The 278,789-nt window shown below is 33.9% G+C and overlaps 34 protein-coding genes, 3 non-coding genes and 4 pseudogenes across 74 annotated transcripts in view; 21 read left to right on the top strand and 20 right to left on the bottom strand.

Moving 5' to 3' along the window:
• Window positions 1-1,200: 1,200 nt before the first annotated feature.
• On the top strand, window positions 1,201-8,007 carry LOC8284415 (protein LONGIFOLIA 1). Of its 5 annotated transcripts, none has more exons than XM_048372532.1 (7): window positions 1,201-1,458; window positions 1,545-1,995; window positions 2,553-2,993; window positions 3,621-3,691; window positions 4,037-6,130; window positions 6,213-6,363; window positions 6,947-8,007. In XM_048372532.1, exons 3-7 carry the CDS (start codon window positions 2,846-2,848, stop codon window positions 7,765-7,767), a joined length of 3,285 nt encoding a protein of 1,094 aa, XP_048228489.1. In that variant the 5' UTR covers window positions 1,201-1,458; window positions 1,545-1,995; window positions 2,553-2,845; the 3' UTR covers window positions 7,768-8,007. The 5 variants fall into 5 exon arrangements, with proteins under 5 accessions (XP_048228489.1, XP_002514640.2, XP_025012346.2 ...); XM_002514594.4 differs by having other exon boundaries at window positions 1,545-1,928; XM_025156578.2 differs by having other exon boundaries at window positions 1,545-2,993.
• Window positions 8,008-8,452: 445 nt separating this feature from the next.
• On the top strand, window positions 8,453-8,524 carry TRNAT-CGU. The gene has a single exon. It is a non-coding gene; the product is annotated as a tRNA-Thr (tRNA).
• Window positions 8,525-12,080: 3,556 nt separating this feature from the next.
• Window positions 12,081-14,954, bottom strand: LOC8263441 (transcription factor TCP5). Of its 2 annotated transcripts, none has more exons than XM_025156570.2 (2): window positions 14,527-14,954; window positions 12,081-13,708 (listed from the first exon to the last, which is right to left on the bottom strand). In XM_025156570.2, the coding sequence occupies exons 1-2, from the start codon at window positions 14,578-14,580 to the stop codon at window positions 12,563-12,565; spliced, it is 1,200 nt and encodes a 399-aa protein (XP_025012338.2). In that variant the 5' UTR covers window positions 14,581-14,954; the 3' UTR covers window positions 12,081-12,562. The 2 variants fall into 2 exon arrangements, with proteins under 2 accessions (XP_025012338.2, XP_002514641.2); XM_002514595.4 differs by having other exon boundaries at window positions 14,244-14,950.
• An 8,830-nt stretch (window positions 14,955-23,784) lies between these two features.
• LOC8284417 lies at window positions 23,785-27,342 on the bottom strand. The gene is made up of 2 exons (XM_002514596.4): window positions 26,847-27,342; window positions 23,785-24,031 (listed from the first exon to the last, which is right to left on the bottom strand). The coding sequence occupies exon 1, from the start codon at window positions 27,243-27,245 to the stop codon at window positions 26,856-26,858; it is 390 nt and encodes a 129-aa protein (XP_002514642.1). The 5' UTR covers window positions 27,246-27,342; the 3' UTR covers window positions 23,785-24,031; window positions 26,847-26,855.
• Window positions 27,343-28,465: 1,123 nt separating this feature from the next.
• LOC8284418 (nuclear transport factor 2) lies at window positions 28,466-34,486 on the top strand. 3 transcript variants are annotated; one of them, XM_015716542.3, is made up of 9 exons: window positions 28,466-28,696; window positions 29,171-29,356; window positions 29,810-30,137; window positions 30,220-30,446; window positions 30,541-30,718; window positions 31,110-31,231; window positions 31,316-31,378; window positions 33,719-33,782; window positions 33,925-34,486. In XM_015716542.3, exons 2-9 carry the CDS (start codon window positions 29,171-29,173, stop codon window positions 34,179-34,181), a joined length of 1,425 nt encoding a protein of 474 aa, XP_015572028.2. In that variant the 5' UTR covers window positions 28,466-28,696; the 3' UTR covers window positions 34,182-34,486. The 3 variants fall into 3 exon arrangements, with proteins under 3 accessions (XP_015572028.2, XP_015572029.2, XP_002514643.2); XM_015716543.3 differs by having other exon boundaries at window positions 31,113-31,231; XM_002514597.4 differs by having other exon boundaries at window positions 30,250-30,446.
• A 206-nt stretch (window positions 34,487-34,692) lies between these two features.
• Window positions 34,693-35,518, bottom strand: LOC8284419. The gene is made up of 2 exons (XM_002514598.4): window positions 35,262-35,518; window positions 34,693-35,140 (listed from the first exon to the last, which is right to left on the bottom strand). Exons 1-2 carry the CDS (start codon window positions 35,400-35,402, stop codon window positions 34,715-34,717), a joined length of 567 nt encoding a protein of 188 aa, XP_002514644.1. The 5' UTR covers window positions 35,403-35,518; the 3' UTR covers window positions 34,693-34,714.
• Window positions 35,519-36,743: 1,225 nt separating this feature from the next.
• Window positions 36,744-39,819, top strand: LOC8284420 (annotated as a pseudogene).
• A 7,273-nt stretch (window positions 39,820-47,092) lies between these two features.
• On the top strand, window positions 47,093-51,132 carry LOC8284421 (pyruvate decarboxylase 1). The gene is made up of 6 exons (XM_002514600.4): window positions 47,093-47,742; window positions 49,240-49,403; window positions 49,499-50,152; window positions 50,247-50,364; window positions 50,491-50,679; window positions 50,774-51,132. The coding sequence occupies exons 1-6, from the start codon at window positions 47,266-47,268 to the stop codon at window positions 50,957-50,959; spliced, it is 1,788 nt and encodes a 595-aa protein (XP_002514646.1). The 5' UTR covers window positions 47,093-47,265; the 3' UTR covers window positions 50,960-51,132.
• An 814-nt stretch (window positions 51,133-51,946) lies between these two features.
• LOC8284422 (mitochondrial import receptor subunit TOM5 homolog) lies at window positions 51,947-54,296 on the top strand. The gene is made up of 2 exons (XM_002514601.4): window positions 51,947-52,316; window positions 53,947-54,296. The coding sequence occupies exons 1-2, from the start codon at window positions 52,230-52,232 to the stop codon at window positions 54,022-54,024; spliced, it is 165 nt and encodes a 54-aa protein (XP_002514647.1). The 5' UTR covers window positions 51,947-52,229; the 3' UTR covers window positions 54,025-54,296.
• Window positions 54,297-54,584: 288 nt separating this feature from the next.
• On the top strand, window positions 54,585-54,656 carry TRNAD-GUC. The gene has a single exon. It is a non-coding gene; the product is annotated as a tRNA-Asp (tRNA).
• An 867-nt stretch (window positions 54,657-55,523) lies between these two features.
• On the top strand, window positions 55,524-59,314 carry LOC8263439 (ninja-family protein AFP3). Of its 3 annotated transcripts, none has more exons than XM_015716606.2 (3): window positions 55,524-55,929; window positions 56,177-56,749; window positions 58,679-59,314. In XM_015716606.2, coding segments are annotated over exons 1-3 (987 nt in total). In that variant the 5' UTR covers window positions 55,524-55,928; the 3' UTR covers window positions 59,092-59,314. The 3 variants fall into 3 exon arrangements, with proteins under 3 accessions (XP_015572092.1, XP_015572091.1, XP_015572090.1); XM_015716605.3 differs by having other exon boundaries at window positions 55,524-55,809; window positions 56,106-56,749; XM_015716604.3 differs by having other exon boundaries at window positions 55,525-55,929; window positions 56,106-56,749.
• Window positions 59,315-60,803: 1,489 nt separating this feature from the next.
• LOC8284425 (glycerophosphodiester phosphodiesterase GDPD6) lies at window positions 60,804-64,976 on the top strand. Its single transcript, XM_015716447.3, has 8 exons — window positions 60,804-61,143; window positions 61,611-61,789; window positions 62,200-62,383; window positions 62,554-62,628; window positions 63,082-63,191; window positions 63,507-63,725; window positions 64,210-64,365; window positions 64,559-64,976. The coding sequence occupies exons 1-8, from the start codon at window positions 61,131-61,133 to the stop codon at window positions 64,802-64,804; spliced, it is 1,182 nt and encodes a 393-aa protein (XP_015571933.1). The 5' UTR covers window positions 60,804-61,130; the 3' UTR covers window positions 64,805-64,976.
• A 669-nt stretch (window positions 64,977-65,645) lies between these two features.
• LOC8284426 (replication protein A 70 kDa DNA-binding subunit B) lies at window positions 65,646-69,357 on the bottom strand. Its single transcript, XM_002514605.4, has 12 exons — window positions 69,047-69,357; window positions 68,455-68,601; window positions 68,135-68,347; window positions 67,854-68,031; window positions 67,504-67,774; window positions 67,309-67,411; window positions 67,101-67,225; window positions 66,937-67,015; window positions 66,716-66,860; window positions 66,344-66,504; window positions 66,123-66,243; window positions 65,646-66,035 (listed from the first exon to the last, which is right to left on the bottom strand). The coding sequence occupies exons 1-12, from the start codon at window positions 69,172-69,174 to the stop codon at window positions 65,838-65,840; spliced, it is 1,869 nt and encodes a 622-aa protein (XP_002514651.1). The 5' UTR covers window positions 69,175-69,357; the 3' UTR covers window positions 65,646-65,837.
• A 760-nt stretch (window positions 69,358-70,117) lies between these two features.
• LOC8284427 lies at window positions 70,118-72,894 on the bottom strand. Its single transcript, XM_048373358.1, has 3 exons — window positions 72,445-72,894; window positions 70,712-71,605; window positions 70,118-70,551 (listed from the first exon to the last, which is right to left on the bottom strand). The coding sequence occupies exons 2-3, from the start codon at window positions 71,581-71,583 to the stop codon at window positions 70,359-70,361; spliced, it is 1,065 nt and encodes a 354-aa protein (XP_048229315.1). The 5' UTR covers window positions 71,584-71,605; window positions 72,445-72,894; the 3' UTR covers window positions 70,118-70,358.
• A 305-nt stretch (window positions 72,895-73,199) lies between these two features.
• Window positions 73,200-76,399, top strand: LOC8284428 (exocyst complex component EXO70E2). Its single transcript, XM_015716461.3, has one exon. The coding sequence runs from the start codon at window positions 74,328-74,330 to the stop codon at window positions 76,233-76,235; it is 1,908 nt and encodes a 635-aa protein (XP_015571947.2). The 5' UTR covers window positions 73,200-74,327; the 3' UTR covers window positions 76,236-76,399.
• Window positions 76,400-84,152: 7,753 nt separating this feature from the next.
• On the bottom strand, window positions 84,153-86,518 carry LOC8284429 (presenilin-like protein At2g29900). Of its 4 annotated transcripts, none has more exons than XR_007215662.1 (3): window positions 85,151-86,518; window positions 84,486-84,672; window positions 84,153-84,376 (listed from the first exon to the last, which is right to left on the bottom strand). XR_007215662.1 is itself a non-coding variant. In XM_015716463.3 (3 exons), the coding sequence occupies exons 1-3, from the start codon at window positions 86,343-86,345 to the stop codon at window positions 84,572-84,574; spliced, it is 936 nt and encodes a 311-aa protein (XP_015571949.2). In that variant the 5' UTR covers window positions 86,346-86,517; the 3' UTR covers window positions 84,153-84,571. The 4 variants fall into 4 exon arrangements, 3 of the variants coding, with proteins under 3 accessions (XP_015571949.2, XP_048229410.1, XP_048229411.1); XM_015716463.3 differs by having other exon boundaries at window positions 84,153-84,672; window positions 85,151-85,768; window positions 86,129-86,517; XM_048373453.1 differs by having other exon boundaries at window positions 84,153-84,672.
• A 1,357-nt stretch (window positions 86,519-87,875) lies between these two features.
• Window positions 87,876-91,155, top strand: LOC8284430 (glycine-rich RNA-binding protein 2, mitochondrial). The gene is made up of 5 exons (XM_015716560.3): window positions 87,876-88,031; window positions 88,642-88,786; window positions 88,895-88,963; window positions 89,156-89,262; window positions 90,453-91,155. Exons 2-5 carry the CDS (start codon window positions 88,651-88,653, stop codon window positions 90,984-90,986), a joined length of 846 nt encoding a protein of 281 aa, XP_015572046.1. The 5' UTR covers window positions 87,876-88,031; window positions 88,642-88,650; the 3' UTR covers window positions 90,987-91,155.
• A 547-nt stretch (window positions 91,156-91,702) lies between these two features.
• On the bottom strand, window positions 91,703-96,370 carry LOC8284431. Its single transcript, XM_015716586.3, has 3 exons — window positions 94,495-96,370; window positions 93,171-93,601; window positions 91,703-92,583 (listed from the first exon to the last, which is right to left on the bottom strand). Exons 1-3 carry the CDS (start codon window positions 95,342-95,344, stop codon window positions 91,789-91,791), a joined length of 2,076 nt encoding a protein of 691 aa, XP_015572072.1. The 5' UTR covers window positions 95,345-96,370; the 3' UTR covers window positions 91,703-91,788.
• Window positions 96,371-98,608: 2,238 nt separating this feature from the next.
• Window positions 98,609-103,546, bottom strand: LOC8284432 (phosphoserine phosphatase, chloroplastic). 3 transcript variants are annotated; one of them, XM_002514611.4, is made up of 8 exons: window positions 103,355-103,546; window positions 102,548-102,777; window positions 101,698-101,830; window positions 101,504-101,611; window positions 100,260-100,353; window positions 99,482-99,631; window positions 99,352-99,405; window positions 98,609-99,079 (listed from the first exon to the last, which is right to left on the bottom strand). In XM_002514611.4, exons 2-8 carry the CDS (start codon window positions 102,768-102,770, stop codon window positions 98,954-98,956), a joined length of 888 nt encoding a protein of 295 aa, XP_002514657.1. In that variant the 5' UTR covers window positions 102,771-102,777; window positions 103,355-103,546; the 3' UTR covers window positions 98,609-98,953. The 3 variants fall into 3 exon arrangements, with proteins under 3 accessions (XP_002514657.1, XP_048229365.1, XP_015571925.1); XM_048373408.1 differs by having other exon boundaries at window positions 102,548-102,887; window positions 103,355-103,537; XM_015716439.3 differs by having other exon boundaries at window positions 102,548-102,783; window positions 103,355-103,536.
• A 1,542-nt stretch (window positions 103,547-105,088) lies between these two features.
• On the top strand, window positions 105,089-110,090 carry LOC8284433 (mitochondrial substrate carrier family protein E). Of its 4 annotated transcripts, none has more exons than XM_048373392.1 (9): window positions 105,089-105,250; window positions 105,353-105,471; window positions 105,870-105,930; window positions 106,341-106,490; window positions 107,213-107,423; window positions 108,435-108,480; window positions 108,606-108,726; window positions 108,973-109,045; window positions 109,339-109,760. In XM_048373392.1, the coding sequence occupies exons 1-9, from the start codon at window positions 105,178-105,180 to the stop codon at window positions 109,361-109,363; spliced, it is 879 nt and encodes a 292-aa protein (XP_048229349.1). In that variant the 5' UTR covers window positions 105,089-105,177; the 3' UTR covers window positions 109,364-109,760. The 4 variants fall into 4 exon arrangements, with proteins under 4 accessions (XP_048229349.1, XP_015571953.1, XP_048229348.1 ...); XM_015716467.3 differs by having other exon boundaries at window positions 105,090-105,250; window positions 109,737-110,090; XM_048373391.1 differs by lacking the exon at window positions 108,435-108,480 and having other exon boundaries at window positions 105,090-105,250; window positions 107,213-107,271; window positions 107,352-107,423; window positions 109,737-110,090.
• An 849-nt stretch (window positions 110,091-110,939) lies between these two features.
• Window positions 110,940-113,876, top strand: LOC8284434 (DNAJ protein JJJ1 homolog). Its single transcript, XM_015716609.3, has 3 exons — window positions 110,940-112,772; window positions 113,363-113,421; window positions 113,541-113,876. Exons 1-3 carry the CDS (start codon window positions 111,084-111,086, stop codon window positions 113,596-113,598), a joined length of 1,806 nt encoding a protein of 601 aa, XP_015572095.1. The 5' UTR covers window positions 110,940-111,083; the 3' UTR covers window positions 113,599-113,876.
• A 236-nt stretch (window positions 113,877-114,112) lies between these two features.
• On the bottom strand, window positions 114,113-119,914 carry LOC8284435 (histone deacetylase 5). The gene is made up of 14 exons (XM_002514614.4): window positions 119,548-119,914; window positions 118,723-118,924; window positions 118,449-118,595; window positions 118,213-118,325; window positions 117,682-117,893; window positions 117,479-117,543; window positions 117,022-117,192; window positions 116,811-116,894; window positions 115,799-115,925; window positions 115,587-115,708; window positions 115,087-115,280; window positions 114,774-114,903; window positions 114,600-114,664; window positions 114,113-114,530 (listed from the first exon to the last, which is right to left on the bottom strand). The coding sequence occupies exons 1-14, from the start codon at window positions 119,712-119,714 to the stop codon at window positions 114,365-114,367; spliced, it is 1,965 nt and encodes a 654-aa protein (XP_002514660.1). The 5' UTR covers window positions 119,715-119,914; the 3' UTR covers window positions 114,113-114,364.
• Window positions 119,915-125,461: 5,547 nt separating this feature from the next.
• On the bottom strand, window positions 125,462-130,815 carry LOC8284436. Of its 4 annotated transcripts, none has more exons than XM_048372713.1 (9): window positions 130,602-130,814; window positions 129,878-129,963; window positions 128,984-129,444; window positions 128,530-128,595; window positions 128,077-128,367; window positions 126,972-127,080; window positions 126,322-126,552; window positions 126,124-126,248; window positions 125,462-125,992 (listed from the first exon to the last, which is right to left on the bottom strand). In XM_048372713.1, the coding sequence occupies exons 1-9, from the start codon at window positions 130,650-130,652 to the stop codon at window positions 125,757-125,759; spliced, it is 1,656 nt and encodes a 551-aa protein (XP_048228670.1). In that variant the 5' UTR covers window positions 130,653-130,814; the 3' UTR covers window positions 125,462-125,756. The 4 variants fall into 4 exon arrangements, with proteins under 4 accessions (XP_048228670.1, XP_048228671.1, XP_048228673.1 ...); XM_048372714.1 differs by having other exon boundaries at window positions 128,530-128,568; window positions 130,602-130,812; XM_048372716.1 differs by lacking the exon at window positions 129,878-129,963 and having other exon boundaries at window positions 130,602-130,815.
• A 1,449-nt stretch (window positions 130,816-132,264) lies between these two features.
• On the bottom strand, window positions 132,265-136,916 carry LOC8284437. Of its 6 annotated transcripts, none has more exons than XM_048372718.1 (8): window positions 136,360-136,916; window positions 135,678-135,763; window positions 134,501-135,021; window positions 134,002-134,166; window positions 133,772-133,895; window positions 133,380-133,604; window positions 133,166-133,290; window positions 132,265-132,944 (listed from the first exon to the last, which is right to left on the bottom strand). In XM_048372718.1, the coding sequence occupies exons 1-8, from the start codon at window positions 136,384-136,386 to the stop codon at window positions 132,727-132,729; spliced, it is 1,491 nt and encodes a 496-aa protein (XP_048228675.1). In that variant the 5' UTR covers window positions 136,387-136,916; the 3' UTR covers window positions 132,265-132,726. The 6 variants fall into 6 exon arrangements, 4 of the variants coding, with proteins under 4 accessions (XP_048228675.1, XP_048228674.1, XP_048228676.1 ...); XM_048372717.1 differs by having other exon boundaries at window positions 132,265-132,947; XR_007215452.1 differs by having other exon boundaries at window positions 132,803-132,944; window positions 133,985-134,166.
• A 134-nt stretch (window positions 136,917-137,050) lies between these two features.
• LOC8284438 (PLASMODESMATA CALLOSE-BINDING PROTEIN 3) lies at window positions 137,051-142,383 on the bottom strand. The gene is made up of 4 exons (XM_015716545.3): window positions 142,014-142,383; window positions 141,367-141,603; window positions 141,214-141,247; window positions 137,051-137,721 (listed from the first exon to the last, which is right to left on the bottom strand). The coding sequence occupies exons 1-4, from the start codon at window positions 142,063-142,065 to the stop codon at window positions 137,436-137,438; spliced, it is 609 nt and encodes a 202-aa protein (XP_015572031.1). The 5' UTR covers window positions 142,066-142,383; the 3' UTR covers window positions 137,051-137,435.
• Window positions 142,384-153,021: 10,638 nt separating this feature from the next.
• LOC8284439 (DExH-box ATP-dependent RNA helicase DExH14) lies at window positions 153,022-176,880 on the top strand. Of its 3 annotated transcripts, XR_001534925.3 has the most exons (50): window positions 153,022-153,279; window positions 153,478-153,539; window positions 153,625-153,799; window positions 154,094-154,544; window positions 154,645-154,710; window positions 155,184-155,288; window positions 155,386-155,688; window positions 156,803-156,919; window positions 157,493-157,552; window positions 158,349-158,420; window positions 158,548-158,664; window positions 158,781-158,942; window positions 159,255-159,320; window positions 159,407-159,559; window positions 159,695-159,778; window positions 159,875-159,949; window positions 160,062-160,193; window positions 160,267-160,332; window positions 160,850-160,915; window positions 161,009-161,131; window positions 161,632-161,781; window positions 162,684-162,896; window positions 163,213-163,368; window positions 163,459-163,683; window positions 163,766-163,867; window positions 163,970-164,050; window positions 164,161-164,241; window positions 164,566-164,769; window positions 164,919-165,035; window positions 165,137-165,259; window positions 165,399-165,488; window positions 165,628-165,753; window positions 165,861-165,923; window positions 166,565-166,653; window positions 167,852-167,942; window positions 168,900-169,049; window positions 169,133-169,324; window positions 169,407-169,472; window positions 170,012-170,167; window positions 170,266-170,409; window positions 171,250-171,317; window positions 171,672-171,837; window positions 171,923-171,985; window positions 172,983-173,078; window positions 173,196-173,363; window positions 173,992-174,162; window positions 175,353-175,502; window positions 175,566-175,697; window positions 176,194-176,462; window positions 176,587-176,880. XR_001534925.3 is itself a non-coding variant. In XM_002514618.4 (49 exons), exons 1-49 carry the CDS (start codon window positions 153,167-153,169, stop codon window positions 176,293-176,295), a joined length of 6,303 nt encoding a protein of 2,100 aa, XP_002514664.1. In that variant the 5' UTR covers window positions 153,022-153,166; the 3' UTR covers window positions 176,296-176,880. The 3 variants fall into 3 exon arrangements, 2 of the variants coding, with proteins under 2 accessions (XP_002514664.1, XP_048228570.1); XM_002514618.4 differs by having other exon boundaries at window positions 176,194-176,880; XM_048372613.1 differs by lacking the exons at window positions 153,022-153,279; window positions 153,478-153,539; window positions 153,625-153,799 and having other exon boundaries at window positions 154,470-154,536; window positions 176,194-176,880.
• Window positions 176,881-178,304: 1,424 nt separating this feature from the next.
• Window positions 178,305-181,726, bottom strand: LOC8284440 (flavonoid 3'-monooxygenase). The gene is made up of 3 exons (XM_002514619.3): window positions 181,232-181,726; window positions 179,889-180,341; window positions 178,305-179,034 (listed from the first exon to the last, which is right to left on the bottom strand). The coding sequence occupies exons 1-3, from the start codon at window positions 181,676-181,678 to the stop codon at window positions 178,384-178,386; spliced, it is 1,551 nt and encodes a 516-aa protein (XP_002514665.2). The 5' UTR covers window positions 181,679-181,726; the 3' UTR covers window positions 178,305-178,383.
• Window positions 181,727-184,303: 2,577 nt separating this feature from the next.
• On the bottom strand, window positions 184,304-188,484 carry LOC8284441 (chaperone protein ClpB1). Its single transcript, XM_002514620.4, has 6 exons — window positions 188,280-188,484; window positions 186,704-187,874; window positions 186,356-186,537; window positions 185,330-186,235; window positions 185,008-185,205; window positions 184,304-184,904 (listed from the first exon to the last, which is right to left on the bottom strand). Exons 2-6 carry the CDS (start codon window positions 187,851-187,853, stop codon window positions 184,602-184,604), a joined length of 2,739 nt encoding a protein of 912 aa, XP_002514666.1. The 5' UTR covers window positions 187,854-187,874; window positions 188,280-188,484; the 3' UTR covers window positions 184,304-184,601.
• A 3,445-nt stretch (window positions 188,485-191,929) lies between these two features.
• LOC8284442 (protein LEO1 homolog) lies at window positions 191,930-199,456 on the bottom strand. The gene is made up of 11 exons (XM_002514621.4): window positions 199,137-199,456; window positions 198,437-198,783; window positions 198,132-198,270; window positions 197,839-198,024; window positions 197,155-197,331; window positions 195,521-195,652; window positions 194,664-194,843; window positions 194,445-194,576; window positions 194,077-194,181; window positions 193,750-193,989; window positions 191,930-192,370 (listed from the first exon to the last, which is right to left on the bottom strand). The coding sequence occupies exons 1-11, from the start codon at window positions 199,251-199,253 to the stop codon at window positions 192,236-192,238; spliced, it is 1,890 nt and encodes a 629-aa protein (XP_002514667.1). The 5' UTR covers window positions 199,254-199,456; the 3' UTR covers window positions 191,930-192,235.
• Window positions 199,457-204,641: 5,185 nt separating this feature from the next.
• LOC8284443 lies at window positions 204,642-216,254 on the top strand. 5 transcript variants are annotated; one of them, XM_048372968.1, is made up of 11 exons: window positions 204,642-204,967; window positions 206,779-206,963; window positions 208,388-208,449; window positions 208,551-208,801; window positions 209,027-211,689; window positions 211,839-211,984; window positions 212,211-214,151; window positions 214,687-214,735; window positions 214,846-215,090; window positions 215,226-215,327; window positions 215,747-216,254. In XM_048372968.1, the coding sequence occupies exons 4-11, from the start codon at window positions 208,609-208,611 to the stop codon at window positions 215,970-215,972; spliced, it is 5,565 nt and encodes a 1,854-aa protein (XP_048228925.1). In that variant the 5' UTR covers window positions 204,642-204,967; window positions 206,779-206,963; window positions 208,388-208,449; window positions 208,551-208,608; the 3' UTR covers window positions 215,973-216,254. The 5 variants fall into 5 exon arrangements, with proteins under 5 accessions (XP_048228925.1, XP_048228926.1, XP_048228924.1 ...); XM_048372969.1 differs by having other exon boundaries at window positions 206,812-206,963; XM_048372967.1 differs by having other exon boundaries at window positions 206,851-206,963.
• A 2,693-nt stretch (window positions 216,255-218,947) lies between these two features.
• LOC8284444 lies at window positions 218,948-221,684 on the bottom strand. Of its 2 annotated transcripts, none has more exons than XM_048372971.1 (8): window positions 221,433-221,684; window positions 221,246-221,330; window positions 221,094-221,135; window positions 220,661-220,778; window positions 220,476-220,528; window positions 220,170-220,391; window positions 219,937-219,998; window positions 218,948-219,693 (listed from the first exon to the last, which is right to left on the bottom strand). In XM_048372971.1, the coding sequence occupies exons 1-8, from the start codon at window positions 221,615-221,617 to the stop codon at window positions 219,639-219,641; spliced, it is 822 nt and encodes a 273-aa protein (XP_048228928.1). In that variant the 5' UTR covers window positions 221,618-221,684; the 3' UTR covers window positions 218,948-219,638. The 2 variants fall into 2 exon arrangements, with proteins under 2 accessions (XP_048228928.1, XP_002514669.1); XM_002514623.4 differs by having other exon boundaries at window positions 219,937-219,983; window positions 220,610-220,778; window positions 221,433-221,680.
• A 1,645-nt stretch (window positions 221,685-223,329) lies between these two features.
• On the top strand, window positions 223,330-224,809 carry LOC8284445 (protein Asterix). The gene is made up of 3 exons (XM_048373481.1): window positions 223,330-223,621; window positions 223,834-223,934; window positions 224,568-224,809. Exons 1-3 carry the CDS (start codon window positions 223,466-223,468, stop codon window positions 224,635-224,637), a joined length of 327 nt encoding a protein of 108 aa, XP_048229438.1. The 5' UTR covers window positions 223,330-223,465; the 3' UTR covers window positions 224,638-224,809.
• A 1,344-nt stretch (window positions 224,810-226,153) lies between these two features.
• LOC112534046 lies at window positions 226,154-229,351 on the top strand (annotated as a pseudogene).
• Window positions 226,751-226,823, bottom strand: TRNAA-AGC. Its single transcript has one exon. It is a non-coding gene; the product is annotated as a tRNA-Ala (tRNA).
• A 5,366-nt stretch (window positions 229,352-234,717) lies between the features above and the next one.
• Window positions 234,718-235,537, bottom strand: LOC125369868 (annotated as a pseudogene).
• A 5,552-nt stretch (window positions 235,538-241,089) lies between these two features.
• LOC125369941 lies at window positions 241,090-241,968 on the bottom strand (annotated as a pseudogene).
• A 540-nt stretch (window positions 241,969-242,508) lies between these two features.
• Window positions 242,509-246,313, top strand: LOC8284451 (UDP-glycosyltransferase 83A1). Of its 2 annotated transcripts, XM_048373257.1 has the most exons (3): window positions 242,509-242,610; window positions 244,639-245,067; window positions 245,184-246,313. In XM_048373257.1, exons 2-3 carry the CDS (start codon window positions 244,656-244,658, stop codon window positions 246,068-246,070), a joined length of 1,299 nt encoding a protein of 432 aa, XP_048229214.1. In that variant the 5' UTR covers window positions 242,509-242,610; window positions 244,639-244,655; the 3' UTR covers window positions 246,071-246,313. The 2 variants fall into 2 exon arrangements, with proteins under 2 accessions (XP_048229214.1, XP_002514676.1); XM_002514630.3 differs by lacking the exon at window positions 242,509-242,610 and having other exon boundaries at window positions 244,511-245,067.
• A 9,999-nt stretch (window positions 246,314-256,312) lies between these two features.
• LOC8284454 (UDP-glycosyltransferase 83A1) lies at window positions 256,313-258,283 on the top strand. Its single transcript, XM_002514633.4, has 2 exons — window positions 256,313-256,987; window positions 257,113-258,283. The coding sequence occupies exons 1-2, from the start codon at window positions 256,498-256,500 to the stop codon at window positions 258,000-258,002; spliced, it is 1,380 nt and encodes a 459-aa protein (XP_002514679.1). The 5' UTR covers window positions 256,313-256,497; the 3' UTR covers window positions 258,003-258,283.
• A 2,089-nt stretch (window positions 258,284-260,372) lies between these two features.
• Window positions 260,373-270,665, top strand: LOC8284455 (UDP-glycosyltransferase 83A1). Of its 3 annotated transcripts, none has more exons than XM_048372509.1 (3): window positions 260,373-261,362; window positions 261,476-262,309; window positions 270,450-270,645. In XM_048372509.1, the coding sequence occupies exons 1-3, from the start codon at window positions 260,876-260,878 to the stop codon at window positions 270,500-270,502; spliced, it is 1,374 nt and encodes a 457-aa protein (XP_048228466.1). In that variant the 5' UTR covers window positions 260,373-260,875; the 3' UTR covers window positions 270,503-270,645. The 3 variants fall into 3 exon arrangements, with proteins under 3 accessions (XP_048228466.1, XP_048228467.1, XP_002514682.1); XM_048372510.1 differs by lacking the exon at window positions 270,450-270,645 and adding an exon at window positions 267,895-268,297 and having other exon boundaries at window positions 260,381-261,362; window positions 261,476-262,313; XM_002514636.3 differs by lacking the exons at window positions 260,373-261,362; window positions 261,476-262,309 and adding an exon at window positions 268,991-269,480 and having other exon boundaries at window positions 269,616-270,665.
• A 2,263-nt stretch (window positions 270,666-272,928) lies between these two features.
• Window positions 272,929-275,034, bottom strand: LOC8284458 (NAC transcription factor 32). 2 transcript variants are annotated; one of them, XM_002514637.4, is made up of 2 exons: window positions 274,629-275,034; window positions 272,929-274,071 (listed from the first exon to the last, which is right to left on the bottom strand). In XM_002514637.4, the coding sequence occupies exons 1-2, from the start codon at window positions 274,810-274,812 to the stop codon at window positions 273,680-273,682; spliced, it is 576 nt and encodes a 191-aa protein (XP_002514683.3). In that variant the 5' UTR covers window positions 274,813-275,034; the 3' UTR covers window positions 272,929-273,679. The 2 variants fall into 2 exon arrangements, 1 of the variants encoding a protein (XP_002514683.3); XR_007215590.1 differs by having other exon boundaries at window positions 273,945-274,380.
• Window positions 275,035-278,752: 3,718 nt separating this feature from the next.
• LOC8284459 (diacylglycerol kinase 1) overlaps window positions 278,753-278,789 on the top strand; it is an 8,701-nt gene continuing 8,664 nt past the window's right edge. For both annotated transcript variants that reach the window (XM_048372657.1, XM_002514638.4), the window contains exon 1: window positions 278,753-278,789. This exon is cut by the window's right edge. The gene's annotated coding sequence lies outside the window, so the exon portion shown is untranslated.

Genomic DNA, 278,789 nt, shown 5'->3' on the forward strand with positions numbered 1-278,789 from the left:
AATCACTCCAAGAAAGTTAAGAAGAAAAAATAATGTTTAGTGTTTAGTGTTAGATTTATAAATTTTTTCAAGAAATAAATATTGAGAATTCTTTTTCCTAATTCTTCACATTTTCACTACAAATGAAAATAGATCCTATTTTAATGGGATAAAGAAAATAGTAATTAATTCTAATATGCATGATTATGTTGATATAACATAAAAATTGGAAAAAGAATTTAGGAAAATGAATTATTGAATCAATAATTTGAATGACACATCAAAATGATTAGTTATTGGGCTTAAATCAATAGTTTTCTCTCTCTTTCTTCCAAATTATTTATAAAAAAAAAAGAGAAATTGAAAAGGAAATTCAACAAAGAAAGCTGACAGAGATTAGGTAAAATGGGAATTTTCCTTGTCACTAAGAAGCCTGACACTCTAATTTGAACCTTTCTTTTCTCTTCTCCAACAATATCTTTTTTTATATGTTCAACATTTGCAGAATATATATTATTTAATTTTTAAAACTTCATTTTATTAACTAAATTTTTAAAAATAAATCAAAATTATCCCCATAATGTTCCACTTGCACTTTGAAAGAATATACATAATGTATTTAAAGGGGCAGCTGTTGACCTTTTTATTGTAGTTTTCAATTTTAAAATGTTGGGTTATTGTCAACATTTTGTGATCTTGTTTGAGTATAAAATCAACTAAAAATAATTGCCAATAAACCACATTTGCCTGTATTTCATGTCTACCCCAAAAAGGTCATTGCATTTGTTTATTGTGCATTGTCTTTTCTAGTGACTTGGTTATAAAGTAATTAAAAATGAAAACAAATGGCAAATTCTATATACTAAATAATAAATTGACAAATAATCTTTCTAGATATGAACTTTTTAATAAATTTCAATTTCAATCGCCTGATGAGATGCTATAAAAGTATTGGTCTAATTGAGATGTCTTAATACAAATTTTGATTGCTGAAACATATTTTTTATAAAACAAAAAAGAAAACAATACTCAATAAATTAGGTCATATGTTTGCCAATTTTGTGCAACCTTTTAGTGGGTATGAATTTCTTAATCACCCCATTAGTGCAAATTGACAATTAATAAAGGGAAATCACAAGCAACTATTATTGATAAAGAAAACTCACTTTCCCTTTTTTACTTTCTTCATGTTGCCACTCGTTCATGCATTATTTTTATTAGTCAATCAAGAAGTTAACTTGGTTGCACATTGCAGTGCATACTGGTTTTGTAAGTATTTGATTAAAAAACTGGATATACAACAAGAAGTCTACAACTGAATTTGTTTTGTCATAGAATCTGAACGTGAGAAGAATGGTGAAGAAGAAGGCAGGCGGAGAAGACTGAAAAAGAAAGAGGGCAAAAGATGAGACTGTGATAATGCAGGTGACAAGAATTGGAATTTTGCAGGCAAGTATGAAGAAGGAGCAGCAGGCAAAGGTAAAAAGATTGCATCTTTTTCACTGTTTTTCATTTCATAAACTCACACACACACTCTCTCCTGACAAAACCACATGTGAATGCAGACAAATACAGACCCACCCACATACTCATCCCACATGGATTTGTGAGATAGAGCCTTGAGGACATCTGCCCCACCCTCTCTCTTTCTCTCTCTCTCTCTCTCTCTCTCTCTCTCTCTAAATATATATAGTTATGGTGTTGCCGTGTCTTAAAAAAATATGTAAATGCCAGCTCTATGTGCTTTGATCAGATTATTAGTTTAATATACATTTTGATCATATGACAAACCTTCCTATCACTTCCGGGCTGTCTTTCCATTTGTTATCTGAGGAAAAAGAAAAGAAACACACGACTTGAACATCTATTTTTCTTGGATCTTGGGACAGATTCTTTTTACAGTATTATTGTTATTGACTGATTTTCTTATAGGTAACTGGAGTCTGGAGGTAATGTTTGCTGATAACTGTGGGTACATTCTGTATATTCATTTTCTAATGAATAGCGTGTTGCTGGGTATTGGGTCCCTTCCTCAGTCTTTGCCTTTTCTTTTCTTTTTTCCTTCCATTACAAACCAAAATTTTGGCCTTTGAGAACCCAATAAGACATTTTTCAGTTTCATGCACTGATTGATCGCTGCAGATTTCAGTTTCAGTTTCAGTTTCCCTTTGTGTTCCTTTTCCTTTGTTGTTTTCCTTGATTGTTGCTAAAGTTTGAGTTTTGAGGAATTCTTGGAAGATCCTAAAATGGGCAGTTTTGTTTCTGGAGGAGAGCTTGTATGATTGGGATTCTGATAGCTAAAGGACAAATTTTTGATATTTTTGGGTACTGTATTGATGGATGCTAATTGCTAAAGGTTTTTGTTTTGTTTTATTTTTTTCAATTTTTGAGCTGGAAACTAGCTGGAAACCAGTGGGTCTTTCGGAGAGATCTTTTAAAGTGGCCATTTTGATTTATTGACAAAGTCCTGTTTTTGGAAATGCGGTATTTGGAGTTTCGTGTGTAAGGAAAGTGCTTTATTCTGTTTTTGTTCTTGGAGTTTGTCCTTTAATTTATTTTAACGGTTTTGACAGGAAGAGGAAAAGGAAAAGTAAAGAAATAAGGAGATGATAGAGTTCAATGTTAGCACTTGACTTGCAGTAAATTGAAGCAAGGACTGCGAAGTTGCCTGAAATCACTATTTCATAATTGGGTTGCAAAAGAATTGCTTAGACATCTTATAGATTGTGGTTTCAACAATTTGGATCTTAAAACTGGCTATGCCCTTAGTTTTAGCTTATGAAAGTAGAGCTTGAAAGGTTGTGATTCTCTGGTTTTGGATAAAGGGTTATGAAAGTGGACGTATTCAATTGAATTGGTTAAAGATATGGCAGCAAAACTCTTACATTCTTTAGCAGATGATAATTCAGATTTACAGAAGCAAATCGGATGCATGACAGGGATTTTTCAGCTTTTTGATCGCCACCATGCCCTCACTGGTAGGCGTCTCAGCCACAGGAGGCTTCCTCCTCCAGGTGATTTTTTTTTTTAAATTTTCTAACTGGGTATTGCTTAGCTTTGAACTCATTGCATCACTCCGTTAAGATCCATAGCTTGTCTTATTCCTGATGAATTGTATATGCCCAAAACTGATATATTTTCTTCTATTTATTCAGTTGTTAAAAAGTACTATCAATGGCTTTTTATGGCATCAGAAATATTAAGATGCAAGCATCAGAACGGGCTTTACTTCTGAAGAAAACTTTCTGCATTGTCAGTTTCTGTAATTTTTTTGATGCTGATGGGCAATGTCGCAGTAATGTACATTAGTTGTGAATCATGTGTTTATGGCGTGTATGTGATTTCATAAAGATGCATTTATAAGCATGTGCATGTAGATTCTTGAGGCATGGCTACTGCTCCAGTTTTAACTGTATTTTTTCATGCATTGATAATTTTAAGTACATTTATTGCAGTAATTCATTTTATTGTTGATGATTTTGTTGATTAATTAATTGAATTTCTTTATCTAGCTGGAGCTATCTATTTAATTGTTTAATTAAGTCAAATCATTTATCCTTCGGTTGTTTTTCTTCTTTTACTGATTTGTGAGCTCAAACTGTTTGTGGTTATTGGATTCTAATGCTTCTGTAATAGTGCAGGTGATCTCCACTTGAGCAATGGCAGCTCAGAAAGGGAATCTTTTAATGGCTACCATCGGCCTGCAGCAACTGTAAGCACATTTTATTCTGAGTTCCTTCACCTTCTTTCCTTACAAAGTTCTCGAATGTAATTTAATAGACATGCTCAATAGTTGAGACGGGACTTAGTTGTGTAGGCATTTTTCTTCCTCGAAACTACCTTACTATTAATTATTGACAATCTGATTGATTTTTTTGAGTATAATTATCATTCTGAAAATGCCTATATCTTTTTACCTAAAAAAGTCGTTCTCAGGTTAATTCCTCATATGTGCCGGCAGATTGTTGTATATGTATCTAGACTTATTTATATGCTATCTAGAGTTATTATGGATTTGTAATTGTTGTGTATATCTAAGTTAATTTAATCATCACAGGACATGAATTTAAGCAGGAACTTGAATGAGAGGCAGAGAAGTTCCACAGAATCAGCAAGACCATCTTTCTCATCCTCTTGTTCATCCATGTCGTCTCTAGATTATAACAAACCAGCTCAATCAGAAGCCTCTTCCTCTGACAGAATTATATTTCCTGAAACTCCATCAAGGGATGCTGTTCTAACTCAGCCAAGTACCTCTCCACATTTTGGACGACAATCCCTTGATCTCCGAGATGTTGTCAAGGGTTCCATGTATAGGGAAGCCACAGGACTATCTGTCAAAACTTCAAATAAAGAGGAAGCAATAGGCCATGGAATGAAGCATAAGGACTCTCCAAGGCCATTACAGCTCTCCAAATCTGTGGATGGATCTTATGGAAATGGGAAGAAGGGGAAACAAAATACTAATACTCCTGTTGATCTCAAGGAATCCCTTAAAGTTCTAGCTAAACTTCGAGAGGCGCCGTGGTATTACAATGAAAGTAGAGAAAGGCCACAATCATCATATGAATCAAAAGATGGATTTTCATATACATCTTGTAAAGATGTTCCTCGGTTTTCTTATGATGGGAGAGAGATGAATCGCTTGTCTTTTGAATCGCGAGATACCATCAAATCCACCCTAAAGCTAAAAGAGCTGCCTAGACTTTCACTAGACAGTAGAGTAGTTTCAATGCAGGGGTCTAACTCTGAACCAAAAGCAAGTAATAATTCTAAAGATTTAAGATATGGTGCAAACTCAAACGAAAAAGTCTGTGATCTACAGCAACCATTGGGAACCCAGAAGCGGCCTTCTAATGTAGTAGCCAAATTGATGGGTTTAGAAGCATTGCCGGATTCGGCATCAACTAGTTCTAGTCAGTCAGGTTTAACCAGGAGCTTCCCTGTTGAACATAGTGATTCCTTCTCAATACCATTGAAACCAAATGATCTAAACAGGCCAGTCCGGATTCCCAAGTCACCAAGAAGCTTATCGAAAGAGCCAATTTCACCAAGGTGGAAAAATCCTGATCTGATCATGAAACCCATATCAAGGTTGCCAATTGAACCAGCACCATGGAAGCAGCTAGAAGGAAGTCGAGCTTCTCAGAAACCTGCAAAACTTTCAGCAAAAACATCAAACCCCTTTCCTACAGTTTACAGTGAGATCGAGAAAAGATTGAAGGATCTTGAATTCAATCAATCTGGAAAGGATCTTAGAGCTCTCAAACAAATCCTCGAAGCAATGCAGGCCAAGGGGCTCTTGGAGACTAGAAAAGAAGAAGGGTCAAACTTCGGATCCCAAAGGGATTGTGAACCGAGCTGTACTACTAGTCCTGGTCAGAAGCCAAGGTTGTTAAGCCAACGCAACGAACAGACTAACTATGTTAGTGCTTCCTCTGCTAGGAGCTCTTCATTGAGGAGTTATGAATCCCCCATTGTGATCATGAAACCAGCCAAACTGGTTGAGAAATCTAGCATTCATGCTTCCTCAGTAATTCCAATAGATGGTTTCTCTGATCTTCAAAAAACTCCAAGCCGTGGACATGCAGATTATAAAAATAGATCAGCAAATAGTCGAACAGCCAAGGATCAATTTCCTAGACTCAGTCATCGGGATTCTATTAACTCCAATGATAAGAAAGGCAATGTAAGGAATAGATCAACTCAATCTTCTACAAGACCTCAGCAATTGCCAAAAGAAAGCACCACAAGCTCATTGAAAAGCTCAGGATCTGTGAGCCCAAGGCTGCAGCAGAAGAAGCTTGAGTTAGAGAAACGATCTCGTCCACCTACCCCTCCATCTGATTCAAACAAGCCTAGAAGGCAATCTAACAAGATGTTAAACGAATTAGGTTCTCCTGGTGGGAAGAATAGACCAAAATCTCACAAATTGCCAACAAGTGATGACCAACTAAGCCAGATAAGTAATGAATCAAGAACTTCAAGTCACCAAGGTGATGACATATCTCTTCAGTCAGACAACACTGTTGTCTTTGACTTAAAGACAGATATGGAAGTCACCAGTACTGAACAGCCTAATGAGCTCAATATTGACCACAGTCCATCCTCAAACGCTGTCAGTCATGTGGTTTCTGGCTCAGAGCAGAATGTAAGTGAATTTAACTTCTTTGGCGCCTCTGCTGCGCTGATCATATAGTAATAATGTCACTATTTTGGTTCTCTTATTTCAGAATCCAACTCCAAGATTGGAAGAAGATGGAACGTTGGCAGACTTTGCTGTTGATACCCCAGAGCATCCCAGTCCCATCTCTGTTCTTGATGCTTCAGTGTATAGAGATGATGCGCTGTCTCCAGTAAAGCAGATACCAAATCTGCCTAAAGGTAAAGGTCCTCTGTCTAGAAAACTTCCAATTAAATGTGGAAAGTTTGAGCTTTTGATGATTGAATATCAAATAAATGCAATTACAGCATTCTAAAAATGCTGAGATATGACAAGTTATGGATTATCCACAATCGCATGAGAACGGGCTTAGAATTCTTTGTTGTTGCAACCAAGAAATCCAGTTTAACTACATATTCAATTCAGCTGCTAGAATGAAAATACTTACTGGTGGGAATAGTACTTTTACGTTGAAGTCTAGAAGATATTATAAATTGTATTCTTGCTTACAATTGTGCATTTCCCTAGAAAGTTCGCGTTTGGCTTTTGTACTTTCCATTTGCAATTAGCTCCTGACTTCAATCCATGTTGCGTGTCACTCTGCAACAGGAATATCTCCCCATTATCTGGCCTGTGAATTAGTTGCAACTAGGAAGTTTTTTGTCAATCAAGATTCCTCATCATAGTTTAGTTGTATCCACATGTTTGGCCAAACCTTTTTTTTTATGGATAAACAGAAAAGTTCCACCTTCACTGTTTTTTGTATCATCTCCTAAATCTCATATGAATATTCTCATTTAACAGGTGATAGTGCTGAAGCTTCCAAGGACCAGTGGGACCCTGCAGATAACTTCTTATCTGACAGTGTGGGCTCTGTTCTTACCTCAGAGATCAGTCGTAAGAAATTACAGAACGTCGAGAATTTGGTAAAGAAACTTAGACGGCTAAACTCTACTCACGATGAAGCCAGCACAGATTACATTGCATCACTTTGTGAGAACACAAATCCAGACCACAGATACATTTCCGAGATCTTGTTAGCTTCAGGCCTTCTACTCCGAGACCTTGGCTCTGGCATGACAACATTTCAGCTCCACTCATCAGGTCACCCCATTAACCCTGAATTATTCTTTGTACTGGAGCAAACCAAGGCCAGCACTTTAGCTTCAAAAGAAGAGTGCAACCCTGGGAAGACGTATCATTCAAAGCCGAACCCAGAAAGGTTTCACCGGAAGCTCATATTTGATGCTGTTAACGAGATGATTGTTAAGAAGCTAGCATTAGAGGAGCAATCCCCTGAGCCATGGTTGAAATCTGATAACCTGGCAAAGAAGACTCTCAGTGCTCAAAAGCTTCTAAAAGAGTTATGCTCAGAGATTGAACAGCTTCAAGACAAGAAATCAGAATGCAGCCTAGAGGATGAGGAGGATGATCTAAAAGGAGTACTGTGGGATGATGTGATGCGTCGGTCGGAGAGTTGGACAGATTTTCACAGTGAACTCTCTGGCGTAGTATTAGATGTCGAGCGATCAATCTTTAAAGATTTAGTTGACGAAATTGTTATTGGTGAGGCAGCTGGTTCGCGCATCAAACCAGGTAGACGAAGGCAGCTGTTCGCAAAGTAGCTAGCTTAATCTGCAAAACACCATGTTCTAATTCTTGATTTTATATCTTTCTTTCGTATTCTGATATATAAATATATATATATATATATATATATTTTTTTTATATTAAAGAAAAATAAATCTGGAGTGTGTTGGATTGTAAAGAAATGAACTACTCAGATTTTTGACATTATACATTCATTTATAAGAATGATATATATATTCAAATCTTTCTTCTCAGGTTTGAGTTGAAATTTCTTTTATCGGTGGTATGTTGTGAAAAGACTTACAAATGTCCAAATCAGTGAAAGTTGAAAGACCATTTAGCACTCTCATTGCTAGAGATAGAGAGAGAAGAGTAAGCAATTATTGGGTCTTCAATGGAGCACCCAATAATATCTTGTACTTGTACTGACACTTAATCTTAATCAAGTTGCTAAACATAGAAAGAAGCCATCCCCATCTGAAGATTATTCACTAAAGAATGAGTTCTTTCTGCCTTGAAGCATTCCTTCCATATCCAAGGACATCGCAAGGCACCTATTGAAGAGAAAAAGGGTCAATGGCATAGCAACCAGAAGCAAATGAAATTACCCTTTTCCAGCTGAAATAATCCATAATTTCATGTTAACCAAAAAAGGAAAACAACTCTGAAGTATATTCTCCCAGATTATAGGTGAATCAAGCCATACCTAAACAACAAGTTGCCTCCGTAGCATAGTGGTAGTGCGTTCGCTTCGTAAGCGAAAGGTCGCGAGTTCGATCCTCGCCGGGGGCTTTTTTTCTTGATTTTTTTGCTCTGTAGTTTTTGTTGGGCCTAAAGCTGATGGCTTACTGGGCCTCCGCTCGGCAAGAGAACAGAAACACTGGCCTCTCAGAGTTCTGGAAAAGTCAGCTCACCGAGTCGATGCCTTTTTTTTTTCTTCCCTCTTTTTCCCCTTATTTTTCAGAGGCGAAACAGAAATAGAAATCTGAAATAAAAGATAAAGTATAAATTATTTGAAATTACGAACCTCAATCATATTATAAAATTTTATTTTGTTTTATAAAAAAAAAAAAAAAAAAAAAGAGTAGAAGAAAATATGTAAATGGCTTTGCGTTTACGAAATTATAATTTGCTGAATGAGAAATATAATTAGTTAAAGAGATTAATTGCTTCATTCAAGAGATCATGTACTTGCACACATGAAAAGATATAAGCCCAATTTCTTTCCTTTTTCTATTCAATCTTTTATTTTGGTAAAAAGGGGAATATCAATATATGCATGCTATGAAAAAGGAAAGAAAGATAATTAGATTGGACCAATAAAAAAAAAATTTGCATGGTCCCTCCAGGAAATTAATTTCCATCAATTTTAAACCTTTTTTCTTCTTCTTCTTTTTGTGAAATAACTTGGTGGTCGTCCTTACCAAGTAGCCTAATTATTCTGTATAGTTCCTCAAAACTTTTGAAATTTAACCCTAGCACATATATGTTTGATTTCTTCTACATATGCAGCCCCTTGTATGTGCCAATGAATAATCTACGTACCATTCTTGAGAGTTTGTATAATAATTTAAATAAATAATTCTTTTAAAATAATTTCGTCTAAATTTCTTTTAAGCTTGTTATAACAATTTGATATTAGATCACATTTGTTTTTATCGTGGATTCGAGAACTTATTAGAAGTTGCCCGTCTTGACATTTTTTTCTTTTGATTAGCACATTTAATTTTGAAGTTTTTATAATTTTATAACTAAACAATCAAAAAACACCTCATGTTATTAGTTCCAACTCTTTTTATGAATATAATTTGATTCATTCATATATTTTCGTATTTTAGAGTGTTGTTATTCTAAAACCCCGACAGACACTATTTTTTTATCCGAGCATACTATCTTAACTTTAATGTACAATTTTTACCCTTATTGGACTGCTTTTCTAAATCAGTTTATTATATTTATCATTTATTAGATGACTATTTAACCATTTTAAAAACTACGAAACAGTTTCTTTCCAAGTGATATATGTATATAATGTATAAATAAATATATAAAATACATATAGATGGTATCTTTTATAAACGAATGGAGAAGGGAGGACCACAAATTAATTCCATAAATCTTAAAGTGGCTATCTCCAAGCAGAAGCACGCCTAGACCATCCATGAAGACGACACCCACGCGCTCTCCAAATGCAAGGGAAGGGAGACTTAAGTAATGATTTCCTTTCCTTTCCTCCTTAACTTATGCAAAAGTCTTTTTATCCGTACAAATATCCTTAAATTTTTTTCCTTTTTTTCTCTTTCGTCACTTCAAAATAAAAGGACCACTGTATAATATGTATCAACCTTTTCTGCCTGATGCCACCTTTGAAATATATCCAACTTGCAACAAGTTCTTTAATGGGTGTTTTTTGTGCTTCTTCTTGGATCTAGTGAGACATGTTGATGGATGATGAAAGACGAGCAGGGTCTCTTTCTTTTTTTCTGTAACTTAATTAATTTTCCTTCCTTTTTCATATGCATATATTATAAGAAGATTCTTGCCTGCTCACTGATTTCCCTTATATTAATTATATCATAAAGAATTGCATATTCTTTCTATATCCATCTAAAATTCTATCTATCTTTCTTTCTTTCTTTCCCTTAGAGTATCGATTCTTCCATTCTCTTGTTCTGTTCAAATCTTGTATATTTGTTAGGTGAGTTCTTTTCCATATTTATTTCTAGCAAAATTAATAATTTAATTTCTTTTTGGAAAGCTAGAGCATTTACAGTCTCTTTTTGCTGAAAGATTCTACATTAGGGTTTGGAGGTAAAAAGAACATTTCTTCAACTTCTTTTTTTTTCTTTTTATAGGATTTAATTTTTTATTTATTAACGGGCTACGAACGAGCTCGAACTCGAAATTTCACATTTCTACGTTTGTTTTGCCTAAGATATTATCTATGGTATTTTTAACTGATAAAATCAAAATGCTCCGTATACTCATATTGACAATAAGATATCTCCTTAAAAATTGAACAAGAATTTTAAGTTTAAATCCCTCTCATCTGATGTGTATATCAAATTGTCCATTCATCCAAAAAAAAGAATTACTTACTACCCTCTGCTGGCATCTATTGTGTATTATTAATTGGGGCAGGGGATTGCATGTTGGAGCATCACAAACAAGGAATTGGAGACTTGTAAAAATCAAGAACAAACAAAGTAAGGCATCTAAAGTTTCACTAAATCTACAGTCTCATGCTGCCATGCACGCATATATATGTGTATGGACGATCTCTATAATCTTAAATTGGAGACCTCTCCATTTCTTTTGGACCAATATTACTATAACATTGACATGTTGTGATCATGGAGACGAAACGCCATAGTTTCACTTTCAAGCAATACTGAATAATTTCTACTTATATACATGTCTCTCTATATTTGCACCAACATATATGTCTTACTATAGGAATGCCCATTAAGATTATATATTATATATCAGTTAGTAATGGTACTGAAACACAAGAAGGTGAGAAGTAATAAGAATAACCCAGCAACAAGAATATAACAACTATGATATTTTTTTATTTGATAAAACAAAACAAAAAAAAAAAAGCTCAAGATTGACAGTTATAGATGGAATGATAATACAAATAATCATTTAAAGTTATATTTAGTTTATTTTAGTTAAATTTTTTTGATTTTATTTCATTTTAATAACATAATTTTAGTTTGGATATTGCTCCCTACTATTAGTATTTGAAAATGTCAAAATAATATAATATGGACAATTAAACCAATTGAAAAATAATATTCTAAATTACTTAATAATATAAATGATCACCTAAATCTTTCACTTATTTTCATTTTGATTATAAATATTTAGTTTATTTTATTGCAATAACACAATTTTAATTTGTGAAATATATTTTAACCATCTGTATTTAAATAAATTAAAAATTTATGATCAAAATAAAACTAAATAAGAAGTCGGAGGTAACCAATATATTACACAAATTAAAATTATATTATTGAAATAAGAATAAATGAAAAGTTATAAAAATAAGAACAAAATCAAGCTACCATTTGTTTTATTATCCTCCTTATTAACTAACAAGTATTTGAAATTTCTATCCTAAGTTATGTTGGTCTTAACTTCAATCACAAAATTATATCAGAAAACTTATTGCATTCATCAAAATCTTATATAATAGCATTTATATTGAAACAAAACCCCAACTGAGTGACCTTAACATAAATTAAAAGTTCAGTAACCATTTTAAAGTATATGATAGATTCACATCTGGTGTGACTAATGCCAGTTATAATTAAAGAGCATGCATATCAGCAAAGGAAACCGATTAATTAATGTGCATCAACATAGTATTCAGATTACGAATTGTTAGCAACAGAAACAAATTAATACCCAAATTGCAAATGTATATAAGATTGCCATATTACAAACTTTAACTCGTCCGAATCACTGTCTGCAGATAATTAATTTGTATACTTAAATGTAACTGACACATGAGAGAAGAAAGTATTTAGTTTCTTACTTGTATTATTTTGGAAAATTCCTTGCTCTCCAATGAGAAAGAAACAGATCCTGTCCCAGGTGATATATTTGCTTGTATATGACAAGGCCTTGAGTAAACTTGAGGCATGAAATGATCAGAGGTGCCATTTCAAGAATTGTCTTAATGTAGCAAATATAAAGAAAGAGAATTTCAGCACAGTAGGACACTGCACTTTCTCTATACCATGCTGAAGATCAGAGGTATGCAGTCAAGATGAACTAATTGAGCAATAGCAGGAGAAAAGTCATAGCTGGCCATGAATCGCATTAAGTATCGGCTGCATTATCTTTGTCAGGTTGGCTTGCACTACTCCTTTGAGAATGATGATGAACAAGCCCTGGATTTACACCCAACGAGAAATTCTTCATTGGATTATTAGCTGATGATGAAGTCAACCACTGAAAATGGTTTGTTTCCCTCGGCTCATTATTCTCCAACGGAGTGGCAACATAAGGAGGATATTGTGGAAACAAAGATGATACTGTTGCCGGAGGACATAAAAAGAACTGAGAACCCGAGGAGAAAGCTGGCAATGCAACAGTACTAGTGTTGCTGTCGAGTGCAGAATTTTCTGGTTGAGGAATGATCATTCCATGATTTGTTCCAAATTGAGATAAAGATAAATTTGAAGCATCCCAATGATAGTGTGAATTGAAAGGAATGGGGTTGTTTAGCAAGCCAGGAAAGGAAGAATGAGTAGAAGCAAGAGGGAACAATTTTTGAGCTGAAAGTACCCCATCTTGATTTTCTTCATGATCATTTGTTCTGACCCATTTTCCTTTCTCACTTGTACTACTACTTGTAGCTCTCATTGAAGTTTCTGCTTCTGCTTCCCAATACTTTGTTTTTCCCATTATTATACTGTTTTGGTGGTCACCATCAAGATTACTATTATTGACCTTTATCCCTAATGAATGAAACCCAATATCCTTGTTGAATGTTGAATTTACATCGAAGAAAGGAGCAAGAGAAGATTGAGATGAGTTTGATTCATGAGAAACTAGCATCTGTTGATGGAATTGACCAAATCCTTGAGGCAATTGGAGCGGTGGAAGCTTATCAATGTCATCTTTAGTTGCATCAAGCAACCAGTCTATTACCTTGCTAGGCTGACTTAAACCAAGCCTATCTTGAAGATCATATAACTGGATCGCTGTGGGAACAGAAAGCCTGATTCTCCTGTCTCTCAATCCTCTTATAGTGCAAACCTTGCTATGCCTATCTTTTCCTCCGAAAGAACGCGAAACGCGTACAATTCTTGGATTCCTAAATGCTGACCACTGTCTTGAAGTGGACGGTGCCTTGGAGAACTTCTTATTATTGTCATTAGCATCACCCTCTTGCTTTGCTTGAAAACCCTTTTCTCTTGAACTTGTAATCATCTTATCTTTCTCATTATTGAGTTGCAAAACCTGTAAAAGGATTTCATTAAATGTTCCTTCTCTAAAGATAGCCGCAAGTAATTGGGTTTTACAAACAAAACCACAACATTTCATGCAATTGCTTGTTGAATCCGTAAAGAAAATTTCAGAAGAAACATCCGAACTATGTACTAGAACATTAAAAAAAAAAAAGAAAAACAGAAACATATGCACCCTACAATACTATGTCAGAAATACACAAGGAATTAGTTGAAAGGAAGAAGGATAAAAAAACAAAAAAAACACCTAGAAGGATAAACATTTAGATTTTTATGAGGTACTCTTTTGTTTATTTGCTGCAGATACATGGGTTAAGAAAGAATTTTAAAGTATTTCTTAAGTTGGGTCTAGGGTTAAGCTGAATCTAGACTAATCAAAACCAATCTAATCCAAGAAGATGAAAATCAAGCAAATCAAGAAGAAAAAGAAGTGCAAATACATAGCATAATTTCTTGGAAGGTTAAGCAAGCATGCATATCTCAATTTCCTAGTTCAGGAACTGAGATGATACGCAAGTGTAACTTACATCAGGCAGATCAAAACCTCTAGTAGGCTTCTTCCAGACTAATCGATTTTGCTACTCGAATGTATAGCTTCACTAAGGAAGAGGAAACAGGAATAGTAGCCGGAAAGTAAAATAACATGCTGAAAGTTCTACTTATGTCTAATTCTTTAACTTAAGTTTCATCAAATTTATAATTAGACAAGAATAGCCCTTTTGAAAGAAGAACTCTCTTCATTTTAGAGACAAAAAGAGAAAAAAAAAAAAGAAAAAGAAAAAGAAGAAAATAAAGATGCCAGAATTTAACCGCATCATATTGTGAAGGATGAAAAGAATAAAGGTATGGCGCATCCGCTACCATGTGTTGCCAGACCCTGTTGACACGCCAACTAGACTAGTTAGTAGGGATTTTATCAAATTGTTCATACCACATACTGAACAATCACCTGCCTACTACTAAATACTAATGAAGCCTGGTGGTCTTTCTTGTAGTTTACATCTTAATTTCCCAATGGCACACACTAGGTGTGGAAGGTTAATATATTATTTTTTTTCCCAATTGGGGACCATCCAACACATATTAGAAAAAGAGGGTAGTGTTATATGCTTTATTGACATCTACAGCTACCTTTATAATGCATGCTTCGATGAATAAAAAGGTTAAAAAGAAAAGAAATTACAATTTTTTTTTTTTGAAACCCTTGTGTTGGACAATGTGTGCGTGTGATTCTTGGACTAAATATTGGTGTTTATATATAATAAGTTGATTTTCAGAACAACATGTGTTGCCATAGAAAACTAATTCAAAAGGAAGTGTAAGAACAAACTTAAGAATTAGGAAACTGAGAAATTAAATGGAATTAGATAAGTGTTAGAAAGTTGTGGTGTATACTACCGAAGTTTCACCAACTGTGTATTAGATGGATAGACGATAGGTAGCTATTTTTCTTGTAGATAAGGGACCAAAGTAGGTTCTTTAACGCATCTACAGACAGTAGAACCAAAGGACCACATGCACATACAGCAGTGAGATTTTGCTCAGCAGAAGTTGAAACTTAAGCTTGCCCACCAAGCAGATTCTTAATTAACTAATTAGTTCCATTCATTAACAAAGTGTATGGGGTTTCTTTATCATGATTGGCTGTTTTTTCATTTTTCTTTTGGGAATGGATTTCAGCTTTTCAGGATGCCTATCTATCAGTGATCTCCACAGTAGAGTTCTTTAACAGTCAATTTATAATAAGTTAATACTTTCTTTCATTATTAAGATCAATTTGGAACTCAAGATGCCACTATACTAAATTACTAATTTTGGAAGTTCTGAGAGTAGACATGTTCCATTCCTCGTCCTCCAACAGCTGAAACAAGTTGCCTTTGTGATGGCATATTGTCATGGACACTAAAAATTAAAGAGTTAGCCAGGCGAATTAATATGTGTTTCTTATCTTAACTTCAATAAAATTCCAGGTTTGAGTTTCTCTTCCTTTCGTAATATATTAGAGAAAGAGAGAGAACTCTAAAAGTTATACATACACACACACTTTAGGGCAGCTAAATTAATGTTTACTGATAATTTTTCACCAGCCAAGAAAGCTTTAAGCATAGTCTAGTCTAATCTGTTGCAACATCAAGAACTGAAGAAGATTACTCAACTGACAAGTCAAAGGTAATTAGGATGTCAAAATAACCTTAAAATTTTTTTTATCGTACATCATAAAATTTGCAGGAACAACATTCTTTTGCAACAAATTCCATCATCAACCTAGATAATCACTACAGTTAATAATATATATAAAAGAAACCCATATCAGCACTTGAACAATTAAAGCAAAGAACAGAAAGAGGGTACTATACTTTTTCAGCTAAGGTACGTAAACAGATATATAGTAACTGGAATTAATTAATTAACCTTTTCACCCAAATAATTGAGGCCTGATAGACTGTATAGTTGCAGTTACAGTTGCACCCAGTCAAAAGCTGAACTCTACTACTTATCTCATCGAACCAAGTTACAATAACAAACCCTTTTTAAGGTTTAACCCTCAGACTAATTAAACCTATTTTCATCAGCTTTTAAAGGACAACACAGTAGCCAGTTGTACGCCGAAAAGCGACATTAGTTTAACCCAATTGAGTCATTAAGGCAAAAGATATGAGCCCTAAGAACCTCATCACCTTAACTTAACTAATTTAGGATAGAGACAGTGCCATTTCTGTTTTAGGGTTTATGTCTTTAGAGTTTAAAAAGGAAAAATAAAGAGTTTATCTCTTACTATCTATGACCAAACAGAAATGGTGACCATCACGAGAATGGGTATAAGATTGTTCTGATACCCACTGTAAATAGTAAATGTTATATATATATATATATATATATATATATATTTAATATAAATGGTCCCTGGACCCAATACAAAAGCACTGTTCTTTCTACAGGCAGCGATTGAATCATTCTTTTTTCTTTCTTTTTCTTAAAAAGAAATTTTACTATGAGTTTTACTGTTTCTTCTTCCCATACAAGGGAAATATATCTGATTCAAAACCATATTTATATAACATTAATCTATCAATAACTAAATATTTAGGGTTCACGGTTATCTGATTGAATCTGGACCAGTAGTACAGTGAGAAACGAAAATCTTCTTTTCTTTTTATTTGTTTTCTTTTCTTTTGCAGGTTTTGCAGAACAAAAGGAAAAGCATCTGACTAAGAAGAAGAAGAAGAAGAAGAAACCTTCTAAAAGCTGTTCTGTGACCACAAGTACCAGAAAATAAAAAGTATTTCTGAAGTTTTAGCAGGATTGTAGGATTAAAAATATTAAAACAGTTGCCACAATAACAATTGGAGAAGAATTTTAGGATGTGATAGTTTATAATGATATAATAATTTTATTGAATAAACAATAAAAAAATTAAAAAAATTAAATTAATCTAAACTACGAAATCTAAAACTTTTCTTGTTAAACAAATTCATCCAATTACTAATTCAAAAGGAAAAGGGAAATTAAAATGAGCCACCCAAATGCATACATCCAGTTGCCAAACTGTTACTACTTAATTAGCATATTAAATGTAGAGAGTAGATTATAAAAGAGCATCTAACCCTACATGTTAGAGTTGGATTGGATCCATTTTTTATGTGTTAGTTCTTAATTATATAACCTATTTGATTAACTGCCTGTTGTCAGGCACTTGTCTCATTAAAACCAATTTCTGATTATGATTTGGGCTATACGACCCCTACAATAATAAGTACTTTCTGCCATTGAAATTTATGTATATTGAAGATAATCTCAGGTAGGCCGGGTATCCCAAAACCTCCTCTTTACATTGCCCTAGAGACCCATAAAAAAAAAAAAAAAAAAGATAAATTATATATAAATTGCTAATCGGAATTCTGCATTATATTATCTCTAATTATTACTAATTTTGTTCTTTCAGCACGTTCAGGTCTGTAATTCTTTTGCATAAATTAAAAGATTTAAATATGATATTTCTTGTAAAAGAAATTCCCATTACATTTACTGAAAATGGGTATCCTTCAAAATCCTCTAATAGCATATAAAAATAAATTAAATAAATAATATTACTGTATATGCCATTCAAATTCTCCTTTTCTTTTTCTTTTCAAAATAAAAATTGAAATTCCTCATTTAATTAGCAGCACATTAAGACCTTGATAGAAGGGAAAGAAGAAGGCATGTTGATCTGGCATTGAAAATTCCATTTTCTCTCCATTGTCATATTTACGAAGGAATTTGAACTGTGCATGTGCTCAAGGCAGAAGGGAGAGACTTTCAATTAAATAAATAAAAGAAAGAAAAATTAAAATCATTAATGCTAATAAAAAATAAAATATAAATATAAAGAGTATTTAATTTGAATAAAACATTTTACTGTTTATATCCAATATTAATTAAGATGTTTCTTATTATATAAAAAATATTTTTACAAAATAAAAAAGCACCCTGAAAGAGATGGCTTTACTAAGCAAGAAAATATTATATTTAATTATTCTTGATACTTTTGTATCACTTGCTCCTCACTATTTCTTTTCTCATCAATCCTTACTAACCAAATGAATTAAAATTCTGGCTTTCTATCCCTAGCTATCATGTGCATGACTCTTGCTTTACAGTTTACAGACACAACACTTCTCTATTCCATTTTCTTAAGAAAAAATCCAACCATTCATTCAAATTAACAAAACTCATTCAGTTGTTCTCATTCCATAACCCAAACCCAGTTGGCCTCTCTTCTGTTCAGAACCAAACCAGAAAAAAAAAAAAAAGCCAATAAAAATACAGCTTTAACACTATTGCAACAAAAAATTGCAGCTTTGAATTTCAATTTCCCCAAAAGTTACCTCAAACCTATCCAAATCTTTTTATTTAAGAAAAAAAAAAGAATCATGTTTGTGTAGAGACAAAAATCTAAACACTGACTTTGCAATGGGACTTACATATGATCCCCTTTTATCTTCAAGTCTGCAATAGTAACTGTGATCTTCATTAATTTTGGAAACAGCCAGTGTGCACCAGTCAAGAAAGTGACTTAACATAATTTTATAGATAATGCTGTCTAACTAAAAATTAAAACTCTTATAACACCTCTTTCAAGGCAAGCATTTGACACCTAGTTCTATAGTCTCAGTTTCAGCTGACTCTTTGTTATTTTCATGAAGCATCAAGTAAGACTGTATGGTTCCAGTGCATATAAATAAGGGTTTTTTTTTTTTTTTTTGTGAAATTTCAAGTACTGAAAAAGAAATCTTCTTTTCCATTTTGGATATTTGATTAAAAAGAATGAACCTTATCTTCTTGTTCTTTCTTTTCTTTTATTAAAAGAAAAGAACCTTCTTGTTTGATCTTTAATTATGTTGTATGTATTGATGAAATTGAACAATATCATTGACAGCTATGCAACAGCCATGTAAATTTACTATCACAATCACCTCTATCATCATCATGACCAATTTATTATATAGAGAGAGATTCACATTCTCATTGTCTGTTGAAATGGGAATATATGTTTTTACATGCTACCAATTACATGTAAGAAAATGATGAAAGAATCATATGGAACATACATACATACACACATATGTGTATATGTATACCCTATAGATTCGATAATTAATATTGTGGGTTTGAGTTTAACAAGTCTAAAGGGTTTGCAAAATCAAGAAACATCTGATCTAATAAACATATTATATACATATGTACGTATATATATCCTCCTCTATTTAAAGCAAGAAAGAAATTATTTCTGTATTATTATTATTATTATAGTAATAATTATTTCTTCTTTAGGTCACCACCTCTGAGGACGGAGTTATTACTCTATTATTGTATATGCCAATGACAATGACAGCGCCAAACCCTAGAAAATGTAGATGTGATCAAAGCGGAAGATAAATGCGTGCTGATGCCTGTGCCTGTGCCTGTGACTTTGCCTTTGCCTGTCAATAATACAAAAGGTACGCAGCAGACAAAAAGTTGAAGTTGAACCACTGCTGCTGCACCCCTCTTCTTGTGAGCTGTGATCCCAACCCAAGTTACAAGCCAATTGCCAAAGCCAAATGCTTCTTCCTCTCTCTGTTATCTTAGCTTAATCGCTTACTCACGCGCCAACCAAACCCAACGGGCATAGAGTTGCGTGCTCTTTCTGCCGACATTTTACTGTTCTTCCGCAGCTCCATTACTAAACATGTTTGCTAAATATAAGGAAAAAGGTTTGAGATTTTAACATCTAACACGTGAGAAATGCTATGTTTTATTTGAGATTTATATATATTATATAGGGGATTTTCTAAAACATATTACGTGAATATCTTGGAGTTACTAAGATCATAAACCCTATGTAATGAATGCTATATCGAGTGCGCAAAAGGCAGGATAAAAATAATAGGATATTTAGAATTATTAGAGTCATTCTAATATACTATACATGTATAATACCATGTAAATTTATTAATATTAATATTATTTTAAATTTAATAATTTATTAATATAATTAAATACTAGATTAGTTAATTATATAATATTTAATTATTGATTAATTAAATATATTATTTTTATTTATTAAATTTTTTAACTATTTTTAAAATTTAATTAATGGTACTTGACAATTATAAGATTTAATTATAAAATTTTGATTCGTATCAATAACTGAAAATTATATATGAATTCATTGACAATCTATATTAATAGAAAAATATATAAATTAAATAAATTATTTAAAATAATATATATTAATAGTCTATAATTAAAAGATAGACTTATAATAATAGAATGTCATAATGGTACTTCAGCAAAACCTGTATTACTTATATTATACATTAAGTTTTCTTATGAGATTATATTTGATAATATTAAGTGCTTATTTAAATAAAATGATGATCGTATAATATTACTAATTTATTATATATCTATTATGCTTTTTTTATTTCTTCTATTTCAAAATTAATAAAGTAAAATGATAAGACTAAATGCTTATAAAGTAAATAATAGTTAAATAAAATTATTTTATATTTATATTATTATTTATAAATTAAAATAAGATATTTTAAATTAAGAATTTAGATTATAAAATTGTCTTCGCATTAGGATAAATAAATTGCTAGTGTATCCATAAATACATAGATATATTGATTGTCATACTAATTATTAATTTGGTTCTATTATCTATTTTAATTACCTCATATTAATAGCTATATTTTTCTTACAAAATCAATATAACCTATTGTAACTTCCCCATAATATAAATTGGATATTTCATATTTTATATTTGATTCCCTGTGATGTTTGCTATTGTTGCTTTAAAAAATATTACTTCTTTTATATGGATTGCACATCTGACTTGTACCTTTATTTTATTTTTTAAAATTAATTTGACTACATTTGGGTCTTAGTTTTTTGAAATTTTAGGATTCAAAAGTATGTAAACTTTATATATATATATATATATATATATATATATATATATATATATATATATATATATATATATATATATATATATATATATATATATATAAAAGTACTGGTGAAAAGATATATAAATATGTGTTTGTTATTGCGGTGTGTCGACTTAAAATCACTTCTAAAATAGATCGAGTTTACTTAAACTTTTAAATTCATATTTGAGTAAAGTAAACTTTTTATAAAGTAGGGAAAATACAAATAAAGTGTCGTAATTTGTTAAGAATTTAAATATTTAAAATCTTTTAAACTAATTACAAAACTACCTCTAATAGAAATTGATATTAAAAAATCTATATCATTTTCTTTTAAACCTATCTCTATTCACAGTAACTTAAAACCTGAGCGCCACAGAGCTCCATCAATTAACTTTTTCATTTAAGTTTTATAATAAACTCCTAAACAAGGTTAATAAGGAAATAGCAATAGCTTCCAGGGGGCAGATGTACAATCACTGAAATCGGCGGGTTTAGAGGAGAGAGCCAAGTGAATAACTCTGGTTGCGGTGGTCCAATTATATTCTATTTCTTTTTATTATATGAATTTACACTCACTGCTTAGCCACTGACCAACTTCCTTCGTCTTCCCAAACACTGTCAAATTTCCCACTCAGCGATCACAAAATGGTTTACTTTTATAGTGTAGAATGTCGAAGATTAGATACCATATAAATAAGAAAGTTTTTATTTATTTATAAATGAGAAGAAGAAAGTCCAACTTAAAATCCAGATCACTAGAGTAGGTTTATAGGTATCAAATACAAAAATTTGGATTCTAGAAGGGTTTTTAATTTTTTTAAGATTATGGCATGCCTGACTGATGTACCATCCAATTTACCCTAAAAAGCAGGAAGTTTATTGATCTACCATTATTTCTGAGTAATATATATATAATGTTAAAAAGGATGGACCAACAAGTGAAACTGTAATTTAAAATCATACTCAGTAGTGGAGTAGGTGCAACAATAAAATGTGGTGAGAGCAGACGTTTAGGTTACACGATTACCTGCTGATCAAGAACCTCGAGAAGAAAACCCCAAAAAACAGGCCTCGTCATCTTTTCTTTTTTCTTTCTCAAGTATTTTAAGTCGATTCAGAACTGCTCATTCAAACCTAAAAAGAAAATTGTATTTGTGATGCTTAAAAACTTTATTTGGAAAAACAAAAAAAAAAAAAAAAAAGAAAGAAGAAGAAGAAGAAAAGGGTAGAATTATATGGTGTAAAGATATAGAAATTAATAAGAAGTGATGAACATAATAAGAACAATCAATTATCTTGGTTTTCACTGTCTGGCGAAAATTATATATAATTGTCTGCTTTGGAATGCAATAATTGCTGCTTTTTCCTTTGTATCCATCTCGAGGGTTCAGTTTAACTTCCTGCTGTTTGTTGTCTGTCGTTGAGAAGCTGAAACATAACTTCAGTCATAATTATTTCATCTCTGTCAGTAGCCGAATGAGATAAAAAGGTCCTAAAGGTGTTTCAAGTAAGTTTTCTTGATGCTGTGTGTAGAAATTCGATTAATGTAATCATTTTTTTTTTTTTTCCGGTTTGCTAATTAAACTTTGCTGTTAGGGCAATAACTCCATATTCCTGCATTGCCTAAAGCCTTAATTTGCTAACGAATTGAACTTAGAAAGACAGTCTAGCCGCCAGTGGATGAAGAATGGTGAGGTTGTTTGTTCACTTGTGGCAATTAGCCAAGATCCGGAAACTGAGTGCCTAGTTCATCGGTTTGGAATTCGGCCTCATTTTTTTGTGGGTTGGACGGGATCCAGAAAGTTAGGTCAAAAGTGCCTAGAAGCTCCATCTTTATTTGACAAATACCAGCCCAACTAAATAATAAATCGGCCTAAAATTTATGAGTTTAAGAATTAATATAATTTGAATATTTATAAATTTTAAAAACTTCAGCGTTTAGATTAAACACAAAAATAAAATAATAGATAGATGATATATTTTTTCGCTTTTTTGGTTTAGAGTTAGGGATAGTTTTAGAATATTATATATTCATTAAGAATAATATTATAATAAAAAGAATTATAACAAATCCATTATTTTCCCTAAAATAATGAATTTTGAAATTTCTAATTTTTTTATATACAAAATTAAAACTTCTATACATAAAAATATTAATTTCTTTTTAAAATCTATAAATCTTGACCAAGGATAAATTTTTCTTAGACGGATAAATTTCATAAAATTTCTTATTTGAACTTTCTTAGTCCAAACAAATCCGAATTGACATCTATTTTGGTAAAGCATTATGAAGTTTTACTTGCCAAAGAAATTTAACACAATATTTAATTGAAATTTATTTAAAAATTTAAAATTAATTTAAAATTTTACATAACTAAATTTATATAAAATTTATTATAGCTAAACTAAATTTTAAAAAATAAATAAATTTTTAAAATAAATTCTATATAAGTAAATCAATACATTTCATAATACCAAAATACTTCTTTCAATTTTATCATTTTATTTTATTTTCTCTTATGTCTTTTTCTAAAATAAAATAATTTTTTTTTATAGATTTTAACCAATTAATCAATCATAACATAAATAATAATTCAGACATCAATTAAAATCGTCAAACCCCAACTGCCGTTGCATTTGGATTTTATACACATACACATACACGAATATTCGAAACAAAATCAGATAAAATTAAATCTCAGACAACTATCCTTATTGATGTCAATTTCCAGTATCTGCAAAGTGCAGGAGAACCAAGATTAACATTACGCTGAAAAAACATCCGCACTTCTCCGGTGGAGACGGACTAACGAAAGAAAGGTGAAGCATGTAAGTTTCTCCAGCAACTCAACCTGGTAAGAGCCAAAAAGTATTTGGTTAGTAATAGTGTAGCTTGGACCCCAAAAATCTCATTATACTTGTGAGTAATTACTAGGTTTCTTGAGGCAATGTTATAAAGAAGTTTTGAGAACCAAAGACTAATCAGTATCCCAAATGGGATTGCCGCCAGTGCACAAAATAACATGATAGTCCATAGATCTTTGCATCATTTTAAAATGAATAATTGAGCAGCAAGGGAAAAATTGCACATGTAAAAATTCTCCGGTTTGCTTCAAATTGATTACAGATGACAGAAAAAACTCGTATGCCTAGACCGCAGTTGCAGTCCAAGACTTTATACGATAAGCCTCAGCAGATAAAAAGCAATAATGAAATCCAACACAAAACAAGAATTTTCAGCAGAATGTCCGAATATTATCTCTTCAAGCAAATAAAATCAAAAGAATGCTTGCAATCCAGCAAAAGGTCATCATACACAGGCATTTCCAACTTAATTTGCCGACATATTATGGGGCCACAAAAGCATACGGAGCAGCAGCGTGAGAAACTTTTATGTGCTACATGATTCTAAATTGGTATAGACAACTCTAAGTAACTATGCAACAACTTGAAATAGCCCCAGTTTGAACAAAAATGTCGAGCAAACAATAATTCTACCCCTAGTTATCCAGATCTCATTAAAACAAAGAGAAAATAATCACAGGCCAATTATGTAAACTATTCTGTAAAATATAGATAAAGTCATTTTGAATAAATGTCTCACACTTGTCTCTTACGGGCATATCCGTCAAATAAATCATTTAAATAATCTGTTCATTTCACTTCTAGGCTTGTTAATGCATTCGAATCAAAGTTTGGGGTGCAGTTGAGTATCATAATTAGTTTATGCCAAAAACACTAGAAATCTCTTCATGGTGGTAGAAAGAAGCAAGTTAATCCAATTCTGAATATTGTAATGACTTCAGTTTTAAAAATAGCAGTAGTTATGGTGAGAAGGAATCCTATAAATTCTTATTGCATGGAACATAAACTGTAAAAGGTAAGTTCAAATATCATTTCATGCAAAGATATAATTAATCCTGATAGAAGAAGATTGGGCGAGAGCTCAAGGACTTCAATTTTCTTGAATACCGCAATCATGGTCATTCATATCATCATCTTTACTATTATTAAGAAGGCTAAGACAATAAAAAATGCAAGTAGGATTCACAATAATCTCACTGAACTATCCCTATTCTACCAGATTCTTTAAGTCAACATAAGATGCTCATACAAGTAACCTAGAACTGAGCAAAAGCTGAGCTTAAATAGTACTTTTAAAATCAGAATAGTCCCAAATTCACATTTGCATGCCAAAAGTGAAAACAAGACATCATTAGCAAACGGGTGCAAAATAAATAACTACTTTCATAGCCAAGCACAATGCCTTTAAACCAGTACACATGCTAAACTGCTAGTAAAGATACTTCCTCATCTAACACTCATGTAAGCTAAGTAATAACAGGTGACCTCAAACAAGATCATAAAGCTGCAAAAGAAAGAATAAACTGAGCTGTGAAGCAAAAGATAATTTTATGAAACCAGATCAACTTTCTACAATCTTATTCAGAACCACAAGCCTTTCCTACAGAGTAAGATGATATTTTACAGCATCCAAACTTATATGATTGTGAATTCTGATCATTAAACTGATTCTCCAAAACTATGGAATCTTCATCAAAACTAAACAAGCCCTCTGATATTTTCTAATCAACATAACTAGCAGTTAAAGTATTGTCACATCTCCACAAAATCGCAAAAGCTGAGATGCTCACCTTGTATGTGAACTCCTGTTAACTTACAACAATGCCATGAGAACCTACCTAAATAGTTATTCACTCCCTTAACATTCACCAAACCAGCAAAACCACCAGCTAGTAAAAGAAATCTTGGACTACCAACTATACACAGAATAAACAGGTTACTGTAACTGTTACCCTAACAACGGATGCATGAACACCTAAATCTCAATAACACTGTTTTTTATCCAAAAAAGGGCTTCCTACAACTTTATAATACCAATGTTGGAAATTCTAATGCTGGGATTCGCGCCTTCAATCAACTAATCAAACAGAAAACAGCAATATACAAATCATAAGCAAAATTGCATACAATTTAATTCACATCTCATCATAAACAAAGGTACATATATCTTACCTGTCTCGTAAAACCTCAAAAGCTCATAATGCTCAAAACAGCAATTTTTACATCTTAAACCTAATAACTGAACTCAACAATCCCAAGACTAAAATTAAAAGAGAATTACAGATCCATTTCACTGACATGTACAAATCCATTACTTCCAAATAGCCAATCATAACCACAAAACTTCAAAGTTTATACACGAAACAAACCTATTGATAAATAAAGCTAATCCCATTATTCGAACCTCAACAAGCACCATTTTAAATTCCTAACATTTATCAAACGGTATCCCAACCCTCTCAGATAGCCAATAAACACCAGAAATCATCAAACTGTATACACAAAAAGAGCCCCATTTAACAAAATAGAACTCGTTCTTCAAAAGCTCAAAAAACACAAAAATCCAGTTATTTCCAGATCGCCAATTAACACCACAAAGCTTCAAACTTTATACGCAAAACAAACACCATTTATCAAACAAAGATAAATCCATTATTCAAAATCTCAAAAAACATAATTCTAAGTTCCTAAAGTTTACCAAAGCAAACAAAAAACCAACCCTCCCAAATCAACTTACAAAAAGAAAGGAATTATGAACATTCAAAATCTCAACAATAAAAAATTTTCCAAAACAATACTCACCAACAATTATTACTGGTAACCACCTCCCCTGGCATTATAATCCTCCTCAACAGCGGCAGTCAAATAAACAGGAGGAAAATCAGTGACATCAAAAGTCTTTTCCTTCATCAATTTCTCAACATCAGCTTTCTTCAAAATGGTGCGTATAATTGGAGGTCGATTGCGTCGCTGATCGCGAGTATAGTACTTGATATCGTACACGGTTTCAGGGTTTGATGTGGGCACGATTGCTTTGATTTTTGGAGTGGCTGGGCAATTGACGCGATACTCGAGAGGGCTTGGTATAGCGGATCGGTATTCCGGGTCGGCGCATGGCCCGGTTATTTCCCATGGTTTTTTAATGAATCTTTTTAGGGTTTGGAGAAGAGAGGAGGTTGCTGCTGTGGTGGGTTTTGCCATTTTCAGAGATTTGAGAAAGAGTGTTGAATTGGGGAGGTGAGTGAAATTAATGGAGTGGGGTTAATGTGGAAGTGAAAGTTGGGTTTGGGGTTTGATTTGGGAATTTGAGAGAAAGTCGGGAGAAATTTGAAAATTACAATTTTGTTTCCAAAAATAATTTTTTTTATCAAATTAAAAATAGAGGAAATGAATTCTGCCAAAAAGTAGAATTAGCACCAAAACGTACCGCTTTAGCCAAAGCATTAGCTATTTCCAAAAGGAAAAAAACATAGAGATGGGATTAGCATATTAATCCAACAAGCAAAAATCAATAATGGTTTTGTTTTAACAAAATTAATAATAATTTTAACTAAAATTTAAATTTCTATTTTCTAATAAATGAGTTAAAATTCTAACAACATTATATAATCAAACTCTTTTATAACTTAATAAATAAAAATATTATTCAAATAAAAAAATAATGGATGGCAAATAATAAGTAAGGTATTCTATACTTAGCTCATTAACAAAATAAGCTTCTTAACGTATTATTATGTATTTTCTATTTTATTTATAAAGTAATTAGATCATAGTGGTTTATTCTAATAATAATAAAAAGTATATTATATATATTTAATAAAGTATTAAAACTAAAATTAAATTTTAAATATTAAATAGAAAATATTTTATTTTATAATTGATTTTTATTAATTTCTAATATGAATTCGGAGGATAATCTAAGTTATGGTATTATTATAGTTAGTGGTTTTTAAATAATAAAATCTTTTTATGTTTTATTTTATTGAAATTTATTACAAAATTATTTTATTTATAAATAAATCTATAATATTAAGTAATATTTTAAAATTTTATCTTAAATGAATATTAAACATCTTTTGAAAAATTTTACAAACAAATTTAGATAACACAGTAAAACAGAATAAAAAAATTTAAAAAGTATTTTAATCTTATAAAATACATTAATTTATTACTATAAATTTATTTAGAAATTTTATTAAAATAAATTCATATTTAATTATAATTGATGTTATAATTTTAATAATAAAAAACTTAAAATCACCTATAATTGATAAAATTTGTAGATAAATTTTATAAAATTTATCATATTCAAATCTAATTGAAAGTTAGTGAATGCAAATAACCAACTTAAAAAAAGTTTTTTTTTAATTATGAAATAAAAGAATTAAAAAAATAAATAAAAGGGAAAAATAGGAAGCAAACAAAGTTGTGATCTCAACTAACATCAATTTTATGCCGCGTATGAGAAAAAGAGTGCCGAAGATTTCCAACATTACATAAACACACACACACACTCTGTTAATATCTTTGTTGTGTCATTTCCTTTCCCTTGATTCTTACGCTTACTCTCTCCACCTCTTCTTCTTCTTCCTATTAACAGATCTCTCTTTCTCTATCTTCAAAAACCCAAATCAAAAACACCAATAATTCAGGTACCTTTATTCTGTGTGTTTTTTTATTCTTCCCTGACTTTACTCTCTTTCCTTTTTGATGATCCGAATTGATTGATCCATGTAGTTTAGTCAATTGCTTTCTTTAATTTTTCATTTCAACTCTTTATTACCTGTTTTGGGTTTCTCTGGCTTCTTTTTCTTCGTTTGGATTTTGGGACTTTGTATTTGTTTCTCAATTTGTTCTAAATATTATGAAAGCTAGAATATTTACTTTTTTTTAATGCTGTTATTACTATTGATATTTGCTTTTGACCTGGCTACTGGTCTTTGTCATTAATGTTTTTCTGAAAGAGACTTCTTTATTAGCTATCTGTATGGTAATTACTATGAATATCTGTGATCTTTTAATCATTTACTTTAAAGTTCATTTTGTCATTGGTGGGCTATGTCCTCTTCATTTATCCGATTAAATCTTTCTTTTTTGTGAATATTTTCTTTGGATTTTATGTACAGATGGCAATGCAGGAAGCAGCTTCTGCCCCTGCTCCTAGTGCTAAAGATGTTGGCAATGCCTTCGTGGAGCAGTATTACCATATTTTACACCAATCCCCTGGATTGGTCCATAAATTTTATCAGGATTCGAGTTTGCTAAGTCGGCCTGATGCTGATGGCACCATGACAACTGTGACTACCATGCAAGTAAGTTGTTAGGAATTCTTGAATAGCTTAGCCACACATTTTTCATGAACAGAATTTCACTTTAAACTTTCTATTTAGTATAAAATCAGAAATTTAAATTTTATATGTGAACTCATTATTATTGATAGATTATCCCATCAATGATTAGTTTGTTCTTAGACATGTTTTAATAGTTTACAAAGAAATCTATGATCGTAGGAAAGCAAATATGTCGAGGATGCTGTTACTTGATGTGTGATAAGGCTCATACTCCTTTTGTGGGTATTTGTTGATAATAGGTTTCACTCACATGGGTAGCTAAATTTTATACTCAAAGCTCATAGGATATTTCTCTTTATTCTTTTAATAAACTTCGGTATTCTTTTTCTGGTAGCATGTTGAATTGAGAATGTTAGAGAATTGTATGGTTGTAGTTTAGCTGGTGGTATTTTCATACTGCTAATCTTGGAACAGGCAATCAATGACAAGATTCTTTCCTTGAATTATGAAGACTACACAGCTGAGGTGAAAAATGCAGACGCTCAGGAGTCTTATGAGAAAGGGGTAATTGTTCTCGTGACTGGTTGTTTAACTGGAAAGGACAACATAAAGAAGAAATTCTCTCAAACTTTTTTCCTCGCTCCACAAGACAAAGGCTACTTTGTTTTGAATGATTTATTTAGGTTTGTTGGGGAGAATGGATCATTGCCCAATAATACTGTCTTGGTTAATGGGGTCAGTGAAGATGCTACACCAATAACCCCTACAGTAGAACCAGGCTGGGGAGATATTTCAGTAGCAGGTTGAAATGATTTTCTTTACATTTTCCTCTTCGTTGAAATATAATTGATATATATAAATGCTGAATTTAATTTTTATTCCAGATACGACTCAGGCTTCTGGTAATCTTACAGTTGATCCTGCTACTTCCTTTGAGGATAAAGATCTTAATAATGGCGCTGAAGTTTGTGATCCTTCTGATAAGGAGGAAGGATCGGTGAATGAAGAAGAGGTTGTTGACCCCCAACCTGATTCAACTTGCAATATAACAAGTGTTGGTGCTTCTCCTGCAATCCTGGAGGATGCTCCAAAGAAATCTTATGCTTCAATTGTGAGAAAAAATGCTTATGGTTCTTTCTATTGCAAGTCTTAGTCCTCTCTCTCTATAACCTATATTTGACATCATTTTGCTTGGATTTATATAGCTGAAAGTAATGAAAGGTAATACAGTGCCTAGATCAGTCCATGCTGCTACCACTAATGTGAAGGTGGCACCTATAAACTCTGAAAAGCAATTGCCCAATTCCACAAAACCTGCTTATGCATCAGAGGCTATTGCTCCTACTAGTGGCAGTGCTCAAAGTAGTGATATTCATGAAGAAGGTATATCTATAACTCTGCTGTGACTTAATAGATTTCGAACTTGAGAACATTTGTGTTAAAACATATGCATGTTTTGAACTTGAGGTTGTCCATTTTATTTTTGATTGCAAGTATGCGGATTTTAATTTGTAGTGTGAGATCTGGGTATAGCACTTGGCAGTATCATCTCTAAGCAAATACTACTCATTTTATGAGGGAGAAGATCTATGTTGAACCTTATTGATGGCTGGGATAGGAGCCTACCTTTAGGCCAGGTTAAGGATAACAATCTCTTACATAGGCAAGAAACAAATAGATAACAATCTGGTCCAGTTGATATTTGGTCTTTGATTTATCTTTCGCCTTTTTAGTTTTACTTCAATAACTTGTATCTTGATTGTGCTTGTTACAGTAGAAGGCCACTCCATATATGTACGAAGTTTATCTTTTAATGCAACAGAGGCACAACTTGAAGAGGCTTTTAAGAAATTTGGGCCTATTAAATGCGGTGGCATCCAAGTTAGAAGCAATAAGGTCCATTTTGCATATTATTTTGTGCATTCTCCTCAAGTAAGCATCTTGTCATCATAATATTGTGGTTATTTTGATGGTATGCAGCAAGGGTTCTGCTTTGGCTTTGTTGAATTTGAAACATTGAGTTCCATGCAAAGTGCACTTGAGGTACTTTCTAATCCTTTCCTATTTCACTTGCTATGGATTTTCTTATATTCTCTTGTTCTACATTTATTTTTCTGAGCTGAATAGCATGCTTATTCCATGTTGTGATATTCTGGTTTATTTGGTGGCCTAGGCCTACCAAGGTGATCAAAATTGGGATCATGCCTAGGATTGATTTGGGTTCCTAGTATTGAATTGAGAATCATAAGATTTTACAAATGTTGAAAACCTCCAAGTCCTATTTAAAGGAATACAATCGTTATCCTTATTTTATTCCATAAGCCTAAATCCTAAATGGGTTTTAGGTCAAACTCTTGTTATTTATATTTTCTAGCTTTTCTTGCTCTCAAAAGGTTGATCTTAACATTCTATGAATCTTATAACATTGCTACTCAGTCCAGCAGATGTCCTATTCTTTAGTGATTTAGATTGGTTTTATGATTTTGGGACCAAATCCTACAATCTAGATCATGGTTCCAAGTTTCAACAATAAACAATTTTTATATTGCGTAAATGCAGTTTTATTTCACTGGTCTAATTCTTTATCTAAATCCCTGTTTGATTGAAGTACTGAACTATAACTCACGGAGGTCGATAGCATGAGACTTCATTGAAGAGGTTAATTTTAAGCTCAAAAAAATTGTTGTTCTAACACTAGGGCTAATGAGAATCCTCCTTCAGAATTGAGAATTCAAATAGATTTTTTAAATAGCTAGTTCTAGTTTTAGTAGAGAAGGTTTCATGATCTACTGAACTTTTGCATTTTAGGGAGCAGATCTGATGGTATTCTAGATAGTACATTTTAGTGATATCTCATTGTTTTAGGCCTTAAGAGTATTTTAGAGAATCAAATTTAGTTTTTGTTTGGACTATTAAATTATCCACCAGTACTCATTTAATTAAAGGAATCAAACGTCTAGACCTTGTATTTAATTTTAAAAAGTGGACTTTAGTAGACATGCTCCATTTTCTTGCCATCTCTTTCTTCATCTCTCCCTTTCTGTGTTTTAGACCAGGTCAACACACATTATTTTATTTTGTATTTACCCATTCGTTGTCAGACAACTCTTAAATAACCATGCTGTCTTTTCTTTCTATTTAACACCTGCATAAAGCAAAATTGTTATGACTTATCTCCCTTCTTCCCCAACTGGGCAACTTCCCAACTATCCAGCCTCAGTGGCAACTCTTAATCACTCGTTACCAAGTCGCACTACTAAAGTTTTATCTGACCACTTACTATCAAAGTGTTATAGAACACCTAACCTTGAAAGCTCAGATCCACTGTAATCAAGCACAATCAACTAATCATCCTCATTTTGACGATCCATTAAACTAATTACCTCTCTGTTTAGCTTCTTCTACTTCTTTCTCCGTTCTGTTTCACTCTCAATTCAATATGAAATACTTTTCTTACACTTCATGTTCTTTTCCCACTAACCTTGCTTCAAACCACTGCCTTTTCCATCACTGGCCATGATACAAAGGCATCTCTCCCACTGTCAATAATGGGACATTCCTTCACTCGACACTCCTGTCAAGTGGAGACTGCTACTTGTTATTTTGCATTTGCATTAAGTTGCCAATCTACAATTGTTTTGCTGATTGTTGCTACTTGTTGGTTCCTCATTAGAACTATATGCTAAATTGGGCAAGAATTGTTGGATCAAATGCTATTTTCTGACATACAATTATACATGCTTGCTAAATAAACTTCAACATTGACACACAATTGACTAGTTGGTCGTTTACAAGTGATTCATTAACCATGCTTGGAAAAAGCAGGAGAGAGTGGTACCTTTATGAACAGTGCGAAGGCATAGTTGCACATATTGTACTACTTTAAGTTGATAACTGTCCTGATATTTTAAGTGATAACTGATAACATAGAGATTAGGGTGGTCATTAGTTAGAAAGTTTTTAGGTCGGGTTGGTGGTCTAGACTCCCTTTTCCCATTTCTCTGATGTTCTTTTTTGTTCCGAGGATTGGGGTTCAGGGAAAACCAGTGGTTCCTGCTGTCAGAGACAATCACTAGGGAAGTAGATCCATAATTATTTTTTACAAGCCTCAGCTCCTTTTTTTTGGTAGTTTTCTGTTTTGTACATTTTTGAATTTCGATGTGCACTTGTTACTAGACTGTGTGTTCAGTTGGCAGACCTGCTTCTTGCCTAGCACATCGATTCTCTAATATTAGTTCTCTTTCTTATTCTTTCAAAGGGGATTATCAGTTTAAATTATGTGGAGGTGTGTGTTATTTGCACTTAGGTCGCAGTACACTTTTTGGGTGGACATATGGCTGTTACATCAGTTTGTTGTGAAATTAATTTCATTGCGAATTTCAGGCTTCGTCTATTACTGTTGGGGATCGTCAAGCTATTGTTGAAGAAAAGAAAACCAACAACCGAGGTAACTTAAATTTTTTTTTCTACTTGTTGAAGTAGTTGATCCTTTTCTGTTTGTGCACTTAAATTAAAATGGTGATATATTGACTCTTACTTTTTTACCCCTATCCACGTGATAACAAGTGAAATTCTACTGGCTTTTGCAGTTGGTAGCAGTGGAAGAGGAAGGTATTCCTCAGGAAGAGGTGGGTTTCGGAGTGACAGTTTCAAGAATCGGGGGAACTTTGGTGGTAGCCGAGGCTATGGTAGGAATGAATTCAGAAACCAGGGTGAATTCTTAGGGCGACCCAAGGGTTCAACTGGTAGCAATGGAGAGGACTTGCAGCGGACTAATCAGAATGGAAGCAGAAGGGGAGGGCGTCAAGGTGGGGTAAAAGGTAGTTCTGCTAGTACTGGAACATAGGCCAAAAGAAGTGAATAGATGAATTTTTGACTGTATGACAGTATAAATGAGGGGTATGAGGGCACTAGAAATTCAGAGATTTTTCACTTACAACATTGCACAAGAATATTGTTGTGAATCCTTTTCTTTTTCTTTTCTTTTAATCTTTTTTGTTTTTATTTTTATTTTTAAATTTAGTTCCCCACAGGGGGCTTTTCATAAAGGCTTCCATGACATGGAAATTGTGTTTTGGTGCGATCATGTAATTTTTCATGGAAGCTCATATAAATTTGTGAAGGTGCTCTCGCCTTCCTGTTCTCTCTTCATGACAGCCATCACCAATGGACAATTAATCTAAATATAATCCAATGGGCTGGAGGACAATTTTCTGTAAACTTATAGTTCAATGGAGATCTTCTTAGTACTTCGCATTGTGTTTACGTGCCCCCCAGAGTCCAAACTCACTGAATGTCCAAGGCATATTCAAAAGGGACAAGAAAAAGGCCTCCATACATGTCTCTACACAACAGCAAGAACTAAGAATTGTTTGGAGTTTATTTTGATTTCTGCAAGTTGGATACAAGATTTGAGGCAGCAAAAGCTGCAGATCCACCAACAACAGATACCAGAGCAACAGCAACCTGCAATACAATCTCCCAAGGGTAATCCTCAGGCACAAGATAAACACAAGAAGGACCCAAAAGCAACAATCCCAAGCTAAGGCTGAACAAGGCCCCTGGAGTCCCTGGGTCTGTTGCGGCTGAGAGAACTCCCAATTCCTCTGCCTTAGAGAGGAGACCCAGTTTCTCTATCGTTGACAAAGATAAACCAAACTTCTCCGCTGCAGATAGCAACCCTGCTTTCTCAGCTTTGCTCAGCAGCTTCAGTTCCTCTACCCTTGTTAGCAGCTTGATTGGAGGTGAGGTTACCAATGGGCTATTCCTGGGGCCTTTCTCACCAAGGGGAAACACTGTTGAGTTCTGCATTATCACCCATCATATTAAGCTATTATTTGAAAGTGGCACCACCATACCAGACAAGACTCTCTTAAAAACAGAAGATGTTGCAACTTTGCAGGTAATAAGAGTGAGATGAACTGACCTTTCTAGAGCTAACAGTTTTGGCAGCTGATGGCACTGGCTTCTGGGCAGCCATGGATCTATTAAGAAGAGTTCTCTTTCCATTAGGAGAAGAATATAGGAAGCAAATTCCTCTGCTGCCAGAAATTGCTGCCGCCTCCATCTTCTTTCTTGCACTTTTCACTCTTGATCTCTACCAGAGAATTATTATGAGACTATCAAACCAACCTTGCCTACCTAATCTATCATACATTTGATTGGTTCTTGTTGGGTTGGGTTGTCCATGTGGCACTATATCCTTGGCCTTTCTTCTTTTGCAATTATGGCTACTGATTGCCTCAATTTTCCTTTTCCTCTTCTTGTTTTTTCTCAAGGAAATAAAGTTTGCAAAATAAACATATTTCTATATTTAATTAAGCCAATATCTAGCGTATCTTTAGTATACATATGCATTTCATTGGAAATTCTTAAATATGTTATGTCACACCATCCGTAAATTAAATCAATTGTACGTTAATACGTGGTTTTATTTATTGATTCTAAAATTTTAATTGATTGCTATATTTATTATCAATAATAAATCGTGATTAAAATCCAACCGATAAAAATACTACCATTAATAAATGAACTTATATATCAACGGGCGATTGATTTAGTTTACAGATGATGTGTTAGATTGAATTTATCTAAAAATTTCTTGAATTTCACATATTTAAAAATAAAAACATATCTTAAATTTTCTTCTTTGAAATAAGTAAATAATTTTTTTACTAGAATTTGATTATTCAATTTTTAGAGCAAACTAGATAGTGAGTGAAAGATGATTTGAAATTCTTCTTTCATCTCCAAGTTTAAAAACCATACGTTGTTTCTATGTGATCACACATTGGTACTGCTAACCTTTTATGTGGGTTTTATTGGGTTATGTTCCTTTATGGTGGAGGAGAGTGAGTGAATATCTTAAACTCTTCTAAGAGTAATAAGGATCAATTAATTTATCAAAACACCCATCAGAAAAGGGTATAAAAGGAGATACACATTGAAAGGGCAGCAAAAGTTCTTTATCGGTTGCAAATGGGAGAAAATGACTGGCTAAGACCAGAGCTGGATATGGACAAAAGTGTACTAGAGAGGCTTGGCAATTTAGCATACACGTAATTCTTTTTTATTTGAATGAAAAATCAAGGTTCAATGTCTGGTTCAGAACAAATATGAACACAGAAGGGTTGAGGAGTTGGATCTTTTGATGTCTTCAGTTCCTGGTTCTAACAAGAATTATATTATTTGTACAAATTTGCCTTTAAGTGGCAGCCATACATAAGCATTTTCCTATATTTAATTCCTGTTCTGGTGGCATTTATGAGTTAATTCATAATTCTATTATCACTTTTTATTTACAATCAGTTTTATTAATTATATTAATACCATAAAAATATATTATAGAAAGTAATAATAATAATAATAATAATAATAATAATAATAATAATAACACTTCTACAATTTCCTTTTAATCTTTACATACCATTTTAAGCTCAATAAAAATAGAAATTAAATGATTGAAAAGTAAAAGAAAATGAAAAAAAAAAATCGGTACCAATTAGATATATATGATAAATTTTTGGTATCAAATAGAACTTTTCACCCTGTCATTGCCTGTAAATACAACTTTATGACAACTTTAAACCCGAATCAGCAAAAGCTAATGCCACCATAGATAGAGAATATTTCCAAAATATTCACTTCATTCACCTTAAAAGAAAACCATCAATTATCGGTCATTTTTTTGATTCTATAATGGAAAACAATGGCACAACCAAGCTAAACAGCAGCAGCAATGGCCACTACACCTCAGCATCAAAACCCATATCAGCACCAACACTAGGCTACCATCTAGCTCGCCGGCTAGTCGAAGTTGGTGTATCTGATATATTTTCAGTTCCAGGCGACACCACGCTTACCCTTTTTGATTACTTCATTGCTGAGCCAGGGCTTAACCTTGTCGGATGCTGTAATGAGCTAAATGCAGGGTATGCTGCAGATGGACATGCCAGGGCAAGAGGTGTGGGTGCATGTGCTGTTACCTTCACTGTTGGTGGCCTTAGCATTCTTAATGCTATCGCCGGTGCATATAGTGAAGATCTTCCTGTCATTTGTATCGTCGGCAGTCCAAATTCTAATGATTATTATGGTTCTAAAAGAATTCTTCATCACACCATTGGGTTGCCGGATTTTAGCCAAGAGCTTCGATGCTTCCAGGCTGTCACTTGCCATCAAGTAAAAGCTCCCTACTCTCTACTTTAAAACATTACCAGAATTACTGTCTTTAGATAAGCCAATAGAAAGCAAATTAAAGCATCATGCTGCATTAAATACTAAACCAATTGTTCAGGATTATTCAAATGTCGATTACTATGTGATTTAGGGTGATATGAAAAAACAATTAGTAATATCGAACCTTCACTAGCTATAGTTTTTCGCTTAATTGGGTTTTGACTGAATTCGAACTCATAAAGTCAAGTTAATTTTTAAAGGACGACTGCAATGCCAAGGAGCCAAACTAGCTAGCTAATAGTTTGGCTGTTCTCATGCATGCAAAAATTTCATTTAGAAATTAATCATATGCATTGTGCGACCTTCTGGGTAACCTTGTATGTCTGTAACTAAGCTGCACTATCTTCATTTGCAATCTGAATCATTCCTGATCGTCTTTCTCCATTTTGGGGTTTTCTAATTGTTCCACTTCTGCTTTTCTAACTTTTGACCATGTTTTGCTGTAATAATAGGCCATCATCAATGACCTGAACAATGCCCAAGAACAGATCGATAAAGCAATTACAACATGTTTACAAGAAAGCAAGCCTGTTTATATCAGCATCAGCTGTAACTTGGTGGCTATCCCTCATCCCAGCTTCATTAACAAGCCTATTCCACTCGTCTTCACTGCTAAGTAAGAAAATAGAACCAAAAGAAGTCAGACCTTTGTTTCTTTTTGGGATTTGGGGTGGTGTTTTCAGAATGAGTAACCAGATGGCCCTGGAAGTAGCAGTGGAAGCAGCGGCAGAAATCTTAAACAAGGCAGTTAAACCAGTTCTAGTGGCTGGACCAAAACTTCGAGCTGCTAAAGCCTGCAACGCCTTTGTTTAGTTAGCAGAATCTTGTGGTTATGCATTTGCAGTCATGCCAGCAGCAAAAGGCCTTGTGCCAGAGAATCGTCCTCATCATTTTATTGGGACATATTGGGGCGCAGCTAGCACTAACTTGTGTGCAGAAATAGTAGATACCTTTGATGCATCTCTACTTGGAGGACCAATCTTCGACGACCTGAGCTCTCTCGGTTACTCACTCCTCTTCAACAAGAAGAAGGCTATTATTGCGGAACCTGACCGCATAATTATTCCTGAAATGCCTGTATTAGGACCCATAATACTAAAGGACTTCCTAAAAAGACTGGCCAAAAGGCTTGATCATAACAAAACGTCGTATCAGAATTACAAGCGGATATATGTTGCTGAAGAAGTTCTTCCAAATTTGGACCCCGAAGAAGCCTTGAAGGTTAATGTTATGTTCAAACACATACAGAAGATGTTGTTAGGTGACATGGTTGTGGTTGCGGAGGTAGGCGACTCCTGGTTTCATTGCCAGAAACTGAAATTGCCACAGGGTTGTGGGTAAGCAGAATTACTTGTTGTCATTTGATCATGTTCGAGTATCAAGACTTAATAAGTCATATGTAGTGATGAATTTGGAATTCATATATGCAGGTATGAAAGTCAAATGCTATACGCATCAATTGGTTGGTCAGTTGGTGCAACTCTTGGGTACGCACAAGCTGAACCAGATAAGAGAGTCATTGCTTTTATTGGAGATGGAAGCTTCCAGGTATATATATATGGTTCTCTGTTTAGTAAACCCAGTACTGAGAGTAGCTACAGTGGAAAATTGAAACCCTCGCAGTGCTTTCTTCCTTTTAAAAACTTGTAAATTACTGATAGAGAAGAAATGCAGATGAGCCCTCAAGACGTGTCAACAATGCTACGGTGTGGACATAAAAGCATAATTTTCTTGATAAACAATGGCGGGTACACAATAGAAGCTGAGATCCATGACGGACCCTATAACATCATCAATAACTGGAACTATACTGAGTTGGTTAATGCCATGGATAACGCGGTTGGGAGGTGTTGGACTGTTTAAGGTACTTTTAAATCAAAAACACGAATGTACAAATAAACATCTCTGAGTAGATATATATGTATAGTAATTCTTATTTGTTGGTTTTCTTATAAGGTTGGATGCGGGGAGGAACTGATTAGAGCGATGGAGACAGCAATGGTGGATAAGAAGGAGTGCTTGTGTTTCATAGAAGTGATTGTTCATAGAGACGATACCAGCAAAGAGTTGCTTCAATTTGTGTGCAGGCTTGCTTCTGCTAATAGTCGCCCTCCCTACTTGCAAATGTCTTATGGCAATTAAGAATGGGATATTTGTACAAATAATTACTGAATTTTAGCTTCAGTTTTTAATCTAATCACTAAACTTTAATCATCTTTTTAATATTACAACTTAAATTTTTATTTCAATTTAGTCTCACTTTTATTAATTGATATCTATCGATTTAGTGTATAGACGGAGACATACACCAAATTTAGACAAAAAAATTTCAAATGGTATTACAATTTATTTTTTTTATTGTTTGTGCAGTTTTTTAATTTAGAAATTCTTGTTTAGGCTTTGTGTATGTACTTACCTGAATACTAGACCGATAGACGATTGATACATATTTATTAATATTAAATAATGAAGTATGTGTCAATCATCCAATATCAAAATGTAAATCTCTTATACATACATATTATTCTCCTATTAATTGTGGTGTATGCACCAAATTTAGGTAAGAATCACGTTTTTAATTTAATGGTCTTAGATTACAATTTAAAGATATATATAAATGAAAAGATTCAATTATCAATTATTGAATAGATAGCCTAATAATTAAGTGCCCTCTAAAACTTCAAGGACTAAAATTTTAAATTTTCAGAATTTATTCTCTAAAAATTTAGTGATATAGAAAAAGAAATAAATTTTTTATCTCCCTTATATCAAAATTATTTAATTTACAGCTAGTTTTATTTTATTTGAAATTCTCAGTGTTTCATTAGATAAACTTACTTTTTATTGTAACTTTTTCCTTAGGTTTAGGCATTGCGATTTGCGGCCACATGACTGGTGCGTCGTTGAAATTTTTCTTCAAATTTCACAAAAGCAACCAACTATAAAAGGCGAAAAGAGCAATTTGCTCTCTGGAATTGGATACCATAGACAATTTATTTATATTTTAATTTTTTAACTAAATTATTGCATATTAACAGTATTAAACAATTTATTTATCTTTTAATTTAAAATAAATGCGTGAAATTTCAGCACTTACAAAAGCGAGTGAGCGAATTGATTTTTACTAAAAAATTTTAATTAAGAAAATAAATTTTTAAAAAAAATGGTGTGACATGCCCTGTATCAGTGAGGGAGTTATAGTTCTATCACTTTGTTTCTCTAGTTAACGGAATCTCTAAAACATGACAACCTTGTTTTCTTCGCTGCAAAGAATTGAAGCAAAAGTGGATCAAAGTTAGATTAAAGTTCTTGAAGTTCACTAGAAAATTTGCAATTGTCTTTGTTTTTCTTTATTTTGCTATATTTGTTTTTTGTTGTGTAGAAAAAATAAAAGTTAGATTTGTTCTACAAATTTATAATTATCTGAAATAAAAGAAAACTCATTTCGTTATACGAGATTGTGATGCATAAGAAGATAAGGAGTTTGAAAAATAAATTTTGTTAACTTTTTTAATTTGGAGATTTTAGGTTTGTAGAATATGTAATTTGAAGATTGTTCAAATAAAATTAAAGAGAGTCATGAATAATTATTTTTTTATTTTTTATTTAGTTATATTTTTCTTTCAAATTTTTTATTATTAATAACGTGAATGTAATTCACATATTATAATCAGATAAAAAATAAATTAATTATCCAATTATACCACGTATAGGATAATTTAAATAAAAAATAAAATTCAAGTAAATATACAGTACTAAAATATCTTTTTAAATTTTATTATTTATATTTTTTTTATACAATAAAATAAATTTTTTTGTTAAATTTTAAATCTAAACTTCAAACATTAAATTGACTTTATATGTGTTTGTGTTTGTACTTAGTAGTCATATCATTGATTTTGCCCACCAAGTGTTTGATTTTGATGCGGTTGAAACTTGAAATCTTTGCTCAGTGCAGATTATTACTATTATTATTATTTGGACCTATCACTTCCAATTGATATATATGGTAATTTGACCGATTGCTGCAAGGCCCATCAAATCAAAGCCAATCCCCCAACTTCGTTAAATGCAACCAGCTACGGCCCAACCCCACCACTCCCTGCGCCCATTGCTCATTGAAGTGTCTGCCCATGTCCGCAGACTGCATGTGTTTGCTCAACAATAATTGTAATGTATTATTTCTATGGTTTGCCTTTTTCTTTTGTTTTGCTATTTCGCACTTGAATCTGTCTGCTTTTTATTTTTTTCTTTTGGAGTGTTGCATGTCTAATAGAATTAGAGGGCAATTATGTAAATCAAACCGAAAAGTTATTTGCTTTCTAGTTAGATTTTGCATTTTATATGCTAACTCGTTTGTCAGTGACATTCTAAGCACTTTTTTTTTTTTGTTAGTGAATCTTATTAATTATTTAATGTGTGATACATGAAAGAAAATGAGAATAATAGTTTTTAAGTTGAAAATAGATGGATAATTAATTAATTTTTAAAATTCAGTTAAGAGCAATTTAATTGATAAATATTTTTTTTTAAGATTATTATCTATACTTGGTGTATATACCATAACTAATAAGAGAGTGATATACATATATATGTGAATATTTTATACTTTGGAGGATGTATTTAATTAAGACCCTTAAAGACTTTAATGGAATTTAAAAATCATGATGTATTCAATAATAATTTTAAAAAAATTTGTATAAGTCATGAGCTATTTAATATGCACTTTTAAAAAAAGAAATTTAAAACATTAAGAGGTATTTGATTATAACTTTTATAAAGTTTTTAAAAGTAAGCTAGTATTTAAAATGTCCTTTAACTTTTATGGGCATGAACTTTCATATATTTTTAATAATTTTTTTATGCATTGTTATGAATAAAAATTCTCAAGATTTCTCTTTCATTTTTCATTAAGATTTTAATGGACTTTTTTTTCAAAAACTCATCTTTCTTCTTTTTAATTTTTTTTTTAGATTATCTTCTTCATTTCTCTTTACTATATTCTGCATCTTAAAATATATAAGAGATGATGAAATTTTAGAAGTTAAAAATTATTTATTAATAATATTTTCTTGTACTCGCACATGCAAAAGTTTAATTAGAAATTTTTAATTTATTTTTAAAAGGGCCTCATAGAAAATATGAATTTAAAATGAAACATTTAATGAATTGTTTTGATCAAACAACTCCATCATATATAGACTTCTAGATTTTATTAGAAAAATTATTTGAATATTTTTTTTTATGTTGGTAAGCATAATTGTAAGTTTAAGTATTTATCAAATAAGTAATAAACAAAATATAATGAATATGACATGAATTTGATGATTTAATTGGAGACAAATTGTAATATGATAATTTCATTTTAAAAAAATTATTCTCTTGATAGAAAAAAATTAATATTCATGTTGTGAGATAAAAAAATTTAAAACTGGTATGAATTTCATACAACAATGAAATGAAATATGTTATTTTGCATATAACATTATGTGGAATAATATTTAAAGCAACCAGAAAAGAATGAAAAAAATAATAAAAGTAAAATGATTAAATTTATTTTTAAATAATAAACTAATAGACAAATAATAAAAGTCTATCATATCAAGGCTTGCAATCTTTTAAATTTGACACCATTGTCATTTCACCTCTATTCTTCTATAAAAACCACTTGGCTTGTCTACATTATAATTTATAAACATACTTTTATTTTGTTGGATATATGACCCACTTATTATTGCTTATGTGTATAATTGATTCATTATCTTTCAAACATTTTTCTTTAATTTATATTCTTTTGGACTTAAAAATAATTAAATTAAATTAAATGTCCTATACTTAATATAAAGAAATTATATTTAGATCCTCTTTAAATTAATTAAATAAAATAGAATTTTAAAATATTTTTTCAGTATTAGAATATTTCAATTTTAATCTTAAGCTAGTTTTAAGTTTATTTATTTAAATTAAATGTAACAAAAATAAAATAAAGAGAATATTTTAAATTTTTTTCATGTAGATAAATGAAAAGATTTTTTTTTTCTTCCAGTCTTATGAATAAAATGAAAATGTATTTATAAGTTATAGTTTAGATAAATTAAAATAGTTTAAATAGTTTCTATGGACTAATCATACCAAATTCGGGAGCCACAAATGTACTAAGCCTAATTCTCAATTATCATTTGTGACATCATAATTCATGCATACATGGCAGCAAAACAATAAGTTCTTCGATAAAAGTAGGCTCTGCATATATGTATTTATTATTTTCAATTTGTATCCATCAGTCAGTTTAATAATTTAATTTTTAATATAATTTAATAATATTTAAATTTTATTTTTATTTTTTTTTAATATCTAAACACATGTAACTTTCAATTCAATTTAATATATACTACAATTTTAATTTTAGTAATATTTAAATATTTGTATACAATACATGTGATGGTCGTATTGAATGAAAATACATATAAAAAAAGTATTAAAATGTCACAAAAAATCAAGTTTAGATATCTGTTAAGTTAAATTGAAAGTTAAAAAATTAAACTAAATAAATGATCAAAACTCAGAAGCATAAATAGACATTTGACCATAAGAATATATGTAGACATTCTTATTTGAAAAATAAAAAAAGTTTGAAATTTGAATTTGTCTTGTCTACTTAAAAATTTATTAATTTTGTAAGTCAATATGCCATTACATTTCAGCCAATTATCAACATAATAATTATAAGAAAAAGATACATTGACTTGAAATAATTTTCTCATATTATTGTTATTATCATCATCACTTAAAGCATTTTCCTCATTAGCTTTTGCCATTTATGTGGAACGACGATGGATAGTGTTTTTCTTTTAACAAAATCATGAAAACCAGTACAGTCAAGATCTTTTGAGCTACGTAATAAAGGACATGTCTCCTTTTTTATATTTTAAAAAATATTATATATTTTTAAAACTCGCTTTAACATAATAATAACTCGATGAATGTCTAGATTAATTTGAATTTGAAATCTCTTCCCTCATTTTACAATATATGTACAGAAATATTAATTAAAAATCTAAAGTTTTGAATACACATAATTTTAATGCTGAAAATTCAAAAAATACAAAATATGAAATATTGTATACAAAATTAGGTATTTAGATCCAAGAAATCAGATATCTTTTAGGAAAAAAGGAGTACTAGTATTCTTATTACATTCAAAATAGAATGAGACTGTTTATAATAAAATGTATTAGTTTCACTATAATGCATTAAATAGAGAAAGGCGTGAGGAAGATAAAATGGTAAAAGAATAATTTACCTCCAATTTATCCACAAATTAAATTAAGAAATATATTTTTTTTTTGAATTTTTATATATAAACTTTTTATTATTTCTCTAGAATATTATAGTTATTGAACTGACATAATATAATCAGTTGAATCGAAAATCATCAAATCTTTTAAAAAACTTATATTGTATATAGTTACTAAACACTCGTCGATCTGGCTAGGTGGATTAGTGACCCAACCATCTAGTCACGGGTCACATGAGCTTGGCTCAGTCTATTTTTTCTAAAAAATATATTATTTAAAATGACATAGTCTTAATATAAAAGTCAAGATCCTTCTCCTATTCTTCCATTTGTAGTAAGAGATGAAGTTGATGATAGTGAAATTCAACCATAGAAGAGTTGTCTGTTATATTAAATTCTATATCTATTATTATTATTATTATTATTATTTGCCTCTGATATGTATTAATATTTTATTATTAAAACTTTTATTTTAAACACCATTAATGTTCGAAGAAACTATTTATTGACTTTTATATTTTTTGAATTTAATTGTTAAATAATGTTAAAAAATTTGTTGTTTAAAGTGTTTTTAAATTAGACATATTTTTTTATACTTCATCATATATAAATATTTATGTATATATTTCCGGTCACCAATTCAATTTTGATTGGACCTCTAACTCTTCATCCTTTACATTTTTCGAGTCAATAGTTAAATTATATTTGAAAACTATATAAAATATTCTTATTAAATTTTTCTATAAAAGATATATCTTTAAAGTACAAATTATAATGTAAAAATTAATTATTTGTGATAATATTTATATCAAATAATGAAGAATATTTATGAAATTACTTACTAAGAAGAACTATTGAAAAGGAAAATAAACTATAATTCGAGACAGACTAAAAAGAAAAGAAAGACTAATATTTTTTACATTTAAGTGATATAATATTTTGTACAATAATTTTATTCTCTTATACAGCTTTCATTTTTCCTTTTATAGAAATTACTGCTAAAAATGGCAATGCCACAGTCGTACTGCCAAATTCATTTAAAAATTTAATTTCACTATTTATAACGGTCCAAATTATAATAATTTAGATCCGTTTAAAATTCAAATATATTTTATAGAAATTAACCATGAAAGAATTACCTTTCTCATTAAAAATTCATTTATATATAGAAACTTAGGTAATAAAACGGACTACTGTTTAATATTCTCATCAAATGCATAAATATTAACAAAAAATAAGATTTAAGTTAATAAAACAAGTAATTATAGTGAAATCAAATACTAATTAAAAAATCATAAAATCTAAATGAATCAGATAATTTGTTATAGATAAAATAGTATAGAAGCTTGACCCAATTTCCCATGTGGAAATCAGACACCTCCATATGCATATACATTAATATTCTTTAATAAATAGAAGACCAAGAAAACTATTAACAAAACACAGCTGCTGCACAATTTTTAAGTGGGCTTTTCTTGCAGCTTCACCTAAAATTTAGCTGGAAAATCTTAAATATAAAACAGTTTTAAATACAGATTAGGCCTTCTTTTATTCGCATATGGCTAATTACATAGGTGTATGCTAATCTAAATCATATTAGTGGGTTATATTTATTTAAAACTGAACCTAATATTTAAAATTAATAAATTAATAAACTTAGATTTATCAGTTTTTAATTGAGTCTAATTTTAAATTTTAAATTAAAATTTGTATAAAAATAAAAAATCTTTAACGAAAAAAAGTAACAAAAAAATTAAATGGAAATATATAGTTAGATTAGATAAATATATAGAGTTAAATAAGTAAAATTTAAAATTTAATATTACTTTTTTATGAGAAAAATAGTAAAATAAAATTGAGAAATTATTGTAAAAGACTTTAAGATTATAATTGAAATTATTTATATAACATAAAAATGACGAATGTTGTATATGTATTTTAGCTTTATATTAAATTGGATCGGATTTTATTATAATCTTTAAGTTTAAAACCGAACACAATTTACTTGTATTTAGTTCTAGATATTTTTAAACCATTTTCAACTCAAGACAACTTAAATCTAATAAATTAATTTCGTTTTAAATTGCTCGGATTATTGGTTTGGTTGAACACCCCTACCTAGAAGCAACAAACATTTCGTGTCAAAGAAAATTGTCGGTGGGTTTGCTCCGATATAGTTCATTTTTGGGCAAGCATCCAAAACGTATTAATGGATTCACTTAAAAAGAATTTGTCATTCCCTATAAAAGCAACTTTTGGCATTTTAACTTTCATGCAATATTGAACCCAAAACAGCAAATGCCAACGCAATCATAGATAAAAGAAGTAATACCAAACTTCAGTATTCTTCTGATCTGCTTGGGAAAGAGAAGCAGCAATTATCAGTTAACATCTTGAAATGGAAAAAAATGGCACAGTTAAGCCAACCAGCTGCAACGATGGCCACTATACCTCACCACCAAAATTCATATCAGCACCAACACTAGGCTACCACCTAGCTCGCCGACTAGTCGAAGTTGGTGTATCTGATATATTTTCAGTTCCAGGCGACACCACTCTGACCCTTTTTGATTACTTCATTGCTGAGCCAGGGCTTAACCTGATCGGATGCTGTAATGAGCTAAATGCAGGGTATGCTGCTGATGGATATGCCAGGGCAAGAGGTGTGGGTGCATGTGCTGTTACCTTCACTGTTGGTGGCCTTAGCATTCTTAATGCTATTGCCGGTGCTTATAGCGAACATCTTCCCGTCATTTGTATCGTCGGTGGTCCAAATTCTAATGATTATGGTTCTAAAAGAATTCTTCATCACACCATTGGCTTGCCGGATTTTAGCCAAGAGCTTCAATGCTTCCAGGCTGTCACTTGCCATCAGGTAAAACCCTGCTCCCTTCTTTAAAACATTTCCAGAATTACTGAACCTTAGATAAGGCAATAGATAGCACATTCAAGAATGCGTGCTGCCTTAAAGAGATGGCAGTGGTTTCTGTTTGGTGGCTGGCAGAATCAGAATACAGCATGAATAACTATTTTTATGTTTAAAATATCAACCAATATCAATTGTTTTAGATACGAATCACCTCAATAATGCAGTGCCTTTTTATAATAATAATTTATCACTGACCAATTTCTTAAAATCATTCAAATGCTTATTATGCACTTTTAAGCTATGAAATTCATTGCCGCCATCATTCAGAATGTTTCGTTGGAACAAAATGTTTGAGCATCAGAGCATTTCAGTGTCCCATTTTGAATTGTTCCAAATTATATACATATTAATTTTAAACTATTAAAATATAACACTGCAAGACAAGCAACAAACAAATAGATATCCAGCTTTTTATTATTTTAAAATTATAATAATGAAATCTATTTCTCTAACACAACCGATTAAAGTACATAAATGGTATTTTGCAGCCGATAAAACTATGAAAAATAAATTAAATAACTTTTGAGTTGTTATTATTAAATAATATAAGACTAAATTATAAAAGTATCCTAATAAATTAGTAAAAAAAAATATATGGTTAAATGGTAGAGCATAAAAAGATGATAAAATAAAAATGAAGAGATAATTATGCGGGTTTAAATTCTTAATTTTAAAATTTTATATTTTAATTCATTTTTTTAATAGAAAGAAAAAAAAATTTATTGAGTTAGGAATAAATGTTACTAAACTACTTAATTCAATTTAATAGTATAATTTCTTTTTTTACGATGTTGTCTCATCTCGACCTATCTCGTTAATATTGACTAAAATTTCGATTGAATCTTGATCGTTTCAATCTCAGATGGCTGACACGGAATAAAAAGTATTTTATTCTATTTTTTCTTAATAAAATGAGAGATTCCGATTATTTCGGCTGGAACAAAATGAAATCAATAATATTAATACTATTACAATTAATTATAATGTGATTTAGAATGATATAAAAAAATAGTTATTAAACATTCACTAGCTAGCTTTGGCCAATCTAACTAATAAACTCAAGTCAAATTTTGGAGACAGCTACAATGGGAACGAGCCAAAGTTTTTTTGCTTCACCAATGTTCTCATGCATGCACATATGCAGCATTCGGATTTCATAGAAATTGATCATATTGCAATACACGGCCACCCACAGAAATTGATCATATTGCAGTACACGACCTTGTGGGTGACCTTGTATATCTGTAGCACAATCTGGACCATTTATACTAAAGTAACTATGATCCTACCACTGTTATTATTAGCTGCACTGTCTTATGTGCAATCTGAATCAATCCTAATTGTCTTATTCTAATGTTTTCTTTTTCCTGGGGGTCTCTAATTATCTCTATTTCTGGCTTCTATCTAATTTTAACTTTTGACCATGTTTCGCTGTAATCTTAGGCTATCATCAATGACTTGGACAATGCCCAAGAGCAGATTGATAAAGCAATTACAATATGTTTACAAGAAAGCAAGCCTGTTTATATTAGCATCAGCTGTAACTTGGTGGCTATCCCTCATCCCAGTTTCATTCACAAGCCTATTCCACTCGTCTTCACTACTAAGTAAGACAATGAAACCAACAGAATCAAACTTTAGTCTATAATAACATTATAAAATGACCCTTCGTTTCTTTTGGGATTTGGGGTGGTGTTTTCAGAATAAGTAATCAGATGGTCCTGGAAGTAGCAGTGGAAGCAGCGGCAGAAATCTTAAACAAGGCTGTTAAACCAGTTCTAGTGGCTGGACCAAAACTCCGAGCTGCTAAAGCTTGCAATGCCTTCGTTCAGTTGGCAAAATCTTGTGGTTATGCATTTGCAGTCATGCCAGCAGCAAAAGGCCTTGTGCCAGAGAATCATCCTCATCATTTTATTGGGACATATTGGGGCGCAGCAAGCACTGTCTTTTGTGCAGAAATAGTAGAAACTGCTGATGCATCTCTGCTTGCAGGACCAATTTTCGACGACTTGAGCTCTCTTGGTTACTCACTCCTCTTCAACAAGAAGAAGGCTATTATTGCAGAACCTGATCGCATAATAATTCCTGAAATGCCTGTATTAGGAACCATAGTACTAAAGGATTTCCTAAAAAGACTGGCCAAACGGCTTGATCATAACAAAACGTCGTATCAGAATTACAAGCGGATATATGTTGCTGAAGAAGTTCTTCCAAAATTGGACCCCAAAGAAGCCTTGAAGGTTAATGTTATGTTCAAACACATACAGAAGATGTTGATAGGTGACATGGTTGTGGTTGCCGAGGTAGGCGACTCCTGGTTTCATTGCCAGAAACTGAAATTGCCACAGGGCTGTGGGTAAGCAGAATTACTTGTTGTCATTTGATCATGTTCGAGTATCAAGACTTAATAAGTCATATGTAGTGATGAATTTGGGAATCCATATATGCAGGTATGAAAGTCAAATACTATATGCATCAATTGGTTGGTCAGTAGGGGCAACTCTTGGATATGCACAAGCTAAACCAGATAAGAGGGTGATTGCTTTTATTGGAGATGGAAGCTTCCAGGTATACATATATGGTTCTCTGTTTAGTAAACCCAGTACTGAGAGTAGCTACAGTGGAAAATTGAAACCCTCGCAGTGCTTTCTTCCTTTTAAAAACTTGTAAATTACTGATAGAGAAGAAATGCAGATGAGCCCTCAAGACGTGTCAACAATGCTACGGTGTGGACATAAAAGCATAATTTTCTTGATAAACAATGGCGGGTACACAATAGAAACTGAGATCCACGACGGACCCTATAACGTCATCAATAACTGGAACTATACTGAGTTGGTTAATGCCATGGATAACGGGTTTGGGAGGTGTTGGACTGCTAAGGTACTTTTAAATCAAAAACACGAATATACAAAGAAACATCTCTGAGTAGATATATATATGTATAGTAATTCTTATTTGTTGGTTTTCTTATAAGGTTGGATGCGAGGAGGAACTGATTGGAGCAATGGAGACAGCAATGGTGGATAAGAAGGAGTGCTTGTGTTTCATAGAAGTGATTGTTCATAGAGATGATACCAGCAAAGAGTTACTTCAACTTGTGTGCAGGCTTGCTTCTGCTAATAGTCGCCCTCCCTACTTGCAAATGTCTTATGGCAATTAAGAATGGGATACTTCATGCCGATATTAGAAGCATTTATACTTGACTACGCTCGTACACATCGCATCATTGGATTTTATATGCCAAAAGAGTTTCAGTGCTTTCGAGCCATAACTTGTCATCCAGTAGATTAATTTTCATTGCATTAAGAGTATGATATTAAATGTTTTAGAAAATTCTTTCATAATTAATAGGGTACTGATATATGCGAACGCTTTATACTTTGATATTAAATAATTGACACATAATTCATCATTTAAATTTTTTAGTATTATTTTACACTTAATTGAATAATTAATTTCTATTTTAAATTTTTTTACTAATTCTAATATATGTTCTCACTTATATACTAAATTAATAAATAATTGACATATATTTATTAGTTTTAAATAATATAATATATGACAATCATTCAATACTAAAGTATAAAATACTTATAGATATTAAAAAAAAGTAAATTCAGATATTTGTTAGATTAAATTAAAAGTTAAAATATTAAAATGAGGAATTGATAGAAGTTTAAGGGCATAAATATCTATTTAGCCTTAACAAATACATATCAAGGTATGCTAATTCCCTTTTCAGGACTTCATTTGTGTTGTTTAGAGGAATTGATGGTTGGTCCAATAGTGAGGTTGTGCTTTAATGTACTTATTAGTAGGCTTGGTTTGTTTCTTCCCGTCGCCCTAATTGGTGGATAAGCCGACGGTGGTGATAGAAGAATTTTTGGAAGGAGTAGAGATAACTTTATAATATGGTGATTTTAATAGGCTAATAAGCCGAATTTCTTTTAAGTATTTAGCATAATTCTTTAGATATCTTCGTTTATCTATCATTTATTTAAATTATTTTTACTTTATTGTTTATTCGAGCTTGGACTTTCTTTTTATTATGATGTAAAAATCTACTACATGTATCTTTAGTCATTTGGCTTTGTAATGCTACTAATTCCTTTTAATTGACCAAACAAAACTCTTTTTTTTTTTTTTTTGAACCATAAGAATAAGACCAAACAAGACTTAAAGGGAAAAAAATATAGTTGGGGTGTAGATATGCTTTTTGCCAAGGAAAATGGCAAGGTAAACAATCACCCATGTAAATACCTGTGCATTTTAATTTTGTGATTTACTATTTTAGTCATTTGAGGTCTATTTAGTAATTTCACATCCTCGCAATTTAAAGCCCTAAAACCCAAGAAATTAATACACGGCTCGCGAAGAAAGTCGTTCTTTCGTTTAAAACCCTAATTTCTCAAGTCCCTCTGCGTTAATCAATGGCTGATTCTATGATTTCCGTAGAAAAGCTCAAAGCCTTTTTGAACTCTCAAATTCACGACGAAGAGAAGTGGGCCCTCAACATGGTATTGTTCTCGCATTCTTGCCTTCTACAATTTTTATGAATCTCTTAAAATTCTTAATCTTTTCGATGATTTAGTATTTCTTTTCTGTTGTATGCATGCTTTTGTGATTAAGTTATTTGCTCAAATTTGATGTTTTGCTTATCGGGCTCCTTGTCACTGGCGGAGGGTAAGAGCTAAAATTGGCTGTATTATGCAGTGAGTCTTGATTCTAGTGGGTTGTGTTTGGATTTTGCAATTTTTCACTATTACATATTTCTTTTTAATTGAATCTAAAAAAGGATGGGTTTTAAACAGTTGGCTTTCAATATTGAAGTCAGTATAGAAAGTAGAAGTTATCTGAGGTATCTTATGGGTTCTTTATTTTCAAATTAGTGCTTTACTATTGTAGCGAGAACTATTTATTAGTTCTATTTGGTATTATAGCCGATTCTTAGTATATTATACTTTGGACAAAGCTAGTAGCTTCCATTTGTAGAGAAACAAATGTGCATCAGATGTGATGATGTATGTAGAGAAGGGAAGGTGTGATGTACATAGAGAGAGAGGGAAAGAATAGAGGCAATGGCAGAGCTAAGAGGGAGCCATAGGAAACTAGCCCCTTCGAAAAAAAAAAAAGGCATTCCTTTGTATTTCTTTCACATTCTTTAGAATCCTCAAGCAAATATCTGGATCCGCCACTGCTGGAGTTCCCATCTCAGTGCTCCATGATGAAGCCTTTTTATTCATTTTGGTTTTGCAATTCCCCTCTTCGTCTACTTTCTTTGAATTCTGACTTTAGATATTTGATAGAACTGATGTTTAAGCGTTTTCTTAAGCTTGGTTTGGAGCATCATACAAAATCTAAGAAGCATGTAAGAGAAGATTTTCATATATCCAGGAACTGTTCCTATCAGGCATCAAATGATATGTCATCTGGGAAGTCAGTCGCCTATATTATTTTTTCTGACTGAAGGTAGAAGAGTAGCATAAAAGTCTCGTGACAAACAAAGAGAGTCAGATGAATACCTAAATTTCCATTATTTATTGTCCAATAATCAGGGCATTTTTACCTTGGGTTTGTGAGATGTGCTTTATTATGTCCTTGGCTGCTTCTTTCACTCATGAACCCGCTCCAAATTTATCAGTTTATGTAGTCACATTAAACCAATAATCTTCCTGAATTTAGTTTCCAAGTAGTTGCCTCCTGCAGGCTCTGCTTTGTTGTATAATTTTAGATAGTTTTGTTTGCATCATGGAATTTCTGGTATTTTATTTTTCTAAGATAAGAACAAGCTTTTTGGTGTGCATGACAGGTTTATGAGAAATAACAGAAATAATTTGCCAACATAATGCTTTCCTGGAAGAAGTTCGGTGTTGATTTCCTATAATTGATTGATCTATTTGCTGACTGTAATTCATTAATCTACTTCGATACCATTTTTTGTGAGCATGCCCCTGTAGAATATAAAATTTCTTAGAATCGGTGGTCTTTTTTTTTTTTCTGAGGAAAGGTCAGGTAAATTGTTGCTAAACCATGAAGTTAGTTTCAGCATAATAGTAAATCATTGTATGCCGATTTTTTCCTACATAAATTTGCAAGTGGAGTTTTCTTATCTTCTATGTTAAAGGAATTTATTTTTTGCTTTTGCAGAAATTGCTTCGTGCTGCTGGACTCTTTGCAGGATCCATTTTCCTGATGCGGAATTATGGTGATCTCATGGCAGTATGAGGATGGATGAGCAATTGCTACGGGGATGAGCTTGTAATTCATTCAGTATTATTAGCATCGCTTGGGGTTTTTAGCTGTTGTTTTGGGAAGAGTTGATTTTTGTTCTCTCATAGGATTACACTAAATGACGAGTTTACTTGCAGCAGCTTCAGTATGATAAAAAAAAATTAATCAGTTTTAGCCGTATTACTTCTTAATATGGAAGTGTATCCGAACCCCTTTGGGATTGAATAAGACATATATATAAATTAAATGACATTGTGTTTGTTGTAGAATTGATTGCATACTATCTGCAAACAGATACCCGCAGTGTATGATTTCTTCTTCATGTTAATTCTTGCAGTTTAATCAACAAGAATTCATCAAGTTCCCAGTTCTGAAACCCTATTCAAGGAACTGTGTCCATCATTATATTAGCTTTTCACCAGGATGAGATTATTTCCAAGTATCTAGATATAGCCAACACAAGCAATAGCCTTACATGAACAGAGTTCAGGCCTTCTATTCAGTTTGTATGTCTGTCCGTCAAATAATATAAGAAGTTAATAAGATAATAAGAAGTCGTTGTAGTATAGTGGTGAGTATTCCCGCCTGTCACGCGGGTGACCCGGGTTCGATCCCCGGCAACGGCGAATTAAATTTCTTTTTACCTACAGAGAAGAAAAATGGATGAAATGCGGGTCCACATATGGAGGCAAAAGAGTCTTTTTCGTTTCTTAAAAAGACAAAGCTGAGCTAGTGAGCTGTATTTTAGGCACGTGGATGTCTCGGACAGGTTTTGGTTAGGTGGCACATCCCCGCTGGTCTGTTACTTGGAGAATCGAAATCAGGGACGGATGATAAGAGAGAGCCCGTGGTTCCACCTCCCTTCAAATTGGTTCTCTCTTTCTTTTCTATAACTAGTTCCATAGACTATTAAAAATATTTTATTATAAGAAATTTCTAAAATATTTAGTTTTTAGAAGGAATATATAAATATAAATAAATTGGTAAGAGGGCTGCTAATGGCTAATGACTGACTTGCTGTATGTGTGTGTTCATGTGATTGTAGCAAAGCAAACAAAAAACATGGGAAATTTCGCAATGCCAATACTCCAAATTCCATTTAACAGAAGAATCAGCGTTTTCAAAACTGTCTGCCAATGACACGTGTCAAATATAAACCCTACAACACCTGCCATTGCTCTCACTCACTCACACTTGTCTATACCATCACGAGTTTATGACCCATAATATAAACAGTAATATTACAATGAGATCCAAATTTATTTAATTGGGATTATGGGATTCCGAGATTTAATAAATTAATTCAAAATACTCCCACCGTTGTTGTCGGCTTGTGACAAAAACATTTGTGAAATAAAGAGATGAGTAATGCAAATTGAAGATCAAGGATTATTATGAAAAATATACTTTATGTCAGGGACTGGGCAAAAATTGACCCTAATAACAAGAGAAAGAAATAGAGAAGAGAAGGTACTTATGGCTATAACGGGTCAGCAGAGACAGCAACTAGCAGGAAACTCTCCAGTACAAGAGACAGACTGCACAAAGAGGAAGGAAGGGAAAAAAAAACCGTACATCTATTTCTCTCTCATTAGCCACTGCTTGCCACATGGCTATTTTCAAAGTGTGTTGTCAACAATAATCTTCACAAACTCCATTTTCTCCCATCACTTTAACCAAATTCTGATTTCTCTTTCTTTTCTTTTCTTTTTTCCCTTGCTTTTCGAATTTTCTTCATTTTTCAACTTCTTTTTCACTATAATTAACCCACAAAACCATGTACGTTCATCTTGGTTTCTCCTCTTTCTCTTTATGTTAATCACTCTCTTTACTTCAACACTTCTTTTTTTGGTCCATTTTGCTCTCTCATGCTTTCTAAAATTCGCAGGATCTTTTGAAGTGAGTTATACTGATTTTTGAGCTTGTTTATTTGATTTTGAAATTTTATCTGCGTGTTCTTGTAGATTCTCTAGTTGGTGGTAGTTGTTATTTTGAACTGATTTTAAGTTTAGAGCTTCAAGTTTAAATTTTTGTGTCTTGTTTATATGAATTTATCTGCTACTCTTTGATAACAGAATAAGCAATAACTAGAAGTGTTCAAGTTCAATCCTTTTTCACCTTTTAATGGCGGAACTTTCTACGGCAGTGAATGTTAGTGAGACAAAGCACTTGGCCATGCAGAAAAAAGAGCACCCTAAGGACCTTTTGCGGAAATTTGCACCAACCCAGTTGAGCATTAATCAGGAAAAGAAAAATGATAAACCAGACATCAATCTTGGACTCTCTTTGTCTTTAGGTGGAATTTACTGCGAAAACTCGAATGAAAAAACTTTATCGAGATCATCTTCCAGTATCGGAATGATGACACTGAAAAAAGATGGTGATGCTAAAGAGCGCGATTCCTTATTCCCCAGGTCGTTTCTTTCATTGTCAAGGTCTTATTCAGTGCCCACTGAGGCGGAACAAGAGCAGAGAAAGGCAACTTTAATGGCTTTGGCTAGGACGAGAATTGAGTCTACTGAGAATTTTATGTGGGACAGGGCTCAAAATGGCGGTACTTATGAGCAGGAGAAATCTCTAGCTAAAGAACCAAGGCCATCTTCACCATCTCAAGTGGCTGCTTGGGCTGCAGCTTCTGCTGCTAAGAGTCCTGCCTTGTGTCGTGCCCTTGTTCAGATCAAGAGACAGGCCTCTATGTATAGCAGCAGAAGACTTGAAGGTACGATCAATTCATATCTTATGCTAATTTTAAATTGAAAATTTGCAACTAATTTTGATTCATCCTTAACGCAATAGTAAATTAGGATTCTTGTGACTCGAATATGTCAAACAGCCAATGATAAAAAGTAATTTAAAAAAAGATTTGCTGTGATTTTTGTTTATGAAAACACAGGTGCACTAGAAACATCACGACAGAAATTTTATCAGCTTAGCTTCTTCTTTAGCTGGCATTAATCTAATTGCTTCAATAGTTTCGTATTTAAAAAATTTCTTTCTGTAGGTATAATTGTTTTAGGTTGTAAGATGGGCTTACTGGTGCTGTCAGTAAGCATCATTTGTGAACAAGAATTATAATTAACAATGACAAAGCAATCTAATTATAAGAAGATTGCTTTTGTAATTAGTGAAATGTTCAGAGTCAGTTTCCTTTGAATAGGAAAAGAAATGAATTGGAAAAAGAAAGAAGCTAGATTATGCAGTATGAATTCAGTGATATTGCTAGTTTATATGGATCTTGTTTATGGAACGAAGAAGTGGAAACATGTCAAAAGATAAGCCAATGATTTAGGGGAATTTGTGGAAATCCATATGCAAGAAAGTTTAAGATAATATTCGCTTTGACAGCAATGAATTTCATGAAATGATGGAATCAAATCTTGAATTCATTGGCGAGCCGCCAATATGAATCTATCCGAGTATCCACAAAAAATAAAAGATAAAGTTACTATTGATATATCTTCTATCCCAATACGTATCGAAAATAAGATACTTATGATCTGAAAAATCCACAATAGGAACTTTGGCCGACTGCTTGCACATTTAGCATATTTTTCGGCCAATTGTCGGTTTCGAGAATCTTTTGAATGAATGGTTCAGTGGAATAATATAGGATTTGAGTCATTAAAGTGAATTGAATTAACTACTTTTGTAAAAGTTTTGCCAAGTTGAAGTGGAAAGTGGAGGTTCATCCATGCTGCATATCCTAACACATGTACTACATAAGGTCTACCTCATATATAGTATTCAAAGCTTGAGAGTTCTTAGTGAGGCACATATATTATTACATGGCAAACATAAACTAAAAGTTAACCAAAATGTAATAAAATAAAGTTTCCGTTATAATAACATATTTATTGCTAGATAGCCTATATAAGCATATGACATCAAGTAAGCTTTATCCCATGAAAGATAAGTAAAATAAATGCGAAAAAACTCACAATCTTCTTAGATTGGCTTCCAGGACCTATTAGCTTATAGTTTGCGTACCTGTCCTTCAAATACTCACTTGTAATATGGTTGCAACATGACATAGCATAAGCATCTAAGCTCAACAGAGTTAACGAATATATATGATCTCAAGGTGCTAAGCTTCACGCTGTCCTTTTTCTAGTTTGGGTGCACTTGTCATTTTAGCTTTGTTTATTGAGCTCTTCTCAGAGTGATTCAGTCGATACAGAGGTGCGCTTGAAGTGGGGGTGTGCTGTCCCTATTGGGCTGGGCCCTTCCCCATAAGGCCCCACCGTCGGGGCATAAGCGCCCTCTTGCTACCCATTTGTGAGGCGCCGTCTTAGCTGCTAGTTTCTTGCACAAATAATTCTTTTCCCTTTTGTCCTGAGATTGACTAAGTTGACAATTCACAACTTTAACTATAGCAACTAAAATTTATTGGTGATACTCTTGATGACAATTTTTGTCACAAAACTAAAGATGCATTGGGAGAGTTTTGGAACACGATATGTTCCACAATGAAATGCATGTAGATTAATAATTGGTGGGAGTTTTTCCGAGGACGGACTTTCTCTGCTCTTGAAGCATTGAAGTTCTTAGTTTTTGTCTAACCATGATCTATATGTTCTATTTTTCTCTTCTTTTTTTAACTTTAGCATTGGGAGATGTTTTAAGCTAGATGGAATATACTTCCATACAGGACAAGAAGGATTGGCTGCAGGGAATGGTGCTAATCATTCACAATTGTTGCTAACTCAAAAAGACACTGAATCCAAGCTCATGGTAGGGGCAAATGCAAATGAAAGACTTGTCAAGGCTGCTGAAACAAAGATAAAAAATCCATCAAAAAGGGCAAAACTTCTGAAAAATGGCTTTCAAGATAGGGGGATGGATGTGATGAAACAGATGCCTAGTGTGACAACAACAGGCAATGGCCCTTATGGAAGGAAAATAGAGGGAATTTTGTACAAGTACAGCAAAAGTCAAGTGACCATTGTATGTGTTTGTCATGGCAGTTTTCTCTCCCCAGCAGAATTTGTAAGGCATGCCGGTGGGAACAATGTAGCGAACCCCATGAAGCACATCACTGTTTGCTCCTCCTTTTCCTTTTAGGAAATACTGGTGGTTCCGTCAGCCATTCTGAGAGGTTGATACAGGAAATTAGAGACCTGAAACTAGAGTAGATGTTTCTTTTCATCTCCCAACTCGAAATTATTATATTTCCAGTGTTGCTTAGAGTTGCTATTACTCCTCGTTGCTTCGGCAATAAAATTAAGCACCTAATGAAACATTTTCACCAAAATCGAAAGTTAGTGGTACTGATCAAATTAATCCATATACATGCACCATTATGGTTGTGAGTAGACTGCAGAATGTGGTGGCTCTATAATCTCACCTCTTCTGCTGTGTTCTTTTAGATTGGAGGTAAGAACCTGAACCTTGGAGGGTCCTAAATCTTACAAGTTTTGTACAACTTGTTATGTCAAATGTGTTGCATGGTTGCTGAAGCTATGCAAGTAAGTTGCTACTGTTGTTTACTTCAGAAATTCTTTTCAGAAGGAAATAAGCTTACAGAGTTGAATCTTTGATCTCCTGCCCTAGGCAAGCAGGCGGACTCAACAAAATATGTCTCTCCTGGAGAGAAGAAAGGATCCCAGAAAAAGGTCAACTTCAAAAATAACCTCTCTTTTTTCTGTCCTAAGAAAAGAAAATTTTAGAATTTGGCCATGTATGCAGTCGGAAATCCGAACTAGACGAGTTTTATTTTCTTGGTATCTCGGAAATCTGAGGAAAGGTTTTCTTCTTTAAATCTTCTTCAAAATCGCAAGATCAAACAAATTTTAACATGACATTGAACTTCAAAAATCTCTCAAGGAAAATGCTCATATGAATGAATTATCATCATCTTCTCCCTATCGCAAGCACAGTACAAATTCAATTTAAGCAATTTAATTCCCTGAAAACAATTTTATGAACTAATAATCATAGCTAAAACTATTCAGAATAATTATTTCATATAAAATCTCTTAAGTCTTGCTAGTTGGTAGTGTAATGTGAACAAGCCATTCATAAGGGCAATGGCCATTGTTGGTGGGGAAAGGATTTACAAGCAGCAGTTTGACTTTAGAAAGGGTGTTCCTTTTTCAAACTTTTATTTCCACTTTGGAAAGGTATCAAGTGTTTTTGTTTTCTCATTTCATATTTTTCGTTCTTCTTTTTTTTTTTTTTTCATTACATAGTACATTATAATGATTTTTTGGCTTAATTATTTATAAAAATCCTATATTTTAAGGGTTCTTTTTTTTAAAACAAAAAATTGACCAAAAATCTTCCAATTTTTTTAGTAAACAATAAATTAAAAAATATTAGATATTTAAGAAAATCCCTTAAACTCTGGATTTTTTTTTTAAATTAAGATAACGATTTTAGTAATTTATCAACAACAAATAAACTTATTAAAGGAAAAAAAAAACAAAAAAAAACAAAAGCAAATTAACAAATTCTGACTCTTTATGGGACTTTTTGGACTCTTTAACCAATAATTTTGACAAATAATCCAGCCCATATGAACTAGTCCCCACCTAAATTTGAAGTCAACCCTAAATTTTATTTATTTATTTTCTTTAACTGACCCTAAGAACTAAAGAAGGGTAAATTGGCATCTCTACTTTTATTCATAGAACAATTCAAGAGTTGCCCATAACAGTATTCAATCCAATCATAGCCACACACGTCACCACATTTATTTTTTATCAATGATCACTGTTAAACAAATTAAAGCAATCAAGAACTTAGTTAACCAATATTTTGATGATAGACTGATATTTATCAGTTTGAAGCTTTAAATACGCTAAACGAAAAAAAGCATTATCTAAAAGGAATATTCCTGATTACTAATAGATCCACGGCTAAGAATCCTCAAATCCCACCATAAATTGCATCATCGTTGTTAGCTACTACCATATAAAGCTGAAACCTTTTGATTTCTGATCAAAAGAAAACAAAAACTATAAGTGCATTTTGACTTGTAGAAACAGCTCATAACTAGGAAAGCCAGTTTAAAAGTAGTCAAGACCCAGAAAGGAAGAGGCATAGAAAGACAGAGAAAGAGTAAAGTAGAGGGGTTTTAGAGAGAAGCTGTGGGAAGAATCATGGCTTTAACATGTATATCTCCTGATTATAACACTAATGGTTTCTGGGTTTCCTTAGTTTTTGGAAAGTTTGATGTTTGATATGATCTTTGATATTGGTTTGTTTTTTATTCTTATTTCATTATGTGTGCATTTATGTTTGTAAATTGCATATATATCTATGCTGGTTTGTTGGAATGTTTGATAAAATTAAGCAATGATGATCTTGGAATAATGATTTTAGATTCTTGCATTAACTATAGCAGCTAAATGAGGCATTGAATTGTGATAGTTTATATATGGGAAGAACATAAATGGTAGTATTCACTTTGTGATAAAAATTATCTATGCTTTACACAAATTTGGTGTTTTAGTCTTGTTCAGTTTCTAGATTAATGTGAAATACAAAGCCTTTTCTTTTTTCAGTTTCTTGGATGTTATACGTTTTTTGGATTAATACGATTGATAATTGATCATTGTTTGGTGTGACAACAAATGTAGGTTTTATCACAATTATACTTCTATCTTTCATATTTGTGTGCTCTGGAAGGCCCATCTATCCTCTTCCTAGTAAAATAAGCCATGGTAATAGACAGCCTTTACAGACTTCTCGTCCATATAATATTGCACATCGAGGATCAAATGGAGAAATCCCTGAAGAAACTGCTGCTGCTTACATGGTATGTGTGCATATGCAAGTAAAAACCATTTGTGATTTTTGCCCTTTTTTTCATTTACTACAATTTTCAAGTCCCCTATGCACATACTAAGGGGGACAAAAAACAGTCAGCAAAATTATAGACTTTATGCTAGTACATTTTGCCGCCTTCTTTCAGATCACAGCTCAGTCAAGCTAGTTCTTTATTCAGTGTCAGAATCTGTGTTCATGCGCTGTCAATAATCATTTCCATTTCTAGTCAGTGCATCTTCGGCTGGATATGTCTTCTTTCTCCCTAATATCTCAGAAATGCTTTTCTCTCTTTTCCCTGAAACACATTGATTCAATTATTACATGTCATAAATAGCTTCTTTTTGTTTTCATTGTTATAAATATATGAACTTCCATATATGTTGCTGTAATTGCTTTCAGAGAGCCATTGAAGAAGGAGCAGATTTTATAGAAACAGATATCCTATCCTCCAAAGATGGTGTTCTGATATGCTTCCATGATGTTACCCTTGATGACACAACTGATATTGCACAGCATAAGGAGTTTGCAGATCGTAAAAGGACCTATGAGGTTCAAGGGGTCAATACCACTGGCTTTTTTACTGGTAACGCATCCTGGTTGATTTTTCATGTGGATGATTTTGTGGTGCTACTGGGCACTTTAATTATATTTTAGCATAGGACTTAAACTACACCTGCAGTTTTTGCATGCATCTCTACAACTATTTTCTTTTACCAGGGAAAGGTATCTGAAAGTTATTTCTATTACGTGTAGTGGATTTTACTTTCAAAGAGCTGAAGAAATTGCGAGTGAAGCAGAGATACTCATTCCGGGACCAACAATATAATGGTTAGTTTCTCTTCAATGTGTTCAAGTCTAATGTCCATTGGACCTAGTCGTGTTGTTGCCTTAGAAAAGAGCTGCAATATGTTGTCGCCATCAAAATGGTCCAAGTTTGTGCCAATACTTGGCTTTAGGGCAGGTATGGAATCGGGAGGTGGTTATGACAAAAGAATGATACTTGCAAAAGACATTTCAAATATATACCATGTAGCATTAGCAAGAAAATAATAGCATGTATTAAGATTTTCTTAACCAATTGAGTTGGTTCCATGCATAAAATGGCTTTTTAAAGAATTCTAGATATCCACCATCTGGGGAACTTTGCTTACATCACTCCTGCAAATTTTACAATATATCTTGTATGCTTTGTCTCTGATAACAACAGAAAGGTTTTTCATATCAGAGCAGGTGTGGTTATTAATAATAACTGATTACAATCTGTTGCTGTGCATTCCTCAGGAAAGTTTCCTATTATCACTTTTGAAGAGTTCATATCAATTGCACTGGATGCACAGAGGGTTATTGGGATTTACCCAGAGATCAAAAATCCTGTACTTATCAACCAGCACGTAAGGAGTTTCTTTCCACAAGGTCTCCTGAAGATTATTTGGAGGAAAATATTGCTTTAAGATTAATCACTGACCTAACTCTGATTTACATGAGACTGCCATTGGCATTTGAAAGGCATTACTTTCCTGGAACCTTAAAAGACATCAGTTAGTATACATACTGCCCCTTCCATTTTCATGGGAAATCCTTGTGACATTATGGGGCTTGTTTTGACTAGTGTGATTCTGCATTCCTGTTTGATAATTTATTATTCGCTGCAGATTCTCTATAAAATGTATATAATGATCTTTTTTCTCTTTACTTTCTAACAACAGGTGAAATGGCCTGGTGGTAAGCGATTTGAGGATGTGTTTGTTGAGACGCTCAGGAAGTATGGTTACAAAGGTTCTTACATGTCAAAGGATTGGCTGAAGCAACCTGTATTTATCCAATCCTTTGCTCCAACTTCCCTTGTGTATATATCGAATCTAACAGACTCGCCCAAAATATTCTTGATTGATGATGTTACCATTCCAACTCAAGACACTGATCAGGTTTGTGTTTTCATTGGTGCAACCTTCATATGAAAATATTCACTCAATTGGTTTTAGTGCTTTAATAGTTTTGCATTATTCAACTTGAGTCTATACTGACAGTTTTCTAGATTACTGAAATTTCAGGTTTTGGTTTCCATATTTTCTAGTTCATATTAGGATGAAATAATTAGATTAGCACAAGTGAATCGGGATAGGTAGATCATAAGAATGTCTGTGAACCAATTTTATGGTTATAGGAAATTGGCCCCCTCTTCACTGCTGGAATAGCCCTTTCTGTTTGCTTGATCTATTGAATTGCTGCAGCATAACAGCAGGGCTGAACAGACTGGACCAACTAAATTTCTGCTGTTTGTAGACACCTAAAATTTTGATTTTTAATTATCATCTCAAATGTCCAAATTTTGCAGAACTATTTGAGTTTTCATCCTAGCCCTTTTGAACATTAAAAGGTTATGATAATGATGCTATTGACAATTTGCAGTCATACTGGGAAATCACTTCTGATGCTTATCTAGACTACGTTAAGGAATATGTGGTCGGTATTGGACCGTGGAAGGATACAGTGGTTCCTGTAGTAAATAATTATTTGCAAGAACCTACAGATCTTGTTGCCAGAGCACATTCCCATGACCTACAGGTAATCTCATTTCTAGAGCTTTCATAATTTTTTTGGCAATAATATAGTTGCAGCAAAATATAGGCAGAGTGACACTTCAAGAACCATCTCTTCAGCAATGCATTGTATGACTGCCCTCTTTTGCGGGCCCTCGTATTGATGCACTGCTGCCATCACTTTCTAATTTCCCATTTGTAATTGTGATCCAAATCAGGTGCACCCCTACACTTACCGGAATGAGGATAAGTTCTTACACTACAACTTCCATCAAGACCCACATGAAGAATACGATTTTTGGCTTAACAAGATAGGAATTGATGGACTCTTTACAGACTTTACAGAGAGCCTCCATCATTTTCAGGAATTGACTTCGCCACTCTCTAAAGACGACAGAGACGATAAAAGTGCATCCAACTTGTTGCATGAAATAGCATTGTTGATATCTTCACATAAAAATTGATGAGAAAACTGGCTTTATTCGTTGTCATCTTTAGGCACAATTTCTTCAAGCAACAGTTGTTCATAAATAGTAGCTTCAGGCTTCTGCATATTGGTTTCCACGGTGAGAATAATTGATGTAGTTTGATGATGTTTTTCAATTAAATATTGCCCAAGTTCTCTGCTTTGATGTTTCTTGATTGTATAGCAAATTTTGATATTAATATGGAAGTCTTCTCCTTAAAACCATTCGTTCTTTGGAAGCAGCAACTTAAATGATTCTACTGACATGCGTAAAACTGAACACCCTAAGTTTGTGCTTTTGAGAAGGGCATATAGCTCTAGGAATCAAATAAAGAAGCACATGTCAAATCCTGATGAATTGTACTAAGCATTCTGTGGCAAAGTTTGCTTATTCAAAGTTGATATTATGTGTTCTTTTTCTTTTCTTATTCAGTGGTAATGCATTTACTGAGGTCTGACCAAGCAAAACCAAATTCTGATAGAATTTCCAATTTAAAATGCCCTTTCTATCTTACCAATGTGAATATATGACAAAATATATGGAAAGAGTTCATTCAATAAGTTATAAAATATAGAGAATAATTTAAGTGATATTCCTTAACCAAATAAAAAATTACTTTCACCTCCAATTATTCATGAATAATGAATTTCTTTCCAGTGGCCTTTTATGGAGTTCAAATAATGAGTGCGGAATTTGGGTTCAAGCGATCCAAAGCAATTCAGATTTAAATCAAAGCAATATATACCATCTGCATAACAGTCATCAATTAGCTTCCTACGATAATATAAATCGAAGACTGTTAGCATCCAACAGAGTGTAAGTAAATAGGGCACGAGCATTGAATTTGAAGCCAAAGAGGACATCAATTATATTTAGAAGGCCTAGATCATATATATTACAAGCAATTGTTTGGAGAACCAACAATCTGAGGTAAACCTACCCCCTCTTCTATAAATAAACTGGCATCTCTGGACACAGGATTGAGTATTTTGCCCAAAAACCTTTCGAAGAACAAATCAGAAAAGCTATCCTATTGAGAACCTTTTATCTTAGAGATTTCTTCTAGCAAAAATCTGGATTCAGCAGCAAAATCAAGTGGAGCAACAGCCCTGACTGTTATCCTTTGCCTCTTCTCATTATTATACTCATTCTGTGCTACACTGACCCTGAAAAGATGAGGACTCCAAGTGGCTTCTTTCAATTTCAGTTCGTATGAATTCCCATCTTCCTGAAAATACCCATGTGACAATATAGTGAGAAACAGATTTCTGTAAACTAATATATCCGACTTGCATTAATTCTTTTCATAGTATACCTGTGATTTCAGTTTATCAAGCTCATCAGCGGAGCAGCCAATGATCCTCTCTCCTTCATTATTGAATGCAGAAACCCAACCTTCACCACTTGCATCAGAGACTTTAACCACCATAATATACCTAGAAAATGAAACAGACATAAAAGATTAATCAGAATGCATGAAACATATCAAATTTCCATTGCAATTTGCCCATGTTTATTGTCCCTTTCGTCTCCCACCTTAAACTACACTCAGCATCATTTTTCTGGCATCCTTCGCACCAATATCCACCTCCAATAGCTTCAGTCACTTTCTTATTGCAAGTCTTGCATGCCCGGTACCACATACTCTGGTCAGGCTTGATGAAACTTATATATGCTCTAATGCTAAAGAATGCAGGCTGCACAAGACAAAATTTAATTAACTTTACGTTCAATAAAAAAGAAATAAATAGTGTGTTTTCCAAGCATCAAGTAGCCATTAGTATTTCCGAACCGAAAAACAACTTAAGCCAAGAAAATAACAAATGTCTCCTCCATCATAAGCGGTAAATAAAAATTTAGAATACAATACATATTCACCTTGCTTTGCAATATTAATTATGTCAATACCTTATCACTACCCAAGGATGGATTGCTTGTAATGTGAGAAATTGATACTCTGTCAGAGTACATAGACCCCCCTCCACTCTTGGTTGAAGGGCTTAAACCAGCACCGACGGAGGCCAAGGAAGTTTCTTTACCTTCAGAATCAAACCTGAAAAGAATAATCTTATTAAATTTTAATGACGGTGAGAGTATGAACAAACTTTGCTCGAGGACAAAAGTTTTACCAGCTTTTCAGCTTCTTTGATTCAGGAGTATCTGGATTAACTTGTATTATGCTTCTTCCCAATGTAGACAAGGATACACCTGAAAAATCATAAAAATAAACCATCACAAATTGATAAACAAGCCACAATTATCAAAACTGTAGGCATAATTAATAGTGGATTACCCTGAAAATCTCCAACTTTAAGAGCTTTGATTGCAACTACAGGGGACTTATCAGCCATATCAAGTAATTCTTGCCCCACATCAGTTGCAAGATCATTCCATAGCGAAACCACTACTGTCTTCTTTCTGTGTAATACATCAAAGGCTTCAATCTAACGCAAACAAGACCAACAAAATTTCATTGCAAGGAAAAAACAAAAAAAGCGTACGTCTCATCTGCAATAGTTATGTCGCGCTTGGGGACAATATCATTGTTGCTCTTTCTTCGGATGCTCATTGTAGGAGAAACGCTTTGAACGACTCCAATAACATCTATATGACAAAATTGGCAAAGCTCTTAGTATAAATTATAGGAAAGGAAAACAAAAGGATCGTTCTGATAGAAGAAGGTTCTTAGTCCTTACCAACAAGCTCGTTTGTACTAACATAAGGACCCAATTGATCAATTGGGACAAAATTGAATTTTGTTTCAGGGATAAAAGCAGCTTCATCACTGGCCTCTTCTACTTGAGAATTCTCATTTAAGTTCATTTCATAATCATTCTGGACAGTCCTGAATTGCTTGTTAGCAACTTTAAGGCTTCCTTTTGATATATAGTAAACCTTCCCTAACTGAAACTTGTCATAAAATTTCCTTGCGGCCTCATTGAACATTGTTGCTTGTATTTGTGTACCCTGCAATGAGCAATTAATATAAATTTCAGTTAAATAAATCAAATAAAGACATGCAGAGAGAAAAGCTTTAGAAACTTACATCTTCATCTGTTAACTCAACATTGAAAACACATCCTTCGCCTCTTGCGTTCTTGTAAGTGCGCATATTCCCTTTGCTTGTTACGCGGACCTTGATAGTCCAATTTCCTTGATAAGGATTTAGGGAAACAAGCGGGTGCACTCTTCTTGTCATTGCCATCCGTGCAGTAGGAGCCATACTGAAATTCAGAAATAGACCAAAAATTAAGCTCACATAACACGCAGGAGACATGAATCAGATTAAACAAAAAGGCTTAATTAAGTAAAAAGGTTTTTGTTTACTTTTTATGCTGTTCGTGTACTATCTGAGCAGCTGATTTTGCAACCATTTCTTGTTTTGGCTTTAAGAGAATGCCACCACTAACTTCTTGTTTAATAACTTGAGTTTCTTGCTTTGGCTTCAATGTTATGGCTGCTTCTTCGGTTTTAGCCTCATCTTTGATCTCCATTTCAAGTGCAGGAGACACCACCTCACATTTTGTTATGATCAGATAACTGCAATATAAATAACAAATAAATAAAAGAACCGACATCAATTAAATCCTAAAGTTAAACAAACAAAAAAACGTAGAAAATAAGAGTTGGGTCTTAAAGATCCATACTTTTCAGATTTGCTGGGAATTTCATTGACAGTATAGTCAAGAATGCGGATAAGACCCAGGTTTTGAATGTTCCCAGATATGATCTCAGTCGACAAACGTGAGTTGAATATTGCTTTTATTTTCCTTTTTCCATCATTGGCATCAAATCTGCAAAATAGAATTTACAAGAAACAAATGTCAGAGATGTTCTTATGGAATATAGTTACCGAGTGAACATTAACTAATTAATTTTTGGATAGCGAATAACAGTATCAAATAATCAATAACTAAGCATAGCAAGTTAGATCCAGAGCCTAAAATACTGAATCGTATTCAATTGAATACGAACCCAATTCAAAAGAGAAGTGAGAAAAAGAAAAAACACACTATAGGACACGCTCACACACCAGTAACAAAGTATTCCAAACAACACAACCCATTATCAAAAGATTATATACACTTGTAAATAAAACCAAAGACAAAAGATTCGATCTAATAGAAAACTGTAGATAACAAAACACTAATAGATACAAAACCCGCGATTTAAAAGTAATAAATTAAAAAAGAATCCCATAAACAAGAAAAATAAGGAGGGATAGGTAAGTTTAAGTACCCATAAGATTTGCCTTTAGGTTCAAGATTGGTAATCTGCACAATAATCTCAGGTATATCAGAGATTGAGTCTGGCTTGGGGTTCGAAAGCAAAGCTGCTATTGCATCTGGGCTCACTCTTTTTCCCATTCTCTCTCTCTCTCTCTTTCAAGGATTTTGGTGCTGTTTTGATTTTATTTTTTTTCCTCTGGAAAGATAGATAGAGATTAGAGAGAGAGCTCCAAGGGCTTTTAGTATTCAGTGATTTGGGCGGCAGATTAGATCTTGATTTTACGCTGGCATTTTGATTTTTGGGACATTTCGCGGTAAAAAATTGAATAAGGTTGGAGCCTTTTTGTTGGCGGGAACTTTGTTAGCTCCCTTAATTTTGCTGCCGCCAATTTTGTTCATTTACCTCCGAATTACTGTTCTACCCTCCTCTTCTAGTCAAACTAACAAACTCTAAAGTGCAAGACTCCAAGGTCCAGGCCCATTACTTTCATGGGTCGGGCTATGACCTCTCGCTCGATTTGTGCTTCAAAATGCAATTTTTCATAAGCAAAACGGCTGATTGATTTAATTTAGTGTAAGAGGCAAGAGATTAAAGGGAACTTTCCAAAAAAATACTCTAAAATTAATAAAAATATTATTTTTACTGTATATTTTTTTTCAAAAATATTATTTTTTTAATTTTAAATTTACAGTATTTCTAACTTTTTAAAATAATTTACCGAATAGTTATTTTTTATTTATTTTTAGTTATTTTTTGATTATTTAAAAGAAAAATTAGATCATAAACCTTGCAATTTACTTTGGAAGTAAAGAAGAAAAGATGCATAAAAAACGAGAAAGAACAGATGCAAATGGGCTTGGATTAGTACATATGTGATTAACTTTGACATGATTAATCATAAACCTTCAATTGTGTCTCCAGAAACAATGGAATGATTGAACAGTCTGCGGCTACCCTCCTTCTAAATGAACCTGCAATCATATTACTGCTGAATAATAAAGAATTAAGGGGAGAAATAATAGCAATACCTAACACCATAGAACAGACTGGCATAAAGATTTAGCACAAAGTGTGTAAATACTAAAAGGTTAGATCTGAAATCCCCAGAAAAAGTAACCAACTAAAACTCTATTTCTCTAATCATTTAATGAGATTGATGCTGAAAACTGACTGAAAATGAACACAAAGTAGCAGTTTTATCATATCTCTATATTCTGATGTTGCAACGGATACCTATTCTAGCATGTTGAGAGAGAACTGCCTTGCAAACAGCTTCTGTCAATAAGGCAACAGAGATTAGATCAAATTACAATGCTTCTGATCAAGAACAGGAAGGGCAACATGGAAAGCAAGAGAACCATTTGCTCTGATTATTAGCATTGGTTTCTGGCTTAGTGGTTTCTAGGTGTGATTTCTGTTGCAACTCTTGCTCCTGAGCTACTTTAGGAGTTTGCGGTTGTGGTGATCCGTGTTGCTTTTGAGATGATGGGTCGCCTTTATGATCACCTGTCAATCTTCATATAAACGAAACAATTCTCAGTCATTTCCTGTTTTGAATATAATTTGCTGAAGGAATGTAATTAGTTAAGAGGTTTTCTTCAAGACAAGCAAAACATTCATGGGATTTTAATTAGCAACATTTTAGGTTGAGAAGAATTATGAAGCATAGCTTACATTGGAAATGCAAATGATGTGACACTGGCTCCGCTCACGTCGGAACGACGAAAGCTAGCAGAAAGCTGCGATCTCTTGGCATGAGTGTTTTCTTTGTTAGCATGGTCAGCTTCGTTCTCTTTTATTACTTCCCTCATTGTTTCAGCAGCTTTTGACTCTGTTACACCAAAATGTGCATCAACTGGAACTCCAACATTTTGTTGTCCTGATTCGGGTGGGTTGTTGGTTGGTGGTTGATTACTCATGTATTGGCTGTTTGAAAAATCCACCATCGGGGACATGGGAGGATCACCTAACAAGCCTAGTTCTCCAGACTTACCGAACCAGTTCGCATGATCCCTCGGGAAACTCATATTCCCCATATGAATACTGAACAAAGACTCGTTAGAAGCAACACTCCACTCCGTTGGAGCTGAAGATTTTCTAGCAAATACAGAAGATGGAATCCTGTACCCGGAGGGAGTTGAGTCGGCTGGTGGCTCCATCATCATCTGTGTTGGAGGAGATTGTGTTGGGGACTCGCTGTTTGAGCTTAATATATAGCTAGGATGCGTTTCATGCCCTGTAACTGGATATCCATACTCCTCTGAAGCTAACCGAGTGTCGTTAGGAGAGGCAATCTCAATCGAGCAGAGTCTTCTGTTATTGGTAATATCCAATTCAAAAGGAGACCCTGATGAACTAGAAGATGCTGAGGATGAGGAGCTTAACGTTTTCCCATGTGCAGTATGATATTTTTCACCAGAATTCGTGGCGGTTTCTATTGTTAAACCTTCCCTAGTCCCACTCTGATGTCCAGATTCCATAGCAGAAAATGTTTGTTTTGCTTCTTCTAAAGATGTTGGTTTTACTTCAGCCTCTGGAGGTCCCATAACATCTCAAAAGGAGGTCATGCTGCAGCAATAAGGATATATAAGATATTTTCACTCCAATGTTAAGTCTGATAATGCATGATAACTCAAATCTTTAGTGTGTTTAAATGATGCAAAACAAGAATAGAACTTTTCAATTTTAGGAAATTGCATGCAGTTCCATATCATTTCTTTATTTGACACTTCTCTTACTCAGATAACAGAAACACCCAGTATGCATTCCTGCGCAATCAGATTCAGCATATAAAAAATGCAACAAGCAAGTCATAAAGTCCACTCTCTGCCCAAAAGATCAGAGTTCATGCAGGCATGACCAAATCATATGCCAAAGCTCTTCTTCCTCCTTATCTACTTCTCTCTCTATCTATACAGTATGAGATCTCTTTTTTCCTTTTTCTTTTCTTTTACGCCTTCAAAGGATTCTCAGGCATCTAAAAGAAATTTTTCTAGCAGATTGCAGAGTATTATGTGCATATATCTTGCATCATCTTTTCCACGACATGCAACAATTGCAGGAGCTTGAACTATATTTTGTGATTTCTGATGATAAAACAACCTAAAATTTTGATCATCCTCAAGAACTAGTAAAACTCATGAAAATTCCGTTCTGTCTTAAACTATTTATGTAAAATGAATCAATATTCTTCTCTGAGCCTACTATATTATAATTTATTTTATCCAAAGTATATAATCAAAATTCAAAAAAAAAAAAAAAAGAAATAAGCCGTCCCTCAAGGTTGATATAGGAGTAAAAGAGATAATCTATGCAACAAGACAACCATGAAAATGGAGATGAATGCAAGAGAAATTATGAAATCTACAGGCAATCAAAAATTGAAAAAGATTCAAAAGAATACTTACCAAGAAAAGCAAAAACAACCCAAAAAAAGTTGCCAATAAGGGTATCAAATCAGAAGGGAAAATATTTCTGCAGCCTCTTATTTTATCTATTTATTTGTATTGTTCTTGAGTTTTGATCAATGGGGAAAGATAACTGATAGCAGAAAAGCAAGAAAGTGAAAAGGGGCTCACAGAGAGATAGAAAGAAAGAGAAGGAGGAAGAGAAAGAGAGACAGAGAAGTGAGTTGGTTGGAGAGAGAGGGTGAGAGGAGTTTTTATGGTCTGGCATGGTTTCAGGCAATAGTTTCTCTTTCATTCTACAAATAACACAACTGCTTTGCGCGCCATAACATCCCTATACAAATCAACTAACTACTCTTGTTGTCTACCTTGCACATCCCAACACACACAAACAGAAATGTATATATAAATATATATACATATATATATATTGTGTGGCCACATAATGGAATTTCCTGGACATGCAGGCCACTTTCCCTCCTTATTAACTTTCAAATCCTGTAAAACAAATGCACCTTCAGAATTAAATAGCAGGGATTTTGGAGTTAATCTCAATTATTGGAATGATTTGAAGAAAAAATGTTCATTCAGTAGGCTCAGAGAGCTCATTAAATTGAAATTTCCCATTCTTTATTTCTCCAATCTCAGCTCTAGTTCCTGTTGATACATTGCTTATTTATAAAAACTCATCTTCAGATATTATCAAAGAAAAATAAAAACTATTCCAAAGGTGAAATTAAAATAATTCACCAGTCACCATATCTAAGTTCTTGGAAAGCAAAGAGTGCATATAGAGATGTACTTTCAATAGCAAAAGCATTCAATTCAATGTTTGTACTATTTGGCTAAAGGGAAATAACATTGTCGTTTGATGTCAAAAAGTCAAAGCCACGACCTTGACTTGTCTTCAACACTTTTAAAGAGCAAAAGGGCAGATTTCTTTAAAGAAAAAAAAAAAAAACCAATATTGTTTCAGCAGAGAGAGAACACCATTGGCAAAAACAAAAACAAAAGAAGCCTGGCTATATTTTCTTTTCTTTTCCAATCAGCCTGTCCAAAACTCCTAGCTTCATGGTTTTTTATTCCTATTGCCTAACTTGGATTTGATTTTATCACTTGCTGGGCTGTTTTCTATCAGGAACCATCAGCTGCTCTAGTAAATTTCGGTCCTTTCCTTCAAAATCTTTTAGTTATGGTTTCTAATTACTGTAACTAGATTTTGATTTTTTTCTTTTGTTGTTTTTGGTATAATCTTATCTGTGACTTGTTTCTGTCTTGTTAATTGCTTCGATTCTTGAAGATACTGTTTAAGAACTATAGTTTGTAGAAAGTTGATTATTTTTCTGTTCCTAGTTCATATTTGTACTTTTGAGTTTGTTCTTGAGTTTATCTCTGAACTTCTTTTCCAGTATATAATGAGATTCAGGAAGCAGAAAACTATGACGGTTTACAAAAGTTCTAAAAACCTTTGATAAATCGATTGTGATAATATTGTTCACTTGAAGGTTCTTGATTTCCATGGTTTTAACTGTTCCTCTCATCATTAAGAATTTTGCTTCTCCGTTTTGTGTCTCTGTCTCTTAGTAATGCTTAATCCTTACCTGCCATGTTAAATTGGCCAAATTGACCGTTGACTCTCCCTCAATCTTCCCCATATCATTGTGCCTAATTTGACGACACTTTTTGTTTATAATATTAGTCTATCCTTCTCCCTTTTGTAGCATTCCATTTCTCTTCTGGTTTTTCTTTTGTAGTTAGCCCAAAGATTCATTAGTTTTGGCAAGGACATAGTTCAGGTGCTTTTGCTGGATTCTGTTTAAGAGGTTCTTGAGATTTAATTGTGGGATATCAATTCATTTGTCCTGTCTTTTCCTTTGTTGGTGATGCACAACTGTCAATCTATCACGGCAACCTATGAAGCGGAACAACACATCATTGCTGCAACTCAGCATATTCTGGAGGCATTACGGTTAAGTAAGAACGTGAGTGATGATCTTAGAAGTGCACTCAAGGCGGTTGACTCCCATTTATCTTCAATGGCTGTTAAAAGTGAAAGCGAGGGAAGCGAGTTTACTGAGATTGAGGAACAGCTAAATTCTGCTGAGGTAAAGGTGATGCATTGGATGTCAAATCAATCTCACATGTGGGACGCTGGCCCCATGGAAGCAGCCAATTATTTGCAAGCTGTCAAGGAGATTCTAGCCGTGATTGAAACTGTGGGAGGTCTGTCTGTAAGTGAAAATAGGAAGGCAAAGGAGATTGTTTTCCGAGCTCAGCATGTGCTGCACATAGCAATGTCAAGGCTTGAAGAAGAGCTCTGCCACATTCTGATTCGACATAAGCAATACTTTAAGCTGCAATATGAGTCGTTTCGTTCACCCGCAGAGAATGTGGTTTATGACGAGTCATTTACCTCTGTTGAGGATGAAATAATTGAGGAAACATCTCAGAGAGATGGGAACTGCGGAGAATCTATTCAATTTACTGTAGATTTGGTTGATCCACATGTAATTCCTGACATCAAGTCCATTGCAAGTGTTATGTCTGCTTGCAATCATGTTCAAGAGTTTTGTGAGACTTTTATTGGTGTCCGGAGGGAAGCATTGTATGAATACTTGTCTAATCTTAAAATGGAGAAAGTGAGCATCGAGGATGTGCTGAAGCTGGAGTGGGATTGCTTGGACAGTGAGATCAAGAAATGGATATGGACTATGAAGGTCATCATCAAAGGATATCTTGCCAGTGAGAAACGGTTGTGTGACCAGATATTGGGGGAATCAACTGCTGCCAATTCATATTGCTTTGTTGACATTTCTAAGGATTCAATTTTGGGCCTTCTGAATTTTGGCCAAGCTGTAGCAATGGGGCCTCGTAAGCTAGAGAAGCTGATCCGCCTACTTGACATGTACGAGGTTCTGGCAGAGGTTCACCTAGAGATTGATGCTTTATTCTCAGAAAATAATGGTTCTTTCGTTAGAATTGAATTTCAGGAGCTTATAAGTAGACTGGCTGATTCTGCTAGAGAGACCTTCTTAAAATTTGGGAATGCCATTTCATGTAATGCTTCTGTACACCCTTTCCCTGGAGGCGGAGTTCATCACCTTACCAAGTATGTCATGAATTACATGAGGCTCCTACCAGAATACCATGATACTATGAATTTACTTCTCAAGGACCAAGATGCAGATAAATCAAATGTTGTTGTTGAGATAGATGATGGGCTGGATATTTCTTCTTCCACCTTTTGCCCAATGGCTTGTCACCTTCGGTCAATTACATCTACTCTACAATCCAATCTCATTGACAAATCCAAATTATACACAGATGAGGCTCTGCAGCATGTTTTCTTGATTAACAACATCCATTACATGGTCGAAAAGGTGAAGGACTCTGAACTAAGGCTTTTCTTTGGTGACGAATGGATCAGGAAACACAATGCGAAATTTCAACAACATGCAACGAGCTATGTGAAAGCCACTTGGAGTTCAGTCTTGTCCATTCTTAGAGATGGAAGGACAGCTCCCAAAGAAAGATGCAGGAAATTCAGCAATGCTTTTGAGGAGATATACAAGTGCCAGACAGGTTGGCGCATTCCGGACCCTGGGCTTCGGGAAGATCTGCAAATCTCAACTTCACAGAATGTAATCCTTGCCTATAGAAATTTCCTTGGCATAAACAACAGCAATGTCAGTGACAAGCATGTGAAGTACACTGCAGATTATCTGGAGGAGCTGCTTTTGGATTTTTTTGTTGGTTCACCAATATCACTGCGTAATTCACGCAGGAGGTAAAGCCATAATATTAATGGCTTTTAAGTTTTCAGAATATATTTTCCTTGTAATTCCCTTTGTTATTCCAATTGTGTAGTGATTGTAACAGATGTTTAGAACATCATCGTCATTGGCCTGTTAACAAAATTTGTGAAGCATATAATTGGTTGGACCTTTTTATTCCATATGCAACATTCTTAGTTTGCTCTGTCTGCGATATCATAAAATGTTGCCGTGTATGAATATCTGTACGCACTCATGATGCATGTATGTGTATGTGCGAAAACGTTTTGCTTCTTCACCATTGAGGGTACAGGTTTAATTAAAGTTTCGAGTTTAAATCTTAAATATATAATAGTAATAAAAAATTTAAAAAATATTTTATCACATGTCATAGTCCTACTCAGCATGCTTTGTATTATATATATGTATACTAAAAATAAAAAATTACAGTAAGTCCAAATAATTAATTTAAAATTTCTAGCTAACATTATTATTATAGCAAGTAAAAATAGTTAATTTAAAATTTCTACCTAATAAGTCAGTTTATTAAGAAGGGTGTATTTAATTAAGATTTTTAAAAATCTTGATGGAGTTTAAAAATCGGAGTGTATTTAATAGTAATTTTGGGAATCTATGTATAAGTCATTGGATATTCAATATGAACTTTTAAAATTTCTTAAAAAGTTTATAGAAATTAGAAGTATTCAATTACAACTTTTGTAAAGTCTTCAAAAATAAGCTAGTATTCAAAAAGTTATTGATTTTTATAGACATAAACTTTTATATACTTTTAATGACTTTTTATGCATTTTTATGAATAAAAAATTTCAAAATTTCTCTTTCATTTTTCTTCAAGATTTCAATAGACTTTTTTTTTTGAAAACTCATCTTTTTTAAAAAATAAAATTATCTTGCATGGTCATTTTTATTTCTCTACACTATATTCTCTATCTTAAGAAATATAAGAAATTGGATGAAACTCATAAGTTAAAAATTATTTACTAATAATTTATTTTTTTTACTCATATATATAAAAAAAATAATTTAATTTTAAAAGAGCCTCAAAAAAATATAAATTTTAAATAAAGCATTTAGTGAATTGTTTTGAGCAAACAACTCCATCGCATATAAACTTTTAGATTTTATTATAAAGATTATTTAGATAAATCTTTCTGTTGTTAAACGTAATTGTCGGTATAGATATTTATCAAATAATTAGTAAGAGTGATTATTGTTAGTTTAAATATTTATCAAATAAGTAATAAACAAAATATAACGAGTATGACATAAATTTGGTAGTTTAATTTAAGATAAATTGTAATATGATAATTTCTTTTTCTTTAATTATTCTCTTGACAAAAAAATAGTATTCATGTTATAAGGTAGATAATTTAAAAATAATATAAATTTAACACAACAATAAAATAAAATCTGTTACTTGTATATGAAATAAAGCATATAATATTATGTGAAATAATATTTAAAGTAAACGGAAAAGAAAATAAAAAAAAATAATAGATAATAGTCTCTGAAAATCAATAAAAGTCTATCAGTGTTATAAAAGTATTTTTAAGTAAAGTCTATAAAGTTATTTATAAAATTATGAACTCTGTAAAAGTTATTAAAAATTTAAAAACCCTTTAAAAATTATTCATTTCAAAAAAAAAAAAGTCTATGAAGTAATTCTTTGTTTGCTTTGTCTGCAATATCATAAAATGTTGCCATGTATGAATGTTTGTACGCACTCATGAGGTATATATGTGTATGTGTGAAAATATAAATATTTTTTTTATTTTCATTAAAGATGGCATAAATGAGATGGTGATATGCGAAAACGTTTTGCTTCTTCACCATTGAGGGTACAGGTTTAATTAAAGTTTCGAGTTTAAATCTTAAATATATAATAGTAATAAAAAATTTAAAAAATATTTTATCACATGTCATAGTCCTACTCAGCATGCTTTGTATTATATATATGTATACTAAAAATAAAAAATTACAGTAAGTCCAAATAATTAATTTAAAATTTCTAGCTAACATTATTATTATAGCAAGTAAAAATAGTTAATTTAAAATTTCTACCTAATAAGTCAGTTTATTAAGAAGGGTGTATTTAATTAAGATTTTTAAAAATCTTGATGGAGTTTAAAAATCGGAGTGTATTTAATAGTAATTTTGGGAATCTATGTATAAGTCATTGGATATTCAATATGAACTTTTAAAATTTCTTAAAAAGTTTATAGAAATTAGAAGTATTCAATTACAACTTTTGTAAAGTCTTCAAAAATAAGCTAGTATTCAAAAAGTTATTGATTTTTATAGACATAAACTTTTATATACTTTTAATGACTTTTTATGCATTTTTATGAATAAAAAATTTCAAAATTTCTCTTTCATTTTTCTTCAAGATTTCAATAGACTTTTTTTTTTTGAAAACTCATCTTTTTTTAAAAAATAAAATTATCTTGCATGGTCATTTTTATTTCTCTACACTATATTCTCTATCTTAAGAAATATAAGAAATTGGATGAAACTCATAAGTTAAAAATTATTTACTAATAATTTATTTTTTTTACTCATATATATAAAAAAAATAATTTAATTTTAAAAGAGCCTCAAAAAAATATAAATTTTAAATAAAGCATTTAGTGAATTGTTTTGAGCAAACAACTCCATCGCATATAAACTTTTAGATTTTATTATAAAGATTATTTAGATAAATCTTTCTGTTGTTAAACGTAATTGTCGGTATAGATATTTATCAAATAATTAGTAAGAGTGATTATTGTTAGTTTAAATATTTATCAAATAAGTAATAAACAAAATATAACGAGTATGACATAAATTTGGTAGTTTAATTTAAGATAAATTGTAATATGATAATTTCTTTTTCTTTAATTATTCTCTTGACAAAAAAATAGTATTCATGTTATAAGGTAGATAATTTAAAAATAATATAAATTTAACACAACAATAAAATAAAATCTGTTACTTGTATATGAAACAGCATATAATATTATGTGAAATAATATTTAAAGTAAACGCGGAAAAGAAAATAAAAAAAAAAAATAATAGATAATAGTCTCTGAAAATCAATAAAAGTCTATCAGTGTTATAAAAGTATTTTTAAGTAAAGTCTATAAAGTTATTTATAAAATTATGAACTCTGTAAAAGTTATTAAAAATTTAAAAACCCTTTAAAAATTATTCATTTCAAAAAAAAAAAAAGTCTATGAAGTAATTCTTTGTTTGCTTTGTCTGCAATATCATAAAATGTTGCCATGTATGAATGTTTGTACGCACTCATGAGGTATATATGTGTATGTGTGAAAATATAAATATTTTTTTTATTTTCATTAAAGATGGCATAAATGAGATGGTGATATGCGAAAACGTTTTGCTTCTTCACCATTGAGGGTACAGGTTTAATTAAAGTTTCGAGTTTAAATCTTAAATATATAATAGTAATAAAAAATTTAAAAAATATTTTATCACATGTCATAGTCCTACTCAGCATGCTTTGTATTATATATATGTATACTAAAAATAAAAAATTACAGTAAGTCCAAATAATTAATTTAAAATTTCTAGCTAACATTATTATTATAGCAAGTAAAAATAGTTAATTTAAAATTTCTACCTAATAAGTCAGTTTATTAAGAAGGGTGTATTTAATTAAGATTTTTAAAAATCTTGATGGAGTTTAAAAATCGGAGTGTATTTAATAGTAATTTTGGGAATCTATGTATAAGTCATTGGATATTCAATATGAACTTTTAAAATTTCTTAAAAAGTTTATAGAAATTAGAAGTATTCAATTACAACTTTTGTAAAGTCTTCAAAAATAAGCTAGTATTCAAAAAGTTATTGATTTTTATAGACATAAACTTTTATATACTTTTAATGACTTTTTATGCATTTTTATGAATAAAAAATTTCAAAATTTCTCTTTCATTTTTCTTCAAGATTTCAATAGACTTTTTTTTTTGAAAACTCATCTTTTTTAAAAAATAAAATTATCTTGCATGGTCATTTTTATTTCTCTACACTATATTCTCTATCTTAAGAAATATAAGAAATTGGATGAAACTCATAAGTTAAAAATTATTTACTAATAATTTATTTTTTTTACTCATATATATAAAAAAAATAATTTAATTTTAAAAGAGCCTCAAAAAAATATAAATTTTAAATAAAGCATTTAGTGAATTGTTTTGAGCAAACAACTCCATCGCATATAAACTTTTAGATTTTATTATAAAGATTATTTAGATAAATCTTTCTGTTGTTAAACGTAATTGTCGGTATAGATATTTATCAAATAATTAGTAAGAGTGATTATTGTTAGTTTAAATATTTATCAAATAAGTAATAAACAAAATATAACGAGTATGACATAAATTTGGTAGTTTAATTTAAGATAAATTGTAATATGATAATTTCTTTTTCTTTAATTATTCTCTTGACAAAAAAATAGTATTCATGTTATAAGGTAGATAATTTAAAAATAATATAAATTTAACACAACAATAAAATAAAATCTGTTACTTGTATATGAAACAGCATATAATATTATGTGAAATAATATTTAAAGTAAACGCGGAAAAGAAAATAAAAAAAAAAATAATAGATAATAGTCTCTGAAAATCAATAAAAGTCTATCAGTGTTATAAAAGTATTTTTAAGTAAAGTCTATAAAGTTATTTATAAAATTATGAACTCTGTAAAAGTTATTAAAAATTTAAAAACCCTTTAAAAATTATTCATTTCAAAAAAAAAAAAGTTTATGAAGTAATTCTTTGTTTGCTTTGTCTGCAATATCATAAAATGTTGCCATGTATGAATGTTTGTACGCACTCATGAGGTATATATGTGTATGTGTGAAAATATAAATATTTTTTTTATTTTCATTAAAGATGGCATAAATGAGATGGTGATATTTTTTTAGCTCAATGAAAATATTGAGTTTAAATCTTAAGTATACAGCTGTGGTGAAACTTTTGAAAAAATATTTTACTATTTATTCTACAGATATCTACCCAGTACGATTTATATTAGATATATGGTAAGTAAAAATAGCTAACATTATTATTATGGTAAGTAAAAATAGTTAATTTAAAATTTCTACTTAAGAGGTTAATTAATTAATTTTTTAAATATTTTTCTAATAGAGAGACTTTTACACTTTTTATATATCTTTAAATTATCATTAACAAATCAGAGATTATTTATTTCACTTTTATGTCCTTAATATATACTTAAATTATCCTTGATTTTTATGTTTTTATTTTTATATATTTATGAAACAAATTATTGTTTCTAAAGTTTTTAAATAATTTTAAATGTATGTGTGTGGGCTAAACCTTACAAACTCATAGTATTATATTATATATGTCTAATCAGTAATTTTTATTGACTTAGTTATCAAATATATTAGATTCAATATAGTATTGAAAGAATAAGATTTAATTTAGTCCTCAAACCTACAGTTTAATTTGGCTATTTACTAGCCATACCTTTACGGCTAATTTAATTTTTAAAATTTTTAAATAAGTTTTTTTAGGTGAAAAGTACGGATAATTTATTAAATTTTTGATCGAATCTCAATTAAATCTTTAAATTTTAAGTTGAATAATACGGAACAATTAAGTTTTTATATGCAACTCGATTACTTTTGATGTTAACTATTTTAGCAAAAGGTACAAATAACCCCTAACTTTTTGACCAAATCTCAATTAAGCTCTTAAGTCATAACGTGGAACAATTAAGCCCTTAAACTAAAAGATTATTATTTCAATAGAAGAAAAAATTAAAACCCTTTAATTTTTCACACCTAGGTTTTATCTTTCTTTTAGTGAAATAATTATTTTAATTTTATATTATTTTGTTATTTTGTATTATTTATTAGAATTATAAAAAATAAATTTGATAATTTAGGTGTCTTTATGCTATTGCTTGTCATTTTATGTGGGTCATTGTCAATAAAAATAATTATCCGTAATAGTAACATAGTTACATAAATGGGTTTAATTGTTCCGTATTATTTATTTAAAGTCTAAGAGTTTAATTGATATTTATTTAAAATTTTAAAAGATTATCCGTACCTTTTGCTAAAAAAGTTAAAACTAGCAATTTTAGAGTTGCACAAATGGATCGAATTGTTCCGTATTATATAGTTTAAGAGCTTAATTGTTCAAACTTAAAGTTTAAAGACTTAATTGATATTTGATTAAAAATTTAAAAGTAGATCTTTTTTTTTTTGAAATATATATATAGAGTAAAGTGAAGTGACTATATAAGTATACGGGACTATAATTAAATTCCTGGTTAATGACTTTATAATTTAAGGGTACATGGTTAATAGTACCTAAAAATTCAGGAAGAAGGTCAACTTCCAATGTCTTTATTGTAGAAATTGACCAAAACACAGGCCACATGTCCTCTTAAATAAATTAAATCTGGTTGAAGAGTTTTCATTTGAATTTGAAATTGAGTGGTTGGTGGATGCATTCTTTTGCCGGTTGTTTCCTTAATAAAAGAGTAATGCATGATTTTTCAATTTTATAGTATCTACTGGTCATTATTTTACATGTAATTCTTTTTAATATTTTATTAACCAATAAATTTATATAATATTTAACTAAATATATGTTTATGTCCTTTAAAACTTTGATCATCTAGTAAGTTTAACACTCTAATTTTTAATTTAACTTAACAAATGCTCGAATTTGCTTTTTACGATATTTTGATATCTTTTGATATATGTCTTCGTTTAATATGTCCATTTGTATTATACAAAAATATTTAAATATCTGTACATATTTGATTAAATTGAAAGTTAAAAGATGTTTAGATATTAAAAAGAGAAAATTCAGGTGTCTATTAGGTTAAATCAGGTATTAAAATGTTAAACTGATTAATCGATACAGGTTTGTAAATATAAATATATATAAATACTTTATACTTTGATATTAAATGATTGATATATATTTTATTATTTAAAATTAATACATATCTATTTATTATTTATTGATTTAGTGCATACATAGAGACATTCTTAAAATATGCAAGACTTTTCTCATAAATATTATATTTTCTAATATGAAATTTTGAATATAAATATAATAAAATATTAGCTCCTGGAAGCACTCATCTATATTTCATATAGCATTTGAAGTTTTTGTAAATTCTAATTGAACAATTGAAGTGTGTGTATATATACATTATATACTTATATAGTCCTAATCACACTCTGATTTATCATATGCTCATTCCTAATTAATATGGGTATAGTTTATTAACAAATATATATATATAAACAATTTAGCCATTCATTTATTTCCCACTCAATCCATTTTTATATGACAATTTGGCAATAATGTAGATTTTGATGGCTAACTGAGGGAGAGCATAATGTGTTTCTTTATTTATTTTTATTTTAAGGTTGACAAAATCAACAGGGTGATGTTGCTGATTTTAATACCCTACCTGATCAGGTCTAATATCAAATTACCCTTGCTTGAGTTGGAATAAATATATTAATCTTGATTTTATTTTGTTTGATCTGAACATTCTCTATAATATAATTTTGTGTCACTTTAATTTAGATGAAAAATAAAACTGATTTATATGTCATTACCTACTCTTAACATCAATTGCTCATTTGATAAAGACTGCCTTTTTATTATCATTTAAGAAATGACTGCATTTATTAGCAAGACTTTTATTAGCTTAATACATGCATCAATGAGTCAAAATCAAGAAAAGAAAAAGAAGAAAAAGACCACATTCATTCCCCCACAAGATAAAAAATCTCATATATATTGTTGATCCGCACTAAATTCAAATGGTGAAAAACTCATATTCGCATGGGATGATGGTCTATCATAATCATGAACCATGTTATAGGTAAGAACTTCCGACCAAAATACAACATCTAAGAAACACCTTAAGAGTCGTACCACATTAAAGTTTTTCTGCAGCAAAATTGAACGTCAGGACAACTTAAAGCATTCTAATACCATAAATTTGCTGGAAGAATAGAGCCGTGAAGTCAAGGCTCTATCCATTTGCTAAAAGAAAACCATGTCTCGGCCCCGTATATATAAAAGGCAGAAACAGAAGGTAAACAGGTGTTGCTGGAGCAAGAAACTACCGGCCTGAACAAACCCGAAGCAAAACCATTTCAGCATGCCAATGCTAAACAAATGCACAATAATCAGTAAGAACTTAACATGCTGTTAAATGCAGTACATATAGCTTATGTACCACCAAATGAAGCTTGTGTTAAACTGATGAGAAGCTAAAGCTGGAAGAGAATTGTAAGAGCGGCTTCCGGGTCCCCTTGGAATCGGTTATGTCTTGCCTTCACCAAATTTTGCAATACGAAAATGGCTCTCGTAGTTAGACACTCGACACCTTTGGCTTCCAAAACTCTTTTGAGAAGTCAGAGTCCCTAAAATTAGTAGACACATTATAGCAGTTTTATCATACAGTTTTAAGCATCTCAGCGTTTCAGTATAGTTTGTTCTGAAATTTGAAGTCCTCCAAATTCCAATTATCATATATTATACAAGCATCCGTTAGCAATTACCTATGATGCCATCTCCAGGTCACAATTTAATACTTACAGCCAAAGTTACTTCAGTTGATGAGTATATAGACTTAAGAAATAGCATATGCAAGTCGATTGCATCTTCATGACAACATTTTACACAAGCTCTCACATTAATTAATTTAAAATATGCAGTTATTTGGCAAAGGAATAGAAATGACAAGTTACAACAATAATGATAGATTTCAAATGCTGTGTCCTTTGTGCCAAGTCATTAAACTAGATTAACTCATTATATGCTAAAACATAACAAGATTCAAAGAACATTGTACAATGAAGGCTTCAAGCAACAACCGTGTCAAGAAATAAAACAACACACCTAGTGCAATTGACACTGGAAGAGCTGGCAAAGCTTTCTGATAAAATGCCAATAGCAGCAATGTAATGCCCAGACCAGCTATAATAGCAAGATAGCATGCATATACAGTCATAAAGTCGTACATTGCTGCTCTTCCAACTAATACACTGTAGAAGATAAAGTCTCCCAATCCCAGCTTGATAGCTCCAGTTGACCCCAAGCCAATACCCTCTAGCAGCAAATTTTCGCTTGATGCAGCATCTCCCTGCACATGCAACTGATGTGTGCTCCTACGATCAATTAATGGTGCAGATAGCTCAGCTTCCGTTTCCGAAACTTGCCCCTCTTCAGCTCTAAGCAATCTTGTGGTGTGATGGCCACTATCAACTGAACTGACTGTACCACTACTCAAGTTTGAATCTAAATTCTCCTCAGAACCATCTCCTACATTCCTCCTACCTCTCCATACCCTCCTTTGAGCCACACCATTTGTTGAGCCTGAATCATGACCAGCGACAGGCCGAGCCTCGTAAACCAATGCAGGGATATCTTCATCCCTAGATATTGCAAGCTCAACCAAGAGCCTTAATGGACCAACAGGCAGTAAAACAGCAGCAAGGTCATACAATGCCATGGCAACTAACAATGCCCAAGTAGTCCATTCAGGCAAAAGAGTAAACCAATAAGCAACTAAAACCCCAATAACAACTAAATAAGCCTGTGTTACAAATATAGCCATTTTTGACATAAACACAGCCAATACACCCACAACAGCAAAATTAAACAAAATCAACAAAAAACTAAAACAATCAATAGGAAAGCTAAAATCTTTAATCAAGAACAAGGCAATTTCACCACCCATAAATCCTAAAACAATAAAAGAAGAAAAGCCCATATAGAATCTCAAGAACTGAGTGCATCTAAAATAAAAAAGAAGCACCAGAACAAAAGTAACAACAGTGACAACAGCCACAAACACAAGTGAGTTCAAAAGGGCACCTTTGAGTTTATCCCATAAAGAATCTGAGCTCGTTTCAGTGTATGCTATTGTAGCTATAGTGTTAATTGTAGTTGATGTCGAAGAATTGTCCGTCTCATTAAGGATTGAAACCAGAACCACCACAATTAACATGCAGATTGAAACTGGTGTTATAATTCTGATTATTTCTTCTCCAAGTGAATCAATTATGCTTCTGGGTCTTTGATTTTGGGCCATTTCGGTTTCCAATTTTTTGATTAGTTTTTGGGATTTTTGGGAGTGTCTGTGTTTTTATCAGTTTGATTGTTGATTGGCATTTTTTGAATGGTTAAAATTGTAGAATTTTATTGGAGGATTTTGGTTTTTTGACCTTCTGGTGCGGGCTTCTTCATTTTACTGGATAGTCGAGCAGAGCTGTTCACGGTTAATTTTATTTACGGAAAAATATCGAAAATATCCATTTTCTTTATCTTTTTAATCAAATTTATCAAATCTTTTGTCTTTTTAATTTTTACTGTATTAAAATATTAAAATATAATTTTTTAAGAAAATTATATAATTTTATTATAATCATTTTTAAATAAAACAATAAAAAATAATTAGAAAATAATAAAAAGTAATTATACTGTAAATTATAAAATAAAATTAAAAAGTATATCTCTTAGAAATAACTACACTATACAATAATATTTTTATTAATTTTAAGTTCAAAGTTTATTTATTGATATAAATATATAATATATAATAAGCTTGTTTGAAACTTCTTTTGTATTATTTTTTAAATTAAATATTCACAATAGAATTTATTGTTATTATTTATTATTAATATTTTTTTAGTAAGAAAATTTAAATTTTATTTTTATTTGAAAACATATCATAAACAAATTATGTACATATACAACAAAGAAATTTATAAATGTCATAATTAAAAATATATATTAAAATCAAATTAAATTTTAAAATTATACAATGTTTTAAATTTATATTTAAATTTAGGGTTTTTTATTTAATTACTTTATCAGCTCAACTTTTGTAAGTTGTATGTTTAGTGGTTTTATTCATGTTACTCTTTATTTATATAATTAAAATTATTCTTTATACTATCTTTATTAGTAAGAAACTTTTTTATTTTTCCTTTTTAAAGAAATATGGACTTTATTATTGTCCAAAAAATGTAGATGATGTCAATTTACTTGGCAATTCAATCACTTATTTTCTATCTATAACAATTTTTAATATAAGAATTGATAAAAATTATTCCTTCTTATTTTTTTAAATAGATGTAAGAGATATTATATATATCTAATTATATTTTTTTAAGTAATTAAATATTTTATTTTAAAATTAAAAAAAAAATTAACCGGAATATAATAGATTAAGATCAATTCGAATTTGAAATATATTGAACGAATTTGAAACAATTAAAAAAAAAAGTAAAATTTAGATTAAATATAAATCATTATGAACATTAAAAAATTTCCACTTACTTGTATCATATAAATTATAATAAATAAAAAATTAAATCTTTTCTTTTGCAGATTACAAATTTTCAGCGCTGTTCTGATTTACAAATTAATAATCGTCAGGGCAATACAGTCATTCAATACCATCAAGATCTTTTCTCTCAATTAAATAGGAAAACTTCAGAGCAACTCACCCGTCAGTTACAGAACACCCGAACACAGTCCAGTCACAAAGTGACACGCGCAAAACCCTATTAGCACTACAAAAATCTGCAGTCTCACCGTCAAATAATCTAATCTAGCGGCCAAAGACATTACATATCCAACGGCTCATATATCATTCTCTTCTTCTTATAACCTTCTTCACTTTCACCTACATAAACCCCATTTCGAAAAATAGGGTTTTAGTTACTGTATACAGAGCTTGAAAGACAGAGAGAGAAGAGGATCAATTTTAAAGGTTTATCTTAATCCTATTATCTGCTTTTTGTTTGTTTATTTTGTTTTGTTTTGTTCTATGTTGGTTTTCGTTTCCATTTTTATTCTAGGGTTTGATCGATCATCAAATATCTTTAACTTGATCATTTGATGTCTTTTCCTTTGCGTTTTGTGAACTCTGTTTTCTGAAGAGAATATCTGTTTTGTGATTCATGAAATTTAGGGTTGTTTGGTTTGCTTCGGATGCCGACATGAGAAACGAAATAATTTATGTTCTTACATTTCCTTCATTTTCCAAATTTACCTGGAACCAAATAGAGCCTTCACTATCATATACCAAGAATTTTTCTTTTCTAGATTGTGTATTTGCTCTTTTTTTTTTCTTTCTTTTTGGCCAATCATTAAGTTATGCTTTCATATCTATTTGTCATTGTTGCTTTGTCAGTTTTTTCCTTTTTATGAACTGAGTAGCCGGTAGCTCGCTAGGTCTAACTGTTATGTTATACATATTGGAAAAATGAAAAAGAAAAAAATGGGGGTAATATATGGAGAATTTGATATTGTAAATTTTTGTTAATTCTTCTTATCTTGCAATATTTTCTTTGACTGGAGGCATTATTTTGTTTTTTCAGGTTGTTGCAATGGCTTTCCTAAGTAAAGTTGGGAATTTATTAAGGCAGACAGCTACCAAGCAGATCAGTAATGAACTTTCTGCATCCAGGCCTTCCATGTTTCAAGCAATACGCTTCATGTCCTCTTCTAAAGTTTTTGTTGGAGGTGCAACCTTTCTATTGGTCTTTTTGTGTGTATGTTTGTATTCCACGTCCCATCTTTGACCTGCTATTCATAGCTTTGTGATGATATTTATCAAATTTGCTTTTGCAGGTATTTCTTATCAGACAGATGACACGAGTCTGAGAGAAGCTTTCGGTAAATATGGTGAAGTCATTGAAGGTATGAAATTGGGTTAACAATATCAAAGGATTCACAGGTTTTGTAATAATGTGTGCATGCTCATGCGAGTGTGGTGTGGACAATTGTGGGTGGATGCAGTTGCCAGCTAATTTACTTGCATGAGTTCCTCTTTTGCTCTATAGACTTACGAGTTTGGTTAAAGATTGCCAATTGACTTGATCTTTGTTACAGCAAGAGTTATCATCGATCGTGAAACTGGTAGATCTAGAGGGTTTGCTTTTGTTACTTACACCTCCAGTGAGGAGGCCTCTAGTGCCATCCAGGCCTTGGATGGACAGGTAATCTCTCTCTCTCTCTCTCTCTCTCTCTCTCTCTCTCCTGTGTTTGTGCATACTGTTGTGGGTGGAAATCGAGAGTGGAGAAGTGAGATTCAGGATTATGAGAAGATGTATATCGAGTTATATTTACTTCCTAGGACCTGTTTTTTTCCTCCCTGTTGAGAAAGGAGACTGAGAGTAGCAATGGTTTTTAGTTTTCTAAATATAGCTCCGAACCTCTAAGTAGATATCTTAAAGGGAACACCTCATTCACATAAGTTGCAATAAAAGATGTTACACTCTTACAAACTTCAAATATGTTTCTTCCTTGCTGGGCTTGGTGCCCGCTCTCTATTCAAGTTGTTGATCTCTGTGGTCAATACCTCTCTCCTTCTCCTCCTTGGATTTAGTGACATGCTACCAATTGAGGGAAATTCTGATCTAGTGTTCTTTAATGGAGTAGATAGGACTGTATACCAGATAAGACTTTGAAGTTATCGAGGACTGTTTCTATATGAACTAGTTTGTATTTCTGAATCAAGATTTTCTTGTTTTCAAATTATTTGCCGATTACATTTCACCGTTTGGAAAAATCTGTACTCCATTTCTGCTAGTAGCTGCTATTTTCAGTCATATTTAGTACTGTTGCCTTTGCCAACACTATCATAGTGATAGCGGTCCTGGTAAATAATAAGATTTTCAAGCATGGAAATTTGTAAACAATTGATGGAAGGAAACTTGTTGATTTTGACGGTTCATTAGATGCCAGCCATTTTAGCTAAGTCCATTAGTATTTGCTTTCGTAGAACTTCATCAGTGGTCGCTCATTTTAAATTTGTATGTGCTTATGATTTCTGTAACTGGATTGTAGTTTTCATATGAAAATAAGTTTACCAAAATGTGAATTATTTCATTATCATCCATCCAGGATGCTATTGTACAAGTGTTAAAATTGTGTCAGTGTTACATGTTTGCCCTCACTTCATTTTTAGTGTTCAACTACATGGAGGTTCTGTTTTGATACCTTGATTTTATCTGTCTCTCTCGCACTCTCTGTTTTCAAAAGTTATGCTTGCAAATCTTCATCATTATCTTGTAAGGGTGAATTATGCAAATGGTAGACCTAACTTTCTATTTTGTTAGATCCTAACTGCCTGGAGTTTCTGTCTTGACACCTAGGATTTTTGTTTTTGAATCATGCTAATATCCAGGATCTTCATGGTCGTCGTGTAAGGGTGAATTATGCAAATGATAGACCCCGTACTAGCTTTGGCGGTGGTGGTTACGGTGGCGGAGGCTATGGCGCAGGTGGAGGAGGCTATGGCGCAGGTGGAGGAGGCTATGGCGCAGGCGGAGGAGGCTACAGCTCTGGTGGAGGCTATGGCGCTGGTGGTGGAGCCTATGGAGGTAACTATGGTGGTACTGGTGGGAATTACGGAGACAGTAACACTAGTGGTGGTGGTGATGATGTTGGCTATGCCAGCGGAAACAGTTTTGGCAGTGCTAGTACTGGAACTTATGGCAGTGATACATGGAACGATGCTAGTGGTGGTGTTAACCCTGCTAGTGGAAACACAAATGAATTTGGTGGTGGGAGTTATGGTGCTGCTGGTGGTGCTGATGGTAACTTTGGTGCCAATGATGGATTTGGTGACCGTGAAGGCAACAGCTTGGATGCCTCTCCTGAAGGTTTTGATCACGATAGGGATGACGATTCTACTGGTGACTTTGCCAAAAGGGCGTGATACTATGTGCTTCGGTTCTATGTTTTCAGTAAACTGCGTTTTTATTATCCCATCTTTTCTGCTTCTGAACGGTTTGCATCATTTATCGTATTAGTGGTATGAGATAAACTTTCAGTCTGTTATTTTATGAGAAACAAAGGGTACCGTTGGAAATAATTTCTTAGTTGTAGATGCTCTTTTATTGTCGTCTCTGATAACAGATTCTGAGCTGTGCTTCTTTCTCACGGGAAACCGTGTGCCCTGAAGGTACACCATCTCTGTTGTACTGGATATGAAATATATTACCAAAGATCGATAAAATTAGCTGTGGCAGACACTTTAGCTGAAAACTTCAATATGCCGTCTGACCACCGCGATGGATGGTTCGGCTTTACTCTCAAACAGCTCGTCTTCACGTAGGCCTTACAAATGTACCAGCACTATTCCTTAATTTTTGGCGACTGTTAAAAAAGGAAAGTTTGAAAAATGGTTCGGCTTTTCCAATCTTTTTAGCTGATTTAAATACATGGTATTTGGATCATAGATTAAGAATGAATTTTCTACTTCAGGAGTTTCATCATGTTGGTAAAATTTCACTTTAGCATTTGTCTTCAAATTGAATCAAGGATAGGAAGTCTTGGTCCAATTAAGCCAAGAAATTAGTTTTAGGGTGAATTAGGACTTGATACTTAGTTCAGGGGCCAAATTGACCCATTAACCTAAAAGGGCTCAGAAAGTAAAATCAATGGATAATTAGATTGAATGCCAATAGATGTTAATTCTGTAAAGATCTATACACTGCAAAAATTTCTGTTGCTTTAAATCAACGTTTATTTTCATCCATGGAAAACAATAGTCTTTGAGCATTTAGCACTACTGGAGAGCCTTTCCTGGTCTTCTCCACAATTTGCTTTATCAATTGCTTTTCCATCTCATCACTGCTACCGCTGTTTTCATCCTCGCTTGTATCATCATATAGCAACTTCTGAATTCCTTGGCTATGCTTTATTGCTACCTTTAACTGACTGCCACATGATTCTCTTGATGATGGTATCTCTTTATTGTTCCTGAGACGAGTCATCGACCCATTTGTTGCGCCATCTTGACAACACTGTAGCATGATCTGATTATATGGATGCATACTTTCATATGCGGTGGATGGCGAATCATCCTCTTCCGACTCATTTATCTTCATTAACTCTTCATAAGCTTCATTGTAAGCTTCTAGAGCATCCCCTGATAAATTCATAACCAGAGGCTGGGCTGTGGAATTGATATTTTCTTCAGTAATTGGACTTTCTTCATCAGAGGAGTATGTCAGCTCATTGTTTGAGAATTTCCTCCAGACATTCTTATGCTCAGATTCCATCAGTAGCACCTTTTGCTGACTGTTTTGAAGGGCCATTTCGAGCTGCTTCACACGCTCTTCAAGTTGGGATTCAATGACTTCATGCAGACGCAGGCTCAGCTCTTGGGGTGAAACTGCATAATTTCCACTGTGAGTTGTCGGGGTACCACTTTTATCTCGATCTGACTCAGGTTGGCAAACAGCTCGCCCATTGAACATGTCAACCCTCAATTCACCTTGAGCGAGGTCTGCTATAACGTCTGGATCAAGCTGCATGACATTTCACCTCTATTAGAAACATGTGGAATAGAACTTCAAGAAACAATCATCTAAACAACAATACACAAGAGTGCAACTCTGCCACGAAAATTGACAAAATGTGGTCTCTTTCTATTTTTTGTCCTGCACTAATCTCCATGTCAAGTATCATTAGGCTCGTAGCAATAGTAGTTTAGTGTTTGCCTTGTAATGCAAGAACCTAATAGGTCAGGATTTGTGACTTCAAACCCTGTACCTCCTCTCTTTTAAGAGATTCTGATGTACCAAAAGAAAATGCATGTCAAGTCACCAACACCTGTGTTATACTTCATAAATGACAATAAAATAAATAATGCAAACCCAAATCTTAAATAATATATTTGTAACAAGTAGAAAAGCCAACAAAGCAAGTTAACCAAACAGAGCCTAAATATTCTAGTTTCCGGGTTTGCAATTTTACATGGTATCGTTGGAACAACAGATTTCAAATGATGCTGAATTACGATTCTTTAAATAATTCGGAGTTTTACGAGAAGGAAAAGAACACAGGAAACTGAAGTTTCTGATTGTAGAATGATAAGTAGATAAGTATGCTTTACCTCAACACCATCAGACAATATTCTTTCCAAACTTGATTTGTTCATGTTTAGTCCCAACCTCTCGAGTTCAGCTTCAAGCTCTGCTTCAATTTTACTCATGTCTTCTGAATTATCCTCGGCCCTCTCAGACTGTGACTCTTTACCATCATTGTTTGTTGAATTATTGACATTCTGTAAAGGAAAGAGAGGGTTTAGTGCCCTGTAGTGCAAGGAGTTCTCACATGTATCCTGTGATTCACATTTCTCATCAGCTAGCTCTTTCACTGTCAATGAATCTTTCATCTCAAGTTCCTCCTGTAAATCTTGAACCAAATTCTCAGTCTGCTTCAACAGGTCTTGTAGTTTGTCTACTTCTCTTCTACTAGCTAAGAGTGAAGAAGCTATGCCAACTGAAATACCCAAACAGAATAAATATGTTTGATCGAGCGGACCTGATGAGAGGAGAAGGAATAGGCCAGATTTAAGTTACAGTTATTAATTAGTCTTGGAAAATATACGAAGTATCAAGTATTAGAAACAATAACCAACGCAACAATTGCAAAGTATCTAAACAGTGTAATGGATCACAAACTAGACTATACATGTGTGCATAAACACAATAATACACACAGACCATGTACAGTACTAGCTAATGCGTCAATGGTAAGAGATTTTTGCAAAACTATATTGCACTAAACATATGTAAGCTACAACTACAGCTGAGAGAAGGAAAGAGACACCTCTAATAACAATTTAGCAATGTTCAGAATCTTTAAATCCATTCATTTTAGTGCAAATAGAACTAGGATGCAAGTTTACACTTGTTTCCAAGTCTATGGTTTATTATTTTGGTTTACCTATAGAATAAATGACAAAAACTAAAAATTATAGATGCTGCCTCAGAGAAGATGGAAAAAGAAACTATACTTTTGGGTCTACCTGTGGTTCAGGAATTCACAAGTCATAACATGTTTTTGAGAATAAGATAATTATGACAATTTTGGCTTTTCATTAGGTTAGTGGTGGCAACTAAATAAAGTACAAGTAAATATAGCAAACATATGATGGCAGTGGACATGCAATCTGCTTTATATCAAGTAAATACATAACTTCAGATTTCCTTAGCAAGAAACATAAGAATGAAGTAAATAGAAAAGGATGCTTTTCAAACTTTTAAAACAAAACAAACAAATGCATCTCTTCTTTATGGGAAAAACTAGCCCTTATAGGAAGAAACTCTGTAAACTTTCAAGATCATTAAGCAGCATTAGAACAATAATTCCATTAAAATTTTTCTCAAACTAGAACCTGTTGCATAAACTTAACGACTAAGTTCAGTGATTACCATTTTGAGAATGGAAGTGCCTTCCACTGCCTGCTTTATGGGAATTGCTGAATCTTCCATTGCACACTTCTCTTGCTTTGAATTTTATCTTCTTGGGGACATTGAATTTGCTGATTTTTGGTAGTGGAGGAACCCCACAAGCATTTTCATCCTTAGGCAGCCTATTGTCATCTGTACCAATGGATGCACTAAAAGAATCATTATTTAGTCTGTTAATTATTTGGTTTCCATCAGTAACAAGCAGTGGCCTCATTTTTTTGGATGGTGATGGAAAGACACTAAGCACATACTCCTCCATTTTCGTGTGTTCCTTGTACAACTGAGCCATTAGGCAGCTTTCTAAGGAATTTAATGGTTTAATAAAATGGCCATGTATGTTTTTGGTCCTAAGAGAGCTTGTTTTCATCTTAGATTCATGAAAAGAATCCATTTCACCAGTACAAGGACTGCCAGAATTATCACCGGTATCATCCCTCAGTCCATTGTCACTCCCATTTCCAATTAGGATTTCGTTCATTGTGACTCCAGATGATGGGCTTGACAAAGAAAGTATATTGGATTCATCATAATCTCCTGAACTTCCACGCTTCTCAGCATAAGCACTAGAAGAAACCTCTAATTCTGAAGCACTGTCTAACCGGTACATATCTGAAAATTTCTCACCTGTATTAGCAGCTCCTGTTAGTTTCTTTCTCCGAGTCGATCTGCATAAGGGAAAGCTGGGGTTTTCATGTTTCTCACATTTGGAGAGCTCAGACCCTGATAAACTATCCTTGTCCCTGGAAACATTTTGCCAGTATTTAGCAATATATCCAGCAGCAGCTGCTGCTCCAACAACCCACAAATCCATTTCTGCTCCCGCAGAAAAGAAACGAGTACTAACCAAATTCTACAACACTAATTTTCCGCTTTATACCAATTTCAACCACAAAAAGCCCCAAGGCAGAAATTGCCATCAATCAGAGATAAAAAGGATACCTAAACCAAAGCATCCAAAACCCTAAAACTCATATATCAAATAATGATACCGTAACTGCTTCTCCAGAATGCAAAAGCTGTACCAATACCAAGACAGAGTAATTTCTCTCCCTCTATTCTCTTAAAATTTGCAATTTCAATATCAGCAATAAGCATCCATACTGAATAAAGAACCCGGCAAGTCTACAAAGATCACAAAAGAAAATACCGCAGGACTAAATTACTCCGATAGAACCAGTACAATGTTACCTTCCTCAATCTAAATTCCAAAATAATTTTGATTAAAATCCCTTCCTCAGCCTATATGCCAATTTTAGTCGATTGAAATCATTTTGCCATAAGAATGAATCAAACGATCTGAACAATTCGGGAGAAAACAGCATTAATCTAAACAGCATTCACTTGCAACTTGCAAGCACCATAATAAACCTCCCCGAAGCAACAAAACAACATTTGTCAAGTAAAGCTCCCTTCTTACAACAAAAAAAAAAAACAGGAACCCAGCAAAGAAAAACTAAAGAAAGAAAGCAACTGGAGCAGAAGGTACTATAACCAAGCTCTACCCAATAGAAAACAGCTACTCGACTGTGAAGCCCATTAATCGAAATCACCCATTTCACCAGAAACACCAAAATAAGAAAGTGCAATGCAAAGAAAGATTACTGCTTTTTATTTTCAGAAAAGAAAAGGAGAGAGACAGAGACAGACAGAGAAAGGGGTAAGCTTTTCTATAGTAACTAATAGTAGTTGAGAAGAGAAAACCTATAAAAGGACCCAACTTTCGAAGACGATTGTTGGAGCTGAAAAACAGGGTGGATTCCTTGAGGTAATAAGACCATTCTAACGTTATCTTCTTCACTGCCAATGAGATCAATTACAATACACACAACCCTGCTTGTTTATTTATTTTTCTGTTTACAATTACTTCAATTTTTCTTTTTTAAGAAAAAAATCTGGAGGCCGGCTTTCTCATCCGGTCCAAAAGCAAATCCAAATCCTAATTTTGTTAAAAATATTATCTACAGTTGAATTAATTTATTTATTTTCTAATGTAAATAGTCAGTTATATTTTGAGATGTTAAAAAATATATTAGTTATGATAAGATTCGAACATGGTGGTCACTATATTAAATTTATTTTTCTGATTTAAAAAATATAAATACTTTCGCCTTTTGTTGCTTCAGACAAACAATTTTTAATGAAAAAGGGCTTCGTATATTAATTTTACTTTTATTTTCTGAAACAGATATTTAATGTTGCAAATTGTGTGGAGCAGTCAATCAAGATGTTTATTTTGAAAAGAATTATGTAAACTAAATAAAATATGTGGGTTTTTAGATTAATGTCCAAGGCAGTCCATTTTTCAGAAGGCATGTGTCAATTAGGAATCCACCAAGAGCTGAAGTAGAGTTTAAAGAAAGGACCACCAAATTTTAGACATAGATGATGATAAGGATCTCTTGATTTGTTAGCTATGTCTTTTAGAATATTATAAAGTTGTATTTAAGAAAAATGTGGTTTTTATTTACATTTCTTATAAATTACTGTGCATGGTGTAATTTGTTTTCAAGAATAACATATTATACAGAGATAATGGGTAATTAAATCATTGGTTAATTTACTAAGATATATTATAAGATTAACATTTTTCAGTGATATTATTATATCAGTGTATTAGATTGGAGAGATAAGAAGGTGGAATTCCAACTTTATAATAATAATAGTAATAATAATAATAACTTGATTAGTGCATTTGTTTGTTTGAAGTGGAATTGGACTGAAGCTTAGATTTGATCGCCCCTTTCCTTATTTTTGACAACAAGAAACCTACATGCAATTACAATGTTTGGTGACATATAATTGGAAAAATATCATCCTCACCAACTAACTCGGCTGACCAATCTCTTCATGCCTTTTGTCAAATACAATTACATGGGTCTTACATTAACTTATTAGTAGAGAGGCCCTCTAATTAAAATGATTATTAAAGTGTTTAATCAAGCAAGAGAAGTTTCCTTGGAGAATGAGACTCTCATTCTTCCTCCCTTTTCTTGTACAAAGATTTCAGAACATAAACAATTGGCTTGAGCTTTGCATCTTTATTCAGCAGCATGATTGGGAAATTATTTGAAATGGCAGTTAATGGTATATAATATTTGGTGTCAAAGTTTAATAACTGCATAGTTCTTTAAACTATATATAAAAATAATTAATTAAATTAAATTTTCAACCAATGAAAGTGGGATAAGTAGGAACTTTTGGCACTTTCAATATGGTTCAATAGATTGCCACGAGCAATACCATCCATTGAAAGAGTGCTAACATGAAAAGCATTTCAGTTTTTCCTCCTTCTTCTTGTTTGTTTGAGAATTGGATAATACTTTCAGTCACCTCAATACACAGACTGAGATATTTAGAGAAGACAACAAGGGAAAGATCCATAAAAGTATCAACATAATTGTGTGGAAGGGACTATCTAATCACATTTCCTGGGGCAGTCTCATTCTGTGAAGAAAGGGCCATTTGAAAAGGGTTTTGCACATGAGTTCTTATTTATACAGGATAGAGGACATTGCACATGATTAGGTAAGAAAAAGGAAGAGACTTTAATTAAAAAAGTTAAAGTTGCTTTTATATGTGCAGTTTTCCTTTCAGAATAGGACCCAAATCTATGTTGACATTCTGATAGCTACTTTCAGGTGTCTTTAAGTATGACCTAATTTAATCACGTCAATGTAATCAATGAAGTAAACTAATAATATCCAGCTTACTTCAAATCTTTGCTCAAGTATGCCACTGTTTAATTCATACAAGTGATAGCAACATCAACCAAATTACAAAAGAGAAAAAAAAGCATATGGCCTCTTTTCCAATTTATTTATTTTTCAGGGTAGTGGTCCAAGGGTGTAGCTAATAGCTATGCCCTTCTTTTTCTTTGGTGGGGGGAAGGCTGCCTATGCTTGCTGACATCTTAAAAGCTTGAAACAACAATGTTAAAGGATTGAAAAGCCACATGGACTGACCTGCCTCGGCACTCTTGGGTCTGTGCAGTATTGGACATCCACTCATGCAAATTACAGATGTCAGGAAGGGGAAAAAGCAAATCTCCTCAAGAATGGAAAATTGGAAATTCACATTGAAGAAAGAAAAATCTTTTCCACTAGTTAAGGATGAGTGTACTTCTCATAACTTTCACTTCAGTTCGTCCCAACTTTCTGGAGATTTCAGGATAATGCAAATTCGTGAAAACACAGAATATTAATTCACACTTTTTGTGTCTATTACAGTTCCCACCCCAGAAACTCTCGATCATAACACCTTAAAGGAACATCACAGACTAAATTTTATTGATCTTCTCAAATAATTATAACCTATTGCAATAAGTGAGAAAAAGGAGCGGTTGTCTGATAAAGGTTACTTGGGTAATAAAATGGGAAACCAGGAAGAAACATAACAACATTTTAATTCAGAAGATCACCACTTAATCCAAGGAATTTATTAGATCTGTAAAATGAAAGACCAGCCAATCAGCTTTTACTGCTACAGCCTCTCGAAGTTGAACACCAGCATAGCAAATAAACATGTCAGCACCACCTGGTTTACGAGCCTACATATGATAGACAAATAACAAAATGATATAATAAATAACGTCAGTGTGGACACATATTGAAGAAGATAGCATAAGGCCGCAGTTTCTTTGTCAAACAACCAGATTTAGTCAATCATATAGGTAAAACCATTCATTATAACTTGCAACTAATGGCAGTAAACATATTCGTTATTTGGCTCAGATTTGACAATATACCAGTGTGGATTAGTCTATCTCCTTGTAGTTCCATAATCTCCTAAAGATGATTTGTTTTACAATATGAATCTTACCTCAAGATCAGTTGCACCATCCCCAATCATGACCAGAGACTTGTATCCTTGAACCTGGTTTATCATCATAAACAGCTTTAGATGTACTCTAAGAAACTATATACAGAACTAATACAGTTACGACACTGACCTTCCTTATTTGCTGCACGGCTGTTGCTTTTCCTCCACTCCTTGAAGTAGGCTCATTTGCATCAAAACCCAAAAACTCCCCGGAATTTCCAAAGAGCAATTGATTGGCAAATATATTTTCAGGTGGAATCCCAAGTATGGATGCAACAGGCTGCAACAAAAATCTTCACTAATAATAAACATTTGGTATCTAATTTATCCCACAGAAAAGCAAAAAATCTAAAAGGTACGGTTTTGAGTTTCAAATGCAAACAGTAACAAAATTCTTCAGTTAAAATGCAATGCTAGTCTTCTGCATATTTAAGTGTAAGAACATTTTATTCGAAGGGTGAAGCATGATCAGAATCGAGCATACAACCAATTAAATAATTGCCTTTCTTTTCCCTACAGATGCTGTAACACAAAATTGTAGAGCTCTTCCATGAAAAGCCAGTGCACATATCAATTAAACTAATGTCTTTTAAGAACTTTCAGAAATGCAAGATGACTATTATAAAGCTGTCACTGTGTTACCAAATTGAAGGTCTTCCAACAAATAGAGTTTAAAGAACATATGCCATGATCCCTGAATCATTAGAAGGTGCCTGCATATTATGCAAAGATCTCCTGGAATGTTATTATAAAGCTCCTTAGTAAGACATGCAGTAGTTCTATATGGTTCCCATGGTATCATCAAGTTATTATAAGTATTATAAATAGAAGTCTTTATTTGGTGCAAAGCTCTATGACACATCAGATAAGAAACAATAATACAACATTATTCGAATCCAGTAGCATACATTTATCATTTGACGAAAGCCTCCTGATATCAAATAAACATTGGTATTCTTAGCCTTCAGCTTCTTGATCAACTCTTCTATGCCAGGAGAAAGCCTGCAGAATTTAAACAACAATAATGAAGACTCTTCAAATCTAGGTTTTACTTGAGGTGCCCCAAGAAATGGTATATGAGGAGGTAAAGGAAAGAGGCTCAATAATAGGAATACAGATCCTTTTCTTGCATTTGGTGGCCAAACAATTGAACTGGTTGCAGTATAAACTTCAAAGTTAGTTGAAATTTTGAATAAAAGAATTTATGCATAACATCTTTTCAACTAATAATCCAAATAAGGTGATACGTAACTTCGTTGGAATCAAGGACATTTAATAAGCAAAGAAAGTAAGATGAGCCACATAATAAGATTTTAAGTATCCTAAAGTGAGGCATTGCATAATAAAACATTCTCACTCATTTTGAAGCAGGCAAGTAATGATCAATATATTACTTAAAAAAAAAAAAGAAGAAAAAAAAAACTACCACGGTTGTTTTAGTCCACATGCAATAAAAAAATCTGTAGCTCGTTCTTTGAATTAAAATATGCATTAAACATATAACAATCAAATGAAAAAAATTTCAATTTAACAACATTGAAATGTAAGAAACATGGCTTGGATTGACATTATAAGAAAGAGAAGGCAGAAAGGGAAAGAAGAATAGATCAACATGTAATGGGAAATACTTAAAGTGGCCTATCTCAGTAACAAAAGAGCCTCCTGAAGTTAAAGAAGGAATAGATCTATAACTATCTCATTAACCAAAAAGCCTCGTCAGAATAGATCGGAGGAAATCATTCAAGTGGCTTACCTGAAGTAGTTTGTGATTTAGTTCTAGTTAGTTGAGTCTAAATCTCCATAATAAATTCACTATAGGATTATTTCTTTCCAAAGAGTATAAAGGGTAAAAAGGGGAACAGTATATAGTCTGCCATCTACTATGGGTTTTTGGTGTGTGTCAAATGGGCTTTGTCACCTTCACAATCATATCAACATCCCCCAATCATGAATAATTGCAAGAAAAGGAATGGGCCTAGATGTCTACGGTTTCATGACAATGATAAAAACTTTTCAAACTTTTTCTTGAAAAGCTTAAATGATGTGGCAAGCAAATCAGACTGTTAAAAAAAAAACCCTTGACATTTAAAAAAAAATAAGAAAAAGCAAAAGAAAAGTGAAAAGTTAAAGCATGATTAAGAAATTAACGTACTTTGGAGGTCTCTTCTCAAGAAAATCATGGACCTGAGATAGAGATGGTTTGAACAGGGATAGTCTTGCCGCCAAGGCCTCCTCGAAAGGAACAGAACCGCCCATTGCTCTGGTAAACTCCAAATACTAAGATCAGAACTAATATCAGGAGGTAACATAGTTTTAGAATTTAAGGAAATGACAACTGGAACTTACTTAGCTGTCCATTCTGCAACGGCATTTCCAGCTCCACAGTACTCTGCAAGTTCATCAATGCCCTCATCCAGGCATACCGTGCTATCAACATCAAAGCATACTGCATCAGCACTTCTCCAGAGCTCAAGAACCTCTGTTAATTTAATTAAGCAATCAAGAATTACAAAACTATGGATACCAAGATTACAATGTAAAGCTGGAAGGCTCATAAGCAAAAGCAAATAAAGAGGCATTCTAAAATAGTTCTGGGTGATTGGAATGTCAAATGTAGTGTGTGCTAAAACTTCTATAGCCCAAAATGTTTTGTAAGCTTAGTCGGTCCTTAACAAATTGTTTAAAGCTACAATTCCCACAATTCGAGTAGCAGTCTGAGCTTTTGCTTTTCTTTTGTACAGTCGCGTTATCCTGTAGCATGAGTTGGAGTTTTACAGACAGACTGCAGATTTTCACCTCGGTAGTCTACCTTGTTTTGTTTGTGTTTGTTGTATAAGGCCTTGCAGAAGGTGTGACCGTCTACTTTAGTGAGTTTTTGAAGTCACAAAAATCTCCATTCTCCCAAAAAGAAAAGATAATAATAAGAATATTAAAGCAAAAAATGAAATTCGTCAACTTAATTCTCAGCTACAAGGATGGCATCCAATGTTTCTTTAGATACTAGTTTCAACACTGAAGTTCAGATGAATATCTTCACTTGGAATGAATATGATCCCAATTAACTCATATAAGGCTTTAACCCAGTACACATTGAAATCAACTCATTCAATAAAGAAACTGTGTAAAATGTAGTATCTCTCTAATTATTTTTAAAAGTACATGTCAAAATAGAATACTTGGAGTTAATGATTGTAACCTTTGGATGGAAGACGATTGTCAAAGTGGTCCACCTTGGCAGGATCTAAAGGTTGAACAGAAGCAGTAGCTGAATTGAAGGCTTGAGTAAGTCTCATGGACAAATTTCTAACTCCAATGAAGTTACTTTTCAAGTGTAGGGAAAATGCCGGAATGAGACAAGAGCGGTATTGTCTACAAGTAATACGAACAGGACCGATTTGTGAATGCACCAACCCTTCCATAAATAATCTGTTGCTAGCATATTAATGAACAAACAAAAGCACAAGTGAATCCCAGAAACTTGCAATGCCATTATATTTCACCAGTGCTGCAACTGCTCTATTGCCATGATATAGACACTGTCCAAATTAACATAAACAGAACAACCCAGTTTCTACAATTAGGTAATTAAAATAATAAGCCAGAAACAAAGACATCTAGTGAGGAAAAAAAAAGAAAAATTCGAAAAACTAACAAGAAGCCATGCACTAGTAACTTGCAAAACTTAAATAGCCGCAGATCCACAAGCATTGCATAATCACTAAAACTGAACGTGTATTCTCTGTTTGGTAAGTGAGAAAAATGCCAAGAACAAAGAAAGCACAATACTTTTACTATAGCCAAAGAATCAACAGTCCATCAAGATTTAACATTTCTCATTAACCAAACAAGGAACAACAGTTAGTTAAAACAAATCACGTTCCAAATAACAGAAATGCTAATTAACCAAACAGGGAACAAACAGTTAGCTGAAACAAATTACAATTCCAAATAATAGAAATGTTAAAGAAAAGAGGAAAATTGAATGAAGAAAAAGAGAACTTACAATTGTATTGTAGCTCTAGATTTGTTTGTGAGCTTCCTTGCTTCTGTTCTCAGATCCCTCTGCTCGAATTTTCCGCTCTCGCGATTTGGTTTGGATTGGTGCCGATTCTTTTACATGCCGTTGGTTGGTGAGGTTGTGAAAACTTCAAAAGAAAAATAAAATTCTCAACTTGCAAATAAGCCATTAACCAAACCTTATTAGTAAATTTCCAAATACTCCCTTCTAAGGCTAAATAATATTTGGATACTCAAATTTTAACAATTTAATCCCTTCAACCCCTTAACTATTAAATATAACTTAATAAAGATTTTAATTTATTTTTTAATAAACCTAATGAAACTAAAAATCAAACCTTATATCGGTCTTTTCAACTTTTTATTTAAACGGATTGATTTTATTAATTAAGTGTAATTATAGCTAAATTAAAATTTTAATGAAATTGAGTGATGTGACTAATGATATATCGTTATTTATTATGGACAACTTACACATCAGTGCCACATATATTTACACAGGAGTTACTAATTTTAAATTACTTACGAACAAGAAAGTAAATGAACTTACACATTGCGGCCATATATATTTACATATTACATGGGAGTTACTAATTTCAAATTACTTACGAATAATAAAATGAATGATAAGTGAAAGTCATGAATTAAAAAAAAAAAGAATGAAGAGTGAAATCATTTTTTTTATTTATTCTTGTAGTGATTTTATAGATTTCTTTAAGAGGTAAATGATATTAGTAAAGTAAACAAGGTTAATATATTGGGTTAAGAGAGTAGTATTTAAATTTAATTGATATTTTAATTTGGTTCTAGTTGCAATCAATTAATCAAATTGAGTCATTTAAATAAAAATTTAAAAAATTAATCAAATTTGTAAAAATAGATAAATATTTAGACTTTTAATATCATTAAGCTTTTTAATAATATCAACTTATTTTGACACAAAATTTTATTTGATATATTTTGCTATTTAAATGATATAAAAATAAAGTTTAAATATTTTTTGAGATAAATAAAAAATAAAAAATATCACAGATGAAAATATTTATTAGTTTGGAGTCTCTTCCATGACAACTCAAAAAATAAAAATATTACTTTTATGAAAAAATAATTATTATACTAAATCATAGTAGGTTATTTTTCTTAAAAAGTTATAAAATTTGATTATGTAGTTGAATTTTTTAATATAAGGAGTTTTATATTTTTTTATATCACTTTAGTACTATGAAAGTTAAACTATTAGTAATTTATTCTAAATCCACTAACACTATCATTAGTCTAATAGTTGTAGCTCATTCATTTAGTATTAATTATTTCTGATTCTATTATTATTTTACTCCTCACAAATTTAATTTTCATTCAAAACTAACCATACTAATTTATTTAGAATTTAAAAAAATAAAAAAATAAAAAATAATCATCCAATCCAATTTTTCTCTAATTCTAATAAATGATATGATAGAACTATATAACTCTATATTTTATTGTTTATCTAATAAAATTGACTTTATAGCAAATAGACTTTATTTAAAATTTAATGGTTAAAATTATTAATAATAGTAATAAACTTAGATATAAATTATTAATAATATAATTCTTAAAATATTAGATGTTATTAAAAAATCACGTGACCTCTTATTATAAGTGGTTAAACCAACCTATTTTATTTTTTTCTTAAAATTTACACAGAGTAACTCTGCTGCGAGGCTCTTTTTAAGTATCAATTAGGCCCAGTAGAGAAAGCCCGCCTTTCTCCAAATCATCAAACCCTAACATTTCAAAAACTACAGAGAGAAAACCACAGTATCAAAAATGGCGGTTCAGAATCCGACTTCGCCTTCACATTCACATTCATTTCCTACAACTCACAATAATCAATTCTTTGGTAAATTTTCTTTTTTTCCTTTCAATTTTTTTAAATTTTAAATTTTGGCTTTATTATTGACATTGAAATAATATTACTGTTATGGTTGTTAATGAAATGAAGTATGGAGAGAATTTTTATGGGGAGGAATTGCTGGTGGATTTGGAGAAGGAATGATGCATCCTGTTGATACTATTAAAACCAGAATCCAAACCCAATCTTTTCTTCTTTCTGGAACTCAGGTTTCACTTCTACAACTCTCTCTCTATCTCTCAAAAGAAAAAAAAAAATCATTTCCTTTTTGCTATATTTATTTAGTGGATAATATTCTCATTGGCTGTAACTATACTTCCATGTTATTTATTGTGTGTTATTTCATATTAGCTATTTCTTCATATCCCCTAGTTTTGGATTTGGGGAAAACTTGTTTTGACATTGTATTTGGGAACTCTAGAAATGCAATTAGATAGAATTCTGTTAGTTAGTTCTCATGTTTGTAAAGGCTATATATGCTAGAATATATTTTTTTCAACTTAGAAAAGGAATGGCAATTTGAAAGAAATGAAACCATGTCATAAGTGATACGATTTTGCAATATAGTTTGATTCCAAACGATGCTTCATTATTTTCATAATACCAGCAGAGCCAGAAGAGCATACTTCAGATGGTCAGAGCTGTCCATGCGGCTGATGGTGTAAGAGGTATGCATAATTCACTCTGATGATAATTGGTGCATTATTTTCAATCTTTGCAATAGTGTTTGAAAAGCCTAAACTTTCAAGAATTCAGCTCAATTGAATTGTATTTTGTTAATTTTGTGCTAAAAGCCAATAGTTGCTAGAATTCACTCATTTCAACTGAAAAAAGAAAAGCAATTTTGAAAGACATGAATTCATGCCAAAAATGACATTATTTTGCAAGTGAATTCTTGTAAATGATATATTTTAAACAATGCTTAATTGATTTCTATGTTTGATATAATTTGTTTCTAGGTTGATAAGCATGGGATTATCTGCTTTGACATTGAATCATTAGATTTTTCTCTTGTTCTGTTGATGTTCTTAGTGTTTACCTGATTATGGAGTTAATAACTGAACTGATTGTTTTTTAGGCTTCTATAGAGGTGTATCTCCTGGAGTTACTGGATCTCTTGCAACTGGAGCCACATATTTTGGTTTTATAGAATCTACCAAAAAGTGGATTGAGGAATCTCATCCTAACCTTGGGGGCCACTGGGCTCATTTCATTGCCGGAGCTGTTGGTGAGCTGTCTGATACTTTCAAGTTTTGTAGTGTCTTTATTTAATATCAAAGTATCTCATGATATTTTGAAAACCCTATATTTGAATGCGCATTAAAAAGAATCAAGGTATATGACATTTTCTTTGTGGAGATCAGTATTCCATGTGTTGCTACTTTTGAGCACCATTTCTTTTTTCTATTTTGTGGGACATGATTTATTAATGTTATTGTAAAAATCTGAGGATGAATAATATCCTTGTTGACATAGGAATGGGTTGACTGCTCGTTGTGGTTCTGTGACATTGTTGATTGAAGTACTGCTATCTTTGACTCCTAATCTCTAGTTGCACTTTTTACTATTTCGAAGTGAACTTACAACTCATGAAAATGTCTTTGGCATGTGTTCAAGCACTCATGATTGTGAGCAATGGTTCTATATGTGCTGCAGCTCTTTTTTTATATTTAAAATACCAAGAATACAATAACCCCTCTTACTTTTTTTTTTTAGTTTTCATTATGCAATATCTTTGCTATTTTCAAATTTTCATTCATGCACATGCTCATGTTCTCTGAATATTATGCTTCTTACTTGGATAGCCAGTATTTTGTTGGTGTTGGTGATGCTATCTTAATGAAGCCTTATAAGCTTAAAAGATCAGCAATTTCAATGACTCAGGAGTAATTGGCTATTCAATTTTTCTAGGAACTTGAACTCTGATTTTCTTTCTTGTTTACATTTCAGGGGACACGCTTGGTTCTGTTGTATATGTTCCATGTGAAGTAATAAAGCAACGCATGCAGGTGCAAGGCACAAGAACATCTTGGACTAATGCTATCGTTAAACACAACATCAGTGTAAAATCTAATGAGCAAATGTATAGCTATTATACAGGAATGTTCCATGCTGGAAGATCAATATTAAAGGAGCAAGGGCCAAGAGGGTTATATGCTGGGTAATTTTCCAAAACAAAGTCTATAGTGCGTGTCTGATTCTTTTTCCTGAATTGTTTTTCTATTTATATTAATTATCTGTATTAGCAAATACATAATTAATGTCACTTTTGAGCCACTGCTTTCAGCATTGGTGTAATTGGATGGATTGTTCATTCCTTCCAACTGTTAACACATGCATACATGATGTGTTTTTGATATTTATGTCAATGTTGTTGTAAGATGAAGTAACTTCATTTGTATGGCCTACTGTTTTTATATGTACACAAGTCTGATTGGTCATATAAAGATGATAAATTTTCCAACTCATTTGCAACATTTTATGAAATTACTGTACGAGATTTTTATGGACTTAATAACATGTTACTTAATGTATCTTTATGTCTAATTTTAAAAAAGATACACCCCTTGATGAAGGTTAGCTATGTGTCCAAACCTCAGGGACTAGGAAAAGAGACTATTCAGCCCTGCTTTGAACGTCAATAACTTTCTTCCAATAGTTTGGCCTCTAATCTGAGCTTCCTTCGTTAATACATTTAATTTGCTGTTTTATCTAGTAGGAAAATAACATTGGCGGTTGGCACCTTTTCCTACTTTTTGTTCACATGGCTGGACTCGACCTGATTTCATCAAGACATAAATCAAAGTTTTATTGACCAACTATTTTGATACATAGCATTAGATTTATGATATAGCTATAAACTTAATACATAATAAAAGATGTTCTTAAGATTACAACTAACAGCGGCTTAGTCCATAATATACCAATGCATCTAATTCACCTGAGCTATAGGTCATGAAGTCTTCCTAACTTTTTCAGAGATTCACATTTTAACCTGCTTTATGCAGGGGAAGCGAACTTCAAGTTTAATGTAGTGATGCAAGCTTGCTTGATTACTTATTCCATCTACTTGATTCTTAATATAGTGTTTTCAGGCAACTATAATAGTGTCACATTTCAAAAGAGTTATGTCAGTGAATAACTATAGTTTGTATATTGGTCACTGTGGCAGCTACTGGTCTACACTTGCAAGGGATGTGCCATTTGCTGGTCTAATGGTTTGTATTATTTTGGGAAACTTGGTTGTCTCTTAATTTGTGAAAAAGTTCGTCTAAATTTTTTTTTATCGATGATGACAGTTCGTAAAGTTTGTTTAAGTTAATAGTGCATTTATAATTTGCAGGTTATGTTCTATGAAGCCCTGAAAGACTTGTCAGAGTATGGCAAGAAAAAATGGATTCCCAGTTTAGATGACTTTATTAATAGTTCTATGGAGGGGCTTGTTCTAGGAGGATTGGCTGGTGGTATGTTCTGCACTTCTGCTTTAAAATTGAAACAGAAGCTCTAAAACTAGACTCCACGGACTTCTAACACAAATAGAATCCTACTTCCCTAATGTGATAAGATACTTGAATATTTACAGCTGATATAGTTCTATGGCTTTCCAAACACTGCAGGATACTGCAGTATTTAATTTTGTAATACAACTCAAAATAATATTCCTTGCATGATAATTCATGGTTTTTTTTTTTCTCTTACTGCTTGAGCAGGTTTCAGTGCATATCTTACAACGCCCTTGGACGTTATCAAAACAAGATTGCAAGTCCAGGGATCAACAATAAGGTATTTTTTCTCATTTCTCACTTCTGAACTAGAATGACTAAAATTATTGCAAGATCTTAATTCTATCAATGATATTATCACATTCACAATGGGATAATTTTTTTTTTTTAAATTCCTTTTAACCTGGTAATAGTGTCCTGCCACCAGTCACAACAAGGTGATGCTGCTAAAAATTTTGATGGAAGGGTATCTTTCTTGTGATTTATCACTTTTCCGTTTGTCTTGTTTGACCTTTATGTACAACTCTTTTTCTTCCATTGAATGTTGATCCAGCTCTCTCTTTCTCTCTCTAGCTTGTGCTATGCTTCCTATACATAATTGCTTGGACATCCTCACAGGACTGTATCTAGTGCACTAGGTGTTTCTTTAAGATCTTCCCATCTCACCTTGGTACTTATGTCAGAATGCTATAAACACTCACCTTCGTTTGTGGATGGCCTTATGGACTAGAAACTGTGGGCTGTAGCATACAGCAGAGAATTAGTGAGTTTTATCGAGTATAATGAATTCCCTAACTAATTAAAGGAAACAAAAGTAGGGCATCTGTTGTTACCTTTGTCAGGAAAAGAACTTGATTTTTTTTCTTGGCTTTTACACTCTTCTCAGATGTGCCTTAATTTGAAAAAATAAAAAAATATGCCAAAATGATGGCAATAATATATGTAGTTAACATTCTTGTAAATAATTTAAGGTACAATGGGTGGTTGGATGCAATGAAAAGGATTTGGAAGATTGAAGGTGTGAAGGGAATGTTCAGAGGAAGCATCCCCAGAATAACATGGTATATCCCAGCATCCGCCCTTACCTTCATGGCTGTAGAATTTCTCAGAGATCAATTCAATGAAAAGAATCAGGAAGTTACAAACTTATCAGTAGAGAAAAAGGGATCATCTTTGCGGGAGGTAGCATAGAACTGAATCTCAAATTTTTGTTTTCTATTTTTATCACACAAAGTTCACAGATTTTGTCCCACACACAATTGTAATTCTTTTGATACATATTATATTGAGATGTATTCCTATAATTTTGCATACTTCATTGTGAATACTCTGCTTTGGATGTATTCCTTTTGAAGGTTTCATTCATAACTGATAACTTGGTAGTTATCTGAAAACAAGTATTTTGTAGTATCAGTGAGTTGGTATATAATCTAGCCTTAAAAAAATTGAACTCCTCTAGTCTATTTATATTCAGAGTAAATTTTGGATAAGAAAGAAAAAGAAAAAGAAAACCCTGTTTTGTAGGTGTGATTTTGTTATGCAGATTTTCATAATCTTATTTTAAGCTTGATATTAGCATATTGAATTGGGACGAAGTTGTTCAGTATAGATTATGCAAATTATTTCCATTATTATTAATCAAACATATAAAATAAATCACAATATCTATAATTGTTAATATTATGGAAACAGATGTTATATTTTTAGTCATAAATTTTGAGATAACATAATCAGTAAGCTATCATTTAATAAAAATAATCAAATTTCATAAATTAAATAATCAAACCTCATAAATTCTTCCTGAAATCTAAAGTTTGTTGTATCTATTTTCTAATAAACCAAACAATCAAAATTTATTCATTTTCTGGTCAAATCGATAATTTATCCTTCTAATATGGTATCAGAGAATTTAAAAAATGATTAATAATTTATTTTTATCTAATTTAAATAAAAAATAAAACTGAGTATCAACATAATTTTCGCATCATTTTCCCAAATTAGAATCATTATTTTATATTTTTTTAATGACAAAGATTATATTTAAGTCTATAAAAGATAAATATTAAATTTCATATAAAAAAAGAGAAGAAATTTATAAAAATATCCATAAAATTAATTGAGTTAAGTTATTCACTTTTTGTTAACACGTTTCTGTTAGTTATTACAGAAACTTCCTAATTTACATTCTTGAGAATCAGAACTTTGGTTTCTGTTTCGCCAACCGACATTATTCTCGTATCCAAACACGTCTCCTCTTCTTCTTCTTCCTCAAAACCCTAAAAAGGCACAGAAAGGAAGAAACAATCAATCTTTCGTTAATGGCGGCATCAGAGAAACGCTGCCACTACGAGGTATTAGGCCTTTCGCGAGACTGTTCGCCAGACGAAATCCGAGCCGCATACAAGAAACTAGCTCTCCAACGTCACCCTGACAAGCTTATAAAATCCGGCTTGAGCCAATCCGAAGCCACAGCTCAATTTCAAGAGCTATCTCAAGCTTATGAAATCCTCTCTGACCCTAAAGAACGCGCTTGGTACGATTCTCACCGTTCTCAAATCCTTTTTTCTAATCCTAACGACGTTAGCTCTTCCGTTATCCCAAATTTGTTTTCTTTTTTCTCCAATACTGTTTATTTTGGTTACACCGATACTGGTAAAGGTTTTTATAAGGTTTATTTTGATGTTTTTAGTAAGATTTATGCTAATGAGGTTAGTTTTTGTAAGAAACTAGGGTTAGGGTTAGAGAATAATGTCAGGGAAATGCCTCTAATGGGAAATTTGGAAAGTCCTTATGAGCAAGTTACGGCATTTTATAATTATTGGTTAGGATTTGTTACTGTGATGGATTTTTGTTGGGTTGATCAGTATGATGTTATGGCTGGGGTGAATAGGAAATCAAGGAGGGTTATGGAGGAGGAGAATAAGAAGTTGAGGAAAAAGGCACGGAGAGAGTATAATGAGACGGTTAGAGGATTGGCAGAGTTTGTTAAGAAGAGAGATAAGAGAGTCATTGATATGATGGTTAAGAAGAACACTGAGATGGAGAAGAGGAAAGAGGAGGAGAGAGAGCGGAAGAAGAAGTTGGAAAGAGAAAGGATTGAGAGAGCTAGAGCTTATGAGGAGCCAGAGTGGGCTAGAGTTAATGAGGAGGATGTGGAGGACATTGAAGAGTTTCATGAGGAAGAAATGGAGAATAAAAAGGGAAATGGAGGGAAGGAATTATATTGTGTTGTGTGTGGGAAAAAGTTTAAGAGTGAGAAGCAATGGAAGAATCATGAGCAGTCAAAGAAGCATAAGGAGAAGGTAGCTGAGTTGAGGGAGTCATTTGAAAGCGAAGACGAGAACGATGGGTACTTTGATGGGGTTGAGGAAGACAATCATGAACACAATGTGGATGAGGTAGAGGAGAGGTTTAAAGATGGTGTTAGGATAACAGATGAAGAGAATGGGGTTGAAAATCCGGAATTGATTAACAAGGAAGATGGATTCTTCGATGCTGAGGATTTTGATGAGATGGAAGGATCCAATGTGGAAGATGGGAATGGTGATGAGGATGATGTTGAGGATGGTGATGCAGAAATGAGTATACTTGAGGCCATGGTAACTGGGCACAAGAGTCGGAAAAGTCGGAAGGCAAGGCATTTGGGTGAGCATTTTCCAACCGAAGTTCATGTAGATGACGTGAATGAGGAGCCGAACGTTACGGAATACAATAACCGGAAGACTAGGAGGAGGAAAGGCAAGAAAGATAGGGGTAAAAGCGATGGCAGAGTACCTGCTAGGGGTGACTTTGATGAAAAGAGTCCAGATGATAAAATTGAGGGGCTTGATGATAAGCGAACGGAGGAGTTTTCTTCTCATTCTTTTGTGGAAAATGAGAATGATGGGAACATCAATGATCATTTGAGGAAGAATCATCGGAGTGACCAACCAGTTGACAATCAAAGGGCTAAAAAGAAAGAATCTAATACCAAATCAAACAACTCCTCCAAAGGAAAGAAAGGAAAGGTATGGATCTTTTAATGATTAAACAAAATTTGGTTATTCCGTAATTTTAGTTCTTCTTTGAGTTTTGATTTATTTGTATAATGCATTATTTTAGTGGTACTTGAACATTGTCTATGGAATTTGGATTAGTCTGCAATGGCATGTGCTTTAAAAACTTCAGATGCATTGCATGTTGTCTTCCTAAAATGAAGAGCCTTAAAATTTTGAGAACAAATCTGTTCAGGATGATGATCTTTTTTATCTGTCAAACATCTAAAAGAGTCTTGCATGGTGTTCCTGCCAAAAAGAGTTAGAATTAAGATTTTGATTTCTTATGAGGAATTTCTTATTACTCATGTTTGTACTCCAATTAGATTAGACATTATAATAAAATTCTTCCTTAGTCACCCAGCTGTATTTATAACGTTATCTGACTTGTTGACTTTTTAGTTTATCTACAGGACACTGACCTTTATTTACCTATCATGAATATATTTACTTGGTTTTCCCAAAATTTCAAAAATTTCTTAGATTTAGATGCTCTTGTGAATCCCGCTATAAACCATCTTCTTTCTTTGTCTAATTGGATTAACTCTTATCTTCCACCACAGGCAACATTGAAGAATTCTGGGAATGAATGTGAGAAATGCGGAGAGGAATTTGAATCAAAGTATTTCTCATTTTCTGATTTGCCTTTTTGATTTATTGGTTTATTTCTTTCTCTTCTAATTTCTTTTATCCTCACTGATTTTTCTGATATATTCTTATCATTTTCCTTGTCCATTGTAGAAATAAATTACATAAACATTTGAGCGACACAGGTCACGCCTCACTGAAATTCAAATGAGAATTCTTTTGAGCCATTTGCTAATATCTTCTTACCACAAAAGAAATAAGAAGATACTTGGAGACGTGCACACAAGGCAACAACCTGTTGCAGCTGCGTCCCAGTAGCCTGCTTTTGGTCTTTCAAGATGATGTTTCCATTTTGGCAGTATTTGTTTCCAATTTGCGAATGTTCTATATCAACGCGGAAAGGTAATCCAGAGTTCTGTTGCAAATTGCAACTTGTACTTTAAAATTTTGAGCAATGAATAAATTATATATACACCAATTCTTTGCAAATGGTACTAATGTTGCTTGTGATTGAAGGTCTATACTCTATGCTCAAAACTGGTTAGAGCCAGCCGAAAAGAAAAAGCCTACTAACTTGATTCAGTTTTCCAATTTAGCGGGAGTCACTTTTTCAATTTAATGCGATTAACTAGACTTATTCTTTTATTTAACGCCGAAATTACCCGCATAGATGATTCTTTCAAGAAGGTGGTTTAAACTTTAGAACCATCAGCTAATAGACCTAGTGAAGAAAACAGAAGCAAACTCGCAACTATCATCTAGAATACATCCCAGAATTAGCTATACAGATAATTCATAGCATAATCTCAATGTGATTTACAACTAGCCGTTGTTGCACCATTCGCACTTCCTAATTAGACTGCAATCACAGCTTCCTCCGTGCTTTAGACTCTCTGATGAGCACGAATTGCATTTTGTCTACCAATCAAAGCTACCATTACGGAACATTTACACATGAGAAAGCTAGATAGTTTCTATCACAATGGTTTAATAGAAGCTTCCTTTATGTAATCAATGGCTTGCTCTTCAGAGAGTTTTCCCCCTTCCACCAGGCCTTTTATCAAGGTGTTGGCGTATTCTTTGGATGGAGCACACAAGGGAAGCTCTCCTGATTTAAAGCTTTCAACATTTGAGGGCGGACAGCTGCCAATCAAGAAAATATTATGAGAACAGGTTTGACAGAGAGAAACACAGAGAAGGTTTTGTGCTTACGTCATTGTGAGAATAGGAATATTTTGCTCCTGCCCCAAGTAAACTACATTATGGTACCAACCCCTCTGCATAAAAAGAAAATAGAATCCATTTTAGTTATGCTTAAAAATGCTTGGGATGTATGAGAATTGATAAACATAGAAACTCCCGTATTCCATAACAGCCTATCCATACCTTAAAAACCTCCAAAGACATAGACCCCTGGTTTATCACAGACTGAAGAGCAGCCGAGTCAAACACAGGAGAACTCATATTGTAATTTGGCACATTCTCCTGAAGCAAAACATCAACGAACTGCTCTAATCTGTGTTGAGGACAAGAGAAAGGATAAAATGATGATGCAATAGTTTTCAAATAATCTAAAAGGATGTTGGAAGTGTCATCGAGTTATGGGCCTTTCCTTGTTTTAAGATAGGAAATAAACAATTATTCACTTCAAAAATACTAAATTTTGTTAGACACAAAAGCATAGGCACAAGAAACATACGTAATTCTGTACATGCAGAAGTACGTTTTCTCATCAGCACTACTTGCAGGATGAACAAAAGCAACCCCTCCAAGACCCCATGTAAGTGTAGATTCACGACCAAAGAATAATCTGTGGGGAAAAATTCTCCACAAAATATCTTTTGGTGGTTTTCTATCCATTGAACCCGAGCATGGTTTCTTCATACCTTCCACCTGCACAAATTTAACAAAAGAGACACAAAGGAGAACGAGTAAGAGGATCAGCTCAACTGCACTCCACATGTGAGGTGGGAGAGGGAGAGGTGACAGTAATTGGAATCTGCTGAAGCAGGTGGAGTTTAAAACTCTTTCATAACGGCAAATCAATATCTTATGCTAATCCGAAGAAACCAGACTGCTCATAAGCCTTAGAAGGCATGCCTGCCCACTTTTTTCTTTCAAAGTGTAAGGAATGCTTCACTGTGCAGAAAAATATTTTTATATTAATACTAGGAACAACAGTGTGATACCAAGTATTACCTGACCACCTTGAATATAGCAAAGGAACCTCGATTTCCACATATTTGATCCATAAGTAGCATACCATATTTCTGTCTTTGACAGCTCTGATCTCCAAGGAATAGATTTTGTGGCCAGTTGATCTGCGTTCAATTTTAGACTTGTATAAAGAGCCAATATTACACAAGAAATTATTGATCATTCACATCTTTTGGCAGAATTTATTCCTTTACCATATCCTTCTTCAACTTTTAGCTTTGAAAGTGGTTCAACAAGCTCAACTGCCACCATATTTAATGATACATTATTTAAGGTTCTGTCGTCCTCATCTTCAGAATCAGAGCTTGAGATCAAAAGATGCTGGAATGAGAAATTTTCATCTTAGTGTGATATTTTAGAGATAATGGCACTGCATGTGACAGACAGTACCATTGACTAGAAGCAAAAGAAATTAAGTAAGAATTGTGCTGAAACTCTTTTCCTTCAGAAATTAAGTTTACAGTCAACACCCATGTTCCTTAACTAGCAGTGCTTCTGCATCGTACTAAACACAAAAAGATTTGGAATTTACAAATAAATGAAAGAAAACAACACTTAACTATAACCATGCTCAATGATTCATAAATCACTTCTGAATATAAATGTGCCTTGCGGAAATAATTTTCAGGCATCTTCAGCAAGAAATCTAATTTGAAAGTAACAAGAGGGATAAAATCTCTCTTCAACAAACACATAAAAAATATGTGCAGTAATTAAGACGCTCATAATAATGTTATCAGGGACAAAGAAGAGATGCAGAAAACCAGTTCTAAATCTGTATAAAGTTTCATGCTCTTTTAGTTGCTTCATTTCTTTTCAATTTGGTTTTACTTAATTCAACTATATATGCATGAATTCTTTGAGCTCAAGCCTAGGCACACTAGTAAAGGCAAAAAAATCTTTTGGTAAACACGTAATTTGTTTTATATGTTTGGAAAGAATGAATACTACTTCCTCAAGTAAACCTACTTAGATACCCCAAGTGATCAAGACTCGTCTTAAGTTTCATGCATGAACTAAAATCAAGAGCATGCACTCTTAGAATTGACATTGCTTCTAACTTCTACCAGTATCATGATTCAGCATAAGAAATCTACAAGTGTATTTGTCCACAAAATAAATTGAAAACTGTCAAACTTGATGACACAAAGGCATGAATATATGTTTGTTTAATAAAAGTATTATCTTTTTTAGAAAAGGACTCACCGCTGGGGGGCCTTTTTGACTGGTTAACTTCAAGGGTAATTCGTCAGCAAGTGTAGCCCAGTAACCACTTAATTTCTTGCGAACCTGGAGAGCAGGTCATGCATGACAACTTGATATACGTTACTTATGATCAAGAAAGAAATAATAACAGAAAGAAAAAGCAGAATTGATAAATAGCCTAGCAAAGAAGCTCATAGCAGATGTATTTTACCGCTTGTATCACACGCCAAGTAGACTCAAATGGATAGGCCTCTGAAGATCCAGCAATAGGCTTGCTTTCGAGCAAAACTTCCATGCAAGCAAAAAATGAATTTGCAATAGATTCAAGATTGTAACCTCCTTCCAATGCCAAAACAATCTTACCATTGGCAAAATCCATCAACTGACAGGAGGGAAAGACAAACATATAAGAGATATGAAAGATGGCACAAATTCTGCTAATTGTTCTTGAGGAATTACAAAGTAGATGGTGTTCAAGAGATCAGAAGTCATTGACCAACTATAATAAGGCAACTCATGGAAAAACAGCTCATAAAACATTATGCCTTTCTTTCAAGATGCAAGTTTCAAGTTTCTTAAACAAGCCAACAGCTCTCTCTCCTGCAGATAAGGTCACATAATAATCAGAATGCCTCAAAAGGTAAAAATAGATGAAATTGAATGTTAACCTTTTTTAACATTACTGAATATCCATATGGTGTGATTCGACAACCGCCTAAAGGATCACCAACAGCTGTTCAAGAATTACAATGCTATGTCACTTGTGCATTAAAATAGGCTTTGCATGACTATCTGCTGAGTCCAATTGGCATTTGAAGTTTATATAAAGAAAAATAGAAGATATCTATGAATCCTGCACCAATCATCAAACCTGCATCAAATCCGGCAGATATTATAATCATGTCGGGATTAAATTCCTTAGCAACTGGGATTAAGATATGATCCCAAACAGCAAGATAATCTGCATCTCCACATCTTCCATTCTCCCAAGGAACATTTATGTTATATCCTGCACCCGGTCCTTCTCCAATCATAGTATAAAATCCATCATCATTAGCAGGGTAAAAACTCCCGAACTCATGCCTGTATAGATTTACAACTCCAACAATCACCATGACTAGGTATCAATGATTAAGACAGAAAAGAACTATGAAGCGAAAGCCTCCATCAGAATGAGAATAAAAAATAAAAGTCACCAAGTTATTACATGCCACAGCTTGCTATATCAATAAAGAGTCTTGACAAGCAAAAAAAGCATTACCATTCAAATGCAAATACTTCAAGATAAGAAAAGGAAAAAATTCTTATCAGTTAACATGTCTATTTACAACATTTGGGGATGTAATAGATTGTAGCTGGAAGTGAATAATAAGAGAAAATTGATGTAGAATTTCTATTGTACCTATGAACTGAGAAGAACAAAACACGAGGATCCTTCCAGAATGTCTTCTGAGTACCATTACCATGATGGACATCCCAGTCAACAATCAGAATCTTTTTAATACCCAATTCTGGCTGTAACAGGCAACAGAAGTAACAAAAGGTATTGAAGTGACACATTACTAGAGAACACAAAATCTAACTTTAAAAATATGTCCCTATCTTATATATGTATATATACACAAACCAAGTTCTGACATTTTCATCTAATAGAAAACTTGCTGCAACAGCGACATTATTGAATAGGCAAAATCCCATTGCTTTGTCATGTTCAGCATGATGTCCAGGAGGTCTAACAATAGCAGCAGCAGAATCTAATTCCCCTTTAGCAACCCTCTCAGCGACCTAATTGAAAACGCACCTACAATTAGATATTTATAAATTTGAAACCTAATGGTTATTAAAGAATTTGCAATAACAGCAATTTTAGCCCATAACTTGATGAAGTAACCAAAAAAAAATAAAATTAAACCTCTACGACAGAACCAGCAGCAAGGTAAGCAGCTTCAGATGATCCTTGATTAAAGTAAATGGAATTGAATTTGGAAGCAATGTTATCTCTTTGTGATTCATATTGTTTGGAGCTTATATTTCTAATCAAATTAACATGATTCTTGGAGTGAACAGCTAGTAGATTTTTGTCTTCGGCTTCTTTGGCATTCAAAACCACACATCTGAAATAATCAAAACCACCTCTATAACGTTAAAAGAAAAAAGAAAAGGCATTTTAATAAAGGTAAAAAATAAGAAAGAAACATAGACATCAGTTAAAATAGACCTAAAGTAGATAATACTTAAAAGAATAATTAATAAGTAAAAGATAACATATCAATACTATAAATGGATATATAAAAATCCAATATATATAAACAACTTAACTTTTTCTTTTGTTTTTGTTTTTGTTTATAAAGTAAGCCTCACAGAGTTGAAATGTAGCAACTATCCAAACATGAGAATTAACTAAATAGACTCAATTGAATTAAATTCTTGGCGTTTTAGACATTGGAAACACTATGTAACACAATTCTGATTAGAAACGGACTACAAGGCAGCCAAAAAAAAAATCAAAAACATTTATTGACATCTTTTTGTCACTGAATTCAACAAAGATACAAATAATACACTGCGGAAAATTAAGTGCATGAATTTTAATAAGACAATTAAAAGCATGAAAATTAAGAAAAGAACCAATCTAACAGCTAGAAATAACAAATGAGAAGAGTCAACTAAAAGTCAAACACAAGGACGAGAAAGAACAATCATTTCAGTACCAGTAAATGGTATTAAGAAAGAGAACCTTTGAGGAATGCTGTTGGCGAGGAGTTTGTTCCAAATGGCAGAGATGCGATTGGGGTTTTCGGGGTGATTATCGTCATCAGGAGTGTGATGTTTTCGCATCCTCTCATCGTACAATAATCCCACGCGCCGCTGATTGCTCTTCCTCTCACTGGATTCCATCTCCATATGCTCTCCACTCGCTATAGTAGCAGTCGAGCCAGAGAGAGACAGAGAAACGTAAGGGGATGAAATGAGAAATTATTACGATCTTATATTTTATTTCTATTTTTCATATATATTTTTACTGTTTCTTTATTTCACTTTTCGTTGTATGAGTTTGGAGGGAACATACTTTTCTTTCTCAGAACCAATGGAATGGCTGTGCCTTTTTCTCTTTTTCCTTTTTTTTTTTTTTTCCTTTTGTTGAAATAAATTATTTTCAAATATTAATTTTTTATGAAAGTGCAAATATTAATTTTATTTATATGGAATCGAAAAATGATTTTATACTTATGTGTACGATTACATTAATAAAATAAATAATCTCTTAATAAAATTTATAAAATTATTATTATATTATTAATATAATAATTTATAAAGAAGTAATACTAAAAGGAAAAAAACGTTTGCATTTGAGTTGAGTATCGAGTGCATTAATCTGACTAAATCTAGTACAATTTTCAAGATTATTGTCGTCTCAATTATCTCTATTGCATAACATTCTGTAATGTAATTTCGAATTAATAGTACAAAGATTAAATATTACCAAGATTAAAGATAAGATAAGATAAGATGCAATTTCGGTACAAAAAGAATGTTTGTTGCGGATACTAATCCCTTCACAGTAAGGGCTATACAACCGAATCCTGTATTTTGTCGGTGAGCAAATTTACAGACATCCTGGAATTGCAAAATCTACATGTATCAAAATCAGTATCTGTTAGATTTTCCATTTTTACAAGAATGTACCCTTTCTCTTTCTCTTTCCTGACCGCTCATCAAAACCAGGGGGAATATCTGCTTCATTTATAGCAACATATGACTTTGTTGAACGTCGCAGGGGCTGCCTAGACCCTAAATTACTATTGATCTTCTGAGAATCTTTTGAAATTAAAGAAAATAGATTTTGCTGAGCTTGTTCAGACTCCATAAGCTACTATTAAATACCGGTGTCCATTTCTTCAGAAGCACTTAAAATCTCGTTATTTGACATTTTCATGGCATCCTGGTTGACAAGTACAAGTCAAACGTGAAAAATAAGCAAAAGTCAACTGAAAGAAAGCTAATAAAGCTGAGCAAGAATTGATGAATAATAGTTCTGTTACAATTTTCCATTATGTACAACGTATATTTATACATAGTATTTACAAGAATAAAGAAATCTGTTACAACTAATAGAGCAAATTAAGTTGTTGAATTAATGGTATTTGTTACAGCATTAAATTGTTGATTTGTGGCATCTGTTACAACTGGTAGATCAGAATTGGATTGCTGATTTGTAGGAGCAAATCTTATTGATTTAACATCCTTGGTGGAGGTTTTCGTTTCCTCTTTTTGTGGGATAGTCGATTCACTAACAGGCCCCCGCAAGACGGTGATCCCATTGGAGACGCCGATCTTGGGCCGAATTTTTGTGAAGGGGAAAGAGGATAAAGGCTTAGTAAGTGCGTTTGCTAGTTGATCTTTTAATGATATATGAGAAACCTTGAATGATCCACAAGCAACATGTTCACGAACAAAGTGATAGTCAATTGCGATCTGTTTCATACGAGAGTGAAACATAGGATTGACAGAGAGGTAAGTGGCGCCAATATTGTCACAATATATCTGCGGAGACGATGGGCAAGAAATGTGAAGTTCTTTAAGCAGATTTTGTATCCAGAGAACTTCAGCTGCACATGATGCAAGTGCTCGATATTCTGCTTCAGTAGAGGATCTAGCTACCGTTTTCTACTTTTTCAAACACCATGAGATTGCATTGCCACCAAAGTAAACAATGTATGCCGAAGTCGAGGTGCATTCATCTCGATTACCTGCCCAATCTGCATCAGAAAAGGCAGTGAGACACGATTGTTGATGTCTTTTGAGAAACAGGCCATGGTGCATGGTGTACTTCAGATAACGAAGTAGACGCTTGGCTGTTGTCCAATGATTTTCTGATGGCAGTTGCATGAATTGGGCTAATTTGTTGACAGAGTAAGAGATGTCAAGCCGCGTGAAAGAAAGATATTGTAGTGCTCCAATGACCTGCCTGTACTTGGTTGCATCTGTCACCGAGGAACCATCATGTAGATGAAGATGTGGGGATGACGACATAGGTGTGGAACATTCTTTGGCACCTATCATACCAGTTTTATTGACCAAGTCAGTGATGTACTTGTGCTGAGTGAGCAGAAGACCCGAGTTTGTTGGTAAGACTTTAATGCCTAGGAAATAATGAAGGTCACCAAGGTCTTTAACTGAGAAACGATCTACTAGAGCTTTGAGAAAGATTGTAAGAGCCCCAGTGTTGTTACTAGTAACAATTAGATCATCCACATACACCAAAAATTAGAGAATAACAACATTCTTTCGAAAGATAAACAGGGAGGCATCACTCTTGGAGTTAACAAAGCCATAGGAGACTAGAAAACCTTTCAATTCAGTGTACCATGCCCGCGGGGCTTGTTTAAGACCATATATTACTTTGCGTAATTTGCAGACAAAGTTGGGATTGGTTTGATCCACAAACCCCAACGGCTGCTGCATATAGACATCTTCCATTAATGACCTATGCAAGAAGGCGTTGTTGACATCCAGTTGGCGGAGAGGCCAGCCACTTGCCAGAGTAAGTGTGAGAATTAGGCGGATAGTGACAAGCTTTGCTACCGAGCTCAAAGTATCATGAAAGTCAACCCCAAGGCGTTGATGAAAACCCTTAGCAACAAGTCGAGCTTTGTATTTGAAGATTGTACCGTCTGGGTTCCGTTTAATTCGAAAGACCCATTTGCAACCTATAACATTATGAGAGTGAAATGCTGGAACAAGTTTCCAAGTGCCATTTCGTAATAGAGCATTAAATTCTTCAGACACGGCTTGCCTCCATTCGACATGTTTAAGGGCTTGTGAGATGCATGAGGGTTCTATGGACACAGGTGGTGGATGTTTTGTAGTTATTTGATAGATTTTTTTTTGGCTTGTAAATGTTGTTCTTTGATCTAGTAATCATGGGATGAGTTGCTTCTATTTGGCGAGTTGAAGGAATGGAAGTGGATGCTGGTGAAGTGGAAGCAGGAGAGTTTGAGGAGGTAAGTTGGGTAGGCGTATCAATGGGAGGTATTAGATGTGAAGCAGAAACAGTCATACCTGAACCCGCAGCAGAAGGCGATATGGACTCTATAAACGGAGCAGGAAGAACTTGCAAGGCTGGAGTCGTGGTTGCAGCAGTGGTGGAAGAGGAAACAGACACTGGTGAGCGAATGTGATTTTCTGGAAAAATTGGCCAAGTGGCTGCTGGAATAGAAAAATTTGAGTAGCATGTAGAATTAGTGGAATAAGGAAATGTATTTTCGATGAATTTAACATGACGAGAGGTATGAATTTTATTTGTGGTGATATCAAGGCAATAAAAGGCACTCTAATTTAGAGAATACCCAAGAAAAACAGAAGGAGATGATTTTGGTTCAAGTTTATTTGAGTTGTAGGGATTTAACCAAGGATAACATAGCCACCCAAAGACTTTGAGTTTGTTGTAATTTGGCTTTGCATGAAAGAGAGATTCATAAGGAGTAGAGAAATTTAACAAAGGGGTAGGAAGACGATTTATCAAATAAGCAGCAGTTTGAAAGGCATGATACCAAAATATGAACGGAAGATTGGCTTGGTGAAGAAGTGTAAGACCAATGTCGACAAGGTGTTTGTGACGTCGTTCAGCTGCACCATTGTGTTGAGGGGTATGAGGCAGTGTTTTTAGATGTTGTATTCCTTCGGTGCTAAGAAAAGCTTGTAAAGCACGGTACTCACCGCCACCATTAGAGTAAATTGAGATAATTTGTCGGTTGAAGAATTTTTCAACAACAGCTTTGTATTGACGAAAAATATGGAAGACATTATATTTAAGACGAAGTGGGTACAACCAGATATATTTAGTAAAATGATCAACAAAAATAACATAATATAAATAATTATCAACTGATTGAACAGGCGAGGGACCCCAAACGTCAGTGTAAATTAACTTAAGAGGAGCAGAGCTAGATAAAGTAGAATCACCAAATGGAAGTCGTTGACTTTTATTGCATAAGCAAGAATTACACATAAAGTTCAAAGGAATAGCAGACGATAAAGAGAGTTGACCAGAATGCGCCAAAGATTTTATTATTTTGAGAGGGGGATGACCTAGGCGACCATGCCAAAGTCCAGAAGAGGTAAATGATGCTATTGTAGTAAATAGTGCCACGGCTTGTGGTTGATGTGGATGTGATGATATTGGCCACTCATAGAGATCTTGTTGATTCCTTCCGTGGAGTAGAGGCATTCCTGTGTGGATATCCTTAACAACAGAATAAGAAGGAAAGAATTCAATTGAAGTATGATTAGAACGACAAAATTTAGAGATAGAGATTAAATTATGTTTTATAGAGGGAACACAAAGAACATTGGATAAGTTAAACAAAGGAGGAAAAGAGGTAGAACCAGTGTGAGAGATGTGTAAACCTGTACCGTCACCAATATAAATATCATCAGGTCCTTCATATGGTTGATGAATGGAGAGATCGGACAGTTGTGATGTGACATGATGAGATGCACCAGAGTCTAGAATCCACTGTTTAGGGGTAGGAGATGAAAAGTGAACATGATTTGTGAAAGATCTTTGAGGGCGAAGATGAGGGAAAAGTTGATAACATTTTATGGCGTCATGTCCCCGTTTTTGACAGAATTGGCAGACCACTAGGTTGGGTTTAGGAGCAAGCAAGGATTGAGTTTGAGATGGTTTAATAGGAAAGCTCAGGTTTGATGGGAAACTTGGAGTGGGTAAGATACCTGGAGTAGAGGAGTACGATCTAGGCTTATGAAAACGAGAGGTGAAGGGATTGTGTTTGGCTGCATTGGCTGTAAGAGGAGTGGGATCAGATGCTGATTGGTCATGATGAAGAAGAAATGTCTCATGGTCAATAATCTTATCAAATAACTCTTCAAAGGGCACAACGGAATCTCTAGTGCGAACAGTAGTGACAAGTTCTTTATAGGCAGGGCCCAGTCCACGAATTGAGTAAACGAGCATGTCCACGTCACTGGGTGGAGCACCAAGAGCTGTCAATTCATATGCAATTTTCTTAATAGAAATGAGAAAGTTAGTAACTGAAAGTGAACCACGAGTTATTGTGGCCAGTTTATCCTTGAGATGAATCATGTGGGTTATGGATCACTTTGCATAGAGATGGGAAAGTCTCTCCCAAGCTTCATGGCTGGTGACAGCAGAGGAGACAAGAGGAATGACAGCTTCAGTAAGGGAGGCGAAGATGACATGCAGTATGAGTTGATCTTGTTGGCGCCAGGAAATGTGGTCTTGATTAGCAATCTGGACATTATTTTGGGTGATGGTAGCAGGTGGACACGGGAGAGAGCCATCAAGATAGCCAAGAAGATTGAGGCCATAGGAAAGAGCATTAAACTGTGCTTTCCACGAAAAATAGTTAATGGATGTGAGTTTGAGAGGCAATGTTACAGCATTGATGGTGACAAAAGGTTGAGTTGTATTGAGGGAACTGGTTCAGTAAGGGAGGGAGAGGACGTAGCAGTTGAGTGGGGGTCCATTAAAAAAGGTTCTGATGGAATGAAAAAGAAAAGTAAAAAAAATAAGGCCAGGAGCAGTACCTAGAGCTCGTGAGAGTTAGGCTCTGATACCATGACAAGTACAAGTCAAACGTGAAAAATAAGCAAAAGCCAACTGAAAGAAAGGTAATAAAGCTGAGCAAGGATTGATGAATAATAGTTATGTTACAATTTTCCATTATGTACAACTTATATTTATACATAGTATTTACAAGAGTAAAGAAATCTGGTACAACTAATGGAGCAAATTAAGTTGTTGATTTTGTGGTATTTGTTACAGCATTAAATTGTTGATTTATGGCATCTGTTACAACTGGTAGATCAGAATTGGATTGCTGATTTGTAGGAGCAAATCTTGTTGATTTAGCATCCTTGGTGGAGGTTTTCGTTTCCTCTTTTTGTGGGATAGTCGATTCACTAACACTGGTTGACAGTTTTTCTGACAGATTCTCCACCAGCCCTCTTGGAAGATTCTTTTGTAACAACCGCATCAACTCTCCCCAGAGGCTGCTCGCCTACCATGTCAATTTCCATATCGAGAACATCACTGCATCCTGTGCTGGCACAATCAAGCTCTGGAGGAAATTGATCTCTTTTTGCTCGACGAAAAACTCCCCATATGAAATGCTCCATGCCTGACCTCTCAATAACATCTGTAAGCACAAAAATTTGCATCACGAATTAAAGAGAAGCATGTGCAACTTACATGCCTCTTTAAAGTCACACATAATGTTACAATATAAAGAAAACGGTGTACCAAGATTGAAATATAAAGAAAACTCACCTTGCGAGTCTCTATGGAGCTGTTTTGAAGTGAATATTAGCAGCTCCACATCACTAATGTAAGTTCTCAATACTGAACTTTGAATTTCCATAAGCTTAAAAAAGCTTGCGTGATTATCTTTGGATCTAGAAGAGGAATAGCATAATCTTATCAAACATTACCTAAAATACGGAAATAGAATTAACTGCAGATAGTTACCTCTCAGTATTTTCAGAAGGGAAAAAATACAATGCAATGTCACGAAAATCTGGATAATCTTTCTGGAATACATCTGCCCAAACATGTCTTGGAAGCAGCTCGATCTGAAGGACTATAGGCATCTTTTGTGCAAGCTCGTAGGCTCGACGACTTACTCTGCTTGGAGGCTGAGCTTGGAACCCACCATAAAACTTACCAGGTTTGGCAGTGTCAATAAACTTGAAACCTCCCCTAGAGAAGAAGAAGAAATAGAAGAAGAGGGAAGAAAGAAAGTTTACGGGAATTTGTCAAAACTGACTACTAAGTAAACATGCATTGCTTCTGTAATTTCTGTCTAGAGTAGCATATAGAAATTTGTAAAGCATTTTACTGATCTAGTTCTAGACATAAAGTTTACGAGCAAAAAATAAACGATGATATGGGCCATATAAGGGGTCTTTGCAGTGAAAACTATAAAGCGCTATCTAAATAGGCAGATTTAAAGTCCAAGCTTTTTCTGTGTTCTTAGCTGCTATCTAAATTAGTTACCATTAAAATAGTTTCACGAACTCTGCATGCATATTCGGAGAGGATAAGCTTAATAATATGTGACAATCTAAAATATGAAGGAACAAGTTTTATGCAATGTCACCGAGATATAGGCTACCCACTTCCAAGTAACATTCAGAGCAGGGAAAAACGGATGATACAGGCAAAGGTTAGGGTCCCTTCCTTCAACATCTGGTTTCTTAGATTCAACAACAGGGAAAGAGTCACTCCCTGTAAATAGAAAAGAAAGGGAAGTAAAAATGTGGTTTCATTGATCAGTAAACAGTAAAATTACTATTTGTGATTTCAAGTACAAAATAATATTGACTTCATCAGCTGATGTCATCTTATTTTATCTAGATCACATTTAACATTGATTGCATGAGAAAAATCACAATTTCTCTAATGAACTTGTAGAATTTTTCTTTTTCTAAAAAGAAAAAAGAGCAAACAAATTGATCCAGTGTATTTACTTTAAATTGTGCAAGACTTGAAGACAATTAATAGATGCAGATTAATAATAGTAACTAAAATCAGACAGTTTAAATGGGTAAGCTTACAACAAAGATCGAGGGAGGAACACCTCGTTATCTTCACAGCATTCTTTATATCCATACAGGCAGCTAGAAACCAATGTGCACAGAAAAGGTAAATTAATCTACCAGTTTTGTTTAATCCTAATATTTTCCCATACAATCCCAATAATCAAGTTGATTAATAAATGCTTAATCTTAGTATTAAACCAGAGAGAGAGAGAGAGACACCTGCCTACATAAATATAGACCAACAGTCTGTAGCTTAATTAAACATTTACCAAATTAGTATTACTAACACAAAGCTAGAGCATAATAAAATGTAATACCATACTAAAACTAATGTTTGGTTAGCCTAATACAGTGAGTTTTCAATTGCTTCATTTAGTTTCCAACAAGTAAAAGCAACACGCTGCAAAATCTCTAAGTAAAAAGAAATAAAACGTTGAGTCAATTCAAAGTGTTAGAAACAAGATAGATTTCAAGTTTCAGAACAAATGAAGCATTGTGTCCATTTTTTTGTCAACAGTGTTTCTGTTGTCCACGTGATAAAATGCGTCATTAAAAAAATTTGGTATGCATTGTCCTGTAAATACAAACTTTTACTGCCAAGACATATACTGAATAAGAGAAAGTATAAATTAATGGCACAAACATAATACTAGAAAGGGCCATAAAATTCACATTCCCATACTGATAATAGGTGGTAGATGATGAGCTGATGCTAAAGAACTGTTCACAGCTTCCTGTGCATTCATATTGCAAGTCTTGACTTCTTTAGCAATCAAATTGGAACTGGATCTTTTTTCTTCTTTTGCAAGCCCATCAAAGTTGCAAGTTTTGACTTCCTTGGCAGGCTTAATAGAAGTTATTTTCTGTTCCTTGAAACAACTTCTCTTTGCAGGACTGACATTATATTCCGTCGCAAGAGTGTCAGTATCCTTCCAACAATGTTCCTTCACAGGATTGATGATAGCCTTTAGATCTGGGACACAAGATATGAGAGCAATCAGTAGCAATTAACAAGTTAACAACAAAAAGACAATATCCTCAAACAAATAAATAAAAACAGGTGATTATTCCTCTCTCTCTTGTACAATTAACGGTTACCATATACAGGCAAGAAAAATAAACTTGGGCAATGTACCTTCCTTTTCTGTTCCTTTCTCTTGGTTTTTCCACATTCCTTTATTGCTGAAAAGTTGAACACTCACTTTCCCCAAAGGCAAAATATAGCAGCCACATTGAAAACAACTTGAATAATGTAGGACAACAATGTGAACATGCTTAACATAAAATCTACAAATCCAGCATGAAATCAATAGAATTGCTATCAGCAAGACATGCTTCCAACCGTAAAAACCTTTCATGCCGAACTCTTTCCATAGACATCTTATCTGAATAATCATATGGGTATTCAAATCAACTTTCTCTATTTTTAAGTTATTTCCTTATTATGTGCTAAAGTGACGTTCGTTTTTCACAAGAGACAATAGCAAAGTCTGTTTAGGAACTGGTATATATCATCCACACATGCCACCTTTAAGTTTCCAAGGTAGAAATATACAAAAGAGACAAGTAGCTTTAAATTATATTATCACCTTTTGACGTTCTCTGTGGCTGTTGACTAGTTATTGAACTGCTTATGATTCTGCCATGTCCTGGAGGCTTCTTAGGACTAAAGGAGATAAAACTTGGATTTTGTTTCCCCTTTGGAGGGGAGATGGGATAAGAATAACCATGTCGATTTCCCAAATTACTCTTTGAAGGAGATCCCATGTCAGTAGCAGCTCCCGCTGACAGTCTAATCACTTCTTTAGTAGAAAGAAATTTTACTTTACCAGTTTTTACAGAATGTACACGCCATCCTGCATAACCAGACATTTTGGTGGGACCTCCCTTCCTCACTGCATCATGGTGGATAGTATTAGAGGAATTCTGGAAATTTTCTTTCCCGATCTCATCGCATCTATCTTTATCTGGTATCAGGTGACAGTCATCACATGTCCAAGGTTTTGGGACTTTTTCAGGGACTTCTCCATTAGAGGATGCCATGCAATAACTGAGTGGAAGATGGCTGGCATATTTAGGATAGAAACAAGGATGCCATATAACAGGTATGACAGGTAGCAAAAGCAATTAAAATTTCATACAATTCGAGCATGAACAGAGATCGAAGCAAGCCTTTATCGTACTGAAAGAATATACTATGCATATTAAAAATAAGCCTAGCAAAGACAAATTATGAATTTTGCCTCAAAAATAATCTTCCAGCATCTAAACAGGTGACAGGAAAAAAAAAAAAAAAAACCCAGGGCATTCAAGTAATTGAAAAACAGGAAAACAAAGAAAATTCCTTGCTTTTGAATTACTAAACAAATGTACTAACGATTAGGATGCCTCTCACTTGCATTTTGTGGAAAATGCATGGAGTTGTGAATACAAAACAAGCACACGCTCAAAAAAACAGGCAATAAGGGAGAAGATGATCTTACACATGTTGACAAGCTATTTTACATTTAGAGCAAGTTGCAATCAATTCCCCAAAACCAATATCACCACATATTGTGCAGGGTTTGTCCTGTGAAGTCAGTAAGAAACCCCACATGAGAATATCAATTCCAACGCCATTGAATAAACACATTAAATGCAGAACTTTGCAAAGCCCAAATAAATATCTTTTTTTCAAAAAAAAAAGAAAATGGTATTACCACTTAGGCATTGACATAGGTTTACATATCTTAACTTTAAAAACTAAAATTAATAATTCTGATTCAAAAAAAAAAAAAAGTAAACTTAGAATCAGAAGTTAAATAAACAAATGATGATTTGTATAAAACTGAAATACATTAAAACAAACAACTAGAGGCTAATCATGATTTCTAAAGTTAAACCGTTAGAAAAGCAAACCCTAATTCAGTTCATTACTTTCTTGCAGAAGAATTTTTAAAAGAAAAAAGAAACAAAAAGCACAATGAAAAGGAAGAAAAGATTCTGCAAGAAAACGTAAAACCCAAAACAATAAACAAATGGAGACACAATAATGTGAAATACCAAAAAGAATACGTCCAATATATTAACTGATGGACATTGTCAAAGACCAAAAAGGAAACAAAAAATGGTGTACACAAAGTGAATGAAAAGTGAAGTTTAAGCAGAGAAAATACAAAAAGAACGCATTTTGTTAAACATTTCTATTACTTTGAGAAAAGGTTTTACCACTTGGCTGCTGCTGGTCTGTCTTTGTGATGTTTGTTTAACATTTTCCATGATTTCTTCAATTTTCTCGGAGACTGAAGTAGTTTGGTGGAGACAAGAAGATCAAGAGAAAAATGGAGTTGAATGTAATTTGACTCATCAGTCCACCGAGAGAAAAGCAAAAGTGATTATTATTATTTTTTTATTATTATGAGTCCAAATTTAATACAGTTTTATTAAACTAATAAAGTCTTGCAATTTCAATTGATTGCAGAGGAATGGTACTGTGTGGATGCTCTTATTATACGCTTCTTGCCCTCTGAATCTGGTGCTTCCGCAGGACATAATTTATCTCTATGATGTAACTTAAATCTTTTTATAATGTGTCATGATAACAGTTCTTAAGAATTGTCAATATCCTATATTTGTATCATAATGTTTCTAAGACTGGATTAAAAAAACCCAAAAAAGTTTGACCAAAATCGAATGAAAAATAAAATAAAAAAATCAATTAACTAATTGAAAGTTTTAATTTTTTTAAATATATAATTTTCAGTTTGATCTTTATTTTTACTTTTATATTAAAAATTGTTGATTCTGTTTTCAAACCGAGCTGGTTTTTTTTTATAAATTTATTCTTTTTTTTTTTTGGTTTTTTTATCTAATTTATTTAATTAATTAAAAGTCAATATTCCTCATTTAATTTGTTGTATCGAAAATATTATAAATCAGAACTGAAATGTCATTTTCTTTTTGGTCAACCTCCACGTGTCACTATCCATCTTCATGCATATGGGTAGTGCAATTGACAAACTCACATCATATAAAAGCTCCTAGTCCTTGGAAATTGATTAATAATTCGAATATTAATACAGGTGGTCCATGGTATTAACAATCATTGAGAGTAGCAATATGCGTCCTTATCAAATGCTCGCTAAGATACCCATCGAATAGTTTATATTCAAATTTCAACCAATTTAAAATATAATAATCTAAAAAATTTAATTTTAATTATATTATAAATATATTTTAGAGCAAAAAATTATCTAAATTTCGATAATTTAATCACTTTTAATGCTTTAATTTTTTATTTAACCTCATTAATGTCTTAACTTATATCATTTGTAATAACTAAAATTTTATAAAATAAATTTAAAATGTCATTAAGTTAAGTCAAAAATTCAAAATATTTAAAAAATTATAAAAGCAGAGTCTCGTATTTATTAAATTATATGAAAAATTAAAGAATTAAAATGACTAAATGATCAAAATTTAAATGTTTAAAAAATATATTGTCCTACATTTTATAAACATTTAACTGAGCAATAAATAATTTATCCATAAAAATCTATTTAAGAATTTAAACTAATAAAATAATTACTATAATGAGATAAAAATACAATTAATAAAAGAAATTATAAAATCTAAACTAATGCAAAATTTTGAGAATTAACGAATCTCAAGGGATGGAGGGGCGGGCACTAAAACCATAAAATCACATGATGTCCTCCAATAACAAATTTGTGACTGTGAGATGGCTCAACTCAATGCTTGTGTTAATTTCAGTTTAAAAGATAGAAAAAGCAGAAGAAGAAGAAGAAGAAGAAGAAGAAGAAAAAGAAACAGTGGAACATTTGATGAGGAGTGAGGACCCATATTGTTACTTTCAATTATTGCAATATCATGGACCACTTGTATTCATTAAAAGTATGAATCAAAATATACAAACAAATATATTTTCAAGCAGGAATTCTTATGCGATATGGACATGAGATAAATGTGTACTGCACTAATAATAAGAGACAATCATCTGTGAAGCATATACATGCATGCATCCAGCAACACGAACCCTGAAACCCTAAAATTTGGAATATCAGTACCCAAGACTGCAAATAGTTAGCAGTCATGTATGCTAATTTTTACTGCTACAGCTCTGAGTAAGTACCCAAGTCAATAGTGTCTTTTTTAGTGCTTTACATACAAGTGATTGCAGGCGGTTAGCAGGTTTTCCACAACTCGATGAGTAAGCTAATACACAGTTTTAGTGTTTTACTACTACAGTTGCAGCCCCAATAATGACTCACTCTTCACCGCTTTCATCATTCAGGGAGATGCTTTTTTTTTTTTGTTTCTTTCTTCTTTATGATCATCTCCCAGCAAAAGCTACACTAGGATACCCAGGAGGAAAAGTTGAATCATTAAGCTGTTGCTGTTCCATTTTTACCTCATTCCCAAGTAGCTTAGATTTAGTCTGCTGGTCATCAAAGCTTTGTGCTTGAGAAGTTGCACCACAGAAAGGAAGAGGTAGAACTCCAAGTTCACTCTTCACAGGGCGATATACTCCGCATAGGAAGCGCTCTGAACCTGCTTTTACATACAAAAAGTCCTTCCCTAGTCAAACAATCAACATCTTAGAAATACTATGTTCTATTTTTAATACATTCTCTTTCCAAAAAGTAAGTTGCATGTTGGAGATTGTAGTGTGTCTGCGCACGCGCACTCACTAAGCATGTGCAGAATATAGATTATGTTAATTTCTAGAACTCACCATGGAAATCCACATTCAGTTAATTTCTAGAACTCACCATGGAAATCCACATTCAGCCTTTTAGAAGGGAAAACTAGCAATTTCACACCACATACTGAACTTATCAGTAGCAGATCTTGCATCTCCAGCATCACCAGGAGGCGCTCATACTGCTGTGTAGACCTACAAAAGGAAAAGCTACGGTAAGACAGCATACTTCCATGACACAAGGAAATATGGACTCAGGACAAAAGATTGGACTAAAAACATACCTCTCAAAGTTGATAGGGAAAAAGTATAGTACACTATCATTCCCATTTGGGTACCCATGCTGATAAACTTCCAAACTAGAAGATGGAAGCATTGTACATGGCAGTACTCTAGGCATCTGTTTCGAGAATTCAAAAGCTTTACAATGCACTCCACCAGGAACATAAGCCCGAAAACCGTCAAAGAATTCACTATGCGAAACTGCATAAGAAATCTCAAAGCTTCCACTAGAAAATAGAAAAATAAATACAGTCAAGAGAAGCAATTTTTAGTTAAAAATGTTAATACACTCTAGATTGGACAAACAAACTCCCATAATAACCTGCTAGATCCTCATATCAATTTAGAGTTTCCACTTCTAAGTGAATGAAATCATGAAATAATAGCCACTCACCACCAAGTGACTTTTGGGGCAGGGTTATGTAGAGAATATTTCTCAAGTTTGGGCAAGGTATTAAGTATATCATTATCCTGAATGCCCAAGCTCTTGAAGTTGACATCAACATGTAAGCTGCGTCCTAACATGCAGTCTTTAGTAAGCAATTGTAACCAGATCACTGTAGAGTATTCCTATAGACTGCAGAAGCAATTGAAATTCAGAATATACCAGCGAAACTTCCTTGCCTGAATGAGTGATGGTCTGAAAATTCATTGATGGTGAATGTGTAAATTTAGTTGCCTTTCTTAATGTTGAATTCGGGCTTTCAACTCTTTTAGCAGGCAATAGGAGGTCCACTGGCTCTTTCTTGAGAGCATACTTATCCTGATATGCCAAAGCAGTCCCTTTATCTGAAATGCAAAACACAAGAATAGCCACAATCTGACCATAGAGTCAATAAATACTTAAGTTTGAAATAGGCTACTGATGCAGAAACATAAATTGGGTGTACATTCCTATAAAAGTCAATTAATTGACCATATATCAACAATTCTATGTAATATTATCAAATTAACTATAACCAACAGTTCAAGCTGCAAGTTCAAGAATTTTTATTGCGGACATGGTTGAGACCATATACGGGCAATTCTATGTAATATGCAAAATTTCGGTTTAATTTATTCTTCTTCATTCTATTCCGCAAACCGTCATGAAGTTCCATGTACAAAATCCCAATTTTCTCACCTTTAATTTTGCAAACCTGCCGCTTAGTCTTCAAACTGGATTCTGCACCATCCTGTCCAGGGAGCAAGGACCGCTCTTGGATTCTAATACTGGGACTTGCTTTTACTATCTGCTTTGAGAACTTTGAAGGTGGAATTTTAAACCCAATGTCAGTCCTTGATGAGACCATTATTGCAGTTGATTGGCCAAAGATTGAACCCTGTATACTAGGTGAGAAGTTCTCCACTTTTAAGACACCTGACGGCTGCTCAATGACTTCTTCACTACAAATGAAATTTAATTTCCCGGTACCAATAGCAGTTTCATTTTGAAAATTTAGCAAACTCCCAGAATTTTCAAGAAATTCAACAGCAATAGATTTTACAGTATCACTGTAGACTATCTCAGAGTTGAGTGGCGTTAATATCCTAGGAAAGTGTGCTCCTGTAAAAGATTGTTGAGAATCTTTCTCTTCACTAGATTGGCATACTTCACAGATCCAAATTTTTGGGACTGTTAAGAGGAGGACTGGCATGCAATAGCTGGAGACAGAGGAGCAGCAAAATTGTATTGAATAGTTAAAATGATCCATGCAAGTAACAGATTATTTTAATGTATGACCAACTACACAAAGAAAGCAAGAGATGGAAAAAATCTAATACATTCAAAACCCCTTCAAGTCTTGTAAAACAAAGTTTGATTGTAGAAGCTCTAGATATAGATAAAATGGTAAGTTGCGAATCAAATCAGTCAAGAACAAGCAAATTCCATTATCAAATAGTATTCAACAACTACACCACATTAGGCTATGTGAATCAACATGGTTGGCCAGGCTTATACAAGAAATAAGTGTCAAAATCCAAAATCATTTGACTGACTAAGCAATAGCTGAAGATAACAAAAATGCAAAACAATGGCTCTGCCTCTGATAATCAATGATGTTCAGAGATCATATCATTACACCATATTACTACTAACAAGAATCAGCAAAGAAAAGGAAAGAAGCAAGGTTGAGACGTTGCGCATGCTCAAACACAGAACTGCAAGGAGCATAGCTCAAGTAGACTTGAATTCAAACTAATTGAAGTTGGCTACAAATATCATTGAGATCCACTCAGCTACATTTGGAGTTAAAAACTTTCTTAAAACACAACCCACGTATAAAAAGAAAATGGGGGAAGAGAGACATTAAACATACACATGTTCTTGAGTTATCTCGCACTGAAAGCAAGTTACAATCTTCTCCAAAAAGCCTGTATCTCCACATACATGACAAGTTCTGACCTACAAAGATTTAAGGAGTAATACAACAATAGAGTATGAGAAACCATAGGTTGACTTTTCCCTTTCTAGAGATGTTTGTATTGACTTAATAAAGGTTAGTAGTAAGGAATGGGATAGAAAATCCATTGACAGTCTGCAAATGGCCTTATCTTGAGACAAAATATAATCCATTTAGGAATTGTTCAACCAATTGTATCTATTATTATATAACATTCCAGGTAGCAAATTCTACATAATCACTTGGTTAGCGTATTGTATTTCAACAAACAGTTAGGACACAAACAAAACTACAAGATCAGCAAACAGCATGCTAAGCAGGTAGCCTAAACGAGATGATGCCTAATTAAACATATGAATCAAGAATCATTTCCATAACAATTCCACAATTTTGAGGCTAATTAATTACTATATAGTCTAAGCGGCAAATGACTTAGATGGCACTTGTAATTGGGAAATGTAAACTAAAGTAAACCCTCCACTTAAATAATCAACAGTCATGTATCAGTATCGACCCAACAGAAGTGATCAACCAATTAACCATCACAAGAATGAAATGAATTTTAATAAATAGAACGGGTTGTTAAGAGGGTTTTTACCGAGTGGATACTTCTTGAATCTGCCATAGTCTGATTGTCCCGTTTTACATATACTAATATTTTTATCGCTTTTCGAATTTCGATTATGGATCTTTAATCGCGGAAGGAAAAAGAAAAACACAAAAACCTAGAGAGATGCTGCTTGGCTGTTGTGATGCTGCGTGTGTTGCTATTTCCACCCTAGATTACATTGCCGTTATAGTTGAGTGAGCATGGCGTTAGGACTAATTTCATGAGTTTTGTATTAATATCATTAAACTTCAATTTGTCTCCTACACGCATTTCCACATAATTTAGGAATTATACTATTTAATTCCGGTCAAAATTAAAATTTGTTAAAATTCATGCTTTTCTTTTTATCTCAATTAATTTAGTTAATTTTAATTTATAGATCGCCGGAGAGAACCGTTATACGTGGCAAAACAATGCCTTTCAAAGCGGATCGAATGGCCATGGAGGTCTTGTGAGGTGCTAAAGCAGTCCAGGTGGAGACAGCAGAAGCAGAAGCTATCACTTTTGTTCTTTTGAAGAAGAAGAAGAAGAGGAAATCAAGTTGCTCACAGGCTGGTCGTTAATAATTAGGCCTCCTGTACAATTAAGGTTCCAACAAAACTACAAGGAAGGGGCTAAAAATAAAATAACAGGAAGTTGACAAACAAGAAGGGACAATGAACAGAAAAGAGAAAAAGAATAGTAAACAGGTTGCCATAGTAACGGCGGGCAACAGTTTTTGTAGAACTAATTAGAACATAACGTGGGATCCAAACTTTCAGAGACTAATAAATTACTGAATTTTCTAGATCTATATCTAGATGTACAAACAGAAAATTAGAGATAGTTGTCTTGTCCCACCATTCAACTAGCACAAAACCACCAAAAATAGAATAATCAGATTCTTGCCCAAGTAGGAGAGGATGAGAAACAAACAAAAACTTAGCTAGCATGTCTTTAGATAAAGAACAACAGAATCACATGCATCCCCACATATACATGCACAGTGATATCCAGCTTGACCTGTGACCAACCTACCCCACTTTCAGTAACCACTCACTCATCTTGGCCACAATTTAGCATCTTCAACCCCACAAAAGCATCAACCCTGAAACCAACAGAGTTGCAAAGAAAGAGAACAAGCTAGCGCTTGCAACTCTGAATCCACTGTCGGTGATGTCTGTGTTTATTCCAGCTCCTGTTGGACTTACACCGTTGCCGATGCCTCCTAAGACACCATTGGAAGGCGTTGTGGAGTATGGGGTAGTGGTTGTAGGTGTAGTGTTGGATGGGTTTGTAGTGGAAGGTGTGGTGGTAGATGGGTTTGTGGTGACTGGAGTTGGAGTAGTAGTTGTGCTAGTACCTGCAGCACTGGAGCAAGAATGCGAAGCAAGAGTAAACAAAATAATCCTTAGAACCCAAAACAAAGCATGCTAAGATACAATCAAATATGCAGAGGCAATGCTTAGAAAAACTAAGCATGAAGCAAGTTTGCGACAATAAAAGCATCATTGTCAATTAATCAACTTCATTGGAAAAGAATTTGAGTGGGGAAGCCAACCACCCAACACTGCAAGTTCCTGCATTTTGACAATCATATTTATGTCTGACCACATTATACTGGAATAACTTAATCAATAGTGCCAATATAATTGTTCGAGTATCTATCTTTATTTATGGAAAAAGCTAACTGGAACAAAGCAGCTTGACTGACATTGCGAGTGAGGTATCTGAAATTACAAAATGGATGGAGATAGAATAGACGAGCATCTTCCCATGTTAATAGCTCATTACTAAAATGAACAAGGCATAAACAGAAAGCATCACAAGCTTTATATTACAGCATAGATACACAGTACAACATTAAATGCAGTCTCGCTGCCAAAGTTATGAAATTATGACGTATGGACTATTTACAACAGACATACATAAACTGATTTTGGACTCAACATTCCAGTATGGGAATTAGCAAAAACCAAGTTCTCCTAATATCTAATGCAGCCCGAACATGAACCAAGTTCAAAACGTTTGAAAAATTGTTTTTAGTCATCCTACCATCACTATCACCAATGCATAATTAGCAGGATATTGAGTTCTTGTTCCAGTAAAATGGTCAAATGGCAATTGCACATTTTAAATTACTAAGTTTGGACATTAAGGCCCCCAAAATGGAATGTCTTTGCATTAGATATCCAGTGAAGGTACTCAAAATGTTTTAACCATGTCTAATGAAGTTACTTAAATTACTCCAAGATTACGCAATACTTGTTCATCACACAAGAAACACCACACAATAAGCATCAATATTCAGAATAAACAGTGATAACAACAGAAAAAAAAAAGTATGATGCTTTTTAGCCACCACATACATGCAAGTTGAGATAGCCACCAGCAGAAAATTTTGTCACGACTAAAAGTAGAAGCATGCAGCCCATGTCATGAGCACGAACCAATTCGTTTAACCCATTGTATATGACCTCAATATCTCTTTCACTGACTTGAATAACTTTCAGAAGGGGATGAGCGAAAGTGAAAAAAGAAGACAAAGATGTTTTTGAAGGTTGTGAAATTACAGGTTACGTTGGCTGCATTCTGATCAAAGTATCTAGAGAATTTATTACTCAGACAAGCTGCATCAGGAAAGTGTAAACATGAAAAATTATTTCACAGGACAAAAGCTTGTCCCACAAATATGAATGCAGCACCATGTTTGTAAGGAACTACAATTCTATCTGATAACTGTCTGTGCAGATACAATTCAGAAAACCAAACCTACAGCAACTTTTTGGCTCTAGACAAGGGCTTCTATGTTGCAAACATTCAAACACGTATTTATAATTTCACTATTTAATCTAAATTTATTGTGAACTACCTGGAATCCATGCATAGTGCAGATCATGCTACTAAACCATGAAAATAACTCAAAAGACATTCCACAATCAGCATCACCTATAATATCTGCTGATCATGGAATTTGTAAACTAGTCCTCACTACTAATGACAATGCTTCAAATAACATGAGAATAATTCGGCAATAAAAAGTAATTCAGCATAAACATGGATTTTACTAAACTATAGATAAAAATCCTAAAATGGAATAATAAATATAGGAGAAAGTATAGTATAGTGGGACCACACACATGCACAGCTCTCAAGGATGTCACTAGATTTCAAAAGAAGGCTCAAATCCCAAACCAATTGTTCATCCCAAAGCTTTGAGATAGCGTCTTAAATCATAATCAACACATTAGCCCCACCACTGAAATGGCACCAGTGCTTTGTTGTTCAAATTCAAAGTGTGAAAAGGCCTGCTGCTATGTCCTTCCCTCTTCCCTCACATCTGCTTTTGGCTTAAGCTTGTTTGGGAGCAAGAGAAAGAGATGAGGATGATTCCAGTTTTCTCTTGTTTGGGAGATGAGGAGAAATGGAATTAGGAAGGGAAAGGTCAACATCAAGCCAAATTTTCTCTTGAGCCCACAAACTTCCATCATCCCAATTTTGAGGTTGAAAAAGGAGGATATAGTGAGATTTTTGTCTTTACTTCCATTTTTACCCTCAATTCATATGAATTAATTTGTTATTTCAATTTTTTGGATACAATTGCAATTTCAAATTTAATTTTCAAAATATAACATTTTCTCCCTTCCTTTTCTCTCCTTCATCGTACTTTTTTCCCACAGTAAAGGCCAAAACAATTTTTTTGACCAGAGAGACACAGCACTGCAATCTCTTTCCTTTTCCCCGCCTCTTTAATCTTTTTATGTTATGAAAGTATATTAGAGGGAGAGCTCGAAAAGCGATGCCATAGGACGGCTCCTATAAGGTATATTATTGTCTTTATACAATGAGTCATTTTTGTAATTTTTAAACTTTAATAAAAGGCAAGGGACCCCAATTATTGCAGCATTGATCTTTTCATGAAGGCGAAATACCTGGCCAGCAAGATTGGCCAAATGATCAAGAACATCATCATGCAAGTGCAATGCGAGTCAAAAAGAGCTCGTTTTTTTTTAATCTAATCAGAGGTAAAAGAGAAAAAGAGATTAGCAGTGTATTTATTAATATTATACTAACGAAAAGCATCTTCTTCTTCAAAGAAAAGAGTCGATAGAGACCCAAATTCTTACAAAAAGCAACCCCTTTTTTCTTTTTCTCCATTGATAAAAAAGAAAAGATGCCCATCCCACCAAGTAAGTTAAAGAAAGGGTTTGAGCAAAGTTATTCACAGGCCAGCATGAACAGACCTGGGTTTAATTTTGTGTCAGACTATGCTTGCAACGGCATTTTAAATTAATGAAGCTTTTCAGTTCAAAAAAGAAAACAGAAAACAGTGAAAGAGCAGATACACATACATACATGTGGTTTTTTTTTTTCTTTAATACCCTTTTAAATATAAATTAAACTTCAGAAGCAGGTGGTATTTTTTAAAATTTTTTGGATACGCCCTAGATTCTTCTTCCACATCCAAGATTATATAATATTAAGTCCTCCTAGAACAGCAGGGAGATGTAAAGAACCAAGAATAAAGGGGTAACCATCAAAAAATTCACTTTTTCTCGCAAATGGTATATTCTCTTATTTTTCAAAAATAAAGTATTTGGCTTCAGAAAGCATGTCTTGTTCTTGGCATCTTGCCCTCGGCACAAATGAAGGGGCACTCCCATTTGCCAAAAAGTTAAGGGCACCCCTAAAATCACTATGTTGAAAAGTGTCAGAGCTAAGATACCACCACATTCACTATAATCAAGAAAAATTTAAAATGAGAAAGGGGAAAAGAAATTTTTGAAATTCCCAAATAAACAAACCAGAGTCCAGAAACAGCAAACTACCCCAACAAGAAAAAAAGGGTTTAGAGCAATATACCTCAATGTAGCAGGATAAGAACAGCCACTGTAACCTATTAGAGAAACAGAAAAAATGGAAAGGTAAGAACCATGGCTGGGTGCCTAGTTTTCTCTATGAAATACGTTCAGACATTGAAATGGTAACATGTACGAGATCTGAGCAATGGCTTACTAGGATCAGTTGTAGACGCGGTAGCTGTCCCAGAAAAATCACAAGAGCCTTGAGCTTGGCCCTTTTTCTGGAAGTAGCTATTAACAGCATAAGAGCAATGGGCTCTTACAGTATTAGGTTGGAAACAAGGACCATTTGAATGAATAGGACCACAGTCAGCCCCAGCTCCACAAGCATAGTCCAAAGTTTTTTGAAGAACTGCATCAGACCCTTCCTTGCAGACACACCATGTGCAGCCTATCAAAGTACAAGAAAAAATAATTATTGAAAACAGAATCAGAAGATAAGCCATTGCGGATAGAGAGATAACTGATAGGAATGTTAGAGAAGAAGGTAGATTTTGAAAATGAGAGAAGAAAGTGACCATATTTAGCCCATATTAAGTAACTGCAAACAGAAATAAAAAAAAATCCTTTTTATTAGAACACGGCAAGAAAGAAACCAGGGTAAGTAACATCATGTAAAACAGTATTGCCAAAAAATGGACTAAAAAGAAAAAACTTCTTTAGTATAAAAAATTGGAAGCACAATGTTGGAAAAAAGAAAATCAGTTGTTGGCAAAATCATGGCGTGTAGTTTTATTTGTGAGGAACGAAAAGAGAAGGGCATTAAGAAAAAGAATAAGAGCATAAAATGCAAGAACTTACTAGCATGGCCAGTCATGACCAACATGAGCATTGCAAGAACTAAAATAGCCATTACTGATTAAACAAGTGAAACAAGCAGTGTCAATGGCGCCCAGCAAAAGGGTTCTTTCTTGCAAGATTCAATCTGATAGAGAGAGAGAGAGAGAGAGAGAGGAGAGTGTAGGAGAGGGAGTGAGAGAAATGAGAAGTGAGGTGGCTATCTAGTGACCAGTGTAGACAAAAAATAGTGATGAAGCAGATGGTAGGGTGAAGATGGCCCAGTTTGATTGTCGGTTTGCAAGTGCTGTTTTTTTCTTTTCCTTTTTCTGTTTTTTACTTGCGATGCTTAATATACTATTCATTTCTCCATCCATCCTTTCTCCTCTCTCAATAAAAAAGGAAACAAAGGACTTCCATGGAAAATCGAGCTTAACTAATCAGTTCTTCATGCTGTACACTGAACTCGCTGCTTTAAATGGGCAAAAACTGGATCCTCCTATCCGGCAACCCGTATTTTAGAAAAATATCAATTTTTATTCCTTTTCTTTTTCTTTTGGGCGTATTCAATTTGTATTGCTATTAGTAAAAGCACTGTTTAAAAAATATAAATTTGTTTTAGTTTTATAAACTAATTTTGATAAATTAAATAAGTTAATACTTCTTTCTTACTTTTTCCATAAATAAAATTTAATACAAATAATTTTACAAAAAAAATTAATATATTCAAAATAATTCTAAACCAGTCTTTTAAACACTAAAATACAATATTAAACAGCCCATTATATGTTTTTTCAAGGAAAAACGATCCCAGATACCCCAATCTTTAACCATTTTTACGAATTTACCCTCACCTTTAAAACGTATCAATTTGGTCCACCATGTTTGCCTACCAACCTGTGTTTTGACGTGTGCCAATAATGACATGGCGTCCACACGTGGCTCCACATGTTTGTCTACATGACTGAGCATAATGAAGGACCTTAAAACTCACCGTTTCATCCTAACATTTCCCCAATTCTTTTCCCCTAATTTTTTCCCCGGCAAAATCCCCAATTCAGTATTTTAGGGTTTCTAATTTATATTTTGCCTTTAAAACCTAGGATTTTCTTGTTCCTCTCATGGCAAGTCTAAATAGAAGGGGCATCGTCAAGATCTTCTGTTGTCAACAATTGATAGTATTTATGTGGGAGTGAAGTAGCATTTTATGAATTTGAGAGACCAGCGAAGCTGATGATATAAAGGAGAACGAAAAATTCAGGGTGTCTGTGACGAGGTTGCCCTTACATTAGGGTAAGCTTTGTTAGAAATGTTAGGGTTTAATTGTTTTATTTTGAAAGATTGAACAATGTATAATAATTTCGTTTCAATTTGGTCATGTAGGGGTAGAGCTGTGTTTTGTTTAGCTGTCATGACGATTGGGTGAATGAGAAAAAGTTTGGCAATTGGGGCGGAGTTGTGCTTTTACACTGGCGATTGTACAAAATGTGAAGGAACATTTGATGATTTTCAAGTTCGGTTTCTGTGGTATGGTTGAACATTGTAATGAATGATTGTGAAGCTAGAAAAGTCATGACAAAGAAGTTTGATGAAGGAAAGTTTGATGTTTGATGATCAGTTTGTGCTTGTTTTTGCCAGACAAGAGTTGCATTGCCAGACGGGCTTTATAGTTGATGTAACAAGATGTAGGATTTGGTTTTGTAGTAGATGGGTGGGTTGAATCTTGTAATCAATGGTGAATTGTATTACCAACTTTTATAATTGATTATGTAATGAAGCTCTTAATTTTCTGTTAAGATATTTTGCATGTATTCCTTTTAACTTTGATGAAGTAAAATGAACCTATAGTTAATATGATAAATTCACATTTGGACAGATAAAATAGGCATTAAACAGCCTTTAACATTACTGTAATATACAATCCTTACAAAAATCATGAGGTACATTAAACATATGTCTTAGAAAAGACAAACACATAAAACAATACATATGAAGGCAAACTAATTGATATGGTCCAAATGACAGTTTTATTCCATACAACTTTAAAAAGCTCTAACAAAAACATAGTACTGCAACTTCTCTAAGGCAACTTCTTAAACTTCTGCATTGGCTTTGGCAAAACATGTTGCCCTTCTTGAATTACCAATTCTGCATTGTTAATAGTCTTTGTCTTTGTAGGTACCAACTTTTGTTTACCTTTCGAACTAGCTACCACCTTCTCTTTTGCCTTTGTAGTTGTTGAAGTTTGGCTACAAACTTTCACACTTTGTACATGATTAACTGTAGTTGATCTTTGTTCCTTTGTAGCTGTAGTTGATCTTTGGGTGTCATACCTCTTTCTGGATTGCCTTGCTGCTTGCTTTGCTTCAGATAACCACTTGGTCCTCACATTCCTTTCCCCTGGCATCTGCATTATGACATTTTATATTTAGAACATGAAAAATATGAAAACACACAAAATTAGAAATTCACATCTGACATGTTGAGTACGTACTCTTAAATACATATTACCAGTCTCTGTGGATATATGCAGGCCATATCCTTTTCTAGCCTGCAGTACAACAACATATAACTCATAGGATTACTAAGTATAATTCACACAGAACTAAGTTATGAACAATACCTGAATTCTTTCTTTGGCAATTATTCTCTTATCATATGGTGGTTTGGATTGTGAAGGACCAGCTTCTACATTTTCAACTGTAGTCTGATTTGGTACATTAATATTGGTAACATTACTTATAGGAGCTAGTGGGCATCTACTTCCTCTTCTGCTTCTCTATTACAAGTAAAAATTCATGAATGAACATACTACTTAATTATGATACGACGGCTCTAACAAAAAAATTATACCTGATTGTCCAGAATATCTTTAGATGCAAGTGGATTATCCTTTCTTGGGTACCCTCTTTTATTGTGTCCATATGTATAGCAAATTCTACACTGCATCCTTATTCTATTTCTACTTAATTTGTTTGGATCCCTTTCTTTTTCATCAACAACTTTCTTTCTATTCACCTTAGGTCTTCCTGGCATCTTTTTGAATGGTGGTGGATGCACTGGTGCCTCAGTGATCTCATGCTACATCTTCTGGCCATTTAATAGTTCTAGGGCATACTGATAGGCTTGTAAGTACATGTCCTTCTTGTAGCATTCATCAACATAGTCATCCACATTCTGCCTCAACCAATGAGTATTGGAAATTGCATGAATGCAAGGAATTCCAGTCGGTTGCCAAGCTCTGCATGTGTGACTCCTGTCTGGCAGAGACACCACAAACTGATGATCAAACATTTTCACCTGAAATTTGTCATTCAAAGCTGCCTTTGGTATACAGAATCTAGTTTCCCACTCTAACTTCTCAATCTTCTTTCTAATCCTTGGGCACAATTCATCCATACTGTTTTTCACCATGTCATACTTCATTTTAATCCTTTCCATCAAAGCACCCCTAATCTCTTCCAACATGTCAATAATATGCAGCAACCTTTGCATATCCATCCATTAAAAGTCTCGGCAATGTTATTGTCAACATTGTCACACTTAGGGAGAGTGGATATGTATGCTTTACAGAAGAGTTTTGAATCCCTGGAAACAAATTTATTTTATGCCTCAAGATCAACTTCTCTAAGTTCCTTCAAGTTAGCCAGAAATTGTGCTTCATATGTACTGTATACAATTTTCCAAAATAGTTGTTTCAGTTCAATTCCATTATGCAATTTCTTCCAATTTGCATAAATGTGTCTTGAACAATTTCTTATTTCAGCATGTGGGACATACTTTTGTAATAATTTAATAAGGCCCTATAAGCATCAACAAAACAAATTGCATATAAGTAATTTAACTATTAACTGATTCAAGTATAAGAAAAAATAAGCAATAAACAAACCTTAGGAAGGTCACTTATGAAGGTCCATCCTATGCCTGTGTCAATGGACAAGTCATTGAAAAATCTGCTTAGGAAGCATCTCCAGGTGTTTTCATTCTCAGCCAACACCACTGCCCAAGCAATGGGGTACATGTAGTTGTTACCATCACGACCAATTGCACCCCCAAGTATATTCTTCAGAAATGCACCATCTAGGGATATGACAGGTCTACAACCTTCCATAAAACCCTTCCTTAATCCACTAAAACATATGTATAATCCTTCCATATTGCATTCTAGGTCAAAACATCCTTCTCTATCAACTCTCTTCAATTCATGCACATAGGATCTCAACTTGGCATAATGAGCCACTATTGATCCTCTAAGCTTCACTAAACCCAGCTTTTTTTCCCTATAACATGAACATTTTGAGACCTTTAGTGCATATTTTATCATCAAATCAGATTCTATTTCAGCTACTGAATAATTTAGTTTCTTTCTAAATTCATTTAAAAACTCATCAACCAGCCACTTTGTAGTTGTCATATTATTTCTTTGCACCCTAGCACAGTTATGGTTAGGTCTAACAGTCCTAACCATGAATGTCCTCTTATTTGGAACTTTTGAAGCATACACTCTCCAACTGCAGTTTCCTTTACATTGTGCTTCCATCCTATCTTCTTCGGTCCTTTTCCACCACACATCAATACCCATTTGCAATAGCATAATTTTGTACTGCTCATCTAAATTGTTCTGCATTTATGAATTTCATTCCTGCTACAAACTTTAACTCTTGATGATTATACTTAGGATTGTAAATTATTTTTTTCTCCCTCTTTTTTTCTAAAACCACAGTCATTCTCATCACTTGAAATAAGAGTATCAACCTCGGCATCACTGTCAGGATACTCAGAATGGCACTCACTACTATCACTCAAATTGCCATCCACTCTAATATTGGTACTAGCCCCCACAAACCTAGTGTCATATCTCCCTTGGTCCCTATCCAATCCTAAACCCAATCCATTGTCAACTACAGTCTTGCTAAAGTCCTTCAGATTCTGTTTTACAGTCACATATTTCTCATCCATATATGAGTCAAAAACATCAGAAGATAGGCTATCCTCATCATCACATTCATCATTTTCAGGGGTATAATCTTCATCCTCGCTAGATCCAATATAGTCATCAATATTGTTCACACATTCAGGTTCTACTTGATTTTCCCTTTTATTTACAATACTTTTAGGTTCAGTTTCATTTTGATTTGTATTTTCAAATTCAACTACAGTCAAATGGTTCATCTGTATTGTCATTATGATGTTGATTCTCATTTTCAGTTATAGTTTGCCCAAAGTTTGGAGTAATTGTTACAGCTTCAGCATAAACTTTTAAAAAGCCATACTCTAAACCTTCTGCAAATATCTTTTTGTATTCTTCCTTAGTTTTAACAAAAACTAAGCCTAGTTCCTTTCCTATAGGGTTCCATCTCCTAGGGGGTTCATTGGCAACACTTAAGAAATGTGTTTATCCTAATGTTTTCACTATCTCCTTAATATCATCCATAGTGAAACTAGAAATGCCACTAAGATTTACAGAACACCCACCAACATAATTGAATATAGGATTACTAATTAATGCACCACCATGATGAAATTCAATAGGAATACTGCAGAAATATACACACAACAATTATATTAGTAATGCAGCAATACAAATGCCACTTTCTAGTAATAACAAATACAAATGCATGTAGTAATAACAAATGCAAATGCATGTAGTAATAAAAAATGCAAATGCAAATGCAAGTGCTCAAAGGTTGTAGTAATAATAAATGCATTTTTCGTACAATGTTATACTCACGGCAATAAGATTCCACATCACTTGCATTGCTTTATCCATTCAATGTATTAACAAATACATACCTTCGTTGTCTTTTTCTGGAAGGAGCCATCTTGCGGGGGACCACAGGCATGAGCTTCAACAAAATTGGACCAGAGAAGAAGGGACAAAGATAATAGAGCGAATTCGGCGAAATGAGAGAACTTAAGCTATATGTGTGGACGAAACGAGATTGAAATTAGAAGCCCTAGAATACTGAATTGGGGATTTCGCTGGAGAAAATATTGGGGGAAAAGAATTGGAGAAATATTAGGACGAAACGGTGGTCCTTCATTATGCTCACCCACGTAGACAAACATGTGGACGCCATGTCATTACTGGCACACGCCAAAACACGATTGAGTAGGAATGATACAAGACGCAAACATGGTGGACCAAATTGATACGTTTTAAAGGTGAGGGTAGATTCGCGAAAATGGTTAAAAGTTGGAGTATCTATGATAGTTTTCCCTTTTTTTCAAATATATTTTGTAAAATTGAAAATAAAAATGAAAATGTAATCCTGCTTAATGCTTTCCTTTTCATTTAAAAAAATAAATGAAAAGATAATTTGGCTCAATACAGTCTCGTATAGGCTATAGGAGTTTTTTCCCCCAAAAAAAGTCTTTATTTCTTTAAAAATTTCTCATTAAAATCATTAATCCTTTTTAAAGAGTTTATCAAGGCAACAGTATACACATTTATTTTTGAAATTTAGATAGAAAGCAAACTTACTTATTATATAAAAGTTTTTATTCTTTTTTAAATTGAAAAGCATTTTTGGTTAATATTTTTCAATTTTATATTTTTCTCCTATAATTTTCAGCTTCCAATTCATGTTAGAGGCTACATATATAGTATAAATTTTAAAATAGTAAGTACCATACAATATATATATATATATATATATCCTAACTCCCAGGTTCAGTAACACACTTTCCTCTTGCGGAGCATTGCGGCATCTCTTTCTAGACTCTTATGGAATAGAAAGATTTTGTTGTCCTTATTATCTCGAACAGCAGATATGAGTTTTCTATTATATAATTTTTTTTTCACGGAAGCAAGCCTAGAGTAGCAGCCTATTACGTTTTTCAGGCCCCTTAACTTTATATTCTATTAGTATATATATATATATAATTTTTTTTATTTACATTTGGTATGTTTTTATTCATACAGATTAAAATACATTCATTATTTTTAAATAACGGAATATGTGTCAATCATTTAATATTGAAATATAAATTATTTTATATATATTTACAATTTTTGCACGTGATGTATATAAAAATATAATATATATGATGAATTATGTAATTGTTTTGTTATAGGAGTTGTATAAATATGAAAAGGCTTCATTAATTTGCGAGTCCTCGCATCACATGCATTTGTGAGGAAATAAATGATTGTGCGGTTGCTATTACTATATACATTATTCCTTTTTTTTTTTTTTCCTGTGTATATTGAAATCAGAATAATAATATAAAGTTGGATTTCAATCAATTAGAAACTCCAAATCCATTGATTTAATCAACCTTCATTTTCACGGATGTGGGCCTTTTTCTTCATGTTGTTTTCTGGGTTTCATCCATCTTCCTAGTAGATGTGATAGATATCCTTTTTTTTTTATATATATTTAATTTGCAAAAGTAAAAACAAATTATTGTATATTTTAAGAACTCACATAATTCAGTCCGAGTGATGGGCTGCTTTTGATTTCATGATTAGACCTTGATGATCATCTTAAACATTTAATTACAATTCCTAAATACAAATATATTTTTATTGATGCACTGATAGTTTGATGCTATCATCATTACTCATTAAATAAATATTATCTTAATAATTAACTTTTTTATATTTATTGAATGATGATAGAATCTATTATGGATGATCGAAATATTTAATAAAATATATGATTAGATAAAATTTGAATCAATTGAAAAAGTATATAGTTTTTAACCTTTATTTGAAACACATGTAATAGACATAAGTAATAAAGACAAAAATTCAAACAGCCTACTTAAAATATTCTTATGACAAATTAAAAAAATTAACTAATTTAATTAATTAAAATTTTTGATTAATCAATTTCTTATAAAGACGAAAATTGACGTAGTGCAAATGAGAGAACTCCAATATGAGGATTAAATTAAATGATTTTAGACATAATATTAACCAATTTTAATTCATTATACTTTCTACAAAATTAAACCAAATTGGTAAAATCTACAAACCGAACCGAACGGTTCGATTTTACAAAATTTTTGGTGAACTCTGGACAAGCCGAAATCAACCGAGTACCTGAACCCAACGTGAATTAATTTGGGTTACAGCAAATACGATCTCTGTCCTGATGGCTTCATTTTCAACCGTACAGGTTGGCAGTGGATCCCACTGCTTTTTTTTAATATTTTTTTTCTCTTATGATCTCCACCGCTGATCATTCACCATGTTTTCTTTCTTCTTTTATTTGATTGCAGTGTTTAAAGGTAGCCGCATTTGAACTGCTGTATTAATGTAATTAATTACTGATTAGTCTTCTAATTTAATAGTAATCTTTTTATGTTGTGCTGTGGACATGTAACGTGACTTTCTCCGACAAGTCTCATAGGTCATCTGTTTATGTATTTTTAAAATCCATCTTATTTTGACCCATGTCTCAAAAAAATAAAAATAAAAATCATTCCTTAAAATTCCTTTTGCTCTTAAAGAAACATATTCAATTATTTAAATTATATTCTTAATTATTTATTAATATTTTCAATACATTTTTTATATATGTCAATTTTTTTATTTTAAAAAATCATAATATAAAAATTACATTCGATATACTTTTTATTTTTTAAATATAAAATAAAAAATCAATTTTGAACAAACTTCACTCTCTATTTTATATTTAAATACACTATAAATTTCTATATACTTGATTTAATTGATTTTTATTTTCTTTTGTATTGATAAAATTAAAAAAATAAAAATAAATTAAAATTGTTAATATCTATGAAAAAAAAGCAAGATCAAAAATAAAATATAAAAATTTGGATAAATAAGAGATGTCAACAACACATGTTCTATTAATTCTCTCTTATCAAAAAATAATAAAAATTAAAATTAAAATTAAAATCTGTGAGATTTAATTAACCGGATAAATTGATAAATATTCCAAAATCAAAATCAAAATCTTCTACTTTTTACACCACTTGCGATATTCAATAACCCTACACCACTTCTTACCATGTTTCAGATACTATATTTGGATTATTTTTCAGAGTTATGCGATGACATTGATGATATTTAGGTTTGTTGATAATTTGGGATTGCTAAAATTGAAAGGTTAAATGAAATATACTAGAACATACCTCAACAGATGATTGAAAATTATATATGCTTCATTGAAAGGAAACAGTCTTTTAGTAGGCATTTACATAACAGAAAGTCAAAAATGATTCAAAGGCTAACTATATCCCTACAAACTAGGGATTTTATTTGAAATAGCAAACTATCTTCATTGACATGAAACGAACTGTTAAGAAAGAGTCTTAACAAAAATTATATTACAAATTGGAATTTGAATGAGTTGTAAGAAAAAAATTAAAATATATTTTTATGCTGAGTTAAAGATGTCTGATTTGGTAGTTAATTCTTTATTTTCTTTAAATACTATTGCAAAAGAGAATTAAGGTCTGAACAAACAAAAAGATTATACAAAGAACATGCATGCTAGTTAAAACCAGTAATCCAAATATCTTAAACTCGTCTTGCAAAATGCATATGGGTGGCGAATCTCCGAAAACAAAAAAGAGGCCAAAAGACTAAAAAGAAAGAACAAAATAAAATTAAGATTTGTGCATAATCATACTTTAATCAAAAGTTGTGTGCTTTTATTTGAATTTGGTATTTTATCCCCCCTTTCACAGATTCAGCAGAGCAGAGCTTTGCTGCACTTAAACTTTAAATGGATTAGTACTTATGTTGAAATTACTTGGAGCTAACCTATCTATAACAATGCTATTAAGTGATTCTTTTGTTTAGATTAATCTATAATACTCTCTTTTTTTATGTGTTAAGATAAAAAGATTTATAAGAAAATAGAGTTACAAATTAAATAGCTGAGAACTACAATGATAAAAAAATAATATTATAATTTATAGACTTTACATGTGCGAGTATTAAGGATGAAAATAATAATAATAGCATGTATTTAGCAAGATAATTAAATAATGTAAAAAAAATAAAAATATAACGACATTTCAATTTTAATAAATTCATTTTCATAAAATTTTGCAAATTCTTTAATAAGAAATACCTTTTTTTGTTTTTGTTTTTGTGCATGGATCAATTTCACTGTATGATAAGATTAAATGCGTAATTACAGGCCTAACACAACCCAACTCTCAATATAATTAACCTAATTCAGTACATACAATTTGTTTTAACCACGGTAAAAGTTGCTCACCGGAGATGACAGTGGGAATCACCCACATCTCTGTAAAGAGCTGGCAGTTTTTGATTGTTGGACCATTAATTTGAACTTTAGCCCATACTAATCAAGGTCCTGCCCTAATCAACTTCCAAATTAAAGGCATCAAAAGAAAAAAGAGGAGGAGTAGGACTCCCAAAGATCCATAAATTACTACTCTAAAGACCACTATACCATTAGATTAAACTTCATCTCTCTCACATTTTTTTTTTATCTATTTTAACTATCAATTTCTATTTAATACACTTATTTTATATGTTTAATTAATTCTATTCAATTTTTTTATAGTATAAATGAATAAAAATTTACGAATATAAAAAAGGTCAGAAACATAATTAAAAAATAAAAACTAAAAATTGAGAAATATCATAAAGTAAAATATCAACTAAGAAGTTTAGATTAATAAAAAGTAGAGGTGGAATTATATACCCGGCCATATGGTAAAAGCCACGAGTGCATGTGCCATCACACATGATGTGTCTCACTTATGATGTGGCATATTCTAAGCTGGGTAATACATGACGTGGCTCCCGTCAAATTGCAAATTCTTGACGTGGCACGATGGCAAATGCCACATGTACATCTATCTAATCATGATTTGGCGTGTACCATGTTGATATAGATGGTCACATGCTACGTTCCACGTTTACATGTAAATACGTGACACGTGCCATGTGTCTAAGGTCCTCAACGGTATACAACAAGATTAACAAGGCCCAAAGCCCAATGCTATTAAAATGCCCAGTAGGACCCCAAGCCCACAAGAGTCCATTCCTTTTCTTTCTCTCCACGCAGGAAAAAACTCGAGATATAAAAACCAGACCTGCAAAATTTCTCCATTCTCTTCTACACTGTCTCTTCGCTCACCCTGCACTAGTTTTTTTCCTCCTTAACTCTGTCAGTACAATCAAACTCTCATTTGCCAGTGTTTCGTGATCCTTTCAAAAAATGCTTATGCAGCTGCCTCGCTTAACGAACTCTCTGAGAGAGCCATTCGATATCGACCAAGCCTATCTCCAGCGCAAGATCATCCTCCAGAACTACCACCTCAAGCCTCGCAAGTAATCATCATTACTAGAAACCGAATTCTTCCTTTAGAATTTTCTTTTTTAATTATATCGGTGTTTGTACTTGTAGTTGGAGTTCTCAATTAATTGCGAAACCAAGACACTATATGACCAATAACATATTTGAGTTATCTAATTTTGAGTTTGATTTTATTTTTTTAAAATTTTTAGCTTATTTTTTCGATGATGTAGTAATGCAAATTCACTTAACGAATCGGAGCTCGCAAGGAAGATAGTTGATCGATGGGAAGAAGGTACTATACTATGTAATAATGCATGATAATGAATCAATTCAATATATAATGATTTTACTAAAATCAACTGGAACTTGTAAAACAGCCTCAACAGAAGTGAGACAAGCTTACAAGCAGTTTATAGGGGCAGTAGTGGAGTTAGTTGATGGAGAAGTGCCTTCTGAGGAGTTCCGTGAGGTGGCGCTCACTGCTTATCGCCTTTTCGCGGGACCAGGCCCGGGAGAGGAGGATATTGTTCGTTCCAATTTTCTCAATAACAAGTAACATTCTAACCCTAAAGAAACAAATAGAAACAGATTAATTTAGATATTACTGAGACGAAGTGAAAGTTGCCATAGCATCTATAATTATTCCAGCAACTAGTTCTTCACTGAGTTCTTGTGCTTATTATTAGATTTGGTAAAACCAAATATTATGTATTTTTAGTCTTTTGTAATCTTCTCTAATTCTAACGTCACTTGAATTTCAAGTTGAAAAATATACACGTTTTTTAGTATAGGATTTTTATTCTCTTGTAATCTTTTATGATTTTGGCAAGTAATGTTAACATGCAGATCAGAATTGCAGAAAATTATTGGTCATGCATTTTCAGATGCTAAACTCCAAAAAGTTGCCACCCTAGCTCAGAGGCTTTACAATTTGCAACCAACCAACTCTGGGGCTGCACTTGTTCCAGAGAGCCATGTAAATGGGACTGGCGATGATATAGAGTTTGGTGCGGACCTTGTTTTCCAAGCTCCAGCTAGGTTTCTAGTGGATATTACTTTGGAGGATGGGGAATTGTTGGGTGATGAAACTGCTGGACCTTCTTCATTTCGGGAAGGATGGTATGATAATAGTGACTATGACCGTAATCATTTTGTTGCTAAGGGTGGGACATTTGATTTAAGTTGGTTGAAAGATGCATGTGATCATATAGTTAGAGAAAGTACTTCGCAGCTTTCCCGAGATGATCTAGCAATGGCTATATGCCGCGTACTTGATTCAGATAAGCCTGGTGAGGAGGTACTGGTTAATACTTAATATGGTCTAAATTTCTTAACATTGAGCATGCCTTTCATCACAACCAAGCTCTTAATGCTTTTTCGTTCTTTCTGTCTGCTAGATAGCTAGTGAGTTGTTGGATCTTGTTGGGGATAGTGCATTTGACACTGTTCAAGATCTTATATCGGTGAGAATATTAACTAGTGTTTTAGTTACTTTTAACTACCTGATGTTATTTGTGAACTATAATTCTAATATATGTTTTGGTAATGTTACTTTGAGGAATCATGACTTTACTTTTTCAGTAGGGTACGCAAAGTTGAATTTATCGTTTTTGTTCTAAATTCATTTTGGATAACTTCCTCAGAACTTCAATGGGGATGATCTCATCTTTTAGAATGACAAAAGGTTATTATCACTTAGCTAGGGAGGAGCGCTGACTGAAATGTTGTAACTTCTGGATTGAATACTAGATGCATCTAAAGTCCAAACTTGAAACAATGTTTTTCCTTAAAATTTCATTTTAGTTTCTCTTTCTTTCTCATATAGACACGTGCATCAAGCAAATAAACAAATTGCTTACTATTGAATGTATTAGAATTCAAATTAGAAAAAAAATATTTTAGGTGCTATGATTGAGCTTTCCCTTTTCTTTTCCAGCATCGCAGTGAACTTGTTGATGCTATCCATCGTGGTTTAGCCATACTGAAATCAGACAAAATGGCTTCAAGCACCCAATCACGTATGCCAAGTTATGGCACCCAGGTATCATCAATATAGTTTGTTCACATGCTTGTATGTAATTAAATTCTAGTCATTTGAAAGCTAAATTTCACCAAGTCACATTCGGTCTCTGTTTCAGGTTACTGTCCAAACAGAATCTGAAAAGCAAATTGATAAACTTCGTCGTAAGGAGGAAAAGCGACATAGACGTGGAACAGAACACATAGCTGAGAATGATGCATTAGCTGCAAGATTTTCTTCTTTACTTCAAGCAAGTGAGAGGAAAAAACCAATTGATGATCTAATTGGGTCTGGCTCAGGGCCCCAGTCATTGTCAGTAACTGCTCTTCCTCAAGGTACTACCAGGAAACATCACAAGGGCTATGAGGAAGTTATTATCCCTTCAACACCAACTGCACAACTGAAACCTGGAGAGAAGCTGGTAATTTGTCATGCTGCAGCATTGATATTATCTTTGTACGAAATTCCAGTTCTTTTGTTGATTTTTTCAACTGGTAGACATGATTTGGTGCTAAGTGATAAAATTTTTAGCTGGAAAAACAGAATAGCTGTTAGTTGCCTTTACTTTTTTTGTACTGCATCTGTAAGACCATCCGTTAACTGATTGTTAAAATTTCTGGAGAAAATTGCATTTGATCTGAAAAATTAGTTTATTTGCATGGAGGAAGAGACAGTTTATACCTCTTATGATCTATCCCATTGATTAAATTTTCATCTGGTAAGAGACAGTTTATAACCCATCTCCTCCATCTTTTGGTGAAAATTCAGATACGAGACAACAAAGTTTGATTTAGTTGCTTAACATGTGTTCTTGTTTTGGGTTTTAAGAATGTCCACTTGTTAATTACAAAGGGTAAACTGCATGAAGGTTTGAGGTATCACTTTCCAGTCTCTTAGTCAATACTTTTGTAATCGCTTCACTAAGATTTCCGTAGTTTACCATGGAAGATTGAAGTTGTTATTATTTGCTGAAGATTGATGATAAAATGACCAAAAATGGAGAAGCATTTTTTGAATATACAAGGCAAACAATTTAGTTACATGATTGATTGTCTTGGACATGGATGCTGTAAAATTGGTGTTATAACTTTCAAAGCAACTATTGCATTATATGTAAGTAAACAATCAAGTTGCATGATTGTCTTGGACATGGATGCTGTAAAATTGGTGTCATAACTTTCAAAGCACAACTATTGCATTATACGTAATCTAAATAGATTCAAATTTTAGGCTGTAAGAGGCCAAAGTAAATTAGTGACAATAGAATTTTCTTCCAGGAGGTATTGTAATAAATATTATTTTCAAGGCAAAACAATGTCTAATAACCCTTCTTCTTTCAATGAAGCTAGGGTGGTTGTTTTTACATTAGTATACACCTATTCTTTTTCTTGCCTTTCCTTCTTCTGGTTGTCGTTCTGGAAGGCTGCTGTTACTGTAATAATCTGCTTAATCTTCGTTCTTTTTTTTTCCCTTATCAGGAAAGGAAACAAACTGCATGTGTTCATCGTGTTTCTATTTCTTATAATATTTTTCAGATTGAGATTAAGGAGCTGGATGATTTTGCTCAAGCTGCTTTTCATGGATACAAATCCCTGAACCGTATCCAGAGCCGAATATTTCAAACTGTTTATTATACTAATGAGAATATACTTGTGAGTCTTCTATTCTGCAGTTCCACTAGCATTTCACTCTATTGGTGAAGAGTTTTGATTACATTGCTGGTTGATAGAATTATACTCTTGTGTTGCTGTGTAAACATCGACTCATTGGTTTCAACTACAGTCTATAGTTGATGAATCCATATTTATTTAGTTAGATCTATATCTTTCCCTTGGTATGCATCCACTACCAAGCAGTAGGCTGTATTTGCATCTTTGTCAAGCTTCAAATATAGTCTTTTACATACTCATTTTATACTATCCAAGCAAACATAAAAAAGATAGTGCTTGTAAATAATTGAGTCTGAGAAGAAAAGGAAAGAGATGAGGGATGGCATAATTTGAGCACCACTTGCATCGGATGTGGTTCAATAGCAGTGAGAGAGAAGCATCTACAAATACAGATATTTGCTACTAAGTTTGAAAATCCTGGTGGATTTATAGCATTTTTGAACTTGGGGATATTAAGTTTCTTGGTTGAATTTGTTATTGCTGATAGTGAAATTTTTCGAGTTAAACTGTTTATGAACACGCAGCAGTGCTGATCAACCATATGTACTTTTGCAGGTTTGTGCGCCAACAGGAGCTGGCAAAACAAATATAGCCATGATATCTATTTTGCATGAGGTACGCAGTAAGTGGGCTTTGTTATGTTTCTTCCTTGAGATGGATCTTCTCTTAAATGAGATGAGATGGAGTGAATGTTCTTCTCATGGTTGGGTAAATATGATCTACAGTATTAATAGAATTTCAATAATTGAATTCAAAATTAATGGTTGACATGTGGTTATCCAATATATGATTACTCGTTATCCAAAATTTAAAGTCACCTACTAAGGGCTTGTGGGATTGTCGTTTGGCGTTCAGAAATGCAGGTTTAATTTGGTTGATTTATTTTTTAGAACTTTTTATTTATAAGCTGTTGTTGGCAATCATGCTTTTGGAAAAGCCATTAGTTTACCTACTTATTTCGAAAAGCATTTTTAAACTCAAGAGAAGGTTCTTCTTTAAGATAAAAAAGCAGGTTCCGCCACAACAATCATAAATGGGGCCTAATAGTGTAACATAATTCATTATGAATTGAATGATGGAGATCATTGAAACATGAAGCCATGCCTTTACAAACTTGAAAGGTTCCAATCCAGGATGAAATGGATGAACTGATAATCTAAGTTATTGAGATGTTTTGACTTCTTCTCATGCGCTAGAAACACCTTTCTGACTATAAGCTTTTGGCTGTATTATAGTTTATTGGTGGTATTGTTGGTATTAATTCTCGAGTTTCTTTTCTTGTATGCACAGGCAATGTTGTCAGTCTTGCTTATATAGTATGAGTAGTTGAATATAGAAATTAGTTCATAATGGTGCATGATGTCATATTTTAGTAAATTATTGGGCTAATGGGTTTTTGCCCTCTCCCCAGATTGGACAACACTTCAGGGATGGTTACTTGCACAAAGATGAATTCAAGATAGTTTATGTTGCTCCTATGAAGGTATACCCGCCCATCAACTGCTTTGCACCCTTGCCCTCATTTCTCTCTCTCCTCCCAGGTCTTTCCCTCTATTTTTCAGCGAGCTTGGGTAGGACAAACTGCTTATTTCTTGTAATTTTCTCCCTAGGCATTAGCTGCGGAGGTCACATCAACATTTAGTCATCGTTTATCTCCGCTGAATATGGTTGTGAGAGAACTTACAGGGGACATGCAGCTGTCTAAGAATGAACTTGAAGAAACTCAGGTTGCATATTTTACCCCTTGTTATGCATTTATAACATGCACTGGCTGATTGGCAGCATGTATACCATGTTCCAGAGTCTAGAGGTAATGGTTTCCCTCTTTTAATTTTTGAATTAGATGATAGTCACAACACCTGAGAAATGGGATGTCATTACTCGTAAAAGCAGTGACATGTCGCTTTCCATGTTGGTGAAGCTCCTAATTATTGATGAAGTGCATCTTTTAAATGATGATAGAGGCCCTGTGATAGAGGCACTTGTTGCAAGGACACTGCGCCAGGTAAATTCTTCTTGAATCAGCATTTTGGTAACTGTTAAACAGTACTTGGTGTAGCCACTGAGAAGTACTTATTACAGATAAGTATGTTTTCCGTCAATGTAGCCATAGTTTCACTCTTTCTCCTTGATGAAAGATAAGCATTTGCCTATGTTTAATCGCAGTTGCTGTAAAATGTATTTGTCAGGATATGCATTAGGTTTGAGTCAACTGTTCTGGTTGTAGAACCTTTGCAATTAAATCTTACCTATATATGTGAGTTGTTGCAAAATTACGTGTTTTTTTTCTGTACTTTCTTCTGTTCTCGTGTGACAGGTGGAATCAACACAGATGATGATACGCATTGTGGGACTTTCGGCCACTTTACCCAATTACTTGGAGGTTTTTGTCCAATACAAATTACATTTTATTATCTCATTTAACTAAATTTCCCTAGTTTTGGTTAATGTATTCTTGAATTTTTCTAGGTTGCTCAATTTCTTAGGGTGAATCCGGAGGCTGGCCTCTTCTTCTTTGACTCTAGTTATCGTCCCGTGCCTCTTGCACAACAGTATATTGGAATCAGTGAGCAGAACTTTGCAGCCCGCAATGACTTGTTGAATGATATATGTTACAAGAAGGTATCGATGATGGAAAAGATTTCTTAGTGAAGAATCTTTTTTTTTTTTTCCATGGTGGCTTTTTCCCCCTTTTTAATGAAAGTAATGTTGCTCTGAGTTGGAAACTGAGGGGGCAAACGGTACATTTTGTTCTAGGTTGTTGATTCACTGAGACAAGGTCATCAAGTTATGGTTTTTGTTCACTCGCGAAAGGATACGGCAAAAACAGCTGATAAACTTGTATGGTTATTGGCAGGCTTCCTAAATTTGATAATAACATGTGCTATTTGTCATAGCTGTTGCTTGTAAATTATGTTGAATTTTCATGACAAACAGGTTGAGCTTGCTCGAAACTATGATGATTTGGAGCTCTTTAAAAATGATGCCCATCCACAGTTTTCCTTAGTTAAGGTAACAAGGCCGTCCTCCTTTATGAAGACTCAGGGCTAAGCCTGATATGGCTGTCACATTGAAGTAACTCATGTTTTTTGATATCATTACCTTCCAAATTGATGCATTTCAGAAAGAGGTTGTTAAGTCCAGAAACAAAGATGTTGTTCAACTTTTTGAATCAGCTGTTGGCATTCATCATGCTGGGATGTTACGTGCTGATAGGGTTTTGACAGAGCGGCTTTTCTCTGATGGGCTCTTGAAGGTAGAGCTCGTCCAGCTTATCTCTTAGGAGTTGGCTTGTTTAATTTTCTAAACTGTACAATTTGTTGTTCCAGGTACTTGTTTGCACAGCAACTTTGGCATGGGGTGTAAATCTGCCAGCTCACACTGTTGTAATTAAGGTTGGTGCAAATTGTTATATCTCAGTAATTCTCATTGGTTTAGTTATTTTCCAAATTGCATAAATTATTCTAATCTTGGACAAAGTGGAAGTGAAACTTAGAGAATTTATATTTACTATATCCTGGAACTTGTTTGCTCCATATTTGAGATTTATATCTTACTGTTGGTTCTCCTGTTCAGACTATTTCTCTTAATAAGATATACGATGTCTGCCTTCCCCTATACAAAAAATTAAAAAAGGATTGGCAAGTACTATTTGCTATCATTAACTGGTCTGGAAGACTAAAAGTTTCAACTTTCTGTTTGTTTAACACCTAAAAGGATATGTGGTGCGATGGAGTGTAGAGCTTACAAAAAGAGATTAACAAAATATATCAGATTAATGTTATTAAAGTTGTTCCATTCTTGCTGGTCTCAGAAATTTGGAAACAGTTAAAATTGTCCTCATAGCCAGATGAGTATTTGATATTTTCTGTTTGTTAGTCTTCTTAGTTTATCATCTGTTTCCTTGTACAGGGGACGCAATTATATGATCCAAAAGCTGGTGGGTGGCGAGACCTAGGCATGCTTGATGTTATGCAGGTCAGACTCAAATTCCTTTTAAACACATCTAAAATTATTACTTCCATATGTTATATGGCTATTGTAACCGCTTTCATTGGGTCACTGTTTTAGATCTTTGGAAGGGCTGGGAGACCTCAATTTGACAAGAGTGGTGAAGGCATTATAATTACATCTCATGACAAGCTGGCCTACTATCTAAGATTGCTGACAAGTCAACTCCCCATAGAAAGTCAGGTATTATTAGCTGTTTGACTTTGGGAATCAAGCCGACAGTTAGATGCATATTCTTCATCTTATATACTTCAATTGATTAGAATAGTTAATTGCCTCAAAGGCAGATTACTAAGGGATAAGCTTTTCTTCCATTATCAACTGTAGAAGATCATGTGTTTTTTCAGTCTGAAACTCTTCTCTTACCCCAAAGTTTGGGACAAATTAGCTGGTTTGATACAATTATGACTATGTTGTACTTGTATGCTCGAACCTTCTCTTCATATTCTACTATAGAATTGCCCATCTGACTTGTCTTTATGGTGGAGTTACAGGTCCAAATTAAATTTCATTTGTGTAGGGCCCTCTATGCTCTCTCATGTTATTTGGGCCTATTGGGGATCTAATTGATTGTATTTTGAATTTGTGCTTCTTTGCAACATGCTATGAATTCCATACTCTTGTCAGAGGTTGAAGGGTTCTCGTTGCCCCCTTTTAATATGTAAATTCCCTTGTGTTTGCAGTTTATTAGCTCATTAAAAGATAATTTAAACGCAGAGGTGGCATTGGGTACCGTCACTAATGTCAAGGAAGCTTGCGCTTGGCTTGGGTATACTTATCTTTTTATCAGGATGAGGCAGAATCCTTTGGCATATGGCATTGGATGGGATGAGGTATTGCCTGTCTTTTATGAATTAGCAGTACTTTGAACTTTACCGCATGTCCTAAAGGTGGCAAATCTAGAAAAGTGACGTTCATCTCATATGACATTATTCAATTGGTTAATCTTTCATTTCTTGCTAATGTTCATGCCAGCAAAACACTATACTATATGGTGTGAGCTTCAACAGGTGATTTTAGACTAATCCAGACATGTCTAGTACTGATTAGATATAGGCGAATGAGGCCTAGGTCCAGGTCTCTCCCAGCCCAGCATATTGCATAGACGCTGGATGACCAATAACTCTGTAGACATTGTAACTGCAACTTTTTCATGAAGAGTGAAGGCTAGTCAAACCTGTGTTAAGCTTTGGATCATTTTCAAGTCTTTAAAGACAAAAGTTGAATACTATAATATTCAACACGATTAAACTCATCTTCATTTGTACATCTGTCATTCCACTTGACTATCGCCAAACCCTCTAGGCTCTAAGGAATATATGGTATCCGACTTGGCTCTGGTCCCTCCAACAGCCAAACACAAAAAATGCAGTTACTATTAGTGATCATCCTCGTCTTCTCTCTCTCCCTAAATTAATGAAGCTGCTGAAATGAAATTTCTAATGATCATTCTTAATGTAAACTTCTTATTTCCTTTTAGTGCATTCATTTGGTTGTTTGGGAGTTGCACTCTTTTGAAACTTGGCATTAAGTGGATTCTAAATCAGGTTGTCAAGGAGACACGTTCAGTCTAACAAAATCCGCAATATGCAAATCACCTTTTCTGTTCTCTTTCTTTATCTAAAGCTTCATTACATGTACATGGTTTCAAATGTACCTTATTTTTAATGATCTTGGATGGTCCTGATTCTTAAAATCTGTTATTGAAGCTTAGACAGAATTTTGTGTTTGACAGGTCATTGCGGATCCTTCTTTGAGTTTAAAGCAAAGAGGTCTTATAACAGATGCTGCACGTGCTCTTGATAAAGCTAAAATGATGCGGTTTGATGAGAAAAGTGGCAACTTTTATTGTACAGAGCTTGGCCGCATAGCTAGCCACTTTTATATCCAATATTCTAGTGTTGAAACTTACAATGAGATGTTGAGACCTCACATGAATGATAGTGAGGTTGTAACTTACTCTTTTAGATCAACTTACTTTTTTGCTCGAGTCTATTTAAGTAACTTATATTAATTTAGCTTCTATAGAAAAAATTGAATACTATCAGGATGATTATATTACTGTAGTCTATTTTAGGTGCTCTATTGTTAAGTTTCTCGGTATATTTTCCCTAGGATCATTGCATTGTAATAACTTCTGTGATCACTTATCACATTGTTCCTCACACCACCTTTCCCTCTCCTTTTCTATAATTCATCGCTTATTTATATATTTTTTTTCATTGCTGTTCAAGTAAATTGATGCGAGTTTGCTGCCACTTTAGATTATCAACATGGTTGCCCATTCCTCTGAGTTTGAGAATATTGTTGTCCGAGAGGAGGAGCAGAATGAGCTTGAGATGATGTTGCGTATGTCATGTCCTCTAGAAGTTAGGGGTGGTCCTTCAAATAAACATGGAAAAATCTCAATTCTCATTCAGGTTTTTTTTACTTTTGCTCAATTTTTGATACTGCTTTCCACTGTACATGCAGTATATGATGTATGATATGCTTCTTCTGTAATTTTACAGTTGTATATATCTCGTGGCTCGATTGATACTTTCTCATTAGTCTCTGACGCTGCCTATATAAGTGCAAGCTTGGCTCGTATCATGCGTGCATTGTTTGAGATCTGTTTGTGCAAAGGCTGGAGTGAGATGTGTTTGTTCATGTTAGAGTATTGTAAAGCTGTAGATCGCCAAATTTGGCCTCATCAACATCCCCTTAGACAATTTGACAAAGATCTCTCAACAGAAGTTTGTCTACTGTACTTTTCTTCTGCTTATCAAAACTGTACCTCTGGTATATATCCTGTTGATGCTGTCTTAACTGGAACAGATATTAAGGAAGCTTGAAGAACGAGGAGCTGATTTAGATCGTCTACAGGAGATGGAGGAAAAAGATATTGGAGCACTTATTCGTTATCCTCATGGAGGGAAGGTAAATCCATTTGTAAATAATAGTGCTTGTTACTTTTATATATTGACTATTCCCTTTTTTCTTATCTGAAACTTTTTTTTTCCGGGCGGGGATAATGGGAAGTTGGTCAAGCAATATTTAGGATATTTTTTGTGGATCCAGTTGTCGGCAACTGTAAGTCCAATCACCAGAACTGTTTTGAAGGTAATTCATGATATAACTCAGCTCTCTGTTTATTTGGGAACGTAAATTTCTATATAATCATATTGTATTTGTGAGCTGAGATCTCTTTATGATGGTTATTTAATTTTCAGGTGGATTTGCTCATAACTCCTGATTTTATATGGAAAGATCGATTCCATGGTGCTGCCCAGCGTTGGTGGATTCTTGTTGAGGTGACATATGTCATACTCTTCTTGAGGGAGAACTGTCATTTACTCTTTCTAGTTTGACAATAAATTCTTTTCAGAAATTGCTTCATTAAAAGTATAAGGAGCTTTGAGGTTAAGTTATTGTTAAATGAAGTTCATTAGTTCACAGCTGGGTCCCTTAACTGCCCTTCAACGACCTTCTATGTCAGTTTTCTTTTGTAGTGTAATAGCCTCTGGCTGTGGATGCAATTAGTATGTGTAAAAGGTTTGGTTGAATGGAAATTTATTAAAAATTGACATGGTTCTTTTTCATCTATTCATGGGATACTGACGAACAAATTTACACAGGATTCTGAGAATGATCACATCTATCATTCTGAGCTTTTCACTTTGACCAAGCGCATGGCACGAGGAGAGCCTCAGAAACTCACCTTTACTGTCCCGATTTTTGAACCACATCCACCACAATACTTCATTCATGCTGTTTCCGACTCTTGGCTGCACGCGGAAGCTTTGTACACTATTTCATTCCATAATCTAGCACTGCCAGAGGTGCATAGGTTTTGCTTCATCAATTTATTTTGGATACGATTTCACAGTGTTCTTTTTTCCCCTCTCCACTCTCTATCTTGGCCGCATCCCATTTCTTTTGGCACTTTTGGATTGCAATTGTCAGTCTCATGCAAAGGCTCTTTTTCCAGGCTCGTACTATGCACACAGAACTTCTAGATTTGAAACCACTCCCTGTGACCTCTCTGGGAAACAATGCATACGAATCCTTGTACAAGTTTTCACATTTTAACCCTATACAGACACAGGTGCAGTTCGACATAATTTTTACTGGTTTCTGTTTCATGGTTTTAGCTATACTTAAGCTATTCTGCATTAACAGTATGATCTTTTTGTTTGAATATCACAGATATTTCATGTCCTCTATCATACGGACAACAATGTTCTATTAGGAGCTCCCACTGGAAGTGGGAAAACTATTTCTGCAGAACTGGCCATGCTTCGTCTTTTCAATACTCAGCCTGATATGAAGGTTTTTTTCGGTTAATAATAATTTTCTTTTGTGCGATAGATAAGATTTTGGGTACAGTTAGTCCGTCTAATTCTGCTATATATTGGTGTGTTTCATTTCCTCAAGTAAAAAAAATGCTTAATTGTTGTTGTGAATGAAGGTCATCTACATAGCACCTTTGAAGGCCATTGTACGAGAGAGAATGAATGATTGGAGAAAGGGTCTTGTCTCTCAGCTTGGGAAACAGATGGTGATAAATTAATTCCTTACATGTAATTTATATTTGTCTGTTTCTCTGTCTGTTCATGCCTGTATAGTATACTATAATTTTATCTGCATGTTAATATAAGTTACTGGAATTGAAAAGAAAATTGTTTTTTTTTTCTCAGGTGGAAATGACTGGAGATTATACTCCTGATTTGATGGCCCTCTTGTCAGCAGATATCATTATATCTACCCCTGAAAAGTGGGATGGTATCAGTCGTAATTGGCATAGTCGAAGCTATGTGACAAAGGTGCATATATTTGATATTTGGGCATCTACATAGAAGATATGTTGTCTCATTTATCGTCTGTCGTTTGCATTTCAATGTCTAATTCTAAGTATGTGCCTTATCAATAGGTTGGGCTTATGATTTTGGATGAGATTCACTTATTGGGAGCTGACCGTGGACCAATCCTTGAGGTATTTGTTAATATTTGCTAATAGCTGCTATATCTTCACTTCTACTTGCTGTTTGTAACATAGCACCTCAGGCTGTTGTTAAGTGGCTCGTGTAACAATATTTTAGTCTACATGGATGGGAATTTAATTCTCAACTGTTCCAGTGCAATTCTCCCATGCCTGTCCTCTCCGCTTTAAGTTGATAATAGGGAATTGCTAATTTTCATGTAAAAGGTTTGAATGGGTTTCTTTTCACATATATGTGACAAGCATCTCTTTTCTTCTCGTGTCATTGAAGCATGTAAAAGGTGTAGAATAATTGGTTGAATTGAATTCTTTAATCATCCAATAGAACTAGAAAGGGGAATGTCGTTTATTCTAGATTGGAATCCTACATTGCTATCTCTAGAAACCTGGTGGTTTAATTTGATTAAGGACAACTAGTCAATGATGTTTGAATTGTGGGGTTTAATGAAGTGGTTGGGATATCAAAAATGTTTTATCAATATATTTGCTCTTAGCATATTTGATTGTTAGAATGAAAAATGTATGTAGCACCATTTTTCTGCATAACGGCCAATTAGTATTGCGTCTTGCTTCCTTGATCTGCAAATTCTTTTAGTTTCATTGAAAATATCAACTTCAGAACTTTATTTCTTCAGGTTATTGTATCAAGGATGCGATATATATCATCCCAAACAGAGCGGGCAGTACGTTTTGTAGGTCTTTCTACAGCTTTGGCTAATGCTGGGTATGTTCATATATAGCACAGTTCAAGGAACTGGTATTTTCATCATCTTGTTATTCTTATTTTTTTGTAAAGCATGAATTTTTATAACCCACTCTCCATTTCCATAAAAGCGTTTTCTATTTGTGGGATCTCATAATTAGCTACTATTTTATTTATGAATTTTAGGTCTGCTTAGGTCCCTGTTAACTCTCTAATTTCATCGATATGGAGAAGTGTCCTATCATGAAGAAATTCTTATTAGGCCTTAAATTGGGTGTATCTTAGATTAATTTTAGCTTGTTATTTTATAATAAGAGGAGTGGTTGTATGCATCACTATTGACAATAGACTAGTTCTCATCAATTAATGTTTGTAGAATAGAGCAAGAAATTGTATCTTCCATGGTACAGAAGTAATGGAATGTTGAACTTACATTGCCATACATGATGGAGGAAAGGGCAAAGAAAAAACTGTGCAGGTTTTAGTTTCTTTGGGAATGAATTCAGTGAATGTAAAATTCCATGACATTCTGAACTGTCTTGTGAAGGAATAATTATAATTGATTACCATAAACATGAGCATGAAAAATATATAATTTTAAGTTTTCTCAAATTATTCTAATCAACTTAATATTAGCATTAGAAGCAAAGCAGTTGATACTGATTTAGATCCTTCCAGTTCACCGCCTATTCATATGAATAGGAGAAAACAGTTGAATTATAAAACTGGCGTGGAATAATGATTCATCCCAAGAGACCACAAATTTTCGTTGGTAGTATCTTTTGTAAATTGATTTTCAGCATATTGCGAGCATTGTATGGAAATCAAAATTAAAATTGTTATAATGTATTTTTCCGTATGAAAAGAGAAGAAATAATTTTTCTGATCAAGCTTTTTTCTTTTGAGGAAGCTTTATTAAATTTTCTTAGCTGGAAATCCTAGTTAAGAGAGTTGGAAAGAATTAAGGACCTTGCATTGCAAACTCATCTTAAATCTTTTGCAAGTGTCCTGATCCCCACACGAATTGAATAGGGTATCCTTTCATGTTGCCGTGTTACAGTAAATTTGTCTTGAAGGGTAATTGAGAATCTTGATCATGCTGCATGGCTATAGATGTAGCAGCTATGTAGATGTTCATTGAGCTACTCTTAAGGATGAGTAAGGTCTATTGTCCTAGCGGCTCCTTGTAATCAGTTTCTTATCCTTTTCAAATTTTCAGTGATTTAGCTGATTGGCTGGGGGTTGGTGAAATTGGACTCTTCAATTTTAAGCCAAGCGTGAGGCCTGTGCCGCTGGAAGTGCATATCCAGGCAAGTAGCTACGGTGTTTCACATGGAATATTCTCTCAAAATTGCCAAATGGTTTTCTAACATGAGTTTGATATTTCTTGTTGTTCCATATATGACATTCCAAATTTATGTTCTGATGGTAGTGCTTCTTTCTCCTGTTTATTTCCCCTGGTCTACATGGATGCTTTTGAGGAACAAGCTCGTTGAGATAGTTCCTAAAGTCTCAATCAATTAGCTGTTTTCTTTTTGTACAAGAGTGTCATTTGTGTTGAAGAGAGTTGTTGAGGAGGGCAGCAATCTGAAAATGTGAAATGGTACTGCTTTATTTATTAGACCTTACAGGGCTCGAGCAATTCTGAGCCATTTCATTTTCAAAATCAAGGAAAATTCTATATGGTTTTGTTTTGATGGAGTTGTCGGCCTTGAAAGCTCTGAGATTCCTATAAGTTTTGTAATGTATTGGATTTAGTCTAGATCTTTTCTCTATGTTTGGTGGTTTCCCTTGCAAAGTGTGGTCGTTCTTATAGTTGATCATAAGGAAAGTTGGTACCTTATCCGAATTGGACTAATTCTTTTTTGCTTTTGATTAAATGCTAGAAGGTTCTAACAAATAGGAATTTATTTCAAATACGATTGGAAGCAAAGTAATGTCTAAGCTGATATTCGTTATTAAGGATTCTAGGAGTAAACAAAGTCTGTGGCACACATTTGGCACAGCATTTGCTTCTGAGAATTATGATCCAATCACTAATGTCTAATCATCACAAAATTGTTCGTGAACAATACAGATGTTTTTGACTGTGTTATTTATGTCTCCTGCTGTTTTCATGCAAGTTATTTTGTATAATGCTAATCTGATTGTTTAATAAATAGACTGGAGATGCATTTTATGGGTTTCTCTGCCTTTTCTATTGACATGGAAGTGGAAGTGTGCAACTGTCCTTATATTCTGCATTTCATGACTGTTATTGTAAACAGGGATATCCTGGAAAGTACTACTGCCCCAGAATGAATAGCATGAACAAACCAGCTTATGCTGCAATATGCACGCATTCACCTACAAAACCAGTACTCATATTTGTATCATCTCGTCGCCAGACAAGGCTTACTGCGCTTGACCTTATTCAGGTGAAATGCTACATCATTTTGGGCATATGGATTTTTCCATTACATTACTACCATTTAAACATGGTATTTTTATGTGCATGTAGTTTGCAGCTGCTGATGAGCATCCAAGGCAGTTTTTGAGTATGACAGAGGAAGCACTTCAGATGGTTCTTTCCCAGGTCACTGATCAGAATCTGAGGCACACCTTACAGTTTGGAATTGGTTTACACCATGCAGGATTAAATGACAAAGACAGATCTCTGGTTGAGGAACTTTTTGCAAACAACAAGATCCAGGTTTTTTTTTCTCACTTAGATGGTCTATTTTTTGCTTACCCGGGAAGGAGGCATGGAACTGATTCTACGTGTCAAATCCTAGGTGTTGGTATGTACAAGCACGCTCGCTTGGGGTGTGAATCTTCCTGCTCATCTGGTTATTATCAAGGTAAAACTATTTTTGGACACAAGTCTTTTTGAAGAAGTTTTACAACATCTATAAGAAAGTTTTGGGATTGATATGATATTAAGTGTTCCTATGGTAGTTTTACTATGGAAACCAAAACCTAATTAACTTTTTAGCTCATCTAGGTAATGGTGAAAAGAATTTTAAGAGGGGTTGGATGGATTAGGTAGCACAGAATAAGTGTCCTAATCGGAAAAGTAATGGCTTGGCTGCTTAAGACAATTAACATCGAAGTTAAGATTTGAATTCAGGAGAATAGTCAGAAAGTTAGGAATAGGGCTGCTTGTGGAAGCATTGGAAGACAAATAATTTGAGGAAATATAATTGGTCCCTTGTAAGATTGGTTGAAAAAGGCATACACCCAGGACATGCGACTGAGCGAGACCATTACTCGAGTGTGTTGTTTTGGAAGTGCCTTCTAAATTCTTAGATTCTTACATCATATCTCTTTATTAGAAGTTCCTTGTCCTGCAATAATGACACTATTTCTACAACACATACATGATACACCTAATGTGCAGGGAACAGAATATTATGATGGGAAGTCAAGGAGATATGTTGATTTTCCTATCACCGATATCTTGCAAATGATGGGCCGTGCAGGCCGCCCACAATATGATCAGCATGGGAAAGCAGTCATTCTTGTTCATGAACCCAAAAAGAGCTTCTATAAAAAGGTTAGACAAAAATTGGTGGTGTGTGAGTTTTATTATGGTACCTTTCACCGTCTTATGTTTTGCAAAGGGGGAGTCACATGGGTGCTCTATTATTGCAGTTTCTGTATGAACCATTTCCTGTTGAGAGTAGTCTGAAGGAGCAGTTACATGATCACTTCAATGCAGAGATTGTTACTGGTACAATTTGCCATAAAGAGGATGCAGTGCATTATCTTACGTGGACATACTTATTCCGTAGAGTGGTATACCTTCTTATCATTATCACAATTGAAAATGGAAAATGAAATATGGACTTGTACAGTCGTTCGTTTTCTTAGTTTCGTTTTGTTAGTCACAATTAGTCTAGAAGGGGTAAATTCTATGATCTAAACTTTTAAATTGAGGAAATAATATATTACTATTTGGTTTGGATTTTGTATTTAGCCCAACAAAGTATTACACATATCCCTGAAAATAAGTAACTATTAGCATAGAATGAGTGTTGAAAGACCTCTTGCCAGTCAACAGCACTTCCAGCATTTGATTATGGCATGAAACGACCAATCTTCTTCCCTTTGCTGCTTGCCATATTTTTCACTATCTGTGCAGTTTTTAAATTGAAATTTTTTGTGATATTCTAAAGACTGTTTGAATCAGTTGAAATATGTTGTTGGCGTTTCATCTTCTTCAATAATTCATGTCCAAGCTTGGTGCAGGTTTTGTAATTTTAGCTGTCTAGGTATCAGATTCATCTACATAAATGCATGGTTAAGTTTATGGTACAGAAAATATATTCATGCATGTATAAACTGATTTTTGTTTTGTTATTTAGATGTCTAGGTATTGGGTTCATCCACATGTTGCTGTTTTGTATAGACAAATGCGTGATTGAATTAATAATACAAAATTTAATATCATCTATGTTTACATTGATTTTGCCCTTATCATAGATTGTGTCAAGATTCTAGATCTTCATGTCAATTTTTTTCTTTTTTCCCATCTTGATAACTATTCCATAGTTAGAACAGTAAAATTAAATGGCATCATGTTATATCAGAATCCTTGTTTACCTGCAAAATTTGATAGAACAATGTCTGTTGCAGATGGTTAATCCAGCCTACTATGGTCTAGAGAATGCAGAACCCGAAAATCTGAGTTCTTATTTGTCCAGGTAATAAGGGCATCTGTGGCATATTGTTTTGGCTGATGTAATCGTCGAATTACAGATAAACATTGGTTATGTTAGAAGTCGTGTTTGGTTAACCAACATGGAATGAGAGATTTAAGTAGTGGTTATGAAATATTGATACTAAAAATAAAGAAAAGATTATCATGGCTATAAAAAGATAAAGATATTTTCAATCTATTTATTAGTGTTTCAGTCAGTTATTTGATCACTTCCTAATTGCTAATTCCTTAGTTATAATCTGAAATTAAGGATAATATTACTACCATATTTCCTGGGATCTTTTGTTGCTATGATTTGCATTTTTCTCTTAGTGACAATGTGACTTTCTTTTGGCAGTTTAGTGCAAAATACATTTGAGGATCTTGAAGACAGTGGATGCCTTAAGATGAATGAAGATAATGTGGAGTCTACAATGTTGGGCATGATAGCATCGCAGTATTACCTTAGTTACATGACTGTATCAATGTTTGGGTCAAATATAGGGCCAGATACATCTCTTGAAGTAAGTTCTTGAAAATAAAATTTGTTGGTGTATACTCATCATTGTTTGGCCTCATATCTTTGTTCTCCTATCTGTCTTTGTATAGGTTTTTTTACATATTCTATCTGGTGCATTTGAATATGATGAACTTCCTGTGCGGCACAATGAGGTACTTTTCTTGGCTTATTGTCCTTTCCTGATTTGATTAATTAGAACATCAAGGGCGCATTATCTTCTAGCAAAAACTTGCACTAATATTACTCTGTGTAGATTGTGATTTTTTGGCTAGTGTTCTTTCCTCCTTTCTAGGATGTACTGGAAAATTTCAAAGAATACCACCACTATACTAGAAATACCAAAGAGAGAGTGATAATTCAAATGGTATACAACTGAAACTAAAACTTGAAAATATTCACAAACTCAGGACACAGCCAAAGAGCTTAAATGCGTTTGACTTATCCAAGGTAAGAAGAGGATACTCTTCAATTTCCCCTTGTAACCAAATGTTAAATTGCCTAGAAGCATGGCTATTCATCTCCAACCCAATATTTCATATTTGTTGACAAATGGTGCCCCTTTCTAGGACTTTCCATCACTGAGAACTCTGTGATAGTCCTATTTGGTTTCTTTTTCTTTTTCCTTCGTATTTCAGGACAAGATTGTCAACATAAGCCTTTTTTTTATTATGACCAACCAATATTATGAAATGTGGAATAATAACATTATACCGAGAAACTTGGTAGAAAGAGAAGGATGCTATAACATAATTATACAATTTTTTCAGTGGTTCAAAGTTTTATCTTCGGTTATAATTTAATAGGTGTGCATTTGAAATGAAGGTAAGTTTCAACTTTGTTACCAGCACCATGAATACCAATTGAAACATTATAAAGACCAACATCAGCATCAAAAAATTTTTACCCTTTCATTTAAACCCTAACCTATCCAAATGGACCCTTAAAAGAAATTAAGAGCTGCGAGCTTTTTCTATTGTCTGGTCCAAATTCTGACTTGATCACAGAGTTTCCATTTACTCAAATCTAACTGCCTATGTTTGTGGATGTTTGATCCATTGTATTCAAATAAAAATAAGTGGCTGTTAGAGTTTTCTTTGTACAAGGCAGTACAAGCTGGTTTCTTTAAGCCTTGCATTTCCTTTGTCACAGGAAAATTATAATGAAGCACTGTCTCAGAGAGTTCTTTATATGGTGGACAAGAATCACTTAGATGATCCACACGTCAAAGCAAATCTGCTATTTCAGGTCAAGAGTAGTGCTGAAACTATTTTCTAACATACTTAATAGTACTTTATTTTTGGTGATACTTCTCTGTTATTGAGTTGACTATAGCATTCCACCATCGTTTGTTTTCTGGTTCAGGCACATTTTTCCCAGTTAGAGTTGCCAATCAGTGACTATGTAACAGATTTGAAATCGGTGTTGGATCAAAGTATACGCATTATACAGGCGATGATAGATATTTGTGCGAACAGTGGATGGCTTTTAAGCTCAATTACTTGCATGCATCTTCTGCAAATGGTCATGCAGGTATTTCTCTTTGTATTTCATAATAATTTTTATACATTAGCATTAATTTAGTTCTATACATTAAAAAATATATTCATTTGAAAAAATTGAAAGCATATGAGAAGAAATGTACATTAAATTTAATCAAGGGAGGGAGGGAGGATTGATCAAGTTGCTATAGCACGTTCAAGTAATGTGCAACTTAGTAAATGCAGAAAAATAAATGGAGCCTGTTTTATAAGTTTAATGTGAATAAGCTGAATATGTTCATATAGTAACTAGTTATGCATCAATGAGGAAACTGATTTTATTGCTGTTCGATTACTCATTTCTAACCCCAAAATTTGAGGTATCTTGGCTCATGTATTATGTCCTGAAGATTCTCTTAATGTAATTATGACAAATTAAAATCTTTTAAAGTGAAAAACTGAAATTTAGCACATTCTTTTGATGAGTGATAGCACAAGTGTCCCCAGATGGTGGATCTAAGGATCAAGAGCAGTTCAATGTCTTTTCCTTTATTTATGCAGATACTTTTTGAGTAGTAGGTTTAGTAGGTTTGGAATCATCTTTAGCTTAGCTTAAACTATAAGCTCTTTTGAGAACATTTGGTCATTTTTTCTCATCTTCCCCTTTCGTGTTTTGTCAGGGTTTGTGGTTTGATAAAGATTCTGCCCTGTGGATGTTGCCATGCATGAATTCTGATCTTGCCACATTATTAAGCAAAAAAGGAATCTCTACTGTGCAGCATCTTCTGGCTCTTCCTAGGGCAACTTTGCAGGCTATGGTTGGAAATACTCTGGCGTCAAAATTATATCAGGTGCAGTGTCCTGTATTCACGTACTGAACTACTTTTATTTTATTTGTATTGAGTGATTCAACTGAATAATGGGCATTATGAGAGAGTTCGTTGGTAGTAGTAGAATAGACACTCTAGCTTTAGACGAGTTTAAAATCTGGTCTTGTAAGTTCTAACTGTGGTAACTTTGAGAATGGGTAAGCCTTAAGATACCGATATTTAATCCCAATAGGCAACAATGCTGTTGTAAAACATTGCAGCTTGCACAGAAGTAGAGTTATGAGCAGGTAATCAAATGAGATACTAAAACTGGAAAAAGCTTCTCAGATTCTCACCCTTTATGCATTTTGTTTCGTTTTGGAAACTACAATGGAACATTGATTGGGCCAGTTAACCAAAGACTCACCACTTAGAAACTAAACAATTAACATGAAAACTTCCCTCCTCCCTAACATCAGTGAAGAACAGTTTCTCTATTCTTGAATTCTCGGGAATTTTTTAAAGCACTGTTTAAAAGAATCCCTTTTATCCCTATTTTAAAAACCCTACAATACCAACTGTACCCTCCACTTGTTAATACAAATTCACGACCACTTAATCCTCCCATCACATCCTAATTCTCAACTCTTCTTCCTGTATTTTAAAAATGTATATGGATTGGGATTCTCCATAAATTGGCTCTGCTGGGATATGAGAAAGATTCAGAAATTGTCCACCAACAAAAATAGAAGAGGGCTCTTTTTATATGGCCGGTGTATGTTATAGTTGGGAATTAGGATGTGATGGGAGGATTAAGTGGTTGTGAATTTGTATTAACAAGTGGAGGGTACAGTTGGTATTATAGGGTTTTTAGAAAGGGGCTTCAATTGGTCCTATATGGTTTCTGTTTTTTGCAGGATGTGCAAATATGCATATATAAGCTATATACAGGTTACATTTACCTATTTTACCTTGTGTGATTGCAATCATGCATATTCAGGTCAGATAAGACACCACATTGTGACCTTGCACTTATATTTGGTAATTTCATCTGCTTTATTTTCCATCAACAATAGCATGTATGCTTTACCAGTCGTGGAGTGGTCAATATGCACATAATATGGCTGTATTTCCGTGGAGGTTAGGGAACAGTGCAGGTGTCACATGAGAAGGCAATCCTGCGAAAGTTTTTTACATCAATATTTGAGATTAATAGTTGTCACTGATTCCAGGATCTGCAGCATTTTCCATGCATTAAGATCAAGTTAAAACTTGAGCAAAGGGACACTGGCGATGCAAAGTCTCTGACTCTGAATATCAAATTGGAGAAAACCAATTCCAGGAAAAGCACGTCAAGGGCTTTTGTTCCTCGATTCCCTAAGGTAAAAGTCTGCTCTTTTCTGTTTATAGTTGGGTAAAGATAACTAATTTCATTTCTTTTGCAGATAAAAGATGAAGCATGGTGGTTAATTCTGGGTAACACGTCTACCTCTGAACTATATGCTCTGAAGAGAGTAACTTTCTCTGATCGCTTGGTTACTCATATGGATATACCATCATCATTGACAACTTTCCAGGTCAAACAATCTACCCTTCTTTAAAGCCATGTCTTTTCTTCTTTATGTCTTCATGCACTTCTCTTTTTCTTTTATTGGGTTCTGCAAGATGGAAAAAGAAATTATCCATGCCTAGCATTAGCAAATAATGAAGTATAGGTTGATCTGTAGATAAGAAGCAAAAATTTGTAAAGCTCTCACTAAAATGTGAACTTAGTTAAATTCTTAATATGTGGAAAAATATTTTGTTGTCAACTACAATTGTATGATTTAAGAGTCCTTGGGAAGATGCTACGAAATAATGGGTAACGTCTAGGAACCATAGCTGAATTGAACGAGCCTTATAAAAAACATACATTAGGATATTGGGCTAGTTGATATCGAGGTGAAGGCCGTGAATTTTCATTGTGGTGCTTGGAACCATCTTGCTTTTTGCATTTCAGAAGACAATATGTTACATTACCTGTTCGTTATCTTTCTTTTGCTGAACCCTTTAGCTTGTGTATTTCAATTCCAGGAGATAAAGTTGATGTTAGTTTCAGATTGTTACCTCGGTTTTGAACAAGAACATTGCATTGAAGAACTAGTCAAATCTCGGGGAATGGAAACAGGAATATGAAGAAGATATACTGGGATAAAATACATTCATGCAAATCCAATTGTATCCGCGGGAGGTCATCATAAAAGTGAACATCCTTTGGGAGCAATTGTTTGGTTCTAGCGTAGTGTTGTATTTTATGAAATTTTGACAAAAAGGTCCTTGGAGACAGGAAACGACTACTCCGGGTAGAGCTTCGATTGTAAATATTTTGTTGGGTCCTTCTTACTTGATCCACGCATATTGAGCAGCCTCTCCTTTTAGTTCTGCTTGATAATGTATCGAGCTGACACTTTGCCTTTCCTTGAACAGTAGACGGTTTTGTGTCGTGTAGAAGACTTGTTACGGCGCTTTCTCTCATGTATTGTGAGAATCCTGCAACGAGGAATCCACAATAGCCTGTGAGGAGGGAGCAAACTACAAGCATGGATCAGTCCCTATACGGTATTATCTGATCTGATTTGTCTAATTATTTTGTGTAGAGTAAAGGTCGTTGATGTAGTTATGCACAAGACCTGAAGCATCTCTTCTGTCTGACCGGTCTTAATTATATAATGCTTAGTTAATATTCTTTTTAAATCTAAAATAAATAATTGGTTTGATTCTCATTTGGAGTTAATTTTGATTTTAATTCATATACTACAATTTCTTTCACTTTATTAATTGACAGTTTTTTTTATTGTTGATTATATATACATATATATCCTTAAAACTATTTTTTGCATTTAAATATTGATTAAGATCAATTTTTACTCAGCACTAATTATATTGTAGAATTGCTATAATTATCGTTGCTGAAAATTAAAACGACAGTTATACTTTTTTTTTTTTTTTGAGTTATAAATAAGGGGATTAATACTGGAATTTGACATTTTAGTCAAGTTGAGATATATGCATCTACCAACATATTAAGCCTTGAGTATGTGTGTATGCTTTACTCATTGAACTTATTTGTTAATTTACAAGTTAATGAATCGATGATCCTTATTGCAAATTAATGAACCAGTCCTCTATCAAATTTTTAAATACTCAAAATCACTCCTACCACTGAAATTTTCCAAAAACAAAAAAAAAAAAAAAAGGAAAGGAAATCTGAAGACAGGACCAAGCGAGATTGAGAGAGCTAGTCAGACGGAGGAGGGTATAATAGGAATTCAAAATATATGATTTCTTCTTTGAATCCTCGATACATAACGTATACTACAGCTGGCGCCACTAATACGCCGTCGTGGTATTTCCTGCCGTCGATTTCTAGCGCGGGAGAAGGAGATTGCACTGCCTATTGCTTGCAGTTTCATTTCGTCATTTATAATTACCGTTCCAATGTGATTTTATATTCAAAATGTATTATTTATTTAATTTTGCCTTTTAAAGAAAGTAATTATAACAAATAAGCTAAGGAATTTTTGTCGAACGACCTGTGATTTCATGATGAAACAGTCATACGATACTTAACAACCAAAAGATTAATAGTTATAACAATTCGTATCATATCATTTTGTTTGTATAATTATATTGGGTGTTCCGTTCAAACCTCTGCCCAACTAGAATTGGAAATTAAGCTCCATAAGTGAAAGTCCTAAGATGATTTTATTTATTTATTTATTTATTTTATGTTATAAAGATGTTCTGCTACTAATTTAATTTGTATTAGAAAAAAGTAAAGAAAATCCTTATGCAATTTGTGTTTAGCATGTTTGGTAACATGTTTGATTGCACATATATCATAATTGAGATCTCTATTAATCCAGAATATTGTATCTATTTCATTATTCATGCTCTCTTCGTCTTAAGAAATAGTTCATTTTTATTTACACGTAGCTTAAGAATTACAAGTCTTGCTTTTTTGCTAATATCATTAATTTTTATTAATATTTCTCTAAAATACGTTATTAATTTTTTTAGAAAAATCTACAATTTTAAAATATAAAATTTAAGTGCTAATTTCATTTGATAACAATTAAAAAAAGTGAATTATAATTTAAAAAGGATAATTAATATGTCATAGTGATAATATTACAACTAATAAATAAATTAGGAAAATACTAAATTTATTTTTGCAATTGTCATAACAACTCAACTCTTTTAATCATCAAACAAATACATAATTCAGGTAGATAATGCACCATAAACATTTGGTGATAGCCTTGGCCTAGGACGCACTATTAAAGGCACAAGGCGCTGTAAGGTAAGTCCATATGCTTCCTCCATATTCAATTCCTCAGCTTTCAACCCATTTTCTAATTCCCAATCAAATGCATGGATTAATGTTGCTATTAGCAGATTAACCATTCTTAATCCCAAGTTCATACCCGCACATATTCTTCGTCCAGCACCAAATGGGATCAGCTCAAAGTCATTTCCTTTCACATCCACATTAGATTTCTCTCCTGTTGGCAGAAATCTTTCGGGCTGAAACTCTAATGGGTTAGTCCATATCTTTGGATCACGGGCTATAGCCCATACATTTACCAGAAGAGTAGAGCCTTTGGGGATGTGAAAGCCATTTATTTCACAACTCTCTGTGGCCATCCGAGGTAGTGATAACGGAGTCGATGGGTGTAGCCTGAGAACCTCCTTAACTACAGCTTGTAGGTAAGTGAACTGGGCTATGTCCACTTCAGTCACAAGTCGGTCTCGACCCACAACAGAATCGAGCTCTTGTCGGACCTGGGTCAGGATTTTTGGGTGCCTAATGAGTTCTGCAATAGCCCATTCAACTGTGCTTGATGTAGTATCAGTGCCTGCTATGAACATATTCTGCAAACACCAATCATGTCGAAACCTATTATTTCATATTGCATTTGATAGCAAAAACAATGTTATGCGGTGAGTTCATAGTCAACTATATCCTATCATAGGGAATCCTTTAATTTGACATGAAAATGTTCAATAAATTTATGTGGACCATACGCATCCACCTACTTGACACAACATTAAAACATATTCATTAGTTTCTGCCAAAAATCCCTATCACAGGGAATTCGTTTGCTGATAAGCTCTTTTTTGAAAAAAATTTATAGACTGTTTCTATTTATATTAAACTAATAAATAATTAATATATATTTATTAGTTGTAAATAATAAAATATTTATCTATCATTCTATATTAAAATATAAAATATATATATATATATTATTTTCGTATTAGTTATGGAAACCAAATTTAAAAAATATTTTTTTTTCCTTTCATGCTTGGAATGCTTCACCCGTGTCTCTCCAATAAACTTACATGACCCCATTAGCTATTTCTATGATACATGCGCTCCCCCCAAACCCCACAAACCAACTGCCAGTCTTGCCTCCTGTCGTTTGATATGTTGAGTGTCAATAGACAACAGTGAAGAAGGATTGGTAGAAGAAGAGAGTATGCAGAACAAAATAGAGAACTCATTAAATAACAAACTTGATTACTGGCTTTCTTTGACAAGTCGTGCTTAGATATTGACAGTAGCAAGCAAGTGCAAATAGACCCATCGAGTAGGGCTGAATCACTCAACCACCCAACTGCTGTCTCAATTAATACATACATGCATATGCATCCAATTATTTATTTTAATTTCATAATAATTTAAGCAAGTAAGATACTAGAGAGAGAGAGAGAGAGAATTATACCAGAAGCAACGCTTTGATTTCAATGTCGGTGAGTTTCCCTCCCTCTCCGTCGTCCTCCTCCTTCAAAGAAACCAATGTACTCAACATGTCAGTATGTTTTTCACTGCCGTCAGAACCGCTCGTCTTATGCTCCTCCACCATTTCACTCAAGAAAGCATCAAATTTCTTATGCAGCTTCTTCATTTTAGCCGCTACTCCTTGCAAGTCCAGCCATTCTACTGCAGGAACAAAGTCCCCGATGTTGAATACTCCAGCCAATTTCATTAACTCCACCACCATCGACTTGAACTCGTCCGCCTTTGCATCACCACCGCCGCTACCGTCGCCGAACACTCTTCGCCCTATCATCACGCGCCCTAACGCGTTTGTCGTGCATGTATTCAGTAATCTCCCCAAGTTAATTGGCGTTTCGCAAGCATCCGCCAATGCGTGTGTGAGTATTCCCACTTCTTGCTGCATGGTCACCCATCAAAATCTCGATAAAAAAAAAAAAAGAAATATTTCTCCAGTATCAAAATTAGAAATTAAAAATTTGATGGCTAAAGGAGATCCTTTTTTTAATAAGAAGTACTTTATAATTAGGCTCCATTTGTTCTGCAGAAAATAGCTTATTTCTTTATTGCAAAAATAATTTATTTTCGGTTATAAAAGTTAATAATATTTTATATTTAGACGATAATGGGGTGAAAATAGCCAAGAGATTTTGTATATATATATATATAGAGGACATTTTTGCTAGTGGGTCTGAATCTGAAGATTCGATTCCAAAGTTTTTCTTTTTCTCTGTCAATCTGTCTATTTAATGCTCTTGAATTTTTGGATCAATTGGGTCACTTTCTTTTGAACTTTTTGGTGAATAGAATTTCTCACATTAAATCAGTTTAATTAATCAACAAAAGCGTCTAACTAATTATTCTTGTGCATTTAGTTAGTGACTGCCTATTCAAAAGCTATAAACGCTGCTTCTCCTGAGATATTACAAACTAAATCCTAAAGAATAGTGCAGCTTTACGTGCCTTTTGTCTTAATTCTTTTGCTTTTTCACATCACACTAACCACTTAAACCTAGTTTATATATATATCCACCTAACTGAGATTCAGTCTTTCTAACAAATGTTTGATAGTATTGCATTAATGGACACCCAAAACCTAAAATGGAAACTATATTGCAAATGAACAACATACCGTAATTTCTTTTTGTGAAGGAACGACAGACCATAACATCATTTCTTTGACATTATTTGATGGGTTAATCTTGATACTGATAATGCTTTATTAGGAAAAAGAAAGAAAGAAGGAAAGAAAGAAAGAAAGATGAAAGTTTTTCTTTCTTCTTTTTGTACCTCTCTAACATGTCTAAAATCATCCAAGGCTTTGGCTGAGAAAAGATGAACAGAACTGATCTTTCTAAGCAAACGCCATCGCGGACCGTAGGGTGCAAAAACAAGATCTTGATGATTATAAGCAACATATTTGGCACCAGCGTTTGTCGGCCTGCTGGAGAAGTTAACATCATGGGTCTTCAAGAACTGGGCAGCCACCGACGCAGACGCTGCCACAATAACATCAACGAACCCCATGCGCAGGTGCATGAGAGGTCCATAAACTTGAGCCAAGGCAGCCATGGTTTGGTGTGGCTTGGGGCCTAAGTGGGGTAAGTTTCCAACAATAGGCCATGGCTTAGGCCCTGGCGGAAGAGGGCGGGAGCCAGGGAGGAGGAGGGATCGAAAGCGGTGGAAGAAGTACAAGAAGATAGCAAAAAGAATGGAGTATAGAATGAGAGAAGACATTACAGTGTTCTTCTTTTTCTCTCTTTCTTATCAGAGGAGATATATATATATATATATATATATATATATATATATATATATATTACAGATACGAAGAGTGGAGTGATACAAATATATACAGGTGTATAACTATTAAAGTAGGTTGCAACGTGATGAGTGTGGTAGGTTGCAAAACGAATGGTGGTTAACTAAGATACGCATGCATACAATTGCAGACGATTATAGAAACCGGTTTGGAAAAACTGGGTGGGTCCTTATTTCCGTTATTCAAGAATATGCTTTTTACTTCGAAAAGCCTTTATTCCGAAATTTGTATTCAGATTTAAACCTATTATTTTAAGACATTTAAAGCGACGTAGACGATGAATACATATTTAATTATTTAAAATTATTAAATATATATTTAATATTTATTGATATAATATATAAATAAAAATAATATATTAATTTTAGATAAAATATTTTTTTATTTAAATTGGACGGTAATGTTATCGGAATAAATATTTTTAAATTTTTTAATTTAATTAAAATATATATTATCAACTATATATTAAATTAATAGATAATTGATATTTATTAATTTTAATGTTCAGTATGTACCAATTATCTAATAATAAAATATAAAACTAATATATACGGATTATTTTTCTATTAATCATAATCTACGTACTAATATAAATAAAATTTATCTCATTTTTTATTATTAAAGAGAATAACTCAATTTTAAAAATTTTGTTAAGAAGTAATACTAAAGTGCTTTCATATATATTTTTTATATAATAAATTGATAAATAATTAATATATATATTTATTACTTTTAAATATTATTGAAATGTATTTATTTCTATATTAAATATTTAAGAAAAAAGTATCTCATTCTTTGCCTTCAAAGTAAACTAAGGGCAAATATGTGATTATGAGAGAGGCATTTAACATTTTAATCTGTGGCAATATATGTCACAATTAAAAGAATCAGGATGGACCCAAGTTATTATTATGGTCGGGTTAATTAAGAAGGAAATATCTTGGAGAAGCACCAAAAGGGAAACGACAGTTCTAAGAGAAACTGGCTTCCCTTAATAGCCTTCTTCCTGTTAAAAGGTTTATTCCAAGTGATAATTGTACGATTATATGAATTTTCATTTTTGTTTTCTTCTTTAAAGAAATAATTTATAAGTATATAGTTCTCAAAGGCAGTGCAGTTTAATGATAAAAGTTTCTCAATCAAATTGGATATCAAATATAGAGAAACTATATATATATATATAGTTCCTATATTACTTATATTTATCGTTAAACTAATTGTGTGGTAATAATCTAATAATCAAGCATTTAAGGTTTTGAAATCTCTCCCCTTTAAAATTTATGATTTATTTTTCTATTTCATACAATTCTCTTTCTCTAAAACTCTATTTACTAATAAAAAAAAAGAACTGATTCTTTTTCTTGTAGTGAATCGAACTTTGTATGATAAAAAATATAATTTTTTTTATATATATTTAAATTTAATTTAAAACATACCGAACAGAATTCTTACGAGTGGTAAAACACTATTTCAAAAAGTTTAATACAATTCTCAATATATTAATTCAATTAAAAAATATTTTTACTATCTTATTTATACTAGAAATTTTATATACTCTTTTTTTTACAGCGATAACAATATTTATTAACCTTATATCAAAAACAATAATAATTTTACATCACTTATAATAGTTCTTTTATAATTATATAGTATTATATTATAGTCTTACAGTATTTATTAAGATTGATGTAGTATGTTTTACAAAAACTTTTTTAACTTTACAATTATCTTCATTAGGAAAAATTACATAAAAGTCCTGCCAAAAAAAATTAAACAATTATTATTATTATTTATTTCAAAAGAAAACTGAAGTTGTCGCCTTGTGAAGTTTAACTTACGATCACGAGATGAACACGTGGATACTAGAGCTACTGCTCAGTTAACCAACCTAATCAATGTTATACTTTATGTCCTTATAATGTTTTATACCATAGCTCTGAAATTTGGCCCCGACCCGATCACTTCAACTGGTTAAATAATTAATTAAATTTTAAAATTTTAAAATAGTATAATTATACTTTTAAAATTTAATGAATATAATAATTATATTATTACAGCTAATTTTAGATAAATTTGATATTAAAATCGATAAAATATTTTAAATTTTAAAATTATCCTATAACTAAATTAAACTAACACACTTAATATATATATATATATAATTCTAAATTATTTATAGATATTTTTTATTTAATTTTAGTATACATTCTTCTTATACACTATTTTCAGCAAATAATAAATAATACATGTATTAATTATTTAATTAAAATATAAAATATTCATATGCTTATAATTAATATATATATATATATATATATATATATATATATATATATGAATTATTATTTTATTTATTACGGAGTATATAAGGGTTATAGATAAAAAGTTTGAATAACTCCTAAAACAATTTATAATTTAGGGAACTTTCGCTTTGTTCTTTCTTTTAATATAGAGACTGGAGAGGGAGGAAAAGTCGAAGTAAGACAGACAAGGACACTGTTACTTTGTCCTTTTGTAATAATTTAAGTAAAAATGCTAAGTTCATCAAATTGGCCCACACCACAAGTGGTTTTAGCAGGATAAATATATTCAAAATTAGCAACATCAGAATTCAGAGTTGTTTTTCCAGGGCACAGGCAAATCATTCATTCATCAGAGTGAAAAGGAGCTTTACAAACATGAACCAGATGCCTGCTTCTATGTACAACCACATGCAAAAAGGGCAAGGAAAAAAAAACACCCTATAAACTCTTCACAGATGAGAAAATGCAGGGCAGAAACAACTTCTTTTTTCAGGCAGCAGCGCCTCTGCTTCTTCCCTGCAGCCACACCACTACTTTACTCGTGCATTTCGTCTTCGTCATTGTCGACAATTTCTTCAATCCTCATCTTCTTCACTGCCTGAGCTGCATCGCTCTTAGGAACACTTGGTATTTGAATCAGCACCTCAGCCTTCCGCCCAGTTGCTGCGTTAACTAGTCCGCCATTCTTCTCCACCCGGTAATCCAGGTCGTCCTGATTTGATGCTGCGTCTATATACACAGTTGTGTTCTCATCAATTTCCTCTCTTAGGAGCATTCTTGATAACTGTGTCACCACCTTCTTCTCAAGCCATCTCCTAATCGGTCGCGCACCATACACCTGAAACAGAAGAAACCAAGGAAATTGTTAGTTTCCCCCGAAGAAAGCAAAAGAAGAAATGAAATGCATGCACAGAGACTTCTGGATGGCATTCTATACTCACAGGATTGTAACTCTCAGCTAGTATGTAATCCAATGCAGCATCAGTGACTGCCAATGCAATCCCCATTTCGGCAAGTCGGAGAGCTACATCCTTCATTTGCAACCTGGCAACTTTCTTTAATTGGTCATGAGAAAGTGGATCGAATACCACAATCTCGTCCAGCCGATTTAGTAATTCAGGCCTGAAGTGCTTCCTCACCTGTTAGAATAGCAAATTGCAGACAATCATTTAGCATAAGCAACTCCAGCAAAAGAATGATCGGAAAAACAGAAAAAAGAGAGACATTCCTACAGCATACAAGTAACTAGGCTACTTAATATACCTCCAGCATCACTCGATCCCTAGCAGCTTCTATTGAAGTTTTGCCAGTTAATCCTGACAGCAGGTGCTCTGCCCCAAGGTTGGAAGTCATGATGATAACTGTATTCCTAAAATCTACTGTGCGGCCTTGTCCATCGGTTAGCCTTCCATCATCCAAAACTTGAAGAAGGGTATTGAACACAGACAAGTGTGCTTTCTCCACTTCATCAAACAGTACAACACTATAAGGCCTTCGCCTCACAGCCTCCGTCAGTTGTCCACCTTCCTCGTGTCCCACATATCCTGGTGGGGCGCCAATCAATCGCGAGACAGAGTGTTGCTCCATGTACTCGGACATATCGATTCTCACCATTTGGTTTTCATCATCAAAGAGCTGCTCAGCTAAAGCCTTAGCAAGCTCGGTCTTACCAACACCGGTTGGACCCAAGAAAAGGAATGAACCAGTTGGTTGCTGTGGCCTTCCCAAGCCAGCTCTTGATCTAAGCACAGCCTCCGCCACAGCGGAAACTGCCTGGTCCTGTCCAACCACTCTCTGATGCAACCTTTCTGCGAGCCCAATCAGCCTCTCTTTCTCATTCTGACCAAGCCTTGTAACAGGAATGCCAGTCCATCGGCTCACAACCTCAGCAATATGTTCAGGCTTCACTGTTTCAGTTAACATCAGGTTCTCATCAGTACTGCTTCCTTCAAGCCGTGCTATTGCAGCATCAACTTCCTCCAATGCCCCATATTTGAGATCAGCAACTCTGGCTAGATCATATCTTCTTTCTGCCTCTTGTATTGCAAATTGTATCTCCTCTCTCTTCTGCTTCAGTCGACGGATTTCATCAATCCTCTCCTTCTCCTTTTTATATTTCATAATCAGAGGCTGAAGCTTATCTCTCAAATCATCAAGTTCTTTTACAACCTGAAATATCATCAAAGAAGTTCAGATATGCATAACAAGGAAAGTAGAGCGCACCAGAATCAAACAGAAGAAGAGAAACAAACAAGTAGTGTCCGGAAATTCTTTAAAGACATACTATACCTCAGAGAGTCGAGCTTTGCTGGCTTTGTCTTTCTCCTTCTCAAGTGCATGATGTTCAACTTCTAGTTGAATTTTTTTTCTCTCCAGATTATCAATTTCTTCAGGCTGACTATCAAGCTGCACTCTCACATTTGCACATGCTTCATCAACTAAATCGATTGCCTTATCAGGTAGATGACGCCCTGAAAAAGAGAACAACAAAAAATACATGCTTATTACCATCTAGCTATCTTTAGGAATAAGATCAGTGTTTCAAAATACTTCAAGAACATTCTATTCAAGAACATTCAACAAAAAAAAAAAAATTAAATAAAACAAAATGGACCTTAAATTGGAACTAATTCATACCTGTAATGTATCGACTTGACAATTGCGCAGCAACCACAAGAGCTCGATCTAAAATTCTAACACCATGATGACCCTCGTACTTCTCTTTCAACCCACGAAGAATGTTGATTGTGTCAACAACACTAGGTTCAGAAACATAAACTTGCTGGAACCTTCTCTCAAATGCAGCATCTTTCTCTACATACTTCCTATATTCTTCCAATGTAGTTGCACCAATGCACCTAAGCTGACCTCTAGCAAGCATTGGCTTGAAAAGGTTAGCAGCATCCATAGAACCCTCCGTTCGACCAGCTCCAAGAACAAGATGAATTTCATCAATAAACAATATCACCTTCCCATCGGCCTCTTCCACTTCCTTCAAAACAGCCTTCAATCGTTCTTCAAACTCTCCTCTATATTTTGCTCCAGCAACTAAAGCACCCATATCCAATGCAATTAGCCTCACATCATTAAGATTATTTGGCACATCTCCTCTCACAATTCTTTGAGCCAAACCTTCTACTACAGCAGTTTTACCAACTCCTGGCTCTCCAATTAGAACCGGGTTGTTCTTAGTTCTTCGTGATAGAATCCTAACCACCCTCCTTATTTCTTCATCTCTTCCAATTACAGGATCAAGCTTTCCAGCTTGTTCCACGAGATCTCTCCCATAAGTCTTCAATGCTTGAAAATTAGTATCTGCGGTTGCACTCTCCACCTTCTTTCCTTCCTTGCCTCGGAGTTTCTCAACCTCTGATTTGACTTTCCCAGCAGCTATCCCTGATTCTTTCAACAAATCCCCTATCTGGGAATCCTCAAGAAGACCTAAAATGAGCTGATCAACAGCTAAATGAGAGTCCCCTCGCGATTTTTGTAATGCTTGGGCACGCCTTATCACTTTAATAAGACTGGTACTTGGTGGGATTTCATCAGGAGGAGGAGATTGAGATGGAAGCTTTTTTATAGCATTATTCAACACTCTTTGTGCTGCTTGAGAAGCACTTTCACCGCCAGCATTTGAGATTGCTTGGCTAAAGATTGCATTAGGATCAGTGATCAAAGCAACAGCAAGGTGAAGAGGGGTTAATTGGGCATGACCAGCACTAATTGCTAGCTCATGAGCTGAAGCGAGAGCTTCATTTGTCTTGTGGGTAAACTTTCCAGGATCCATTTATCTACTATCTGACAAAACCTGTTAAAAAAGAAAACCAGCATTAAGATTAGGTACTCACTACATCATGTAAATTGCAAAAGTGATTAAATTGACTTGATTCAAAGAATCATTTTGTTTTATGCCCTATTGGAAAGGAAAAAAAAGGAAAGCAGATAACTAGAAAGAACAAGAAAATGCAACTAGTGAAATTCAAGAAAAGAGACATTAATGAGAGATTTGAAGGGAACCAAGAAACCAGATCCTCTGAAATGAGATCATATATAATATTTCAACAAACTTCAAGAAAAAAAGAAAAAAAAATAAAGAAAAGCCCATTAAAGAATTTAATAACTTAAAAACACATGTAACGTTCCCAAGATGATATACTATAAAGAAAAACTAACAAAGAACGAGAACAAGAAAGCAGAGTCTTTTTGTACTCGCCTCTGTTATTTAACAAGAACAAAAAGAAGTGAACAAACTTCAAGAGCTCTGTTATAAGGATTTCTTGCGTTTGTATTTGCAATGCAAAGAGTGTTTTTGGAGAAAAAAAAAAGATTTAGTTGGATTTGGGTTCTTTGCGTTTGATTGGGTTACAGAGTAAGAATGTGAATATAGAAAAAAGAAAGACAGAGTTTATATGGAAGCTTTTTGCAAGGGAAAGAAAGCTTCTTTTTTTTTTTTTGGAAGGAACCGGAGTTACTGATAGTGGACACGTCGGGCTAGAAACTTCTACTAGATTCTTCGCGACTTCTGTTTGCAATGAAACTGTGCCGTTTTGTATGCGTGGGGCTAGAAACTTCTACTAGATTCTTCGCGAGTTCTGTTTGCAATGAAACTGCGCCGTTTTAGTATGCGTGGGCTAGAAACTTCTACTGGATTCTCTGCCAGCTCTGTTGGCAGTGAAACTGTGCCGTTTTAGTGGGTGATGGAAACTTCTGGACTCCGCTCGGAATTTGCCCTTTGTGTGGGATGTTGAGCTGGAATCTGAACTGTTAGCCAAATTCGCATTGGAAATGAAACTGTGTCATTTTAGTGGGTGGTAGAAACTTCTGGATTTTACCGGAATCCTGCGGGTCACATGCCTTCTAATTTTGTATTTTCTTGGCGTGATAGAGCATTCTAGTAAGAGTTTCCATGTCTCTTTATTAGAATAGCTATTCTTATTTAATTTTTTCAGATACATAATATATATATATATACAGATGTTATCTTATTTTACATTTTAATTAACTTTTTATTATTAATGTTTACGTAAAATATGACTCTAAAAAAATAAAAAATAAAAAAAATAATGATATATTTAAGAGTCATTTAAATTTAGTAGTTCTTTTAGTCATTTTACAAATGAGAATGAATTAGGGACTTATTTATAATCCTAATTTTTAAATTTATTATAAAAAATAAGCATAATTTAGAAGTTTATTGGATATGCTATTTTTATCAAAATCTTTAAAGATATATTTCAAGAGACTCCTTAGTTTATCCTTTTTTTTTAATAATTAAAAAGTCTTATTTTTTTAATTATAATTTAAAAAATTTGTTGGATGTGCTACTTTCATAAAAATTATAAAGATGTAATAAAATATAATTTTAAGAAATTTTATAGTTTATCATTTTTTTTGAAATGCTTAAAAGCCACATTTTCTTTTTTAAATTCAAGGAAAAAAGTCATTCTATTTTATTAGTTGTCTTTTTTACTTTTTTTTAAATCTATTTTCTTAATATTTTGCATGGCAATAAAAATAAAAGAGAAGGAAAGAGAGTTAAAAAAAAATGAACAGAGAAAATATTTATCCTACTGTATTCAATTGCATCAAAGTTCTTATTATGAAGAATAAAGAATAGAGAAAAATTAATTAATTTTGAATCTTTTATTACTATAATATAGATAGAAAAGAATAATTAATAAAATTTTAAATTATTCCATAAATTGTAACTTTGTACACATCAAATTGGATGTAATCAATTTTAACTTTTACAATTGAAATGGAAGAAATCATTTCCCTTTAATTTTCTTTCCTTTCAAAAGTAATTTTATTTGTCACATTCTCTTTTCATACTCATTTATTTCTTTTTTTTCCTTTATTAATAAGAATTAAATTAGAAAGTAAACTAAAAAATATTGTTCTAATATACATGCATTTAAGAAAAATTAAAATTTATCTCTTTTATTCTATGCTGATTTAAAAAAAAAATTAATAACACTTTTATATATCTAATGCAACATTAATTTTATCCTTATATTGGAGTGCACAAAAGAATTTTCAATAACTAATTTTTTTATAATAAAATCTGTTAAACGATTTTTTCATTCAAATGAAATACTAAAAGACAACAATAAAATAAAATAAAATAATTTATTATTTATAATTTAATAAAGTTACATGTAGAAAGTACTGCAAGGTAATAAGAGCTCAACTTGATCACAATATTTAAAAGGATAAATTATTTTAACATATTTCTATTTTGTCATATTACACTAATAAATCCGTATATCTTTAGTGATTCATTATAACATTTCTCACTTAATGAAATTATCTGTTACTTTTTTCCATCTGTTACTTTCATTTACTAATTTTATGTTTATAAATTAAAAAAAAAATTGGAACTCCTGAATTTTTCAAATTTATACTAATAAGACATTTTATTTTTAATAATTAATTTTAATATCATCACATAAATGCTAAAATAATTAATGTAAAGTTATCACTTATTAACTATTTTAAAAAAAAAAAAATTGCTAAATAAATATTGATTACTTTTATATTTAAATGTTAATTAGCTACTTATTTAATAAAATTAACTATTATATTATTCCGTCATTATAAATAAATAAACTTCAACATTCCTTGAATTTATTAAACTATATTGATAGGTCGCTTTATTTTCATTATCTTTTAACATCATTTTTAAAAATATTAAAACAATTAACATAAATTTATAATTTCAATAATTTTTTATAAATTTTTTAATTTTATTAGACTAATATTTTTAATATTAAAAATTAGACACTTCAATATGTAAAAGTTAAAATTCTAAATTAAGATTTATACTAAAATATATTAACTAAAAAATAATTTATATAAAATTATATAATTTAAGATAATAATTTTTTCATAATTAATCATGTTAATTGACCAAGTAAAAAATACTATAACTTAATCAATTTTTTAGTATATAAGTAAATCTTAGAAGTATTTCCAACGTTTGAAATATAAAAATAAAGGAAAAGAATTAAGAAAAATAGAAGAAAAAAAGTGAAAAATTGTTTTTCCCATGTGTAAGAAGGAAAGAGAAAATAATGAAAAACAGAAGATATCACTGCCTCTCTCTCTCCAATTTGAAGAGAAAAGGAAAGGAAGCACATTCATCTACTTTTGAATTATAAAGCAAGAGAATTATCAATTATTATTTTTGTTTCCTTCCACTTTTTTTCTCAATAAAGTGTGACTCAGACATCCTCTCTGGAACTTTCGAGTAGGGAAAACGCCAATTAATGAAATGGATAATTCAGAGATGCAGTCAGAACCTGCAAGTAGCTCCAGATTTTAATGTACTTCTCACACGCGTCGCATTTATATAACATTATGACAGTGAGTTGCAGATGAAAGGGTTCATTACTATAATTTGACAATTAGATTTAAGCATTTCCAGCTAAAACAAGTAATCAGTTATAAAATACCCAAGACTAAAATATATATATCACAAATTGTATGTATTTTCCAGGAATAAAAATTAAAAGGCTAGAAAAATATATCACGAATTTTATAGGAAAAAGATTTAAAGGGTAGAAACGCTGAAAAAACATATTAAGATGTTTCTCAGAAGTCTTAGTTTAACGCTTGTCAAAAATATGTGTGCATACGCAATATATGAGTAGAACTAAGATAGTTCATTTATTCCAAAAGTTATATAGCAAATCATAATAGATATCACAAAGGGGAAAAAGAATAAGTTAGCACCTAGCCAATAACCTCTGGAAGGTTTCAGTTCTGACTGATGATCCAATTAAAAGAGAACAAGGATGGTGAGAGTGAGACCCAAGCACAAAAATATCATACAAAAAGTTCCAATACGAAGTACAGATGGAATTTGGTGAAACTCAAAGTTAATTAGCAAAGAAGAAATAACTAATGAATTGTAATTCTTGGCTTTACAAGAAATTTGAAAAGAAAACAAACAGTTAAATATCCTTATAACTCGTGATAGGAAGATTCGGTTGCATATCAAAATAAAAGTGACGAGAAGGATTGAATCTCCTATGCACACACACTTAAACGAGCTTCTATTTTCACATATCCCATTGAACAGGAAGTGAAGAAGTCATTATGACAATGGATAAACAATATAAAAAAACAAAAAACAAAAACAAAAACCATAATCATCTTATGAAGTTCTCATTCCTCATCACTATCATAAACAACTGCCATTCGTCGATGGGTTGGCATCTTTCTTGGAGGGGATTCCTCATCTGATTCAATCCCCATCCTTTTGCGAATGCCTCCAAAATCCTTGCTCCTTTGCTTTGGCTCCTACACAAAGTAAATCAAGTTATATGTTAAAAAAGCATTCATTCCTCAAATTCTGCCACAATAAGAAAATAGAAAGGATGTAGTGTGCCCACTAAGTGCTTTTTATCCAAATGAATACAGCCATTTTATGAATATCTGTTCCATTCTAGGCTCTAGCAATTACAAATATCAGAATTTCAAGTACTAGTGTGATATCATATTTCACAATGCCTTCAATACTTGTCACTTCATGTTCATTTTTCACCTTGATAGTTCGCAATGCTGTAGCCAAACTCCTGTTCGTCATGACAAAATCAAATTGAACATGCCCCAAGGGGGAATAGCCTAATGGTTTAATTTGGCAACTCCAACTTAGAGGTTCCAACCTCAATAACCTTGATAACTCGACCCTCGTAACGCCAATGGATTGAACAAAAGAAAAGGAAATGACGGTGATGTAGCAATGCTTTGGCGGGATGGTGTTGATTGGTTGGAAAGGAAACAGACTGTGCGACTGTGTAGAGCTAAATGAAAGAAAATAACACATGTAGCTATAGAAATTTAGTCCGGTTTGCCAGACCATAGTTTAAAGCGATTCAACCTAAGAAGAGAATGCGAGGACCAAATATCCAAAGAAAACAGGCTTCATTTATCTGATAAGATTTAATCTCTGTTTCCCCATCAAGGTTGGAAGGGCATTCTTCTATTTATCAAAAACTCCTAGGAAATCAACTAATGCATATCATGCCGATCTCACATTCACTACGCCGCGCTCAGCAAGAAAGGAAACATTGGCTTAAATGTCAACTTGCCCCCTGAACTTGCACAGGATGGGCAAATAATCCCATTCTAAACTTTCGAGTATAATTAGACTGTAGCTTTTATGGTTAATTAGCCCAAAATGTTTGACAAAGCAAAGAGAACATACCTTCACAACTTTTGACAAACTTGGGGCTAATGTGCTGCACCATAAAATTCGAGGACTAACTAGGCTAGAAAGATAAAATTGGGATAAATTGCCTATGCTTAACAAGTTAAGGGGAATATTGACATTTAAGCCAGAAAACTTTACATTTCCATCTCATATAATGGATTCAGAATTTCCTAATAGCTATGAATCAATTTGCTATCTGGGTTTCAAGTGCCAAATATTCAGTTAAGCAGAACAAATAGGAGGCAAACAGGTATTTGAGGTCGAAAATTATGAGGAAGTACAGTCTAACAAGTTAAAAAGGTTTAAGATGTTGGACTTCAAATTATGAAATAGCAAAATTATCAAGGTATAGATATCCTTGTCACCTAGTGGTTCTATGCTGTACAAATGTTACTTCTCCATAGTATTGAATGCAAAAGAAGCTAAAGCAAAGTAAAAAAAAGAAATTGTTGTAATTTGTGCATACCTCAGCCTCCTCTTCCTCCTCTGAGGCTCCATCAGCTTCTGCTTCTGCTTCACGTTCTTCTTCCTCTTCTTCATATTCCTGCTCTGGCTCTTCAACCCGTTTCCTAGGTGGAGACCTCTCATCTTCCTCCCCATCACTTTCATACTCAGACTCCTCTCTCTCACTGTCAGAGAAATTCACAGGGCGTTTTGATGATTTAGCAGAAGGCAAGGAAGGCTTGCGAAGAATATCCTTGTTTCCCTGTTACCATAAGTGCAAATACCAAAATGAGTAGAACTTCACCCAAACGGGAAGGTAATTTTTACACATTAGGTCAGATTACAAAACCTTCTTAGCATTCATAATTCGTCTCTCTGCCCGAGCTTCAACTTCCAGGTCTTCCTCAAAGCGACGACGAGAACGGCGGTGGTCATAATAATCTGGTTCATCATCCTTAAGAAAAAAGAAGAATCAAAATAAATGGACTGTATATAATGCTAAAAAAGCATCTGACAATGAGAAAAAAGGGAATCTTTTTTAGAAAAAAAAAAGAACATACTGACAAGAAGAATAAACTAAATTGAAATGGCACCCAGTTGTGCCAGAAATTAGATATTTATGCACAGTGGACATAAATCAGAAACATCTTAAGGATAATAAAATAAACAAGCAACACATCTCAAAGAAAATAAGCAATTTATCTGGCAACAACAAACCTCATCAAGAGCACCCTCCAGAAACCCAGGCGAAAGCTGACGCCTCCGCTCTACAGTTTGTGTATACTTTCGGTTAACCTTTTCTCTCTTCCGATTTAGAAGTACATTTGCTCTTATCGTTTGACTCTCAGCCTACAATACCATAAGGACAATACAGATTGAAAATCAATGACAAAAACGTAATAAATAATACCACTAAAGCTTTCTGCAATTTGTTACCCTTTCTTTCTCCTCTTTTTCTCTTTCAGGATCGATGTCGGTGACACAGTTCTTAACTTTATAAACCTTTCTGTAACTTGAGTCAACAAGAGCAGTCAACCGCTTATGAGAATTTGATGACAAAGATGATGGCATAAACTTCATCTTCCTTAAAATTCTTCCTTGAGATTGAAGAAGTGACTGCAGGTAGAATCAAAATCAGCACAATCACCAAGAAATATAGACATAAAAGGCAGCGTGAAGAGAAAACATAAGTTCGAAAATTATGGTGTCCAAACTTCGTAGCTCAAGTGTTACAGAGAAAAGAACTCAAAATCAGCAGCCCTAGTCACAAGTTTGGTATTTATACAAGACTGTAGATAGGTTTATCCAAAAAGACCACCATTGCATTTGAACTCCAGATTTACAATCATCATCTAAGGGATTGTTTTCTCTGATTGCTTATGGAGCCTCAACTTTTCTTAAAATCAAGACACAAAAGTTGATAATGTGATATGTTAGAATCAGAGAAAACAAAATCAGCACAATCACCAAGAAATATAGACATAAAAGGCAGCGTGAAGAGAAAACATAAGCTTGAAAATTATGGTGTCCAAACTTCGTAGCTCAAGTCTTACAGAGAAAAGAACTCAAAATCAGCAGCCCTAGTCACAAGTTTGGTATTTATACAAGACTGTAGATAGGTTTATCCAAAAAGACCACCATTACATTTGAACTCCAGATTTGCAATCATCATCTAAGGGATTGTTTTCTCTGATTGCTTATGGAGCCTCAACTTTTCTTAAAATCAAGACACAAAAAAGTTGATAATGTCGTATACTTGAATCATGTGTGATATGTTAGATATGGAACATCACCTTGTTATGTCTAAGAAAAAGATGTGTCTGATCATGTCGATCCTCTCGCACAGATATATTAAGAACTTCATTCCCAATTAGTAACTGTAAACTGCCATCAGACCATCTCACAAAGCGTGCATTACTTTCGACCTACATATCAAATGAAAAAGATGAAATCCTTCGATCCAATTACAATTATGTAAATTTTGATTTCTAGAATTGATTTCAATTCGCAATAAAGCTAAAAAAATAAACTCAAAATGGTATCCAGGCTGCCGGTCTACAAGAAAAGTAATCAATAAATTCATATCCAAAATCCAATAATTGACCTCTTTGACTGAAGAAATTTGATCCCAAATTTTGCATTAACTCTTTAACCTGAAAATCTTCCAGACAGGAATATTGCTTCTCTTCATACATTAAAAGACCGATAAATTGTATCATGTGAGAAGAATACAGACAAAAAGAAGGGCGATTTACAAAAAATTAATTGATAATCTGCAATATTGCATAACTTTGTAATTGACAGTTCTCTGGTTCTCCAGAACTGGTGGAAATAAACCAATATGTTTTGACACAACCACCTAGAAATTATCAGTGAGCTGTAGCCTTTTCTTTTGCTTAAGTTCCAAAGTAAGGAAATAATACTGCAGATAAAAGGTGATCTTGCAACCGCTTTAGATAGAAACAGAAAGGAGCATTCTACTATACAGTCTTTCAAAAACGCAAATATTTGCTTCCCCAGTTCTAATACTCAAAACTTCATCTTGAAGGACACATATGCCTTCTAGTTCTTTTTGTTTCTGGGTCCATTGAAGAGCCTGGTATAACATGGACCCCACAATGGGGAGGGCTAGTCCTCCTCCTCTGACCCCCACTCCGCAATTTCATATCCACCAAAGCTTGGTGATTGGAGGACTCCCCTGTGGGTCTTCTCTCCCCACCCCCTTGAAAGGGCATGGGAGATCAGAAAGGCTAGACCCATTATGAAGCTTACTAATTTGATTATAATATTGTCCAAGCCACTAATGGCTCTCTAAAGGATTTCATTAGTTGAGGAGGTTAGACTTCTAGGGCTAACATTCTTAAACTGGGTTAGACTTCTAGGACTAACATTCTTAAACTGAGTTAGACTTCTAGGACTAACATTCTTAAACTGAGTTAGACTTCTAGGACTAACATTCTTAAACTGGGGTTAGACTTCTAGGACTAATATTCTTAAACTGAGTTGTAGCACAGCTAAATAAGAAGTGACATATACTTTCCAAAAGAAAATCTGTGGCAACCACTAAAACATAAAATTAGGAGATGAATATAAACTGGACCAGTCTACTAATGCCATCCATAATAATCAATGTAAATGCCCTGCATTTTCGTACTCAACAATTTTTATTAAACTTAAGCTGCTTGCCTGCATCAGAACTGCACAACTAGACACCAACTTAAGGACTCTTATAAAGCAAGGGCTATAACTAATGAAGAATTGAAGACCAATAAACAACTCTTTTTGCTCACAAGCAGAAGGTCCTAGTGGCTTTTCCTTATTGGTGGAGAGTAAGGAATATATCATTAGATACCATAAATTATCATCTCCATCTCTTTTTCTTTTATGCACATTATTTCAAGATGTAAAATTCAAGGAAGATACTCACAGATTTACTGCCATCAGGATTTCTAACAGGCCTCCATCGCACTATATTGTTTTCCAAACGTATACGTTTGTTTTCTCCAGATTCATCTGTAACAAATGTTTTGTCTTCAACATATGTCTTAGGATCGAATTGATTTGGATCAATGCCCATAATATTAGAAATCTTGATCATATGCATCTGCAAAGAAGTATTTAAATTATACCTTAGGTGAAAACATGTATAAGCAGGCACACAGCTAAAGTATCAAATGAACCAAAAACACTAAGAGCGGCAACAGCTATCGCACTCATTGATAAAGACCACAAAGGTTTCCATATAAGATAGTTTCTTTGACAAATAGTCTATTGTATAAACAAGATAGGACGGTTAAGTTATGATTTCAACATGATTTGGGTTACTGTAAACACATAGCTATACAAGAACTGAGCAATCTAATCTCTGACAGCGTAATTAGAAATAGCAGAAGGCTATCTTACTGCATCTATACAGCTATGCCACTTTATAAAATAAAACAATATAATAGGATATATACCTGAATCAGGGTACTTCAATAATCTAAATAATTTCTTTAGGTTTCACCTTATCTTTGTTTACATCAAGAGGAGCATTGATCATAGCCTAAATTAAAAAAATGCAACAATTTTAACTACTATTTTAGCATAGGTAGAACAAAGGCCGGTATACCCTAGTTGGATCGGCTGGAGGATGCTGAAAGGGAATCTCTAGCTCTAACGGGGGACCAACTGGCTTCTCTTTAGCTTTAACCTCAATGTTCTCCTCTTCTGATTCATATCGAGCATCTTCATCAACCAGCATATCCTCTGGTCTTAAATTCCTTTCATATCTCCCTTCCTCTTCCATTGGAGATCTCTACACAATGAAAAAGGTTATGCATATCATTCTTGAAGACATAAGCATGCTTGACATCACCAGAAGCTGCAAAAACAGTAGCTAGACTGCTTTTAATATATACTCACAGGTAAATGTTGCTCAATCTCATTTCTAGTTGCATATACTGGTTCTTCTTCATCATCAGAGGCACCAAACACATCGCGAATCTCAGCAGCTGAATGTGAAATGTGATGCTGGTCATCCTTCTCCATATCAGGTGATTTACTGCCATGGTGTCAATTTTTCCACAATAGTAAATGACATCAACTTAAATATGTATACAGACACGAAACATATTCTCATATCTAGGACAAACCATTTTTTCAAAAGATGCACATCAATTTGCAAAATGCAGACTATCAGTCAGCGCCACAGAAAAGGAATGAGTTACCTTGGGCTTCTGGCCTGATCAACTTCTTCATCCTCGTGATTGTCATATTGATGTTCTTCAGATCTCTCTGACCCACTTTCAATTATATCACGCTTCCGACCTGTGGCCACTCTATGACTATACTCTTCCTTCTCATCACTATCGACATCTACATCCTTTGCTTCACTCACTTCCCTCTCATCACCAATATCTATTTCTTCAGAACTTGCTTCTCTTTCACCCTCACTTTCTCGCGGATCAGGATCTACCTCACGCATTTCAACATCACTCACCACTTCTGCCTCCTCATTCCCTTCTACTTCATCTTCACCTTCGCCCTCATTCCTCAGCCCTCCTTCAGCTTCATCCTAGAAAGAACAAATGTAAATAAATCCACAAGTAAGAAGAAGCATCTGTTCTGAATTAACAAAAAGACTTGCTTCATCCTTCTCATGTTTGGAGAGGCAAAATAATTGCTAAAATTCATTTCTCGTAACTTATGAAAGAAAAAAAAAGAAAGGAAATCAACCAAAATTCACATAAATTTAAAAAAGTTCAAGTTGAGTTTAATTTGCACATAGTTTATTCCAAACAAGCCCTCTCCATAGACTCTATTGATTCAAAACCGAATTTAAAGGAATAATAACAAAAATTAAGATAATAATATTGAAGTCTCAATAATTATAAATGTTAAAGAGTAGGAATTAAAATAGTGACATACAGAGGCGTAATTAGGTTGGGGATTAGATTCATGTTCAGAATCTATCTCTTCTTCTTCATCTTCCGACTGATCGCCGAACAGATTCTGCATCATCTGGTGCCTCTTCTCCTCCCCCATCGAGAACCTTCTTACTCCGATTACCTCTCCAGTGAAAATAAATACAGAGAGCAAAGGAGTCTTTAGATTCTGTGAATAAATGGGGAACAAAATTTTGCTTCTACTTCTGCTTGTATTGACGCTAACCCTTCCTCCCGTTTTTGCTCTTTTCTAGCCCCAGAACCGCATATACCGGATGCGTTAGCTGTGCATGATGAATTGATGATGGTATATATATATTAGCGCCCGTTTATGTGGGTCCCACATCCTTTTCTTTTCTTTTCTTTTTCCTAAATTCTAATCGGAAAAGGAAAAAAGATTTATTAAGATCTTCAAAACTAATTTTATATATTATAATATTAAATATATGTATAAATCGAAATGATTGCCAATCAGAAAAAAAAAAAAAAAGACTTCTGTATCAATTATTGAATATATATTAGAGTGTGGATATAGAGATAATTGTGATAATTAAAACAAATTTAAATGTTTATCATTAAAGATTTTGAAACCATGAGAATAACAGCTCCATATTCTATCTAATCCATCTGAACAGATTTCCTGTTACTATTATTATGGTTGTGGATTGGAACTCCAAACACACCATAACAATAAGACCTTTTCTTAAGTTTAGGCTTCGTCTCTTGCGCACCAGTAAAATAGTGAGCAAGGACGAGCTGTATTTAAAAGATAGAACGAGGAGTGAATAGAAAAAGCTTCTGTTTCTATTTTGATCATCACATTTCAGTAAAGCCTTAATCTAATTTCTAATAGCTTACAAGCATCAACCCGCGAAAACCACCTCAAATCCATCACCAGCATTACCACCTTTTATGACTCTTCTTGAACTCTCGTGCAGAAGAAGCCATAACAGTACAACTCTGTCGCACAGGTGTTTTCTCAATATAGAAACCACCTTATCCTCTCGCCACTGCACCTCACGGGGATGGAAACAGTGACATTGACGGGGTGGATAAAAGAAGGCGGCGCTGAGAAACAACAATAATAACACAGTGCATTAACATAACTTGCATATTGATGGTGCAGGTAACGAAGAGAAAACAAAACAAAACAAATTTAATTATCGGCGCATTAAAGAAGAGACGAGGCTAAAATGATGAAAAAGACATGAGATTCAGATGCAACTTGGATTGAAATTAAGGTTTTTAGACGAATGTGAGTAGATTAAAGAGAATGGAGTTTTTGAAAATATTCTTTTGACATTTTTTGTTTTCGTAAATTGAACTAAAAAGACTGCACTTACAGTATTTTTTCCCTTTTTTAATTTGTTTTACGCTAGAGATAGATAGGATCATAAGAGAAAGAGAATGCGAGGAGGAGGAGGAAAAGAATGTTATACATTTTTTCTTTTAAAATAATTACATATTATTGTAAGAGGAAAAAGATTATAATGTTAGTTTTGGTTAAGATTTATAAAAGATTTTATTTCACTTAAAGAAAAAAATACGGAAAAGAAAATAAAATAAAAATAATAAAGTTGAAAGCTATATTTTAGTGTTATAAAATGTATTAATTTATTAATGTGAAATTTATTTAAAAATTTTATATATATTATTATAATTTAGTTTAGTTATAATCAATTCTATACAAATTTGATTATATAAAATACTAAGTTAACTTTTACTATATTTAAAGTATATAAATTTTAGATACGTAACTGAATTCTTTGGATTGTAATCATATAATATTCAATTACTAGCAATTTATTCATATTAATTGCTATTGCATGATTATTATTTTTATTTTATATTTATATAATTTAATTTATAATAATATTAGTATAAAATACAAGTTTTACTTTTATCTTTATGATATTTCTATTTACAGTCATATTAGTCATTTATAAACATCATATAATATAGTATTATGAAATTAGTATATTTATTATATACTAAGACAAATAAACATATTTATTATTAGTATTTAAGATTGCATTTAATTTATTTTTTTTATAAATCTGCAATGTGCTATTTTCTATTAAAAATAACATGACACGACTTCATAAAATTCAGCCACGTAGAATCTCATGGAAAAATTTGACATTTTTTATTGTATAATTATTTTATTTATTTGTATATTTAAAATTATATTTTATATACTATATAATTCAATTTATAATTATAGTAGTACAAAAAAAAGTTTTATTTTTATTTTATAATTTTTTATTTATACTAATGTTACTATTTTATAAAAGTCATGTAATTTATTCTTATAAAATTTACTTATTTTTAAACATAAAATATATATATATATTTATCAATTTTAATTTTTCACCTATTTTATTGCACTAATAAGTTTTTATACGTCCAAATAATAATTATCTTTAATAAATAAGATTGTTAGTATTTTTGCTATTTGTCTTTTATATTATTATTTTTTGATATCACATATATATAGATTAAAACCTTTTTTTTATTTATTATATAGGACCAATAAATTTTTTAACATGTCATAAATTTTTTTTAACTATTTTTTAAATTTATATTCTTTAACTATTTTATTAATTAATTAATATATATATATATATAAATATTTATTATATAGAAATATAATAAGATTTATTATTAATTTGTAGTAGCTATAATAATTATTATACTGTATAATAATATTGTATTTAAATAAATCATAAATATCATATTCATTATTAGCACTTAAGATCATATTTAATTCTTTTATATAAATTTAGAGTTAATATTTTTATAAATGTGCCACATGTCTTTTTCTTATTGGAAATATATATATATATTATAGATGTTTAAAGGTATTTTTACCATTTTAAAAGCATTTAATAGAGGGAAGCTTAGTTAGTTAAATATAAATAAGTTTTTTTGTTATAATGCACAAATGCAGGTCCTAGAACTTATGGGAAAATAATGATTAACACAAAAAAATATTAAAGTTAAAAAAAGTATTTTAGCTTTATAATTATTATTTATTAATATAAAATTTATTTGAATAAAAACTCGATCTATTTTGTTGAAAGTGTATAGTTGTCATTGTTAAGTTGGAACCCTAAGCAGACTGCCGGTGATAAACTCGAGAAAAGTGAGGATAATGTCATATTACCATTTACCTCATGCTATAGGCGACACATGTGCTATAATGGCCGAGATAAAGGATCGCGATCCCACGATGGTGAGCTAACTCAATAAACTCGTCATTAGTTCGGATTGCAGGTTGCAACTTATCTACATAAAGCTAGAATGGCTAGCAATCGCCAGTTAGTCATACAACAACGAATTTGCTTATGGGCATTGTACATACCGCTTGTCACACTATAAGAGCTGGCCATGCCCGAAGCCGTTACCTTAACCGTAAGGAAAGGAATGCCAAAGCATGGCTAGTGATTAGAGTGGAATTGTAACAAGATAGTCGTACTATAATATAGGGCTAGATCACCTCCTTTTTAGAGAGAGGTAATGCTTGTTGGATATTTTAATATAATGCTGCTTTACACCCTAAAAATATAGCTAATTCTATAAGTTTAAATATCTAAATTTCTAAATAAATTTTTATTTTACTGAACATATAAATTTTAGAATTACATATTAATTTTATAAGATTCTATGGAAATCATTTCAACTCAATGCAATACATGAATTTTAAATATTTTATAAATATTTGAAAATTAAAATTTAAAGTTTATTGTGTTAGTTATTTTTTTTATTAACTTCGTTATTCACTTTAGAAATTTGAAGCAATATTTATGTTTTCTCTTCATTATTCCATCAAATAATTGAAATGAACTTATGAATTGAGAATAGAAGGGATGAGTAACCGTAGCACCATACTTTGCTGTAGTGATATTTGTAGAATTAAAAGAGAAAAAGGGAGTGGAAGGAAGAAGAAACAATAAGAGAGGCAAAAAGGCAAATAGGTTTTATATGCCAACTAGGCATTATACAACATTACCTTTTAATTTTTGATAATATTAGACCGAGATTGATTCGGTCTCTCATTAAATTTTTGAATTATAATTTTTTTAAATTTATATTATTTTTAAATTTGAACTGTTCTAATTTTAAATTAAGACTGAAATTCGCATATTTTAAAATCAAATTTTAAATTATAATAAAATATTATTATTTTTAACTAATGCAAGTATATGATTAGTCATAACACTGCCATTTAAACTTTAGCTTCCACACTCACTATTTTATTTTATAAATAATAATTTTTCTTTAGCATTTTGACGACACAAACTTAAAAATTTATCACAGATATCTGAAAAATAAAATAAATAATTTTATTAACATCATAGCGATGAAACAAATAATTTTAATATTATTGTGTATATAATACAGTTTTTTCTAATAATTTTTCTTTTAAAAACTTATCTGCTCAATAATAGATATAATTTCCCATTTATTTTTCTAAAAAGTAAATATAATTTCCTGAAATGAAAAGATATAAAACCCTTTTGCCCAAATCATATCGAATCGACGTCAGCAGCCAAATCTACAAAAATCTATCGTCCAAAATTGGCAAATTCCAGTCTCACAAAGTGGGTTCCACCATCTATTATTACACGTGGCAAATTACGATCGCAGGACCACACTAATTCTCTGTCTACCCTCAACTACTCCACATGCTCTCCCCTCCTTTCTTCTTTTGTTATTTCTTTTTTACTTTTCTTTTTAATTATTTTAATTACCTCCTCCGACCTCTAAAACCGCCCCTCTAAATTACGCCTTGCATTAGTTACAAAAGCCACCATAAACTTTGTCTCAAAATGCACTTAAGACCTTATATTTTCAATTTAATACTTTTGGTATCTAAAATTTATAAATTATGCAGCTATCTTAAGCTATATAATTTCACAAAATGTTGAATAAAAAAATTAAATAATTTCAATTTAATAATTGAAATGGGAGTCATTTATACTAAATACTATCCTTTCAAAAAGATTAATAAAAAGAATTTCCTATCTCAACTTTTAGTCGTTTATACTCTTATAAAAATTAAAATTTTAAAATATATAAACAACAACATATTTTTCTTTTAGATTAAAATTTAAAATATAATTTTTAATATTTTAAATTAAATAACTTTTAGTCTTCATAATTTAAAAATTAGTAATAGAACATTAAAAAAAATATTAACAATTACATATTTCGTTAAGTAAATATTTTATAATATCACAACGAGATGAAATATATTTATAAATACGAATCTAAATTCAAATTTTATCTTAAAATATTTTAATCAAAATAGAAAAAGTCAAAATCTTATGCTTTATTAGAAAATGTCAGAATGGTTTATAAAAACTAAAATTTATAACTTTTGGATAATGTTTTTCTACCTTAAAAAAACATGTCCAAAATGCTTTAGATAGCAAGACTCTGAGGGAATTTTATTTTTTAAAACAATCTTTGCGCTTCATAGTTGCTCCTTCGTCCCCAGCTTTGGATCCAAACCTATTAACCCAAACCTCAGCCTCGAATCCGAGCCTAAGTTTTGTTCCTCTGTTCGTTGAAAATTTCGCACACTATTTCGATCGCTTTATCTCTCTCGCCCTCTCTCGTCTCTCTCTCTTGCGCTCTCCCTTTCTCTCTCTCTGAGCTAAAGAAGAGACGGCTCATTTCATTTTTGTATATTTATTTTTTTTCTGATACATAAATCTGTCGATTTCAAACCCTAAATTGTTCAAACGATAAATTTTTCACTATAGAAGATCGATTACAAAGCTCAAACAGAGGCACCAAAGAGGAATTGTGAGTAACTTTCTCTATCTGAAAACCCTAACTTGATTTTTCTCTGTAAGTTAATTGCATTGGCACACTGAATCTGTGCCTTGGTTTTGGTGCTTTAGATGTGGGCAGCTGTATTTAAGTTCGTTGTGTGTTCTTTTGCACAATTTTATTCGTGAATAAAATTGAAGGTCTTTATTTTGTTTTGCGTTTATGTTGGATTTCAATTATGGTGGGGTGCTTTCTTGATCTTATTTGAAATTGGTCATAAATGTGTATATTTTTGGGCCTAATTTGAAGGTTTAGGGTTTGTTTGGTTGTTGAGGAAATGTTGATAAATGAGAGGAAAATGATTTTTTTTTTTTTTTTGCAGTGGTTGTTTGTGATACTCTTTGTTTTAGTTAACAATTGTTAAACTTTATATTGCTCCTAGATGTGGAGTATTTAGTTAGTTTTGGCTTTTATTAAACAAGAGAAGTTCTTTGAACCTCATACTTAATGAGAGGCTACAGAAGTAAAGGTCTGAAGGAGCTTATGGACTTATATTTGTGAACAAAATAACCTGATATAATAAATGTAGTCACAGAACTTGCTGTTTATTATTTTTATGGAGTGTAAGGCACTAATCCAATATTAGAGTATAGGTATTTGTGTAGTTATTAGTATCTGAACCATTGCGTGCTTACCATCTTTAATTGGCTCTCAAGTTACAAGTTCGTACCTAGATCTCAAACGTTGTGACTCGGTTGTACTTGGTAACAGCCCAATTTAATGCATGTACCATATGAAGTTTTGAACTGCAGTTGGTATTTAGATCTCACTCACTGTGACTGAGTTGTAGTACTAACTATTGACTCCAATAATGTCTGTGCGTATGAAATTTTGAGCTGCAGTAGGATAGAAGATTAATTAAGTGGCTATATTATTCAACACTCTTTCTTGAGGTTTCTATCAAATTGAAGTGGCTATGATACAAGTCGTTTTCGTGTTTTAGAGTCCCTCACCAATTCTTTCTTCTCCCTGGGGCCTGCTTCTTGGAACTTACGGATGTTCAAACTAAAGATTCAAGAGGGGGGCATTATATGAGCTCATCCGCTATGGATACACTTACTTCGAGAATTGTTGTTTTATGGTCTAAAGTTCACTTTAGGTTAGTGTGTTTGCTATGGTAGATATATTCTTACAAATCAACAAACTGAGAGACCATTGCGTTATTTGTCATTGTCAATAGTGCAACCCAATTTTCAGTTAAATAGTCTTACTTCAAGTGAACAGTAGAGAGTGTTATTTTTCTTTTTCTGACTTGTTTATATGTTTCTTAAGAACTCTGTTGTATGATATGAATTTGTTGGGGCAAAAGTTTGGATTGTAAGGATAAGAATCTTTTAATGTTTCATATGGTTTCATCAAGATGTTTTAACTTGAGGCAGGAAACTGGAAAGATACTTGTGGACTTTTTCTCTATATTAGAATTTCTGTTGAGGCTTTTCCTCTTTGATTTGAGTTTTGAGCATGTTGTTTATGGGTACTTGAATAGTGATCTAAGTTTTACATGCATTGGAATTGAAAGAGCCTTTTGTGCTTAGGGAAAGATGAATGTCACAGTAAATACTTAAACCAAGATTATTATTCTTCAATTATTCAGTTGACTTGCAACTCCAAGGTCCACGGCTCAGTCAGTTGAGGGCTTTTCTAGGAGTAGGGTTTTTGGTGGACATTTTCAAGGATATTTATTGTTTTTAAGTTTCCTTAAATAGTGTTTTGTTGCATATCAGCTGTATCAACTTTGGTTTGATAAGAAAACTGAATTTTCTGTGCTGCTGTGAAAGTGTCAGTTTTGACGCTTTTGCTAGTAAATTTGGTTATAGGGCTACTTACCTCGGAACTAATCTCTGCATACATCATAGAGCTTCAATATTTTGGAAGAGGCATACGAGGCTGTCAGTTGTCACCTTGGAGAAGGCGAATCTATGGAAAAGTTGGGGATCACTTGGGGAGGATTGCTGATACACGCACACATGTATGTGTTGTGGCCTTTTGTTTTTTAGTACATATAAGGAGTTTTCGAAAACCGTACAAAGATGATATGGCAGTGAATCTCTCTGTCATTTGGTGGCTCAGGGGAGGGAGAAAATTTAAAATCTTATTTTTTGTTTGCCTACTTGGAACGCATTCAAGGAGTAGTTGGGACTTGTCGCTCCGTTAGCCTTTTGTCATCTATTAAATTTATTTTGCAAATTCAGTTGAACATTAGGCTGAGACTTATTCTTTCAGGGATCTCGTGCTGCTTCGAAAGTTATGGAGCTTACTAATCTAAAGCTGGCTGCATCCACTTTAAGTTGGTTGGTTGGTGAACCTGCCTTTCTGTCTATGATGCAGGGAATAGTTGAATGCTTAAGCTGTTTGTGGAACTGTGAAGTGGCTAAAATACTTTATATTGAGGGTCAGATCAGCATATAGGTGTATCTGCAGGCTATTAAGAATTTTATTGCTTGATCAGTTAATTCCATAGTCATTGACTAGAAATAGGTCGGATGTTGTACCATGGCGTTTAATGTGAATGCTGCATAAAATGTTGGAAATTACCGAGGACTTTGATTGAGGTGGATTTCTCTTTAGGTAGAGGGCAGTTTGGTACATTGAAAATACATTTATGTAAAATTCTCAAGCTTAGTTGGTATAGTGAGACAATCCAATGCAAGTTGCATAGGCTCCGAGAAATGAATATATTTACCATTCAGTGTCTGGTCAAATGGATGGTTGATAAATCCTTTTTTTTTTTAAATGGACGTGGTAATAGATCATTATTGAGTATAATACTTTGCTCGTATTTGGGAGGAAGCAATGAGAGGGTATCAATTTATATCCTGGATTTTCAAACTTATAGATCAATTCCCTATGACCTAAAGCCACCTTTTGAGCCAAAGAGATCTTCTCTACCAGAGTTAATTCTTTAACCAAAATATCCTATTCCTAGAGGATAGAACTTTATCCTAATACACATGACTTTATTGGTTTTGTGTAAACCTAATTGGTTACTTTTTATTAGGTCCCAATATGATGCAATATCTTCTTGTTATTTTTTCAAAATATACAAGCTATCCATCTTGAACTATAAGGTAACTTGTAATGTTTTTTTATTCAAATAAGATTAAAGGGTAACTAATAATGTTTTTATTTATTTTTTGTTCAAATAAGACTGATTTTGTTGTGCGTATTTATTTCCCAACTTTCCTCATTTGTTATTCTGTTATTTGAGTCATTTAAATGGGGATCATTTTAATATTGGTGTTTTCTATGTAAATTGAAGTTTCTGTTTCAGTCTTTTGCCTATTATTAGCACATAGCATTATATTTTTTGTTTGAGAGACTATCTTCTTAAAAATATATTGTGCTTATGCTGCAAATCTCTTCTGTTCAATACTTCAGTCGCATTGTATGCAGATTGAAATTTTGAATGACATGAAGATTGCATTTGGAGTGATGCTTAAATGAGAACAAAACAGGTTTGAACATGATTGTACTTGAAAAAGAGTTTATGTAATTATATTCTCTCTCCAATGGAAATGTCAAATTATAAAAATTGAAATTTTTCCTGCTTTTTTAGGTATTTGTTTTATTGTCTCAAAACTCTAGCTGCTGAAAACTTGTGTGGTGGATTATCTATGCCTGGCAACGAAGTTGGAGATAGGATCCATAATTTTTTTGGCCAGGAGAGCTTGTCCCAGGGCCAGCACCGCCCGGAGGTTGTTGAAGGCACGTGGCCGGGGCTAGGTAACAATCAGTGGGTTGGTAGTCAGAGACAGATCGGCACACCTTTTATTTCTAATTTAAAGAATCACAGTATACAGCAATCAGGTATCAATTGATTATGCTCATTGAAGTTAGTTGATTTGGTGATTATCATTTCCTGTATATTATACAATTAAAAGGGGATTTTTTTTATTTCTCTTTTTCCTGTCGGTACAAGAATAAGGATGACATGATTTGAAGTTCATTTATATAGTTTAACTATATGGTGTGGTTTGAAGGCCTCTCTGTGGTTAAACATTCTCTCCTTTTCTTTTTCCCTGTTGACATTAGCTGATACTGAAAGAGGAAATGGGGGACAGTCATCAGGTGTGCAACATGGTGCAAGTTTTTCTCAATCAACTCTGAGGCCTGAGTTTGCTAGAAGTCAAGCACAAAACCCACAACCGACTTTGAATGGCTATTTGCACGGGAATCAGGTTTTCCAGACAAGGCAGAATGAAGCAAACTTTTTGGGAGTGGATTCAGAATCTGATCGACGTAATTTAACATCAAGAGGCTTTTCAGTTGTTGAAGCACAGCTAGGAAGTGATGAACTTCAGAAGAAAAGTTCAGCAAGGATGGATTTTAATGAATCTCCTGTTAACTATGATTTTTTGGGAGGTCAACAGCAACTGAATAGCCAGCATCCTGGCATGTTCCAATCTTTGCAAAGGCAGCAGTCAGGGATCAGTGACATGCAGCTTCTGCAGCAACAGGTCATGCTCAAGCAAATGCAGGAAATTCAGAGGCAGCATCAGCAGCATCAGCAACAGCAGCAACAGAAGCAACAATTGCAGCAACAAGAAGCAAGGCAAGTGAATTCTGTAAACCAGGTTTCCTCTTTTGCGAAGCAGGCAGCTGGAAGTCATCCACCCGCTCTAATTAATGGCATTCCTATCCATGATGCATCTAATTACTCGTGGCAACTGGAGCTTGTGGCAGCTAATACAAATTGGCCGCAGCGTAATGTGGCTTCTGCTATGCAAGGGTCCTCTAGTGGACTGATGTTTTCCCCTGAGCAAGGCCAAGGACCACGCTTGATGGGCATGATTCCTCAGCAGGTTGATCAATCTCTTTATGGTGTCCCCATCTCTGGAACTAGAGTTGCTTCAAACCAATATTCTCCTGTTCAAATGGATAAGTCTACCTTACAACACATTTCAGGCAGCAGTAGTTCCTTCTCAGGTAATCAGTACACTGGGTTTCAAGATCAGGCAAGCATGCAGGACAGCACTTTGGTTTCTAGACAGGGATATCAGGGCAAAAATGTGATAGGAACTGCTGATAGTCAAGGTTTAAATGGTGGATTTAATTTGGAAAGCTTACAGCAAGTAGATCTCAGGCAAAGCAATGGTTCTGGGCAGGATTTTCATGGGGGGCAGGATGCAGTTGATCCATCAGAAACATCACAGGGTAGATCAGTGATGCAGGTTACCCCTTCACAAAATGTGGCTACCCTAGATCCAACTGAGGAAAAGATTTTGTTTGGTTCAGATGACAATTTATGGGAAGCTTTTGGTAGGGGGACAAACATGGGCCCGGGAGGCTGTAATATGTTAGATGGCACGGATTTGTTTGGTGCATTTCCCTCTGTGCAGAGTGGTAGTTGGAGTGCTCTTATGCAGTCTGCTGTAGCAGAAACATCTAGTGCAGAAATGGGGCTGCAAGAAGAGTGGAGTGGTCTGGCTTCGCGAGGTAGTGAACCTTCAGCTGGGAATCAATTGGCCCCAAACATCGGTGACAGTAGGAAAAAACAACCTGCTTGGGCTGATAACAGATTGCAAGCTGGCTCCACGGGAAATGCTAGTCCCTATAATATGTCTGATGGAATCAGCACAAGTATTAACCATAACAACATGCCAGGGGTTAAGCAATCTGGAGACAGTATATCATATGAACAGAATCAGATGTTGCATACTAGTTCTTCTCAGAGATTCGTCCAGCCATTTACTGGACAAGGAGCCAAATGGTTGGACCGCAAACTTCTGCAAAAGCCTGTTTCTGAAGGAAGTAATAATAATGAAAAGGGTGCTCATTCCTCAAATGCAGAACTAAATGCAAAATTTCCGGGTCCTTGTACAAATCAACAGAGCATGGCCTCATATAATACTGGTGGCCAACCAAGCAGACCAAATGGTTGGAAATCTATTGATCCTGTCTCCCCTGGCCCTGGTGCTGTTTTGAAGAACCAGGGGAGTGAAAACTCATTGCAAGCTTCTCAGAGTACAGAGCATAAGAGTCCTATGTTTGAGGCAATGGGTTATCGCGCTGATATATGGAAGAATGAGTCTGTTTCTAATTCATTTGTTGAATTGGAGCAAGCAAAATCCACCACTGGTAGCCCACAGGTCAATAGAGAAGATTCTGACCATAATAATATTGCTGCTTTACCTGATTCAAGCACTGTAAGGGCCAAACAGGAAAGCAGTCAACAGCTTCCTAATGGTAATAATTTTGATGTCTGGAAACATGTGGATTCTTCAGTCAACTCTAGAGGACGTGGGTTTCCGGGAAGATACCAATCTCGTATGGATAAGAGTCCTCAAACTTTTGAGTCGTCAGGAAATATTGTTTCTGGCGATGGAGCAGTTAAATCTCATGACCACCCTGATATGAAGGAAAGCAAAATTGATAGTTCTCGCAATGCACCCCACTATACTTCCACTAGTGCTGGGGGAGAAAATGCTTGGCTAGATGCAAATGATTTGTCTGGGGGAAAACTAAAGTCATCCAGTAATATTGGTCGGAGGCCTTCTGGAGTTCGTAAATTTCAATATCATCCCATGGGGGATCTGGGTGTTGATGTTGAATCTTCATATGGAACAAAACATGCTACGCTTTCGCAGTCCCTAGCAACACAGGTTTCTCAAGGGTCCAAAGTTCATGACCATGGAGATATTGGGAAATCAAAATTTCCTGCTCAGATAGCTAGAAATTCTATGGAAATTGATAAGGTAATTGTTTGTTTTGCCATGCGAGGTGCATGCCATTATTTTTTTTCTTTTTTGTAATTTTCTAAGCATGCTAGCCCCCTCCTTGCCTTGAAAAGAAAAAGGGAGAAGAAAGTATCCTTGCTTAGTTTTCTTTTCATGCTTATTTACAGGGCCGATTTCCTGGGTTTCAAGGAGAAACAAAAGGCTCAGATGAGATGATTTTGAAAAACAGACTTTCAGGTTCTGCACCTAGCACTTCTACTTCCTTTGACCGAGCTGTTTATAGTTATGCAACAAGCAAGACGACACCATCGAGGTACACATATTCATTCTACATCAGCACTTTCATAGTTGACTTTATTGCCCTTATTGTTAGTTTTATTTTGAAACAGATAGGAATGTGCAGCTTTTATAATTGTTGTCATAACTTATCTTTCTTTGTATGGTTTGTTTTTTGTGCTACCACTTGGATTTTTATTCTCCCTGCTTACTCTTTCTATTGCCACTTTGATGGTTCATGCTTATGTTCAAAATTATTGCAGTCAAAACATGCTTGAGCTTCTTCACAAGGTGGATCAGTCAAGGGAGCATGGAAATGCAGCACATTTCAGTTCTTCCGACTGCAATCAGCCTTCTCAAATGCATGAAGCCAAAAATTCTGCTGGATCTGTCTATCACCAACAACATCAATCATCCACATCTCAGGGTTTCGGTTTACGACTTGCTCCCCCATCTCAACTCTTGCCCATTCAAGATCATGCCTTTTCTTCTCAGAGCCCTTCACAGACAATTAACTCCCTTAGTTCAACTCATGTCGCTTCTGAAGTAGGAGGGGGGATGGGTCATCCATGGTCGGCTTCCTCTATTCAGGTGTTGCCTCCTGGTGAAACATCTCAAGGGGAGTCGAGGAACAATATTTCTGGTACAAACGGACAAACAGGCAAGAATCTCCAGGGAAATTTTGCTGCTGGTTTTTCCCCAGGTTATCCTTATTCAAGAAGTCTTGTTCAAAATCAGCAGTCGTATGACATAGGTGGACAGGCGACAAGCAGTCAATCTGGCAATGTACTTTCTGATAGGTTTGCTTCCCAGTCAATACGTATGAATGAATCTTTTGAGAGAGCTAAAAGTGGCCAGTCAGTACCGGCATCAGTGCCGAACATGTCTAGAAGTACTTCGCAAAATAGTGTTGCTTCCTCTGGGGAGATGCCCCAACTGAGTAATAACAACCAAAATAATGCAAAAGATTCTTCCCAGCAATTCCCGATTTTGGAATCTGTGTCAGCTCCTCAGGGTTCTACTGTATCTGGCACGTCACTGGAGAATGCTTCTGCAAAAATGTCACCTGCTATGTGGAATGGTGTTTCGGCTCAGCAACGTTTATTTGGATCTCATCCTTTTAAGGTTTCATCCAATATTTTCAAGTCCAATCTTCAACCAAATAATGATTCTGAAACAACCTCCCCTAGTTCGCAGAAAGTAGAAGGTTACAATATACAAATGATAGGCAAGGACCCATCTGAATCTGGTGCATGTTCTGGGGATTCACATGCAGCAAAAGGAGATCAGGCGCAGCAAAACACACCTGAGAATGACCCTGCACAGACTAAAATGAGCATCTCACAAGGAAAAGAATCTGTTTCAGATCCTATTGTCAGCAGTTCTGTTTCGGACCCCAACAGTACTCAAAGAGAGATTGAAGCATTTGGCCGGTCTTTAAGGCCCAATAACATTTTACATCAAAATTACACCTTAATGCACCAAGCTCAGAGTGTAAAAAATGCAGACATTGATCCAGGTAATAGGAGTTTGAAGAGATTTAGAGGTCCAGATGGTCCTTTGGATGCTCAGCAAGTAGGCAATCATGAAGCACAGCAGTTCTATGCTCAGAGTAATATGGTTAGAGATGCATCTGGACATTGCGCTTCAATTCCCCCAAGAGATTCTAAGATGCTAAGCTTTTCATCAAAGTCAACAGATGTTCGAGATACAAGTATTCCTTCTAAGGATGCGCTTGCATTTGGTCAGAATGATACTCAGAATCTTGCTAATAGCAATGCTGTTCCAGTGAGAAATCAGAATTCACTGATCAGTCCCCAGATGGCGCCATCCTGGTTTGATCAGCATGGAACCTTTAAAAATGGGCAGGTATTGCCATTTCATGATGCACAAAGACCTGCCACCATGAAAGCTATGGAGCTTCCATTCAGTTCTGGAAGGCCTTCCAGTAGTTTGCATGCTCAAGGTCCTCTGGAGCAGAGAAATGCTATTGCAGCTAATGCCTGTCAGCATGCCCTTGTCCATAAAAGTTCAACTTCATCAATAGCAAGTGAGGATATTTCTTCCCCTCAGTTGATGAGTCCAGATGCTGTTAATATGCGCCTGGCTGCTTTGAGACCAAAGAAGCGTAAAACTGCTACATCAGAACTTGTACCATGGCATAAGCAAGTACTTTCTGACCTGCCAATGCTTCAGAATATCAGGTGATTGGTGTAAACTTCAGATTGATGGGTGCCTTCCCCTGTCTTTATTGACGAAACTGATGCATTATTACTTTTTCTTTTTTAACATTTTTCCTGGCTTATGTGTGAGGAACTGCATTTTCTAGGCCAAATATATAATTATGCCCCTGAACTTGTATCGACAGTCAATTTAACACTTTAACTTTCAATTTAACTTACCGGACACCTGAATTTCATTTTTAATCTGTAGATACCTTTGATTTTCGATTTAACCTAACATATACCTGAAGTTTATTATTTTGATAATATTTAAACATCTTTGTACAATACACATGGATGTGTTGAATGATAACACATGTCAAAAAGTGTTAAATTATTACAAAAAAACAAGTCTAGGTGCCTGCTATGTTATATCCAAAGTTAAGAGTGTTAAATTGGTTTAATGGCCGAAGTTAAGGGGCATAAATATGCATTTAGCCTATTTTCTGCAAATTCCTTTGTACCGTGTAATATCTTTTCCTCAACTGTCTAACTCATGCTGAGTTTGTCTTTGCAGTTCGGCAGAATTGGACTGGGCTCAAGCAGCAAACCGATTGACTGAGAAGGTATGCACATCCCTGAATCAGTCTTTTCTGACTCTATTTAGCTATTGTTTGTTTTTGTTTTGAAGGTTTCCAACAATTATCTGTGTGTGATGGATTCACTTTCACGACAGGTGGAAGATGAAGCTGAAATGTTAGAGGACGGGCCGCCAGTATTTAGATCTAAGAGAAGGCTTCTACTGACAACACAGCTTATGCAGCTGCTGTTTCGCCCTCCTTCTGCATCAGTTCTGTCTGCAGATGCTATTCCACATTATGAGAGTGTTGTGCACTTTCTTGCTCGAGCAACCCTAGGAGATACTTGTAGCACACTCGCTTGTGCTGGAAGTGATAATTCTATGTCCAGTAGTGGAAGCCTGTAAGCTACTCTTCAATTATATTGAAGTTCCTCTATCATGCTTTATGCTGCTTGTTAAGTTGATAGTTGTTATTGATGGAACATTATCCCATTCATGCTAATAGCAAGTATCTTAAGAATAAATTCTTTTCTCAGAGTGCCTGTGAAGACATTCGAGAGAATTAGTGATCAATACTTCTCAAAAGTTGTGGAAGACCTGATCAGTAGAGCAAGGAAACTAGAGAATGATCTTTTGAGGTAAAAAATCTTATTTCGGGTTCTAATTTTGAATAGCAGGTGATTTTCAATAAAAGGGGACTATCCTTCCGTGCTGTAACTTCTGTTCAGTTCACAAGATGGATAGACCTGGGTCTTAAGTATATTCATAATTGAGATGAACGGTTGGGAAGCTTAGGCAAATAAGAGGGTCTTGTGGTGATTGAGTTAAGCACTACCTGAAAATGAGAGGGATCCGTGTTTTTTGCATGCGTCTGGGTTGCATGTTTCTGAGGATTTTGCATGGTTTTCCCCACCTTCTCTTACTCTCTTCCCTGCTTTTGCTGCTGAATCTTGCTCCTTTGTTATTATTTTAACTTATTGATATTTATGAAAACAATGTGGATATGTTCTTTGTTCCAAGCTCACAGTTGTTCTTGTGCTGCCTACTGTTGACTTAGGTTGGATAAGAGAGCATCTGTTCTGGACTTAAGAGTGGAATGCCAAGAGCTAGAGAAGTATTCTGTTATCAACCGTTTTGCCAAGTTCCATGGCCGGGGACAAGGTGATGGATCCGAGACCTCACTGTCTGATGCAACTGCTCAGAAATCCTGCCTCCAGAGATATGTTACTGCACTTCCAATGCCCAGGAATCTCCCTGACAGGGTACAATGTTTTTCACTTTGATGATTAATTAATTGATTCTTGATCTCTTTTTTGGCCAACTATCTCCATATGCCTCATACTTCTCTGATTCATTTTCTACCAACCTATATACTGCCTCTTGCTCACTGTAGAACCACACAGTTGGGCATGTAGGAGGTTTGGATACTAGACTGTCTCCTCAGTAGTAATGGAGGCTGTTAGATCTTTTAAATCTAGGCCATTGATATCACATTTATTCTTGAGAAATATAATCTGGTCCTGTATACTTCATTGAATGATTAGAAGAAATCGGGTTCCATGCCATCTTCTCCTTTTAATTTTTCAGTAAATGGGGGACAACAAGTAGCTGGCTTACCAATTATGATCACAAATAGCAAAAAATTAATCAAATGTGCTTTCAATTGCGAGGGTTCTGATTCTTTTTGTCAATTTTTATATGTGAAATAAGGATTTCACCTTGTACACTCTTGCTCCTTGGAGGAAGAAGGGGAAGAGGGGTGGCTTTTGTTGGGGAGGGCTAGGTTGGGAGTGGGGCAGTGAATTTCGTAGCCCAAAGTAAGGATTTGCTAGTTTTAGCATGTTATTTTAATTTTGGCCTTTATATTAATTTGTACAAATTGGTCAAACTTCCCCAAGTATTTATGGGGCTAAACTTTTCAAAAAATGGAGAAACATGCAAGATACTGAAGTTGCCAAACTTAGTGGGAGAGTTAAAGCAGTTTCAATATTCATTTTCCCACAGCTTACTATCTCCGTTCTCTCCCTTAGTGTTTCTCATCATCCTCCCCTTTTCTGGGGCTAATTTTATTTTGGCAATGTTACTGGTTCTGAATTGATTTTCAATTCAATTATGATCTTGAAGTTGAACTCAAGTTACGGCAGTGTTAATATTTTATAATTTTCTTTTTTCACTTAAGAAGGCAAAAGGTGCAGGCATGTTTGGCAAATAAATCATGTATTCTGGATTCTTTTGGAATGTATGATATACTAAATTTTCTGACACCATCCATTTATGTAGAATTACTGCACAAGAAACATTCTGAAAAAGCCTAGAATACTCTATATGACCATTAATTCTTCGTTCCTAATTGATTTTCATGAAAACATTTTCAATTTCTTCCGTGATTCAGTGTTCATCATGTGTTCACTTTCTTCTTTTAAAAAATTGTCTTGTACATTATTTTGATTTTTTTGCATCTGTTAATTTGGTATGTGTTGGCTGTTGATTGATTGGAACTGTCGTCTAATTTGACTTCTAACTCTAAATTCGAGTTTCTACATTTGTTTTAGAAGTTAGTGTTTTGCCTCCTTTTACCTGTATTGGCAATCAATCACTCTTTCTGCATGTAAAGCAGTATGATTTTAAATGCAATTGAAGCTTTTGTTAGTCGCATAGCTATGCTACACAATGACGGTAGTTCATCTTTCTCGACAATCTGATCCCAAGAGCAAAGAGTATTGAACCTCGAGTTGTCTTGGGATGTTAAGGTATTCATAACTTGTAAAATAAGAGGAGAGCACCTGACTACTTCAGGTCATTACATGTGCTGTAGATATTTCTCTGATTCAACTTACTTTGGTGGTTAGTTCATGGTTGGCAGAAGGACCTCACTTTTGTTTTGATATAAAGACTGGATATTATATTTCAGTGATTTTGACTGTGAACTTCTGCATCTCCCCTGTCCATAATCCAAGAATGATTAGTAACTATAGCTATCTAGCAATTTGCCTATTTTTGATGTACTTCTCGGTGTTTGTTTTCCTTCTAAAGTAGTAATTTCCCAGGAAAATTTCGAAGTTCAATAAGCATCGGTACATACTCGGTTTGGACATGATTCTTGTACCTTGATATCCTTTACATTGAAAGAAAAAAAAAAAGAAGAGAAAAGAAGTCCCATGCATGATTCGGCTTGCCATTATGCCAAAATATGAGTTGAATTATTGGGAAAACTCATCGCTCATGTCTTTCATTCTATTGCATTAATGCGTACCTGCATCCAGCAAACGAGAATAATGGGAGGGAGTGGTTATGGTAGCTATAGCCGGCCTGAAATTTTATGGTTATGTAGGTTGGTTCTATAGGCGAAGCTGATAGATATGGTTGAAGCAGGTTAATGTATGATGACAAATTGCTGTTTGACCATGTCAGCATGGATTCCATAGGATGACTGAATAACGTCTGCACTTGTGATGTCAGATTTTGATTTGTCGTTCAGTTATTGCCCAGGTGTCAAAGACCTGAAATTAAACTTTGATTGTAGGAAATGAGAGTTCTTCATTTTCAGTTCATTCGAGTATGTGGTTGCTGAGACTAGATTGACCACTTGTTCACTCTGGCCAAAAAGTGGGTTCAGCTTGAAGGATAGTCTTTGAGTTTCACTGAAAAATATTGACAAGTATAATATGAGCTTTGCTTATTGAAATCTCCGCATAGAAAGGCTGCACCTCTGTTCAAAGGCAGTTTCTCTCGTTCCTTTAAATCATCAAAACCTTATTCTTACAATCACTACGATTCTACCATTCAGTGTGACCAACCATATGAAACTACCAGTCCGTACTTCTTAGCATCAGTTAATTTCGTTTGTTAAACATATAAATTAGAAAGCCATTTAAATCAGAAATAATCATCTCAATTCTCAGACCAACCTGTTGGTGCCCTGTGTTAATGTTATTTGGTTAAAACCCAAATGGCAGGTTTTTGACGCAAACAAGTAACATTTATAGTAAATATTTTCTTTCAGATTAGAGCATGAAATATGTAGCGTGTAAAAACCAGCAAAAGATATTCAAGCTTCTTTTTTTTTTTTTTTCTTCATATACTGGAATCAGAGAAGAAGATGCTTGCTAGACTTCAAAGAGGAAACAAACAAGCAAACAAAATAAGAGAGCCCAAATAGAGAAACAGCTAATTCATGCCAATGGGGGAAAGTAGCCTATAAGGCTCTTGCCCCCTCTTGAGCTGCTTTTCACTTTCCATTCAAGGGGACAAATAAACAAGTACCAAACGATTATCTTTTTTTTTTTTTTTTATTTGCCTTCCTAATTTCAATTTCGAAAAGTAATTTTTGTTTCAACTGGTAGACAAAAACAATACACTGAATGCTAGGCAATTAGGAATTGAGTTCAAGGAATAGATCATCTTGCCATCAATACACTTGCATAGCTTGCCACTTCTACTTGTATATGGAAATAGGACGGTCAGAGAACGCTAACAGGAAAAAAAAAAGATGCATAATTAATAAAGGCTTAAAGAAAGCAGAAAATGGGAAAATAATATTAAAGTTATTATTTCCCTTTCATGCATTTCTATAGAGGTAAAAAGGATATGCAAATCCTGTTCTTACTATCTGAGGAAATAATAGTTCTCTTCATTTCTCAATTTCCTGTCATTCATCAGCCATAAGTGATTATGTTTCTTGTCATAGGATCTCAACAGATTGTCCCCATGGCAGCCTTGTTTGCAAACAGCATACATGAAGCAACTAACTTCGCCAAGGAAGATGTGATCTGCTTTATTAGATACTTCTTCCTGGTCTTATGATCAGACATTTGAGGTGAAGCTGAGCTTCATGTGTATGCTTATAGATGCGTTGAGAAGAGATTGCCAAGATGTTTGCTCTGATGGTCCAAAGGCAATGGATAAGCATTTTAGTGTCAGATAGCAAGGCGCTTCATTAGGAAAAGAAGTCATGATAAGCTAACGTGCATCTCATCTCCAATTATTGCAAATATTTCATCCACCCTGGAAAATAATATAACCAATCATCAACATTTGAGCCACCCAGCTATTTTCTAAATCAAAAGAGGCCTTCGATAACAGCTTTAAAATTATATGAATTAAATTTAGCCAAGAAGTATCACAATCTCAGAATAAAGATAAAATAAATTGCTTTTATTGTTTTTGCTTTCATAATTGAATAACAGCTAAATTGGATATTGGACGTAATATGTAAACAAGCTTTCAGTTGTTGAGTTCCAAACTCACCTATGAGTATCAATATTCACCTCTGCCAGCCATGTTGTTAGATACACCTGTAATACAGTAAACTTCAGCTATTCAGTTAGTTCGTTACCAGAAGTCCAAGTCCAGGCAGAAGATGGAGCCTTTTCAAATGTTATACATGGAGATTTAGACTAGCAAAAGAGAATGAAAACAGATTCAACACAACCTTGGAGCAGGTAATTGAAAATAAATATTTGTAGATATCATATAAATACCTGCAAAACTTCGCGGTTTGGTTGATTCTTGAATTGCATGGTAGGCATTTCATACTTCCTTCCCACCAGTCCAGGGGGTACTGGTTTACAAGTTTCTATCGAATATAAGTTGCAAATGCTCAAATCATTAAATTCTCCAGGATACAGCTCATATGACCAACATAATTCATTGAGTTGTGGGCCTTCGCAGCTGAGGGTAAGTAACTCTGCTACAAGCAATCTCTGAGCGAAACAGCAGCAAGATGAAAAATGTCTCAAAGAACAAAAGTCCAACCACATCTAATTATACTAAAATATAACATTTACCTTCAAATTCAGCTCAGATGTAAACATTTGAACAAGCTCCTCTGCTAATTGCTCTGCGATCGTTCAGAGATCAGAAATTTGACAAAAATTAATAGTGAATACTTTATAGAAAAAGATTGCAGACATATACATACCAAAATATGAAATAGACCAAAATGCAAAGACAGGGATTCCTGCACCATCACCATTGTCATCATTATTCTCAGAACTTGTAGAGAACTGCAAAATGGGACTACTGCTTGGTCCTTTGACATAGCATCTCATTAATCTACTGACATTCACCATTCGAGTTACAACAGCCACCTGTGAAAAAAGTTATCACAATGATCTCACTCAGAGGCCATAACAAATTGCTAGACTACAACCTCAAGATGGCTGCAGTCTGTGTTGAAGAACATTTACATTATTCCTAAAGTGTCTGCACCAAAAGCTTTCGATGAAAAGGTAATGCAAAAATCTTGGGGATTTACACAACATCAAATTAGAAATTCACCCTTCTAGCCATAGTCTTTGCTACTCGTGAACGTAGTTTCATATCATAACACCCAATAAATTGTTGCACATCTAGATGCTCTCAGAATCACAATAGAGAATAAGATTATGCTTCAGTTCACGTACCATGTCCTTGTAAGATGATAAAAGTTTCCTCTGATGAAGCTCCTAAAAAAAAAATGACAACTAACTTAAGAGCAAATACATAATATAATATTGATCTTTAGTTCATTAAAAAAATTAAGTAAAATAAAAGCAAAATGCAAAGACCAAATCACCTGCTGTTTAAACAATTTAGAACAAGCTTTATTTCTAATATCAGGCATTTCATTTAGGATCCCAAGCTCCATTGAAGGCACATATCTGAAATTCTTAAGAAATCAATTAATATAACCAAACAGAAGAATAACATAAAACATCCAATTCATTCAATTAATAAAAAAATAAAATCAATTTCTTGATTACTTTTGAGAGAGAAAAGCGTTAACAAGAGAAGTAGCGTGTGATCTGGCAGCAGAAGAGCAAGAGAACCATTCACTTCTACAAGATGCTAACTTTGACCACTGGTTTCTCAGGTTTCTCTGCGCCGCTGGTCTCCAAAGTCGGGTTACTGATGTCGGCAGTGGAGAGCCTCTCTCCGGAGTTCCCATAGATGGCTTTGAGCTTGTGGCGTCACCAACGACACCAAGTGGTGCTGGAGGTGAGTTACACGCGATTTAAGGATTTAAGTTTGCGTGTGATATTAAGACAATCCACGTCAGCATCCTTTTTGACGTCGATTAAAAATTAATTGAGAAAGTACAAATACGCCCTTAATGTTTACTGCGATAGCCACACTGGACCTTGTTTTCTAAAAAAAATCTCAAAAATCATATTCTAATATTAATAATAAATGATAAATTTACTCAACTAACTTTCATCTATTTGATTTATAGTTGAATTAATACAAGTAACTCCTTTTATTTTTTAATCACATTAAGTCTTATGATATTCTTTCATTCTTTATTTGACTTTAATGATAGAAATTTTAAAAAGGCAAGAATATTTTTTGAGATTTCAAAAAAAATAATAGATATTAGCAAAATTTAATAGTGATTCTTATTCTTTTTTGACAATATTTGCATTCATTCATCTTCTATTTGTTTCTCATAGCTCGATCTGGCTTAAAATAAAAAATAATGAATGAGAGAAAAAATTAAAAATATAAATTATAGGATAGATATAATTATCTTTTTACAAAATAAAAAAAATAAAGAACTTTTTCAGTCCATTTTTAGTGTTTACAAAGTCCTCACAAATATGTTTGTGCAAATTCAATATGAATTTCTTTTATTTACTTGTTCTATAAACATTTTTGGGATTCATTATTGTTCATAAGTGGAAAAAGGAATTAAAATGTGAAGGCAAAGAAAACAATATTAGTTGAAAAATGTATTTCTATTAAATGAGGTTGATGCACTAGTGTTTAATGGCCTTGTATTTTACTTAAAAATTTATATTGGATGAAATACTATTATTAGAATCTTTGCTTATGCATTAGAACTACACATTGTTAATTGAAAATTGGTATTCTCAATTACAATTTAAATGTTGAGATTGAAGAAATCTAAAATTGATATTTAGATTGATAAGAAAAAAGATGATAATCATGAAAAAATATAAAAAATGAATTAGAAAAAGAATAATAGGTCCTGTACGACTTATTTAATCGATTAAATTGCCATATGAGTTTCTTATTATTTGATTAGTAGTAAATATTAAAAGCATTTTTTTCTATGAGTTAAACTCTTTGTAGGACAAGAATAAATAAAAGGCTTCTAATCAATATCTTTTTTAAAGAAACTAGATGTCAGGAGATGTTTGACTCGGAGGGCGGAAAATAGAGCCAGACAAACAAGAAGTTCTTTTATTATGCTATTATAAAGAGTCATTCAATAAAATAAGACTTCGATAGACTCTTTATTTCTTAAATATAAAGTAAAGAGTGTAGTTGACTTTTTATATTTGAAAAATCAAATTTCACTCTTTATTTTAATAATAATAAATGCATTATAACTTTTTATATATTTTATTAATTAATATTTACTGTTTTGGCTTTATTTTCTTAAAATTAATTTTGTTCCTCTAGCAACATGAGAGAAAAATCAAAATGTTAATAAGTGTTGGATAAAATAAAATAAAAATTAAAATAAAAAACTATTGAACTGAAATAATTTTTTTACTCTTGTTTAAAAATAAATAAAAATATTTTTTATTAAATAAAATATAAATTAAAGATGCTCTAATTTATTAAAAAAGAGAGTTAGTCGCAAAGAATAAAAAGGCGATAAATATCCCACGGAACATTAAGGGCTAATGTGGTTATTAGAGAAATTTAAAGTTCATCTTTTAACCTTCCCAATTTTATTTACCAAATTTTATCCCTGCCAATCAAATCTCTCCCTCTCGATATAGTGTCCGCTTTGTCAATCGCACAGAAGACAGATCGGAGATCGGATATGTCGTCGCACAACAACTCATCGTCGGCGAACGATCCACGTCAGCCTTCGGCGGCGAAGCCTTACGTGGCACCGATGATTTCACCTCAAGATCTTCCAGTTGATTACGCTGGTTTCATCGCTGTCGTCTTTGGTGTTGCTGGTGTCATGTTTAGGGTTTGTACTAGTGTTCTCTCTCTGTACTTGTTTATTTATTTATATATTTTTATTTATGCAGGCGACTTTTCATAATTAAAAGACGCTTTCTTGATTAAGTCCATACTGTTGTTCAGTTTGAGTTGTTTTTGTTAGATTTGACTCTGTTTACTGCAGAAAAGACATTTAATTAATATCTGATCCTGTATGCGTATTTTTAAATCTATTGGCAGTACAAGTTATGCTCGTGGCTTGCTATTATATTCTGTGCGCAATCACTTGCCAATATGAGAAACGTTGAGAATGATCTTAAACAGATCTCCATGGCTACCATGTAAGCTCCTTTCGCCTTTTCTTTTCATTACCTTTTTATTTATATATTCATTCTGATTGTTACATTATTCCCATAATGTTAGATCAATCTCTGGCATTGAAATAATTGAGGTTATGCATAGACAGATATGCTAAGAATTTAGTGGTTATGGATTGAATAGGTGTTATGTAATTATTGATTTTATGTTGGATGAGCTTGTAAATTTGCAAAGACGTGAAAAATTAAGGCAAATTAGGAGACAAATTTTTATTCTATGATCGTGTTGAGATGGATGCTTGGGGAATTACTTGTAGAAACTGTAGGAGCTTAAGCTTTAGATTGAAGGTGTCAATCATAATGCTAACCTGTCATTCCTTTTCTTTGCTTGACAAGAAAGTATAAGATACTGTTTAGCAGATCTCAATTTAGTTCAATTTTTGCTGACATGTTCATAGAAAATATTCAAAATACTGCTAAAACTCATGGTTTTATGGGCATCTGAGCTGCTTAATATCCAATGAAGAGTGACCTTCATGAGACCTTGTATGTCCTTCTACCACAGACGAAGCAAAGAAGAACACTGAATTATGGTCGGACTTTGATTTATGTTTATTACTATTGATTATTTATTTTATATTTATGTTTGCACTCTAGGTTTGCAATCATGGGGTTGGTGACAAACTATTTTGGCCCTTCTCGACCCAGTTCACAGGCACAAAAGTGAGGTTCTTCCATGAGAGATTATAAGAGAAGCAGTGACAATTCAAGGTCCTTTTTGAAGGGAACTATTTGAAGGCTAGCAGTGATAGTTATGTAACGAATTTAAAATTAACCATATTTACTGACATTGTTAAAATTCTTTCTTTTATGCTTTGAAATCTCTGCCTTTTATTTCAGCTTCCAGCCTGATTTGTTTTAGTGCCTTGTGATTTTATTTTTTTGAATCAAAGGATGCAGCTATTAGCTTTTAAATTATTTTACTGACTTAAATTGAAAAAGGGTTTCCTCCTTTGAAGCCATTATTTGAAAGTGGCAGACTGTTTGCAGGAATACACTACTTTTTCATAGAATTATTTTGTGAAATACACTAATATATGTCAAGTGGTTTTAATCCTTGGACCATATGATATCGCAAGATTTAACAACTTGGTAGGCAGTCTCCTGTAGAAACAATGGACATCTATCTAAACGTTTGTGATATGAGGATTTTGTTGGACTTTATTAATGTGAATGCCATGGTAATACTTTGACATGATCCTGAATAACCTGATATGAATTATTAGGTGGTTATGGTGCTTAAATGTTGATGATGGACCCGCATAGAGTTTGAAACTGATGCTATGTTCATCCATCAGATCATCGATGATGTGAGCAGCATGAGAGCAATTTTGATGTCTCACTCTGCTTTCTCAATGTTATCTTGTTAATTTTACAAATGTTCTTGGAGATTATATTAGTTCTATGAATGTCCTTTGAGATTATACTAAGCTTTAGAAAATTATGTGCTGTTATTTTCTGTGTGCGAGATTACTGTTTGTAAATGCATTTTAAAACTCATTTACTAAAAGATATACCGTCTTCTTTAACATTTTCTGGGACAACAAAACCTGAATTCAAGTGCTCTTTTGTACCTGGTAACTGTCATCACGATAAGAAGTTCCTACTCTAAAGGAAAAGATGGAACCATTCAGAATATGCAAATGAAAAGTTCATGAACGAAAATTATCTAATATTTAAATCAGCAGGCACATACATAGAGGAAGATGAGAGCCGAAACAGAAAGCCAAAGATCAACACAATCTAATGTAACATATTTCCAGTACCACCACTTCTCAAGCCCAATCTCATGTGCCTTCCCATTACAAGGGCATCTTACGCCTTTTATGAAATTAGGATACAAGCTTGCTAGTCATGGAAGCAAAGCAAGGCTACATTTCTTATTACAGAATTCTTACACGAGCAAAACGAGACAGATGTCTTGAAGAATTCAGGCAACAAAGATCAAGATTCTGTCAGGATAGTTACCACTAGAAGATGATCGAACAGATGAGACTCGGCTAACTCAAGTGTATTTTCAATGTCATGCCTGGTTACTTGGAAGACTTTATAAAGAATGCCAATAAAGAAGAAAACTATGAAAAATTTACCCGTGTCGTTGCAGATTCTATTTTCAGGTGTGCTCTAGAGATTGCAGAAAAAATAAGGATGAAGGCTATCTCTTTACTGCAGCACCAGGAGCCATGGCCATGATATTCCACATTCCGGAGCTCATTGAGTCTGGCATTATTGGCGAGAATGATGATAAGCTTGTAGACTGCTATACTGATAGGACTGCCACAGAACATCCTGAAAATGGGATTGTCACAAGGAACGAACTGAAGGAGGGGATTGATGAACTGGTTTCTGATAATGTCATAAAAGCAAATGCACTTGAGCTCAAGGAATTGGCTCGAAGGAGTACTAGCAAGTAAACGATAATTTTATTTAAAAGTATTGGAAAACAACTTTTCTGCCCAACTCAAGCGCAGAGGGTAGTATGACATTGCATAAATACTGTATTTAGTTCTAGAATTTTAGGAGTTCTTTTTGTATGCGAATTTAGAGTTTTGGGTAACACCTGCAAGCATAGTAATTTGTTACAAAATTAAGATGAAGGTGGAACAGAAACTTGCAAAATTACCAATTGGAAACTTAGTAAGATAATTAAGGAAAAAAGATAGAAAATTAAAGGAGAATAGCAATTTTCTTTTTTCTTTTATTTATGTCTTTGAATACCAGTATATATATATATACCAAAAAGTTTTAACTATTTTAAAACGTGAAAAAATTAAATAAAATGGAGATGCGGGGTATCGATCCCCGTACCTCTCGCATGCTAAGCGAGCGCTCTACCATCTGAGCTACATCCCCTTCTTGAAACCCTGGGCTCCATTAAACATCTTGGTCAAGACTAGTATCTAGCTCAAGGTAATCCTATGACCTTAACAAGAGTAAATAGAAATTTCCAGCTATACACTTAAATTGGGTGTTTTTGATGCTCTAGCAAGAACTCTGAACTGTATATTCTATCAATTAAAAATTTCATGTTCTAGCAACACCAATTTATCTATATATAACTACTCAAAATTCTAGCCTCATCCCCACCAGTACATACAAGACCTTATTCAGGGTTTGGTTTATTTAATTTGTTAATTAAGCCTGAGAGTGAAATACTAAAACATGCTAATAATTCTTTATATTTTTTCCCTGCTGATCGAGGACCAACATAAAAGGGATAAAAGAAAAGACGTAAAACATTCACTCTGTGGAAATGGTATAGGAGCAAATGCAGTGTAGCTGAAGGAATTGGCTCAAATAAGTATTTGCACACACCAAGCTTTGATGATAGAGTCAACTTAATAATCTATACATACTCGATCAGAGATTCATGTCTGTAAATTACTCAGAACCTATCGAATTTTCCATTCTTTTTCTTAAGTTCCCAAAAGTTTGGAACTCTATGAGAAGGATTGTTTCAGGCGATGAGATGTTTTGCCAGAATTAACAACGTGAGCGATCTGATCATGAAGAGGGGTTCTTAGGTTGGTGTTCAAGAAGTGGGTTTGATCTTTTATTTGGAAACAATATGAACTTTAAGTCCTATTTGATAGTTGTTTTGGTAAATCATTATTAGGTTGTTACTGAAAATATTTTCATTACTAATATAGGCTCAATTAATATTTTTATTTTTAATAATATGTGACAGTATTATTTATTAATTGCACATATATTTTACATTAATTATTTTTATAAAATTGAACTTTGATCAATTATAACATGTAGAATTTAAGAAAAAAGTGCTCCTCAAAAAATAAATTGGGAAAAAAGTGAGAGAAAACTGACAAAATATATATATTCATTCTTAAAATTATAATGTTTAGTTGTAGCTAAATTTTGGAAAAAAGAAATAGAAAGAAGAGAAAGAAAGAAAAAGGATTCAGTGCGATCCTTAAGAGCTAGAAAACCCGGTGTAGTAAGAAATTAGGAGACAAAGGATAGATAGTGGAGAATGGTTCTTGTCTGATTTCGAGAAGTTTAGAGTGGCAAAGCCAGTGTTCATGTGCTAGTCGTGCCATTTATACCACAAGAAGCTGGTGCACCGCATAGCTGATCATGGTCTCAACGTCACAGTTCTCACCACTGAGGCTGCATGTGCACGGCTTGCTAAAGGACATTCAAGAAATGGGGCTATGGTAGTATCCGTCCCTGATGATCTGGAAACCGAAGATGAAAGAAGAGATGAGATGAAGGCTATGGAGAGTTTTGCCAGAGAAATGCCTGCTCGTACCGTGAACTTCATCAACAAGGTCAATCAGCCACAGAATGATCATAAGATTACTTGTATGATTTCTGATTTGATGAACACTTGGTCTCTGGAGATTGCAAGAAAGATGGAGTTAAAGCTGGCTATTTACGAGCCTGTTGTGCCAGGATGCTTGGCTGCCTGGCTAAAACTTTCAGACCTTTTGGAGGCTGGCATTATTGATGATAAAGGTAATTAATTGCTTTTCTTGTTCCTTAATTACTGCCGAACCATATATTTATAGGAAGTTAGTGATTTTCTGTTTCACTTAAATACTTGGGTTCTTCAATCAAGAACGACGAAATTCTGTTGTCACCGCATTTGCCAGCGCTAAGAAATGCTGATTATCCATGGAACATTCCGGAAAAATCTGTTCGTGCAAAAAATGGTGTTTCAACTTGTGCGTACTTATGAGCAATATCATAGAGGTTGTGATTGGATTCTGGGCAACTGGTTTCATGATCTTGATCCTTCTGTTTATGATTTGCGCCCAAACAAATTGCCTGTCGGTCCTTTACATGCAAGTGGCAGGCCTGGAAGCCTCTCGCCATAAGATTTGAGTTGCCTAAGCTGGCTCGATAAACAACCTCCTGGATCAGTCATCTATGTCGCCTTTGGCACCACTACCAAGTAGAGTCAGCAGCAATTTTTTAATGAACTTGCACTTGGGCTTGAACATGCAGGTAAGCCATTTCTGTGGGTTGTTAAAGCAGACCCGAGCAATGGGGTTGTTACTAATTACCCTGATGGTTTTAAAGAAAGAGTAGCTCATTGGGGATAAATGGTTGAATGGGCACCTCAAGAACAAGTGCTGGCTCACCCTTCTATTGCCTGTTTCTTGACTCACTGCGGTTGGAACTCGGTTATTGAGAGCATATCCAATGGGATTTCAGTGCTCTGCTGGCCTTATATTGGAGACCATTTCTACAACAGGACTTGCATATGTGATTCTTGGAAGATTGGTTTGGAATTAAAACCTGATGAAGGCGGGATTGTCACGAGGCATGAACTCAAGTTGAAATTTGATGAGTTGCTTTCTGATGACACTGGCATAAGGTCTAATGCACTAAAGCTGAAGGATTGTCGTAGAGAATAAGAAGAAGAAAGGATAAACACACTTGTATATAATTAAAATTACAAAGAACATATATATAGGCTTATTAGCTTAGTAGCCAAAAAGTCTTTTGGTAACCTACAACTCTTAAACATCCTACACTTAATATATAAGTTACACACTTAATGAATATATATATATAACTTACATATTTAATAGGTGACTCTTTAACTTCATAGCTTAAACATTAAAAACTATAATCAATGATTATTAAATTAAGTTTAGTTTTTCAATACTCCTCCTTAAACTTAATTTTTGATCAAACCGAGTCTTGCTCTTAATCTAACAAAATCTTTAAACTTTAATACCTTTGTGAAAATATCAGCAAGTTGATCTTGCGACTTGACATACTTCAGCTCTACTTTCTTCTTACGAATACTTTCTCTGATGAAATGATATCTTGTGTCAATGTGCTTGCTCCTATAATGTAAAATAGGATTCTTGCTCAATGCTATAGATAATTTATTATAAAAAAAAAATATCAATTAGTTCTTTGTTTGAAATCAATAGTACCTCTAACACCTTTCTTAACCATGTGGCATGACAAACACAAGCAGCAGTAGCAACATACTCAGCTTCACAAGTTGAAAGAGTTATAATAGATTGCTTCTTTGAACTCCATGTAAAAGCAGTCTCTCCAATAGAAAACAGAAAACCCGTTGTACTCTTTCGATCATCAACATCACCTCCCCAATCACTATCACTATAGCCTAATATACTGAAACTTTCTGAAGGTGAGTAAAACAAACCATAATCTGAAGTTCCTTTGACAAATCTCAAAATTCTTTTACCAACCTTCATGTGCGAATTTGTTGGTGCCTCCGACTGATAAGTCCTACTCCATAAAGAATATCAGGTCTAGTACAAGTTAAGTACCTCAAGTTTCCAACAAGTTTTCGAAACAAAGTTGGATTCACCTTCTCAGTATCATCATATCTTGACAGCTTTACTCCACATTCAACTGGTGTGCTGACAGGCTGACATTGCTCCATGCCAAACTCCTTTAAGATCTTTTTTGCATAGCTCTTTTGATAAATAAAAATGCCATCATCAGTTTGTTTCACTTCGATTCCTAGATAATAAGATATCAGCCTTATATCTGTCATCTCAAATTCAGCAGCCATCTCCTTTTTGAATTCTTCAATCATTTCTGAATTATTTCCTGTAAAGATCAAATCATCAACATACAAGCACACAACAAGAATATCACCATTCTCTTTCTTCTTGGCATAAAGAGAATATTCATGAGGACATTTCAGAAAATCTTTCTTCTTGAAATAATCATCAATCCTGTTGTACCATGCCCTTGGTGCTTGCTTCAATCCATACAAAGCTTTCTTCAGTTTTAAAGCTTTGTTTTCTCGCCCTCTAAAAACATATCCAAAAGGTTGTCGTAGATATACTTCTTCTTCTAAGTATCCATTCAAGAACGCCGATTTCACGTCCATTTGGAAAATTCTCCATCTTTTTTGTGCAGCCAAAGCAATGATTAAGCGAATTGTTTCCAATCGAGCGACTGGTGCAAAGACTTCATCATAGTCAATTCCATGTTGTTGGCTGAACCCTTTTGCAACAAGTCGAGCCTTGTATTTCTCGACATCTCCTTTTCCATTCTTCTTAATTTTGTAAATCCATTTCACACCAACAACTTGCTTGCCTTAGGGAAGATTTGCTAATTCCCAAGTGTCATTCTTTTGAATTGATTTTATTTCTTCATCCATGGCTACTCTCCATTTTTCATTTTCACCACTTCTTCAAAATTCATTGGTTCAATATCTTCAAAAAGACAATAATGAACATAATCTGAAACTTCATCAGTGTTAGCATATAGGTCCTGCAGATTTCTCATCTTTGTAGGTCTTTCAGATGAACTTGAAGGACTTGAATCTCCTTGAATACTTGCTGGAGTTCTTGGAGGTGTCAAGTTCTGTACATCAGAAATAGAATGTTGAACATCTTAATCTGAATCATCAAAAATTGGAAGAAAATTATAATTTTCTTATTTATTCTCCCAATTCCATCCATCAGCTTCCTTAAACTTGACATCTCGACTCATGATAATCTTCTTACTTGTCGGATTGTACAACTTGTAGCCTTTAGACCTTGCATCATATCCAACAAAAATGAATTTTTCACTTTTGTCATCCTGCTTAATTCTGGTTTTATCTGCAACATGAACATAAACAACACAACCAAAAACTCTAAGATGAGAAAGAGTTGGCTTTCTTCCACTCCATGCTTCCTGTGGTGTAGAGTTATGCAAACTCCTTGTAGGACATCTGTTACACAGATATACAACACATGCCACAGCTTCAGCCCAAAATTCTCTAGGCATTTGTTTGCTTTTCAACATGCTTCAAGTCATGTTAAGGATGGTTTTGTTCTTGCCCTCCACAACACCATTCTGCTGAGGTGATCTTGGCACAGTCAATAATCTCCAGATGCCATGAGATTCACAAAAATCATTGATTTGATTTGAAGTGAATTCACCACCTTAATGCCTTTAAAGAACATTCACTCTCCTTTTCAATCAACATTTTGAACTTCTTGAATACTTCAAAAGCTTCAGATTTCTACTTCAAAAAATAAACTCATGTTTTGCGATTGAAATCATCAATAAACAGTAAGAAATATTTGTTCTTACTAAAAGAAGTTGGATTAATTGGACCACATATGTCAGCGTGGACAAGTTCAAGAGGCTTTGATGCTCTTGAAGATGATTCCTTCGGAAAACTGTGTCTGAATTGCTTTCCGTACATGCATCCTTCACACAACTAATTAGGATGATCAATGAAAGGTAAACCATGAATCATTCTCCCTTGAGCCAATTGCTTCAAGCTGTTGAAATTCAAATGACCCAGCCTTTGATACCAAAGGCAGGATGAATCAGATGCACTTTCCTTTAAGCACTTCATATAATCAGACTGAAGTTTGAGAATAAACATTCTGTTTTTGGTCATCTCAACCTTAGCAATCAGATTACCTTTGTTGTCTTTCATCACCAATGCACCATTCTTCAAGTAGATCTCGAATTGTTTCTCCAAAAGTTGGCCTAAACTCAACACATTCACTTTCATTTCTGGAACATAATATACATCAGTAATGAATTGATGTGAGCCATTCTTGGCTTGAATTAAGATATCACCTTTGCCTTTGTAAACTATCTTTTTATCATCTGCAAATAAAATACTACCATTATATGATTCATCAATGGTCACGAATAAATTTTTCTTGCTTGTCATATGGTTGCTTGCCCCTGTATCCAAGAACCATGATTCTTGATCTTTGCCTTCATTCCCATCAGATGAGAATAACAAAGTAGGTTGTTCATCTTCTTCACCTTTGACACAAAATACTTTGTCTTCTTTAACAACTCCATATCTGCATTCATTTTTATAATGACCATATTTCTCACAATTATAGCATTGTAATTCACCTCTTTTATTCCAAGTACCTTTTCCACGTCCTCGTGATGATTGCCTTTGATTTGAATCTGAATAGTTTGAGTTTCCACCAAATCTTCCTCTTCCTCTTCCTCTGAAATTACCTCGGCCGCGGCTATGAAATCTGCCGCCTCTTCCTCTTCCTCTTTGTGATTCTTCATTTGCATTATCTTTTTCTTTCAAAGAGAGCTTTGAGAAAAGAACTTGTGATTGAGGTTCTTTCTCCTTCATTCTTTCTTCACGTGCTTGCAATGATCCCAACAACTGATCAACAGTCATGGATTCTAAATCATTTGATTCTTCAATTGCCACAACAATATAATCAAACTTTGAATCTAAAGATCTCAAGATCTTTTCAATCACAAGGGCATCCTTCATTTTCTCGCCATATCTTCTCAATTGATTGATAATAGTCAAAACTCTAGTGAAATAATTTGAAATTGTTTCAAAATTTTTTATCTTGAGAGATTCAAACTCTCCTCTCAAGGTTTGACGACGAACTTTAATAACCTTATCAACTCCTTTGAAAGAAGTCTCTAAGATCTGCCATGCTTCTCTAGCACTTGTAGCATTTGAAACTTTCTCAAACATACTCTCATCTAAATACATATAGATTAGAGTCAATGCTTGTTGATCTCTCTTTTTGATTTCTATAACACTTCCTTCTAAATTTGAGGCAATTCATTCTCGTCTTTAGGTTGTTCCAATCCTTTTTCAACAATTTCCCACACATCTTGCGATCCTAGTAAAGCTTTCATACGAATACACCAATTATCATAACTCTCTTTGATGAGTTTTGGAAATTGAAAAGGAAATAAGTCATTGCTCATCATCTTTCTTCTCTCCTTTTTTTTTACTCTCTTTTCACTTTTTTTTGTTACTATGATACCACTTTGTTGTAGAGAATAAGAAGAAGAAAGGATAAACACACTTGTATATAATTGAAATTACAAAGAACATATATATAGACTTATTAGCTTAGTAGCTAAGAAGTCTTTTGGTAACCTACAACTCTTAAACATCCTACACTTAATATATAAGTTACACACTTAATGAATCTATATATAACTTACATATTTAATAGGTGACTCTTTAACTTCATAACTTAAACATTAAATACTATACTCAATGATTATTAAATTAAATTTAGTTTTTCAAGAAGAATTTGGTACGTATTACCACCACTGAAGGAGGATCTTCCTCCAAAAACTTGGAAGGTTTTGTGGCTCAGGTGAAGCAGCTCAAGATTTGAAGTCTGTTAATTGAATTTCCAGTTAATTTGAATAAGGGTGCATGCTTTTAACACTATAGCAAAAGCTCTGAATTATTTCATGACTGCTTAGTAATTGTTTCTATGAAAGTGTAGATGTTATGTATTATTGGGTAATACTATATTATATTGGGTTAACTGTAACGTGGTAATCAAATGAAGTCGATTTTAGAACTACAAGACAGATTGACGAAATCGTTGTTAGAATTAAAGCAAAACGACAGGCCATTTTGGGTTCAATGTTTCTAGAGCACCTTCATGCTTTCAAAATCTGTAATCTGATCATCTCTTCGTCATTCAGAGTCGAGAAATTAGAACTTAAATTAAGAAGTAGTAAAATGTTGGCCAAGTCAACTTTCAATGTGCTAATTTCGTTATCTGCATATCAAATGAATAAGCACCTTATTGAATCTAGCCCTTCTAAAAAAGCTTTTTGCTTTATTATATTTAAATTTTAATAAATTAATAATCTATATTTTGAGGAAATAATTTTATTTTTCTTTTCAGATAATTTAATTTAATAAATTAATAGTTTTTAATTTTTATAATTTTTAATCCAGAAAGTATATTGACTATATATTTTGAGACATAACAATTGTAGCAAATGTTTTGATGTATTAAAATAAAAAGTACTATTTGATAAAAGGAGAAAAAATAAAATAAAAACAATTACAATCATATTACACATATCAATTGTTCTTAGTTTCTAAAACACATGAATACATGGAACTTTCTTATGTATCTGACATTGGACTGAATGAAGCATAGGCACAAATTCCAGGGTTTTGTTCAAACTTGGCCATGATTTCTTTTGGCAATCCCACCCAGGCTTCTATTCCTTGGCCATCCTTTCTATCTAGTTAGATAGCAGACTTCTTAAGCTTCATAACGTTGCCCACCCATATTGGCTTTCCCCACCCAATCCGCCTCATAGAAAGGAAATCTACACCAGCTGCTGAAACCAAAGAACTTTGTCAGGTCAGTTTTAGTTTTCCCCAGTTCTGCAACTAATCCTTTCACCAACTCAAAGTAGGCACCACTTGAGTGGATCTTCCTGATATAGTCATTGTTCATCATCTGTATTCACTCATGAAGTTTTCCTGCTAAAGCATTATAGTTATCTTCCGTTAAATATTCGGAGAATGCCATCTGACCGATGTTTCCAATAGAGTTGCTGGGCAGAGGGGGATCTATTCTTTTCCGCAAGCTTACAGAAATTCCTACTCTACTTGCTTCCCCAATTGCGACGAGAGCACTCCAAATGAGGGTAGAGACAGCCTCAAACCGTGTCGGATGAGACAACCACGGTCCGTTGCTTACTTCTTCTCGCAGTGCAGCTATGTTAGAACTATCAAACAGGAATCTTTTTAACGATAAGAGAGAGGTGCAATCGTAAATTACACCATCACTAGCACTTCCAGCCCAGACTGTGACGAAGGACGCCACAGACAATTGTCACGTGAGTTTTATTTTCTAACCAAAACTTTGCCCACGTGCGGCATAGCTTGCTTGATTTCCCCGAAAGTCAAGATAGCTAATCAGCCTACCCTTGATTGCCAAACCCGGCAGAATGATAGCAAATACGCTAGCGGAAGTAAATTCACGAAAGTGGCACAAAGAGACGCAAGAGTTGTGGAAGTGTATACTTGTATTGATTAATTCACACTAAAGCTACTTACAATGAGCACACTTTCTCTCTCTACAAGCTCTCTTCCTTCCTATCTCTTTCCACCCTTACAAATGGTACAAGGAAGAGGTATTTATAGCATTTTTCCCCCTGTCCGCCAACATGACCGTGTTCCTGGCCGTGTTGGGAACACGGTCTGGGGTAATTGGCCGTGTTACCTACTGTGGTCGTGTTACCCGAAGCTTCTAGGTCCTTCGCATTTGTATTCAACTAACACGGGCGTGTCCTTGGGCGTGTTGGTCAACACGGGATGTGTTGGTCAACACGGGCAGTGTTGAAATCCAACACGACCGTGTTGTGCAGCCTTCCCTTGCTAGCTGCGAGGCGGGGCGTGACATTCTCCCCCACTCAATCTGGCAACGCCCCCGTTGCCTGCTCCTCGTAAGCTTTAATTTTCTCCTCAAATTGCCACAAGTCGCGAATTGGCTCCCAGCTTGCCTCACTCTCGGGGAGTCCCTTCCACTTGACTAGAAACTCCGTCATAGGAGGTTGATTGGACTGTGGCACCTTACGGTGGGAGATGATGTAGTCCACTTCTTTGTCATACTGAGCCCGCACATTCAAAGGAGCTCTCGTAGACTTGCCTCGGCTTGGGTCATCATGATCCTCCTTGTAGGGCTTCAACAGGCTTACGTGGAAAACAGGATGGATCTTGATGCCTTGGGGAAGTTCAACCTTGTACGCCACCTTTCCCACTCGTTTAATAATGGGGAAAGGCCCATCATACCTTCTTCGGAGCCCCCAATGAAGTCCGTCGGCTTTCCCATGCAGGTATAGCTTGACGAGCACTTTATCCCCTTCTTGAAACTCCATTGGTCTCCTCTTCCTGTCCGCCCACTTCTTCATCCGCTTAGATGCCTTTTCCAAGTAGGCTCGTGCGACATCGGCTTGCTCCTTCCATTCCTTCGCAAGCTTAAAGGAGGGTGGACTGCGGCTTGACCAGTCTAGGGCAAGAGTGCTCGGCGTGTAGGGTTGTTGGCCCGTAACTATCTCAAACGGACTCTTGCCGGTAGACTCACTCCTTTGCAAGTTATAAGAGAATTGGGCAACATCAAGCAACTTCGCCCAATCTCGTTGATTGGCACTCACGTAGTGCCTTAAATAAAGTTCCAGAAGTGCATTGATCCTCTCCGTTTGCCCATCCGTCTGGGGGTGCATACTCGTAGAGAACCTGAGGTCGGTGCCTAATAGCTTGAACAGCTCCGTCCAAAACCGACCCGTGAAGCGAGTGTCCCGATCGCTCACTATGGATTTTGGCACACCCCAATATTTTACCACATGTTTCATAAACAGGCGGGCAGCTTCTTCGGCGGTGACGGCCTTTGGAGCTGGAATGAAGATGCCGTATTTAGAGAACCGATCCACCACCACAAAGATCCATGCACATCCTTCTGACAAAGGAAGCCCCACAATAAAATCCATGGAGACACTCTCCCATGGTCTCTCAGGAATAGAAAGTGGCTCTAGTAGACCACCCGGGGCTTGTTGCTCCATCTTGTCCTGTTGGCACACAAGACAAGTCCTCACATATGCCTCCACATCCTCCCTCATGCGAGGCCAATAGTAGGCATTCTCCACAAGAGCCATTGTTCGTTGAATGCCGGGATGACCTGCCCACTTGCTGTCGTGGCACTCTTTAAGGATTTCCTTCCTTAGATTATCATGGAGCGGCACATATAATCTCCTTCTTTTTGTGTAAAGCAAGTCTCCTTCCAGCCAAAACCTTCGAGTCTTACCTTCTCGAATAAGAGCAAAGAAGTTCTTGGCCATTGGATCATGCTTTAGCCCCTCCTTGATGCGCTCCGCCAAGTTGCATGCAGGACGGCTTATTTCGGCTAGCTCCCCCTTCCTGCTTAGGGCATCGGTAACAAGGTTTGCTCTTCCTGGCTTGTACTCCATGACATAGTCAAATTCCGCAAGGAAGTCTTGCCACCTAGCTTGTTTTGGTGTGAGCTTCTTTTGTGTTTGAAAGTAGCTAGTGGCGACGTTGTCGGTTTTGACAACAAACTTGCTCCCGAGCAAGTAGTGCCTCCAAGTCCGCAAACAATGGACTATCGCGGTCATCTCTTTTTCTTGCACCGTATACCTCCTTTCGGTGTCATTCAATTTCCGGCTTTCAAAGGCTATCGGATGCCCCACCTGTATAAGTACTCCACCAATAGCAAAATCAGAAGCATCCGTGTGGATCTCGAACGCCTTTGTATAGTCGGGGAGTGCTAAGACCGGCTCCTCCATAATCGCCTTCTTTAGCCCTTCGAAGGCTTCTCGGCACTTCATAGACCAGTCCCAGGCACGACCCTTCTTTAGTAAATCCGTTAAGGGAGTGGCAATGGAAGAATAACCCTTAATGAACCTCTGGTAGTAGTTTACTAATCCAAGGAAAGACCTCAACTCCGTCACCTTGGCCGGCGGCTCCCAATCTTGGATGGCCTTCACCTTTGAACCGTCCATCCTCAACTTCCCATTGCCAATGACATGCCCAAGGAACGCCACTTCTCGTTGGGCAAACAAGCATTTCTCCCTTTTAACGTAGAGCTCGTTAACCCGCAAGGCTTTGAACACTAGCCTTAAATGCTCTACGTGCTCCTCCAGCGTGTTGCTGTATACAACAATATCATCTAGATAAACAACAATAAATTGATCAAGGTAAGGAGCAAGTACCTTGTTCATCAACGTGCAGAATGTGGCCGGCGCATTTGTGAGGCCAAAGGGCATGACAAGGAATTCATACGATCCATATCTCGTCACGCACGCCGTCTTTGGCTCATGTCCTTCGGAGATGCGTACCTGATAGTACCCGGACCGTAAATCCAACTTGGTAAACCACTTAGCACCACCAAGTTGATCAAAGATGTCCGCAATGTTAGGAATCGGGTACTTATTCTTGATTGTAATCTTGTTCAGCGCTCGGTAGTCAATGCATAACCGAAGAGACCCATCATGCTTCTTCTGGAACAACACCGGCGCACCATACGGAGCTTTGGACGGCCTTATATAGCCTGCATCAAGCAGCTCCTTAAGTTGCCTCCTTAACTCCTCCAGCTCAGGAGGCGCCATACGGTAAGGGGCAAAGGCGGGCGGTTTGGCTCCCGACTCTAGCTCAATCTCGTGGTCCATTTCTCGGCGTGGAGGAAGCTTATTCGGCAGCTTTGGCGGCATAACATCTCTAAACTCATCTAGTACGCCTCGGATAGGGCTTGGAAGTGTAGCCTCACCAGCATGGGTACCTTCTTCCATTTTAAGGGTTGCTAGGAAGGTTGGCTCCTTCCTTTTTACCCCTTTTGAGAGCTGTATGGCCGACACCATCTTATCTTGACTTAACTCCCTTTTTATCGGCACAACACAAGGTTGGCCATTCTCCATTATGCACATGGTGTTGGCATAAGGAACCAAGAATGCCTTCACCATGTCGAGGAAGTCCATACCAAGATAAAACCGTTGATCATCAATAGGAGCAATTGTGATATCGACCTTACCTTGCCATTGGCCTATTCGGATGTTAGTTCCTCTCGCAACGCCAATGATAGGTAATCTCTTTGCATTTACCCCTTTAATGAAGCCCTTTTCCTTCTTGTACGGCAGTTTAATAGAGTCAGCCACCTCTTTCGCCATGTATACCGTGTCAGCTCCAGTGTCCACCATGGCTTGAATACTCCTGCCTCCGATATTGGTCTCCACGTACATTCGTCCACGAGGCTTTTGCTCCACTTTGGCTTGGATAGCATTGAGAAGTCGAAGGGAAGCAAGTCTTCGCTCTTCTTCTTGCCTTTCCTCTTCGGTGATCACTAGCGCTCCAAGCTTTCCTTGCTTTGGACAATCATATGCCCGATGAGGTCCGTCGCATATGAAGCAGGCAAGCTTTCTCGGGGAAGAACTACGCCTGTCTTCCTTCTTCCACTTGCCCTTGTCTTTGTATGAAGCCTTACCATCCTTGGTGGAAGATTTTCCCCTATCTCCACCACCTTTGTCACCTCCTTCGTATTTCTTTACTTTTGGTTTAAACGAGTCCTTCCTCTTCAACTCTATCAAGGACTCAACCGCCATCAGCGGTGGCAAGGTCCCGACACCTCGCCTTTCTAGCTCCAACTGAGCCCACCGAGATAACCCATCAATGAAGGCATGAAAAGCTTCCTTTTCCCCCAAATCGGGAATCTCCAACATCAATTCGGAGAACTCCTTCACATATTCCCGAATATGACCATCTCTATGTTGGAGACGTCGAAGCTTTGACCTCGCCTCCTTCTCGGCATTGTCGGGATAGAATTGCTTCTTAAGCTCCCGAACAAAATCTTCCCAAGTATTAATGGTGCAGAGGCCCTTTTTCACATCCTCGCACCTCCGTCTCCACCAGACGGTAGCAATATCACACAAGTAGAGAGATACGGACTTTACCTTAGTGGTGTCATCCACGATGCCCACTGCCTCAAAGTATCCCTCCAAGTTCCACAGGAAGTTGTCGATCTCCCTCGCATTCCTCGCCCCACCGTAGGCTTTTGGTTTAGGAGCATCGACCTTGTGGACCGTCACTGCTTGCGCTCCCCCACTCTTTGCCAATACGGTCTTGCACAAATTAAGCTCCACCTCGAGCTTATCGACCTTCTCTAGGCATTGGACAAGCAACTTCTTGAGAGCCTCATTGTCCCTTGATAAATTATCGGCGAGAACATTCAAGGCACCTTGCATCTCCTCGCGAAGCTCTCCGTCGTCCCCCTTGGACTCTAGCTTCTCGATGCGTAGGTCCATGTCTTCGATTTTATCCCCCCAATCGGACATGGTAGTCTCCACCTTGACTAGCCTTTCCTCCATCGCGCCAATCACGTCGCGGGACTTATCCCTCCCGTACTTTCCGGCTATCCTTTCCTCCTTCCCTTGGAGTAGGAGGAGCGGTAGAAGTAGATTGCTCACCAACCTTGGCCATTATCTCGTGCAAGAATTCTCCCAAAGAACTTATCCGCGCTATACTTCCAACTGTGGCGTGATACTAACCTGCTCTGTCTCGAACTTGGCTTTGTCTCGAACCGGCTCTGATACCAACTGTCACGTGAGTTTTGTTTTCTAACCAAAACTTTGCCCACGTGCGGCCTAGCTTGCTTGATTTCCCCGAAAGTCAAGATAGCTAGTCAGCCTACCCTTGATTGCCAAACCCGGCAGAATGATAGCAAATACGCTAACGGAAGTAAATTCACGAAAGTGGCACAAAGAGACGCAAGAGTTGTGGAAGTGTATACTTGTATTGATTAATTCACACTAAAGCTACTTACAATGAGCACATTTTCTCTCTCTACAAGCTCTCTTCCTTCCTATCTCTTCCCACCCTTACAAATGGTACAAGGAAGGGGTATTTATAGCATTTTTCCCCCTGTCCGCCAACATGGCCGTGTTCCTGGCCTTGTTGGGAACACGGTCTGGGGTAATTGGCCGTGTTACCTACTGTGGCCGTGTTACCCGAAGCTTCTAGGTCCTTCGCATTTGTATTCAACTAACACGGGCGTGTCCTTGGGCGTGTTGGTCAACACGGGATGTGTTGGTCAACACGGGCTGTGTTGGTCAACACGGGCAGTGTTGAAATCCAACACGGCCGTGTTGTGCAGCCTTCCCTTACTAGCTGCGAGGCGGGGCGTGACACAATGCATCGGCTATGCCATGCCAAATGCAAACACCGATTGCGATCCCGCCACAGTCAAATTAATTCACTTAGGCTACCAGGATTACCTGGGAGCTTATCTCAGGTGAAACATCACATGGATGGCATGGTAGTAGCATTTCCAACTGATCTCTGTTTGGATCCTGAAGTATTGTAGACATGTCTCCAGCTACACGGGCTTCACTGTATGAACCACCATCATCATTACAGTCGATGCAAAAAAGGTCATCTGTTATTCGTCCGGCGAGCGGATAGAGATGGGTTAACGCCTCTGAGAAGGATTGTTTCAGGTGATGAGATTTCTTACTGGGAATAACATCACCATTGGCTGCAGGATCACTAGGGTAAAAGAGAACGAGGAGCTAACTGATCATGAAGAGAGAGCTTGTAGATTCCTAGGTGCTGTGGTGTTGAAGAAGAGGGTTTGATTATTTCCCTGGAAATAACCTGAACTTTCATTTATGCTCTTTCTTAGCAGGAAATGAAGCTTAAGATTACTGCTAAGATTTAAGTAGACAGAAGGAGCAATCATGTGAACTCAGAATGAGGTTTGACCTACTTAAAACCAAGTGATCACTAAACTTGTAAGATTGGGAATAATTTGAATACTAGTCATATCTTCAATTAAGAATGGAAAGAGAGTGTTCAACTTTTTCCATAATGCCATTAGAATATCTCCTGTATCATCCAATGAAAATTATTCTATAAAAGTGTGCTCATTGTTTTCTCCACAATCACACTCAAATAGAATAATAATCAATCCACAAGAAATTGACTTTATTATCAGTTATTGGTCCAATTAGTTTGGTATATTAATTTAATTTAACAGTTTTGTTTGATGGTTTTATATTATTTATTAAAATGATTCAAGTCCATGCAGTTATTAAATTTATAGTCCAACAAAATTGAGTCTAATCCAAATACCATGAAGTAAACTAATCCTGACTTTGCTACAACTCGTTTGTATCGTATAAAATTATTGAATCAGTAATGCGATTTCTTAATATTTTATTTGAGCAATAAAAATATTAATAAATACTTTATTTAATATAATTAACTAATATGTGTCATACATCTAATGTCAGGAACATGGTCTTTGGATATTGCAAGGAAGATGAGGTTAAGGCTGGCTATCTATGAGGCCTGTATACCTGCAGGGTGCTTGGCGGCCTGGCTAAAGTTTACAAGCTTTTAAAGGTTGGTGATGCTCAAGGCAGTTAATAAGAAACCCTTTCTTGTTCATCGTTTGTTTCTAATTTTGTGATTTTATTTTCCTTTAATTATCTACGTTCTTTACTTAAAGATTAAACGATGAGGAGATTCTGTTTTCACCACATTTATCCATGGATCATTCCAGGAAATTTGTTTGCAAAAGAATTGATATTTGAACTTGTGCATGCATACTTAAAGAGTTATGAGCAATACCATAGAGGTTGTAATTGTGTTCTAGGCAACTGGTTTCACGATCTTGATCCGTCTGTTTATGATTTACCCCCAACCATATTACCCCATCGGTCCTCTATACTTGCAAGTGGCAGGCCTGGAAGCCTTTGATCAGAAGATTTGAGTTGCTCTCAGTTCTTGAGAGCATATGCAATGGGATCCCAATGCTGTGTTGGCCTTGCAATGGGCACCATTTCTATAACAGGACTTGCATATGTTATGGTTAGAATTTAGTATCAAAACCTGGAAAAATGGGGATTGTCACAGGAATTCAAGTTGAAATTTGATGAATTGCTTTTGTGAAACTGGTCAAAGGTCTAACAGAGAATTGGTATATCAGTAAATTTAAGGAGGAACTTGTATAAATTCTTTTATTTTCCTGAAGGTCTGTATTTAGCTTATCTAATCTATGACCTTGGAGAAAGTAACAGAGAGAATTTCGGGTATAGTTTAACAAGTTGTTTATAGTGGACCTAGCTATAGCTACAAGTATGTAGTTACTAATGCAAGTTCAGTAGATGTTAATGGCAAGAACAAACCCAATATGTTCACCTACTATTTTTTTTTTTTAAACTTTAATATGCATATCCAGAAGTTAGGAGGGATTGATTAAAAATGACTGGGTCTTGATTTTATTTTACAAATTTCACTATTATCTTTTAGACAAAATATTGGTGTTTTTAACTTAATAATGTAAAAAAAATAAAATGTCTAATTATTATCCTACATCAAAATATGAATAAAAATCTACCAAACTCTATTAATAATTGATTTGATTTAAAAAAAAGAAGTAGAATAAATCCGAGTGATTTTGCTGATATAAACTCTCTCCTTAATTCTAATTTTAATTTTTTATTCATTTATTTTTTGTTTTCCATTTTTCTTGGTACCAAACATATTAGGGTTTGGCAGCTCCAGTGGTTGACTTTTTTTTAGACCGAAAGTTTTTAAATACTAATTATGAATCAAATTAACTCATAGAAACAACTGCATGTATTAGTAGCCATATATCTGTACAATTAAACTGATTTGACGTATTTTTATTAGTTTTAAATAATAAAATATACATTAATTATTTAATTTAAAATATAAAATATTTATATATATTTATTATAGTGTATACGCCAGATCTAAATAAATTTTTTTTTTTCGGTTTTGATAGGTGTAACAATCTATCCAATAGTAGTCATTAACGAGCGCGACTTAATATCTTATTAATTTTACTCAGAAATTAAATGTATATTGAAATTTAAGGTAAATGAAATAAATTATGTTAAAAAAAGAAAATGCAATAGATTTAATATTATATGTATATATGTAATAAAAGAGCTATGTCCTAATTGGGTAAAAGACTAGGTTAACCCATAAAGAAGAGTATATTAATGAAGTTATGAAAATAAATGCATATTAAATGGTAAAAAGTGCTGAATAATATATTTACATTACAGAAATCAGAAAATTCTTGGCAAATATAGACTTATGTTTTATTTATATATCAAATCTATAAATAATTTATACATATTTATTAATTTTAAAATATTTATATATACGCATTACAATATCATAATTGTATTGTATTGTATTATATGGAAGAATTACCTTGTATTATTTCTCTATATGTATATATATATATATATATATAGTTGAAGTTGGGAGCCCAAAACCCCAAAAACAAATTAAGAAGCTGAGGATACACAATGGAGTACAGTGCTTCTTCAATTTCCAATAATAATGACGGTAAAGCTAGTGTTCATGTGTTGGTTTTGCCATTCCCATCAATAGGACATTTAAGTCCAACAATGCAGCTGGTGCATCGCCTTGCTGATCATGGAGTCATGATCACAATCCTGACAATAGATGGTACACATACGAGGAGGCTAGTCAAAGAGCAATCAAGGAATGAGATTAACATAGTTACGGTCCCTGATGGACTGGAAACAGAAGATGAGAGAAGAGATGAAATGAAGGTGCTGGAGAGTTTCTTCGAAGTCATGCCTGATCACACTTTCAACTTCGTCAGGAATGTCAATCAGCAACAGGATTTCCAAGAAATTAGTTGTGTCATTTCTGATATAATGAACGTATGGTCTTTGGAGATTGTAAGTGAAATGGGATTGAAGATGGCTCTTTTTTACTCACCAGCAATCGGATGCATGGCAACCTGCCTAAACATATCAAAGCTTTTTGAGGATGGGTTGGTTGATGCTCAAGGTAATTAAACAACCATTTCTTGTTTCATTTTCTAATTATAACTAGTTGAATCTCTGCTAAGCCATATATATAAAGCAATTTACTTATTTATTCCTTTTCATTTTTATTACCTATAGGTTCTCCAAACAATAATAAGGAGATTCTGCTGTCGCCATATTTGCCAGAGCTGAGAAGTTCTGATTACCCGTGGATCGTTCCAGGAAACTTGTTATTGCAAGAGATGTTTTTTCAACTTGTGAGTTCTTACGAGCAATATCATAGATGTTATGATTGGGTTCTGGGCAACTGGTTTCAGGATCTTGACCCTTCCATTGATGATTCTCTCCCAAACATACTGTCTGTTGGTCCCTTAATTGCAAATGGCAGGTCAGATAGTGAAAGCCTTTGGTCTCGAGACATGAGTTGCTTAAGTTGGCTTGATAAACAACCTCCTAGATCAGTCATCTATGTTGCCTTTGGCAGCACCGGAAAGAAAAGTCAGCAGCAATTTGATGAACTTGCACTTGGCCTGGAACTTGTAGGTAAACCATTTATATGGGTTGTTAAAACAGACCCGAGTAACGGGGTTTCTGCTAATTATCCTGATGGTTTCCAAGAGAGAGTAGCTAATCAAGGGATGATGGTTGAATGGGCACCTCAAGAAAAAGTGTTGGCTCACCCCTCAGTTGCATGTTTCCTGAATCATGCTGGCTGGAACTCAGTTATGGAGAGTATAAGCTATGGGATTCCCATGCTCTGTTGGCCTCACATGGCAGACCATTTTTACAACAGGACTTGTATATGTAATGGTTGGAAGATTGGTTTGGAGTTGAAACCTGATGATAATGGGATTGTCACAAGGCATCAACTCAAGCTGAAGGTGGAAGAATTGCTTTCTAATACTGGTATAAGGTCTAATGCATTGAAACTGAAAAGTTTGGCTCAAAAGAGTATAAGTAAAGGAGGATCTTCCTCCAAGAATTTGGAGTACTTTGTTGCTCAGCTCAAGCAGCTCAATCTTTGAAGAATGTTTAATTTACTGATACATTCTCAGGTTTATAGCTCAGGTGATACGTGACCTTAGTCAAAATAATTGATCATAACTAATGTTTGGATAGTGAGAAAATAGAAGAGAAACTAAGAGAAAGAGATAGAAGAGTTGCAAAGATGAGGAGAGAAATAAGAGAGAGAAAAGACTAGGGAGATTAAGAAATATAAATTGTAATGTTATTCATTGCATAATGATCTTTACTACTAGTTACAACTATTAATTTCTTGGATCATTAACAATTTCACTATTTCAGATGTTAGGTATTAAATTAATTGAGCCTGTGATAATATTAATTGGGTGTCTGAGTATGGGCAGGAAAACTGATGAATTTTCCTATAGTTAGACCAAAACCATGAACTACCTACAAAAGTTATACCTGAAAGGTCAAGTGGAAGATTGGCTTAGACGATTGACACAGGATCAAACGTAGATTATTTCAAAGGAATGGCAAAAAAATAAATAAAAGGGAAGGAAAAGCTGTATGATAATGTATAAAAGCAATTGTCCTAATAAAAGGCGAAGGAATTAGCTACAAAGAATTAAGAAAAAGTAAAAAAAAAAAAAAATCTGGCTTCATTGATAATTTTAAATAAGTGTTAAAGAATATATGTAATATAAAATTATGATAAAATAAATATTTTACTATTAAAAGATTTTAATATATAAAAATTTTCTCATTTTTCTAATTAGTCGTTATTATTATATTGCTTGTGTTTAATAATATAAAATTAGAATTTAACAACTTCTAATTTTGTTGTTTGATTGTCAAATTATGGTGAAAAAGACATTCATTCAATAAGATAAATTTGACAGTCAAACAATCGAGTTATCAGTTGTCGAGCTCTAAATTTATATTATTAGACACAAAGAATATGAAACGATGACTAATCAGAACAATAATAATAATTTTTTTAATAATAAAATATTTATTTTTATCACGATTGATTTTTTTCTTTTTATGGAAAACAGAATACATACTTACAACGATCAAGCCCTAAAAATTAATGTGCACGACTGTCCAATTTAAGATGCTATGCTCATCTATTTGTTGCTAACTAAGGTATGAAAAAAAAAAAAGCACTCTTAATTAAATCATCCATAAAAAATTTAGGCACATGCCTATGCTCCAAAAGGAAAATCTCATTAGGAAAATGGTACTTGAGTTAATTTTTTTAAAAAGTTTTGAAAATTACCCGACTTTAATATGGTAGTTAAATACTAGATTGAGGTCCTAAATTTGAAATTTTCTCCTTTATAAATATGTGGTTATTTACCACTTTTTAATCTTCCCTAATAAACTAATATATCAATATATTAGATCCTGTTAGAGCACTATTATGGTATCCAGCTATTATAAGTCTATTTTTTTAATTATAAATAATTAATTAATATTATCTTAAATAATTTATTTATTTTATACATCCTTTTATTAATATAAATTACCAATGAATTTATATATAAATTTTAATTATTAAATAAATGAGAATAATATATTTAATTGATTAATAATTAAATATATCTATAGTTGACTAATATAATATTTAATTATATTATAAATTACTAAAGTTAAGATAATATTAACTTTTATAGATATATAGAATCCCGTACATCTATAATAAATTAGAATACTCTACCATATTAGCTATACATACTTTAAAAAAAAGATAATCTCTTTCTTATGTAATATAAAATAAATATTTTTATATTTTTAATTGTGAGAATTTCAATAATTTTGTGTTATAAAAATATGAATAATCATCTTTTTATTTCAGAGTATTTTTATTATTTATTTAACATATGTGCAAATACTTCCATCTCTTGAATTAGATCTCAAGTATTATATGTATATTTCTTTCAATAAAAAAAAAAAAGAATTTTGATTAAAATTTTAAATAGTGAAGACTGCCAATAAATATTATCGCATCTCAAGCCCGTCCTATTTATACATGTACAACTTACATAATTCCTCAATCACTAATGCCCAAGGTAGTATAAAATATAATAATTTAATATTTATTTTATAGTAAATGATCCATTTCAATTTACCTATTTCATATATACATGTGTGATTATCTTTCCTCAAATCACTACCATTTCTTATTCTTTTCACAACGAATTATATCTTGGTATTTTTATTTTTGTAAAAAGTTAAAAAAAGTTATTGCAAAATATTGTATGTGGGGTTTGATAAATAGCATAAACTATGAAAGAATATTATAAAATTATAAAAAAATTAATGCAAATAATATAAAATTACTATATATGATCGATCTCGATTCAGTCAACACCTATGCATGTTTTTTTTTTTAAATTTTTTAAATTATTATTGAGATATATAGAAAGTGAATTTAAGGTTAAGTTATTTACTAAAATGAGATATATTAAATTCATTAAATGATCCATTTTCAATTCACTTTCTATGCATATAAATAATAATTTGGAACAAAAAAAAAAGGACGTTTGAAATGATATATTTAAATAGAGGGAGCATCACTGCCTGATAGAACGAAGCCACAACAAAGAATTAATGGATTACTCCATTTATAAAAGGTGTGATGATAAAGCCAGTTCTCATATATTGGTTGTGCCATTCCCACAACAAGGACATTTAGGTCCACCAATGCAGCTGGTATACCGGCTTGCCGATCACGGGCTCACGATCACAATCCTGACAACTGAGGTGCACGTGCCAGGAGGATCGTTGAACAACATTCAAGAAATGAGATTAAGATAGTCGTTATCCCTGATGGACTCAAAACAGAAGATGAAAGAAGAGACCTGATGAATATGATGGAGAGTTCTCATAGGATCATGCATGTTCACACTCCTTTATCAAGAATGTCAATCAATCGCAGAATGCTCAGAAGATTGTCTGTGTCATTTCTGATGTGATGAACGTATGGTGTTTAAAGATTGCAAGGGAAATAGGGATAAAGCTGGCTCTTTTTAACCCACTAGCACTAGGATGCATGGCCACCTTGCTAATGGTTTTTGACCTTCTTAATGCTGGAATTGTTGATGCTCAAGGTAATTAATTAAGCAACTCTTTCTTAGTTCATTCCCTCTAAGTGATACCTAAGTCCCACATATGTTGGAAATTAAGGAACTATAGAGGTGATTTCATTTATCTAAGAAACCAAACTTTTGGGCTTTGTAAGATATTGTAGTAATTTCTTTTCATGTTTTTTTGTTTTTCATTTATTCAGGTTGTTCGTGGAGATTCTGCAGTCACAATATGTGCCAGCAATGACCAATGCTGATTACCCTGGAACCTTCCTGGCAACTTATTAGGGAAAAAACATTACTTCGAAATTGTGCTTGGTTTTGAGCAATACCATAGAGGTAGTGATTGGGTTTTCGGCAACTGGTTTCATGATCTTGACCCCTCTGCTGATAATTTACTCCCAAACATATTATCAGTCGATCCTTTGATTAATGCAAATGGCAGACACAATGGAAGTGTAGAAAAATATGAACCTGATAGAGCAAAATCACAACTAATAATTTAAATAAGATAAAGAAAAATAAAATACACAATAGAACACACAGATTTACGTGGAAAACCCCTAAACAAATTAGGGTAAAAACCAAAGGCAAGGATAAAAGAATTTCACTATAAGAAAATAATAGGAGTTACAATCTCTCTATTTATAAAGGAGAAAACATTAAAATTCTCTCTCTATAATAGGAGAAAAATAATTGCTTAACTCTCTAATATTTTTCTCTTATTTTTGGAATGAATGAATAACAAAGTGAGGCCTCTATTATATAGGCTTGAAAGGTACTTCAAGATTGTTAACTTAGCAATGTGGGAGAAATACTCCTCAAAATTAATAACTTAGTAATGTGAGAGAGATATAAATCCCTAAATATCAACAATCTCCCACTTGAAGACTTGATTGAGGATCAGTCAGATCTTCACACCGTTCTTTCTTCTTTGCCTTTCCATGCTGCTTATGCTTTTATCAGGCCACTAGAGGATTGACACCAAATAAATTTGTCAATTTTAACTGCCTTCGTCAAAAAATCTGCTAGGTTGTCTTTAATATGAATTTTCTGCATATCCACAATGCCCTCTTCCACTTTTTCATGAACGAAGTGATACTGGACTCGTATGTGCTTTGACTTTGAATGAAAAGCTGGATTCCTTGCGAGATGCAAGGCACTCTAACTGTCACAGAATAGAGAAATATGCTCTTGTTTGTGCCCGAGTTCCTCCATCATCATTTTCAACTATACTGCTTCCTTACTAGCTTGTGTAGCTGCTACATATTCTGCTTCTGTTGTTGATGTCGCCACAACTGACTGCAGTTTTGATACCCAGCTCACAGCTCCACCAGTAAGTGTGAACACATACTCTGTAGTAGATTTGCTTTTATCAAGATCACCTGCATAATCTGAGTCAACATATCCTTTGATAATAAAGTCTGATCTTCCATAATACAATGCAACATCTGAGGTTCCCCTAACATATCTTAGGATCCTCCTTACAGTATTCCAATGCTTTCTGTCAGGATTCGCCATCTACCGACTTACTACTCCTACTGCATGTGCAATGTCTGGTCGTGTACAAATCATCGCGAATATTAAACTCCCCACTACTGATGCATACGGTACTCGAGACATTTCCATCCTTCCTTTTTCATTGCTAGGACTCATACTGGAAGATAATTTGAAACTAACAGGAAGTGGGGTAGAAATTGACTTACAATCTTGCATATTGAAGCGTCGCAAGACCTTCTTCAAAAAAAATTTCTGAGAAAGCCAAAACTTTATATTATTTCTGTCTCGGTGAATTTGCATCCCTAGAATCTTGTTTGCTGGTTTCAAGTCCTTCATTTCAAATTCTCTAGACAACTGTGCCTTTAGTTCTTCAATATGATCTTTGTTGGGGCCTGCTACCAACATGTCATCTACATACAATAGTAAGATAATAAAATCACTTTTACCAAACCTCTTGAAATATGCACAAGGGTCTGCATTAAGTCTGTTGTATCCAAGGCTCATGATGAAGGAATCAAATCTCTTATACCAACACCTCGGCGCCTGCTTTAAACCGTATAAAGATTTGTTCAACCTACAAACCAAGTTCCGCTTTCCTTTTTCTTCAAAACCTTCTAGCTGGAGCATATAAATTTCTTCCTCAAGATCTCCATAAAGAAAAGCTGTTTTCATATCTAGCTGCTCTAGATGTAAGTCAAATTTAGCACACATCGCCAAGACTACTCAAACAGTTGTTAATCGAACCACAGGGAAAAATATTTCGTTGAAGTCAATTCCCTCTTCCTGAGCATATCCTTTCACCACCATTCTTACACGAAACCGCTCCACTTGATCACCACTATTTCTTTTGATCTTAAAGACCCATTTGTTGCCAATGGCCTTTCTTCCTTGTGGTAGTGGCACAAGCTCCTAAGTCTTGTTCTTATGCAGAGCTTCCATCTCTTATTGCATTGCTGCCATCTACTGAAATGCATATGAACTGCTAATTGCTTCTTGGAGAGTTGATGGCTCCCCTTCCTCAGTTAGAAGATAGTATGCGACATTGCTGCCTATATCATAATCTTTCTGCAAGGTTGGTGTAAATTTTGTATGTTTTCCCTTTCCAAGTTCTGACTCTTCAGACTCAGCTGGCTCCTCAAACTCGACTGGTTCTTCCTTTTCGTGCTCTGGTGCTGCTTTAGAAGAATCTTCTTCTGTAGACTTTCTTTCCACCTGTATAGTTGTAGTCTCTGAATTTTCTTTTGAAGTACTATCATCTTCTCCATTCAATTTATCTTCTAAGAAGATTACATCCCTGCTGATTATAACCTTGTGGGCAGTGGGATCCCACAGGCGATACCTGTAACACCCGGAATTTTTTTATATATATTTAATAGTGAGTTTTTATTTAAGTTAATTTTAGCTTTATTTTTATTCAAGTAAACTATTTGAGAAATGATTATATTTTGGTTATTCAAATTTTCCCAAATGCATATTTATATAAGTAAAATTATATATTGAAAAATTTTGGAAGAAATTATAAAGGATGTTTTTATAAAAGAATTTTGGGAAAATTGGTATTATAATTGATTAGTAGTATTAAATTTTAAGTTGGAATTTGATTATTTAATTTAATTGTGTTAGGACTAAATTGGAAATTTATTTTGGAATAAGGATTAAAAGTATAATTTTATTTTTGTGAGGGTTTAATAGAAATTTGTGAGTTTGGTATTTTCGTAAATAAATATGTCGGTCAGGGGTATTTTTGTAATTGTGTATTTTCAATAATTCGGATTTGGCCCAAATTAAATAGTTAGGGGCTTAATTGAAAGGCTAAAAAGAAGTTTGGGGGTCAAATTGGAATTCTGCAGGATGAAATTGTAAGTAATTAAGAAAGTTGAGGGACCAAATTGTAATAAGGAAAAGTTCAGGAGTCAAATGTCGATATTGAAGGGAAAGAAATCGGGGAAGAAGAAAGGAGGAGAGAGAGAGAGAGTGCGGTACGGGGAAGAGAGTGAGGGGAGCTGCAGTCGGTGGCGACCGTCGGGGGGCGTGGAGTCTTGGCCGACAGGCGGCGTCTTGGCTGGCAGCAGCTCAGAAGGCTTCAGGCGTGTTCCATTTGTTTTCGGCGTTGTTGGCGGCCGAGTCGGGTGGCGATCGGCTCCTGAGAGCTTTCTTTTAGCGGCCGGCAGTGGCGCTGTGGTGGCCGGAGACGGAAGATCCGGTGGAGAGAGAAAATGGTGGCAGCCGGCGTTTTTCAGCTTTTCTGGCGAGATCCAGCGGAGGATGGATGATCGGAGGACGTATCCCGACTTTCCTCTGCTCAAGCTTCGCGATGGCACCGGTTTGGTGGCGATCGGGCTTCATTTGCGAATCGACGGTCGAGATCGTCCGCAAATCTCTCCGGATGATCGGGTGTCAGATCGGAAAATCGGAAGTGGGGATCGTCATCAGCGCGTCGTTGTGAGTCCGATGGTGTGTTCGGATCGTCGATCGGACTCCGGCGGCTGGAGGCGAGTCGACCGAGCGATCGAGCGTCTCGATGATCTGTCTGTTCGGCTTGCTCCAACCGAGGCACCAGAGCAGAGCTAGGAGGTCGCCAAACCTGTGAGTTAAAGTCATTTAATCATTGCACTATTGCTAAGTCTGATTTAATATGCTATTTTGAAAGTTTATGCATAATATGATTATTAGTATCGCAAAATAAATGATTTCACTTGATTATTAATATTTGAAATAATATAAATATTATTATTAGTCTGTTATAATAAGATAAACGTTATTATTTTTCCCCTCACAAATTTCACGTTGTTTTACCTTAAATTTTTAATCTTTATTTCGATATGTGTTGGTTGAGTTCATCAGATAATGATATTTATTATATGTGATGATTGCGAATTGGGAAATGTGGCTTGTAGAACATGCCGCCTGATGGGTTACATCAGATCGCGCGCAGTAATGATCATGGATATAAGATTATTATGGATTTGTTTGCCCCGATCGAGCATTGCTCTCCGGGTGATTGATTAGGAGTTAAGGTCCCCGATCGAGCGATGCTCTCGGGGCCGGCTTATTTGGAATTCAAGTGTTCGGAGGTAAGGACCTGATCGAGCTTGCTCTCTGGGTGCCAGACCTGTTGGATTAAGAGAGCCGAAAGGCTACTAGAAATTTGGGGTTTAGGGTTCTACCGAGCCACTAGTCCCGTAAAAGTAAAAATATATTTTTATTTATTCATTTATTTATTTATTATGGTATGATTATAATATGGATTGTATTTACGTGCATGGTTGATATTTTGATTCGAATGATTAATATTTTATGTGAAGGAAATAGTAGGGTATGATTATAGTATGGTTTGATATCTTGATTTGAATAATCTATGTTTTCTCGAGAAGAAGCAATAGTCCCTAGATTATTTGATTTTAACTCACTCTAGACCCATACTCTAGTTTTTTTTTCCGGATTCGTGACTGTTAGTTCTCCATGACTCTTATTCAAGAACCCGACTCCTTCATCATCGGGTGATGTATTTGATTTGGTATGTAAATTGGTAAATCTTAGATTCTCCGCAGTAGTAATAGTAAATGTATCAGTTGTAAATTTTCTGAGTTTCGGGTCTCGCCTAGTTTTTCTGGCAGACCGAAGTATTTATGTAGAATGTAGCTGTTAAGATAAATTGTGGCTTTAATAATATTAATTTGAGATGAGATTTGTTTAAGTCAGTGAGTGTCAGGCTTACTACGGGTTTCGGTGGCCTTACGCCTACCCATTCCCTAGTGCCGGTCACGGGCCCACGGGTGGGGTCGTGACAATACCCCTTCACACCATCAGCATATCCCAAGAAAAAACACTTCCTGGATTTTGGATCTAACTTTGTAGTTTCTTGGGTATTATACATCACATACACAGGACTTCCAAATATATGGAGGTTTGAATAATCAATTGACTTCCCAGTCCACATCTCCATCGGTGTCTTTTAATCAATTGCTGTAAATGGAGACCGGTTAATCACATAACAGGCGGTGTTAACTGCCTCAGCCCATAATGCCTTATTCGGGCCTGTAGCTCCCAACATTGCTCTAGTTCTTTCTAACAGAGTTCTGTTCATACGCTCTGCCACTCCATTTTGTTGAGGAGTGTATGCCGTAGTGAACTGCCTCTTGATGCCTTCTTGCTTGCAAAAGCTATCAAAGTCATTACTTGTGTATTCTCCTCCATTATCTGTCCTCAAACACTTGATCTTATTGCCTGAATCAAGTTCAACCCGTGCTTTGTAAGTTTTGAAAACGGCAAATACATCTCCCTTGCTAGCATGAAAATCTGAATTAGAATTACAATCACATTCTTGAACAACATGTTTTGTAATTCAATCACTTGTAAATATAATAATTCATTCAATGTTCAAATATAAACCATTAAATATTTGTTACTGCTAGCATAAAAATATTTTACAGATGGCAATCATTAAAACAAAATATTTTTCGTAGTTGCAACCAACAATCTACCCAGTAAAAAAAAAAGTAAAAAAAAAATACCCGAGACTGAGCAATGGCGGCACAGTTATGGGAAGAGAGAGCGCTAAAGAGGAAGACGTCTACGCAAGCCAATTCTTACTTTTGCCTTTTTGTGAGCCAATTATGTGTGGCGCTAAAGAGGAAAACGTCTAGGCGAGCAAATTTCTTCCTTCTTCCTTTTGATTTTCTGTCGAAAAATTTGCCTTAGGGATTTTGTCTTTCTGAATTGAAAATTGAGAGGTGTGGTGGTGTGTTCTAAATAGGAAGACGTCTACGCGAGCCAATTTCTTCCTTCTTCATTTTGATTTTCTGTCCAGAAATTTACCTTAGGAATTTTGTCTTTCTGAATTGTAAAATGGGAGGTGTGACGGTATGTTCTAAAGAGGAAGACGATGTATTCAAATTGTTAAGTGTAGGCTTGTAGTATGTGGTAGGAAAATATATTAAGGTTAAGTTAATAAATTATAAAGTTAGTATTAGAGAAATGTATATTAGTATCAGTATACTATATGATATATTAATATATAATTTATATTTTTTTATGGAGTATAAAGTACATTATAATATTATAGTTACTTTTAATATATAGTATTTTCTCTTATTTCGATAATAATTGTTTAAAATAATTTTTTTATAGAGTATAAAGTATTTTATAATATTATAGTTATTTTTAATAGGTATTATTTATATAATATAAATAATTATTAATAAATATATGTAAAAAATTTGGTTCAACGGTTTGGTCCGGAGCAGTACAAGACGGATCGGTTATGGTACGGTTATGGTACAGTTTTTACTAAAGAACTAGTACCATACCGTAATAGTAAAAAAATTCGGATCAGTTCAATTTGGTTATAAAAACTTTTGGTTATTTCGGTTCTGGTATTTTTCGGTATGGTTATTCGGTTCGGACGAGAATCACCGAGATCCATGCTCAGCCCTAGTCACAAGGCATCAACTCAAGACGAAGGTGGAGGAATTGCTAAAAAGTCTAATATAATGAAACTGAAGGGATTGGCTCGAAAGAGTATCAGCAAAGGAGGATCTTCCACAAAAAATTTGGAAGATTTTGTTGCTCAGTTAAAGCAGCTCAACCTTTGAAGACTGTTTCATCTCCTGTGTTCTTTTTGTTTGTAGACTGGAAGATTCTGGAGCAGTTGGTGTACTAGATTTTGTTTAATCTAAAATAGAAAGACACGCAAGCCCACGTGCCTATCATATTATTAATTTAATCTAAAGGGAATTATAATCATGAAGGAAATAAACAAACAAAGGCCTAATACAACAACAGAAAGGCTGGCCATATATAACATAGCCAATGACTTCTTCATGATTCATGAATAAAAGTTTACAGCATTAGCACATTTCAGAATCTGAGATCTTCAAGCTTTTGGGGTTTGTATCATGGAAAAGAAGCCTCATGTGATAGTCATACCATATCCAGCACAAGGCCATGTTGCCCCGCTCATGAAGCTGGCATACAAACTTGCTGACCATGGAATCAAGGTCACATTCGTTAACTCAGAATCCATACATGGAAGAATCATGGCTGCAATGCCCGAGAATCTCGAGGAGAAAATACCAATAAGCCTAATTTCAATTTCGGATGGAGTGGAGTCCAACCGTGATAGAAAAGATCGAATCAAAAAATTAAAGAGTATATCAAGTTCTATGCCAGGCAATCTGCAGAAATTGATTGAAAGTCTTAATCAGTCGGCCAATCATGATGATCAAGTATCTTGTGTCATAGCAGATTTAACACTTAAAGGAGCACTGGAAGTAGCCAAGAAGATGGGCATTAAGCGAGCTGGGGTACTACCTTATGGAGTAGGAAACTTGGCCTTGCAACTACATGCTCCAAAGCTTATCGAGGATGGAATCATAGATGCTGATGGTAAGAATATGACTGACTCTATGTTTCTAACTTCAATTTGTTCGTCAGATTATGTTTAGGTGAGTCAATATGTAGAGAAAATAATTTAACTCATTTTGATAGGAACACTTGTAATTCTTCTGCAGGAATGCCATTGAAAGATGAGGTCATCTGTCTGGCAAAAACATTTCCTCCCTGCAATTCAAATGAATTAGTATGGAGTGTATCAGGTGAAACAGAGATGCAGAAATTCATATTTGCACAATTTATTCGTGACATTGCAGAAGCTGCCAGGAATTCCAATTGGCTTCTTGTCAATTCATTTTCTGAACTTGAGCCGTCAGCCTGTGATTTGATTCCTGATGCCTCACCCATCGGACCCTTTTGCGCAAACAATCATTTGGGACAACCTTTTGCTGGAAACTTGTGGCGTGAGGACTCAACTTGCTTAAATTGGCTAGATCAGCAACCCGAAGACTCAGTCATCTATGCTGCATTTGGCAGCACAGGAGTCTGCAACCAGCAACAACTTAACGAATTAGCAATTGGTCTTGAGATGATAGGCCAGCCATTTTTGTGGGTTGTTAGATCAGATTTTACAAAAGGGTCGCTCACAGAATTCCCTGATGGATTCATGGAAAGAGTAGCGACTTATGGGAAGATAGTTGAATGGGCTCCCCAAGAGCAAGTGTTAGCTCACCCTTCTACTGCATGTTTCTTTTCCCATTGCGGATGGAATTCAACCATGGAAGGTCTAACCATGGGAATACCTTTTCTATGCTGGCCTTGCCTTGTAGATCAATTTCACAACAAGAGTTACATATGTGAAACTTGGAAGGTTGGTCTAGGAGTAATCCCAGATGAGAACGGGATAGTAACAAGGAATGAAATCAAAGCAAAGATAGAGAAATTACTCTCTGATAAAGATATAAAAGCCAACTCCCTTAAGCTGAAAGAAATGTCTCAGAAGAGCATCAGTGAAGGTGGATCTTCTTTCAAGAACTTCATAAGCTTTGTTGAACAGATAAAGCAATAATGGGTGTTTTTGATTGTTGCTGCTTCTGCATGGGGATATAAAAGCTGTTTAATTATTATTATTAGTATCATTGGCATCATTATTATTAATAAGGAGATTGGATTACCAGAGTTTGAAGCATATTATACCATCTGGTGGCTTTCAGTTGTAATTAAAAATAGTTTTGAATTGATTTTTAGTTGTTTATTAGGAGTTTTTATAATTAAATGAACTAAACTGTAATTTAAAGTTAACCAAAATCAAGGTATGTAATTTGACCTTTAATTGCTTTTCCTTTTTCATTTAGAATTTCTTGCTTCCCTGTGTTGCTTTACAGGTGAGTTTGTTTCCAACAAATAAGCTCGAACATTGTGGTTAATAGAAAAAAAAAAGAGTAAATTTTGTGATTCCTAGACTCTTCTTTCTTTGATAAGACTTATATGTTGATTAATTAGGGTTGATAATTCGTATAATGTCGCATTTAATCTTATCGTATCTCATGCGTGTATAGTTTAATATAATTAACTCGTTAATCATATTAAATTTATTTATCTTAAATCTAAACATATTTAATTTATGTATGGTATTTATGTAGTTTAATCGAATTGTATCAATAATTGTGAGTCCTACCTCAGTTCTGTTCCTGATAAGATTTGGAGGGGCACCTTGATCTATATGTGGTGTCAATATTTTCTTGGACAAGAGAACATAGATTGGCTTCGTTCCACAAGGAGACAATGATAGTGCAAATGAAAACAAACGACAGCTCACTACTCTTCCATACATAATATCGTAGGCAATGACTTCATGGCCACCAATAGACTTTCGTGCAATCAAGAGCCAATATTAAAATGCATTTTAATAGAAAATAAAAATAGTTGATGTGATATAAATAATAATTGAGGGGAGACTCCCCTAAATTACGTATCCATAATATATATATATATATATATATATACATAATAATATGCATGGGAGTCAAACGACAGTTTATCAGTAGAAGTGAGCAATTGTAAGATTTGTAGAGATCATTGCTTTCCAATCTTTTTCAGTATCAATTGTTATGTGGTTGTGTAATAACATTAATAGATTAGATGAGAGTACACAAAAGAGGGGATTCAAACCATTGATACAACAAAAGCCTCTCTTTTTTTATTTTTAAATATTTGAAATTGGTACCTCAGATGTAATTTACTTTTGGCCATTCATTTTCTATTTTCTTTGGTCAACATGAACATTTTCTTCTGAAGTTTCAATTTGCTGATATTGAGGGATATTAATTTCTTTGTGATTGTGACATGTTTTTCTATAGCAAAAATGGAAAAGTATGGTTTGACGGTTTTACATTTAAGAGACTGTATTTTTTTTCGTGACAAAAAAGTAACATATGATTTAATGTATTTTTTTACATTTTAACTATTCTATAAAGTAATATCTTTAAATTTATATTATTTAATATTAGTATAATACTTATTTTCAATAACAAAATCACTTGTTAAGTGATTTAATGTATAAATAGTTACATTGAACTCATGTTTAATAAGATTAATATATATTTTTTTAATTTTATCAGAAATAAAATGAAATATAATCCTTAAAATAAAATTATAATATCCTTAGAAGTATTATAATAGATAATAGTTGATCTGATGACAATCACCTATAAAATAATTTTATTATTGAAATAAATTATAAAAATTATAAAAATATTAATTTATAACATAATAAAAATATAATAACGTTAAATCACAAAATAAAAGGAAAAAAAAAAACCCAGGGTGGGTAACGCGGTCCTGTGCCACAAGCGAGGGGCCGTAAAAAGTGGCGGGACATTGGGTCTAGTAGGGAATCGGGTTCCAAGTGGGCCTTTTGCTGGCTTTACCCAATCCAAGTGGAGAGTTGGGTCTTGTGGTTCCAGCAAAAGCTTGGATCCCTTTGCCCCTGAAGCGGAGGGTACTTACTGCGTGAGGCTGGCTCCACAGAGCAGCGTTCACCTGCTTCGCGCACTTGACAATGGATGGATGGATTACAGGGTGGTGCCACTTGATCGGTTGACCTCAATTGCACCATCACTTCTTAAAACAAAAAAAAAAAAAAAAGAAAGGAACAAAGAGGAATCCTTTTCTTAAAAAGGATAAATTGCATAAAGGTCCCTTAAATTTGAGCCATGGGTCACAATAATACTTACTCTCTCTACTCAAAAACTTTTCATAGCCGTCAACACAGTATCAGCTAAGTGAATGATTTTTGGCCAAATTCTCCAATGTTGACTCCAGTATCTTAGAGCCTGTTAACTTAATAAATTTCAAATACAATATTATTAATATTAAAAATAAATATTATTAATATAATATTGAGATGCAATTTATTCAAAGTAATAAACTACTCCAAGTAGAAATCTAAACATCTCAATATTTTATTTAAAAACTTCAAAAAAAAAAATAAAATATTGATTCTATAATAAAGCGGGCTCTGATTGTTTTGTTTGGGTGCTTGGAAATAAGCAGCAGCCAAACCTGTGTAAGTACGTAAGCAATGAGTTCACTAATAACAAACCTGTGGAGACTTAACAGTGCAAGAATAGAAATTAAATAGGCAACGATTTTGACCAACAAATGATGTTTACGCACTTTAAAGCAAAATCATATGCAAATTTAAGTAACAGGCCTGGCATTTCTTTTTGTCAAGCCTGTGAAAATCTAATATTGTTCAAAGCAGCCATCAATCAAATGTTCTTGGCAGCCGTTTCATTATAAGCTTGGAGACCACGTATATCCATGTGCTCAGAAAATATTCAGACAACGTAATGGACAAGACATGGCCATTTATAAAAATGGCACTTCAGACAGCAAGTGGAACAGCGAGTGTAGCGACGATCAGCGAATAAAAGTGAGATGGGTAATAAATCACATGTGATAGTTGTGCCCTTCCCAGCACAAGGCCATGTTGCTCCCCTCATGAAGTTGGCTTACAGCCTTGCTGACCATGGCATCAAGGTCACATTTATCAACACAGAGTCCATACACATGAGAATTATGTCTGCAATGCCAGAGGAGTTCGCGGAGCAGTGTCCAATAAGTCTAGTTTCAATTCCTGAAGGGTTGGAGTCTAAACCTGATGAACAAGATAAAGAAGAAGCAGTAGAGATTGCACCAAGGTCTACGCGGGTTCATCTGCAAAATTTGATCCAAAATATAAATCAGGTGAACAATGATGTGAAAGTAACACATGTTGTTGCTGATATAGCAAATGGGTGGGTGCTGGAAGTAGCTAAGAAATTGTTCATTAAGCCTGTTGCATTTGTACCTTATGGACTAGGAAACTTGGCATTCATATTGCACGCTCCTAAGCTTATCGAGGCTGGAATCATAGATGTTGATGGTAAATTTGTCGATGAAATTATGCCTATCCTACGGACTTATTTTTCTTCTTTTTTTTCTCTGTGTGGAAAATGTGGTATTTATCTTTGACGGAATATCTGCAATTCACTGCAGGAATTCCAATTAAAAGAGAGCCGATTTGTCTATCCAAGGAAATTCCTGCCTGGAATATAGATGAACTCACTTGGAGCATCCAAGGCGATTCAGAGGAACAGAAATTCGTCTTCAGGAATTTTGTCAAAACCACAGGGGAATACGTCAGAATTTCTGATTCCCTTATTGTCAATTCTTTTTATGAACTTGAATCATCGGTTTCTAACTTGCTTCCCAACATCTTACCCATCGGTCCATTGATTGCAAATGCTCGCTTGGGAACTTTCTCTGGAAATTTATGGCCTGAGGACTCAACTACCTTAAGCTGGCTCGATAAACAACCTGCACGCTCTGTCATTTATGCTGCATTTGGCAGCACACTTGTCTGCAACCAGCAACAATTTAATGAACTTGCACTTGGCCTTGAGATGACAGGCCAACCATTTTTGTGGGTTGTTAGATCAGATTTTATGAAAGGAGATATTGCAGAATACCCTGATGGATTCATGGAAAGAAATGAAAGTCATGGAAAGATAGTCAAATGGGCTCCTCAGGAAAAGGTGTTAGCTCATCCTTCCACTGCATGTTACTTTTCTCATTGTGGATGGAATTCAACAATGGAAGGTGTAACCAATGGGGTGCCATTTCTATGTTGGCCTTACTGTGTAGATCAATTTCATAACAGGGATTACATTTGTGAAGCTTGGAAGGTTGGCCTAAGAGTAATGCCAAATGAAAATGGGATTGTAAGTAGACATGAAATCAAAACCAAGATTGAGAAATTGCTCTCTAATAAGGATATAAAAGCCAATTCTTTGAAACTGAAAGAAATGACCAGAAAGAGCATTAGTGAAGGTGGTGTTGGGTTTTTTTTTTCTTTCTTTGTTTTTTTTTTTGACCCATGAGGAAAGTCCAACCATTGAGCATATTAAAGTCTTATTTAGACTTTCTATTTTGGGAGCATATTATTATAAAAACGTCTAGGGCTAGGATTTTTTTTTTACCAAGACTTCATATATTAAAAGAAAAGAGAGAGGTGAAGAGAGGAGAATACACAGCAGCAGAAAAGTTCCGTTTCCCGTAGATTGAACCGTTGGATCGTCGTGATTTTTGGACAGCAGCTACACAGCATCTGGGCCAATATTTTGGACGGTGGAGATCGGTTTTTGAGGTCCGGAGGTCGGGTTTCGTTGGTCTGGACAGTAGCTAATTTTCTGGTGATATATTTCTTATCTTGGCTCTATTTTGATTCCATACACCTTGATGTGCTTACTTCCAAGGATATGATGATTTTGTATGCCTCTAGTATTATCTAGAGAAGACTTTGTATTGCTCCTTTGATGATGATAGTGGATTTAAGCGGCCAAAATGGTCCCGTGGTTTTTCCCTAGTTTATAGGTTTTCCACGCTAAAATTTTGGTGTCTTTGTGTTGTTGTGTGCTTACTGTTTTAGCTCAATATCTTGGTGCATAGCAGTGATATTGTGTGTGTTCTAATTGCATTAAGAACATCCTATTTGTTTGCATCCTCGGGGTTCATTCAAGTTGGGAAAGTTTAGACAAACAGAGATTAATTCCGCATTTATTTGTTTACCGTTTGTGGCTGTTTTTTCCCATCAAATTGGTATCAGAGCCAGGTTCTTCTATATTGGGTTAAACTTGTTTGAATGATGGAAGCTAACACAAGTAGGATGATTAATTTGAATGGTTCTAATTATCATATTTGGAAAGGCAAGATGGAAGACCTACTTTATGTGAAGGATTATTATTTGCCTGTGTTTAATACTGATAAACCTGAGAGTAAAACAGATGCAGAGTGGAATATTTTGCATAGACAGGTTTGTGGGTATATTCGTCAATGGGTTGATGATAATGTTTTGAACCATATCAGCGGAGAGACTCATGCTCGCACTTTGTGGAACAAGCTTGAACAGTTGTATGCTAGAAAGACCGAAAACAATAAATTGTTCTTAATAAAACAGATGATGAGCTTGAAATACCATGATGGAACTCCCACATCGATCATTTGAATTCTTTTCAGGGAATCATAAATCAACTTGCAGGAATGGGTATCAAGTTTGAAGATGAGATACAAGGCTTATGGCTCCGGGCACTTTACTCTGGGACTCATGGGAAACTTTTAGGACATCATTGTCCAACTCTGCAGCAGATGGTATTATCACCATGGAATTAGCTAAAGGCAGTGTTTTAAATGAAGAGATGAGAAGAAAGTCACAAGGTTCCTCTTCACATTCTGATGTCTTAGTTACAGAAAGCAGGGGGAGAAGTCAGAGTAGAGGTCCAGGTAACAAAGGGAAGCATCGAAGTAAATCCAAAGGAAAGTTTGCTGATTTTGAATGCTATCATTGTGGTAGAAAAGGGCACACAATACGGTTCTGCAGGCAATTGAAAAAGGAGAAGAAGAAGAGCGATTACAGCAATCAAAAGAACCATAAGAAAGATGAGGATGGTAATGGCAATGCTGAAGTTAACATTACTACCGATGAGTTCCTTATTTGTTCTGATCTTGATATGATCAATATTGCACATGATGATTCGAGCTGGGTTGTTGATAGTGGTGCTACATGTCATGTAACATCACAGAGGGATTTTTATTCATCTTATACTCCAGGTAACTTTGGTAATGTTAGGATGGGTAATAATGGACTATCAAAGATTGCAGGCATCGGAGATATTTGTTTGAAGTTTGACACTGGGATAGAGTTGGTTTTACATAATGTAAAACATGTTCCAGATATGAGACTTAATTTGATCTCCGCGGGCCTACTTGATGACGATGGTTACAGCAACAACTTTGGTAATGGAATATGGAAACTCACTTGTGGTTCTTTGATCGTGGCTAGAGGTAAAAGATGCTCAAAGTTGTACATGACACATCCGAAGATCTTCAAGGATAGGGTCAATCACGTAGTGAATCTTGACATGACCGATTTATGGCATAAGAGACTTGGTCACATGAGTGAAAAGGGATGTCTCTTTTGTTGAAGAGAAATGTGTTACCGGGTGTGCATGATATTCATCTAAAGAAGTGTTCTCACCGCTTAAGGTGTAAATGTAATTGTGGTTTCCTTTAAGAGCCATCCTCCTTCCAGGAAGGAGAGTATACTTGATCTGGTGCACTCTGATGTTTGTGGTCCTATGAAGACTAGGACACTTGGTAGTTGCTCCTACTTTGTCACATTCATTGATGATCACTCCAGAAAGGTATGGGTTTATACCTTGAAATCTAAAGATCAAGTATTTGAAGTGTTTAAGCAGTTTCATGCCTCGGTTGAGAGACAGACTGGAAAGAAGCTTAAGTGTATTCGGACAGATAATGGAGGTGAATACATTGGCCCATTTGATGCTTATTGTAGAGATCATGGTATTCGACATCAAAAGAGTCCTCCCAAGACACCACAGTTGAACGGATTAGCAGAGCGGATGAACAGAACTTTGATGGAGCGTGTCGGGATGTTTGTTGTCACATGCACGCCAAGTTCATTCGGGGAGAAGCTTTGAATACAATGGTACATGTTATTAATCTAACTCCTTGTGTTCCTTTGTCTTTTGATGTACCTCGAAGGTGGTTTGGAGTGGCAAAGATGTTTTCTACGGTCACTTAAGGGTCTTTGGATGCAAAGCTTTTGTGCACATTCCTAAAGATGAAAGATCAAAGCTTGATGTGAAGTCAAAACCATGTATTTTCTTGGGTTATGGCCAAGATGAGTTTGGTTACAGATTATATGATCATGTCCACAAGAAACTTATTCGAAGCCGAGATGATGTGTTTGTTGAAGATCGGACCTTGAAAGATGTTGAGAAGAAAGAGACAGTTCTCAACATAATGATGATATTACCGATTTGGATCCAAAGGCTCTCCTCAAAGATGTAGAACCACCTCTTGACGATGATGTTCGGAATGATGAACAACATGATAATCGATGATATTGATGCTCCGAACGGCCAGAGGTGGATGAAGAATTTCATTCAGAGATACCGTGACGTGCCACCATTTGTCCCACTTAGGCGGTCAATAAGAGATCGTCATCCTTCCACTCGTTTTTCGAGCTAATGAGTATGTCTTACTCACCGATGGGGGAGAGCCTGAGTGTTATGCAGAGGCCATGGAAGATGAGCACAAAAGGGAGTGGGTTGAAGCCATGCAAGATGAGATGAATTCCTTATATGAGAATAATACTTTTGAGTTGGTGAAGTTGCCTAAAGGCAAGAGAGCTTTGAAGAACAAGTGGGTCTACAAAGTGAAAATCAAGAGCACACCGCACAACCTAGGTACAAGGCTAGATTGGTGGTCAAAGGGTTCGAATGAGAAATGGTATTGACTTTGATGAGATTTTCTCCTACCGTGAAGATGGGATCTATTCATGTTGTTCTTGGTTTGGCCGACCTTGATCTCGAGGTTGAACAGATGGATGTCAAAACAGCTTTTCTTCATGGTGACTTGGATAAAGAAATCTACATGGAGCAACCTGAAGGTTTTCAAAGTTAAGGGAAAAGAAGGCTATGTGTGTAGACTTCAAAAGAGTCTTTATGGGTTCAAGCAAGCACCAAGACAAGTGGTACAAGAAGTTTGAGTCAGTTATGGGGGAGCAAAATTACCGAAAGACTACTTTAGACCATTGTGTTTTCTTCCAGAGGTTTGGTGATGATGATTTCATCATTTTATTGTTATATGTTGATGACATGTTAATTGTTGGCAAGAATGCAGAAAGAATTACTCAAATTTGAAGATACAATTGAGCAAGTCTTTTGCTATGAAAGACTTGGGGCCAGCAAAACATATTCTTGGCATTCGGATCACTCGAGATAGAGCTTTGAAGAAGCTACACATGTCACAGGAGCAATACATCGAGAAGGTGCTTCGCAGATTCAACATGGATAAAGCTAAAGAGGTTAGTTCTCCTCTTACTACTAACTTCAGTCGACAGATAAAGATTGTCCATCTTCCGAGAAGAAGATTGAAGAGATGGATAGAGTCCCTTATGCCTCAACCGTAGGGAGCTTGATGTATGCTATGGTGTGCACACGACCCGATATTGCTCATGCGGTAGGTGTTGTTAGTCGTTTTCCTCAAATCCAGGTAAGAAGCATTGGGAAGCAGTGAAGTGGATTCTCAGATATCTACGTGGTACTTCCAAATTAGGTATAACATTTGGAAATGGAAAGCCGATACTTGTTGGTTATACTGATTCTGATATGGCAGGAAATAAGGACAACATGAAATCCACTTGGATATTTGATGACTTTTGCAGGGGGAGTACGTGTCATGGCAATCGAGACTGCGAAAGTGTGTGGTTTTATCCACCACCGAGGGCCGAGTATGTGGCTGCAATGTGAAGGCGTGTAAGGAGCTATTATGGCTCAAAAGATTTATGCAAGAGATTGGCTTTGTGCAACAGCGTTACGTGGTTCTTTGTGATAATCAAAGTACTATTCACCTTGCTAAAAATTCTATGTTTCACAAACGAACCAAGCATATTGATGTGAGGTATCATTGGATTAGAGATGCACTTGAAGACAAACTATTTGAACTTGATAAAGTTCATACTGATGATAATGGTGCCGATATGTTGACAAAGGTTCTAGCAAGGGAAAAGTTGAAGGTATGTTGCTCCATCGCCGGTATGACGAACTCTTCCTCATAAGTCAAAAAGGGGGAGATTTGTTGGGTTTTTTTTTTCTTTCTTTGTTTTTTTTTTTGACCCATGAGGAAAGCCCAACCATTGAGCATATTAAAGTCTTATTTAGACTTTCTATTTTGGGAGCATATTATTATAAAAACGTCTAGGGCTAGGGTTTTTTTTTTTTACCAAGACTTCATATATTAAAAGAAAAGAGAGAGGTGAAGAGAGGAGAATACACAGCAGCAGAAAAGTTCCGTTTCCCGTAGATTGAACCGTTGGATCGTCGTGATTTTTGGATAGCAGCTACACAGCATCTGGGCCAATATTTTGGACGGTGGAGATCGGTTTTTGAGGTCCGGAGGTCGGGTTTCGTTGGTCTGGACAGTAGCTAATTTTCTGGTGATATATTTCTTATCTTGGCTCTATTTTGATTCCATACACCTTGATGTGCTTACTTCCAAGGATATGATGATTTTGTATGCCTCTAGTATTATCTAGAGAAGACTTTGTATTGCTCCTTTGATGATGATAGTGGATTTAAGCGGCCAAAATGGTCCCGTGGTTTTTCCCTAGTTTATAGGTTTTCCACGCTAAAATTTTGGTGTCTTTGTGTTGTTGTGTGCTTACTGTTTTAGCTCAATATCTTGGTGCATAGCAGTGATATTGTGTGTGTTCTAATTGCATTAAGAACATCCTATTTGTTTGCATCCTCGGGGTTCATTCAAGTTGGGAAAGTTTAGACAAACAGAGATTAATTCCTCATTTATTTGTTTACCGTTTGTGGCTGTTTTTTCCCATCATTCTTTCAAGAATTTCATTAGCTTTGTTGAACAAATAAAGCAATAACAGTTTTTTGGTCGGCATGTGTAGTACCCTAAACTTTTTCCAGCTTGATAAGTTGTTAACTTTAGTATTTGAAAAGAAAAAAACAAATAAAGGAAGAGTGCTAACAATATTATATGAAGGTGGAAGAGTTGCTTTCGGATGCTGGTATCAAGTCTACTGTAATGAAGCTGAAGGAATTGGCTCGAAAGGGTACGAGGAAAGGAGGATCTTCCTCTAAAAATTTGGAGAACTTTGTTGCTCAGCTTAAGCAAATCATCGAAGACTTTAATTTCCTGCTATGCGTTCTCTTTCAACTTTCTAGCTAATGTAATCGATGTCCTTAGAGAAAATAAATGAGAATTCTTATTGCCATATTTGAATTGTACTTTCGGATGATTGTTGCTACTGCAAAATCAGTAACCAGAATGGAACTTCAGAAAATGTTCATGTTCACAAAGGCCAAGATTTATGAAAACAGAAAATTAATGCAAAAGAAAAATATAGGCCAACCAGGTCTATTAATTTGTTTATGAGGTGACATGTTTTTAATAGACCAAACAAAAGTATGTTCCAAAGCTTTTGGGAAAATGATTTTTCCAATGAAGCCATATTTTGGAACTTATTGATAAGGGAATCATGTTTTGAGAAAAAACAAAATTAAAGAGTCAGAAATTCCAAAGAATACATTTTCCCTACAATAAGAGGACCTTAAAAAAATATAATATATATAATACCCAATGATACATTTCTAGAATGATATCAAATCATATTATTATTTTAACCCTTGAGTTGCGTATTTGTATTGGGTAAAATGAATTATTATGTATAATGTTGTCCTAAAATGACAAAGATTATAATACACTAGTAAACTAACAAAAAGAAGCCGGCTGGTATATGCCCCAAGCCAAGTGCATAAGCAATGACTTCAATTATTACAAACGTGCAGACACTTAACAACAGAAGAATATTAATTAGCGTTTTCAATACAAAATCACCATCGCCATCAATCAGAAACATCGATGTATATATTCAGAACAATTTGGGACATCAATCCGTCGTGTTTAACTAAGATGGGTAGTAAATCACATGTAATATTTGTACCTTTCCCAGCACAAGGCCATGTTTCCCCCCTCATGAAGTTGGCCTACAACCTAGCTGACCATGGCATCATGGTCACATTTGTCAACACAGAGTCCATACACATGAAAATCATGTCTGCAATGCCTGAGAAATTCGCGGAGCAGTGTCCAATAAGTCTAGTTTCAATTCCTGAAGTGTTGCAGTCTACTCCTGATGGACAAGATAAATGGGAAACATTAGAGATTGCACCAAGTTTTATGCGGGGTCATCTGCAAGATTTGATCGAAAACATTAATCAGGTAAACAATGATGTGCAAGTAACGCATGTCGTTGCTGATATAGCAAATGGGTGGTCACTCGAAGTAGCCAAGAAAATGTTCATCAAAGCTGTTGCATTTGTACCTTACGGACTAGGAAACTTGGCATTGATACTGCATGCTCCTAAGCTTATCGAGGCTGGAATCATAGATATTGATGGTAAGGACAAGAAGAAAATAACTTTTCACACTTCATAAAATTTGTCGATGAAATTATGCCTATCCTTTAAACTTTTTTTTTCCCCTGGTGGAATATGGTATTGATCTTTGATAGAATACCTGTAATTCGCCGCAGGATTACCGATTAGAAAAGAGCTGATTTGTCTATCCGAAGAAATTCCTGCCTGGAATACAAATGAACTCTTATGGAGCATGCAAGGCGATCCAGAGGGACAGAAATTCGTTTTCAGAAATTTTGTCAAAACCACATGGGAATATGTCAGAATTTCTGATTCCCTTATTGTCAATTCTTTTTATGAACTTGAATCATCAGCCACTGACTTGCTTCCCAATATCTTACCCATTGGTCCATTGTCCGCGAATGCCCGCTTGGGACCTTTCCTTGGAAATCTGTGGCCTGAGGATTCGACTTGCTTAAGCTGGCTCGATAAACAACCTACAGGATCGGTCATTTATGCTGCATTTGGCAGTACACTAGTCTGCAATCAGCAACAATTTAATGAACTTGCACTTGGCCTTGAGATGACAGGCCAACCATTTTTATGGGTTGTTAGATCAGGTTTTATGAACGGAGACATTGTAGCATACCCTGATGGATTCATGGAAAGAAATGGAAATCATGGAAAGATAGTCGAATGGGCACCTCAAGAAAAGGTGTTAGCTCATCCTTCCATTGCATGTTACTTTTCTCATTGTGGATGGAATTCAACAATGGAAGGTGTAACCAATGGGGTACCATTTCTATGTTGGCCTTACTGTGTAGATCAATTTCATAACAGGGATTATATTTGTGAAGCTTGGAAGGTTGGCCTGAGAGTAATACCAGATGAAAATGGGACTGTAACTAGGCATGAAATTAAATCCAAGATAGAGAAATTGCTCTCTGATAAGAATATAAAAGCCAATTCTCTGAAATTGAAAGAAATGGCTAGAAAGAGCATCAATGAAGGTGGATCTTCTTTCAAGAATTTCATTAGCTTTGCTGAACAGATGAAGCAATAATAGGATGTTTTGGTTGGTTTGTAGGGTTTCCATTCTAAAGTAGACTTTACAGTGTTTTACTGTTTTTACTATGATTGATACAGCCTTTCTGATTTTACTCCTGTAGCTTAATAATCTTGATTTCATAATATACATAAACGCTTGGAGAAAAAAAAAATTTCTTTCAGGAAAATGATTTCGGGCTTATATATTCTGATGGCTAATGACATTATTTTTATCAGATATTTTAGATGTGTTGGGTAATCAAGCAATTTTTTTTAAAAACATTTTTTGTTACATTTTCTAAATAGATTATGTAATTTGATTGCACTAATATCTATCAATATATAAACGCAAGTATATGAATCATTCATATAGGAAGGATAAATTCACTACGATATTGATTGCATAAAAAAATTCAAATATCGAATTTATAAGGACTAACTATCACGCAAGAAAACTAAAGATAAGTCTCTAAGCCAATATTTTTGAAAAAAATAGTATATTCATTAAAATAAATATAATAAACCGTAAAATAAATGTGCAATTATTACAATATATGAAAACTATATGATAAACTAGTATTTAACCTAGTCATTTATTTAGTAATTTCATTGTTTTACTTTAAGTTTAGATCTAATGAATGAGATGGTGATGTGTCTTTTTCTTTAGCCACTCAAACTAATGATGCAACTAAAATTTTTTATACCAATATAAATTGAAGTAAAAATGGTGTCTTTTAATATATTGAATCTATATTTTCATAACAAATTTTATTATTAAATTGATATGATGGTCAACTAATAATAATAATTAACTAATAAAGATATAAAGGTAAAGAAATCATTCATCAAATAAATAAAAAATAAAGTTCATACATAAGTAAAAAGACTAGACTAAACACTTGTGAAACTAGCCTGACATATTTAATCTAACAGTCATTGTAATTAAATAGAAAAATATAAAAATAAGACAAAAAAGTAAAAGCCTCCTTAAAATCCAAAATTTTTCAAGTTGGAAGATGATTAGTTCTCACTATCTACTTCTTGAAAACCTTATTAAGATTTTAAAAGAACAATGAATAACTAAACTAAAGTATTTGTGGAAGACGAACTGTAGAGAATTATAGAGAGAGAAATAATGGACAAATGCATACTAGAAGTGTATCCCTTATTGTGTAATCGATCTCCACTACTTGTAGAGATTCCTCTAAGTATAAAACTTTTAAGAGTTATCTTATACAATTCTTAACTATCCTAACTTAAGTAAATAACTGTTAATGGTCCATAATTACATAAACGACTTAATTAATTCTTCTTTCGGCCTTAATATATTCGGCTAGGCTAGTAAAATTAGTAGAACACGCATCTTTAAGTCTATTTGTAAGTATTTAGGCTCATGTTTTTCATTTTTGATTATTAATACCTGAAATTGGATAATAAAGTTAAAGTGAGATCATAAGTACATATTTCTACATATTATGTATATAAGACATACAATTAAAATACTAAAATACCGATATATATATATATATATATATATATATATATATATATATATCATATGAACCTATCAGACACTTTGCCTAATAGTACAAAATTATAGGATCAGACTTATTTTTTTTTCACATTGTCTTAAAAGAAGTTGATAATTTATTTATGTCTATTAATAAAAAGCTCTTGCCAAATATAATCCTAAATAGACTATGATTAAAATCAACTCTAGAAGGGTTAATTCTTTTTTATCATAATTTTTTATTCGCAGAAAAATTAGAGAGTTATAAATATTGAAAATTATATGTTTATCTGAATTATAAAAAAAAAACACTTGTGGGGAAAATTACATTGGCAATCATCGAATTTTACACTTTGTAACAAAAATATATTAAACTTTTGATTTGTAATTAAATAGTTGCTAAATTTTAATTTTAATAACACCAGTAAATTTTTCTAACACATTTAGAAAATAAATTACATATATGATCACAAAATTTTATACTTTGTAACAAAAAAATTACCGAGTATTTGATTTATTATGAAAAGATAATGTCCATGTATCTTTTAAAATAAAAAATTTAGTATTTCTTTTAGGCCTAATTGCTAATTAATTCTTAAATTTTATACTTTTTAAAAATTTTATCCAATTGTTTCAAAATTTTAAAATAAATACATATACTTTCAATTTATTTTTCAAAACACTTTTGATAATAATTTTTGAAATTTTAGAAAGAGGAAAATGACGTGGTAAGTTAATTCTGCTTAACATTAAATTTAACGAGTCAATAAAAAATGTGTTAAATTAAGATGTAAAATATGTGAAATAATGCAAATATTGAAAATTTTAATGTTCACATTTTTAAGTTTATGATAAATTATTTTGCTAATTCATAATTATTATTATTTTAATAAGTACAATCGACTTCCTATATATTTTTTTTACCGTGAGACTTCAAAAACTGTATGTAGAAAGTATTTTTATAAAAAAATTAAAAAAATGATATTTATTTTAAAATTTTAAAATAATTGGATAAAATTATTAAAAAGTATAAAATTCGAGATTTAATTTGTAATTAGGTCTTTTCTTATTATAAAGTATAAAGTTTAGTGACCGTCTATATAATTTTTCCTTACGGTTCCATTGATATTATTGAAAATAAAATCCATTAATCATTTAATTACAAACTAAAAATTTGATATCTTTTTACTATAAAATACTAAATTTAGTAACTTGTAAATGTGTAATTTACATCATGAAACTAATTAGAGAGTCTGGAGTACTAATAAGTCTCAGTATGCAATTTGAATTCAATAATAAGAAAATAAAAGAATGTATGACAGTGCTTCCACCTATACGTTTTATTCTCAAGATACATATAAAAAAAAAAAAAAAAAAAAAGAATGAAATCTTATGAAGAAAACTAAGTATATTCCACTCCTCTTATCAGTCTTCCCAGTGCCCACTCTTTCTCCTGCAGGCAATTTTTAAGTGAGTCAAACAAAAACAAAAAAGAAAGAAAGAATTATTAGCAAATGAAACATTATATGCATCGCTGACATAATACAATGGAATTCAATAAGCTTATGTAATTAAAAATTCAAACTTTATTTAGAGCTTTCATTAATGAAATAATAGTAGTATTCAACAAAAAAAGGATAATACTAATAAGACTAGGAGAAAAAAAGATGATATTTAATATTTTTAATATATTATTGTTATTGTCATCAGGAATGGTGTTATTTTGTGGAGCATCCAGTATTCTTCCGTTGTGCAGTTTGTTTCAAACTTAAGATAGCAACCTGCCTTGTGACAACGATCAGAAGGCAATCGATACTTCTCCATCTTCCAATGTGTTTTCCTGGCATTACCCGGAGAACTTCCTGAAAAGTAAGTTAAATGGATTTTGAAGGCAAAAACTTTCCCATCAGAATTGCAAATTGGTTGTTCTTTCCCATTTGCTTTCCAAAACCCTTTTCCATCTCCTACAGTTCTACTCGATCCTTTACTTTTCTTTTCTTTCTGATGACGTCCAGGAAATGCTTCCCCTTCATGGATAAAGAAGTACCACTCCCTTTCTCCACATGAAAATGTGACTGTCACACAAAGAAAACGACTTATTTTCTTTCCTTTTCAGATCATGAAACCAAATGTGCACAGTTCAAGAAAACAGTCATTCTAATATGCCACTACATATGTCCTCTCCTTGCGTAATTATAGCATATATATTATGCACATTTTCTAGGCCACACAGACATCATTTTTGTCCACATATATACACATCATCCATCCTCCATGGAACCCTTCAACGCCTACCCTGCTCTCTCTCACAGCCTTCAGAGGCTGCTCTGATATCCCCCCTACACATTGTCAGGTTGGGTCGGCTGTGATGCCCTTTCTCCAATCTATGAATTGAAAAAAAAAAAAACAATGCAGAAAAGAAAATGTATCACTCACCAACAACAGAAAACGAGGATATAATTTTCTAGCTAGCAGTTAGCAGTTAGCAACTTGACAGGAATATTAACACATTCATGTGTTTTATGTTGTGATATATATGGTTGGAAATTGCAATATCTGTGACTAAGGTTGAAACCCAGTGTACATGTTACAGCACCGGCAAGATTTTAATTAAACAAAGAAAAGGCTTTACCAAGGCTACTCGGTGCCTTGCTATGGAGCTCGGTGTCATCAATCTCTGGAATAACATGAGGAGGAAGAGGCTCGTAACAGACCTTCTTCATCAAGTAATCAGTTATCAGCTCTTCATCTGTAGGTAAAAATCTGTACCCAGGTGGGATTTTTGAGAGAATATCATCCTGAAATTCCATGTTCATATTGATTGGAAGACTTCAGCTGGCAGATCTTAGCTATGTTCCTTATGTATTTATATACACAAGTATTACTACAAAACTGACTACGTACGTATTTAAAGGAAGTCTAATATAAGTTGGATTCACAGAAACATTTGTAAACAACCAAATCCTATTCATAGCTCTACATATCTAATTTCTTTCAAAACAAAAAAAAAAAGCTTTCCATATCTGATATACTTTGATCGAGTCTTCGTGTACAAGACAAACACGATAGGAACATACTGAACGATAGTTTTTTGTTTCCTCTTTTTTAGTTTTGAATTTTTCGTTGAATGGGATTCTTAGGGATGTTGGTGTCTTAAAAGGATGATGAGCTACTTTACAAATGTTCAGCTCATTTCCACATTTAACCATTTCCAAATACTAGTTATTATGGAATTAAACACTTGATTGAGACTTTGCTAATCATTTCTTAAGGTCAAAACACTTGTCCCAAATTTAAATTTGAACTGGGGTTTTTCTTTATATATAATATTGGATTTAGTTAGATTTCTAGTTATTTGACTTTTTCCCATTAACAACTTCATTACCACGTAGTCAGTCAAATACTGAATAGGAGAGAATCCCAATCCATTATCCTCTTTCCATTTTAATTTCTTTTATAAATTCTTTGTTATACGTACTAAGAGAAAAGAATTACGAATTTAAATATTATTATATTTGTTCTTATGAGAATCTTGCTTACTCTAGAAGAATACTAGAATCGTCCATTTTTTTTATAAACAAGTTCAATTTCATTAAAATGAGAAAAAACCACTAGAACTAATACATTTCAAGTGATGAAAAAGAAAACCTCAACTTATTAGACTGTAGCTAGAACATGAACAAGCCTTAGTTCTAGCTAAAAGCTGAGACACACACAAGAAAACAGAACTAAATGTGAAGTACAACTGAAAAGATATCAAAAGAAAATGACCCAGCAGGGGGATTTACCAGCAAATCACATCCAAAACATACCCTGATAACAATAATACAACTTATAAAATAACCTGCTGAAAAGACAGTAGCAATGCAAATATTAAAATATTGAACTACACAACTCATGACCTGTTCAGAATATAACACCCTTATACAATCTTGACAGGAACTAAAATTGCATTGGTAGGAGCTCTACGCCGGAAGATAACACCCTTATACAATCCTGACAGAAACCAGAATTGCATAGGAGCTCTCCTTTCCACAACTATCACTAACAAGAGAACATCGAGGAACAAACCAGAGGTGTATATTGAAAATGAATTTCTTTTTCTCTTTACCTACACGATATTTACACTTAGAACTTGATATTTTATTAGTTAAATTTATATATATTTCTTTTAGAAAAAAACATTATGGTTTTAATTTTTTTCAAATTAAAAATATATTTATAATCAGAGAAAAAATAAAGCTCATAAAATTTATAGGTAAATGACTAATATATAAAGTAGTTATGAAAAAATTAAGATACGCACTAATTTATTATTACTTAAAATACAAATTATTTATTCAAGCATTAAATATAATACATGATGACTTGTCTAAGAAATTGTTGGAATTTTGATAAAAATATTTTCATTCCTCTTATATATAAATAAAACGATTAAAAAAAAATCTAACATTATACCTAATATTTACTCCGACCATCAAGTTAATTAGTCCGATTATTTGAAGAGGAATAAAAGGTTATAAGATTTCTTGTGTTGAATGAATTGAATAGCTTCCCTGCAAGATCTCCTCTATATAGTTTTACTATTCCTATTCCAAGTCATATTTGGGAATACATTTATATTGATTATTCTTAAGGAGTCTGTAGTTAGGTTGAACCGAATCCTTCCTTATTCTTGTAATATTTGACTAACCAAGCACTAACAAAGAAAATAACTTATTTTATATTCTATTTTTTCACCAATTGAAGAACCCTAAATTTTAAAAGTTCTATTTGCATAACATTTAAAAAGGAAAATACTTTGGCTTGATCTTTCTGAACTTACAGAAATAGGATTCCCATCTTATGTAGTTTTTACTTTCTTATCTCTACAAAATGTTAATATCTTTTTAACTATTTATTCTTTTCTTTTTGTTTTTGTTTTAGTTTAGGGATCAATGTCTATGTATATATGTTGGAGTAATGAAAGCAAATCCTCTATTTAGAGTAGGCATTGCAATTCAAATAAAGCTCAAAAGCATTAGTATTTACATTTAAAAAATATTTCTTAATATATAAATTCTTTTTAAAGAAAAGCTCTATTCATTTCTCTTTTCTTCACTTCACATCTTTCCCTCTTATTTTATAAGAAAACAACCCTATTAATAAAGTATAATATTATGGTGCAAATTGATACATTCATTTAATAATATTTCTTATGCAGCACTGAAATATCATTGAAACATAATTATTTACAAATACATGAGAATTAAAATTTTTTAAGTGCCTATATTATGAGATTTTTATATTTTATTTTATGATTTAAGAGTTATTAATTGATCTTATTAATATTTTACAAAAGAAAATTAGTTTTTCTGATATAAAATCCGGTGCGTGTGCCGTGCCTGCCACGGCAATCAAATCCATACCGCCTTAAGAGCGGATATAATCGTAATTTATATAAAAAAAAAAGCGTGGGCACGCATGTCCGGCAGTAGTAAATTAGGACTATATATAGTCTAGTCAAACCTTAGCAGTGGCTTCCAGTTTGCAAAGGCCTTTGTTATCTTATTCGCTTAAAGCCTCCCGCTCGTCTTACTGCCGAAGTTCTAGCGGCGGCGGATCGGTAAAAGAATGGAGGCCGCAAGACGTCTCTCCTCACGAGTTCGTTAAGGCTTATGCCGGCGAAGTAATGCCATGAATTCCCTTGTAAATTCGGTTGATCCATGTCGATTGTTTATAAATGGTCTTAAATTTTTTGTTAACCAGGTGAGGAATAATTAGATCTAGCGGTTATAAATGGTCTAAAATTCTTTGTTAACTAGATCTAGCGGCCAGAGGGATCTTGATGACGGATTGCGGTCCCTCATTGAGGGACCTGTTCTGACTTTGATGATAAGGATTGTGGAAACCAACTCATTCATCGATAAGGAAGAATTGTTAATGGTTTTGCTGCTACTGTGATGATTACACGTTTTTTTGATATTCAATTATGAAGGTTTTTCCCGTCGGCCTTCAACTTTTATCTAACAAACTTTGAATGTTTCCCCCTTTTTAAGGAACTCTGTTATGAGTTGGGTTATTGTCATTGCTACTAATTATGCTTTGTACGCATTTGAGGAATCAAGAACCCTAAAAAAATTGTTGGTTGTTTCAGAATATTTGCATCAAATGTTTCAGGATGTTTGCATCAAAGTACCAATGATCATTGAATGTTTGATGTTCAGATTGTTTGTTTTATTGAACAGAACATACCCAGAAATTTGTGCCACTTCACCTTCTCAGAGATTGCAGCAAGCTGACATTGCAAAAATCTAAATCCTCCCAAACTTGCAGAGAAGCAAGCCGACATGGCCGCTGCTTCCTTTTCTTTTCAACTACTTTCTATGGTCCCCATCAAATGCTCCGCAGTGGGCAATTCTGAGAAGGTGAAGTGGCACATCTCATATAATTGTGATTGAAAACTTTAGGTGATAATTTTCCATCACAAAATAGATATGGATAGATGCAGCAGATGTTTCATTAAATGCAACCATCCTCCCAACTTCTCCTCAACATCTGTTAAGTTTGGGATCCAATTTTGTGAAAAAAAAAAAAAAAAACTTAAATGAATGCAAAAACTGTGGTAACGCAACCATAAGCTCTCATTGCAACTGCCATTAACCACAGGCACATTCATATATATATATCAAGTCGGGCAGTTTTTAGAAAAAAAGTTGACTTCAAAAATTGCATAATGACAAATCGCAATTAAGCTTTCCTTTGTTTGTTTTATTGAACAGAACATACCCAGAAACCGTGTTTCCTCCGCGGA

The sequence above is a fragment of the Ricinus communis genome, chromosome 4 (assembly GCF_019578655.1).
Source record: "Ricinus communis isolate WT05 ecotype wild-type chromosome 4, ASM1957865v1, whole genome shotgun sequence".
NCBI classification, from domain to species: Eukaryota; Viridiplantae; Streptophyta; class Magnoliopsida; order Malpighiales; family Euphorbiaceae; genus Ricinus; species Ricinus communis.

Bases quoted from the DNA above. Each gene is read 5' to 3' on its own strand.
- LOC8284415 (XM_025156578.2), top strand. From the start codon at position 2,846: ATGGCAGCAAAACTCTTACATTCTTTAGCAGATGATAATTCAGATTTA. The intron at 2,994-3,620 runs GTGATTTTTTTT...GTAATAGTGCAG, and splicing joins CAGGAGGCTTCCTCCTCCAG to GTGATCTCCACTTGAGCAAT. The intron at 6,364-6,946 runs GTAAAGGTCCTC...CTCATTTAACAG, and splicing joins GATACCAAATCTGCCTAAAG to GTGATAGTGCTGAAGCTTCC.
- LOC8263441 (XM_025156570.2), bottom strand. From the start codon at position 14,580: ATGGTAGCGGATGCGCCATACCTTTATTCTTTTCATCCTTCACAATAT. The intron at 13,709-14,526 runs GTTAAATTCTGG...ATCCTTTTACAG, and splicing joins ATCCTTCACAATATGATGCG to GTTTTGCAACTCAATAATGA.
- LOC8284417 (XM_002514596.4), bottom strand. From the start codon at position 27,245: ATGGCAAAACCCACCACAGCAGCAACCTCCTCTCTTCTCCAAACCCTA.
- LOC8284418 (XM_015716542.3), top strand. From the start codon at position 29,171: ATGGCAATGCAGGAAGCAGCTTCTGCCCCTGCTCCTAGTGCTAAAGAT. The intron at 31,232-31,315 runs GTCCATTTTGCA...GATGGTATGCAG, and splicing joins TCCAAGTTAGAAGCAATAAG to CAAGGGTTCTGCTTTGGCTT. The intron at 31,379-33,718 runs GTACTTTCTAAT...TGCGAATTTCAG, and splicing joins CCATGCAAAGTGCACTTGAG to GCTTCGTCTATTACTGTTGG.
- LOC8284419 (XM_002514598.4), bottom strand. From the start codon at position 35,402: ATGGAGGCGGCAGCAATTTCTGGCAGCAGAGGAATTTGCTTCCTATAT. The intron at 35,141-35,261 runs GTCAGTTCATCT...GTGATAATGCAG, and splicing joins AAACTGTTAGCTCTAGAAAG to AACTCAACAGTGTTTCCCCT.
- LOC8284421 (XM_002514600.4), top strand. From the start codon at position 47,266: ATGGAAAAAAATGGCACAGTTAAGCCAACCAGCTGCAACGATGGCCAC. The intron at 49,404-49,498 runs GTAAGACAATGA...TGGTGTTTTCAG, and splicing joins CCACTCGTCTTCACTACTAA to AATAAGTAATCAGATGGTCC. The intron at 50,153-50,246 runs GTAAGCAGAATT...CCATATATGCAG, and splicing joins AAATTGCCACAGGGCTGTGG to GTATGAAAGTCAAATACTAT.
- LOC8284422 (XM_002514601.4), top strand. From the start codon at position 52,230: ATGGCTGATTCTATGATTTCCGTAGAAAAGCTCAAAGCCTTTTTGAAC. The intron at 52,317-53,946 runs GTATTGTTCTCG...TTGCTTTTGCAG, and splicing joins AGAAGTGGGCCCTCAACATG to AAATTGCTTCGTGCTGCTGG.
- LOC8263439 (XM_015716605.3), top strand. From the start codon at position 56,155: ATGGCGGAACTTTCTACGGCAGTGAATGTTAGTGAGACAAAGCACTTG. The intron at 56,750-58,678 runs GTACGATCAATT...ACTTCCATACAG, and splicing joins TAGCAGCAGAAGACTTGAAG to GACAAGAAGGATTGGCTGCA.
- LOC8284425 (XM_015716447.3), top strand. The intron at 61,790-62,199 runs GTATGTGTGCAT...AATTGCTTTCAG, and splicing joins AAACTGCTGCTGCTTACATG to AGAGCCATTGAAGAAGGAGC. The intron at 62,384-62,553 runs GTAACGCATCCT...TATTACGTGTAG, and splicing joins TACCACTGGCTTTTTTACTG to TGGATTTTACTTTCAAAGAG.
- LOC8284426 (XM_002514605.4), bottom strand. From the start codon at position 69,174: ATGGGAAAAAGAGTGAGCCCAGATGCAATAGCAGCTTTGCTTTCGAAC. The intron at 68,348-68,454 runs GTATGGATCTTT...TTTATATTGCAG, and splicing joins ATTCCCAGCAAATCTGAAAA to TTATCTGATCATAACAAAAT. The intron at 67,775-67,853 runs GTAAGTTTCTAA...TGCTCATTGCAG, and splicing joins TTGAGTTAACAGATGAAGAT to GGTACACAAATACAAGCAAC.
- LOC8284427 (XM_048373358.1), bottom strand. From the start codon at position 71,583: ATGGGACCTCCAGAGGCTGAAGTAAAACCAACATCTTTAGAAGAAGCA. The intron at 70,552-70,711 runs GTAAGCTATGCT...GTTTATATGAAG, and splicing joins ACATCATTTGCATTTCCAAT to ATTGACAGGTGATCATAAAG.
- LOC8284428 (XM_015716461.3), top strand. From the start codon at position 74,328: ATGCACAACTGTCAATCTATCACGGCAACCTATGAAGCGGAACAACAC.
- LOC8284429 (XM_048373453.1), bottom strand. From the start codon at position 86,345: ATGGCCCAAAATCAAAGACCCAGAAGCATAATTGATTCACTTGGAGAA. The intron at 84,673-85,150 runs GTGTGTTGTTTT...TACTAATTTTAG, and splicing joins TCCAGTGTCAATTGCACTAG to GGACTCTGACTTCTCAAAAG.
- LOC8284430 (XM_015716560.3), top strand. From the start codon at position 88,651: ATGGCTTTCCTAAGTAAAGTTGGGAATTTATTAAGGCAGACAGCTACC. The intron at 88,787-88,894 runs GTGCAACCTTTC...TTGCTTTTGCAG, and splicing joins TTCTAAAGTTTTTGTTGGAG to GTATTTCTTATCAGACAGAT. The intron at 88,964-89,155 runs GTATGAAATTGG...TCTTTGTTACAG, and splicing joins ATATGGTGAAGTCATTGAAG to CAAGAGTTATCATCGATCGT.
- LOC8284431 (XM_015716586.3), bottom strand. From the start codon at position 95,344: ATGGATTTGTGGGTTGTTGGAGCAGCAGCTGCTGCTGGATATATTGCT. The intron at 93,602-94,494 runs GTAATCACTGAA...TCCTCTCATCAG, and splicing joins GCACTTCCATTCTCAAAATG to GTCCGCTCGATCAAACATAT. The intron at 92,584-93,170 runs GTAAAGCATACT...AATGTCATGCAG, and splicing joins TATTGTCTGATGGTGTTGAG to CTTGATCCAGACGTTATAGC.
- LOC8284432 (XM_002514611.4), bottom strand. From the start codon at position 102,770: ATGGAAGGGTTGGTGCATTCACAAATCGGTCCTGTTCGTATTACTTGT. The intron at 101,831-102,547 runs GTTACAATCATT...TTAAATTAACAG, and splicing joins CAATCGTCTTCCATCCAAAG to AGGTTCTTGAGCTCTGGAGA. The intron at 101,612-101,697 runs GTAAGTTCCAGT...GGAGTTTACCAG, and splicing joins GTTGCAGAATGGACAGCTAA to AGCAATGGGCGGTTCTGTTC.
- LOC8284433 (XM_015716467.3), top strand. From the start codon at position 105,178: ATGGCGGTTCAGAATCCGACTTCGCCTTCACATTCACATTCATTTCCT. The intron at 105,472-105,869 runs GTTTCACTTCTA...TCATAATACCAG, and splicing joins TTCTTCTTTCTGGAACTCAG to CAGAGCCAGAAGAGCATACT. The intron at 105,931-106,340 runs GTATGCATAATT...ATTGTTTTTTAG, and splicing joins TGCGGCTGATGGTGTAAGAG to GCTTCTATAGAGGTGTATCT.
- LOC8284434 (XM_015716609.3), top strand. From the start codon at position 111,084: ATGGCGGCATCAGAGAAACGCTGCCACTACGAGGTATTAGGCCTTTCG. The intron at 112,773-113,362 runs GTATGGATCTTT...CTTCCACCACAG, and splicing joins CCAAAGGAAAGAAAGGAAAG to GCAACATTGAAGAATTCTGG. The intron at 113,422-113,540 runs GTATTTCTCATT...TGTCCATTGTAG, and splicing joins GGAGAGGAATTTGAATCAAA to AAATAAATTACATAAACATT.
- LOC8284435 (XM_002514614.4), bottom strand. From the start codon at position 119,714: ATGGAGATGGAATCCAGTGAGAGGAAGAGCAATCAGCGGCGCGTGGGA. The intron at 118,925-119,547 runs GTTCTCTTTCTT...TGATTATTTCAG, and splicing joins GCCAACAGCATTCCTCAAAG to ATGTGTGGTTTTGAATGCCA. The intron at 115,926-116,810 runs GTGAGTCCTTTT...TTCTCATTCCAG, and splicing joins GTCAAAAAGGCCCCCCAGCG to CATCTTTTGATCTCAAGCTC.
- LOC8284436 (XM_048372713.1), bottom strand. From the start codon at position 130,652: ATGGAAAATGTTAAACAAACATCACAAAGACAGACCAGCAGCAGCCAA. The intron at 127,081-128,076 runs GTATGGGAATGT...TTCTATTTACAG, and splicing joins TCATCTACCACCTATTATCA to GGAGTGACTCTTTCCCTGTT. The intron at 126,553-126,971 runs GTGGGTAGCCTA...CTTCTTCTCTAG, and splicing joins GCTCTGAATGTTACTTGGAA to GGGAGGTTTCAAGTTTATTG.
- LOC8284437 (XM_048372717.1), bottom strand. From the start codon at position 136,386: ATGGCAGATTCAAGAAGTATCCACTCG. The intron at 135,764-136,359 runs GTAAAAACCCTC...AAATCTTTGTAG, and splicing joins ATTCAAGAAGTATCCACTCG to GTCAGAACTTGTCATGTATG. The intron at 133,896-134,001 runs GCAAGGAAGTTT...ACTGCATGTTAG, and splicing joins TCAGACCATCACTCATTCAG to GACGCAGCTTACATGTTGAT.
- LOC8284438 (XM_015716545.3), bottom strand. From the start codon at position 142,065: ATGGCTATTTTAGTTCTTGCAATGCTCATGTTGGTCATGACTGGCCAT. The intron at 141,604-142,013 runs GTAAGTTCTTGC...GTACTTTGATAG, and splicing joins GGTCATGACTGGCCATGCTA to GCTGCACATGGTGTGTCTGC. The intron at 137,722-141,213 runs GTATATTGCTCT...TTCTTGCTCCAG, and splicing joins TCTTATCCTGCTACATTGAG to TGCTGCAGGTACTAGCACAA.
- LOC8284439 (XM_002514618.4), top strand. From the start codon at position 153,167: ATGCTTATGCAGCTGCCTCGCTTAACGAACTCTCTGAGAGAGCCATTC. The intron at 173,079-173,195 runs GTCAAGAGTAGT...TTTCTGGTTCAG, and splicing joins AAGCAAATCTGCTATTTCAG to GCACATTTTTCCCAGTTAGA. The intron at 175,698-176,193 runs GTCAAACAATCT...TTTCAATTCCAG, and splicing joins CATCATTGACAACTTTCCAG to GAGATAAAGTTGATGTTAGT.
- LOC8284440 (XM_002514619.3), bottom strand. From the start codon at position 181,678: ATGTCTTCTCTCATTCTATACTCCATTCTTTTTGCTATCTTCTTGTAC. The intron at 180,342-181,231 runs GTACAAAAAGAA...GTGACCATGCAG, and splicing joins ATTTTAGACATGTTAGAGAG to CAAGAAGTGGGAATACTCAC. The intron at 179,035-179,888 runs GTATAATTCTCT...TGGTGTTTGCAG, and splicing joins AAATCAAAGCGTTGCTTCTG to AATATGTTCATAGCAGGCAC.
- LOC8284441 (XM_002514620.4), bottom strand. From the start codon at position 187,853: ATGGATCCTGGAAAGTTTACCCACAAGACAAATGAAGCTCTCGCTTCA. The intron at 186,538-186,703 runs GTATGAATTAGT...TCTCTTTTTCAG, and splicing joins GTCAAGTCGATACATTACAG to GGCGTCATCTACCTGATAAG. The intron at 186,236-186,355 runs GTATAGTATGTC...ATGATATTTCAG, and splicing joins GCAAAGCTCGACTCTCTGAG to GTTGTAAAAGAACTTGATGA.
- LOC8284442 (XM_002514621.4), bottom strand. From the start codon at position 199,253: ATGGGGGAGGAGAAGAGGCACCAGATGATGCAGAATCTGTTCGGCGAT. The intron at 198,271-198,436 runs GTAACTCATTCC...ACACCATGGCAG, and splicing joins GATCAGGCCAGAAGCCCAAG to TAAATCACCTGATATGGAGA. The intron at 193,990-194,076 runs GTTTTGTAATCT...TTATGGTAACAG, and splicing joins GAATTATGAATGCTAAGAAG to GGAAACAAGGATATTCTTCG.
- LOC8284443 (XM_048372968.1), top strand. From the start codon at position 208,609: ATGCCTGGCAACGAAGTTGGAGATAGGATCCATAATTTTTTTGGCCAG. The intron at 211,985-212,210 runs GTACACATATTC...AAATTATTGCAG, and splicing joins AGCAAGACGACACCATCGAG to TCAAAACATGCTTGAGCTTC. The intron at 214,736-214,845 runs GTATGCACATCC...CTTTCACGACAG, and splicing joins CAAACCGATTGACTGAGAAG to GTGGAAGATGAAGCTGAAAT.
- LOC8284444 (XM_002514623.4), bottom strand. From the start codon at position 221,617: ATGGGAACTCCGGAGAGAGGCTCTCCACTGCCGACATCAGTAACCCGA. The intron at 221,136-221,245 runs GTGATTTGGTCT...TTTTTTTTTTAG, and splicing joins CTAAATTGTTTAAACAGCAG to GAGCTTCATCAGAGGAAACT. The intron at 219,694-219,936 runs GTGAGTTTGGAA...ATTATTTTCCAG, and splicing joins GTGAATATTGATACTCATAG to GGTGGATGAAATATTTGCAA.
- LOC8284445 (XM_048373481.1), top strand. From the start codon at position 223,466: ATGTCGTCGCACAACAACTCATCGTCGGCGAACGATCCACGTCAGCCT. The intron at 223,622-223,833 runs GTTTGTACTAGT...ATCTATTGGCAG, and splicing joins TTGCTGGTGTCATGTTTAGG to TACAAGTTATGCTCGTGGCT. The intron at 223,935-224,567 runs GTAAGCTCCTTT...TTTGCACTCTAG, and splicing joins CAGATCTCCATGGCTACCAT to GTTTGCAATCATGGGGTTGG.
- LOC8284451 (XM_002514630.3), top strand. From the start codon at position 244,554: ATGGAGTACAGTGCTTCTTCAATTTCCAATAATAATGACGGTAAAGCT. The intron at 245,068-245,183 runs GTAATTAAACAA...TATTACCTATAG, and splicing joins TGGGTTGGTTGATGCTCAAG to GTTCTCCAAACAATAATAAG.
- LOC8284454 (XM_002514633.4), top strand. From the start codon at position 256,498: ATGGAAAAGAAGCCTCATGTGATAGTCATACCATATCCAGCACAAGGC. The intron at 256,988-257,112 runs GTAAGAATATGA...ATTCTTCTGCAG, and splicing joins TGGAATCATAGATGCTGATG to GAATGCCATTGAAAGATGAG.
- LOC8284455 (XM_048372509.1), top strand. From the start codon at position 260,876: ATGGGTAATAAATCACATGTGATAGTTGTGCCCTTCCCAGCACAAGGC. The intron at 261,363-261,475 runs GTAAATTTGTCG...AATTCACTGCAG, and splicing joins TGGAATCATAGATGTTGATG to GAATTCCAATTAAAAGAGAG. The intron at 262,310-270,449 runs GTGGTGTTGGGT...GCATCAATGAAG, and splicing joins CAGAAAGAGCATTAGTGAAG to GTGGATCTTCTTTCAAGAAT.
- LOC8284458 (XM_002514637.4), bottom strand. From the start codon at position 274,812: ATGAACATGGAATTTCAGGATGATATTCTCTCAAAAATCCCACCTGGG. The intron at 274,072-274,628 runs GTAAAGCCTTTT...TTTGTGTGACAG, and splicing joins CAAGGCACCGAGTAGCCTTG to TCACATTTTCATGTGGAGAA.